The sequence below is a fragment of the Equus caballus genome, chromosome 15 (genome assembly GCF_041296265.1).
Source record: "Equus caballus isolate H_3958 breed thoroughbred chromosome 15, TB-T2T, whole genome shotgun sequence".
In the NCBI taxonomy this organism is placed as follows: domain Eukaryota; kingdom Metazoa; phylum Chordata; class Mammalia; order Perissodactyla; family Equidae; genus Equus; species Equus caballus.
Window position 1 is genome coordinate 50,482,336 of NC_091698.1, and position 288,358 is coordinate 50,770,693.

General features: G+C 38.4%; 2 long non-coding RNA genes across 5 annotated transcripts; one reads left to right on the top strand and one right to left on the bottom strand.

The window, feature by feature from the left end:
* The first annotated feature begins 24,364 nt into the window (after positions 1 to 24,364).
* On the top strand, positions 24,365 to 50,225 carry LOC138917847 (uncharacterized). The gene is made up of 2 exons (XR_011426408.1): positions 24,365 to 24,569; positions 48,281 to 50,225. It is a non-coding gene; the product is annotated as an uncharacterized lncRNA (long non-coding RNA).
* Positions 50,226 to 100,648: 50,423 nt separating this feature from the next.
* Positions 100,649 to 216,748, bottom strand: LOC111768075 (uncharacterized). Of its 4 annotated transcripts, none has more exons than XR_011426409.1 (3): positions 216,616 to 216,748; positions 216,087 to 216,193; positions 100,649 to 100,775 (listed from the first exon to the last, which is right to left on the bottom strand). It is a non-coding gene; the product is annotated as an uncharacterized lncRNA (long non-coding RNA). The 4 variants fall into 4 exon arrangements; XR_011426412.1 differs by lacking the exon at positions 216,616 to 216,748 and adding an exon at positions 216,510 to 216,585; XR_011426410.1 differs by lacking the exon at positions 100,649 to 100,775 and adding an exon at positions 197,460 to 197,588.
* Between the last annotated feature and the right edge of the window lie 71,610 nt (positions 216,749 to 288,358).

Consider the following 288,358-nt stretch of genomic DNA (forward strand, 5'->3'; position numbering starts at 1 on the left):
CCCTTCCAAGCCTAGGAGGCGTGGGCCTTCCGCCCTGGCATATGAGGTCTAAAACTGAATTTCCAGAAATCAAACTGCAGTCTGCCATTCCTTGATGTCCTCCCAGGTGAGCTCCTGGGCTTCATGCACATACTTCTAAAGCAAGCAAACTTTAAGCTAATTATGTGCTGGAGTATTCTCCCTTGCTGAATTTTGGCAGGTTGCTTCTGTAAATTATGAAAAATGAATGTGAAATATGCAGATGTCTTTTGTTTGAAGCAGATGTTTGGTCCGTCTTGCCAGAATCCAATCAGCTGTCCCCCTGGGGGCCTTCCCCCACGACATTATCCCAGAGCAGCTTGGAAACATGAAGAGGTGATCAGAATAGCACTTCTCAGGCCTTTGAGGAAGCTTCTGGACTTAGAGGTCTTTGTTAAGGAGAGATAAAAATAGAAATATCTCAATCCACAGGAATCAGACTGTTTCTGGTAAAAGACACTGGATGCAGAACACCTTTCTCTGGTGGTATCTGATGGAATTGGGAAAAGGGTGAGTTCAGTGTTCCCATGGTATTCTCGGGGGGCTTTCCTTTCGTTCCACCATCTTGATGATTTATAGCAATACCTTGGGCTGTTCCAGTCACAAAATTGCTGCCAGTGCTGCTCATACCATGGTCCAATGGCCCCTCACACAGAAATCCCACCCTAGACGATCGATTCTATAATTCAAAAGTAAGTCGACATTTGACCACTACATGGCTAACTGACAGAGTTTACACAACAGTACAGGATAATTCAATGAAAAGATCCCTTTATTGATGTATAGCTAGATGACAGGAAAATAAATATGTTCAGGGCCACATAGTCTGGTTTATTTTTTTTTTAAAATCTGAGGTATAAACTGAGAGTCCACAATATATTCTTACAATCAATCACTTTTCTATCTTTTTTTCCTGAGATCAAAAGTCATCTCTAGCATGTTTCTTTTTTTTTTTTGAGGAAGATTAGCCCTGAGCTAACTACTGCCAATCTTCCTCTTTTTGCTGAGGAAGACTGGCCCTGAGCTAACATCCATGCCCATCTTCCTCTATTTTATACGTGGGACGCCTACCACAGCATGGCTTTTGCCTAGCGGTGCCGTGTTCGCACCGGGGATCCGAACCAGCAAACCCCGGGCCACCAAGAAGTGGAACATGCGATCATAACTGCTGCGCCACCGAGTCGGCCCCTCTAGCATGTTTTTGTATTTATGCCATTGCATAACCACACACATTTTCTGTTCCCTCCCTCCTTTCTCCTCTTCCTTCTTTCAGTTGCTTCCTGATATACCTTTTTTATATGTAAAGCTGTTACATCCCAATCTGAGATCAATTTCCCTTCCGCACATATTCTCTTTTGAAGATAAAATCTCTCTACTTGCTGACTCAGTGCTTCTATTCTATTGGGCTCTAATTTTACTGTGAAATCTAGATCAGGAAGACTTAGTAAGAGTAAAATATTTGCATAGGTATTACATCTCTTTTAGCAAATAACTGTCGGAGGCATTAGTAAAGGTCATGTTGAGACTGAATGTGGTGGGTGACTTTGCTGACCACTGCAGAAGGTAGAGGTGTAGACTCCTTCCAGGCTCTGCTGACCATGTGACTTTGGAGAAGTCACTCAGCTGCTCCTAGCCTCAGTTTCCGCCTCTACAATAACACCTATTGCAGAAAACTTGTTTAATGAGACAACATAAGTCAAGTACTTAGACACACAGTGTCTGTGCCTGACACATAGCTAAAGCTCCATGGTGGAGAGCTAACGCCGTAATTTTCTTTTACGCTTTCTACCCTTTCTGAGTGAGGGTTTACTTTACGTATGTATTTATGTATTTACTTGTTTACTTTTGCTAACGCACATTTTTTGTACCACAGATGAACACATTTCCCCCGCTTTTTTCACAGCAGAGGTAAGGAGGCCCTTGCCAAATGTTTTGCTTTGTTATAGATATCTTATAAGAAGCTGTGTGATACTCATGCTCTCCCCTTATTTTTCTCTTTTTGAGTAATAAGTTCTTTACTGCCTTTGATGGAGTCCATCTCCAACACTGTTTTCTTTTCTGAATCCATCTCAAAATTCTGAGTTCTTTTTTAAGTGCAGAGTCTTCTAAAGGTCTGATTTATATCAGGAGAAGGAGAGACTTTGTACTTAGCTAATGTTTATTGAGCACCAACTATGTGCCAGAACCCAAAATTTGGAGAGTGAACGAGAGAGACAGGGCCCCCCTCAGACGGAGTTTGCTTTCTACTGTGGTAAATAACGAGGAAATTCCTCACAGCATCTGTGCCTGAGCCATTGTGCATGCTTTCCAGAACCGTGTACTGTACCTTTTCTTTTAGCAACAGCATTATAAAGTAGATGTACATTTTATTTCTGTACTTCGGGAATTTCTTTGCTTTCCAAGAATGTTTTACCTTGTGCATAAGACCAGTACAACTGATTAAAAAGTGAAAATTTTGATCAAATGGCAGATTATCTTTTTTTCCTGACATCAAGTAAAATTAATTGGTTACTCTGGTGACATACAGACATAACCTTATTGAACATTTATCTTGCCAAATAGTTTGTTATCTGTACTGGAAAAATCTATCTTAAATCTATTCATCAAGCCACCTAAAAGAAAGGAATAATAGGAAACATTAAAATAAAATAAAAAATAAATAAAAGGTAGATATGGCCTGTATCCTAAGGCTGTTAATATTAAATTGATGATATAAAATCTACAGACCTAAAATAATAACTTATGCTGTTAAAAATAGCATTTTCCTATAACTCACATAAAAATGGATGGGTAATAACGCTTATCTTATACTATTTGTGTATTAAATGAGATAAATACGCAAGAATTTTATATACCCAGAGAACTGTACAATTATCAGGTGACATATTGCCAACTCTGCAAAGCACATAGGTAGGTTTTTTTTATTCCTCTTTGACATCTAAGAAACTGAGTCCCAGACAAACTGAATACACGCAGCTAATAAACCACAGAGCTTCAGTGTGAGCCTGGGTCTTCTGACTCCAAATGGGACCTTTCCCTACTATATCTCTCTGGCTCTCAATGATTTATGAATAATTTAAAAACTCCATAACAATAAGACCATATCAATGACATATAGACTTGATCCATAAGTGTTTGAGAAATATAAAGAAAACAAGCATAATCAGAAAGGCTTCCTGAGAGAGGCTGCAGGTTTTGATGAAGATGGAACTGGATTAATCTATACATTACATGTGTTGTATGTATGGTGGTCTTCCTAATCCCTTTCTTTGCTTCTGGCTTCCTTTCTGATTCAGGTTCATAATTCAAAATTATTTTTCCAATTGGAAGATATTGTCCCTGTTTTCCAGCATTTATTGTCTCACAGGGACCAGTTTCCACATCTTGAGGAGGTATAACCCTGGCCAAGGGGCAGCCTTACATGAAACAGAGGTGATGGCAGAGCAGAGAGCACATGCTGACAGCTTTCCTCGTTCACCATTCAGGGGGGCACCCCAAATAGTGACCCAAAGCTAAAAGATACTATGAGCCATGACCAACCCCTTGAGGCAGTCAACGTTTAATTTCCTGGCCATTTTTTATTGGAATTTTTCTTGGAAAAATGGAAAATTCTGGAAAAAGACTGATAATATCAATAATAATAATAACAATAATATAATAATTCTTTGTAGATCTACATCCAGAGTTAAAGGGAATATATTTTAAGGACACCACTAAAGCATTTGTCTAGCTTTAACTGCCTCATCAAAGAATATTATTTTTTAAAAAGAAGCCTCATAAAGATGTATGAATATATAGACCTATGATTATTCAAAAAAAATTGTACAAATCAAAATAAATTTGCCAGAGCAATTTAAAATAATTAACCTTTGACAAACTTCCCTCTCTGGTAATGGAATAGTAACTATATGAATAAAAGATAAGTCGTGACATTCAATGAATTACAATATTCATCCCATAAATTACTTGATATAATAGCTCTATAGCCTACATTTTTATAACACTAAAATGTCCCAAACACTAAGGAACTCATTCATTTCCAGTGTGCGGTTTGCAGACAGGGTGGGTAATTTCTTTCGCCTTCTTCAGATATCCTTTAATTAAGTCTTCACTATTATTTTCCTCTCAAAATATACCTTGTGGCAGCCTGTCAACCATTTCTGCAGTACAGACTCCTGGAAGAATCGAGCCTTGTGCTCACCGCCCCAGTAACTCATGGAAGTGAGTGTGAACCTGATTTGCATGCTGGGTTGGATGGTTAAGGGGGCTGGTATTGCCATCTGGCCGATTGCCACATTTACGGGTCCGGTGGCCCAGCCACTTGTGCAGACGGGGGCCCTTCAGCAGACTGCTGCTCCTCTCCGTGCTTTCTCCATGTCCACTTCCTTGAGATAAAAGAGTGGCAGTCATCTGCCCTGCCAGAGTACACCGAAGCCATCTTTGACCACATAAAGATGATCAGAGACCACGGCATGGAATATCAGTGCTTAGTAATGATAACTAGGACGTGTTCATTGGCTTATACAATCTTAGGATGACAGAATGGTTGCAGAATACCCAGAGGTGGTTGGTCCAAAATGTGTTGATATTTTAAACAAAGAATGGAAATCTGTGGCAAGAGGATGTCTCCTGAGAAATGGCTGCTTCTCTGGCTACCCATTTTACCCATTAAGTACAAGATTTGCTAATCATCTAGGGGTGACCAATGGTTTTCTTCAACTCTTCCGAGCCATTTGCTAAAATAAAGTGAACAAAATGGACCATGAAGGCAGCACTAGTTTCCAATTCAATGTGTATACCTCCCCAGGGTCTCTCTAAATTATTTTACATCACAGCAGACTGTGTCTACACCAACATATCATTTAAAATTTCCTTATCCTTGCTCTCTTAATCATGGTCTAGATTCAGTTATACCATAATAGAAATAGACACCAGTTATTGAGCACTGACTATGTATCAGATACTGAGTCAAGCCCTACGAATATATTTTCTTATTTAATTCTTTTCACAACCCATGAGGTGTGTTCTCATTTTATTCCCATTGTGCATGAGGACATTGAAGCTTGGAGTTCTCAGTGAGTTGCCTAAGTTAACATCACACTTTTAGCTATTGTGCTGTGCTTCCCCAGATAAACCATGCTCTCCAGTTCCCCAAACTGAGAATAGCTTCCCAGGAGGGGTTATCCTAGTTTCCTAACTCCAGTGTTAGCAAGCCGGGGTTGCTTCTGTAGGTGATGGCAGGTACAACTCCAGAACTGGGACTCCTGTGGCTCTTCTTTTATCCCAAAGTCACAGACGTAGATGGATCGTGTTTGTGCTAATTTCAGGCCTCTAAATAGATGCTGATACTACAGAATCACTCCTGAACAAATGGTGCAGAGTGCCCGTTGCTCTGTTGTTTTTTGGGTAAGATAGTGATTTGAGCCAAAAATGCTTTGTATTTCTCTGTCCTTTTTGTGAAAGACCAGATGAATAAAAATAAAGGACATGGGAAAAAAAAGAGGTCACTAATTCACAGCCAAAACTATTGTTCCTTAGTTTGAGGAGCTTAATAGAATCTGGTCTATGTAGTTGGATATACTTTTTGTTTTCTATTAAAGAAATACAGAGTGATTATTACTATGTTTTTTAAAGGGATGCTTTTGTTTTGTTTTGTTTTTGGCAAGGAAGATTGGCCCTGAGATAATATCTGTTGTCAATCTTCCTCTTCTTTTTCTTTTCCTCCCCTAAACTCCAGTACATAATTGTATATCCTAGTTGTGGGTCATTCTGGTTTTTCTATGTGGGATGCCACTATAGCATGGATTGTTAAGCGGTATGTAGTTTGGCACCCAGGCTCCAAACCAGTAAACCCTGGGCCGCTGAAGCAGAGTACATGAACTTAACCACTCGGCCGTGGGGCCCGCCCCTATTTTGGATTCTTTTTTTCTTTTCATCTTCTTTAGAGACTGTTGTTTCTGAGCCAGGAAGTTAGGACTTGTCAGATGATCATGAATGAGGATGGGGAACAGAATGATCTGTTGAAGGACCACCTATTGACTATCAGTTATAAATGATTTTCATGGGCTGTCTATGAACGTTCCATGGAAAGAGTTCTGCAGATGTTCCTGAGAGAAACACTGCTCTTGCCCAGCCATTTCTTTTTTATTGCTGAGAAAGCTGGAGCTCAGAGAAGTTAACAACTTGGCCTAGCTTTGCACAGCAAGTTAGGAGCTGAGGCTAAAGTGGTCTCCTGTCTTAGTTCAGCATTCATTCAACATATATTATTAAACATTTACTATGTACCAGGAACTGAGTAAACTAACTTTGTTTTCCACCCCAAACTTTGGTTTTAGGAAAGAAAAAAATATGTCTTAAAACCATGAAGGAATGTTCTGTTTCCTTTTTTGTCTTATGCACTTATCCTTTTTCCTAGTTTCTTACATTTAACGTTTCCTTATTGGTAACCTAGGGCAGAGAGAACATTCTAGGCTGCAGTGATTTCAGAAAAGTAACTATTTAATGCAAAGTTCCCCAAATTTTTATGAGAAGGTGCTATTTTATATTTCCTATTTTTTTTTTTTTTTTAAGAAGGTTGGCTGGGGCTAAAAGTGAAAGTCTTACTGAAATGAATTTCCATCTTTTTAGTATGACCCACAGTAAGAAAGATATTATAACCAGCCTAAGTATGTGTGTGTATACATATAGATATAGTTGAAACATGAAAAGTTTCATGAGATAATACTCTTGTATGATATAATAAAAATGACAAAATTTACCTCAAATATGACCTTATTAATATTTAAACACTATAAGATGTGTCACACTGCCTATTCTACTCTATTTCTTTTTCTTTCTTTCTTTCTTTAAAAAAAGCTAAACAAAGCTCAATAAATTAACCAACACAATTTGGGCAAATGTTTCAATTCTCTATTTAGTTTTGCTTGTAAAAATACCAAAAGGTCAGGTGTCCAGTGAATTTTGCCTGGCGCAGCCCTTGATCTCAGATGGAGTCATTTGCCATTCAAATGCTAAGGGTACAATGAGAACTCTGCCCCCAACTTCTCTTTAGCCTTTAGATTTCCTGAAATCTAATCATGTGAGCAACCTGGAGCCACAACTCAACCTCTCTGAACTTTCACCACGTATGTTGAATGAGAGGGTAGGTCTTGTGACTCTTGGGTCCCTTCCAGCTTCAAAGGTCGGTTATTCCGTGATATTTTTTATTTGAAACCTGTGAAAGCAAAGTTGCCTCAAATGCAGTCCACGTATAAACTAGGAATTTCTAGAACCACAAATGTATTCCACTTAAAGTTTCTCTAAAATGTTTACAGATGGGAGAGCGCGAATTACCGAATGCTTAGTTTTAGATTTGCATTCAGATCTGTTGTTTCAATGGGGGCATTTTTATAAAATAAAAATATGTTACCGCTGTTCTTGGAATTCTCCTGGTTCTGCAGTAGATTTAATTAGCCAAAGCACTGCATACTCAGGTGCACTTTGGTTTTGGGGAGGCTTAGCCACTGTTGGGTTTCGGGTATCCCAGGGAGAGAGGTCCAGTTTTTCATTGTCGTAATATTCCGACTGTAGTGCCTCTGGGTGTGCGAGGGAATCACTGTGGCAGCAATGCCAGCACCAGTGCATTTATGCACGTTCCTCAGAGGCACAGGGATGGCATTTTAGCTAAGTTTAGTAAAAGTAGTCTGGGTAATGGCCTGAAGTGAAACTACCTTTATTGGTTATGTAGCTCACTTGCCAAAAAGGTGAGTTGTGTTTCTATTTTCTCCATAGATGGCTGTGTGAACATTTTAGTCCTTGGATTAATAAAATAAGCAAATCAACTGAGAGACAGCATTTAGGGATGTGGAGCTCACGTGGGTTTGTTACAGAGTTCGACAATCAGCAAGGCCTTAGGAAATCTTTATCCTTTCAGTCCAAAAGCAACTGAACTGAAGTTTTTGTCAAATTGATTTTATATAGAACAAAGCCAATGTATTCACTTACAGCGAGAAATATGACCGCCATATGGTCTGGAATATTTACATAAGCATGACCTGCTTGTACTTTCACCGTTGGCAGCGGCAGGAGAAGCCAAATGATAACCAGCAGGTTGCTGGGTGATCCAGAATTCCAACAAGGGGCATTGGTTACACAAGTGCCATAGGGCCGAGACAGTCTGTGTGTCTATCTCAAAAAGAGGAATTGGAGTGCTCACAGCCTATTGGCTATGCTTCCTGTCTCTCTAGACAGCTGTTGGATGCTGGGAAGAATATCATCTATTCTTCTTGCTGCTGTGAAGGATGAGATAATACACACCTAGCACCGTGGCTGGTGCGTTATAAAAGTGCTCGTAAAATGGTAGTTATTTAAACCTTTGTAACAGGGCTTTTATCTGACCAAGTATTCTCCTTCACTTCTGAATGATATTTTCTTTCTTTTTTCTGTTACGCAGTGATAATAATTTGCAGAAATTATAGAAATTTGGAAAATTCAGAAATGCATCCCAAAAAAGATAAAATAGTGAGTATAATCTACACAGACCAAAAAACTCTTGTTTTTTTAATAGAAAAATCTTTTTCAAAATGTGGCTTCATTTGAAATACAGTTCTTTAAGATGGAAGGACAGAACTCATTCGACGGCAGTGAAAATGAGTCTAGATTCACCTTTTCTATGAGACTGACCTAGTTCATCTGCCCCTTTTAAAAGTTTTTCATAATTCAGTTCTTCCTTCTCCATCTCTGGCTAAGGAAAAGAAATAAAGAGAAATAAAATCTCTGGATTGGGTCTTCAAATTACACTAAGCCAAGTGGATACATAGCAGGCCAGAAATAATCTGTGGAAAAAAATCCTGGTGTTGTGATTTGCCATGTAATTGCTGGGAGCCTGAATTTCAGAGCTGCAGAACTAGGGCGAAGGCGGGGAAGAGTCGCGGGAGGGCTGGAAGAGGTGGGGAAGGGAAAAGAGGACAAGGGAGGTGTTTAGCTTTCATTTGCAAGCATGATACCCGCTGCTTTGTTTATGGATTTGATGCTATTCATACAGTCTTTGCAATATTAATTTTTAATTTATGATGCTCATTAGGAGACACTTAAAACAGAACAATTATCATTTATCTTGATATATTATTTACTAGGACTGACTGTCATGGTTAGGGGCCCATGATTAGTAAGAGGGGGATGCAGAAGAGCTTCTGCAAGGTGCTGGGGTAAAAGGATAGGAGCCTAGGAAGCAGTTGTCAAAACCCAAGGCCCGAAGTTCTGATGTCAAAGTGAAAGCCACACAACCCCTAATCAAGGCTCAGGAGGCCCCCTCCAAGACAAGCCTGGAACAGTACTTAATGAACCTGCAGGATCATATTAATGAGACTCTCTGTTAGGCCACCAGCTCATCAATTATTCATCCAGCTGCATTCCTGAGACTTTGCTATCTTCCTCCTCTTTTTGCATTGGTATGATTACTTTTTTTAACCCTCCCTTTCCTTACCTGGAGTGTAAACAAAGCCTTCTGTTCTATAGTTCTCTTTTCTTCTGCTCCGACACTGTCTCTTCTCAATACGCAGCCACGTTATCACACATGATGATGGAAGTCTGCTAGAGTGGGGTCTGGCTTCTCAGAGTCTTCAGGGAATCAGGGCACTCCTGTCTTTGTGCCTCCTCAGTACTGTGGGCCTACCTTTGACAGTATGCGCATCACACTGTGCTATAATTATCTATTCATGTGTGACTTTTCTCCCCTAGATTGCGAATTCCTAGAGAACAAGGCTTAAGTTTTATTTATCTTTGTATTTTCAATTCCCAGCATAATGCTTGATGTATAACAGACACTCACTGAATGAGTAAATGAGTGACTGACTAACTGAATGAATGAATATGAGTACTCAGTCATGCCTAATACTCAGCCCTGTCTGTCTATAGTCAAGCAGAGTGTGAGGTGGAGGCCTGAGTACCGCCTGCATGTTTCACAGGAAAATAAACAAAACAAAACAGAACTTTGCGTTTACAATCTGGGTCATGTGGCTGAAGATGTGTCTGCAGGCTTGAGAGAAAGTACCCAATTCTGTTTGGTACCCAGTACTACATATGCTTATTTAATTTTTTCTTTTCTTTAGAAATTACCTATTAAAGTTGGATGTGATTTTAGGAACCAGTTGTGTTTTACTAGGACTGTCTGACATGGTTAGATGGCTGTTGTGGTCTAGATGACTAGACAAGTGAGAGGAGGATTTCGATGAGCTTTCACAATAAAGACCAATGAGGTTGGAGTGGCTGAGCTTTGGAGTGGGCCAGACACGGAGGGCCGAGGCTTATACCCAGTCTGATGTGGTTCACTCACTGGAGATCAACTGGAAAACCAAGAAAGCCAGTTTCCATTCCTTAGGAAGTAGAATGCTAGAGGCTGTGATGCTGACCAAGGTCATGACCTCATAGAGTGAGGAGCAGAATAGGAGAGGACTGGAAGTATTTCCCTTTTGTCCTGCACAGGTAGGATGATGAACAGTAGAGGTGTTATTACCTGAGAGGTGGTTTGACAAAACAAGGAAAAAGGAGAGATGGGTGTGAGGAAGTGTTTTGACAGTCCACCCCCTAGCAATATCCCCGACCAGCTGAAACTAGTCAAACACTAGGAAAAAAGAGCAAGCACGATTCAAATTGCCCGAAAGAATGCAAAAAATGAGAAGGCATGGATATAAATCCTCAGCTTTTGCCATGTAGACTGCAAAGCCAAAGGCAAGTAGTGACTTTGGCCAAATGGATTCTAATTTGTTACATCTCAACTAGTTACAATTCTACAGTCATATTTAGAGAAATATTGTCCAGAAGTTCTCTCAATAAACCTCTAAATTGGCTCTTCTTGTCAGTGTGCCAGGCTGACAATGGATTCCGGCTGTGCTTGAGCTATTGTCTTTCCTCCTTGGGGCACCTGAGTGGGCCGGGGCTGCTGGGGCCCTTGTACTGGTTGCCCTGGACCAAGAGAAACCTTACCCATTTATCCTTATTTCATGGATTTGAAGATGTACATTTTCTCTTCCTCATTTAGCATCTCTGAAATCCGAATGTGGTTCCCCGTCACTATTTTACAATCACTTTTGGCCAGGTGGCAGTGATGAGGTAGTTGTCGCAGCCTGCACATGAAATTAACAAGGTAGTTGTCATAGCCTGCACATAGCCTCACTAAACGTGGCTGCAACTGTCATTATTGTCCTACCTTCAGTTGAGTAATGTATATTGTTGTGCTGCTTGCATTGGATTGAGTTTCCCTTAAGGTGTCTTCAGTAAAATACACTATGATTCAGCATTGAAACCAAAAAGTTATCATGTGCACAGAAAGGCGTGGGAACAGAGAGGTGGATCTAAGTGCGATATGGATGCCTTAGGAGGGATGAACAATCAAACACTTTGTGGTTCTGGGGAAAGGAAGATGCCCCCCAATACAGGAAGCCTATCAGAAGCCAAGTTTGGCAACGAAAGGTGGGAGAAGTGATTTTCTTCTTTCTTAGTGATATATAAAATAATGGTGTGTCTTCCAGTGGCTAGAGTCTTAGCTTCTCACCATTTTCTGTGTGTGCCATGATGTGTGCCACATTGAGAAGCATGGCTTTAAGCTCCTGGAGTTTTGTTTTTTCCTCAGTTAAGCTTTCTGATAAAGAAGTAATTTCAGTTCAAATGGAAGTGTTGATTGTATTCAAAAAGAGCAAACTTGGGATTAATTTACCCTTTGTCTATATTAATTTCTATCTAATTTCAGTTTAGCTCTACACGCTAAAGATGGAATTGAACTGTGGGTCCCTGAAACAGGTTAAACTCAGGCAATTTACATAAGGAATGCACACGTGGTCCAGCATGGCCATTCCCGTTGGGAGCAGTGCGAAGTGCTCAGAGAGCTAGAGACAATGGGTTCTTTCTGTATTACCTGTGATATTTATGTTAAATACTCCACACTGACTACACGCAGTTAAAAAGGATATAGTTTTGCTTATTTTTGGGGGTGTAATTGGAAGCTGGCCTCCAACTATCATTGACTTCCTTTTTTTATCTAATTGTTTTTTTACTGAGGTAACATTGGTTTATAATGTTATATCAATTTCAGGTGTACATCATTATATTTCGACTTCTGTGTAGAGTACATTGCATTCACCACCAAAGTCTAGTTGTCATCTGTCACTGTACAAACGTGCCCTTTTTCCCTGTCACCCTCCTCCCTCCCCCTTCCCCCCAGTAACCACAAATATATCCTCTGTATCTGTATGTTTGTTTATTTTTGTTGTTTTATCTTCCACATATGAGTGAAATCATATGGTATTTGGCTTTTTCCATCTGACTTATTTCGCTTAGCATAATACCCTCAAAGTCCATCCATGTTATCCCAAATGGCAAGATTTCATTTTTTTTTATGGCTGAGTAGAATTCCATTATATTTATATATACCATATCTTCTTTATCTATTCATCCATTGATGGGCACTTACATTGTTTCCAAGTCTTGGTTATTGACAATAACGCTGCAATAAACATAGGGGTGCATATATCTTTTCAAATTAGTGTTTTCATGTTCTTTGGATAAATACCCAGAAGTGGAATAGCTGGATCATATGATATTTCTTTTGATTTTTTGAGGAATCCCCATACTGTTTTCCATAGTTGTTGCTTCATTTTGCATTCCCACCAGCAGTGTATGAGGATTTCCTTTTCTCTGCGTCCTCTCCAACACTTGTTATTTCTTGTCTTTTTAATGATAACCATTCTGATGGGTGTGAGGTAATATCTCATTGTGATTTTGATTTGCGCTTCCCTAATAATTGGTGATGTTGACCTTTTCACGTGACTGTCGGCCATCTGTATATCTTCTTTGAAAAAATGTCTGTTCAGATCCTTTGCTCATTCTTTAATCAAGTTGTTTGGTTTTTCATTGTTGAGTTGTGTGAATTCTTTATATATTTTGGATATTAACTCCTTGTGGATATATGATTTGCAAAAATCTCCTGCTAATCATTAGGTTGTATTTTTGTTTTGTTGATAGTTTCATTTGCTGTGCAGAAGCTTTTTAGTTTGATATAGTCCCATTTGTTTATTTTTCCTTTTGTTTCCTTTGCCTAAGGAGACATGATATTCAGAAAGATACTGCTAAGACTGATGTCGAAGAGCATACAACCTAAATGTTCTTTTAGGAGTTTTATGGTTTTAGGTCTTACATTCAAATCTTTAATCCATTTTGAGTTAATTTTTGTGCATGGTGTAAGATAATGATCGGCTTTCACTTTTTTTTTAATTATTGGCTTCATTAAAACAAAGTAGATCATTCAGGAAATACAACTTTAGGATATGAATTAGGAAATCAAATAGTTTTATGTAGAAAGGACCTTAAGATCATTGAGTTCAGTTCTTTCATTTTACAAATGAGTAATCTAAAGCCCAAATGAAATGGCTAGCTGGGATCTCTCAGCTAGTTCATGGCAGTAACTAGGTCTTCTACCCATGGTGGAGTGTCCTGCCACTGTCACACACATTGGTCTTGCAAGGCAAATTTTCACATATATAAAATGTAAAACCTTTTTTGTATTTTGGTTTTGCACAAAACTTTTTTAGGTTCAATTCTTCTACATCTTTGTGCTATTTGCAGTGATGAACATTTATTAAGATTTCGTCACTGGTTAGGGACTTAATTCTGGGTTTAAAGAAGAGTCTTCTGCCCCAGAAGTTTTTACTTCTAAGTGATTATAACCTTGGTGATTTTTCACTCTCCACCCTCTAATCTTCTTCCTATTTTCCCAGTGAAAAACTTAAACCTGGAAAAATGCTACCATCTCTCTTGGATTTAAAAATGCATCAACATGACTCTAACCAAGAGGACAGAGCAAGGGGAGGAGGTGGCAAAAGTCATTTTCTCTTGTCCCTACTCCGCTCCCTCCAATGGAATTGACAATATATTTTACAGAGGGTTATTAATATGATAAATACATCCTGGGTAGAATGACCCACCTTACTGATTTTGGGATGTGACATGCAGGGTATATGAAATAGAGCAGAGAGAGCTTGTCAATATATCATAGTATACAACAAAACAAGGTTTATCCTGACTTTTTTTTTTATGTTTTGCTGCAGATGAGGCTTCAAAACAAAAATCAAAAGGAATTTATTGTATAGTGTGTGATATGGGTTTGTACATTTGTGAGGGTCTGTGATATAACACGTGTGGGTATATACAGACATATACACCTAGGAATTAAACATAAGGCATAGATTTTCCTTCCCCCCCTAAAGGATCTTAAAGTCTAAGAAGACCACTGTCTGGGATCACCATGAAAGCCTGAGTTAAACATCTCCCTTCTCTATGAAGACACTTATGTGTCCTTAGATGGTTGTTCTAAAAATCAGCTTCATCTTGAATGTGTAGTTTATCTAGAGCAAGTGTCAAGTATTTTTTCAAATAAAAAAATTAAAGTAAAAAAGAACTTAAGAAAATAAAGAAGACGAGAATGAAAAAGAAAAAAGAACAAACTCTCCTCCTAAGTATCAAATAGAAGGGGCATGACATAATAATCTAAGGGCCTTTAAAAGTCACATCTGAAAGCCTAGTGCCTGGTCAGGTGATACACGATGAACTGAAACCTATGGCCTCAATCACTATAAAAAGAAATTTTATATATATATATATATATATATACATATATATATATATATATATATGTATAACAAATCTTCCTCTTGATAATCTATAGAGAAATGTTATTAGGGTGAATCTCAATATTGTACTAATGATTATATACAAACTCTATTTAAAGTAGAAGTACTTTATTTTACTTGACTCTACCTGTGACTATTTTATAACATAAGAAGCTTTGTCAGTATTTTTCTTGAAAATGTTTTGCTGTTGTTTCAAATAATCTTTGGGAAAATAATTCAAAGCATATGGAAAGCAGTGTTGAGCCATGGAGTGAGTATGGGAGTAGAGGTGAGGGTGACATCCAGTCCCTAACAGGGACTTACAGGGTAATTTACAGACCCATCACCCAGGGAGGGCAATCCTGGGTCTGCATGTCCTAAACTGTGAAGGGGCTGACCAAGTTCATTGCTATCATTTCTTCTAACTTCAACATCCTGTGGGCCATTTGCTTATCTTGCATCATGGAACCTGCCTGGAAGCTTTAGCATGAATAAAGGTAGGAAATAGTCATTAGGTCATAAGAACAAATTTTAGTTAAAAAAAATATGAAATTGATTTCCATTGAAATCCTTTTCTGGCCTCAATTACCAGCATATACACTTGCTAAGAAATCAAATTTGTCAATTCTTATTTCCAGTTGCTAGCAGGGCATCATATTTTCCAAATGCCATTTGTAATCATTCTTCCTCAGTATGGTGCAGCATCAAAGTTGAATGTCTGCCTGGACTTTCTTTTCTTAGCCCTCATGTCTCAGTCATTTAAAGAACAATGCTTTTGAGTAACAGAGTTACTCTTTCCTCCTGATTTTTTTTTTCCTACAAAATTCAGTTTCCTAGGCAGCTTCTAGGGAGAAAATTCAATCATGAGATGCACTGTAGAAGAGGGCACCATGCTACTTTTAATATTAGCCACTTTTAATCTGGGTAAGGTCATCGAACTTTCCTGATTTTTGCCTAGGGAGAACTTTCCCCTTATTTTTTAACATATCCTTTTGTCTGGTTGGCCAGTAATTGACTTTGTCCCTTTTTTCATTTATTTCCCTGTCTCCCGATTGTAGCATCTTCTCCCTGGAGTCTCAGGTTAGAAGTTTTCCCTTTTGTGAAACCATGACAGGTGCCTAATTGAATGATGAATGTCCCTTTATTACTCTGTAATTGAACTGCCAGCTTTTTGATTGGTTTGTAGAGATGCTCCCCCCAACATCAGACACTGCGGGGGGCTTGGTAGTTGGCAGTCTGGTCCTACACTCCATCTGTCTAATCCCATCGAGCCCCCACTTGCTTTTTGGGGGCTGGTGATAGAGGTAGGGAATGAGGGGGAGGGGAGTCATAATAAATTATGCTAATTCGATATGGCTCTGACAATGAGAAGATCGTATTGTTCCGAGCATCTTGGGGGTAAATGCTTCAAGACATTTTGTCGTCATGGGTGCCTAGCCTGACAGGCCCAGGATGAAGATTAATGGGCCTCACCTGAGTGACAGAACAGGGGATTGTGGGGAAGAGAGGGTCATTCATCATACTCTGACAGGTGTCATTCAATCCGACAGCAGCTCCACCATCACCCGGCTAGCAGTTCCATTTTTCTGCCAGTTAAGCAAGGAGTTTAATAACATCCCCAGAATTAAAACTCATTCTTTGTAGCAGGTCTGACAGCCGAAAATAAGAAAATCAATTCTTCACATGTTATAGAACAGTTAACTGACTGGGGCTTTGACTCTAATTTAGTCTTTGGGCTGCACTTCAAGCAAAGAGCTTTTTGTAAGACATCATCTATTAAAATTTATCCATAGTGCTAACTTTGGTGGTAGTGTTATTGTGGGCAGATTAAAGATTCAGGCTTTCATACCCAGTGTCCTTTTACTCACTGCGTACTGAAACACACCCCTGCAGTAGCTGGGGCTTTCCTGCTTCATCCTCATTAGCAATGTTTACTGCTTCTCTCTTCATTAATATTGATCCCCTCCCCAACTACCAGCAACAACAAGACAGACACTAATTTGAAACATTTGGTACCATTAAACTGTTTGGATTTCTGGTTTCAGGGATGTTGGAAGGCAGAGAAGACGGTTCAGAGATGAGAAGAGGAGTTAAACTTTAGTGCTATAGGATTGTCTTGTTGAATGATGACACTCTAGGTTGAGTGAGTATGGCAAACTGCAAAACATGGCTCTAGATTCCTTTCCTCCCTCTTCTCATCTGGAGGAGGAGTCTATTTCTCCACCTCCATGAATCTGGGCTGCCTGAGTCTGTCACTGGTTTTGACCAACAGAATATGGCAGAAATGGTGCTGTGTAACTTCAGAGACCAGAGCTAAAGAGATCTACATCTTCTAATTTCACTCCCTGTGGAAGCTAACTGCCATGTAAGATGTCAGTCCGCCATGCTATGAGGAAATCCAAGCTAGCTACATGGAGAAAGAGAGGCTACACAGAGATGCACTGAGACCCCAGACATGGGAGTGAAGCATTCTTGGATCTTCCAGCCCGTCTCAGCTGCCAGCTGGATGTAGCCACATGGTAGCCATCTTGGACGTTCCAACCCCAGCTGACGCCATATGGAACAGAAGAACTGTCCTACTGAGCACTACCCAAATTTCTGGCCCACAGAAGTGTGAGCAAATAAAATGATTGCAGTTTAAAAAAATTAAATTTTGGCGTAGTTTTTAATATAGCAATAGATAACTGAAACAGTGAAGGAGAGACACCATAATTGCAACCCTTTAGATTGCTGAGTAATAATCTTGGAAAGAACTGGGACAAAAAATGTGATATGAGGGGATGGTTATTTGTTTAAAGAGAAGTTCTATAAAGATACATGCTATAAGCACACAAAAGGCGTGCAATAACTGTTTTGGATTTTCCACATCCACAAATCATGGATATTTATTATAGCAGAAGAACAGCAGAAGCTTGGGAAGAAGAGAAGAATTATATGGGGCAATAGCATCATGAGAAAGTCTTGAGCCCATGGTTAATTCCAGGGAAAGAAACAAAAGGAAAGATCACCATGGCGTTGTTTATTATAATAATTTACACAACAGAACTTTTCCTTTCCTTTAGAACAGCCTTTGAAACAAATATCTAAAAGTTCAGACTTTGGGTTCATGATACAGTATCTTTGAAACCAGTGAGAATTACTTGCCTTAAGAGTCTTAAAAAGAGGCCACGGCTGAATACTGTTGCTGTGAACTTGAGTGTACTATCTGCACTGGCCTTGCCTTCTTAAGAATTCCTGCTGTCCTTAATTTCAAACTGCCCTGTAAACTTGCATGCCTGGCTACAGCAAATATTTCCCAATCCCCATATACTCGCACTCTAACCTGGTGCTTTGAAGGCATCTCCTTAGCATCTGTCATGGTTTTTTTTCTCCTGGTTCAGGTTTAGCTACTCAGTTTCAACACTGATATCATAAATAAACCACCCTGATACACCACCCTTAGTATAAATGGTGGCCCCTCTAAGGTTCATTATATCTTTCCGCTGAACCTGAAAACCAAGAATTAATTACAAAAACAAACTTTTGACAGCCAAAACGATCAATTCCTTTTAGAGCATCTGGAGTGATGCTCCAATACAAAGTAGACTATATTGATTAATAGCTCATTAGCTAGTGGAGAACCTGGCACATAGCAAGTGCTCAAGAAATGATTGTGAATAAATATTAACAAGTCAACCCATAATTATCAGCTGCTTCCTGCCTGTTGCAGGTAGGAGCCTTACCTAATATGGAAAAGGCACATTTGCTAACTTCTAAAGACATAGTTGAGACTAGCAAGGCAGTTTTATATATGCACCAGCTGTATCTGAGAGGTAGAAAGATTAGTGAATCTAATCCATTATCCTGAATCCCTGAATTTCTTTGATTGCAACCAAGTACCAGACTCTACCATCCAAATAACATTTTGGAGGTAGAACTTTGGACTGAGTCAGAAGATTTGGATTTTGGTCATTTAGGCTCTGTCGCTTAGTGGGTAACTTGGGGCAAATCATTTCACTTTTTTTTTTTTTTTTTTGAGGAAGATTAGCCCTGAGCTAACATCTACTGCCAATCCTCCTCTTTTTGCTGAGGAAGACTGGCCCTGAGCTAACATCCGTGTCCATCTTCCTCTACTTTGCATGTGGGACGTCTACCACAGCATTGCTTGCCAAGCAGTGCTGTGTCCGTGCCCAGGAACAGCACTGGCAAACTCCGGGCCACCGAAGTGGAATGTGTGCACTTAACTGCTGCTCCACTGGGCTAGCCCACTTCACATCTTTAAACACCAATTTTCTTACTTAGAAAAATTAGTTAGTCTCTAGCCCTCCTGCCTAACATTGGTTTTCTGAGGATCAACTTACTTGATGAATATTAAAGCAGTTAGCCAAAGCTTAGGTTAACCCCATGCCCAACCCTCTCACCATCTTGCTGCCCCCAAAACAGCTGAAACTTATTTAAATATTTTTGTATTGTAACTGTAACTCAAAACATTATATTTTTAAAAACCTTAAAGACAGTCATCTAGGAGCTTCTAAAGTATATAACTAATCATATCAAACTTTATTTTGTCTCTAGTCCAGATACACCTTCTGCATAAACATCTATTCCATGGCATCTTTACGTATGACCCAAATGTTTCTCAACAATAGAAAACAAAAGTATATCCTTGGGTTTTGTAAATGATGCAGCACAATGTCTACGGAAGCAGAATCTGTACCAGGAAGTCGTCTTTTTTTGGGAATAGAAGATGATGAAGAAGAAGAAGGGAATTGAAGGAGAATGGAAAAAAGGAGGAAGGAAAGAGAACAGGCACCTTATTTATCAAAGATAAAGGTCCAGAGGGTAGGACTCTGGAAATCTGACAGTTTTGACCAAAACTCAAAACCTAGGAATGAAAAATATGAATGCTAAAACCACAAGTGCTCTGTTGGCCTTCTTTTCGCTGGGTGGAAGAGCGCAAATAACTGACCCACCATAACGATCCAAAAAGGCCAACAGCATCGGCGTGACAGCTCCTACTTTGCACTAAGACTTGTAGTTTCCACTCTAGGGAAGCTCCAGTCAGAGGAGCAACATTCCAGTGGGTGGGTCTGATGTCAGGGAGGTGGATTCCATCTGACTTACAGCTGCACCAAAGGCTGACTTTGGCAGCAATTCCTGGGCTATAATTTTATAAACATTCTTTTCTTTCCAGACTTCCAATGTGAATTTAGACCTCAGCACAGATCCGTCTCACATCTTTATTTTGTGTCATCACATTCTAATCCGATGACAAACAGTTGGTCTGAGATTTCAGTATATTACTATATTAGTGCAATTTATGTCCCATGTGGAAGTTGATGATGTGTAAAGTCTATATTGTGGACTAGCCTGGATTCTAATCCAGGACCTAAAAGGATAGTGTTGCTTTGCTGGATCACAATGGCGCTTTATTATGCAATCAAATGGTTGGTTTGTGGTGCTGGCTTGCCAGTAGACATTGGCAGGAATATTAATTACATTTCCCCAAAGCTCTGCAATTCACCTTTGAACAATCACCATTATAATTTAGCATCTAATTGTACTATTTCTGCTCAATATTGTTTCTAGAAATATTATTAAAACTTTTATGTTTTTAAACAAGCAAGATATATAGAATCTGTGGATCCAGCTGAGGAAGGGAGAAGATAACTACCTAGATGACTCATAGGTCACATGAGTAGACAGTGGCTTGATTCTCCCTGCTTAGTAAGAGATGTAGCGCTAGATGGCAAACCAATGAGCCAAGTGCCTTCTCATCCCAAGTCTCCTTTAGTTGTTTTTTGAAAAGAAATTTCCACAACTTGAAAGCAATGTGGTCTCTTGGTACATCCCAGAAGAAGTAGACCTGAAATAGATGAGCTCAAGAAGAATAGAAAGTAAATCAATTTCCACTTTCACAAGCCCGAGTCTGCTCATTTTCAGAGAGGACAACTCATGCAGAAAATAGTGCCAAATTACTCATGGTTTAATGACAATTTCACAGAAAAGACTACTGATCTCCCAAGTTGTTGTGCTCAGGACTATGTTGGGATAGAGGTGCTTTAGACCTGGATTGGGGCATCAGGGCAAAGACTTAATGCCTCAGGGCCCAAAGTCTCACTCCTTCTCCCTGGCGTGGCGTGTTGTTGTAAACAAGGTGCTCTTCCCTGGGCAGCTGCCCAGCTTCTCTGCAGCGCACCATGGGTTTTGTTGTGTTTCCTGTGGCTGGCCTTTTATCCTTGCTGAGATAAGAGAGATCAGACAATGTCATGTAGTATTACATGGAGTAAATTCTTGGCAAACTCAACTATTTGCACGGTAGCCTCTGGTTTACAGCATCTCATTGTTTTTGCTAGGTCAACAGCTATTTTTCAGGCCACGTTCCTTTTTGGAGGGATGAGTATACAGAGTTGGAGAGGGGCTGTTTACCAACTTTGTTGGACTATTTTAAGACTTTTGAAAGGAAGAAGAGTGGATGATTTAGCCTTTAGTCATGAGACACGAACTCAGTCTTCTCATAATATTTAAGAGGCAGATGTTGACTTACTGAGCAATTCTTTTCCTTTTTGTTTAAGATATGAAGTCAGTGGAATATCATCAGAAGAGGTATAGAATAATAGTACATTTTCTACAAGTGTATATCAACTTTCCTATCTGATTGGGCTTGCCTTCATAAAGATTTTTTATTTCCTCCACTAGAAGGAAGTTGGTTTGTAAAGCTTCAGAGCAGCACGCTCTGAAAGAAATACAACATGAGACACATGGATAATTTAAAATTTTCTAGTACACATGTTAAGAAATGAAGAGACAGTGAAAATAATTTTAATAATGTACTTTATTTAACCTAATATATTCAAAATATTATTTCAACATGTAATCTTACAAAAAATTACTGAGATATTCTACATTTTTTTTGTACTATGTCTTAGAAATCCAGTGCGTATAATGCATCTCAATTTGGCCTAGCCACATTTCAAGTACTCAATAGCCACGTGTGGCTAGTTGCTACCATATTAGACAGCATGGATCTAGACCAAGCATGATTACCTGAAATGTTTTCAAAGTGTGTTTGTAATACCAATGAGCATCTCTAAAATTTTGGAGTATTTAGCAACAGTCTAGCCTATCGATGCCTTATGTTTTATCTGGACACTTTCCATTTGTAAAGGCTCAAAATAAGTGTGTATGAAGCTGGTTGCCTGCAGGATTTCTTCTTACTCAGGTTTTTAATGACAAGGATGCCAGTAACCCATAGTGAAACCATAAATATTAGACCATTATTCCACCTTTTGGTGACTGTGTATCAAAGAAGAAAAAAAATTACAATTGCAAAACACGTGTTTTATTATTTCAGTCAAATTCATACTATTTTTAAACTAAGAAAAATCACATGATAAGTCAACTCTTGATCAAAATTCAGGCTGTTAGATGTCCCTTGGCTTAGGAAAAATTCTAGAGGCAGAAAAGTAAGGGGATGCTGGTGGGGTCTTGAGGTAGAACAGTTCCTGTGTGCATGGAAGTAAGTGCTCATCAAAGCTGCAGCTGAAATCTGAGGGGAGCCCACCCCACTCAGGGCCAGTTATACTCCACATTAAATCCACTCTGTCCCCAACTCTTCAGAAAGACCTAAAACGGATATCTCTAGTCCTCTCTGCTACTGCTGCTACCAGGCTAACGAATCGTACTCGTTACCTTCCTCTTCCTCTGCTCATTCTAGGTCTTCTTTAGTCTCAGCCAAGTGGTTAGATGGCTTGTTGGAGGCCCCATATCTTCCTTTCCGAGGGGTCTGTCTCTCGATTGCCTTACTTTTGTCAGGCTGTGGTTGCTACAATCGCCCTTTCACTGTTCTCCCAGTCATGACAGCACCAAGAGATGCCCCGTGAGTCTCCCAAGCTCCATACACACTCCTCACTGCCCACATTATGAAGCAGCAACCCCAGTTCCTCATAATGAGTCTGATTAATTACTTTGCCATTATGGTAACCCCTTTTCATTGCCTGCAGGGTCACCAGCATGAGGAGCCCAACGTGACCAGGCAGTTATCATAGCCTCACATTTAGAGAACTCCCTACTGTGTCCCCACATGAAAATATTCCTCACACTCCCATGTCACCCCATGGCTTTGACCTTGTCAGGGTGATCAGGAAGGCTTCTCTGAGGAGATGATAATTGAGCTGCCATTTGGAAGACATTTAGAAGTTAACTATAAGAAGAGGAGCCAGCCCTGGTGGTCTAGGGGATAAGATTCAGTGCTCCCACCTGTATGGCCCTACTACATTTCCCAGTTGGGGAACCACACTACCCTTCTGTTGGTTGTCATACTGTGGCGGCTGCGTGTTGCTGTGATGCTGAAAGTTATGCCACTGATGTTTCAAATACCAATAGAGTCACCCATAGTGAACAGGTTTCAGTAGAGCTTCCAGACTAGACAGACTAGGAAGAAGGACCTGGCCACCAACTTCTGAAAATCTGGCCACAAAAATCCTATGAATAGCAGTGGAGCATTGTCTGATGTAGCACCAGAAGGTGAGAGGATTGCATAGAAAGACCGGGCAGGGTTCTGCTCTGCTGTACACAGGGTCGCTAGGAGTTGGAATCGATCTGATGGCACTAACAAAGGTGAAGAGGAGTGGGAACAATGGTCCAGGCAGAGGGAAAAGCATGTGCGAGTATTGCAGGGTCAAGGAAATGAAGGAAGGTCTCCCGATTTTGGGTAGAATTTGGGGGCATGTGGTGTGAGGAAAGGATGGAGAGAGAGGAGACAGACCATGCAAAGGCTCTGGAGGTCAAATGGAGGAGTTTTTGTTTCATCTTCAGTGGAATGGGAAGCAAATGAAGCACAGTGTGTACAAGAGCTTGGGTGTGTGAAGAGGCGGGGCCGAGATAGGGAGAGAATCAATTTTGTAAATCAACTTCACAGGGCCCACCCTGGTTCTATATGGAGAAGACATCAGAAGAGGCCAGAGAGGGAATACAAGTATATCGGGTTAGGAGGCCTCTGAGTGTCCAGCTGGGAGCTGAGGGCAGCTTGGCCCAAAGGAAGCTCTCAATAAATTGTGGTTGCTGCAGTCGGTACTATTGCTGTTTCCTAAGGTAGAGGACAGGCTTGTGTTGGTTGGAAAGCATAAGCTTCTTTTGTATTTATGTGGCATCTTTGCTCTCTCAGGAGCAAATGTGCCCCTGTGAAGGCACAGACTTGGGAGTAGGATAAGCAGAGGCACAGCATATGCATGTCAGCACTGCTCAGATGGCGCCTATGCTCATTTTTAGAGTCTATAACATGCACCCAAAGCACTGCTTTATTAATCTGGTGCTGCCTACAGCTGAGTGGCCAAATCCACAGCAGAGAATTGGATGAAGGTGATGGAGTGACGTGGGTAAATACAGGAGTGAAAGGGGAGAGTTAGCATGAAGGTTCTCCTCTTTAATCTCTAGTCCCTTTCTTTTCTAGAGGTCTCAGGGATTAAAATAGCTGCCTCTTTTTGGACCTTTTACTTAGAGTACAGAAGGTGAGTCACTGGGCACACCAGGCTATTTCTGGGTCATGAGATCCACTCTGACCAGAGCACGATCCTCCTAGTCACCTCTTTTCCTTCACTAATGTACTCTCTTTTTAGAACCCAAATCAGCTCATGAATCATTTCCTCCAGTCTTCTCTGACCAGCCTACCCCCCCCCCCCCAGGCTGGGTTTCTACCTCCTCTGTGTTCCCAGAGTCCTCTCTGCTTTCCTCCTTCTTCACTGTCTCTCCACTCTGGACTCTCTCTGATCATATGTCACTCTCCTTGAGTTGTGAAGGCTTTGGCAACAGGTGATGGCGTCTCATTCATTTTTGCATCCTTAGCACCTAGCATGGTGCCAGAAACTCAATTATAGACACAGACGAATGATCGAAAGAGAAATGGATAAAGGTGAATATCATCTGCAAAATGTGGTGAGTACACATGGGGCTTTCAATCCCCTCTCTGCTCCTTCCTACCTCAGGTGTCCCCAACATGTCACTTAACTTCAGGGAACCTCAGTTTCTTTGTCTGTAATTGGAGATGATTCTAGTTCTTTCCTCATAGGGTTGGTGCGAAGATGAAATGAAATAATGCCCTCTTAGCACAAGGCCTGGCACGTGGTAAGCCTGGAAGAATGTTAGCCAAGGCTATTATAATAGATTAATTTACATTAATGCAATTCTATGTTTTAAATAGTCTTAGGTTTTTTATCTATGAATCTTTCCAGTACAAGGATCATTCACATGCATAGATTTCTCAAATTATTCTGCATATTTATTCTTGAAATTTGGCAGATAAATATAAAGCTGAGTATATCTTAGAATAGGATCTTCATTTTGCCCCAATTGATTTTATCTTTTTGATTCAGGAAAAAAATATAGTACACTTCTTTATCCTTTGAAATTAATCAAGGGGCCGGCCCAGTCGCATAGTAGTTCAGTTCGCCCGTTCCGCTTCCGTGGCCCGGGGTTCACAGGCCCGGATCCTGGGTGGTGACCTAGTAGTACTGCTTGTCAAGTCACGCTGTGGTGACGTCCCACATAATATAGAGGGAGATTGGCGCAGATGTTAGCTCAGGGCAAACTTTCCTCACCAAAAAAAAAAGAGAGAGAAAGAAATTAACCGAAATTGCACTTGTTCAATTTATTCAATTCTGAGTCATTCTCAGAAGCATTATCTCAACTGGGAGATATAAAATCAGTATAACTTTACATCCTTCCGCTTTATCTCGATGTGCCTAAACTTAGCAACTCAGGGGAGCCATGTTCCTGCCAGTTGGGGAAAACGACCACTAGTTTAGCTCCTGGCAAATACAGACATCTCTTTCAGGAAGAATTGAAATTGGGTAAAATAAATCAGTTACCCACAATGACATTTACGGATATTGTTAGCTTTTCTGAAATGTGGTCCATTTAGGGTTCAGACTAAAGGCAGCATATTGTACTAGAGAGAGCATGAGATTAGGAATCTGGAATTCCAGTTTAATCCTTACTATCTGTGTGACCTTACACAAGTCACTTAATCTTCCATTATATTCGACTGAAATGAGGCTAAAATAATCCCCTTTCTGCTATGAATATGGCTGGAGATTTTATTATTATTGTGAGGATGTTACATACATCACCCACTTCTCTCCCTGAAAGACAGGTTTTCTAAGATTCAAATATATGAATATATTAAAGGCCACAGAACTGGTGATGTCGGCAGTGATGAGACCTACTTATCTCATACTTGCTGTAAAATCAACATTGATATATCTATAGTTCTCTAATCTAACCAGGAATATATGAGAGAGAAAAAATGTAAGCAGTTTATCAAAGGACAAATATTTTTCAAACATTCCTGATTCTTCAACACCAAAAATTTATTAAAATGGAACAAACTTTTCTTTCCTTGCAGACTATAAATAATTCTCCTTTGAAGTGAGTTTGCTGAGTTAGGAATCCCACTTCTTGCCTAAGGAAAAAAAATTCTTTCATAGTACAATAACATTTTCACCTTTTTTAGTTCTTCCAACATAGTTCATATTTTCATCTCACTTTGTGATCTGAGAAGCAATTATCGTGTTACTCAGGGGATCAGCTCTTCGGGAACTTATCTCAAAGTCTCCCTCTCTCCTGGGGGACATGCCTTTGTTATTCTCAGAAGCTCTGTCTCTGAGCTTTCTTCTCTTGGCCAAGGGTATAAATCAAGAAGCCAGTTCAATTTGGAATTTAGGCCTTAGCCTTAGTTGCTGTAAGAAACAGCCTGGATTATTTATAACCATGAGTGTCCAGGTTTTCATCACCACAGACGGTTGGGTGTTTGAGAGCATTCACCTTTAAGATATCCAGAATACAAGCTGTTGATCCTCTGTGGATTGTAAATTTCTAGAGTTGGGCTTCTTGGTTCTTGTCGGCGAGGCAAGTTTTATGATCACCATTACATTAGCTCCTCTGAAATGCTGGGAAGCTGGGAGCCTCCTTCCTATTAGGAAGCCTTGCCTTGACTTTCATACCAATAAAGTTGTTCTTACACTAGAGTTCATCCTAATAAGCATCTTGAGAATTGCACCTGAACTAAGAAATATTTCTCCCTCTGTCTGCCCTAAGCCTCCGAATCTCAAGCAGCCTACATGCTTTGAATCTAAGACAAGGCTTACAGTCTAACAGCTTTTTTATCACCTTCCATCAAGCAGAAAAGCCTCCAGGTGGATTAGGCTGAGTGTGTAAGAAGCTTACAAGGTAGCAGATGTCAAGCCTCAGTAAAGGTCATTCTATTAGGGCTATTCTCTTTCTAGGCACAGATTTCCTTCTGGACTAGTGTGGACCTGGGAAGGAGGATTGGTATGCTGCCACAGACCTTTGGAATGCTTAAGAGGAAGGGTTATGCATGACAGATGTGCACACGGTTTAAGGATCTAAGCTTCAAAGGGACAGCATGTAAAAGGACAATGGAATACAAATGGGAAAATGTTACTTGAGAAATCTTTCCAAGTAAGACACACCAAGGATTACTGGAATGTGATGATGCTGTGGTTTCGGGATAAAGAATCTTTCTCTGATACAGAAATACACATTTTTTTCAACAGAAAAAGCAGTTGGAAGTCCACATATGGTTCTGTCTGAGAAAGATAGATATAGAAAGTTCTCTACCATCTGACCAGAGTTAAAGCATAAAGCTCTTACCTAGTTGAATGTAGCACAATAAGTTGTTGAAGGGATGCAAATAAATGTGCTAGAACAGGAAAAAAATTGGCTGTAATCAACTCTTCCTAAGAGCCAAGCTCCACATTATGGTGGCAAGCTGCACAATGGTAGAATTGTCTTAGGGATATAAAAACTCCACCTAGAACGTTGGCTTAATGCTCTGGCTCAGTTGAGTCAAGTGACTTTGGCCAAGTCATGGCTGTTGGTGTGTCACTCACTGGTGGGGGCAATTGGAGTGATATGATTAATCCTGCCATTTACCGTCAAAATGACTCTCCTGTCATAAGTACAAGTGCCAGGATCACACCGATGGGTGGGGGGAAATCAGGCTGCATTTATCCAGTTGCTTTAGTCGGTCAGTATCCAAATGCATAGCACTCCATTCTCCTGGTCCCAGCTTTTCCAAGAAGTCTGGCCCTCTGGCAGACGACCTAAATTAATGTCAAGTACAAATGGGTTCTCCATTAAAGCATTTGACTAATTCATTGCCTAGATCTTAACATTTGTGGCCAAATTTCCAGCCTTCCTGCTGAATAACTTCTTGTTGGAAAATGTCAAAAGAGCCTTCTGAGTCAAACTATTTCCTCCCACACACCTGAGTCATGGGTCAAGGGTTTTACCAATTTCCTTTTTCCTAGGCTCTTCTCTAAAAAGAGTTTAATGCCAAATGGTGGGAAGTAGGGATGTGATCAGGAACTCATTTGTATTTTTTTTTAATGTTGGATACAATCTTATTGCCGCGGATTTCCATTCACCATCTCTGAATAGAAATCTGGTATTTCTGAGGAAGTAGTGGCGTAGGAGAATGTCTTTACATGGCAATACAAAACCTGTCGCAATCTGCTGAGCCCTTGGAGTGTCTTGCTTAAAAGGGTTCTTGTCACTGGGAGTACTCACTGGAGCCAAGCCAGTTCCCCGGGGAAGGCTGGTGTCTGCTACTTGCAGAGCTGGTTGTCAGGTTGGTCCTGTGTGTTTGTAATTAACTACGATGTCTGGATGTTGATAGAGTGAGTCTGGCCAATGGTTCCCCTCCAAAGAGGGGTTTCCTGGCTAGCTCTCCTGTGTCAGAAATGCCAAGTTGGGAGTTGCCTGGAGACTCCAGAGATGCAGATTCATTTGGCTGAGTTCCAGTTGTGAAGCCAAGTGCTGAGAAAGCAGATCAGAGACCTAACCTGAATTATAATCAGTGGGCTTCTCCAACCATTTGGCTCCTCTGCTTTCCGATGTTATGTTTAATGTTTTAAAGCATATTTAGTAAACATGTCACTAGCAATTGCCAGTCCTCAGTCTCTCCTCACTCTTCTCTTAATGGTTTTCCTTTTCCCTTTAGGTTAGTGTGGTAGGTTGGTTTTGCAATGTGTGTGTAAGTGTCTGTGTATGAGTTGTGTTTGCTCATGTGTATGCATGTGTCGTTCAGGCTATGCAGACTCAGAGATTTGTTTTTACCAGCTCAGTAGCTTGTTTATAGCATCCACTACTTATGAACCAGGTAAATAATCTGAATTCCTCACTTTTTTCACCAAATTTGGCCAGTTCTCCTCTCCTGAGAAAGCTGAGCTTAGGGTACATATCAATTACCACCTTATTTTGAATTTATAGACTCATGCAAGCTGAACTCTTTTTTCCTGAATTGAGTTCAAAGAACAATATTCCTCTGTGTTTTGATCTATGTAGAATATAGACACACTTGCCAACTGGGAAGTGAATAGTTTCCAAAGTCCATTTTGTTAATTATTCTTTCTCATTAATTATCCGAATGGGATTAAGTTAGGATCCTTGGTCTTTGCAGTCCCTGCTTCTATCTTTCTCATTATCTCTGCTATTCCTCCCTACATGTATATTTGACTCCAGTCATTTTCCATCTTCTTATAGATCTCTGAATGTATCATGTTGCTTCATGCCTCCTTGCCTTCATATATTGTAATAGTTCTCTAAGGATGCTGTAGGAAATTACCACACATTTAGTGGCTTAAACAGCAGAAATTGACTCGCACAGTTTTGGAGGCAGAAGTCCAAAACCAAGGGTCAGCAGGTTCATGCTCCCTCTTGAGGCTCCAGAGGAAACTCTGTTCCATGCCTCCTCCAGTTTATGGTGGCTGTCTGCGTTCCTTGGCTGGTGGCCACATCACTCCCATCTCTGCCTTCTCTTCTTCTGTCAGTGTCAAATCTCCCTCTGCCTTTCTCCTATAAGGACAGTTGTGATTACATTCAGTGCCCACGCAGATAATCCAGGATAATCTCCCCATCTCAAGAACTTTAATTTAATCACATCTGAAAAACTCTTTTTCCATATAAGATAACATTTACAGGTTCTAGGGGTTAAGACCTGGATCTCTTTTGGGGAGCCTATATTCACTCTACCACACACATACCTGGGATACTTTTCCACCCTTTGTCACCTAGTTACAGCTTCTCAGACCATCTCTAATAAAGGATCTTTTTAAAAAAAAAAACAATAAATTTCAATTTGTTGCAGACCAATACTTTTTCAAAATCTCATGCTTGGACTTCACAGCAATACCAAATTGCTATAAAAGCTCCCAAACTCTTAATTTTATCTCATACTAGACCAGTAACACACAGTTTGAAGACTCCCACTAGTTGACAGGCCATACTTTAAGTAGCACTGGTCTAAAAGACTCCTGCTCATTCGAGTACTGCCTTTCCCAGGAATCTTTTCTGGTTTAATGTCGGACATGAGTTTAATGGTCCTGCCGTATGCTCCTGTATCCTTCCGAGGATACCTTCTTCTGTTCATTAGAACATAGTTCCTCATTATTTGAATCCTCTTGATCCGTTAGCCTTGAGCTCCTTAAAGGTAAGAATCATGCTTTGGTGGACTTTGAGCCAAGCATAGATACTGAGGCATAGTAGGTGTTCAATAGATATTTGTGGCATGAATGAGTGAGATAGATGTGGAGTCTGGAGATTGGATCCAAAATGAACAGAAAAGGACTTCTTTGGAGAAAATGACAAGACAGGATGATGCTAACAAAACTGAAGGGAGTCTAGAATGGTGTGATAGATTGCAAAAATGGTCACAAATTCTGCCCATCAGGAAGGGAAATCTATTTCCTTACCCTTTAAATCTGGGCTGGCCCAGTGGCAGAAATTATACATGAGATCTCAACTAACATTCAGAGTTTTCACAGCGTCTGTTACCTTCTGCCACCATAGGAACAAGGCTGACTTAGCCTCTGGAGAATGAGAGACCTTGCAAAGAGAGGTACCAGGCATCCATTTGAGACCCCCAGATATGTATGTAAGTCCATTCAAGAACAGGCAAGCCCAGATTAGTCCAGAAGAACCCCAGTCTGGGCCCAGCACAAATTGGTAATACACAAAATTGTGAACTAAACAAAATGGTTATTTTAAGCCATTAAGGATGGTGGTTTGTTACATAGCAAAAGGTAACTGATCCAGAGAGACATCAAAAACAGGGATGAAAGTTACTGAACAGTTGTCCTCTGACTGCACCCAGGGCAGAATGGAGATGGATTCAGATTGTGACAAGGAGAATTAGGATTAGAGATTAGAAAGTACTTTTCCTTGCAGACTGTGAGACATTAGAAAACTAACAGCCAGCAAGAGAGTTTATCACAAATATAATTTGGGTCTCTGGCTGTAAAGCAGAAGGACACTAACTTATCTATGTGGAGCTTAAACCCAAGACCTGTTGTCTTTAAAGATTTTATTTTTTTCCTTTTTCTCCCCAAAGCCCCCCGGTACATAGTTGTATATTCTTTGTTGTGGGTCCTTCTAGTTGTGGGAGACCTGTTGTCTTTAGAAACAGAGTCAACAGGCCACAGTTGATGATCGTGCAGTTCAGCCCATCTTCATAAAACTGACAATGAGTTTTACTGAAATTTGCAAACAATACTAAAAAGGAAAGAGAAAAGCAGCTGAGAAATACAGCTTTCCACTTTGATAACTCCAATTGAACTTGTGCTTCTCCCTCCTCATGACTCATTGGTCACCCTCTTACTCATCCCTTCCACAAATATGTACTCTGCACCTCCCATGTGCTGGGTGCAGGGCTGGGCACCAGATATTCAGTGGTGAGTAGAACAACACAGACCTCACAGATCTTACAGTCTTGCAGGAAAGACATCTCAACACACAACTATGAAGCTTTGAAGTTTAGGCCTTTTTGCTTTTTTTAGACACATCAGGCATACTTTTCTACCTTTGTGTATAAGCAGCCTCCATCAAGCTCTTGGCGTCTGTTCCTTTCAGAATGACGCTTAGACTGCTTCATGACTAGTCTGGAATCAGCCATTTGAAATCATGCATCGCTAAGTTACTGATGTGGATCATGACTGAATCAGGGAGAGTGGAGTCAGAAGGTGTGAAAAGAGAAGTAACACATCTAGTGGAGGCTTTTCTGGGCTTACAGGTGAGCTTATCTGTGCCAGGCTACGGTGTACATTTTTAACTTCCACTATAAAACATCTGAGGCCTGGAGATCACAAATCAGATATATTGCATCCAACGTTAAAAACATCTCGTAATTTACCACAGTAAATCAATCCATGTTTTCCTAGAAATATTGGAACTAAAACAAGAGTTGAGTGAAAACAGAAAAATCTCTGGAGGTTTAGTTGGCTTAAAGGTACTTCTTGAAATATTGAATCCCAGGGGCTAGACCACTGTATTAGAGAGATCCTTGAAAGGTGTTTTTCCAAGTGATGGAAAAATGGTTTCCAGAAAGTTGTTTATTACTTGCTGGAAGGAACCAGTTAGTCAGATCACAGGAAGTCAGCTCTCAATTATCTGGAGGCCACTTATTCCAAACCTGTGCCTCTTTGATCCTTGTGTCTGTTTCACCACCCCTTAGAACTGCCATCCAAAGGATTGCTGAGGGAGGCAGAGGACACGTAACTCAAATCAGCTATAATTTAACAATATATTAGCTCTGCTGGTTCTTTAAATAGCTTTGTGAGAGTGGTTTCATCTTTCTACCACGGCAGTCTTATATACCTGTGGATTTTATTTATTCTGCTATCTTTGTCCATATTTACAGTAGTGAGTAACCAATTAACTAGTAAGAATATCGTTTTCCATTTCTTCCATTATTTTTGCTTCTATATTTTAATTTTTAGCATTACCTTTTTTCCCCTCAAAAAAAGTTCTTTCTAGGTGAAGTAGAAAGGCCATAGGACTGGGTTTCAAGAAACAGACTTCTACTCTTGGCTCAGAGATCATCTAACCTCTAAACCTGGGTTGCCTTATCTAAAAAATAGACACAAAATAGGGCATTCCAGTCCTTGTGGTGGGGAGGAGGATGTGACACTAATAAACAGAAAACGGAGGTACTTACAGAAGTTAAAAGCACTGTGTAAATGTAACATAACATTTTAAATTTGAAACTCTTGATATTATACTCTTTGGAAACTACCCCTGAAGCAGCTCTCAGTTCTGACCCCGGTGCAAGGTGAGGTTGTAAAGGGCTGGCTGTGGGCCCTTTCGTCCCCTATTTGAAGGTGCAGCCCCTCACCGTGGAATGTCTTTCTTCTTGTTTTGGCATCAAGCCTCAGCAGCTCACCGTTCCAGGTTGGCAGTTGTCCACTTGCTGTCTCCTGAGAAACCCTGATTGGCCTAATTCACGGGCATGGCATTAAACTTGGAAATTAGAAGATTATTTCTTCTGTCACAATATTCAGTGTGCACAGAGCACATTTCAGGATTTGAAATTTCGAGAACATTTCTTTAAATGTCACTGCTGTATCAATTCCAAAACCTTAGAGACACTTTCTTTAATATGAGGACACTGTGAAGAATTTGAGTCCTTGAATTCCTTTAAAATCATTTTACTTGGATAAAGAAACCCCTATAGACATTATATCTTGCTCTCTTCTTTAAATTGCAAGGGAAAACACACCCACACAAACCCATGCATACACACCAGAAACAGGAAATGCTCCATTATTAAACACCAAAACTGATTGCGTCAATCTATTACATTAAATAAATAAATAAGTACGTCATATATTACTTAATGGTTCTAAGTGAAGTGCACTTTACTGTTTGAAAACATAGAGAATGTTGACACAGGCCAGAAGCTCTCACTAGAGGCCTCACAGTATAAGGGAAAGGCTCTTGGACAAGGGCCAGGACATCTCTGCTACAACCTGCAAGTGACCATGGGAAACCACTTGACTCTCAGAACCTCGGTAAATGACAGGCTGAGCTCAGTAACATTCATGAGATTCCTTCCAAGTTTAGTATTGGATTTTGATACCAAGAGCAAGTCCAGCGTCCTACATTTTTTGTGTTTCTCCATGTTGTTTAGAGTCTAGGATAACTTCTTCCTTCTTCCCTCTTTTCCTCTCTCCATCCTTCCTTGTCTTCCTTCCATAACAATATTTCTTGCGTGTCTATGATGTGCCTAGCACCTTGCTAGGACTGACAATATAGCAGTGACAAAGACAGATGAAATCCCTGCCCTGTGCAGCTTGTATCAGTGAACCCAGAGAATAAATGATGAGTTCAGTAAAAGTCTAAAGATTTTGTGAGTCTCTGCCAGGGTGGCTCCTGCCGTCTTGGATAGCTGAAGGTGATAGACTGTTTTAGGAAAAGCCAAGGTACGTCCCTCCCTGGTCATTTAGGCAAGATTTTAACTTCTAATTTGTGTCATCTGACAAGAGAAAGTTTAGATTTAGAAGCTGGAACCTGGAAGGCAAAGAGTAGAGCATGCATTGATGGGTACCTGTCACCCAACTCTTAGGTCTTGTGGTCTCTTCTCTGATCTCTATTTGAGGGGTAAATTGAGAGCTCAGGAGTCTTGACTGGGTCACATAGCAATAGTAGCCACATTTCCTGTTTGTTAGAGGGGAGCATTGACTGTCCCTTCCCTTTCCCCCAACTATAGGGCTCTGTGTGGTTACAGATGATGAACCAGACAGACTGCTTATATTTTAATTAGCTGCAAAGTACGAAAAGTTCCTCCTGAAGGGAGCCTTTGTCTTCTTTGTTGATATTCAAAAGAGGGTGAAGATAAGATGGTTCTAGACACAATCTGGAGAAATCTCCGGAAAAATTGATCTGAAACTTGTGATAATCTTCTGCCAAATGAAACTGACTCATATTCTTTGATGCAGATGCCATCCAGCACGTTCAGGAATCATTACAGTAACTCTATTTATCCCCGTGAGAGGGGTCTGCATTCTACAGCTTCATGTGTCACAGGAAGGAAGGGGTCATCATAAATATCAAATGGAGGTTTATGTCCCTTGTTTCATAATCCAGCCAGATGTGCTAATGAAGCAAGGCCTTCTATGAGGGTTAAATAAGTTAGCGGGTGTAAACAGCCTAGCACAATACATGGCACAAAATGAGCATGTAGTGAAGTAGAAATTGATAAATACATAGATTGCAGATACATTCCTGGGTCATTTGATATCACCAAAAATGCTTAAGTGATTGAGCATGCTGGAAATAAGCATAGTTAGGCTTTATTTTACTTACTTGATTTTTTTTTTTTAGTGGAAACAACATATTTATTTCATTTTATGATACTAGTCAGGTACTCACATCTCTGCTTGTTATGGGACCAGAAATTCATTACTGGAGTTTCAATTGTTAGAGAATGGGTATTTCCCAGTTTTCAAAATTCTTTCTGGGATTCTTTGGGAGAGGGAAAACTTGAACTTCTTTAGATTCATGCCTAACGAGATAGTTAGGAAGAACAAACCAAATAATTTCTGAAAATAGCCTTTGAATACAATTGTGACCCAAGACAGAAAATAGAAGCTGTTATCTATTGAGAGACTGCCATGAATTAGAGCAATATTAGGCATTCTCAGCTGATCTTTCACTTGTCATATAGCATCCCTACAGGGAAATGTAGTTATTTTTATTTTAATAAATGTAGGTATTATGGCTCAGCGGGCTTAAGTCCTAATCTGGATTAGGTGCTAGAAATTAGGATCAGGTTTGCCTAATGTCAAAGTCCCTTCTCTTTCTCATCCTGCCAAAGGTAGAGGGACGAGTGGAGAATAAGAAAAGGGGTTAGGCTGGAGTGGGAAGGCTTGTAAGGCCTTTTGCATAAGACAAGTCTTGGGATAAAAACAGATGAACAAATAGGAAAAAATACTTAGTCTATTTGGGCTCCCATAACAAAATACCCCAACTGAGTGGCTTAAGCAATGCACATTTATTTTCTCACAGTTCTGGAGGCTGGAGGTCTGAGATCAAGATGCCAGCATGATCAGTTTCTGGTGAGGCTTCTTTTTCTAACTTGTAGGTGGTCACCATCTATCTGCATGCTCATATGACCTGTGTGCAAGTGGGGGACAGGAGAGAGAGAGCAAGAGAGAGGAAGTGTGCAAGCTCTCTGGTGTCTCTCCTTATAAGGACACTAGTCCTATCAGATCAGGACCCCATCCTTATGAGCTCATTTAACTTTGATTACTTCCTTATAGGCCAAACATAGTCACGTTAGAAGTTAGGGCTTCAGTATATGAATTTTGGGGGTTACAATTCAGTCCGCAGCAATACTTTTCTCTGAATTAATGCTTGTTTATGTCTACCTTATTTTTATATTACCAATGCTTAATATGGTCCCCATAATAAAACTCAATTACTTATTTTGGATGAAACAATAAATGAATGCATGAATAAAAGCAATCGCAGGTCTTTTCTTTCCAAGAGGCTATAAAAACTGAGGCCAAGGTATAGTAGGGCTATAAAAAGAACTTTCTACAGTTTAATTTTTAAAAAAAATTTCCCAAGAGTTTTCATTAAGTAACTAATTAGACATTTTAGATATCTAGTTTTAATCTAGAACACGGTTTCTCGACAGGGTCACTGCTGACATTATGGGCCAGATAATTCTTTATTGTGGGGGCGGTATAGTGCGTTGTAAGGTGATTAGCAGCGTCCCTGGCCTCCACCCACTAGATGCTATTAGCACCCGGCTGCCCCAATCATGAAAATAAAAATTGTCTCCGAACATTGCCAAGGTCCCCAGGCAGGGGTGGGGAGTGGCAAATTCATTTGAGAACCACTGACCTAGATTCAGATTCTAGACCATAGAGTATTATGGGTCTTAGAAAGGCTTTCCAATTCCAAAACACAGAATCTGCTTTAACTTCATTGGATGCATGATCCCTTGAGCCTTCCCTGAGTTCTCAAGCTACAGTCCCTTTCTTGACTGCACTTAACCTCTAACCTTAGTGTGTGCCTCATGTATAGTTACACAGGTGGCCTACCTTGTGCTCATCTCCCTTGACCACTTGTCCTTCTGCTGTTCCTCTACTGATAATTTCTAGTCCTGGGAAGTGTCCGCTCTCTGCTCCTGCTCCCAGGCAGGTAAAGGTCAACTGAATAAGCTACAAATATGGCATCTTAGATACCCTTCTTCCTGGTTCTGCTACAATGTATACTCTCTAATCTCAGCTAAGCAGTGACCTGCAGCTTACTTCTCAAATTTCTAGTGAATTCCCCACTCTCAGATCCTATCGTTAGGTGAAGCTCATCTACAACTTTATTTAAATGATCAAGACTCTCTGCTTTGACTGATCTTAACATCTGTCTCCTCTTTAGGGACCTTCTCTTTCTTTCTTTGCTCTGAAGGAAAGTCCATTCTTCTATCCAAGGCACTCTTGGCCTTCTCTGTCATTACCTTCTTCAACTTTATGGCCCTCTGTCCAAGTTTCCTTGTCCTCACCAGCATTTTCAATCTCTCCCATTCTACTTGTCTTTTCTTCTGTTCCTGAAAATTTGCTTAGTTTTTTCTACCTTAAATTAAAAAACAAAAGTCTCTCCCTAACCCAGTGGTTCTCAGTCAGGAGAGATTTAACCCCCAACAGACATTTGACAGTGTCCAGAAACATTTTTGGTTGTCACAACCGAGGGGAGGGGTGCTACTCGTGTCTATGGGTAGAAACCAAAGGTGCTGCAAAACATCCTAAAAAAATCACAGGACTTCCCTCCCCAACAAAGACTCATCTGGCTCCAGATGTCAACAGTTCCTGAGGTTGAGTGTACTGAACCCTCCAATTCCCTGGAGGTACTACATCACTTCTGTGCTTGCTTTCACTTTTTAGCTTCTTAGAAGATTTGTGCACATCTGCTGCTCTGCTTGCTCACTGCTTAATCACACTCACTTATTCCTTAATCCATTGCAATCTAACTTCGTCCCATTGGTCACCAAATCATCAAATCCAGTGACCCCAGTTCAGCTTTTAGCTTCCAAGGCCTCTCTGCAGTAACACATGCCACCTTCCCAGCCTGCAGCTTGGGAAGTGAGGGAAGGACCAAAGGATCACGCATCCCAGTGAGACTGGAGCAGATCCTCTCTTTGGAATTGGGAAGTCTTCCATGACCCACAATACTTTATGGTCTAGCACCCAGATTCTAGAGCAGTGGCTCGCAAGTGAATTTGCAACCCTCCACCCCCACCTGGGGACATTTGGCAAAGTCTGGAGACAATTTTTATTGCCATGATTGGGGCGGGGGGTGCTACTGATAACTAGTGGGTAGAGGCCAGGCATGCTGCTCACCATCCTGCAGTCTTCTTCCTTCCCGTCTCCTCCTTTGGCCTCCTTCCTCAGCTCTGCCTTGTCTTTAGTCTCCTCCAATTTGATAGATCTGTTTCTGTTAATTCTGCAGCCTCCTCCTCCCCCTCCTCTTTGTCTTATCTACTATGCTGGATTGTAAACTTACTGAGAGCATTTTAATCATCCTAGAATGCCTTGCAGGGTGCCTTACTTGGAGGATGGCTCAATATATATTTGTTTGCTTAAATTAGTATTAAATGACATATATGTCTAGGTATAAAATAAAACAAACAGCCCTCACACCTCAGGAAAAATCCTTGAGCAAAATTTGGGGCTTTTATACATCATGTGGTATGTCTTATCTAAATCGTTGTGTGATGGTAAAAGAGTCCTGTGGAAAGCTATGAGAAGAGGGCATCAGACTTGAGACACCACTGCTAAGGAGCTGTGTGACTTCACTAAATCAAGTATCATTCTTGGGGATGTTTCCTCATCTGTAAAGCAAAGGACTCTAGAGCAGATGAGCTTCAAGATCCTTTCTAATTCCAAATGTCTCATAAAATTGAATCCCCAGTAAAACATTTTTTAATTCAGCAAGTTTTTAAGTAAAATGACTTACTTAAGTTGGTCTAATCAATTAATATGCATCTACATTTTTATGGGTCAAACATGGTGTTTAAATAGATGTATGTATACATTTATAAGAAATATATATGTGTGAGTATGTGAGTGTGTGAGTATGTGTGTGTATTTTTAACTTTCCACCATGTAAAATTTGGTAAAGCCAGGCTTTATTCCTAGATCAAATGTTCCAGGGGAGTTCTAAGTGAGTTAAAAGAAGTCAATCATAAAAACATGGATTCAGCTTTAACAGTTTTGTTGGAGATAATGACAATGTAATAAGTGAGAATTTAAGAAACAATCAGAAATTATATGGTTTTTATCCCCACAAAGCACACGTTAAATTAACCAGTAAGGCTTGAAACCATACATACCTGATGATTATTTTACATTATCTTGTGTTTTAAAAAATGGTTCCAAAATACTAGATTTACAGCACTGCAGAATCCCACACTATTGCAATGCTCTCTTCAATTCAGCCACTTCATATTGAAATTTCACACACAATAATTGGCTGACCTTCACAGCTATGGCAGAAACTAATTAAAGCTGCAAGGCTGTGCTAGTAATGCTTTTGTGTGAAATGTGAAGTTTGGTGATAATGAAATATGGGGTGCAGATGTTATTGTCTTAGATAGACTGTGCCCTTGGTTCACACTAATGAAGAACAGCAATTATTAAACAAAAAGTATTTTTTACTCATTAATTATTTTGTGTTGTGATAGTAGAAATAAAAACACAGTGGCATCTCTCCTACCAGCTCCTCCCCAAAGTAATTTTATGGAACTTTACCAGCTGACTTCTGTATCATTGGACATCCAGTTTCCACTCTCTTCTCCTACTGATCTTACACCTTTGGGAGCCTCATGCAAGGACCTGGCTCAGTTCAGAAGGCAAAGGGTAAAGGGCAAGCTAAATATGGTCACCCATAAAGAGTTCTGGACAGCTGGAGGATTAAATAAATGAAGCTTTTTGGAAATAACTTCACACGCCAAACAGAGATGTCAGTAGAAATATGATGCCCTCCACACTGTTGGTGTATGACAGACAAAGGTCACTGCTGCTATTGAGGTGCAAGTGGAGAAATAAAGCAGGCCTGAGCTCTGTTTCTTGGTTGTTAGGAGGCTGAGTTTCTATTAATAGGTCAGTGTGACTTGCAAGACTCCCTCTGGGTCAAATATAACAAATCACCGATATGCAACAATTGAGAAAACGCGCTAGAATAAAGAAAAGGCACATTGTGTAGTTAAGTCTTAACTTTCCATGGGCTAATGATCGACTCTGCTTCTCTTTATCCCTCTCCTCATTGATTTTGGGCCACTCAGTTCTCATTAACAGGGTAGGGATGGGAGAGACCTGAGTTAAACTCAAATTGGCCAATTTCCCTATTTGGGAAAGGGGATTGAAATTCCTTGCCAAAAATAAAACTTAACAATTACTTGTGTAATTTTTCCTATCATCCATGTCCCGTGTTATCCATATCCCACTCCACTGGCCTCTTAAGGCATTCTCTAGGAGGCGCCGGCCGTTAGCATACAGCAGTGATGAGGGTGGGAAGTGGCAGACAAAGCGGTAGGGGGAGGTGGGCATCACTGGGTCATGTCACCTCGGATGAGGCAGGAAGCAAAGGTCAGCGCTTGGGAGGGACAGGGGTAATGACCATGGAAATACTATGTGGGGGAAGATGTGCTGTAGAATAGAGTTAGTCTTTAGGTGACAGAATATTCAGTGGGACTGTGACTGAATTTGAGGAGTAATTAATATAGCTGGTGATGGGTATAATGGCTGTTGAGAATACGTGTGTCTTCATTTTGGGGAAAGGGTAAGAACGTCTTCCCTGGGGAAACCATAAAGGATAGCTGTATACTGTTAGGTGACAACATAGACTTGTTCTGTGGTTGTATAGAAGTTCAATCGTGTGGAGAAGGGTGTGTACAGAAGCTGAGTAGCCAAACGAGTGGACTGTGCCAGTGATCAGACTATTGCCTCCCCACTCCAAATCCACCCTTCACTGCCCTGCTTTGGGTAATGGAACATTTCTTCCTTGCCAGGTTGCACATTGTTAAAGTATTTATTGAGGGCACTGCAGGGGCACTAGAAGAGGAAAGGGCTTTTCTTCCTGGTTCCAGTGTGTTCTCTGTTTGCTCCTGCAGTGTAAGGTGTCTGGGAGCTCACGCAACACCAGTGGTGCTCAGCACCAGCAGGTTTCATCATCTTTACCCCGTTATGTTGTGTGGCTTCTCCCGCACCCCAGAGGGTAGCTTGGCAGACAGTTCCACTGGTGCAGCAAACTTGTCTGCCACGCAGTGACCATGGTTCTGTGCTTTCCCACTGGGCCTGGATCTCAGCCCTCAAGGAAAAAGGGATTCATTGGGCGCTCTGCCTCAGGCCTAGAGGTGGTGGCTGCTTTCTTTCTTTTTTTTTTTTTTTTAAAGATTTTTTTTATTTTTTCCTTTTTCTCCCCAAAGCCCCCCCGGTACATAGTTGTGTATTCTTCGTTGTGGGTTCCTCTAGTTGTGGCATGTGGGACGCTGCCTCAGCGTGGTCTGACGAGCAGTGCCATGTCCGCGCCCAGGATTCGAACCGATGAAACACTGGGCCGCCTGCAGCGGAGCGCGCGAACTTAACCACTCGGCCACGGGGCCAGCCCCGGTGGCTGCTTTCTTTATCTATGTCAGTAATGTTATCCCTTAGTAGGGAAGAGTTACCTACTGCTAGTAGGCAATCCCCTCCTGTAGTTAACGATCTTTTTCATTAAATGTTCCTTGTTCAAATTACTGTGTAGTTTTTGCCTCCTGATTGGAACCTGACTGAGTCAATGATCCTCCCATCTTCAGTTCAACAAGTTATAAAAGAAATAAATGAATTCCTTTACTATCATGAGCAACCGAGTTAAATAGGAAAAATGTGGCAGGCAAGGAGGTATTGGTAATAGCAGAAGTACTAGAATATAGAAGAATGCAATTAAAGCAATTATCAGCTTTCAAAAGAAATAGACATGTGTTACAAAAGATTACAATCCCATGCAATTTTCAGTAGAAAGAACAAAGCAACAATTTGTCAAAATTCTTGACTTTACTAGATACCAAATAAAACAGTAAATGAGAAAGACTGAAAATACAGAAAATGCAAAAAGGTGATGATGCAGGCATTTTGTCCTACGTCAAAACTGCAGAGTATCCACTTAGAGATTATAAAAGACCTTTAATATTAAATCTTTTGGGCCAAAATGTGAAACAACTACTTTAGAGTGGTTCTGGCTTCCAATATAGAAGGACGCATTAGATCTTCTCAATCTCAGGATCTGGTTTTGCTCCTATCACCATTCATCCAGAATACACCTCCAATTCATTTACTTGAGGCAGACTCCATAGCATCGCTAAATTGTATAGACACAAGAGCCTATACACTGCCCTGTCTTTACAGCATAACCATCATTTTCCTCAGCAAATGTACCATTACAAACAATATGATCAATATTGGAGTGGATACAGTTAAATAGAGCAGTAAAGAGACCTAGCTGGGCACATTAATGAGGCAAGGCAGAGCAATGGAAGCCTGCCCTTCCCCAAGGAGAGAAATTGCCCCCTAGAATATCAAACTATGTTTCTCCTCAGGCTGCTTGGCACATGGACCTATCAATACGAGGAGTGGAGTGTTGTGATGGTGGAGGCTGCCCATGGGAATGGCATGTAGGGACAGCAATTCCAGCAAAAAAGGAGAGGGGAATAACTTGTTCAGTGAGAAATAAATGAGTTACAGTGCTCCTGACCAGGTGTCTTGTCTGATATGTCGATGCTAGGAGTGCCCCTTTGGCTTAGAAAAAATAATGTCAAACTTTGTTTCAAGCCATAGTCCAGGGGACAGCTAAAACTGGGTTACTGCAAAGAACTGCTTTTTAACAAGAGGCTGAGCAAAGTGCTGCTAATAAAACATCAGATGTCTTTATGGTGGTTTCTTTCAGATGAGGCTGGCTTCGGAGTGATGAGTCTTTGGCATCTGCTTGTTTTTAGCCAAGTTTTAACTGTGAGATCCTGTTTGTGTTGGAATCTTATTTGTCCCCATGAAGGAAATATTGCTTTAAGTCAGAAATAGAGAGTGACAGTGACTGTGAAGTTGGTTCTTGTGTCTCTAGGTTACTCAAGGAGGGCAGTTTGCACCCATCCTACCAACTACCTATAGGAGTAGGAATAAATTGCTACCCTATTCAACTAGTGCTATAAAGTATATTGCTGGTTGTCTCACTAAATCAGTAGTTCCTAAATCAGATGTACTTTCTGGATGGGCCCTACCTCTGGGTATTCAGATTGAATAGGTAGCTATATATGGACCAGTATCCCAGTTGGTTTCTAAACAGCTGTTCCAGGGACTATTGTTTAGTAATCACTACATTTGATGATGCAGATTCTTCAAAGGCTGAGGTGATGTGATTGGATAAAAAGTAGAAAGTAGAAAAATTGATGCTCTTGGAAACTTACTACAAATTAGAAAGAGACCTGGTAATTTGGAGTGGTCTATATAAAGCCAGGAAAAATAAAGATGGAAGAGTTTAAACTCGATATGGTACAGGTTTTGGTATAACATTCTGGCACATTATGAGTCCAGTATTCCCAGAACCGTATTATACATCTTGAGGGACTATATTCTCATTGTGTCCTTCATCAATGACACCGTTGGACACTGTGTTTGGTAATCAAATTGGATATTGTGTTCAATAATTGAGAAATCAGAAGAATCATTCAATATGGTTCAATCCAGCTACTTCATCACCATGCCCTCCAGGTTAGGGAGAGGTGACCACTATTGACCAAAGGGGATCTGTGTCTGAATGAGTAGTGGCAAAGATGCCAAGGCTGATGAAGTATTGAGAGAATGTTCTGTCTACATCATTTTTAGTTTGAAGCATAAAAGACAATTTGCTATCCTCAGTTCCAAATCAAGAAGAACTTGCTTATGGAATGATCTTGGAGAATATCTTTTATTTCCCCATAGTGATAATTCATTTATGCTAATTTATTCACATTGTTTTATCAGGAATCCATTAAAAACAATGCAAAGTTGAGAGACAGATGATTGATATTAGGGTACAGCCCATAGCCAGGTAACAGGACAAAGATTACTGGCCCATGTAGGGATCACATACGTGATGTTGATAACTTAGCACTGCCTTCTAAACAGTCAACATACATTAGAGTCAAGCTAACATACACAAAATATTTGTTGACTCATTCTAAGGATAATGTATATTCTGTGTAGACTCACACGATAATAATCTATCCACAATATACATCATAGTTCTGAACAATTCTTTTATAGTTACACATTCCACATCTGCAGCCAGGCATTCTTCAGGGGTTAAAATATCTTAGACCAAGTTGATTAGGTTTCCTCAGTCACATTCATTGAAACCTGGTTCAAAGGTCACTTCCTTAATTATTTGGTTGAACCACAGTGTATTACTGTTTGTTAATATATGTGTGTTTGGGGGCTGGCCCCGTGGCCTAGGGGTTAAGCTTGGCTCGTTCCACTTTGGCAGCCCGGGTTCCGTTCCTGGGTGTGGACCTACACCACTCGTTGGTGGCCATGTTGTGGCAGCAACCAACATACAAAATAGAGGAGGATTGGCACAGATGTTAGGTCAGGATGAATCTTCCTCAGCAAAAGGGAAAAGAAAATCTCAAAAAAAATAACGTGTGTTTGGATACATCTCAGGCCAAATATAGTTTTCAAGCAAAGAAAAAAACCCAAAAAATAGTCAAAACCAGATATATTGTATTTCCTTAACTCAAAGCAACAATTTGTAAGATTTATCCTCAAATGTTTTCAAGGAAAAACAAGATAAAACCCCAAACATTAAATGTATACATTGTTTTAAAGAAATATTTTGATTTTAGGGGGCCGGCTGGTGGCTTAGTGGTTAAGTGTGTCCGTTCTGCTTTGGCAGCCTGGGGTTCGCCGGTTCAGATCCCAGGTGTGGACGTGGCACCGCTTGGCAAGCCATGCTGTGGTAGGCGTCCCACGTATAAAGTAGAGGAAGATGGGCATAGATATTAGCTCAGGGCCAGTCTTCCTCAGCAAAAAGAGGAGGATTGGCAGCAGTTAGCTCAGGGCTGATCTTCCTCAAAAAAAAGAAATATTTTGATTTTAGAAAGGTTAAAATGTAAAAACAAAGAAAAAAAAAAAAAGAAGAAGAAGAAAAGAAACAAACAAACAAAAAAACACCCAGATGCCTTAAAACTGAAGAAAATGAGAAAATGCAAGCTGTTACATAGGAGGTTCTTTCCATACCTTGACATTGTATCATCAAATGGGCTAGGGTATTTTGAGATGTAGGTCAATGTCATTCATGAAGCTCAAGAAAGTCTACTAGTAATTCAACACCAATAATATATTCAATTTTAAAAAAAGAACATCCAGAGTATTGTTTGAAATACACGTATCAAAAGGGGTTTTTATCTTGAATTCATAATCTTCGTTGGAGACTGAAACTTTTCTAGGCAAATTTATAGGACGTGTGGATGTACTTAGTGGAGTCTGTGCATAAGGGATGGAGGCATCTGTTAGAAACAACTGGATGGTAAGAAGAGAGATCCCCAGGGGCCAGCCCTGTGGCTGAGTGGTTAAGTTCGCACGCGCCACTTCGGTGGCTCAGCGCTTTGCCAGTTCGGATCCTGGGTGCAGACATGGCACCACTCATCAGGCCATGCTGAGGTGGCATCCCACATGCCACAACCAGAGAGACCTACAACTAGAAAATACAACTATGTACTGGGGGGCTTTGGGAGAAGAAGAAGGAAAAAAAAGTTCATCCATGTCGTTACAGATATCAGTAATTCAGTCTTTAAGAAAAAAAAGAAGAGAGATTCCCCAAAGCATGGAAGCTTTGTCCAATGGCACCAGGCTTGGGAGAGGAAAGCAAGCCTATGGGGTGGCCCACATAGCTTTGGGCTTAAGTTCTAGGCAGAGGGAATTGTGAGCAAATAAAAGCAAAACAAAAATAAGTTCAGAAGGATCTGTTTTTTGGTAAATCTATAGAAAAACAGTTTGTTTAAGAGAGTGTAACACGAGAAGGCTGGAAGTTCTGACAAGGTTAAAGCATATTCAAGTGCAAATATGAGGGCTCAAGCAACGGTGGACTAACCTACAGCCAAGTGAAGAAAGACCGGGAAGGCCCTCTTACCTCATTGATGTCACAGGTAGCAACAGAGGCAGGGACACACTTGGAGGGCATTAGTGGTATCATACTGGCATCACCGAGGTCTTTGATGGGCACTAATGGTGGAGGCTTAGCAGCAAGTGCATGCCACTTGAAGGCAGCTGAAAGAGACGTTTTCAGAGAGAATCACAGCAGGAGAGGAGAAAAATGCTGGATGCCAGATTATAACCAGGAGCTCCAGAGGGACCCCCTCAGGAGCCTTCCCAAGGTGATGTGTGCAAGAGAGAGGGGGTGCATGAGGAGCATGACTTTAACAGAAACTTGGATTTCTTTCTCTTCTAGGTGGAGAGAGAGCCCACCAAAAACATTTTGTTGTGATTTTTAACTTAATTTTAACAGATTCATCTAGTGAGGGAAACCCATGTTATACTTGTAAGAGTAGAAGAAAGACATATTGCACATTCTAAATGAACTTCCATTTTAATAGCTCATATTAAATAATTCCATGTAAACAGTGCTCTATATTTTAAAGAAATAATACAGAATATAATAAATTATTTGGCTATTAAATATAGATGATTTAATCTTAAGTATTGTAGAAATGTATTATTGTCCTATTGTCTGTTCCTATTGTTAATCAAGCAAATTAAGTTAGTCAAGTGGTTCCAAATAGAATGTGGTAATTTATTATACATATAGTGTTAAAAATTGTAGAATTAAACTGTCTATGGTAACTGTATTTCCAAATTCAAACATCTAGATGTTTATAAGTCTTGAAGACTAACTAACCAAATAAAGAGTTCACTGCTTGGTAGGGTTTTTTTTTTGGTGAGGAAGATTGGCCCTGAGCTACCATCTGTGCCAATCTTCCTCTGTTTTGTATGTGGGATGCTGCCACATCATGGCTTGATGAACAATGTGTAGGTTCCTGCCTGGGATCCTAATGTGCAAACCCCACGTCACTGAAGCAGAGCGTGCAAACTCAACCACCACACCTGTGGGCCAGCCCCTGTAGGATTCTTTAATAGTTATTTTTATTATGATTCAAAATAGGTTACAATAAAATGATTAAACAGTTTCAGTGTGTGTACATACACACGTGTTCACACACTGTGTGGGTGGTTTTTTTTTCCTTTGAACGAGGTGCAATGTTAACAATCCACCTCTCGATAGAGTGTAAGATGCTTCTTGAGCCTTAGCCTGAGTTCTCTTCTCCCTTTCTCTGTGGCATCTTTGGTAATTTTAAAACCAGTTGGCAATAAAAATTGAATACACATAAACAAGTAAATGTGTTTATTTAATAGATGCTGCTCTTTATTTAGAGTCTTAAATTATATTTAAAGGAAGAAACATGATAAAATCTCCAAAAGGACAGCTCATAATTTTCAAGCAGGTTCATGAGATCTGGGTTGACTTCACCTTGACTTTCTATTCTTGAAACCTCCGACACCTGTGTGTTATGTGGGGCATCAAGACAATGCATGTTGCCATGAGAGACAAGATGAAGAAAAAAAGTCACGATTACTCCTTCTTAATAGTTTTGATTTTTTTAGGGCTAATGTGTCCTAGCCCATACACTACCATGTGAGATTCTTAGGCCCGCAAATGAATCGGTAAAGATGGAAATGGTATGCGTGTTGATGTTAGTTTGAAAAACAACGTGTGTGTGTTCTCCCCTGGCTAAGGCAGATGCACACAAAGTGTTTGTTTTTATGTGTGTTTGCAGATGAATAAACACAACGAGACAAAACCTCTAATTTTATGTGAACCCCAAAGGTGCAAGAAATTGTATTTATTAAACCTACAGTAAAGTCATGAGATAATATGAAATTGCTGTTCAAAGACTGGAATGCTTTTATGATGGAAGGAAATACGTGGGCAGGTATTTTTATGAAAATTATTTGGAAGGACTTTTCTTCCCAGTCCTTGGATTGTAGTACCACAGGATCCAAAAGGGCCGTTTGGATCATAACTCTCAAATGCTATCATCTTTCTTTTTTCTTTTTTTTTATTAGAATGCCAATCCACTGACCTTCAACTTCCCCTGAATATAATCTATACAATTTGGTCTTGCCTAGGAGACATCTGAAGCAAAGTTCTGAGGATTTAAGAAATGAAGCTTGAAAAAGTTTCTTCTTTCCCTTAAATTAGAAAATTGAAGTTACATCTTTCAAAGAATTCCAGATCATTAAGTAACTAAACACACACTTTTTTCTGCCTAATGTCCCTACTTAGACCAGGGTGTTCTGATTTTGTCTGCAAGGGATGTTTCAACTCTGAGGTCAGCGAGGATTTTCGTTGGGTTCACTGCATTGAATCTGAAGGTCTGATTAGATTGAGTAACTCCGCTGAGAAATAGGCACAATGCAATCCATGCTTAGAAATGTCCTCGTTAAACAGGACTTCGTAAGCTTGCAAATATTGCCAAATTTAATTTAATTCTGAATATTTTAGGAATGTTGCCAAAACTTAGGGTTGGCAAAGTTACAGCTAAAAATCCCAGAAAAAATATGGAAGATGTTGAGGCTATTGGTTCACGGAAGTATTTTGCAAAACATTACAATCTTTCTAGTAGTTTTGCGTGTCTCACTAAACAAGCACAGGAGTGTCAGTACCCAGGCATTTATCCACATCGAGGCTTTTCAGTGACATGACTATTTTCCTTTTTTTTTCAGGAAGATCAGCCCTGAGCTAACGTCTGCTGCCAATCCTCCTCTTTTTGCTGAGGAAGACTGGCCCTGAGCTAACATCCTGCCCATCTTCCTCTATTTTATATGGGAGATGCCTACCACAGCATGGCTTGCCAAGTGGTGCCATGTCTGCACCCGGGATCCGACCGGCGAACCCTGGGCCACAGAAGCAGAACGTGTGCACTTAACCGCTGCGCCACCGGGCTGGCCCTGACCACTTTTGTACGGGGAACCGCCTGTAACCTTGCATGGGCGCTGCTTTAGAGGTTCCAGACCTGCTGATCTCCTCCATTAGTTTAACTAGTCCAAACACTTAATAGCTGAAATTCACAGACTCTTTTTCTTCAAGCACATTGACAGTCTGAAAGTCAAGTAACAATATCTTCAGAAAGCTCTATTGTGAAGCTGAATTTTGGTAATTGACATCAATAACATAACAGCATTAAATCACCCATATTTTTATAGTGAATAAGCTAGTCTGCTTGTAAATATGTTCAAGGATAGCATATAGGTGGCAGAAGAATTATGCTACAACTTTAACAGCTAATAAATCTTTATTTAAGCAAGGGACCTCTAAAATTTAATTAGACATGTGAAAGCAGAGATCATTCTGAGGGTAAAAATATGCCAATTCTCACAAGAGAAGACATCTGCTTCATGGAAAAACTTCAAGTTAAAATTTACTCTTCTGTTACTTTGTCAATAGAAAGGCTTTCTGGTAGAAGAGCAAATATCTAACAAAAAAAAAGTGATGGAGGCAGACAGAAGGCATTTCTGGCACACACTAGAGAGCAGAAAGAAAGTCCCATTTGTGAACTTTGTGTGCATTATTTAACTAATTTAAGTAAACGCCTCTCCTTTCTTTTTCTCTCTGTCTCCTTCCTGGGTCACATAGGGGTAGTTAAGGAGCTATGTCAGACTCGATAGTACCCAAAATGTAGAATTGGCGGTCACGTCGTAAATCTAGACTTTGCAATGCAGTGCTCCCTAACTGCTGCCGACCTAAAAATGTCTCCTTCTCCACTGACATCACAAAGTATGGCTACAGTAAGGTAACACCCCACCTCCCCAAATTTACAACATATATATCTAAGTTATGATTGGCCCTTGAGCCCTTTATGATCACGTATGCCTCAGTACCTAACATTGCTTCTTGTTAAAATGCAGAGGCCACTGGGGCTGCTTCCATTCTAACTCCTGGTTCTCTAACTTAAGCTTGTGTTTTTCCTTGATTTCTTTCTTCAGAGAAGAGCTTCTGTCAGAGAAAGAGAAAGAGAGCAACAAACTTTAAACATTACTTATATTCTTTTAGCAAATTTTCTCCTTCTTACAATTTGGTAGGCATCGTGGAGGAATATATTTAAGTTACAGCCTCTACTCTCATTCAGCTTGATCTAGTTCAGGAGATGAGACAGGAATACTCGAAGCATGCAGTAACATTTCAATTGTAGGAGGTAGAGCCCAAGGCAATATATACATATGCACCACAGGACTAGCATAAATAACTCCAGTGTTTTTCCATTGGTCAATCCTAGTCCTTGAGCCAACAAAGCTGTTTTTGTTGTTGTTTGTTTGCTTTTCACTTCTCAAGACTTCTTCATCTAAAAACAGAATAACATATTTTAACAAAATTAGCTTTGGGAATACAACCTTTGTTTTTAAATTGTGCTGCTAAGAGATGTGCAAATGAAGCAGGATGAACATCATGAAAACAAAACCGGTCTATGATAGGATGTTTTGCTTTTTTCTGCTCCCATTTGATGTATCCTGAAGATGTTCTGTGGCTTGCATGGTATTTTCTCCAAGTCACTTATTTTATGCTAAGAAGGTAACATTGGTGACTCACTTCAAATGTCAATAAGCATCATAAATAATGAATTCAGAATTGAGCTCATATTGCCCAATTAAATAGTTCTTTCATCTGATCAAATGCCATTCCGTCCTTTCTGTGCACTTTTCTTTATGTTACTTTAAAAGTCATCCTGGTGTTGTTTTTAAAAAATAAATAAAGCAGATGCTTTCTGTTGTGAAAGACTTTAGATCTAAACTTAAACGACAACATATGCAATTTAACAAAACTAGAAGCTATGGTGTAAAGAGAAATGTAATCAGTTACTCTTTCCAAGATTCTGGAAGTCGAGAATCCTACACTAGTGCCCATGGCACGTGCTCAGTGGACTGGGAATCAGGTACCTGGCTTCGCCCTGCTGCTGTGGTGGACTTAATTCTTGGATCTCAACTCTTTAGTCATGATATTGGAGGCTTGGACCAGATGACTTCTGAGCTTCATTTCAGCTCTAAGACTCTACGAGCTAGCCCAACTCCATCAAAAGGCTACTGTATAATGCTTGATACAAACTCGAGTCTCGTTTCCATCAATATGAGAAACTAAAAATTTTGTTAGAATCCAAATGGTTTTGGTCTTCCCAGAACTTACGTTAGGCTGGAGCCTGCAGTCTCCAAGACCTAGCAATAGGCTTTTAGCTTACTGGGAAATGACAGAGATTTATTGGAAACATTTGGGGGTTTCTGATTTATTGCATGAAGCAGAACCATACTTTTATACAGAAAGTTTCTCTTCAGTGTACTCCTTGATGAGGAGGGAGAGTTTCATGGTTTTACTGCCAATTATGATTGCCTTGTCAGTTCAGGGGTTTGTGGAGCAGTCTTTACATTCAATATCTGTCTATTCTGATCCACAGTTTCCTCAGTGTGAAATGGGTACAATACCTACTTCAGAAGGTTGTTCTGAGCATTGACAATACAGTAAAAATTATCTTGTATATCAGTTGTATACTGACATGTAACAAATCATGCCAAACCTTAGTGACTTGACATAACCACTATGTGATTGCTCATGATCGTGTGGGTCAAGAATTTGGGCAGGGTTCAGAGGGGCCTGCTTATCTCTGCTCTGCGTGGTGTTGGCCAGAGCTAGAGTGTTTCAGTGCTTGTCCATGTGGCCTCTCCCTCCACGTGGTTTCTCATCTTCTAGAGTCTTCCTCTCCCCATGTGGCCTTTCTGTCCACAGAGATGGGCTAGACTTTTTAATGTTAATGTAGGATTCCAAGAGTGAAAGCAGGTCTGGGCATGGAAATCCCAGAAAGCCAGTTCTGCTGCATTCTCTTGGTCAAAGCAGGTCACCAGCCCAAGCCAGATTCAAGGGATGGGGAAACAGCCTCCGCCTCTTGATGGGAGGAATGGCAAAGATACTTTGCAATTGTCATGGATCTAAGGAAGTTTGATTCATTACGGTCCATTTGAAACCATCAACCACACCTCAGATAAAGCCTGGCACATAGCAGGCACTTGATGAATCTATCACATCTTACATGTTGCAATTTTCATCAGCATTCAACCTTGTTGGATAGGCAGCACATACTAATTCTGTGAGTTCAGGAAGGTAAGAAGAAACGTTGTGTTAGTTGCCCAAATTGATAGAGTCAGTGAGTGATGATATTAGGATTTGAACAGGCTTTTTCTGACTCCAACTTCTCTATTCTTTCTACTATAAATTACTGCTGGTAGATTGGAAAGAAAATGAAATATGGAAAGTGATCAGTGAAAACGCCATAGCCAGGGAGCCTTATGTGGCTTTGCTATTTTAGAAAACTGCACTTCTTTGTTTATGAGCCAAATGTTGCTTGGAAACAATGAAAGAATATTTTCTTGACTACGTTTCGTAGATATTTTTCTCCAAAATTCAGTTACATCTGGGGCAACTTTTAGCTGAGCTCTAGACATATATTTATTAGTAAATAATTTCTTGAAAATATATCCAAATTTTCGCATAATTTCAACTAAGAAGTCTACAGAGAAAAGAGATAAAGGTGGTGGAGTTTCGTCAAGCATAATTGGAAATCTATGCCTATCACCGTCTCCTGAATTCAATCTCTGCTCATTCTTTTCCTCCTTCAAGTTTGGTATGAAAACCATGACTGCTTTCGGCAAGAATGCAGAATGAAGAACAAGGGAAAACATATTGATATTTAAAAAAAATATAGAGTACTCATTCAGTACAAGCTGTTATATTGTGTTTATATAATACTTAACATCAATATATGAAACTCTTTACATAAAAGTGTCATACAAAGATTTTTATTCTTTGTATTACAGTTGTTATTATTGTCATTATTTTGATTGAGTCCCTTGTTGAACTCTGAATTCTATTTGAACCTGAAGCGGTAATCAAAACTGTGGGCTATTTGATAATCCCCATGAATATGACTGCAAAGTTTTCGTGAAAGCCCTACAGACTGAAGCCATTGAACTTAGAATAGTTCTCATTCCAGGAGAAAGAGGCAGATGTCTCAAAGCAAACACACTTGGTTGAATATACTTTTACATTGGCTTTAATGGACAGATGTTTTGACTATGACATGGCAAGACAAGGATTTGAAATGGTGGATTGGAAAGATCTTGTTCATAAAAGTAATTGCTCTTACATTACAAAGTGCAGGATTTACATGTGGAAAATGTCAGCCTGTTGCAGCATCTTGTGATGGATTGTGTTACCACAAGCCATGGAGTTCACCAGAAATAACCAGCTTACTTCTGAGGGGCCCTTTTAATAGGTATCACATACAGAATGGCAGGAAGGGGGAGCCTCAAACCTAGAGTCATTCTAGTTATGTAGCTGATCCTTGATTATACACTTTCAGGATTATCTGTGACTCTTTTATTCCCGTCAGAATTTGGCTTCTGTCTATATTATTTTACACAGTAAAAGCAATTCCTACATGCCAGGCACTATTTGAAGAGTTTTACAAATACAGATAACCTACTTTATTGTCATAAGAACTCCTAAGGACAGGTGAGAAAAATGATGCACAGAGAAGCTATTTAACTTGCTCAAGGTCACACTGCTAGTAAATGACCGAGACAGAATATCGCAGTCTAGTTTCAGAGTCCATGCTCTTAACTCAGACTCTGCTCTCTCTTTTATTATTCAATAAGTGGTAAGAGCTAAATCGAATTTTTTGTGTGGTTCAAGGATTTCATAAATGAGACAGATTTAAGTAAGTCAACCTGTTGCCCTGGAACTTCAAATGCTACCTTGCAACTTGTCTAGAAGTCAGTTCACCAGCAACCTTAATGTCAAATTTGGAAGTCAAAAGGGTCTTCCGGCCCATCAAATAGTCACAAAACACTTACACTGATTCCATGCACTTTACCTCTTGGGCTCTACTTCCTACTGCTTATTTTGGCTTTTGATGAGAGGAGAAAGGACAGAAAATTTAGAAAATATAAGCTTATTTCTACTACTACATAGCACAATACAAAATTTTACGATAATCGCTCTGAATTGTTAGCAAAAGTTTAGCTAATGTTGACTATCCTTTATTTAGAAGGCAGGGAAATAGACGATATATGTTAAAAGGTCTTTCCTCAAAACTATTCAGATTTTTAGACTTTGCTCTGCAGGCTAAACTTCTATAATGAAGGATCATATTCGTGGGATACCCTGTTCCCAGCAGTGCCAGATAACTAAGTAAAAGATGCATCGTTGTGGAAAGAACACTGGGCAAGTTGGAGACACTCTCCCACTAGCTTGCTGATAAATGATCCAGGCAGGTCATTTATCCTCTCTGTGCCTCAGACTGCTTATATGCCTCCCTCAAAGAGTTATTGTAAGGATTAAATGAAATAATGTATGTGAAAGTGCCTAGTATGTAGTGTGTTCTCAATAAATATTTATTAAAGAAAAAAGTAGCATTGCATTCCAATGTCAAAGATAAATTATTTTTGAATTATGCCTTGGATATTGTTTGTGCAATAATGCACATGTAGAAATATGGATAGAGGAACGGATGTGATTGTCTTGGGATTCTTCAATAATTATACTACCTTCTTTTTGATTTATCCAACTTTTTTTTTTCCATCTTTCACCTACTTTGAAGAATATAACTATTCAAAGACAGAATCCTTCTCTTTGATAAAACCCAGATGCACAAGGCAAAATGCATTTCCTGCAGAGATTCACTCGGGGACGAAAGGGTCTAGGAACTCTTCTCTTGTATTTCCACCACACATCCGTTTTGATTTCACTTAGTAAGCAGGGAGAGAGTGGGCCTTTGTTCATATGTATACTTGAGACAAGGGAATGAGCAAGAAAGGATCCAGCAGGTCATCAGCCTCTTCCAAGCACAGCCCTAGGCCCTAAGCATGGCAGTCAATGTAAGTAACTAACTGTATTTTGTTGTCCAAAACAATTTTTCACATAACGGGGGTTAAGGCAGAGGATAGGGAGTATTCAGGTTATCAAAACAATCTGAGATCTTTTTAAATATAAAAATGCATATGTCTCCTTTCCTCAATCAAAATTTTAGATACTTTCTCTGGGGTGGAGGTGGAGACATGAATATTTTCTAATACCTTTCCAGAAGATTCAGATACACACTCTTTCACCCGCCGCAACCATGAGGACTATTAGTCTAGTATATTAATTACACCTATCTATGTCTAATTTGACCTCACCCACGGCCAGCATATCCTCAGGGCCACAAGGAGCTGTAGCTGACTGCCAGCTGCCCGTTTAGGCTGGGCTGACACCCTCAACGTCCCCCTCATGGAGAGTGGTACGTGTCTTTTACACTAGGGCTACCAAATCATTTTTTTAATCTACCTGGCTTTTTTTTTTTTTACCCTTCCGACCTGGGTAAAAAGGGATCCTGTCCCAGTGTTTCTCTTTCGCGGGCTCCGTCTTGGCCCCTGTTCAGCCATGCCTCTCCCCACAAGGTGGGGAGTCCTTGGGACAAGTGGACCTACCTGTCAAGCAGCCACCCTTCCTTTTAGCTCTGTGCTTTCCTAACTTTAATGTGCTTAGGAAACTCCTGAGATCTTGCTAAAACGCAGATTCTAATTCAGTAGTCCTGGAGTGGGTTTGAGATTCTGCATTTCCAATTATTCCCTTGGTGCTATGAACAGTCTACATCATGCTCCAGGGACCCAGACTCCCGGAATCCCCTGAGCACGTGACGCCAAGCCTGCATGGCCTTTTCCCTGGGTCTGGTGTCCTGAAGGCAGGCTGGGTGGCCAGTGTGACACCCCAAGGCCTGAGAGGTGGCCAAGGGGGTGCTTAGGGTGGGGGTCTGTGAACACAACTGAGATGTGTGAGGCCCTTGACAGCAGAACAGAGCCAGAGATCAGAAAAGAAGGGAGGAGCACAGGATCCACTCTGGGATTGCGATCACAGGCCATGATCCAACTCTCCTCATAGTACCAAGTTCTAACACAATCCCAAGTAGTCCAAGAATTCTAATGCAATATTGGCCTTCTAGGTTGTTAATTAATGTAGGAGAATGGAACACATTGTACTTTAACAGTTTGTTACCTTGACTATATGTATTTTTAAATATAAAGACAGACAATATGTGAGCCTCCATTTGTACTCTTACTGCAGGCCCCCAAATTGTTAGAAGTGTGCCTGTCAGTAGACACCTAAATTTTGTAATCACCCTTTACCCCTCGTCTAGATCATTCTGAGTGTACTTCCAATGACAAAAGGATCAATGGAAGTTATTACTTTTTACTTGGATGGTTCTTTTGCAGCTGTGTGCATTTCTTTCCAACGTTATTTGAATCTCTTTCACTTGCCACATGTGTCTCTTTCATATGCAACTTGGGTTTTTTTTAAGACCTTTAATATGTATATTGAACTATGCAATACTGAACCCTCTGGGGTCTGGAGCAGTCACAGCTTCTTTTGGTTAACAATATTTGCAAATGTGACTCTAGTGTTGTAGGACGATGAAACGCACCCAGTTCAAAAGAGAAGGCTGGCTTGCAATGCTCTGGCTCATTTTTTGTTTTGTTTTTAAACTTATTCTCTCATTCTATTACAGTAGAATAGTTTTACAAGTCCTGGGTTAGGGGTCAAACTTCACCACGTCCAAGCTGTGCAATTCTAACTTTTCCAGGCATTAATTTCTTCCACCTCTAAAATGGAGATAATAATATTTACCTCACAGGGTTATTAAGAGGATCAAAGGAAATAATATACATAAAAGTATTTAGAATGGTCCCTGGTAGAGAATAATCATTCAAATTATATTTCCTATTATTTAGCTCAGTCAGGTTTTTTAAAACAGTTTTATTGAGGTATAGTTGATATGCAAGTAATTGCACATATGTAATGTATATATTTTGATGAGTTTGGACATATGCATATACTTGTGGTACCACTGCCACAAAGTAGTAAACGGTCCACTCAGGTTTTATCTCCTTATTGAAACTGTAAATGTTTTCTTGTGCCATTGATTTTTCTCTTCTTTGAAGTCTTTCAACTTTGACAATCATTATCTTACTATTTAACTTTTGCTTATATTCCACTGTTACTATTGGTTTAATATAGTTTTTCCAACCAGACTATAATATACTTTAAGTATATCTTTCATTTGTTTTGTATCCTCCACAGCTCAGTGTACGACACCCAACATAAGAAAGACCTTCAAATTTCTTGAGTGTTCAATTAATTAACTTTAAGAGAATATTTAAGAGCAAATAGGGCTGATCTGACTTGAATGTTCAAGAAAAATGAAAACAAGAAACGGCTCAACTAAGAAAGGAGTTGGAGTCACTAGAAAGCAAGAGTTGGAGAAAGGAAATCACTCAATTTGCTGAGCGGGAACAGAGATTAAACAACTGAATGTCATCTAGCAGAACTTGGTGGAAAGGCTGAAGTGCTTCTCCAGTTGAGTGAGGGACGGGGTTACTTGAATTCACATGAAGTAAGAGCCTCCTACATCAGGGGTAGGCTTATCTCTTTGCTTAGGGTTCCTACCACTACCTCAATAAACTCTCTGAACATATCTGTTACAAGACTGCGCCCTGAGAGCAGGCATCCACACAGTGGTCATCAAGAAAAAAATAGGATTAGAAGGTGGAGTTTTGCAAAGGCAGTAATTTGCACACTTGCATACTGCATTCTCACTCTCTGGCTAACAGCAAAACAAAATCTCATCAGTCCCTTCCTTCATAGGCAACCTCATCTCTTCCCTCAGTTGCTTAAGGCATCGACCAAGGCAGACTTCAGCTGGAAATAGCAAATAGCGTAAGGCTGATTCTAGGCCACAACATGGGACCAAAACAACTGGAGGATTTAGCAAAATCCTAATTTGTTTACCCTCTTCTGACATAGAGAGATGTTTCTGTTTATATCTGAGGCTGCCGTACGATGTGGAGTTCAAGAGTTCTGACACTTTAACACAGCATGCAAAGTTAGAAGCCCATTCGTCCCTTATTAATTTGTTGGTGAATATATTTGGGTTTTCACTTCACACCAATAAATGCAGAAAAGGATGCAGTTTTGACATTGTTTCTTTACCCTTGCACTCCGCGTAAACAGAAGTTGTCTATCTGGCAGTCTCTGGCTGTATATAAAGCCCCTGTTTACTTAATCTGAATGTCCGTTCCTTTTCTGCTTGGTCTGCAAAAGAAATGAAATGAAAAAGTGTGTCAGAATTAGAATCGTGTGAGTCTGAAAAAGACATTTGGGTCACTGAGTAACTAAAAGCACCTCTGTTTACATGTTTCTGCAGTTTCTGTCACTGCAGCTGGGTTACAGCTTATAACAACTAATCTCTTTTTATTTGTATTTTATTTTATTTGGTATTAAAGGAGCTTTTAAGCCATGTCTTCCAAATGTGTCCAAGGTTTCATAACTGTCTTAATAGTGTATACACATTATAGTGACGGCAGTGAATTCCTTCCAATCTGGATTTTGTTAAGAGTGACTTTAAGAATAGTTTGTAGAACAATTAAAACGTGTTAATCTGTATTTGAAAACTTGATCCGGTTAAAAATTGTTTTCCTTTCCACTTATATTTGCCAAAGTTGTCTGCATCATGTGCTGGGGTTTTCTTGAGAGGTGGAAAAAGAGGGTTGTGGGGAGGAGAGGGCTAGAGGACGGTGGGGAGTTATGCTAGATTTTGGCCTCTGGGCCAATGTCCTCTTAACATAACCTGTGTTCCACTTCAGGAGAAAATGATGCACTGAAGGGTTGGAAATGGGGCTTGAGCAAGCACACTTTTCATGCTCAACAAAGCCTAACGTCATTTCACTATACAATTTGAGTTATGTGTGTGCTTTTAATAAACCGATCCTCACCAAAAATAAATAGATTTGTTCTGCTTAAACTGGCATACAAAGAGCTTGGGGAAAAAAATCTTTCACACCTCTTGGGGATTGGAAGGTAACTTCACAGTCCAGTTTCACGTCGGGAACGTGTGACAAAAATTTGACAGGAAATAAGCAGATCCTGTCCCAGGCCGTGGGAGGAGACCTGACCCTGGAGCATAACGGTGTGAATCTGAAAGGCCAGAGAGCTTCCCGCCCAGCAGGGGGTAGCCAAGCGCTGGTAACTGGGAAGGAATTCTAGGAGGATCCATTCCCTCAGCGCCAGCAACACAGCGCTCTATTCTGGAAGCTGACATTTCTTGCCAGTGCTTAGAGTATTTGCTCCAAAAGGAGCCACTTACCTGAGGCCTTCACCTGAGAGTGCGGGCCCATGTAACAGATTCTTTTGAAAAGGATCCCAATAAGGGAGTGAAAGAGTGTGTTAATCTGCCCAAGGCTCGGAATGGAAATTGGTGGGCTGGGAGGCAAGTTTTACTTTTCCTTCTGACTCTTTTCTGCTTCTCTCCCGGTGGGTAGAAACCCAGAGTTCCCTGGGAAAGGATGGAGAGAGACCAAGGAGTTGAGCCAGTTCCCCTGGCTCTGCGTGTATGTGTGTGTGTGTGAGTACATATGTGTGTGGTATGTGAGTGTGTGTTTGAGTGTGTGTTTGTGTGTGTGTGTCTGTGGATAGAATCCCCACAGCCTCCCCTGAGAAAACCTGGGATCCAGCAGGTGAGCCCCCAGGACGGCTGGTTGAGAGCCAAAGCCTGAGTGGAGGAGAATCGGTGATGACCTGCTGGGCTGCTGGGGAGAAAGACGCGCCAAGCTGAACTCGCCGGTAGGGAAGAAGAGGGATGTGGGAGGTGACAAGGTCACTAAAGAGAAATATTCTGAAGGAAGGCTGTGTTCTTACTGTCTGCTGTAGAAGGAGCTTCAGCCCGCAATATGGCTGGCGCCAAACGAGAACATTCCGGCCCCCGGCTCTCCCCAGCCTGCTTCACCTTCTTGCTTCCCACTCAGGCCATTTTCGGTTGATGCTGCTTTTCTTTGTTCTGTTTTCTCCCAGTGCAATGAACCCTCACATTACGGGTTTCTGTTGTAGTTCTAACCTCTAATACACAACCATTACATCTTATCTCGTCTTCTAAATTACTCTAAAATCCAATTATAGACCCCCGTCTCCTTCAAGAGCACACAACTTGCCACATTACTGAAATGCTGGGCTGCTCTTTTGTTTTTCTAAATTAATAATAACTACCATTTTCCGTCTGCTCTTAGCATGGGAGTCTTTTATATCACCACACAGCTTTCCAAAATGCATATTATGATTCTTTTTGCATCTTTGCTGGGCTACAAAAGAGCTAAGGATGATTTTCCAAATATTCATAAAAGATCTGTCAGTTGGTTTTTAGTATCGAGACATTTGAAACTCTACAATCCTTAAAAGAGAAAGCATTTAAAAATTTCTCAGTTAAAATTTCACTACTGCTTTGCTTTGTTAGGGTGAAATAGAAGTCCATCACTTTTAAGGTTTTAAAAGGTTAGAATGGATTTTGTTTGTTAACATTTTTATGGATTGAAAACGCTTAGCCCTACTAAGGTTTCAAAAGCACAAGTGATTTTTTAGATCCAACACGCATCGTGAGTTTCTTGAATCTATGGCAGGGAAGTGACTCTCTTAAACAGATTCAACTTCTACAAATTCTAGAAATGTTTCAGTGAAAGTGAACATGCCAAGAACATTTTAGGGGAAATTTTAACACTACTGAGAATATCCTCAAATGCTTTTTCTGACAGAGGGGCCATTGTGATTTATCATAGAAAATTGCTCTTAAGAAAATATGGTAAATTCAAATCCGATATTAGAAAAAGAAATCTGCCTTGTTTTAGTGTTTTATAATCACAAGCTTGTAAGTGAACTGCAGTTACTTTTCTTAGTTGCAAATTCTTACTTTTAGTCTCTGGGAGAAAGTGTATCTGACATACCTAAGGCATCTGATTATGCAGCAACAAAATATGCTTGACATGCAATTATTAAAAATGTATATCTGGCTAATCAACCACTCTCCTTTTCATTTCACAAGCTTGGGCAGTGTTCAGTGGAGCTTTCCGATGTAAAGTCTGTACTTGTGAATCCTTTCCCGTGTGCAGGCCTCAGCTGCTTCAGGATAAATATATTATAAAATGTGGGGAAGATCGGAAAAGTTCTGAAACATTGAACATTTAAATAATCACATCTCTGGTTAGATATTTTGTATATTTATTATGCCCTGAAGTTAAATCGTTATTCCCTTAAATATTAAATACATGAAAGGCTGGTTATTCTTTAATAAATTAGTTAGGTGATTTCCGAGGCCAAAGTGAAGGCCAGGGGAAAAGATGGACAGACAGAATGGGAATGATGTGGCACCACTTGGAATTTATAGGAGAAGTGAGATGGAACAGAAAGACATGCTAATCACTAAATAACATAATCAAGTACATAGGAACATGAGTGCTGTCATGAGCAAAACTCAGGGAAAATGGAGATCAGGAAAAAGAAAATCATAAACTGTAAAAAAACACCAAAATTATGGTTTTCATTCATATAGTAATTATATATTACATATACAGTAATTAGACACATGCAAATATGTACTTTATATTGTATGTTCTTTTGTGCTGTCTTGACAAATGGACTCCATAATCTTAATTTAATCATGATGGAAGTATCATACTGTCATTTACCATTTCAAAGTATAATGTAGCTACTTTTATTCTTTTTTTCTCTTTCTTTCTTTTTCTTCCTTCCTTCTTCCTTTCTTTCTTTCATAATTTTCCAATGAATTCCAATGAAAATAAAACATAACTTGGATTATTTTTCCCTTGCACCTCTAAATTCTGAATATTATCTTGTAGTTTCAGTGCAGCCTAAACACCATCCATTAGTTTTGTTAGACAGAATCTAGCACAACTCACACATATCTTTAAAGTTTAGATGTTTTAAGAATTGACATTATCTACTTTGCTTAGAAATACATGTACTCAAGCATTCTACTCATATCGTCTCTATGGCTCTCTGATCTGTTATTCCTAATTTTTAACGAAATTTTAACCATCTGGACAAAGCAGATTCAATTCACACAATTCATATATATTGGTAGCCCTTGTAGGATTTATTTATTTTTGATATTGAGTGAATTTCCTATCATGTGTGACTATTTATAGCAAACTTAAACAGAAACATTTAAATTTATAATTGCATTATTTTGCATACTTTATGGGGCTTCACTTTTGCAATTTTAAATTAAGATTTTTAGGGCTTGTTGGCAGGTTAATACATGGACTATGTGATCTCTAAGCTCTTTGAACTAATCTATTATTTATATCTACTGAACAAGTCAAAAGTGACTATGTGATACATGACATTTAAAAAATAGTATCTAGAAGATAAACCATATTCTCCGATTTTATAAGCCACCCCAGCAGGTCTTTGAGATTTTGTGTCGACTTGGAGATAGACCAGGCCTTAGGCCACAGGAGCACTATTTGGGGTGACGCAGCAGTAAATTACTCTGTGGTACCCTGGAGGCCCAGAAGAGTTAGTGCAGCTCCAGAACACGAAACACCTGGTTAGTAACTCAGGCAAGAGGACGCCTGATTGAATGTGTCATGAGCATGTCTCAATTGTGATTTTTAAAGAACAAGATGCAACAGGGCAGCAGGACTTTCCCCTCTTCTTTTCCACCCTCTGTTTCTAGGGGAGCGGGCATCCATGGTCCCTGCAATGTTGCCGCGTTGGGAGATTATTATGGTCTTAAACGTGAAAGGCTATTAAAGTCATAATTCCACCTTTAAAATGGAGATTGAAATACAGTAATATAAAATACATAAGGCATCAAGATGTAGCAAATGTCTTCTCCCATTAGATTTCTCTATTTACAAGGGGGACGGTAATATCAAATATATTTTCATAAGATTGTGCAGCTTCCCTATGTAAAACTGAGCAGGTGCTCCGCTAGACCCAAATTTCTTTTAATGCCTACTAAATGAAATTTCTTGGCCATAAAATAAGATAAAATGTGAAAGCCCAAAAGAGAAGGCTCCAACTTTGCAAGATATCAAATATTTCGTAGAAAACAATGTCTTGATCAGTTGGATGTAAATGAGCATACAGATTGGGTTTCTTAAGACGCCAACAGTAGACCAAAGCATCAAACAACGCAACGTGTAGAAAGGATTCCCATTGCCAGGTCCTTGACTTTGGAAACAAAGAATCTCAAGACATTTAGCAAACTCAAAACGTCCCCTCCTCTGCCTTTTAAAATAGCATTTGTGTATTTATTTCTTATAACATTTCAAAGCTTTTTCATGATGCTATGTCTTGATTTGAAAACACCAATTTTAAATACTAAATAATAGTGAAATAAAATTTGCTGTCAATCCATTTTTCAGCCACATGAAGAGAGAAACTGTTTGGAAAATGACTTTACTTTCACCGGAAGGGAAATGTCATGGACCTCTGAATTGGGGATAGAAAAAAAAACCCTTGCAGTGTTGCCTACTAGAAATTACTCTGAATACGTATCTCTTTTTTTCCTTGAAATAAAGTTCAAGGTAACATTTAAGTGAATAATTATTTACCGTTTTGTTAAATGCTGGCACGGATGGCAGGAATCATCTATTCGTACAAAGGCTTTTTCTGCCTGGAATGGCTCATTACTTTCTTTGTAGGCTGCACTGGTTTTAAGATTCAAATTCAAAATCTCCTCTGATTTTGCTGTTCTATTTCTGGCAGCTGTCCAGCGGCAGATATGCATAATATTTCACTGTTAGACCTTGCAAACATTATATCCTGCTGTGCTAAAGAAAACATTGTGTTTCTTACCACATGAAAATAATCCATCACTTTTCAATCAGCACACACAAAAAAGCTCTACCTGTTTTTTCCATCAGACTCAAGAAAAATTAATGGCCCCAATGTGAAAGGTGGACGCTCCATACATGATCCATTAAAGTACAAACTAATCAAAATATATCTAGCAGCTGATTTGCTAAGCAAGATGGAACAAAAGAGGTGTGATGAAAAAAATAGATTCTTCTAAGACTCATACAACCTTGTGCTATCAGTGTTAACCTTATTTATTTTAAATCTGGGAAGACATACATAAAAGATCATGAAGTGGATCCGTGGAATTCAATCAATTCAAATAGACACTCTGCATTTATCTGGAAGAGATGGTTAAAGACACCTACTGTGTGGACTGGAGAAAAATTTTATAATGAAAAAATGTTTTGAAAAATTAAGGAAAGACGAGTTATAATTACCCTTCCTCCCCCAAGTTGGTCACTAGACAACATAATATATTAAAGTAAATATTTTCTTTGGGAGTAAAAATACCAGTATTTTGTCAACTTGTTCATGCCTTTAAAAATAACTTCATGCCTTTAGCAATTCTGATGTTCTAGCTGGTTTTGAGTGAGGCATGCAAACTTTTCTTTCTAGAGCCATATGACTTTTGCCACAATATTCTAATAAGAAAGATAGCAGCCATCTCAAAGGAGTGCCAATTAAAAAATAATCCATTTCATAACTTTTTCACACTTGCATTGGAATTGCTTGGATTTCTTTGCTACCACCGGGTTTTGGAAGACTTTTTTTCAATCTCTCTCTTTTTTTCTCTCTCTCTCACTCCCTTTTGGTATGACTTGTGTCTTGTAGTTTAATGCATTAAAAAAAATGTATTAAGAAAAATGCAAACAGGCCAGCCTGGGTGGTCCAGTGGTTGGGTTTGGCACGCTCTGCTTTGGCAGCTTGGGTTCAGTTCCCAGGCGTGGACCCACACCACTCATCTGTTAGTGGCCACGCTGTGGCAGTGGCTCACATACAAAAAGAAGAAGATTGTCAGTGGATGTTAGCTCAGGTGAATCTTCCACAGCAAATAAAAATAAAATAAATAAATATATAAATAAATGGAATGTAATGCTAATACTAAGAAAGTATCTATACTGGTAAATAATTTTATACATAAAGTATGTTTTGGAGTGTTCTTATAACTTCATGTTTAAAGTACCACACTGTGCTTTTAATGGGTATTCCAGTTTCTTTCTTTTTATTTTCCATCTCTGATTTAAGTTGAAACATTGCTTAGGTTGCTCCTCCTAAAGTGAAACTGATTGTCTTACATTCCACTTTTCAAACTCTCTTTAGTTGACCCCATTGAATAAGAGAATAGAGTTTTAGAGTTGAAAGGCTCAAAAACCATTGTTTTGTCTACGAGGAAACTGAAGCTCAGAGATTTTAAGTGACATCCACAGACACTCAGTTTGGGAATGGTGGTCCTGGAAGGCTCAAGAATCCCAATCCAGTACTTTCTCCACTACACAGTGGGTTCTCCTCTCCTAGAGCAGTGCTTCTCCAACTTTGACTTTTTTGCAAATGGCCTGGGGATTTTGTTAAAATGTAGAATCTGATTCAGCACGTCTGGGTTTGGGCAGAAAGTCTGTATTTCTAACAAGTTTCCAGGACATCCTGATGCTGGTTTGGAGACCACACTTGGAGTAGCAAGGATGGAAGGACTCTGTCAGATTCTTGGACTGGCTGTCAACATCCTTTGAAGTCTGGTCCTGTCTTCCACTGGCCTGTATACACACTCCATCTAGTTATACAGAGTAGCATCTCAGTTATTGAATACCCTTTGAGTGCTTTGACTTTGATTTCTTTCTTTCTTCATTCTCTCTGCCTCTCTCTGCTTCTTTGCAATTATGTGTCCACCTTTTTTTTTTGATGACAAACTTAAATCTCAACTTCTCCACGAAGACTTTCTAGTGATCAAACATAAAATGATCTTTCCCTTCTCTGATCATCTCTGTCACTGCTTAGGGGAGCTTAATAAGTCTTCGTAAAACTGTTTATTGAAGAGAAGCACAAAACAAATGTATAAATGAAAGAGCAGTGGAGAATGAGGCACATTAAGTTGTAGAAGGAGAGAGAAACTGAAATTCCTGAGCTTTGTGGAAAATCTCAGAATTAATAAGGGGTTTTCCTCTTTTTCTTTTACTACATCTTATTCTGAAAATACTTCTGGACCAATTTCAGGAAACAAAATTTGGGAGGTGGGGGATTGTCATAGGTCAAGAGCCATCAAATTTTTTCTGAAGTTCCAGGTAGTAAATATTTCAGGCTTTGTGGGCTATGTGGTCTCTATGGCAACTACTCAACTCTGCCACTGTAACAGGAAAGCATCCATTGGCAATAAGAAAACAAATGACAGTGTTCAATAATACTTTATTTACAAAGAAAGGCACCAGCCAGATTTGGCCTGCCTGTAGCAGTTTACCAATCCTTATCATACATAGTACCCAAATATATTCCAAACAAAGAAAGAGAAGGAATAATTGAATCCAAAATTGTTAATTATAGCTTAATTAACTCAATAATGGAAAGCAAATCAGAAGAATTGGGTCAGGCCAGGGAGGAGAGGCATTGGGCAAAGCAAGGAATTTAAGAGATTTTTCTGTAAATCAGCTTTTATGGACAACCATCCAAATCCTGTGTGTCACTTATCTCCAAACTCAATTTTCAAACTCTTACCACCTTGCTACAAAGGTGTGGCACATGAGTCTTGTCGTGGGCAGTACCCTGGAGCTCATTAGAAAAGCTTGTTAGAAAAACAGGCCTCACCTCTATAGAATCAGAATCTACATTTCAACAAGATCCTCAGATGATTCTTACACACTTTGCAGTTTGACATCTCAAAACCCGGTCTCTAGATCATATGCATCAGAATCATATGGGAGTAGCAAAAATGTCAATTTGGGGCCCAAGCCCAGACCTACTTAATCAGCGTCACTGGGGAAGAGACCTCAGATTGTTTTGTTAATCTTACTGGAGTTTTAGAAACATAGATCTACGCCAGAACTCTAAACCAATAATCATAAACTGCAAGACTGCCACCAATTGTTTCCATTCTATCGTTTTTATCGTGACTCCCTAGCCTCATTTCTTGTCAGCTGTACTTGTTTTGTTAACTCACTTCCAGTTCTCTTTTTTTCAGCTCTGAGTTTGCTGTACCTAACACTGAATACAATCTGCCTTTTGTTAATTTGGGGTCAGCATTAGCATATGTCAATACAATGATATGAAGACTGTGTTATTATCTTAGCTGTTGGTAGGCAGCTTCTTCTTGTGGAGATCGTGGAGGTGTTTGGGAGAAGCTTTTGATAAGCCACTTTAAGTGCAGAAGGCTGCAAAGGCAAGCTCAGATAATCACTTGGTGATTAGAATGTTTTCTAGTGATGGAGAGACCTATTATCCGCATGACCTTTTGTTTTCGCTATGAGTACACAGGTTTGGGGTGGAGGTGAATGGCTCTGTAAAGCAGAGGAGACAGAGGCTGGCATTCACTGGAAGTAGAAAAACAAAGAAATCTCAGTTGCCATAAGGGAGACAGGACTTTGGAGGAAGGCAAGTGTCACATGATTGTGGGGTGTGTGGTATAAAGCACGTGGTCTGACTCCCCTACAGCTTCAGCAAAGTCTCCATTGCTTACTATGCTTTATTTTTCTTACTGGATGTTATTTGGTCGTAGCGAGTGGGGTAGGAGGAGAAACAGAAGGGATGCCAAAAAGTGAGTTGGGGTAGATGTGGTAGACAAAATGGCCAGAGAATGAGAAGACAACTGAAATCAAGGTGCTGTCCATATCTGATGAGAAGATTAGGTCTGCCCTAGCACCTCTGTTATCAGTTTGCGCATTTAATTTTCTAGTCTTGTCCTTTTAAGATAGTTTTTCAAATCCCTCTTGGCATTAAAATCACCAATCCCTGGCCCTTCTCTCAGAAATTCTTATTCAGTTGGTCTGGAGGGAGACCCAGATATTAGGAAAAATTTTAAGATCCCAAGTGAATCTAAAATATGCATCCAAGATTGAGAACTAAGGTAGAGAATCTAAACTAATCCAAACAATGCATGTTGTGACTAACAGAGTAAAAAAGTATATACGATTGACAGACAAGATTTCCTTCTCTTTCTCTCTTTCTTAATTTTACCCTCCTATCTCCCCCCTTCCTTTCTTTTCTTCCTCCCTCCCTCTCGCCCCAGCTCTCTCTCTCTCTTTCTTTCTTTCTTCACTGAGATAATTTTAAACTACCATTCTGATAGTTTTTATTATGTAAGCACTCAATATATGTGTTGAGTTCCTAATGAAGAGAGAATACCGTGAAGCTAATCAATCAGTACAGACACATTTAAATTGTTATAATCTACTTAGTTCTTGATTATTAAAGAGTATTCATAGATATTATAAATTTAGTAGTAATATGCTATAAATATACTTGCATGTGAACTGATGGTTATATGAATATATATCAGTCTACATTATATTTAAATTATCTTTTATCCCCAAATTAGTACATTTCTCAGAAGCCATCTTTTTTAAAAAACCATTTTATTATGGACGAAGATTTCTTTTTTTTTGAGGAAGATTAGCCCTGAGCTAACACTGCTGCCAATCTTCCTCTTTATACTCAGGAACACTGGCCCTGAGCTAACATCCATGCCCATCTTCCTCTACTTTATATGTGGGATGCCTACCACAGCATGGCTTGCCAAGCGGTGCCATGTCCGCACTGGGAATCCGAACCGGCAAACCCCGGGCTGCCAAAGCAGAACGTGCAAACTTAACCGCTGTGCCACTGGGTTGGCCCCTGGATGAAGTTTTTAGTGCTTGGGGTATTTCAAAAGAAAATGGTGCATTAAAAATGTAGACACATCTTAAATGAATATAGATGTACCTCGTTTTATTGCTCCCCGCTTTATTGTGCTTTCCAGACATTGGGTTTTTTACAGTCCAATGTTTGTGGCATCCCTGAAAGTCTATTGGTGCCATTTTTCCACCAGCATTTGCTCACTTTGTGTCTCTCTGTCACATTTTGGTAATTCCCACAATGTTTTAAACTTTTTCATTATTATTATATTAGATACAGTGATCTGTGGTCAGTGTTCTTTGATGTTACTACTATAACTTTTTTGGGGTGCCATGAACTGCACCCGTATAAGATGGAGAACTTAATCCATAAATTGTTATGTGTGTTCTGACTGCTCTACCAATGGGCCGTTCTCTTGTCTCTTTCCATCTCCTCAGGCCTCCCTATCCCCCGAGACACAACAATATCGAAATTAGACCGATTAATAACCCTACAATGGCCTCTAAGAGTTCAAGTGAAAGGAAGAGTCTCAGATCTCTCATTTTAAATCAAAAGCTAGAAATGATTATGCTTAGTGAGGAAGGCATGTCAAAAGCCAAGAGAGTCCAAAAGCTAGGCCTCTTGTGCCAAGCAGTTAGTCAAGTTGTGAATGCAAAGGAAAAGTTCTTGAAGAAAATTAAAAGCGCCACTCCACGAACACACAAATGATGAGAAAGCCTTATTGCTGATATGGAGAAAGTTATAGTGGTCTGGATAGAAGATCCAACCAGCCACAACATTCCCTTAAGCCAAAGCCTAGCCCAGGGCAAGACCCTAACTCTCTTCAATTCTGTGAAGGCTGAGAGAGGTGAGAAAGCTGCAGAAAAGTTTGAAGCTAGCAGAGGTTGCTTGATGAGATTTGAGGAAAGAAGCCATTTCCATAACATAAAAGTACAGGGTGAAGCAGCAAGTACAGGTGTAGAAGTGACAGCAAGTTATCCAGAAGATCTAGCTAAGATAATAAATGAAGGTAGCTACACCAAACAACAGATTTTCAATGTAGATGAAATAGCTTTATGTTGGAAGAAGATGCTATTTAGGACTTTCATAGCTAGAGAGGAGAAGTAAATGTTTGGCTTCAAAGCTTCAAAGGACAGGCTGACTCTCTCCCTAGAGACTAATGCAACTGGTGACTTCAAGTTGAAGCCAATGCTCATTCCAAAAATCCTAAGACCCTTAACAATTGTTGTAAATCTTCTCTGCCTGTGCTCTAGACATGGAACAACAAAGCCTGGATGACAACACATCTGTTTACAACATGGTTTACTGAATATTTTAAGCCCTTTGTTGAGAACTACTGCTCAGAAAAAAAGATTCATTGAAAAATATTACTGCTCATTGACAATGTACCTAGTCACCCAAGAGTTCTGATGGAGCAGTACAATGAGATTAATGTTGTTTCCATGCCAGCTAACACCACATCCATTCTGCAGCCCATGGATCAATGAGTAGTTTTGACTTTCAAATCTTATTATTTAAGAAATAATACTTTTGTAAGGCTAAATCTGCCATAGGTAGTGATTCCTCTGATGGATCTGGGCAAAGTAAATTGAAAACCTCTAGAAAGTTTTCTCCATTCTCAATGCCATTAGGAACATCCGTGATTCATGGGAAGAGGTCAAAATATCAATATTAATAGGAGTTTGGAAGAAGTTCATTCCAACCCTCATGGATTTTGAGGGGCTCAAGACTTCAGTGGAGGAAGTAACTTCAGATGTGGTGGAAACGGCAAGAGAACTAGAATTAGATGTTGAGCCTGAAGGTGTGACTGAATTGCTGCAATCTCGTGATAAAACTTTAATGAATGAGGAATTGCTTCTTGTGGATGAAGCAAGAAAGTGGTTTCCTGTGATGGAGTCTACTCCTGGTAAAGAGGCTGTGAAGATTGTTGAAATGACAACAAAGGATTTAGAGTATTATGTAAACTTAGTTGGTAAAGCAGTGGCATGGTTTGAGAAGACTGACTCCAATTTTGAAAGAAGTTCTACACTGGGTAAAATGCTCTCAGACAGCATTGCACACTACAGACAAATCATTTGTAAAAGAAAAATTAATCTATGCAGCAAACTTCTTTGTTGTCTTATTTTAAGAAATTGCGACAGCAACCTCAACCTCCAACAACCACCACCCTGATCAGTGAGCAGCCATCAACATTGAGGCAGAACCCTCCACCAGCAAAACGATTACAACTTGCTGAAGGCTCAGATGATGGTTAGCATTTGTTAGCAATGAAGTATTTTTTAATTAAGGTATGTACATTGTTTTTTAGACATAATGCTATTTCACACTTACTAGACTACATTGTAGTGTAAACATAAGTTTTATATGCATGGGAAATCAAACAGTTTGTGTGACTCACTTTATTCTAGTGGTCTGGAACTGAGCTCACAATATCTCCAAAGTATGCCTGTGTTTATAATAGCCAAGACATGGAAACAACCTAAGTGACCATCCATGGATGAATGGACACACTGGAATATTTTTCAGCCATAAAAACAAGGAAATCTTACCATTTCAGACAACATCGATGGACCTTGAAGGCATTATGCTAAGTGAAATAAGTCAGAGAAAGTTAAATTCCATATGATCGCACATATATGCGGAATCTAAAAAAAAAAAAATGCAAACAAACAAACTCATAGAAAAAGAAATCAGACTTATAGTTACCAGAGGTGGGGAGAAGGGGAATTGGAGAAGGATAATGAAAAGGTGCAAACTTTCAGTTATGAGATAAATAAGTACTAAGGATGTAATGTACGTGTAATGTAATGACCATAGCTAACAGTGCTGTTTGATACATTGGAGACTTGTTAAGAGAGTAAATCCTAAGAGTGCTCATCATGTGGAGGAAATTTTTTTCTTCTATTCTTTTCTTTTTGTTGTATTTGTAAGAGAAGATGGATGTTAGCTGAACCTGTTGTGGTAATCATTTCACAGCATATGTAAATCAAACCATCATGCTGTATGCTTTAAACTTATACAGTGATGAGCATCAATTAAAAATAAAATAGTAAATAATAAAATAAATAATAACAAGAAATATTTCCTCCCAAAGGTTGATGACAGTGCTTTGAGTTTTATGTCCTTAAAAGCTCATGGAAGCCAATATGCTAAGATTTCACATATATATTGTGATATACATGGTACTTTATAATAATTCATGTGATTCTGTTCTTTATCTCTTTGAAAACTTATTAAACAAAATTATCACAGAAGACATTTTGTTTATTCTAAATTTGTCAAAGTTATCTGCCAAACAGTCATCCAAGAGATGAGAAATGAGGCAGGTGAACTCTCACACGAGAACATTCTGATGATGGATTGTGCTCAGTTACCTGGTGAAGAGTGCCACACTTAATCATTTCTCACGGCCCTGTAAGCCTTTGCTGTGTGTACTTCTCTATCTCAAATGTCCCATCTACATGCAAAGGTGATTTCTTTCATAACCAGTAGTTTTACAAACTCCACATGGCGACCTCAGGCATCAAACTTTATCTTTTACACGTATCTTTGGACAACAAAAATTCTAAACCAGAATTTAACTGTAAGCTCAGCAGATAATGAAGGGAAAATCAAAGCTGACTCTTCTCTAACTATGCCAGTTATGTAATATGGAAATGAGCAAATGCTTATTTTGGTCAATACGGCAAGCAGATGCGCCTTGAAGATAGGCCAGGAGGAACTAAATTGAGTAAAAGGTGATGTTTTTACATAATTACTTTTCTGACCACCATGAAAATTTATATTGCACATTTGAAATTAAATGTTTCACAGATTGAAGACTAATCCAGGGAATTTTATTTTCCAAACAAAGTTTATATGCTTTCTAGTTTTATTTTTCATTTCACCCATTCAGGTAGAATGAAATTTGAAATGATATTTACAATTTTTAAAGATTTTTTTATAATCAATTTTTAAAAAAAAAATTAAGCACTACTCAAGATTGCATTCTTTGAAAAAAATTTGGCCCATATAATCAATCATATCTGCTTCACTGAACTATAACGATCCTGTGAACAGAAAAACACCTTCACTGGGGCAGACTTGTTTCCTTGAAGTCCTTAACATGTTAGGGGATAGAAAGCAGTTTCTACATTTAGCTTCTACTATGTTCAGTCATATCCACTCTTTTTTTCTTAGGCCTATGGTTGAATTGTATTGGTGTGCAGTTGTGGCAGAATATCAAAATATAAGTAGCTCAGTAAGTCATCTAGCCTGGTTTTTTTAATACTGTTGTTAAGAATTCAAGCTAAGGAACAGAATCCGTTGTGTAATACCCAATATCACAATAGTCATTTACAAATAGTGAATAGTGGCAGCTGCCCTGGGTTTCATCAAGAATTATTTCCCCCAAATCGAGTAAAGTAAAAGAATTGGAGATAGATATATGACCTTGAGGAACAATTTCCAGGAGACATAAATGAAAATAATGTACTAGTGTCAGCATTAGGGAAAGTAGCTATAATGTTGAAAGAACTCACCAAATTATAATTGTGGCCAGTAAAACTCTGACAAATCCCAAGCACATGCTGCTTTATAGGGGAAGTCACTTTATAATCCAGTTTTCTGGTTTCTGTTTCCATTGAAGTTCAGATACACACCGAGTCTTTTATTCAGCTACTGAGGAGCTGAGATTAAGTGTTTAAGATACATGACTTTCTTTGTGCACGTTTCCTATAAGTCATTCCAAACTACTTTCATACAACATAAAGAAGAAATTGGAAAAATCTCTAGTAAACCTCCACTCTTTAAAAAATTATTCTTGAATTAGATGTGACATAGTGGACATCATGACCTCTAAGAATCTAATCTACATCTAATCTAAGTGTCTAAGCTTGACCAAGATGATGGTCTTGATGATGGTGATGATGAACTTGATGATGAGAATGAAGAACTTAATGAGGATGATGACGATAACAATAATACTACTAATGATAATGGCAGCTAACATTTTCAGAGTGCTTACCCTGGGCCAGCACTCTGCTAAGTGCTTTGCATGCATTGTCTCATTTAATCTTTGCAAAGCCCTGTCAGGTTGGTCCTGTTATTATCTCCCTTTTACAAGGAAGTTCAATGAAATAAATTACACTGACTCTACACTACTCTGTAAGCTCTCTCCATTCTAGTCTTGTCTCTTTGTTACTACAAAAAAATGGGACTTAGCTCTAATAATTATTATTAGCAGCAAAATTGGAGGACAGACAACATACAATTTGGTTGGAGGAAGAGCTCGATAGCTCTCAAACTGGATAACAATCAGTTAATGGATATAGATATCAGGAATAGGAGAGAAAGCTCTTCAAGCAGCAGATCATTATGCAGCAGCTCAGCATGTTTATTAATCATTGTGCACAATTAAAATGCCATTTCATCCCTCTAATTAAAACAAGTAGTTCCCTGAGGCTAGCACCTGAACTAATGAAGCCTGGTTGCCTAAGGATCTTACTTAGGGAAGGGAATTAAACAATGGAGGAAGCAGTATATTTACCAAGTTGCCCAGACAACGTCAAACTGTATATGACATCATGAGGGAGTGGACCAGTTGAGACTGTGATTTTAAAGAGCCAAGAATACTTACGTTTCTGAGCAAAGACCAGGTTTAAATGTTGGAATTATTCTAGTTTTTGAATTGGTCAGGTCCCACCTTTTATCATCCTGTATCCTTAACAATGAATTCTGAATTATCTTCCTTATTGGTATGTGGAATGTGAGTCTTGATGTTGGAGGACGAAGTTCCAGGGATTGTAGGTTGGCATCTAGGTATTTGTGGGGCTCCAGGGATTCCTGAAATTGGGTAATTCCACAAATAAAAGGACTATAGACAGGTTGCGGAAGGACAGGTAAAAACAAATGGAAAGATGAATGGGTTAGATGAAAGAAAGCCTAAGATTCAGTCCCAGTACTGCCTCCTCAATGAAATGACCCTGAAGGGCTCTGAGTTTCTTTCTTGTAAGATAAGAGGACTGGAGTAGGTAATCATCGAGTTTTCTTCTAGCTCTAAAATTCTATGGCTTTGGGTATTTGTGATTAAAAAAGCAGCTCAAAGAGTTTTCATTGTGCCTTAATGCCCTTACAAATTTGGCTGAATCAAGGCTTCCTTATTTTCCCCTTCTAATTCCTGCTTAGTTTACCACCATATCTTTAGTGTCTGGCATTATACCTTACATATAGCAGCTTCTTAATTAAATATCTGTAGAAAACATAAATCAGGTTAAATATACAGATCCCAGTAACTCAGTGGTTTTAGTGCTCTGCTCCTAAATATTTCGTACTACAAGGAGGAAAAACACCCTACATAGGGTTCTGCGTTACTTACCTGAGGGATGGCAAATCTGAGGATTCTGAGAGTTGCTTTCATTCCAGCCAGTCTGCCAACTCAGTTTCCTACAATTCTGTGCTTGAAAGGTGTGGTCCCATGTTGCCTCTACTTACACTAGGCAAAAAGTCATGGTTCATTCTTCTTCTGCTTTACCTGTTATTCTCTTGGTCCAAACAATTCCCTGATGTCCCAGAAAAATATCTATGCCTAGAAGTTTGAAGAACTTAGGAGTATTCATTCTTAACCTAGTTTTTTATGAGTCACAGAGTTCTGTGAGAATCTGATCGATTTTATGGAACTTTTTGCCAGAAAAATACATAGTATAATTTTACAAACACTGTGGGATGAGAGGTTCACAGACTTCCTAAAACTCATCTATGGAACTCAAATTAAGTTAAGAATCCTTATTTTAAAAGATCATACAAGAATTTCCAATAGTCTTTTAGGAGGCCTATATCTAGTCACTTCTCTTGCTTCCCCTCCAGCAACTGAAGAAAGACAAGCATCTAACATGTGAGTAGCTATTTTTTTGGTAGAGACAGAACCAGTAACATCAGTATGCAAATGAGTTGTTTTGTACAGGGTGACCAGTAGGCTTCAGAAAGAGGTATCATGCTTTCAGTTATTACCACTTTTGCCTTAGGTGTTCACAACCAGGAAGCTGGCTTCAGTGTCTTTATTTTAAACAAAGTAAAAATACAACAATGAGGTGGTAGTAGCCATACTAGTAGGAAACAGGTCAATTACAGAAAAATAATAGGGTCTTAATTTTCTCATACTATCCATCCTATTCTTAGGAGGAAATTGGTAACTGGAAAATACAAATTGCTGTCTTAGGATCTAAGAATCTAAGAATTTTATCTGTCTTATTTGGGGCCATTATTCGCATGTTGAATCTAAATTTTTCTTTCCAAACTACAGCTCAGTTTCTCTTGTACATCATAGTAGGAAATATAACTTAGTCCATAAGTTATCTAGAAACTAGCAGAAATCAACCAATAACTCAGATTAAGTGGCATGATAATTGGGTTTCCTAAGCATTTTTTGGTATTAAAACAGGTTAATCAACCATAAAACACAAACTCATCAGTATCCAAGGTCTTATTCAATTAACTTCTGGCCTCTCACACTTAAGTGTTTTTTCTTTCTTTCAAATCATTATGTCATATTTTGCCAAGAGAGAAAGGATTTCTGGGGTGGGAAATTCCAAAGATGGAATAAGAGCCAATTCTTTCAAACTATATCATTTTATTCATAATTATTATTTTTAGTAACAATGAAAACAAAAGTTTTCTTCTTGCCCAGAAGGGAGATAATGTCTTGAACTCACAAGTTCAAGCAGAGAGATTGAAGTTGTATAGTTCTGTGTTTGAAGTGACCCTCATATTCTTATATCATATTTACTCTAAAACATTGGATAAATGAGAAACTTAGGAGGCAAAATAACTATTAATATAATACCATCAACACATGCTTTTGTGCCTAGATGCTTTATTTTACATTGATGTATAACTTCTAAATATGTTTTCTTGATATTATAGTCACAGATTCATAGTCAAACTAGGCAAGTGTAGATCTTTACTAGTCCCCAAATCATAGCTGTAGCTTTAGTTTTCCTGGATGCCAACCTTTGGAAACGAAGCATGAACCTGTATGTTGTCAGACTATTGCGGTGCAGTTAAAAGAGCACAAGAGCACTTGTTTTGGTCAGGCAAAACTGGGTTAAAATCCCCCAAATGCAGCACATTTAGCTATGTGACCCTGAGTAAGTTATTTAATCTATGTGAGTCACAATTTCTAGCTGTATTTGAGAGAAAAATATTTTCTTTATAAGGTTCATGGTAGGCACACCCACAAAAACCCAGTTCCTCTCCTATTCCCTACATCATCACTACATTTGGATAGTGTCCCTAAAACTTCAGGGTAGCAGAAAAGATGCAGTTAACTCTCTGGAGTAGGAAGTAAGACGAGATCAAGAGAGGCAGTGGGTCAAAATTTTGGTAGGTAACCTGAGTCTGAAGGCATAAGTAATTGGCTTTCAGATGTGAGAATGGACCTCTGTTCAAGAACACAGTTCAGTATACAGTGAAGATTGGCAAAGGGAAATCCAGAGGGTTGAGTACAATCAGTAAGTCTGGCCAACCAGGAAAGGGGTAAAGGAATCAAATATTCATTCATTCATTTACATAAAACTATATGCTGAGAACCTGCACTGTTTCTGATACTGGAGTAGCTCTGTCTACCTGGGGAGATAGACAATATACACGTATAAATTATAATACATTATGGTAAGTGCCAATGATATTAACAAAATCCTTTGGGAATAAAGAAAGTAGAACCATTAATGTTGGAGGAGTTGAGAAATCTTCTGGGTCGACTAAATATTTGTGGAATGAGGAAGAAGCATTTGATCTGGGTGTTAAAAGATGAGTAGAAGTTTGCCAAGGTGAAGATGTAGGATAAGAACATTCTAGGCTGAGGGAAATAGAGTGAATATAGCTTGAAATCATGAAGGTCTGATGTATAAAGGGAATGATGCAAAATTCAATGGAGTCAGAAGATTGGGCAAGGAGGGAAATGGGCCCTTACTGGGAAGTCTTCATAAGCTGATTCTGCTTACGTTGTGTAGGCAAATGGAGAGCTAACAAGAGATTTACTAAAGTTTTGGAAGACATGACAATTATGGTTTTTAAGGAAAATAGCTCTAATAGCAGGTTGAGGATGAACTAAACTGAGAGTAGTCAAGTCACAGAAATATCAGGAAGCTCATTGATTTAACAAATACTTTAATAATTTTTTGAGGGGTGGGGAATAGTCAGAGTAAGCATATTTATCTACAAATACCTTGAATTTTGCAGTGCTTCTGGTTTAAGTATTTCATTTATTCTCTAAAGACTTCAGTGAAGTAGATATTATTATTAGATTACTCACACTTTATAGATGAACAAAGTGAAACTTTGAGAAGATAAAAGACTTTTCCCTCTTCCAGTTACTAAATGGAGTGTTGGATTTAACTCAGGTATTTAATCTCAAAGATCAGTATTTTTTTCCTACCATACAGATGGTTAGAAGTCAATTGCATTTTCAGCTGAGCATGGAAATTGTATTGTTGCAAAATAGCTGCAATAATTCACCTTTCTGAGTCAACACACTTGGACAGTTCCCTCCCACCTTGACTCTGAACTTAACCATACGACTTCCTTTGGCTAATGGGATAATAGCAAACATTACTGAATTGAAGACTTGAAAAGTATTTGTGCAATGGGGCTCACCCTCTCTTGCTTCTCTTTGGATCTCTGAGCTTGCTGTGTGAAAAAGCCTTGGCTTGCCTTCTGCGTAACCAGAGACACACACCCAAACTAGCCCTGTTGCCCTGGTTGACTTCAAGACAACCACAAGATGTGAGTAAAGTCATCGTAGGTCATCTAGCCCCAGTGAGCCAACCTAGACCAGAAGGATCACCCCAGGACTCACAGACTTTGCTTATTGTTTCAAGCTATTAACTCTTGGAGTTATTATGCAGCAAATACTAATTGATAGTCTAGTATAGGGTATTTCTGCAAATACTCTCTGATTTTGGCAAAGCAAAAAACAACTTATTTATTTCTACCAATTAGAGCAATGCTTTTCATATTTTGTCATATGGGAGTTATCTTGGCAACTTGTTAAAAAACTCAGACTTGAGATCACCCCTGACCTACTAAATTAGTATTTCTCTGGCAAAAGCCCAGAAGGTTGCATTTTTAATAAGCTACTCTGTGATTCTTATATTCACTGAAATGTGAACTAAACTAACGTATTATTTTCCTTATATCCTCACATGAATATCTTTTATTTATTTGATAAGCTACTGGAAATTAACTTTTAAACCATTATAAAAGAAGAAAATCACTGAAAGTTTTCTTTTTTCTTTATTTTTCCACATAGTGTCATTCTCTGTAGTCTCTGTGGATTTATGGCATAAGAAGAAACCAAACACTTAAAGTGACTAAACTATTACTAAGTGACAGTGAATGTTATGAAAAATTGGCAACAAGTGTATAAGTCAAATGTTTACTTTCATACTAAGGTTAAGTTACTAGTGGAAAAGAGAAAGAAATAAGGAAGAAATGAAGAGGGAAATGGTAGGCATGAATACTCTGGAGGGAGGAAGGGGAGACTTAATCATTGGGGAGTGAATAGAGTGTAGACAAGAGAGAAATAGAAGGGAAAAGGGTCAACAAGAAAAATAGGATAGACTTGCTTAAGCATGACCCCAACATGGTTTAAGATTAATATGTACTGTAGCCATCTCAAGTTTCTTTTGTGGATTTACACAGTATCGTAGAGACAGCAAGATTCATGAAGCATAAAAGAACACTACAATGCCTGCTAAAGTACTGGTGTCTCCTAACCAAAGGAAAGGGGAGCTGAGAGCCAACCCCCAGTGAATGAGGGGGTCCAGTTACACTATGAGCTCAATTAAGAGAAAATCAACTGGGTCATTATGATACACAAGGACATTCATTCTTCTGCGAGAGGGCAATGATTACAACTTGAATAGGAAAGCCACAAACCACTAATCAGAGCATCTCAGGTTTGACCTATTCAAGCATATTCCAAATTACCCAATTAGCTGGATTGCCAATAAGTTCCTTGTAGCAGTTATATTGGCACTGATGATACCATAATCAGTTGTCTTAATCAAGCCTTTGAAAACAAAAATGATGGGCTGAATATACTCATAACAAGGACTGGGAAATTAGAGCCACCAGGTCACTGCTGTTGGGTTACTCAATGTTCTGCCCTGGCAAAGCTTTCAGAGGACTGTGTGAGTTTTATTTGGTTTAATTTTGTATTGCCACCCACCCACCCACCATCTATTTCCTAACTTTCCAGCCTCCTATTTCCTAATTTTCCAGCGTCTCTTGAAGGAGCACCATTGCTACCTGGATGACCCCTACAGCCCTTTCCCTGGGCCTGAATTTACTGGCCTTCTTGAGCTGTTATCTTTGAAGGCTGGATTCTCTGCCCTCTTGTTTGCTACCCACCAGCTTGGAGCTGGGCCTATAATCCCTAAACTGAAGAAGATGGAAAATCAGGGACCCTCCCCGCTCTAGGCTTTTGTGGTGACGACAGAGTGCTTTTTGTTTGTTGGGAATTGATAATTGTTTGAGGGCAGGGACTATTTATCCCCGAAGCTCCAGAATATGTGCCTGGCACATGGTATGTAGTTACAAATGCTTGATGAATGAATCAGTAAATAAATGGGAAAAAATGACATTTTAGATCAGTCATAACACTGCACCAACAGAAGTAGGATGAGGCATTTAAAAGAAGTCTGACCATAGCAAACAGGGATCCTGTCAATCTTACCCATTTTCCAGAGCTTAGAAACAGGTCTGGAAAGGCATTTATCCTCAGGAAATTTGTTTTGAATGCCTGAATATCAGTGGTATTTTTTCCCCTTTCTGGTGGAAATCATGAAAAAGGGCTGAGTTCCAGATATGGGGTAAGCCCAGGGTAGAGATAAAGAAAGCAGCCACAAACAAGAATTCAACATTCATTGGAACCTGGAGTCAGAGACTGAAAAATTCTAAAGGCCCTGGAAGTCAAGGTAATCTTAGTGGGGGTCATTGGCCTTTCTACTGCATACAGAAGGGGGTTTGAATCAATCCTGTGAAGAGGTTAAGACACAGAGACACTACAACTGGGCCACTGGGTTACCCAATTAATTAAAATAACAATAATTGCAGTAACAAATGGGAAAAGAAAGGCTGAATGATTTTTCAACCATGGGCAAGTTGAGGAAAGATCCAAAGATTTAACATTTTGTCTGGTCTGTTTAAGCATTATGGTCAAATATGGATACAAAAGTTCAAGAAATTGTCTCTGTGTTGGTTTGGGTTCCTCTAGAAGCACACCCTGAGAGAAGCCTTCAAGCATGGGTGGTTTCTTTGGAAGGCAGTCCCAGGAAAACCGGTAGAGAAGTGAGGAAGTGAGCTGGGGAAGGGACAGAAGCCAGTGAAGGAGTGCTATCAAATCAATTGCCCGAGAGCAACCGGCGCTCAGGCCCTCTAGAAAACTGGTAGACAAGGTAGGACACTCCTCCGAGTTATTCCAACTAAAATGCCAAGAAGCTGGGACATTTTTCACTAACTCCCTGCCGTTGGTGAAAGATCTCCTTTTAGGGACATTAACCCTTCCCTGGTCCTGCAGGTAGGTCAAGCATGCTTCCTGGACAGAAAATCTCTCTGGGCAGACCATGACACAGTCCACTGCAGCCTCTGATTACGATGCAATAAAACTAACATCAATTCAGCATCAGCATAACTTGATTCTGTTTTTGCTTTTGCGACTGCTTCCCTTTCCCCTTCCTGCAACCAGGGCGCTATAATAACAAGAGGTAGTTAAAGAAGGCATTGTCCCTTTTCTTCTTGCTCAACTCCGACCTGAAGCAGAGTCGGATTACTTCCACAGAGCAGGGTAGTTGGATTTCTTCGCATCAGGTCAACAGGCAAAGTTTCCATGAGGCAACACCCTTGCTGATGTCCCCTGCCACCTCCGTCTCAGCACCTGTATAGAAGAACAGAGTTTCAATTCCCTAGACCCGTGGGTAACTGTTTGATTCTCTCGCATAACCTCTGACATTTCTGAAACTGCTTCCATATTCTGGGCTCCAGTCTCTCTGCCCAACTTTCTGGAAACAATGGCATTATGTTATGAACTACTTAAAGGCAGAGTCTGATTCCTTTGTACCAATTTTGCATTCTTTCCTGCTTCTAGCATTGCACCTGGGACATAAAAGGTGCTTAAAATTATTGTTGGGTGGGTGGATGACAAGTGATGAATCAGTGAAGAAGCAAGTGAATGATTGATTCCTGTCCCCTATAGTATTTTCTCTTGACCTGCATTGGGGATCAGTTTGTTTCACCATCTTGATCCTTAGTCATCGTTACAAGTTATTCAACTTTCCCAAAATAAGGTGCTTTCTCTTCCCAAAGACCTTCTAGGATGTTACCGCTCAAGATGCTGGCTTTTGCGGTACTGTGTCTTGAACCCCAGCTTCCACCCGTCTTCTTCCCATGTCTTACTCTCTCAGTTCTACATTTACTTTCCCTACCCCTTTGGTATACAGGCCTCTACTTATTAGAAATCAATAAGCTCTGGCCAACTATTATTATACCATTGTTTAAAGATATTTTCATTTTAAAAGATGATGCCAGGGTTAATCTAAAAGAAGCTAGTGCCAAGTTCTCAAAATTGGCAAGACACCTATTTTAGAGCTAGGCACCCTACTGTTCCCTGATTCTGCCATAATATCACCTCCCTCCCTTTCCCACCAGCAGAGATTAGGCACAGGGATGTGGCTTTCCTGCCCTATCAACTGAGAGTAAATTATGTTCCTCCACAACTATTTACCTGTCTCATTCCCTCATTTTCTAACAAGAAGACAAGATCTAGTTTGGGGATTTCAACTCTCAAGTTCAGTAATGAGCCCTATCTACTGACTCTTAATCTTATTCTTGACATTAGATATCTCTGCTTATGTCAGAGTTCTTGCCACAGAAGACTGTACTACCCAGAAAGCCCCACAACTCATGGAATAAATCTCTGAGAAAAGGATGGTGGGTAGGGTATTAGATTCTAACCAAGGGTTACCATTCAGGTACCATAGAATAGTCCCAACATGAGTAAAAATGACCCCAAAGTTCTGGATTCATATATGAAAAGAAAATGAGTGAGAGAAATAAGCCCCAGGTCTCTAGCAAGAAAAGACAATGGTTTAGGATCAGAAAGCTTAGATCTGCCAGCATGAAGAGGAACCCACATACAAACAAATCAAGGATGGCACAACTTTGGACAATAACCAAACAGACTAGATGGATCATTCTCACCAAAAGGAAAACCTGAATGGTGGCAGAAGGTGACACGGAGGGAGCTTAGGGTTCTGGGAGGGAGTAGAGCTAATTAGAAAGGAAACAGATTTCTCTAGAAAGATGCAGGTGATCTATCTTGATTTTAGTGAATCATTTTATGTAAGGCCTCACAAAATCTTACTTGCAAAATTAATTCAAATTGACTTGGATGTGAGCACTGTTGCATGTATTGAAATGTAATGATAAATGGAACAGGGCAACAAGAGATGACAATATATCATGGGGAAGGGAGAGTTTTAGTACAGAGCTTGAAGATCTGGTGTTTTATCTGGTCTTATTTAACATCTTCATGAATGATCTTCAGGAGGGAGTAAACAATAATGTAATAATGAAATCTGCACATTTAAATGGAAAAGCAAACCCCAGTGAAAGCTGAGAAATGACGCAAAGGAATATTAAGAAATCAGAAATTGGATCGGGAAATGAAAGTTGGATGGAAAGGAGTTGGATGGTGTGTGTATATATATATACACACGCCCCAATATATCTTCTAAAAATCACTGTAAACAAAGAAATTTTTTTTTAAAAGAAAATCTTGAAAGCAATATATGTAGCAATATTGGAAAAGATTTTACAAGAGCGTGGGGCAAGAAGTGCCCTTAAGAGGGCACCTGGGCTGGTATGGCCACATAGAGCAATAAAATATTCATTGGGTAGGAAACTTGGGAAATCTATTTTTTCCCTGTTCCAACCCTTCCAGACTCTCATTTCTCTGTACTGAACACACACACACACACACACACACACACACACACACACACACACACTCACGCATGTACATTTCCTGCAGGAAAAGAACAATTTTTTTAAGGATTGGGCATTTTTTGATCAACTTGAATTTTTACCAGTTACTGCTACTGTCAGGAAAAAATCGTTTTTGTGTTTAAACCAGATCTAGTCTTTAGAAGGGAAGTCTAGGGAGTATGATTTAAGAGAGAACAAGTCAAAATTTAATTTCTCAAATGAGAAATGTAGTACCAAACGTACTACATTTTCATGACTCTCTCCCTTTCGTATAGGCCAGTGCTTCCCAAAGATTTTGATCTAAAGACCCCTTTATGCTCTTAAAATTCTTGAGAATCCCAAAGAGCTTTGATTTATGTGGGCTATAGCTATCAATACTTACCATATTAGGAATTAAAACAAAAAATTTAAAAATGTTTATTTCATTTTAAGATAACAATAAACATAATATATAATAACAGTATATTTTATGAAAAATAACTACATTTATCAAATAACATAATTAATGGAAAATGGTATTGTTTTACATTTTTCCAAATTCCTTTAATGTTTGTCTTAATAGAAGACAGCTGAATTCTCATATTGATTTCTGTATTTAATCTGCTGGATATGTTGTCTTTGTTGAAATATATGAAGAAAATCTAGCCTTGCACAGATACATAGTGGGAAGAGAAAAGATAACACAGACTATCTGAAAGAGCCTTAGGGACCCCAGGGCTGGACTCTGAGGATCCTATTATAGGTCAAAGATTAATTATATCACTCATGATCTGTATATGCTGACATGAAATCTCTTAGTAAAGAAATTATATTTTTAACTCCAATTGTGTGGAAAAAACCTTTGATAGCATAGAAATATCTGAGTGTTTGGGATATATAGTGAGGTACTAACAACACTTTCACATTGAACATCTTCAGTTTTATAAAGCCACTATTCCATGAAGTCAGATCAGAGTATTTAAACAAATATAACTAGAAAAAGCTCCTGGGCTTACCAGCTTACTAGCGTGTATGAAGTTGAATATATTTTCCAAATTTACTTGCATCATTACCAGTAGGAGCTCAAGCAAACCATTTCCAATGCTGAATGCTTGATTTAGTTAACACAAATATGGAAGCTACGAAACTTGAAGGTCACTCAAGGATAATCTCTGGAACATAAACCACCAAAAACTTGAGTTGTGTTACTGAAGGAAATCCAAAGGCAAACAATAACACTATTCTGTAGAACGATAAGCCCAGAGAAATACTTTAAAATGGTTCCAAGTCAGACCATTGGGTCACCTTTCACACTGAATTAGCCAATGAGTTTGGAAAATATTTTTATTGTGCTGATGGATAGTTTGAATGACTTGATCAAATATTTGTTTTGGCATTCCCTGCAATATTACCAAAGTATTCGACATGCATTTCTGATTATGTAACTACCTTCCTTGCTCAGATTTCTTCAAAGACTTCTCTTTGTGGTGTGGTCCAAAAATCACATATGGGGAGTTTCTAAAACTGCAGAATCCTAGTGCCCACCTCAGGCTATTGGACTAGAATTTTGGGGAAAGTGGGTTCTGGAAATACGTATTTCTTTTTTTAGTGGAAGATTGACCCTGAGCTAACATTTGTTCCCCATCTTCCTCTCCTTTATATGTGGGATGTCTGCCACAGCAAGGCTTGATAAGCAGTGTGTAGGTCCGCACCTGGGATCCAAACCAGCTAACCCTGGGCTGCCGAAGCAGAGCTCACGAACTTAACCACTATGCCACTGGACCAGCCCCTGGCAATATACATTTTTAACTTTCCCCTCGAGTGAGTCTTTTGGTATTCAATTTACAGAAAAAACCCTCATCTTAGTGGGATTAAATGCAAGATTCTTCATGATCAGTCCCCAAACTTCCCAGCTTAATTTGATATTGCTCAACTCAACACTACCCACCCCAACTATGTATAATTCTCAAAATGTGCCCCATTTTCTCGTATTTCCATGCCTTTGAACCTGCTGCTCGCTTGGCAATGTGTTCACCCTCAGTCTCAGGTGCATTTGGCCAACTCTTATTCCTCTTTCAAAAGTCAAGTCAATATCAACTCTTCTGCGAAGGTTTCCCTGACTTACCCAAGGAGTGTGGCTTCTTCTTTTTGTGTATTGCACCTCAATTGCAGGCTTGTATGATTTACCCCATTGTAGAATGTGTTCATTTTCTTGACTACATCTCTGCTGAACTATTTGCTCCTCAGAGGCATAAGCTATATTTCTTTCACCCACACATCCCAAACACTTAGCCCAGTGGCACAAACCCTGTACATGCTAAATAAAATTTTTTGAAAATAAATGTAGTAGTTCCTAGAAAATATAACAGTAAGGGGAAATTCTGAGAGCATGCCTTCAAGTTTAATTAATGTTTTCTTTCTAAAAATTTCCCTTAGTTGTAGAGGAAGAAAATTAGAAACATAAGGAAAAATAGAGAGAGAGAGGAAAAGGGAGAGGGAGAGAGGTCATTGTATACAAAATACGGGGATATAAATTAACTTTATACATATAACATATGAAGATGGAAAAAAGGGGAGCTGCCACACACCTTTGCATACTCATTAGTATGCAATGCAATAAACAATGGATTCCAACTTCAAACTTAAAACAGTAATGAGTCAAAGCAATAAGGTGAAAAATGATGGGATCAGCAACAGCAGTGTCTATTAGCATGTGCATCTGCTGTGGGACAAAGCAACCCAGGGAGATGCTTGGGAGAAAATTCCAGTGCTGAGGTCAAGAGCAAAGAAGTTATTTTGAAATGGGTGAGAGAGGAAATAGAGATGCAGGATGCCTTGAACATTTTCTGCAAGGTCAGAATGGAAAACTGAGCTGTTCCAGAACGCCCCCCCCCCCCCCCTTTTTGATGACGAAGATTGGCCCTGAGCTAATGTCTGTGCCAGTCCTCCTCTATTTTGTATGTGGAATGCCATCTTGGCATGGCTTGATGAGCCATGTGTAAGTCTTTGCCCGGGATCTGAACTTGGGAACCCTGGGCCGCCAAAGCAGAGCCCACGAACTTAACCACTATGCCACAGGGCTGGACCTGCAGAACGCTTTCTTAATGACAAATGAACTCCAGGTAATATCTGTAAGGGTAAGTTCATCAGCATCTTGTGAAGTTTTCTAATGGCTTTGACTCACTGTTTGACTACTATTCTTGGTTTTGTTGATAGCTTGTGATCCAGGATAGTTAAGAAAATAGTTAGAATTATCCCTGGAGAGATAAAGCACTGTTAGCACGTCCAAAAATCTCTAGACCTGTGAGCAAACAGGTCCGTTTCATTCCTACCCAGATGCCATAACAATCAATGGACAGACCAAGCCTGCTAACCGTGTGAAGCCCTGAAACTGTCATATTCTCTAATTCCAGTGTCACCTGTGCGTGTTGGCTTGACTCTTTTTGGAGAGATTTACTGTTTCTGCTTTTGTTTTTTTTCAAGCTAAAGCAGCCAACAGCCACAGAAAAATCATTCCTGGTTGCTCCTAAAGAAGAAGATAAAAACATTGTACATGATTCTTGTATGTTAAGCTTTTACATATCAATCAGGCTCATTATGGCTTTTAAATAGATAATTCAACAAATAATCTGATGTCAAAAGAATCAGTGTCATTAATAAAACGTAGATTGTGGCTCTAACAAGCATTGTGACATTATTTAAAGTCAAACCTTATTCGCTATTTGTTGCCGGTAAAATTTGGCTTTAAATAACATGGTGAAAATATTTGTAAAACATTCTATTTTCCAATACTCCCACACTCAAATTAAATCAAACTCACCTTTCAGCAAAAAAAGTGAACTCATTAAATAACGGGGGAAGCCTCCTCAATAACATAAACATTTTGCAATTCAGATTGTGTTGATGTAAGCTCTCTCTGAATTCTGGCAATAAAATGTTTAGCAAATAGCCAGGAATAGCAAAGCTAACGTTTATTAAGGACTTACTGTGTGGTAAGCATAGTGGTTTTCTTATGTTCTCCAGATGCACAAGAGGGCGAGAGTGAAGATGGACAAAGGCAGCAGCAGATCCCAAGTCCAAGAGTTATGAGAAAATAAAGCACATTCATTTGAGAAGTGAATCTGATTTACTTTTAAATAACTTGGAAACGTGATTTCCCCATAAATGGCATTTCTTTGGCTGCTACTTCCATATAAGAGTCAGGCTAGGGCCTATGGCTAATTTTTAGAGCATCATTCCTCTCTCCAGCTGTTTACTAGTCACTACTGATGCATTTTGTCTGTCCTGAGCAGAGAGTTTCAAAATCTACTGACATAGGTTAATTTCTTGCGATTCTTTCCTTTTCCTGGGTGGCTGCTATGAAGGCAATTCCTGTTCTGATCTCAGCCTCACCTCCTTGCTCCTCACTGCCGCTGCTTTGATCCCAAAGCCCTTTCCCACTGCTGCTTTGCAACAACCACAACGTCAACAATAACACAACAAATTGGCTCAGAATGCATTATTCAGTTCCAGGCAATTTTCAAATAACAAAACATAAACAAATATGTAATGAACTGAGTCTCTTCTTTGTGGTGATTAAACTTAGCTGTCAGGGATTTCCTACATGTTAACCATAGTGCCAGAAAATAAAGTACAGGAGTGGAACATAAATATCAAAAAATTACTTAATGAATACTGTGAAGAAGCTGAGACATCAGCTGAATCAGGAGAAAGCATTGCTGATTGCAAATCATTAGACTGCTACTCAGCTGAGCAAATTATTAGATAAACCATAACTCACCGTGGGGAGTACCTGCAGCGCCTGACTCCTGCATGTACACTCCGAAGGTGCTGAGGTTTCAGAGGTGATACATCACCGGATGAATGTCCACCTATGGTTAAGCAATGCATGTACACGTGTGTGTGGGTGTACATATATACGTGGGTATGGATGTTTGAGTGTGTACCTACAAATGTTATACGTATCCCTTTATTAAAAGAACCATTGCTTGGCTCATTTAAAGCAAAGTTGAGTGTTATTACTCGAACAACATTTTTAAATTATTAATAGCAGAATTTTGCTTTCATGGTTGATATTTGAGTTTAGAAATAAGATCACAGAGCCTTGTGTATACACTTAAGAAATCCAGCACTCACTCAGTGAGAAAATTGCTAACCTAAATAAATCAGTGTGAGAGGGAAAAGGCTCTTTTATCTTAAATTTGAAAGATCTGATTCTACTGGAGGTTCATGCCATGTTATGATTCCTCTATCAGGGATGCAACTCTTTACAGGGAAGAGGGCGTGTGTTCCCTGCTACAACCCAGCAGTGAGGACAAGGGAAAGAACCCCAGGAACCCAGCGACACACAGCTCACAAGTAAGCACAACGTGAGGCATAGAGCCCGTGTTGCCCCTGGACCTCAGCTGAACCAGATGAGCCATAATCTTTGGACTCATTTAATCCTCCAGGCATATATGACAGTGATGTTAGGACCAGAGAGAGGTGTGTGTTATATCAGAGAGGAGTTATCAGTGGACCAAATACATCCTTGCACACACAATGGTGGCATTTAATTAAAATAAAACAGGCAATTCTACATTCCTCCTTGGAAGGTGAGTTCTATGAAGCCAACTGCCATGTACATTGGGTCCTGTTGGGGAGATGGAAGACATATGCTACCCATACCTTTTGGAATTGGACATGTCTGGTTGGGTTTAAATAGGGGCTTGGAAAAGGCCAAGTAGGAATGTTTGTACATGACAAACGGAGTCCCTCTCTTCATATGTTTTTTGCCAAAGAAAGGAAATTAGAGCGGATGCTTTGATGTTGGTCACATACAGGACATGTGCCTGGGAGAAAACCATGGCTGACAGATGCTGGCGGATCTATTTATTCACAAGAACCTACATTTATTTAGTGCTCAGTATATGCCAGGCACTGTGTTTGATGCTTTATAAGGAACATTTCATTTAATTTATATAACAACACTATGAAGTAGGTACTATTACTATTTCCACTTTTTAGGAATGGAAACTATTGTAGAAAATTGGTAGAGCTGAGGTTCTCACATAAGCACTTTGATAACATAGCCTACTTACATAAGCAATAAACTGCCCTCCCTCCTGGATTAGTGTGTGGCTGTGATCCTTTGGAGGGTAGATGACTTGATCCTTTTGTTAGCATAAGGCATGATCTTTCAGGCTTTCCCTACTCTCTACTTTATGCCTACAGTCACAGAGTTATCCTCTCCTACACATGCCATCCTCCCCCCACCCCATTTAGTTAATTTTATTGGTGTTTATAATGATTTCATAGCGCTGGCTGCACGAGTGTGGAATACGTGAGCACTCAGTTGTCACTGGCCGAGGGACTTAGCAGATGGAGGCAAGATGATGAAATGCTCTGGGAAGATCATTCAGAAGAAAAACTGCAGAATAGTGTAAAAAGGAAGATTTGCTGCCTGTGAAACAGGAGACAAGAAGATGGACCAAGAACCATGGCTATATTCTTAAATAAGCAGAACAGATAAGCAGCATGTTCCCATTATAGTTTCAAACGGTGTAGCTCTGTCTGGTAAACCATGAGACACATGTTGGTAATAATAATAATAATAATAATAATATAATAATAGTCATCTATTATTGAAGGCCAATAAGTATTAGTTCTCCTCTTCCCTTGAGATAGGATAATATACTCTTCCAAACCAATTTGAATCAATTGCATATACAGTTACACCTCCACAGAGAGACAGAAATATAGTATATTCAAAGTCACTGCATATATCAATGTAACGTATATCATATTTAGACAGAAAGAAAGACTTGTTAAAGCAACATTCTTCAAGAGGTGCCTGGGGACATTACAGTGCTGCACCTCCTTGTCCCAGAGCTCTTGTGGGATCAAGTTCCACTAGCTCACGGCGGTTACTGGCTGATAACGCACCCTCGATTGGCTTCCTTCCCTTTCTCACTTCCCCACTCCTCTACTGGTGTTGCTTGTGATCATTTCCAAAATAAACTACTTACATTCAAATTCTTGTCCTAGGGTCTGCTTCTGGGGACACTAACCCCTCACAGCATCAAAAATACATGGTTGAAATATGTCTGTATACAAAGGGATAAAGAAGCCACGGAAGTTGAAGAGATCTCTTATAGAGAGAGTATGAAGTAAGAAGAGACGAGAGAAAAGAATCTTCCTTGAGGAACACCAACACTTAAGGGTCAGGATGAAGATACTTCAGTGGAAGTGTCAGAGGGAGCTGCAGAGAGACAGGTGAAAAAGCCAGAGGGGTTACAGGGGGAGTTATTTTTTTAAAGATTGAGACTTTTGAACTTGTTAATTGTTGATGGAAAGAATGCAGTAGAAAAGAAGAATTTGAAAATGCAGGTAAGTGAAAGGAGGAATAGTCAGTGGTGTAAGATTCCCGAGAGAATGATGTGAACTTGGATCCAGATCCCAAGTGGTGGGATTAACTTTGCAAAGGAGTTGGTAGGTTTGGTCATGGAAAATAGAGGAAGTTTCTATCTAATATTTTGGGTAATTGGGTATTTGGGAACAACAAGATAATAAATTGACTTTCCCTTCTAGTTTTATCTGAACATTTGACAAAATAAAGAGCATTGGCTTGACTGAAACGCAGAACAAAATGAATTTCATTTTTTTCCTACGAAACTACTCTGTCATTCTAAAGAGCAAATTGTATAGACATGGAATTTGAGGAGATTTGTTTTATTTAATATTAGGTTAAACTCCCTTTCTCTATTCATCAAATTTAATTGGAACGGGGTCCCTAATAAAGGACCTCCAAATGGGGAAATAGTCTGGTGATTCTCATAGATTTCATGTCCTATGTGGTTATAGATAATTTCCACATGGATCTTATTGAATTATATTAATTTTAAAAATTCACTAGAAGCCTAAAATATTTTGATTGGGACTCTTTTTTGACCAGATAAAAATGACATCTGGTCTTTATGACCATGATGCATACTCTTGCAATCATAATAGAATTTTAGATCTCTGTCACTGTTAGAACTAAAATTACACTGAATATACAATGATTATTTACTTCTTAGTTCCAAATTTTTGTACATATCCAAATCTTTCTGTTAGTCTCATATTCCTTTTTTTATGGAGACAACCTATGTTGAGAAAAATAATTGTAGGGCTACTTAAACTCTGGTCCATTAACCATGGACCATAAGCATCCACATCATGGTGCTAGAGGTTAATATGGTTAATATGATCTTGGATGAGGGATTAGATTAAAAATTAAATTTTGAATGCAATATAAAACACTAAAAATTTTTAGAAGCATTAAAAACTATAAGTTCTCACTTATGAGTTAGAAAAATCCAATCTTTACTTTGATCTTAGGGCCTGCTAGGCTGTAACAAAATGTATGCCAGAAGAAGAAAATGTGACCCTGCTCTCCATGTATAAAATACTTATGATTAACTCTAAATATTCTCTCCATCGTAAAAGGATGGGGCTCAGTTATTCTAGTACAACCACTGTGCTATTTATAAAGATTGAAAACTTACATTCAAATATATATAAGGAAACTATTTGGAATCCCACATAGAAATCTATTTCTTTCCTATTTTATAAGCAGAGTTTAGTAAAATCAAATAACAGAACATTGAAATAGTTGAATTATAGAAACAATTGGATTTTGGAAAGGTGTTTTCCTCTCGTGTCTCGTGTGTGTGTGTGAGTCTGACTATCTCCTTAGCATGGTAGCGTTCTACCAAATGGGATTGGACACTTCCTTTGCTAACTACCCACTTCTCCCCACCTGCACCCAGGAAGATTATGAAAGCAAAAGGGAGGAGGTGAGTGGGGAGGAAACAGGAATTATTTAAAATGTATAAAAGTGCTGGAATAAAATGAAGATTCAAAACTCTTCTGGTTAAATTTAATATTTTGTTCAAACTCATTCACTGAGGAAATCTGTCTTCAAATGGGTCGTACTGCAGAATATGATGACTCCAGTCACCTATCCTAGACTCTACATTTGCTATAAAGACTATTGTGACGTGATGATAGATGAGGAAATTTACTTCTATAGTCTGTGGAGGAGTCAAGTGCCAATAATTTAAGACTTTCCATGATACAGTACTAACTTTATATTCTAAGCAATCACAACCTATATTTACCCACCTGCTGTTTTTATGGCTTAGAAATCACATTATTTGTTGGTGATAGTAATTTACTATGTGATGGAAGAAGATTTTCCAATTACAGACTTGCATTGAGTTAGGGAGGGAACTAAAATACTTTGCCCCACTCCTCTTGATAAATAAAAATAGTCCATTCAATAGACTAAGGGTTCCCAGGGAAGTAGGACTCTTGGTCATTTTTAGAGTTTTCATTTGTGAACAAAATCTGTGGGAACATATGCAAATTTTAGATGAGAGAAGCCTGGAAAACAATTTTTAATAATTAGAGAAGGGTGCTGCCTATAGTAGTTAGAAGGATTTCATCATGTGCAATATCTTCCTACTGGCTTTTTCAAAATATTGTCTACTAAAAAACATTAAAATTATATTTTTCTTACTTTAGGCTTTTGACAACTACCTTTATTATTTTTATCGTATCTGTGTTACATTTGTGCTATTGTTTGCCTAATATGTTTTCAAATAAACTGACTTTATAATTATTTAGTGTAGAAGTCAATACTACTAGTGATATAAATCCCACACTTTGGAAAACACTGCATTAAAACAGTAATTTGCAGCTAAATTCATTGGCAATATTCTATCCACATTTTACCACAATTTGATGAGATCTAAAAATGTTATTGTTTCCTTTTTCTCAATATCTTAGTGTTGGTTGGTTTCAACTCAATAATAGTTTAAGTTGAGTTTGAATCATTCTACCACCAATAATATGGATCCATCCATATTTAAGCTATATGTTGCTAATAAATTTCTCTCCATCCTCCCATAATTTAAATAGTCTTTTGCATTTTGCTCAACTCTGTGCCCAATTGCCAGATATAATTAAATGCCTGTGAACATGGATTTCTCTATTTCAATGACATTACTTCCACAAAAAGAATAGATGGCCCATTTCACAGCTTTTAAAAATATCCCTATATTTGGATTTGAGTGTTCACTGTAAAATTATCTTAACTCATATATTTTTGAAAATTTTAATAATAAAACATTGGGGGGAAAAGCAACTTATACTCCATGACAGCCAAAGCCATACATCTTTGAATTTGTTCTCAAGTTAGTGGTTAAAAACAAGCAAACATGCTATGGCTAAATGAAAATATTACCAAACTTTCTACATATAAGTTGTGGGCTCTTAGAGTCTTGGTCTAAGTAACTCATAGAACCCTAAGGAAGGTTATAAATTTCTTGAGGTACTGATAGATATTGATAAGTGAACATACTTGGTTCATTTCCTCTACCAATAGTTACAAGTAAGTAATTTCAACTATTAGAAGTTTTTAAAAAAAATTTGTTATCTACATTTACATTATAATGAAAAGTTCCTGAATCTTAGTACCGGAGAGGTAGCAAAGGTAATATTCAGATAGAAGGAGGATGTGAACTTGAAGTGTTGTGTGTTAGCAGTCCATCCCTTTCTGCTCATTCTGTCTCAATTTACTTGATATACCCTCTCAAGAAAATATTTTACCCTGTTGATTACTTTGTGAATTTTTATCTTAATTGCCAGTGGTAAAGGTTCACCTAAACTCTTACATACATCTGTATAGATGGGGACGTTTAAAAATCCTGTAGTGATTTTCTGACACATTTGCAGTGTGATATGGAGTCCTCTAATATACAGCAAGCATTTGCTAGACACAGAATAATACATATGACAGCTCTGAGGTGGGAACAGTCCTCATTATCTTTCAAAAAATAATAGTGAGTCATTAAATAAAAATTAATGATTTTAATGAAGAATCATTGGAACTTGCTGTTATTAAGGAAAGACAGATGCATTGATTGATACACATGGTAACGTGCCCTGAAATATGACTACCTTGAGTCTTTACTCTTCTCGATTGACATGCAAGTCATAATAAAGCTTTTACTGTTACTTAATATCAGCAATGGCATTAGCAATATAATTTGAGTTGCTTGGTGGAGGAACCAAAACAAAGATTGTTGAATATTGTTGTTTGATTTCAAGTTTTAAGAACTTAACTTCATTCAACTTGGTTACATCAACATTCCTCGAGGGAGAAAAGGAGCTGAGCAGAGAAAAAAACCAGAATATGTGAAGTATGCTCACATGCATTATTATTCTCACAATAGGTTTTCAAAAATTGAATTCTCAGTTAATTATTTGGAATAGGACAAGCACAAAACATTCCATGACAAATATTTTAAATCTGGTACTGAAATAGCCTGTTCAGACAGGCAGGCATACAGCAGCTTTTCAAATTCATTTCAAATTTTCTCCATTGCAATAATTAATTACAACTGCTATGGTGTTTTTAAAAAAACTACGGTGCCTGTTCTTTCTAATACCCTCTACCTTAAATCCATGTCGTCTAGTGCATAGATGGGAAGATTGCAGATGTTTTCTAGGATAGCACAACCTTCCTCACCCCTGAAATCTCTGATCATTGACCCCTGGTGTAAAACAGTCCATCGTCCACGTGGCACATGGATTGTGCCTTATTTTAGGCTTTAAAGTTTCATGGAATTAGCTTGACTCACAAGAGTACTGGAATATTTGAACTTCAGCTGACATCCTTGAGGATAGATGATTTCAAGGAAGAATGGCCATGGATAGTCCAGAACACACTGGATTTGTCTGGGTCTAAGGCATCTGCCTCCAGAAGTTTTTTTTTTAATTGAGGAAGTCAAGGCCATACAATCTATGGGTCACCTACCTGAACAAATAGTCTAGTTTGACATGCACATTAAGTCAAAGGGATTTTGAAGCAAACAGAAAGCAATATGGCTTACCATGTGCACTGATAAATGCTGTTGATAACCTCAAAGTTCTTACACCTATTTGAGGATGACATTTTAAAGCATTCCAGTATTTTTTAAAGCTTTTCAGAATGACAGCAAAGTTGTTGTTTTAAAAATTTATAAAAATGTAGAGTGAAAATGGGAAGTTTGAAAGACTAAGAATAGTTACCATAGAATTTTAGAGTCAAGGAACTGAAGGAGTATAACAGAAATAGTAATAATGCCTGGCACTTCATCTCTTTGTCTAATCAACAAACATTTAGTCAGCTTGTACTGTGTGCCAGATGTTGATGATAAAAAGATAGAGAAGGCACATTCCATGCCTGAAGGAGCACAGGGACAAGAGAGAGAGATACACAAGTAAGGACACAATAGAAGAGAGATATTGACGGGAGCCTTGGGAGCATAGAGGAGAGTCCAAATCTGTTTGAGGACTAGAAGGCACTTCTTCCTCTGAAGTCTACTTATTTCCTTCTCGTGGTCTCCTCTAAGTGGCACTTGTGTTCTGCTTAATCCTTTTGACTTTAAGTGGCAGATGATGGCATTGGATTGGAGTCTGCTGTTCATATTAAAGGAAGACAAAAATTTATCTCGAGAGAATTCACATTAAACATATGTATTCAACAATTCTTAGTAGAAAATTCCCAGTTGAGAATGTGTCAAGGTGAAAAGTACGTGTGCTCTCTCTATTTAACTAGATGATTGTTTGGAGTCAGACTAGCTGTCCTCAAGCCTGCTTGCACGTTACATTCACCTGCAGAACTTTAAAAAAATACCCTGTTTGGTTCCCACCCCAGAGAGTCTGATTCAAGTGATTTGAGATGCATGGAGGGAATCAGTATTTTTAAATAGTTCTCTAGTTCATTTTGTCCTGCCAATTGTCGAGAGTCTTTGGTTTAGATTAGTGACCGTTTCAACCTATTCTCAGCTGATTTGGGTAAATCCTTACACTTTCAAGTACCACCTTAGCAGGACTAATTGCTTATTTACTAAAAACACAAGATACGCAACAGCCTGAATTCACCACCACAGCTTTTGCTGAAGCCTCAGAAGACTTGCTATTCTCCTTACATTATTCTCTTTTCCTTGAAAGCCGGTTATAACTCTTCTAGTATAATAGTCTGCTTCTCCTATTCTGCGCAGGTTTCCTCATCCAGTTTTTAACATGCCTTTTCACTGTGAACTGCTTCAATTTTCTCCTTACTTTTTGAAAATAATATTATTTAATTGTAAAATATAAAATATACGTTTTTATAGAAAATTTGCCAGACAAAATTAAAAGCAAAGGTTACTGCAAGAACAGGCAGTACTGGGGCCAGCCCAGTGGCGAAGTGGTTAAGTTCGCAGGTTCCACTTCAGCAGCCCGGGGTTTGGCAGCTTGGATCCCAGGTGTGGACATGGCACTCTTTGGCAAGCCATGCTTTGGTAGGCATCCCGCATATAAAGTAGAGGAAGATGAGCACGGATGTTAGCTCAGGGCCAGTCTTCCTCAGCAAAAAGAGGAGGATTGGCAGCAGATGTTAGCTCAGGGCTAATCTCCTAAAAGAACAGGCAGTACTACTCTGTGGCACATATTTTCAATCTTTTCTTGTGTGTTAATAGACAGATTAATATTTTATTTACAAGCCTAGAGAAACCTACAGTATCAAAATATCTTTTATAATCAAGATTTCAACTGAAAAGTTTTATCTTGAAGAATTCCAATACTTATAAGTAATCTTGTAGCTCATAATTTTTAATGGCTGCTTGGCATTCCATTGAATATGTAATTTTTTAAACAGTCTCCTATTGGGGGCATTTAGGTTGGTGGTTTTTTTCTTTTTTGCTTCAAAGAGTCTGTAGGCAGATTTTGTTCCTTGATGCCAGATTAGAATCTTTGGGGAATTTTGTTGTTGAGGAAGATTGGCCCTGAGCTAACATCTGTGCCCATCTTCCTCTATTTTGTTTGTGGGATACCGCCACAGCATGGCTGATGAGAGGTGTAGGTCCATACCTGGAATCCGAACATGTGAACCCGGGCTGCCCAAGCAGAGCACACTGAATTTAACCACTATGCCACTGGGCCGCCCAAATCTTTGGGGACTTTAAACCATTCATCATGATTTTAGTATTTCTCAAGCGCAATTTTCTTCCATACCATTTTATGCTTTCTCCTTCTTTCTTTTAAAAAAGCTGCCTTCTCTGCTTTGCTTTTTCTTGTCACTCATCCTTTGGCCATCAGTATGAGAGTCTTTTGGACTGGGAATAAACACCAGGGCAAGCTCCTCTCTTACTAGTGGATCTCTCTTTTGCCTCCAGCACTCCTTATTCCAGGAAATATTGGAAGTTTCTGCTTGAATCTCTTCCTCTCTTTTCCTAGGCTCTTTCACATATGGGTCAGAACTGATATGCTTCAGTGTGGTCTGCATCTTGCAGAAATTCTTAGAAGTTTTTGCTACTTGTATACCAATATCCCTAGTTCAGACTGCTGATGTGGATTTGTCTTTATATGTCTATCATGTCAGCCCTGAGAAGCAGTCCTGCATCAAGATTCCAGATTCAGACACAAATGAACACTAGTCAAGCTTCCAGCATTTACTTGCTTTACGCGTTCATGCAATAATTTAACTCTCTAAATCTCAGTTTTCTCATCTATAATAGGAAATAGTAATTATACTTAAGTTATAAGATTATTATAGGGATTAAATGAGGTAGTGCTTGTAATGTGTATAGCACAATGGCTGACATGAAGAAGTGCTCGGCAAATGTTAGCTTGATGATGAGGAGGAGGAAGATAATGATGAAGATGTTGAAGATGAGGATTTCAATGGAAATCTCGGGTTGCCATTGTGCCGAGAACCATTTAGTGAGGAATGAGTAAAAAGGAATCTGATTCTTTTATTGGAAGCACATTGTTTAGAACAAAAACGAACATAGGTTAAATTACAGAGCCAAATAAGTTATTGAAAGCAGGTTTTTTTATTGTTTTAAAATTGAATCGCTCTGTATCTACAAAGTTTTCTTATATCTTAAATACGAGTATGTTTCTAACATTTATAATCCCAAAACTCATGCTGTAACTTAAACTATGTTATGGGCTGAATTGTGTCCCCCCCAGATCCACAGGTCGAAGTCCTACTGCCGCATACCTCAGAATGCAACTGTATTTGGAGACAGAACCTTTAAAGAGGTAATTAAGGTTAAATGAGGTCATTAGGGTAGGCCCTAATCCAATATGACAGGTATCCTTATAAAAACAGAAGATTAGGAACAGACACATAGAGAGAAAAGACCATGTGAAGACACCATTCACAAGAAGAAGATAGCCATTCACAAGCTAAGGAAAGAGAGCTTAGGAGAAACCAACCCTACTAACACCTTGATCTTGGATTCCCGGACTCCAGAACCATGAAAAAATAAATTTCTGTGGTTTAAGCCACCTAATCTGTGGTACTTTGTTATGGCAGCCCTAGCAAACTAATACAGATCACGTTCAATTTCTGCCCTCTGTAGAGTTTAAAAATTTGTTGGTTAGCCTGGCTTTTTAAAACATATCATCATCATCATGATGCTGCTGTTCAGCAAAACAGCCTTAGTTCTTATAAATGTTTCTCATAAATTCTATTTTTCAAGTATTTTGGCAAAACCTACAAAGCTGAAAAGATAAAGAGTTGCTTCAATCTAGATATTTGTTTTCTTAAAAAAATCCATTTCTTGTTTAAGTCTTTGCTTTCTACTCGGGCCTTACCATACTTCTTCCAGGACATTCATGTGGTAAACATTTTATTCCAATCTTTTCATTGTCGGCTTACCTTTTCTTGTTAGACTACAGAAGAGTCTCATAAAGTGCCTAAAAATATATATGAATGGACTCCTTTTTCTTTATAGTCTTTTCCAGAAGCGCATTTTCTCCCTTAAATCTATAGAGACAATACCCCGAGAGCTCAGTAAAAGTTACTTGTTGGAGTGAATGTTCAGCAGAGAATCAACGAGCAGCCGAAGGTGCAGTAGCACAAGGCCAAACTAGAATTATGTCTGATTTTCAGAGTTTTACAATCCACAAAGTTGAACTTTTCTATTTTGCTTGAATTTAACTCATTTAGGGGCCTCTGAAAAATAAACTAGCTTCATTTGCTTATTTGCCCCTATTCTCACCCAACAACGAAAAGAAGTCACGAAAGCATTCTCTCTTTTTTCTGATTAAAAGCAAGTTCTTTTACGATATATATATATATATATATATTTTTTAAGTAACATACCACAGTGGCTATCCAGAATTCAGAACATGGAATGTGTCCATTCGTGACTTTTGTTCGTTGAGGGATTTGCCAAATATGAGAGGCTATTGTCATGAACAGAAAAAATCATGGCCATTATCAGGTAACTTCTCTCTTCGTCTGAATAACTGTTGATGAAGACTCTGAAAATGGGCAAGGGGGCATTCCGGGCACTTTTGCACTTAGCAGTTTTCTCCTTAGAATCAATAAATAGATAAACTTCAAATTAACCTAAATATTTCATATTTTAAGGTGTTTTCCAAGAAATGTGTTTTAGAAGCATAGAAAAATTGGTAACTAGCTGCTATTTTAAGAGGCAATTTAGTCCATTTTCCAAGGTTTTAGGAAATATAACCAAGCCATCTTGGATGAATTCTTATCTATAAGTTTTCAAAGAGCTTCATAGACAGATGATTCTCTGACTGCCCATAAATAAAATTTCAAGTTGATGTTTTAGTTATGGGAGGGATTGGGAGACATTATATTGCTAAAGTCTTAAAAAGTGTTAGAGGAAGAAATACACTTAGGGGCAATCAGCCTATAATTTTTCTATTCAGGAGATCTCATTCCCTGAGTATGGTATATGATATTTTATTTTCTTCCTCCTGTCTCCCAATCCCAAGATAATTATTCTTAATTTGTTTTATGGCATGACAACATTTCTGAGTAAAAGTTAATATCCCAATTTTAACTACAGTTTCTTATCAATACCATGCATCCTTCCCCAACAATTTTATTCTTACCACTGTAGCCTCTGCAGTTGGTATGTGCTTTTACCTTATCACATTTAACATATTGGTCAACTTCTTTATCATATTTGAAGGTTGCCAGGTTCTGAGGTGCTATCATGGCCAAGTTCACTGAAGTCCTTTCCTATAGTGTAAATTAAGTCCCTGAATTCAGTTATAGTCATTTCCTGGCAAAGAGAGGCAATCAAACTGTGTGGGTCCAAAGCTGGTAATGACTTCACAATTACAGAGCAACCACAGACCATGGTGTTCCATATAAATGATCACAGCAGACCAACATGGCCTTTCCTATGACAGCCTGTACTTTAATGATGTATGACAAAATTTGGAGCTAACCATGTCATTTTAGCTCATGCCTCGACTTGGGACTCTGTTGAATTTACCATCTAGGCTCCTCTTCAACAGAGCATTGTGGAGTATTTTAATTCTAACCACATATTGATTCATCTAATTTCATACTTGAATAGTAAAAATTTATCAAATTGATAGAGTTCTACATGTTTAGTTTATGTAATCTACTTGTTTTATAGTTGGATTGTTTTCCTCTTTCTGAGTGGGGATCCCACTAAAATCTCAGTTAATATGTTAGGACACTGACACAGGACACTCTGTGCACAATAGCTTTGGATAGTTTCGATTTAATCCAGAGGAAGATGAGAGTGGGTGTCCATTTCTTTCAACTCCTCAGCTCTTTGACTATCCATCTTCGTCCATGTGTGGTGACTCAGGATACAGCATTAATGATAGCTGTCAAAATAATAGGCTGTGGGTTAGAGGTCAAGAAAAATATGTAAAAGACTTCAGGGTGAACTGATGATAAAGTAACTCATTTAGTCATTTAAATTCTAGACTAGCATGGCCTTGGTGAGATCAAGGGTTAGTGGGAGCAAGAAGAATAAATGGGGACATCTCCAAGTAGTTTACTCTTGTTAAAAGGAAAAAAAGATGATAATAGCATTACCAAACAAGCACGCTAGAGGCAATTTTCTTAATTATAGTGCTGACCCAGCAGTGTACAAAGAGTAGTCTTGCTATTGGCATGAAAGCTTTTACTTTCCAATAATATTAACCCTTCTTGGTACTGTATGTCTTAATTAAGATAATTCCTGGAAGTGCTGGCAATGTCAGCAGTTTCATGTTTCCTTTGGTATCCATAAGCCATTGGTGAAAGAAGTGAGCCAGGATCCTGGCACAGGGTCCAAAGTGAGTTACTCTCTCCAAGGAACTTTTTCAATGAATCTAAAGGAAAAGCTCATAGTATTCTATTTTAGTAGGTGAGTTAATACTACACTAATTCTAGAAAGAGATCATCTTGTTCCCATAAAATCTTCCCAACAGCAAAAACCATGCCACATAATCCATACAAAAGATACATTATTTGATTTTGAATATAAAATTGACATTCGTAGCCTTGCAGCTCAATCGTTGGGTATAAGTAGTTATAATACATTTTTATTTATAGTGTATAAAAGTACTAGAAAAATTGCTTGTAGAAATTATACAATGGAAGAATCATTGAAATCTCATTTTAACAGCTGAAAAACATTGGGTTGACGTAATTTTCAAGTGAGTTCTTATATTTCTTTACCACTACAGTGCTCCAGGAAGGAACCTTTGAAATTCTCCAGAGGATAACCATAGTTAATTTACGGTCACTTGAAGAATTGCTTTTGTAAAGAGATCTGAGGCGTATAATGTCATTCCAAAGCATGTTTTCCTGATTTCTCTAGGTGGCAACGTGAAATGTGGCCTCTTGGAGAGAACTCAAGTTTTGCTCAAATAGTAGGCACGTCAAAAATCAAGCAAAAGAGAAACTTGAATATTATTTGATGAATTTGAGTTCCTGAGTATTCTAGATTGGGTATCTATGCATCAACAACTCTATGGACAATGTCCAAGTCCCTGTCTTACTTGACTCAGGTTGGAAAGTTAGAGGGATGAAATTTCCTCATGGGTTGGTTTAGAGAGACTGGACACTGTTTCATAAATTTTTACTATAGTTTCTTTGGATCTTTCTTATCCTATACAGATTATTTGCTATAGTGATACTATTTTTACTGCAAGCATATTTTCAAACATTTGTTTAGTCTATGAGTTATTTTCAAACTTTATATACCAAATACATTAGCAAATCTTTCTTTATTGTCAATGTTATGAGATTATGAGATAAAACAAAAATATATCAATTAATTCTTTTAGTTGTTTTAGATAAGCAAAATGCCTACTGTAAAACAAAGTATTTTCAGGCCAGCCCTGTGGCCGAGTGGTTAAGTTCTCACACTCTGCTTCAGCGGCCAAGGGTTTCACCAGTTGGAATCCTGGGCGCAGACATGGCACCGCTCGTCAGGCCACGTTGAGGCGGCATCCCACATACCACAACTAGAAGGACCCACAACTAAAATATACAACTATGTACTGGACGGATTTGGGGAGAAAAAAAGCACAAAATACAAAATACAAATGTTAAAAAAAAATTTAAAGAAAACAGGTTAAACAAAGTATTTTCAACTTCAGAAAAAATGTTTTCTCTTTAGTAATTGTTTCCGGGGGGTGGTTAGACTTTGTTATTCTCCTATGAGTCTTCCTTTAAGCGTTCCTTCTTTCAAGAGAATTTGCTACTGCCTAACTCTCTAGGCCTTTTTGCCAACGGCATTAGAACCATTGGAGAACTGCATTGTACTTAATTGTATAATGTGCCCAGAAGCCAGCAATAGCTGCAGAGTCTGGTAACTGAAAGATAATGATGAAAACTTTTCCTTTAGCATAAATATTCTCATTTTAAAGAACAAATAAATTGTAACTAATAAAATAATAGTTTCTTTGTAGTTTTTAAGATTATGTTAGTCCATATTCTAGGAAAATCTTGATAGTGTAGACAGTTTACATTACGTCGGTAGGGAAAAAATCAATAGTAGATTTATTCTTTTGAAATCCAAATAAAATGCTCAATATGTTGTTAACCATACTCAGCCACAGCTTCTGAAGATCAATGTGTTAACACTTACTTCTACATTTTTTTTCATTTCTTTTTGAAATGGGGTGTATTGTAGCATCTTATAGCATTAGAATTCCACAGGTGGAAAAGAATCTACACTTCTCTTAGTAGAGGTGAGAAGGAAGAACTCAAGCAGATGTGATTATCATTAATTACCGTTTTAAAAATAAATACTACAATAATGTATTAAGTACAAAAACAATGCCAGGTTGCTCCAAAGAAGATGATAATCTAAATTAATTTAGGGCCTTCATGGACTATTTGAACAGCAGCAAAAATAAAATCTTGTTTCCATTTCATAAGACGTAGGGCAATTTAAAGCACATGGACAGAGTATTTCACCAGAATGTAATAATCTGAGGGGGATAAAATTTTAGTGGAATGGGATGGAATGTAAGAGAGGGTCAAACATGAGTATCAGAGAGTTGGAAATCACTTAGAAACATTAAAAAATTGTAACTAGTGGGGCGGGCCCCATGGCCTAATGGTCAAGTTCAGTGTGCTACTTTGCTGGCCTGGGTTTGGTTCCTAGGTGTGGATCTACACCATCTGATGATGGCCATGCTGAGGTGGCTACCCACATGCAAAATAGAGGAAGACTGACACAGTTGTTAGCTTATGGCAAATCTTCCTCAGCAAAAAACATAAATAAATAAATAAAAAGCAAAAAGTTCCCTCCAAAAATTGTAGTTAGTCATGAATTACATGTAGTTATTAGTAAAAGTCATCTTTCTCTTCCTCAATTATTTAGTCTTCTATTCATTTATTCAGTAAAAAGTTACAGAAATCCTGCTATATTTCTGACTTTTATATATTTAGGGTAAATTGCTTCATGTTTATAATTAACAGGGCCTCAAATGTTTCTAAAATCTTTATTAAGATGGAAAGGAAGAAATATATTAAGCCTGTGGCAATCAAAACTATACAGAACAGTTAAAAGTTAATCAATTTATTAAATACATGTTCTTGAGCAAGTAATAACCTCTCTGGCTCAAAGTTTCTTCCTTTGTAAAATAAAGTAAGGCAGCTGAACTTTACTGGCCATTTAAGCAGCATTTGTCAACTATAAGATGAGCTGGACTTCCTGGTAGGCTGACACATTTTATGAAATTTGCCAGTTCTCCATTTTTCTGGCCACATTATATCTCAACTCTCTAGTACTCCAGGAAGTGATGGGAATAGCCACAATCTCAATCCTTAGAACAACATCCAGAAATCTTAAGAGAAACTGCACTTTAGTCTTAGTCTTCCTCCTCCAAGATGTAGTTTGCCAAACTGACGGGCTTGACTCATCCTGACTTAGCAAAGGGACTCGAGGCCTCAGGTCAGTTTTCTTTTCCGTCCAGAGAGTGACTGGGAGACATTGTGAGTCTCTAAGTGTGCGAGGGTGAAAGGGGAGAAATAGCTTCTCTTCTGGCTTCGTATTGAGGAAGAACACAGAATTACGACTAGAGGACGCTGGGGACAAGCACACTAAGCTAGATTTTGTTTGAGAAACATCAGACTGATTGAACGAACCTAGGTTTTCCTAATCAAAATATGATTTACTTATGAAATCTTACTGTTTCCAACCAGAACATTGTGTCAAATAGACAAAATTATAGTCTTTCAGGGTCCCAAGCAGACAAAATTCTCTCTAAAGGATTGACTTTTTTGGATGTGAATAAAAAGTAGTGGAAATCTCTGTGATATGCCCATGTTCCTGTAGTTCTCCACTATGATTATCTTTTATTTATCTTTACTTTTAGGTCATTATTTTTCTAGTGGACCTCAGAAAAATTCCTTTACATCTTTTAGCTGGGATTTTCTCCTTCCTCTGTGGAAAACAGAGATATCATTCCAGAGACACCGAGAGGATGAACACAGTACTGTTTTAAAGGATGACATATCAATGGGCACTTATTGAATACAGACCATATTATCAGTGACATGGGAGGATGTGGGACAACAGACATCATCAATAGGCCTCAAGAATGACATAGAGATTAAATAAGCAGCCACATCAAACATCCTTTCTCTTCATACTTCCTATCTGCCCACTTGACATGGAGATAAGAAGAAATTGACCTGATTTCCCCCACTCCCAGCCTAGCTCTTCCCAAACGTGATCTATTGCAGTTAGTGACTCATAGAGCCATAAAACAATAGGACTGGAAGGGACAATAGAAATGACATTTTACAGAAGCTGAGGAAGGGAACTGATTTGATCAGGGTCACAGAGCTAGTTGTTGGCGAAATCATAACTAAAACTCAGGTCTCATTTTCAGTTCAGTCACAGCTACTCATACTCAGTTTCTGTGACATCGGGTAATTTCCAGAGAATTCTGTAACTCCTCATACTCTGTGTTAATTTTTTAGGGATGCTATAACAAAGTACCACAAGCTGTGTGGCTTAAATCAGCAGAAATATCTTTGCTCACATTTTTGGAGGTGAGAAGTCCAAAATCAAGGTGTTAACAGTTCACACTCCCTCCAAAGCCTGCAGGTGGACTCCTCCCTTGCCTCTTCCTAGCTTTTGGTGGGGGGGGGGAGCAATTCTTGGTGTCCCTTGTCTTATAGTTGCATCATCCCAACTCTGCCTCTACTGTCACATGACCGTCTTTCCTGTGTGTCTGTCTTTACATCATTTTCTCTCTTCTTATATGGACACCAAACATATTAGATTAAGGACCTACCCTACTCCAATATGACCTTATCTTAACTTTAATTATATCTGCAGTGACCTTATTTCCAAATAAGTTCATATTCAGAGGTACTAGGGGTTAGGAATTCAAGATCTTTTTGGGGGATGGGTGAGTGGGTACACAATTCAACTCATACCATACCTCACAACACGTACATTGAGGTCTACAGAGACTGGAGGTAGAACGGAGAGGTCAGTAAAGTGAGTTCTTCTGGGTGTCCCTCAGTTGCTTGCCGTGGTTCCCTTTGACATTCGACTTGTGTTCCCTTAACAAAAAATGGGACGAGCTTTGCAACCAAGAAAATAGGAGGGATGAGCATCTCTGTTCCTCTCTTCTTCTCTTCCCAAAGCAGTTCAGTCTGCATTTGGAGAAACAACGGCCCTCCCTCTCCTGCAGTCCTTACCCGCTGCTTCCTGTCTCTCCATCTCAGAATGTAAGCCTCGCTTGCCTCGCCTGGTTTGCAGTCATTATTCGCTGACCAGGCAGAGAGCATCACACTGGCTAATGGAAACTTTCTCCTCAGCATAAACTGTGCAGTTCCCTAATTTGTTTAGCTAAACTGCATTAGTCATACTGAAAGTTTTATTATCAGAGTCAAATACAGGAAACTGGAGCGGACATGCTGTATTTTAAAAAATTAAAGCATTTTTAAAAATAAGCTTGGCATATTGATTAGCTAATTTTCTAAACAAGAGGCTCATTCCTTTTAATCCTCAGCATTACTGTAAATTCTATTTCCGCCTATAGGTCATACTGTTCAAAATGGGATTTAAAGAACCTCCAACAACACGCTCATATTTCATGTTAGGTTTTGCTTTAAGATCACCTTTGCTAAGATATTCTTGGATGAAAGAGGTATGGCTCTGAGTTTCTACAGGACCTTGCCACTGTGAATTTGGAAGAACGAACTGAGATTCTTTGCCTCAGTTGAAGCTAACACTTCATATTCATATATGTGAGTTTTATATGTTTTCTCAGTGGTCTAAGATAGGCAATTATTCAGTCATTTCTATGGAGGTCACTTCATTTGACCTATTTTTTATTCCTTCCAGCCTTTCATAGGGGTGGGGCCTTAAATCTTTTCTCCTCTGTACTTTTTATTGTCATTGTTATTTGTTTGTTTATAACAGATAGGGAACAAATGGCCTTTGTCAGGGACTCAGTCAATGCTACTGGATAAGTCTCCTTGTTATTGCGTCAGATGTTTTGCCAGTGGACTAGATGCTGTTAGGTGAGTGAGCTTTTTCATCATAGTGCATAATGTTTCAAAGGGACTGTTTCTCACATTTGGAAGATTCAGACTATATAAAGTCCTTCCAGCGTGTTATCATATAGTGAGCCCACTGGAAATCTTGCCTTCCAAGTAAGCCTGATTGATTGTGCTTCTGTTTCATCAGACACACTATTATGATTTTCAACGCATAGTGTGGTGCTCATGTCATAGGAAGTCTCAGTCATCTTGCATAACAGTGAAGGACAAGCAGACGACTCTTTCTTAGACTAAATTTTAAAACAGAATTTTTTATTCTTGTTCCTGAATTCAGCCACTCCTACAATTAAGGCTTTGCTAGACCCCTATATTGATGGAAAATTCTCATATTACAATAGCAGAGAAAAAAATCTATGATTTGAAAATTCTCAGATAAATCATCTTATAGGTAAATGTTTTAGGTTCAGTGTATTTAGTATATGTCAAACAGGAAGAATCAACTTGAAAGAAAATGGTAGAAAGGTTTATGTATTTTCTCCCAAAGTTTAACTAAAGTAATTAAATTAGGAAACCAATCACTTTCTGTTTGCTCTTGGAGTTTATTTGGGATAAGCAATTTATTCAGTAGATTCTGCATTGCCAAGTTAATTTTTTTTGACATTTGCAGATGGATCTGACAGTGTAACATTACCTCCTTCTCTTTGCAAAAAGAGAAAAAAAGCAGTACCAGAAATAAATGTCCTAGGTATAGCTCTCACATAATTCAAACTACCCAACTCATTGTTTGAAGCCAGTCTAAATGGCTTTACCCATCCTTACCTCTGCCCTCCCACACTGGAAATATCTCCCCCCCCCTTAAGATGTCTTCATGATGAATGAGCTAATGTTTATGAAGCACTTAGAGATCCTTGGGCAAGACACTATCTAATTACAAAGTATACTTCTCATTATTAAATGGAAGCTATTTTCCCCTTGTCTTCTTTGTTATCTGTACCATTTCCATGCCATACCCTCCTGAGGGTTTCCATTGCAAAGTTGAATCAGCTTCTTAAAAATAAGGGGGACGGGGGGTGGCACGAGAGCTCAATAATTTTAAGTCACAGTGCATCGCACATGCCCAGAAAAGCCTAGATCGCTTCCAAATTCAAGGACTAATAAAAATTGGAAGCACTCCAGTAATTTTCAATTGCTTTGCACATTGAAGAGTGATTTAAAATCATTGAAGTGATTCAATTTTTTTTATATATGCACTTCAATTTAGAAGTGAGTCAGACAGACAGCATCATAGTGTAGAAGAGGAGTCCAAGACATTGAATTAATGTTTAAAAAGTTAGGAATTAGACTAAAACGTAAGTGGAAGAACCCAGATCAAACAATTACCAGAGTCTATTGGGCTCTTAAGTTGAAGGACCCTGGTGAATGTCCGGACACATTTTCCAAGACCTGTCCTCCCTTTTGCCACGGCCATCTCTTTTTCTTCTGGACTAAAAGTATTTACAGTCTTTATTGCTAATTTATAAATGTATTATATATGCCTTTTAACATTTCTCAGATTTATTTTTCAATAGTGTGATTTATTTTTGTCTGGTCATTTAGTTTTCATGTGAGTGAAAATTTATGTAGAAATATAATGTGAATCATAAATGCAATCAACATGTCATTTGAAATTTTTTAGAGCCACATTATAAAGTGAAAAATGTGAAATTAATTTTAATAATATATTTTATTTAATTTAATATACCCCAAATATTAACATTTCCATGTGTAATTAATATACAGAATTATTGAGATATTTCACATTCTGTTTTCTTTTTTTTGTCTCTAAACTCTGGTGTATATTTTACATTTCTAACACATCTTAATTTGGAGTGGTTGCGCTTTAAGTGCTCAGTAGCGACACGGTGTTAGAAGCCACAGTATCGGACAGTATAGTTACAGACTATAAGTGCCTTGAAGGTATGGACTGTGTTTTCTGCTTTGCAACCTCAGTCATACTTTGAGTTTGCATTTTTCATTGCTTTTACCATCTCATTTTACTTTGTGGCTGTAATAGTCAACAGTGCATGTTTATTCTCATAAAAAGAAAACCAAACAAAGCAAAACCAAACAATCCAGTGATCATTCTTCAGGCCACATGCAGTTTGACAAACACATATTCTACCTGAGCTGCATGTAGGATTGAAATGGAAAGCTGACATATGGAGTTTCCTGAAGGCCTAAGGCTAAATTTCAGCATCTATGCATTTATGCATAAAATTCAAATATGGCCAAGGAAAATACCTCTCTGTTAACCATGACAGAAAGAAGAAAAAGAAAACACAAGAGTAATTTTTGGTGGTCAAATTGAGCAAGACTTTATTCACAGCACAAAAAAAGGAGCATCATTTTGCCAGTACAGACTCTGGCCAGTGATTGGTTCCTATCTTGAGTCTCGGCTGGAAAAGGCATTCTATGCTCAGGGGACAGATTTTCCAGAGCCTCCCAGGCCAGCACATGAGGATATGAGTAAATGTAAAAAAGATGGCACCACACAGTGGATGCATTGTCGGGAAAGCAAATGATTTTACATGACTCAGAGCAAAGAAAGGATGTGTAAGGCCACAAATGACAGTTTGATGTATAGAGATGGATGGCCAAACAGAAACCTCACTTAAAATTCTTCCTTTGAACATTCCTCTACTGAAGAATTTCATAGAACTACGCTGTATTTTTCCTCCTTTTTCAGTCTTTTAATTATTTATTTGCCTGACTCTAAAAGCAATGCATGTTCTTTATAGCAATGTTGAAAGTATGAAGAAGAACAAAGAATAATAAAAGATGATCTTCCTTCCCATTAGCCAGAGGAAATCATTGTTAACATTTTGACTTATTTCCTTCTAGTCTTTCTTTTATGGATTTTTATATAATCTAGATAGTACTGTGCTTTCTTCATTTTATATTTTAGTGTGAGCATTTTCTTATGAAATTAAAAACCTCTTAGACCACAATCAACAGTCACTCTAATAACACTTTTTCCATTATAAATGATGCTATGATGAACATCCTTGCACCTAAATCATTTTCTACATTTTAAGTTGTTTGCTTAAAATAGATTACAAAGAGAAAATACTGGGTCAAAACATATGAACTTTTGAAAGGGTTTTGAAATTATATTGCTATGCTCTTTTCAAAAAAGGCCTGATTTTCCTTAATATTTCTACGGTGTTTGGCATGTGATATGAAACCAGATCATCTTGACACCTTTATTTCTAGTTTTGTTCTAAAATCAGTGTTTCAATTTCCCTTGTGTAATTTTGTTGGTAAGATTCTACAAGTTGTTGTCAATAACTTGGCAAAATATCCCCACCCCAGCAGCAACCCACCTTTAGCATCTTCTCAAGCAGTTTGTGAACAGACAGTACAGAGAGGGGAAACTTTGGAAATATTTGCCTCTATTAAAATGTATTATTGCTTTAATATTGGCAGACAGATTAGCAGGAAAAGATTTTTGGGAAAGACTTCCTTTCCGTATATTCTAAGAAAGTACCATTTAATACCCCTCATTCCTGTTGCCTGGTGAACTGATTATCTTTTAAGATTTGTAACAACGTACATTTATTGAGAATTTACTATGTTCCAAACTCTCTATGTTTTGGATTTTTCATTTCGTCCTCGCGATAACTCTATGAGGAAAACACTGTTATCAGTTACTTTTTAACAGTAAGGGACTTCAGCTGTAGAGATTGAGAATAAGTAATTTACTCAAGTTACCATGTTATTAAATAGTAGAGTTAAGGTTAAACCCAAAATCTATAGAGTCTATTCTGAGAAGAATTGCCCATTCTTAACTGCAACCACTATTCAGCGTCAAAGTAATGCTGAACATTCCCCTTCCTTTTTTATATCCCTGGTGTGTGCTATGCTTCCAGTTTTTTTTGCACCTGCAGCTCTTCATTGCACATATCTGTTTCCTAGTTGGCTGTAAGTTTTTAGATGACAAGTTGGTGCCCTGCTCATCCTTATGTCTCTACCGCCTACCACAGTGCCAGGTACCTCCTAGGCGCTCAAGAAACACTTATCGAATACATGGTGTGAGTCTAACATCTTGGAAGAGAGACATAGATGATATTTTGTGATGTTATTCTTTCAAAAGGATGGAACTTTTTCAGAGCAGTTGGACTTGTTCTTATGAGGGCAATTTAAAATAATCACCCAAAGAAGAAGAACTGACTCATCGAGGACTGTGAGGCCTTTTGCTTACTAAAATGACACTCGGGCTACTCTGGGTTATATTTGGCCTGTAACACAGAGCGGAAATTTAGCCAACACTCTTTCAAAGATTTCCTAACTGTTATAAACCAAAGCCCATTTTTTGAAATAAATCAAACTCGATGTATAATAACTTAGAAGTCATGTGAAACTTCATAATTTTAATAGTTTTACTTTGATTTTCCTTTTTGCAAATGCAGCTCAGTGGGTGTGAACCCATACAAATCAAAACCAAAAACAGATTTGCACGGAGACTTTGGAAACTGAGATGTGTGGTACCCACTGCTTTGTTTAGCAACTCAAGAGGAACAAAATGTCTGGCACCGCAATCTATCACATCAAGAAAAATGATGACTCCTCAGGCAGTTGGAATACAATGTTTAAAAACTAAATAGCGAGGAAACCATTTAATGACTATTGTGTTTGTTTATGACTTCTATGTTTTTACGACTTCTGTGTGGCTTTTTTTTTTTTTAACGAGGATGGGTATGTTCTTTGTAGAGAAAAGAAGTTGTGAGAAACCCCAAATGCTCAGGTTAAGACCCAAGGAAGACAAAATGCCTTCCTCACAGACCATTCCTACATATAATAAAATGATTTTAAGTACAATGGCCAAGAAACAAGCTCTACTTTGTCTGGACATGGAATTTTGGATGGAATGACACCTCTTTAGCAGTATGTCTGTTTTACTCTTGTTATTTAATATTTACAAAAGGACCACTTTGGAGGTATTGTACACTTTGTCTTTGATTTTATGTCTGTTTTATGGGCAGTAGAGTTTGGCATTATTATTCATACTCAGTAGCTTTCCTTTATACTACAGCCTTGCTATACTCAAGTGAAATTAGTATGAGAAAAAATGCAGCTGAACATGGAAACAACTATCTAGAGGTATGGTTAGGAGTAGGAACTTTGCATATTCAATTATAGAAGTGCATTGTATGTACATATATGGATGTTCTTTATAGATATGTGTATGTATATATTTTTTGTATTTATTCATCTCTATCTTTCACATACTTATAAGTGTACTTATAGAAATTTTCTAAATCTTCTCCATGTAGAACTTCCCCCTTCTTCCTTTATAACTTTACAGTGTCCTATATGTTCTGTTTTCAGAAGTATACTGATTTTATTTTCAAAGTATACTTAGACAAAGAATAAAAATTTCTCTCGTATCACTTTTCACGGACTGCCAATATATTTGCAATAAGATGCACCAGCTTTTGTAGAAATCTGAAATAGTTTTCTAAGCACTCATCATAAGAATGCTCCACAGTGAGGTAATTTGAATGCTTGAGGTGGCTCAAGGTGGTGGCCGTGCAGAGATGGGGAATATCATGGGTCTGTCCTAGATAAAAGGCCAGCGGTCAGCAGATACGATCTGTGACTAAGTAGCAAAATTCAGAAAAAAGAGTAGCAACTGGTATCAAAAGTTGAAGTAGCACCAAGAAAATGTTCCAAAAATGGTAGTTCAATGAGGGATTGAAATTAAAAAACAAAAAGCTTGATTAGATACCAGAAACTGGCTTCAGCTACTTCTTGAGAAATTTTCCTAATGACTTTCTGTTGTTCTTGCACTGTTTCTATCCAGATTTCACTACTTTCTGTCGACTTAAATGGATCACTCATTTTACAATTGGGTCTCAGGGTAAAATCTCTCCAAATCTACCATGTATTTAAGTTCTACTTTGTCGCCATCAGAAGTCTAGTCCAATTCAACTCAGGTTAATGTGGGTCAGGGCTGGTATTTAATAGAGACTAGGATCACACCCTGATGCAGAGTGTGTGTTGTGGGTTAGGTGGAGACAGATGACTAAGAGAGCAAAATCCAAGTTGGGAAACCGTGGGTGGGAACAGCAGTGGAGCAAAAGACTTCTAGGTATCAATCATTGCTCTTCTGGGATAGACAGATGATCCAGAAATGGTTCGATCAGACTTAGTCTTCCACCTGAGGAGGCATTGCTTATAGATAGCAAATATTTCACCAGAATACATCTGTGAGAATACCTGGAGTTTCTCAAAGTACCTCAGGAAATGCTATAGTTAGGGGTGGGATGGGGCAGGAAGGAGAAGAACCAAGAGGAAGTGCTCTGGATCTTCCACCTCTACTTCAACTGGAGTGACTCCACATAACAGTTCACCTGAATAAAGGGCTTGACCATTAAAAGTACTCTAAAGATCTCTGCTTTAGATAATTATTTACATAGATGCCGAAGTAGTGCCGCATACTTCACTGGTAATGAAAACCATTATGGTGGATTGCTGCCTTGAGGCATAACAGGCCTGTGGGAGCAGAACTCCATGCTGGATAATAAGAAAGATCAGTACATCCTGTGGTTGTTGGACAGAACTGTCCCTGTGCATCACAGACCTTGTTGGACCTGATATCTTCTTTACAAGCAGCTGTGACACAACAGAGGTTAAAATGAAGTGCCAGTGCGGGTTATAGAAGGAGGCAGTACTCACTGAGTAACAGTTGTTGAGGAAAGTATAGGTATTGAAAAGCAAGCCAGGTAGGACTGGATGTTCATATTTCAGGAGCTCTAACCATCTTTAACACAGGACCATGTGGAGAGGACATCTGGATTTCTATAACACGATGATGTGCTCTAGGAACTTGATTTAGCACAAACTTAAATGCCTCAAATTGCTTACATTTGGAAAGTGTTGGTGCAGCTTCCCTGAATAAATTGGTAGTGTGAGGCTAGGTAATAAAACAGGCCAAGATGTCATAAAGGATCTTTTCTACTCAGGAATAAGGAAAAGTCTATTCTAGAACTTCTGGAAGAGGATGGGATAGTGACATCACAAGACACAGCATTACCTTGTGATATTGGCAGACACTCATGAGTAAGTTCGTGGGTCTTGAGTCATCCAGGGGACATCTAGTCTGTGTGTTGGATCATCAACCTAATATGAAACTGTGCCTGCAAGAGGCTACTCCAACTAACTGGGTCAGAGGTTTTGTTGCCATGCTCCAAAGGCATAAATTTCTCTTGAATAGGGTGATCATTGTCTTGATTAAGTAAGAAAAAGCCCAAATCATTGTAGTCCAAGTCTTGGTTTAGGTTTCAGAAGTTTGATCGTTTCATATATTACTAGTAAGTATGCAGTGAAAAATGTGGAAACATATTCTATATTGTTGATGAGCAATTTTAGTGTTCAAATTTTCATTTTCCAAAATGTTTTGAAATGACTTTAGGTTACCTTTATGTTCAGAAAGAAAGTCATAAAAGTTTTAATCTATCCTTTTGGCTCAGGTTTTAAACAGAACCTGAGTCTCATCTAAGTGACACAAAAAAGCAAGGGCCCTCCAATGGCAATTAACTGAATGAGAAGCTTTGGATAATTCTCATAAAACCTCTCGAGATGCTCCAGGAACACAAGTGAAGGCATGGTTCAGTTGTCATGAAGAACTTTTCCTCCTGAGTCAGGAGTTGTACCTGTTTGCTGTAGCCCAGATTCTTGGCAAAAAAATAGACAATTCTTGGTAAACAGATCAAACATAGTGCAGTGAACTAGCTAGGAGTGGGCAGATTTTTGTAGAATTATGTCATGATCCATGTAATTCAGAAAGTGGAAAGAAAAAAATATGCTGGCATGCTTAGTTAGCACCACATGATTCTGTAATAATGTTAGGGATACTGTTAATAATCTGTTACCAGCAATAAACAGATATGTTTTGTGAGCTGATAAAACAGAGTGAGACGGCAAGGGAAAGTTAATACTGGACCCATATGAAGGAGTTCTGGAATTGAGTACAAGGAAGGTGCTGAGGTCTGTGAAAGGACTGTATTCAGGTATCAGAAGATGGAAGCATGGGTTCTTTCCAGGAACAGCTCAACAAATTCTGCCACATTACTTTTTGCATGCATGGGATTATCATTATTTCATTTCCCTCAGTAACTCTTGTCCAATGCCACTGCTTTTGTCCCACAACACTGCTTAGTTTCAGATACTTACATTCACACATGTTCTAGGATCATCAAGTCAGGGGACTTTTGATGAGCCCACAATGAGAAAAGCCATGTTCCAAATATGTCCTCCCATGTACATTTGTTAATATTGTTGCATGTTTCTTGTCACTCTCAAAGCCCCTAAGGCTTTAATGATATCTTTTTTTCATCTATATCATATTACAAACGAGTTGCCTCTCAAATACTGCCGTAATTATTGACTTACATAATGGGCCACTTTAATTGAAATCATTTGGGATTTCCTAAAGGTAGTCATTCAAGCGCCATATAAAAGAATGACCTATTGGGAGCTTTAAAATGCTATGTGTTATTAACAAGGGGAATTTCCCTTCCTTCATCTTCTACCCCAAGGATTATGTCATTTCAACAGGAACAAATCTATTTCTCTTTAGGATTCATCAACTAACACTTGGCTTATCTACTATATAGCTTATTAATACACATGTTGTGCCAGGCTTATTATTAATTCAGAGAGTTTGTATGTGAGTTTGGTTATCATTAACAATAAGTAGATTATTCTAAAATTGGAGATCGTTAATGAACCCTAAAATTTCCATAGAAATCCCTTATTTCACAGGCATCATAATGAATTGACACTATTGTGATCTTAAGTGGGATGTTATAAAAACATTCTCTCTTTGGTAGGGAGGATTTAGAACCAATTACCTTGAAATACCTCTAACATAGCTTTATTAAGAAGAATCATAATTAACTGTTTTTGCACTGAATTTATATGGATAAGCAATAAAACTTCGCTTGCTCAACATATTTATTAAAGGCTTTGTTATGTGTAAAATATTGTTCTAGATCCTAAGCTCAGGCCTTCTTTATAAAGAAATAATTTCAATACGTGTCCTAGTATTTGGTACACATTTATTTATATTCTCTTTCTCACTAAGTGAAGAAATTATGCAGATTTATTTTCAAAAAGAATTTCTACAACAATATTGAAACAGAAAAGTGATTACTCTAAATTAAAAACAAAAACAATAGCAGCAACACAATTAACCGGAATTTCTAATGACCGAAGGGCTCCATCCTGGATCGATTGTGATTTTACTTTATTTGGCACCACAGGACCTAAAAGGATCTGTGGACTAATTGCAGGCTTTGCAGTAGCTAAGTAAAATGAAAGAGACGGCACTGGAGTCGGTAGGTGGTAGAGTAAGTTACTCATGCTTTATCTTCTTTCTTCCAGAGATATAGATATTGTTATAATATCATTATTCAATTCAGGATCTTTTACCTTACCAGATTCTTCAGTACTGGGATTTATATAGGCAAAATTCCTACTGCTCACTATATTGCTAAGATAAGTCTTTCTAGAGCTAAAGTGAGGTTTTAAACTTCATAACATAAATGAACAAACTATCTTTTAGACATTTACTGATACTATGTCATATGTTATTTAGGTTCCTATTTAACAGCTCAGCAATTTATTTTGTTTCATTTTTGCATATGTTCAGTTGAATCAACCATTCAATCACAAGAGGATTGCACACAATGTATATTTATCACCACCATTCTTAATGCAATAAATAATTGGTGAAAATCTAACCAATTGACCAATATCTTCAAAATAGTGAAAATAGTGCTTCTAAATACTTAAGTCTACAAAGTGATCTGCTGTTCAAAGATGATAAAGTTTCAGATGTGTTTGCCATACAGAAGATAATATAAAACTCAAAAGAACTCTAAATTTCCCCAGATTTGTCAGCATAAATTCACCTAGTGATGTTACTTCAATTTTATTTTATGAATTTAATATCTATTAGTTTTATCCACTTGAGATTGGAGCTGTATTCCTTGACCCATTGTGAGTATATATTTTTAAACAGTAGCAGATAACAGCACGTTCCAAATAAGAAAGGGAAGCTTTAAACCTACATTAATTCGTTGTACTGTTATTTTGTGTTTCTCCCTCATTAGCTCTTGCTATTCCTATGGTTGCTGATTATCCACATCAAATAGCATAGATTTATGCTCAGGTTTTGGGTGATGTTAACAATGAGCAAAGAATTTATTTACCTCCAAATGATCATTTGTAATGGTTTGCATAAAACATTACATTCATGTTAATTTTATATGAGCCCAAGCTTTTCACATTTCCTGTAGTTCTAATATTGATTCTAATTTTATTCATGGGAGGATGAGAGTGATAGAATAAAATTTTTTTAGATAGAAAATATAAGTCTTCCTACAACCTTCTTCAAGCCAATAGACAATAATTGCACAAGCCAATGAATAATCATCCTTCGCAAACTGGGTCAGAAAATGTGTATTCCATCCAAAAAGAAACACTCAAATTTGAAGAGAAGAATGATGAGGCAAAAATTAACACAAAGCTTCTTTCAAAATATTTGATTATGTGCCAGAGGAGAGCAATATTAGAAGGGTCAATTGAACAAAAGAGAGTAAGGAAATTTACTTTTTACATCAAATGCCACATTGAAAAGCACATTCTAGGCAGAGCATCCAATTCAAGTCAAAAGGAAAATTGGCAGCTGCCTGAATGTATATCCCTCTGCATATCCTCCTAAAAAACCCATCACATCAGCACAGGACCCATGTCTCCAGCATTATTACCAGGAAATTAAGAATATTATGAACTTTTCACAGAATAGAGAAATGATGTGACCCTTGAAAATGTGGCAGTGAAGAGAAAGAACGAGTAGAAGAAAATTAAGGATCCTGATAAAAAGACAGAGTAAGATATGACAACCTCTCCCCTTCTCCCCAACCAACAAGATCATCCCTTTAAAAATTGCATCTTACTATACCGACAGAAGAGGAGATTTTGAATGAGGACCCCTGTCCAATTACCTAGAAATAGGAGCCAACTTTCTACAATACTACTTTAAGAAGAAAAACAGAAAATAAGTAGACTATTTCAGATGATGAAAATTTCACCCTCTAAAATCACAAAGCAGAAGAGACCTGCTGTAACACAATACTCTCAACTTAAATATTTTCAAACATGCAATTGGAGATATATATGTATACACATATTTCTTTCTGTAATATATATATCACATCTATAATCAGAAATTCAAATGCTAAGAACAAAATTGGAAAATAATAGAATGACAATAAATGCAATGAGAATTGATAGAACTCAGGAAAGAAATTTAAAAAAATAAAATTATCTCACAATCTCAAAAATAAAATGTAAATTACAAGATGACTGAGGAAGAATATATTCAAATAAAAATTTTATATGACATTGAAGAATAACAGGAAAACTATGAAGAGAATGAAAATAAAAGAAAGAAGTAAAAAAGGTCATCGAAAAAGTGCTTGAAATGGAAGACATAAAAGAAGAAACAACATGTGTATAAGTGAATCCCGGAAGAAGAAATACAAAACAATACCCACAACTACTTAAACTATAATCCCCAAAGTATTTCCAGAAATAAGAAAAGAGACATGTGCATATTAAAAGTGCCTACTATATATCTGGGAAAACCTATTTGACATAATCAACTCTAAAACTTATCCTAGCAAAATTGTTAGAATTTAAAGACAAAATACATATACACTCAGGGCTTTCAGAGAAAAGCAACAAATTACTTAAACAGCTAAAAAGGCTGGTTTCAGATTTCTCAAGCATTACGTACAAAGCATAGCAGCGATGGAACAGCTCAAGTAAGAAACTCAATTCAAGAGACTCAAGTGAAGAAAATTTGATCAAGGATTTTATATACTGCCAAGTTGACTTTCAAATATCAAGTGTTATAGAAAAACAGTTTTAAACATGCAAGAATTCAGAGAATAATCTAACCATGAATTCTTCCCAAAGAAACTGCTAAAAGCAGATCTTTATCTGACCAAGAGATGACTGGGAAAGCTTAGGTAAAAGGAATAATGGTGAGTATTTAATATATGTAATTATAGGTTTAATCATAAAGTAAGAGTGGGAACATGGGTGGAATAATATCATGTAAATGATATACACTGAAAAATAGAATGCAACTTTTAAAATGTGAAGAAAATGGATAGAAAAAGAGTAAAATAGAATAAGATTGCTAATTCTACTATGCGGAAAATAGGTGGTATTCAAAGGAAACAATTTAAAAAGTCATTTAGGAAAAGGTTTAGCAAAGAGGGTCTTGAAGACACTGTAAAAGGTAAAAATACAAAAGTAACCACTACAGTAAAAATAAAAACTTTTCTTAATGACAAAAGAAATAAAAAGGAAAAAAAGGAGAGCAAAAAGTTACACCACACAGAGGCAAAAACCCCACACTAAATATAACATAATGTGCGCAATAATTATGACACAAAATGTTATGACAGAGTTTAAATAAAATGTAAATGTCATATAAAAACAGAATGGGCTGAATTAGACCTTTAAAAGAAACAGACATTGAAATTGGTTCATAAGGCAAAACCTAACTATGCTAACGGCTAAATAGAAAACAGCAAAAATATAACTGGGAGAGGGAAATAATAAAAAGCAAAGATTATTTAGGAACAAGAAAAGGATGTCCACTCTTTTGCCACTTTTATTCAACATAGCATTAGAAGTTCTAGCTGGAGCAATTAAGAAAGAAAAAGAAAGGCATCCAAATTGGAAGGGGAGAAGTGAAACTGTCACTATTTGCAGATGACATGATGTTATAAATAGAAGACTCTAAAGACTTTACCAAAAAACTGCTGGAACTAATAAATGAAAAAAGTAAAGTTACAGGATACAAAATCAATATACAGAAAACTGTTGTGTTTCTATACACTAAAAACAAACTATCAGAGAGAAAAATTAAGAAAACAATCTCATTTACAGTTGCATCAAAAAGAATAAAATACCTAGGAATAAATTTAACCAAGGAGGGGAAAGACCTGTACACTGAAAACTGTAAGACGTTGATGAAATTGAAGACACAAACAAATGGAAAGATATTCTGTGTTTATGGATTGGAAGAATTAATATTGTTAAAATGTCAATACTACCCAAAGCAATCTACAGATTCAATGCAATCCCTATCAAGATTCCAATGGTGTTTTTCATAGAAATAGAACAAACAATCCTAGAAATTTGTATGGAATCACAAAAGACCCCAAATAGCCAAAGCAACCTTGAGAAAGAACAAAGCTGGAGGCATCACATTTCATGATTTCAAATTATACCACAAAGCTGTGGTAATCAAAACAGTATGGTATTGGCACAAAAACAGAAACATAGATCAATGGAACAGAATAGAGAGCCCAAAAATAAACCCAGGCATATACGGTCAATTAATTTATGACAAAGAGCCAAGAATACAATGGGAAAAGGACAGTCTCTTCAATAAATGGTGCTGGGAAAACTGAACAGCCACATGCAAAAGAATGAAACTGGACCCCTGTCTTACACCGTACACAAGAATTAACTCAAAATAGATTAAAGACTTGGATGTGAGACCTGAAGCCATAAAACTCTAGAATAAAACACAGGCAGTAAGCTGCTTGACACTGGTCTTAGCAATGATTTTTTTGGATTTGACATCAAAAGCAAAGGCAACAAAAGCAAAAATAAACAAAAGGGACTATGTCAAACTAAAAAGTTTCTGCTCAGCAAAGGAAACTGTCAATAAAATTAAAACACAACCTACAGAATGGGAGAAAATATTTGCAAATCATATATTGATAAGGAGTTCATATCCAGAATACATAAAGAACATACAATTCAATAGCAAAAAACAAACAATTTGATTAAAAAATGGGCCAAGGGTCTGAATAGACATTTTTCCAAAGAAGGCATACAGATGGCCAACAGGTACATGAAGAGATGCTCGACTTCACTAATCATCAGGGAAATGTAAATCAAAACCACAATGAGATATCACCTCATGCCTGTTAGAATGACTATTATCAAAAAGATAAAAAATGACAAGTGTTGGCAAGGATGGGAACCCTTGTGCACTGTTGGTGGGGATGTAAATTGGTGCAGCCACTATGGAAAACAGGATAGAGGTTTCTCACAAAATTAAAAATAGAACTACCATATGATCTAGCAATTCCACTTCCAGGTATTTATCCAAAGAAAACAAAAACACTAGCTCAAAACTATTTATGCACCCTCAAGTTCATTGCAGCATTCTTTACAATATCAAAGATAGAGAAACAACCTAAGTGTCCATTGATGGATGAATGGATAAAGAAGACATGGTTTATGTATACAGCGGAATATTATTCAGTCATAAAAAAGAATGAAATCTTGTCATTTGCAACAACATGGATAAATCTTAACAGCATTATGCTAAGTGAAATAAAGCAGATGGAGAAAGACAAATACCACATAATCTCACTTACAAGTGGAATCTAAAAAAAAAATGAAGCTCATAGATACAGAGAACACATTGGTAGTTGGGCAAAATTGGTGAAGGGAGTTAAAAGGTACAAACTTCCAGTTATAAAATAAATCTTGAGGATGTAATGTATAGTTTGGTGACTATAATTAATAACACTGTATTGTATATTTGAAAGTTGCTAATAAAGTAAAGCTTAAAAGTTCTCATCACAAGAATAAAAAATTTTGTAACTCTGTGTGGTGATGGATGTTAGCTAGACTTATTGTGCTGACCATTTCACTATAAATATAAATACTAAATCACTATGTTATACTCCCAAAACTAATATAAAGTTGTATGTCAACCATACTGCAATTAAAAAAAACCCCAAAAAACAGGGGTTGCAATCCTGACATCAGATAAAGAGAATTTAAGCCAAAAAGCATTCAACAAGACATCTTTGTAATTCTAAAAGCTGTAATTCATAACGTAGATTTAACAGTTATGAATATCTTTGAATCAAACAAAAATAAAACATTGATAACAGGATATTTTGACTTTCCACCCTTAGTGTAAAACAAGTCAACTGGGGCTGGCCCAGTGGTGTAGCAGTTGACTCTGAGTGTTCCACTTCAGCAGCCCAGGGTTCATGGGTTCAGATCCCAGGCACATCACTCCTCAAGCCATGCTGCGGCAGCATCCCACATACAAAATAGACAAAGATTGGCACAGATGTTAGCTCAGGGGCAATCTTCCTCACCACAAAGAAAAAATTAAAAAGCAAGTCAATTGGATTGAAAAATAAGTAAGAATATAACAGAAGTAAACCACATAATCAATAATAAAATCTTATGGACATATATCAAACACTACATCCTGGTGATAGAGAATGTACCCTCATGTCTAGTGAACATAGAATATTCACAAAAATTGATCATATAATAGGTTACTCAGAAAATTCTATAAGTTATAGAACATTTAAACATTGGCAACATTCTCTGATTACAATGGAATAAAACTAAGAATAAAAAATTAATATAAAGTCCCTTCTACTTGAAAATTATTAAAAATATCTTTACTATTAGCTGAAAGGTGAAATGCAAACTGAATTAAAGTATTTCTGAAAAATAATGAAATACTATGTACTTGAATTTGTGTTATTCATTTAAAGTAGCAATCAGAAAGCTATTCATAGTTTTAAACACCTATGTTAATGTAAATGAAAGAATAAAAATAAATGAATTCAGTTTCCAACTCAAAAGTCTAAAGAATAAAAAACAAAGTAAACAAAAAAGAAGCACGAGGAAAGAATCAATAAAGATAAAAACAGCAATTAATGAGGCAGAACCTAGTAAAGCCGTAGATCAATTTAATAAACCAAACTCCTGTTTCTTTGAAAAACAAAACACACAGGCACTATTTAAACAAGAAATAAGGGGAAAAATCACAACTATACAAAATAAGAAATGACAAGGAACAAATAACTATTGATTCAGAGGAAATATTAAAAAATCATAAGAAATTGCTTTGCATACCTCCATGCAAGTAAATTTGAAAAACTAGATACAGTATATAATTTCCAAAGAAAATAGAGTTTACCAAAATTAACCCACAGAGAGATTTTTTTTAAAGGAGAAAGTTAACAAGGAACTACTCCACAAAAAAGGACTATGCTCAAATATCTCATAATTTTTCCAAGCTCTTAGTGACTAGCTCGTTCTAATCCTGTATCAAATGTTTCAGAGCATAAAAAGTAAGGGAAACAGTGAAATTTTTTTTGTGAAGCTGGTATAACATCAATCCTTGGATCTGATATTGATAGGGAAAAGAAAGAAAATTACAAACCAGTATCACTTATAAATATCAGAAAAATCTTAAATATATTAACAAATAGAAAATTATTCGAGAAAATATTAGACCATGACCAAGTGTTATTTATATCAGGAATGCAAGATTTGATAATAGCAAATTTCTTAATATAAATCACCATTTTAGTTAGTCTAAGGAGAAAAATTATCTTCATAGATGCTGAAAAAGCCTTTGACAAAATTTAACACCAATTCTTAACCAAAATCTTTGAGACTACAGGAATAGATGACTACATGATAAAAAATATGCTTCAGTTATAAAGCCAGCATATTACTTAATAGGAAAACAGAAGAATTTATACTAAAATCAAGAATAAGCCAGTATGTCCACTCTCTCCGCTACGTTTAATATTATCCTGGAGGTATTAGCCATTGTAATGAAATAATAGAAAATAATTAGAGGCATACAAATCCATAAAGAAGTGAAACAGTCTTTATTTGTAGATGAAATGACAGTATACCTGCTGGAAAACCCGGAATAATCCATGATAAAACGAATTTAAACAATAAAGTCATTCATCATTGTAGCAGGCTATAAAATTAACATCAAGAATCATTAGTCTTTACACATACCAATAATAACCAGTTAGAAGACATATGAAGAGGAAAAGTCTGTTATACTGACAACAGTAACAACAATAAAAATCTGATAAATAAACTTAAGATAATGTGAAAAACGTAAGAAGAAACCTATAAAACACAACTTAAAAACGAAAAGTACACTTGAAATGGAAACAATCTCTTGACATCAATAAGATGTCACTTTTACCTAGTTTATGAATTTAATGCAATTTATTTCTAGATTTATTTATTTCTAGAGCTAGAAGATTGCTACCGAAGTTCTTATGAAAAATTGAACATGCAAGAAGACCAAGGAAAACACTAAAAAGAAAAGCTTTTAGGGGTAGGTGTAGCTGCTGGCCCTGACAAGGATTAAAATGTACTACAAAGCCTCTACAATTAAAACAGTGTGGTCCTGGTTCCTGAGGAGACAGATAGGCCAATGCAATAGAAGAGAGCATCCAGAAATAGACTCAGGTTCATATGGAAACCTCCTATATAATAAAGTGGCATCTCAAATCAAGGACAAAAGTGGAGTTTGATAATCGATGTTGGGACAATTGGATGGAGATTAGAAAAAGAATTAAAAAAAGAACATATTCCTCAAACTATACAAGATAAACTCCAAATGGATTAGATATTTAAATATAAAAATGAAATTGTACAAATAAGAAACTAAAGCATAAGTAAGTGCCTTTATAACCTAGGTTTATGGAAAAGATTTAGAATTATGATTCAAAATCCAGAAGCAATAAAAGATTTATACAATTTACTACATAAAAATTGTTGTAGACAAATGCGAAATTCAACAATATTTGCAAGGGCTAATGTTTTACTATACAAAAAACCTTTTTAAGATTGAAGAAAAAAAGACTAAACATTCAAAATGAGCAAAGTACCTAAACAGATAATTGTTTAAAAAAATATTAAAATGGGGGCTGGCCCAGTGACACAGTGGTTAAGTTTGCTAGTTCTACTTTGGCAGCCAGAGGTTCTCCAGTTCAGATCTCGAGTGCAGATCTACACACCACTTGGCAAGCCATGCTGTGCTAGGCATCCCACATATCAGGTAAAGGAAGATAGGCATGGATGTTAGCTCAGGGCCAGTCTTCCTCAGCAGAAAAAAGGAGGCTTGGTGGTAGATGTTAGCTCGGGGCTAATCTTCCTCAAAAAAAAAAATTAAAATGGTCCTCAGGTCTATTAAAAGACGTTCAGCTTCATTCATAAAAGAGAAATACAAATTTAAAATTATACTGGATACTATTTCTCACTGGTTAAATAGGCAAAAATTCAAAAGGTTGACAATATATCATTGGCAAGGCTGTTGGAAAACAGAGTTTCTCATTCATTGCTGGTGGCAATGCAAAATGGGACAACCCTTTTGAAGGAGAATCTTACAGTATCTAACATAATTACAAATGTATTTGGCCTAGAAATCCCACTTCTAGGAATTTTCCCTGAAGATATACCTCTAACAAGCATCACTTGCAGTTACAAGCTACTGGCAATTCTACATTGTCCAAACAAAGAAGATTGATTGAATTGCTATGGTACACAGACACAGTGGAGTACTATGCAACTGTAAAAAAGAGTGAGGAAGATGTCTATGAACTGATAGAGACCAATTTCCAATACATCTTAAGGGGAGAAAAGCAAAGCTCAAAAGAGTTTCTATAGCATGCTACCCTTTATGCAAGAAAGAAAGAGAAATAAGAAAATATGTTTATTTTTGTAAAAAGAAACATAGGAAAAGATAAACCAGAAATTTATAGGACTGATTCTTATGGGGGGAAGTTATAAGGGAGAGAGTAATTTTCTCTAATTTTTTGTATAATTTTGACCTTTGGAATCATGTAAATATTCTGCATGTTTAAAAAACAAAGTAAAACTAATGAGGTTAGGGGAAAACTCTAAAACTAAACTCAAGGAAAGATACAAGATTTTAACTTTTTTCAAACAGAATAGCTACATTTAAGGAGAAAAAACTAATGCAAGTGACTTTTCAATGCAGTACTTTGACTAAATACCATTAGTCTTAAAAAAAAAAAAAAAGGCAAGAAGAAGAATAAAAAAACCCTGCAGACAAATCTTGAACTATTTGTAATAGGGATGTTTGCTGTGGGGGTACCTTAATCAAGGAATCAAAATCAATGTCATTAGTAAAGGGCACACAGACATCACATCCCTCCTGATATAATACTCTGGTTGGAAAGATTGCTTATGTAGTATCCAGCCAAAATGCATAACCGAAACCTAATAAGGAAACATCAGAAAACCCCAAATAATGAAGTTAGATAAAACAATTCACCTGTATTTTTAAAATATTTCTTCATGTCAGAGGCATGAAAGACAAAGTCTAATGAACTGTTACAGATTAAAAGACACTAAAGAGATCCGGGGGGCCAGCCCCGTGGCTGAGTGGTTGAGTTTGCTTGCTCTGCTTTGGCGGCCCAGGGTTTCGCTGGTTCAGATCCTGGGCGCAGACATGGCACGGCTCATCAGGCCGTGTTGAGGCGGCGTCCCACATAGCACAACCAGAGGGCCTCACAACTACAATATACAACTACATACTAGGGGACTTTAGGGAGAAGAATTAAAAAAAAAGAAGATTGGCAACAGATTTAGCTCAGGCTCCAATCTTTAAAAAAAAAAGATACTAAAGAGATCCTGGATTGCATTCCATATCAGGGAAAATTGTTATAAAGGACATTATTGAAACAATTGAAGAAATTGAAATATGGGCTATATATTAGATAACAGCATTATATCAGTGTTAAATTTTCTGAATTTGAATACTTGGTTTTAGAAAATAAATGCTAAAATATTTGGGGTTAAAGGGCATAATGTATGCAGCTACACCCATATAGTTCAGAAAAAAATACAAAATGTCTACAGAGAGAATGATAAAGCAATGTGGCCAAGTGTTGAAACTTGGTGAATCTGGGTGAGAATATTCAGAAGTTCTTCATAATCATTTTGTAATTTTTCTGTGAATTTGAAATTATTTTGAAAAAAGTTTTTTTTAACAAAAGTATAGAAAATAAATTGTGTTTGAGACTCTCACTCAGGCAATATTTTCTGTAGTGTTTTGTTACATTGGTAAAGATTAATATCTACTGGATGGAGAGAAGTATAAACTTTTTACAATCAGCCCCCAAAAATACTGCCTCTATTGTGATATGGGTGTTTTAAATCAGTTGACCTAAACATGATCCTTTACTCTCTTCCTACCTTAGCTCTCTTTCTAGGGGGTTGTACATAGTTCACTTATCAGTGATGGAGAGGTTTTCTTCATAAATTTCCACAAGCATAATATTAAATTGTGAAAAAAATTGAAAGGTATTTAAAAAAATTGCATATGTACATGTCCCTCTACTTTTAGAAGTAAAAGATATTCTCTTCAGAAAATTTGGAAATGTCTAGTCATGATTCACTGGTTAAGGTGATGGATGAAAAAACTTGGAAAATATAGAAAAGTATACAAAATAGAAAAGACAAATCATTGAGTAATGATTTGCTGAAGGAGAAGAGAGTTAAAAATACTTTGCATTTTTTTGGCTGAAGTGTCAAAATCATTTGCAAAAAAAGGATATATAGGAAAGATAAGAGTAGAATGAAAATGTTGATTTATTGAAGAAGACAAATGCACTGTGTTCTAAAAATAGGAAATTTGCATTTGAATTCACTAAATTTTCCTTCCAGAAAGTGAGCTCCCTTGTAAAAAATGAAAAACAATTTGCTGATATTCAGTTTCATTAAGTGGATAAATCAATAACTACATCAAGCTTGAGTAGCTTGTTGGCACAAACCCGCATGACCTTATTTTCACTTAAATGTATCAAGATTTGTTCTGGCACTTAGAAAGAAACATTTTAAAGTTGTCAACCAAAAAATCTATACAAACAAGTGAATAATCAAATTATTCACTTTTTATGTATATAAGGGTGGAAGGGAGAGGAAGAAAAGAAAAGGAGAGAGAAAAATGGATGAGAATTTTCCAGGGAGCTATTCAAAGCTGAGGAAGATGGTGACTGAGAAACAACCACAGCACTATGTAAAGATCTAAAAATGTGCTTCATCTTAAATCAGGCCTACATCCAATTCTGGATTTAAGTAAAGAGGACGGCTAGGTCACTTTCCCTCAAGCTTTTTTTTACTGTCAGCCTCTCTCCCTGGTGTTCATGCTTTTACTGCCGTGGGGTGAACTGGAAAAGGGGCCAAACTCCCCTGCCCAGGGCCTCTTAAGCAGTACATCTGTCATGGATCACGTTATAGAACAGAATTGTTTGTTTTTTTTATCCTATTCATTTCAACCGGCAGGCAGTTATTATTAGAATGAAAAATTAAGCCATTATGCTGTGGAAGTTTTGCTGGCTGTATCAAATTTATGGAGTTAATACAGCAAAATTATCTTTTATAGCCGATAAAAACAGCTATATGTAGAAAGCTGGCCTGTACTTAAGCAGGAAGAAACACCAAAATGGCAGCCATGTTGGCATCCAGATGGAGGCATCAATGGTTATTGCTGGTTTGGCAACACGTGAAGAGATACGCCATAAGTGATGGTAGTCTATTCCAAGAGAGCATTTTATTTTTATTAGCCTTCCTGTAGAAAGGAAACAAACCACACCTTCACATTTTCTAAAAGTAAGCCACTGCACTCCTTAAGTAGCATTGTTATTTATAGGCCTGCCTTTTTTCTATTATTTAGTGAATGCTTCAATTAATATTTCTGCTACAAAAATATTCCTGTAGCAATTACAACTTTTCAGAAACCAATGAATTGCAAGTATGGCTACTTCCTATTTATAAACCACTCCTCTAATATCTTCAGGAGCTGCTCATCCCTTGTAAAAGATTTGAGTCATAAAAAATGCAAAGCACAATAAGTACTGATGTGGTGCTTTTCATTTCCAGAGCTTTATAGTGATCGCTTATTCAGGCCACCTCTGTAAAGGTCACATTGATGACGGTACCCACTAGACCAGAACAGTATTGCAGCCCTGGGGGGGCCCAGGTCTCTAGGGCACGCTTGACTGATCCAGCACATTAACACCTGGGTATTTTTCCAACTAAATTCTTGAATCCTTTCTTACCACATGTAATAATACCCAAATGCCAACAAGAGTAATATTTTGATCTTATCCTAAAGGCTTATGCTGTGTGTCATAGATTCTTCTAACATCTGTGTGTGTGTGTGTGTGTGTGTGTGTGTATTAGATATGAGTGTGTATTGTTTTATTTGTTCAATTGTTTTGTTTTCCTTCTAGGTTCCATGAGAATGATTTCACTGTAACACAGCTTGCCTTGGTTGTCGGAAACTTGCTTAGCTTTTCGGAGAGAGGATCTAAGTTCTGCTTTCTCAAGGTTGTGTGTAAGAATGGCCATTTTTTACCCTACCAGTGAGGTTAGAATTAAAAGGCAAATACACTGATGCAGTTACTAAGATCAGGTCCTGATGGAAATCTAATTGGTCTGTCCTTTCCTTCTTTTCAAAGGTGTAGCAGGTCTAGCTAAGTAAGAATAACATTCTGGAGGTGCAAGGCCATGGAGTAGGAGAGAGGGTTTTTTGTTCTTTTGCTTTTTTTCCCCCTCAAAGATGAACTTACCGTCAGAAAAAGAGTGGATGTGCTGGTTTCAGAGGCAGTGGAAAGGCATTTTATTAAGAAGAATAATGATCAGTTGTGGGATTTTCTTATGTGTCACACTTTATTCTTCATATTCCATACACATTACTTCATTTCACTGCTTCATGCCCGTTTCACAGGTGAGAAAACTGAAGCACTCAAAATTACTTGTGAAAGTCACACAGATAATAAGTGACTGATTGAAATTCAGGTCCGGGCAGCCTAGCTCCACAGACCTCATCTCTAATAACGCTGTACGAAACTGTTCCCCACCACAAGGGAACCTTTTGAATGGAGCCAACACCTTGGGGAGGCTAGTTGGCAGTCCAAGTTCTTAGCCAAGACAATGGGCTGCTATCTTATAAGAGGGCTGGCCCGTCGGCTCTACCATTGTTCCTCCTCTGGCGCCCTCTGCCTCCTCCATCAGTCTTGGGCCATGTGACCCTGCAGTGCTACGGGAGCATTTCTGTGGCAGCTCTTGTTTCAGTTGGAGCGTGTTCTGCCTTAGACTTGTAGCAGCTTCTCTGCCCTGGAGGTCCCACCAGCTTCAACACTTATTGATTAATTTTGCCACTGCATCGTTTCACTCCCCGTGAACTTGAAAACCTCACAGTAAATATGAAAGTGCTAAGGTCAGTAAATAAAGAAGTGATAGTGTCAAAAGCATTCTCTTTATCAGAAATTGTCCATTTTATTATTACTCTTGATATTATAAAGAGATCTGTGTGTCACCTTATAGAACGTTTACAATCGAAGATTTTAAGGCTGATTGATTTTTTTTCTTAATTAGAGATGTGAATTCTGGTTATTCTGCTTTCTAGATGCATGACTCTAGGTAAATTATTGAACTTTTATAAGACTCAATTTTATCATCTATGAAAAGGGGATGATAAGAATTTCATAGAGCTGTTGTGAGGAGTAAGCGCCAGAGGTAGTATATAACTTCCTAAACGTGCCCTGGTACCAGAGAGCTGTTAGGTAAATATTAATTCTCCCCCCTCAAACAACCCTCAGATGAATACATATGTTTAGATAAAACATAGACAAGAGAAGAAAAATATTAAATCTAGGCTTACGTTCTCAGTGATTGTGTGTTATTTTTGCAAACAGCATAAACATTAGGATTGCTGACGAGAGTAGTGTTTAAAATTTGAGCTAAGCGTTCCATCAAACAATTGATTTGTCTTATGAATTAAAAAGAACTTCTCTGCTCAGTCTAGGAAGACATTATGGGATAATTAGGAATTGGGGAGTCATTTAAATGACTCTCTGGAATTTTCATTCAGGCTAGAAAATTCCAATTAAGAGTTTTAACCTCGGTTTAAAAAATTTGTTTTAAAAAACTGTCATAACATTACCCATAAATAGATAATTATTTTTACTTCCAATGAGGCATGGTATGATTAAACCTAACATTTTTTTCCGGTGAATATTGATGGAAATGAATGAGAACAAGATGTTGTAGCGAATGGTAACTTTACATTGAAAATGAGAACGGCATATTCACACTACCTGTAATGGATAATGCTAACAAACAGTAGTGATCTATTACTTTATTTTTAAATAAAATATAGAAGCAGTTAAAGTGAAAAGTGGCATTATTATACTTAGCTAACATTCCATGTATTCCTAAAAGATACTTACACTAAAAATTATAAAAATAATATATAATCCAGAAAAGACATGGCCACTAATATGTATACACATAGACATAGAGACTGTATATCTCCATGAATTGAAAATTAGGTCAATCCTCACAAGAACAAAAAATGTACGAACTTAGATGTATATAAAAATAGGTTGGAAGAAACTCAGAATTTAAACACTAAAGAACCTGTTGTACAAAATGGTTCTGTTTTCAAAGATAGTCAATTCTCTGAATTCAGTATGAGAATCAACATAATTTAAAAAGCCAAACTTTAATTATTTATATACTGTGAAGAGCTGTTGTGACCAAACTTTCTACTTGTCAATCTTATTTTGTATTTATTATATACATATGTGGATCTTCATGAATATATATGTGGGCACATATATATATGCATAGATATGTATATCTGCCTATACACAGACATACATGGGTATGTGTAAGGAGAGCCAATGTTTTGGTTTGTATATTCATACCATCCAGGATAAACAGCGGTCCTTGCTAATTAATATCAAGTATCAACAGAAAGTGATTTAAGAGGGGAGCTAACATGAGAAAAGCTTGCATTTTCAGCAAAATTTTAACAACATGACTATTTGGTTGCACCGTGGAAACGTGTGGCTTTGTTTCTGTGCAGACTACACTGAGAGATTCCAGCTGGTCAGCAACGCTCATGTGAATGCTTTGGAAGTTTTGTTCAAGTTTCATAAGTCTTGTCATCTATCAGGTTATTATGAATATGCCCAAAGTCAATAATCTGCCCCGAGAACAGTGAGAGCTCATGTGTGCCCTAATTGCAGAACAACATTCTCTCTCAGCCAATGCTACGGCTTTCCTTTCATTAATCAGGACTTCGGTGACTAAACTCTATTGATGTTAGAAGGAATTTTCCATGACCTAGGTTCAGAATATAAACCAGTATGGAATTAAGATATGTAATTGTTTGAGTAACAGTCAAAATAACCCTCATGCGATGTTTTCTTGTTAATAATTGCAATATTGAGAACCGAGAGAACCCTAAGAATCTTCTGAGAGGAACGTCGATCTCGAGAACATGGGAACTCTCATAAATCCTCCTGCCCTTGTTACCCCTGGCTAAACATGATTCAGCTTCATGCTCCAGTTTGATATGCTCCCCCACCCACAATTTTTGGCTATTAATCTCATTGTGCTTCTTCGTCTTCACACCAAACTACTCAAAATTTAGCAAAACATTACTCAGACTCTAGAAACACAGATTCTTTGTGTTCTTGGATGAAAGCTGCTCTTATCTAGACATTTCCTTTACAAGCCTGTAAAATCGAGACGGAATTAGGACCTACCTTTGAACTGCTTTAGGGCCCTGATGTCTTCTGTGACTCTTGCATGGCCTTCATCCACACACTGGCTTGGCATTTCAACTGCATCTCCTCCTTGGACCAAGGATGTAATTAGTGTTCCCTACATCTCAGGTGGGATACTTGCTTTTGCTCCTGTGGCAGCTTCCATCTCATTACCCTCATCCAGGAAACGTGTTTGGGGCCAGCACAGGTGTCCCCCTTTTGCTATTTCCTATTTCTTGAATTCCCAAGAAGAGCTTGCTTGTTCCACATGGCCTGTCTTACCTTGATGAAACAAAATTCACTTAAGTGATAAGATACTGAGAGTAAACAAGCCTGATGTAAAGGGTGGTGCTACTCCTAGCAAAAAAACCCCAGATCTTGAGGTTCTATACACATTCATTCATTCAACAAATATGTATTGGGTGCCTACCATGCACCAGCATCGAAACACAGAGTCCCTGTTCTCCTAGAACTTATATTCCAGTGGGGAATGACAGGTACTAAATACCTACGGAGGTAACATAGTTTTGGATATTGGTGGGTACCTTGAAGAAAATAAACTGGAGTGTGGCCATTGAAAAAAGGATTTGGGGAGCAGTAGTTTAATATCAGATGGAATGATTGGGGAAGACCATTCTGAGAATGTGACATTTGAGCTGAATGAGAAGAAAGAGCTAGGTGTACAAGGGGATGGGGACATTGTAGCCAGAGGGAACAGCAACTACAAAGGCCTGGAGTCAGGAAATTGGAATATTAGAGAAACTGTATAAAAGCCAGTGTGGCTTTTGCACTGTGAGCATGAACTCTCTGGATGGCCGCCTTGGCGTTTCTGTCAGTTGAAATTTTGATGAGGAACTTGCGGGTACATCTGTGTTTTGAAGGAACCACTTACACTCTTTGACCTCCAGCTCTGATTCTCAGAGTGGCCATGGTCCAGCTGAGCCGGGTTCTTGGATTTTGGATTTCTCTGCTTACTTCTCCTACATCGCACATGGAAACTGATCATCAAGAAAGCTAAAATCAAGAGTAAGTTTCTCTGAGATACAATCTATGAGTCAGAAGCATATGGCTCATTCCTCTCATAGAGCAAATGACCAGTACATGGCGGGAAGGAAGGGAGCTGCTTTCCTGGTAGCAGTTTTTCCTCCAATCTTTTCTACTCCATTCCATCCATCCCTTCCCCCAACTCCATGCATTCTAATAATTTGTCTTTTTGTCACAATTTGGTACCTTCTTTCCCATTCAATGCTGCTCTTCATGCTTCTTTTAAATATTACATACTGATATCAATGATTGAATTAATAAAATTGTAGTGTTATTTTTGTTGGGGACTCTGACACTCCTCGTTTTGGTTGCTAATTTGGGAGCACATGGGCTAGTCCTATTGACTCAGGCTTTGACTAATATTGACAAAGAATTGTGATTTTTAAAAAAAATTAGCTTTGCTTTCTTCATCCATTCATTGGGGCCTCCAGAGTTTTAGCCCCTGGGCTGCATGGAGAGGGATGAACACATTACGGTCCTCAGCCTCACGGCTCCCACAGTATACAAGAGACAGACACACAGACAGTGACTCCATGACAGGTCAAAGAGGCATGTATGAAATTTAAGGCAGTGAAAAGTCAAGTCATTAACCCTGGAGAAAGGGCAAGGCGAGTGAGAGAGTGGATGTCAGAAAGTTGCTGGAGGAGGTGTCTAGCCTCCAGCCGCTCATACGATTCCAGTTCTGGCTCACCACCAGGAGTGGAATATCAGATCCAATCTAACCTTGGAAGCTTCTGGGAAGACACTGTGTTCTTTGGTATTTACCTTAACTCTTAATCAGTCACATAATTGCTGCCCCAGCTGTCTTGAACCACTGAATGAGTTATGGCTGGACTTACTCAATTGTTATCTTCAACACAACTGATAGCGGTACTTTATAATTCTATGATCTTTCAACATGAAGTCCGACTTGGGGTTATGGCACAAATTGATCTTGAAAGTTTTATTATCTTTGCTTTCTGACTAAATAGTCAAGGACAGGTGAGGAAAGACTCTTTAAGATTTAGTTGATGTTTATGATGGGCATCTGAAACATGGACGCTAGAAAATGAAAAGGCAATTATAGACAAGGTTTCTAGAGTCCCAGTGTGGAAAAGAAGAGAGGAATTTATTTAAATCCTTCTCACTCAATGCCTGTTTCTATCTGAGGGGTTCACTTGAAGAATAAGAGGTTTCATCTGGTTAGTGCAAACCTTGTTCATAGTCTCTAAATATCACGATGTTAATAATTTTGAACCAATAGAATAAAAAGATAATGATATCAATACATTTAGAGCCTATAATTTTGCCAGCACACATACACACAAAGCAGATGGGAAAAAAAAGCTTTTTTCCAAAACATTGTATTACATCCAACATGTTAGTAGCGAGTATAAGCAGTGAATAACAAAACCTGTTTTTGCGTGTCGATGAAGCCATACAAAGTAAACAAAATTAGAGAACATTTGTAGAAATGTAGTAGAAATTATAGAAATATGTATAAAATAGTAGGCTCAAAAAATGTACTTGCAGTACATGTCTTTTTTTTTTTTTTTTTGAGGAAGATCAGCCCTGAGCTAACATCTGCTGCCAATCCTCCTCTTTTTGCTGAGGAAGAGTGGCCCTGAGCTAGCATCCATGCCCATCTTCCTCTACTTTATATGCGGGGTGCCTACCAAAGCATGGCTTGCCAAGTTGTTCCACTTCCGCACCCAGGATCCAAACGGGCAAACCCCAGGCCTCCGAAGCAGAATGTGCAAACTTAACCACTGTGCCACTGGACCAGCCCCGCAGTATGTGTATTTTCATCCAAGAATTCTACTTATGAGAATGTATAACTCAGCATGGGGAGGTGGAAGTAGGTGAGCCAGATTGAGCTATGAGAATGTTTATGGAAGTATTTTTAGTATAGGAAAAAATGAAAATCGAAATGTCCAATAAAAGGAGATCAGTTAATAAATTTCCATCTAATGGAAAACTATGCAGAACTTATGGCAATTTATTATGGAAAGATGGTCATGACATATTTTTAAAGGGGAAATAAACAGATTGAAAAGTAGGATGTATAAATTGAACCATATGAAATTTTTTTGGTAGGTCAAAAATGGTTGAATATCAGTAATTTATTACCAAAGTATGATCCCATTTTTGTAAATAAAAAAATTAAACAACTGTTGCTTATATGTGCTTGTGTACACATAAAGACTCTGAAAATATATGTTCCAAGGTTTATGATAGTGATCTTCAAGATAATAAGCATAAGAGGTTTATTACAATTATTATTAATTTTTTGGATAATTATTATTGTAATCTTTACTCTTCCACATTTTCAGACTTTTCTTTAAATAGTCCTTACTATAAGTAAGGAAAAACAATGACATATACTTCATTTTAAAAAAATTAAAAGGGAAAGAATTTGATGCTATAAATTCTTCTTCTTTTCGTTTAGTGACGATAACTCCTTCTGCTGTTATCCTTTATTCAGCCGGGATTCTGCTTCTTTTTACTTTCATAAAAGAACACAACCCTCATCCTAGGGTAGGTATTCTAAAAAATAGCCAGCAAAATGTGACCAAAGAAAAAAGAATACATGGTTTGATGCCCAATGAACTGACTGGCACCTTCAACTAACCAAATTGTCTCTTCCCAAGCAATATAAAGAATTTGGCTAACACACGCGCACACACACACATGCACACACTCACATACATTGGTCAAGTTCATGCCTCGAGTCATTTTTAGATAGTTGCTAGTTGGTATAGTGCACAAAAGTGCTGGATATCTGCTAGGAGCAACAAACTGGGGCCAAAGGATAATCTATTCATATTCAAAATTGCACTCAGTGCCCACCGGCCATGGTGCTCCTTCTTTTTCATCTTTTTTCCGACCTAGTTCTGTAACTTGACTGCTTTTGGCAGCAGCTCATTCCAGCCACATTCATACCCTCTGAGGTTGCGGTAATACAGACTCCAATTCTCTCAACAGTTTGAGTACTCACTCCTACCTTCCTGAGGCCATTTGTTCTCTGAGAATACTACAGACATCAATATGCATTTAGCCCAATCTCCTATTGTATTTACACCTACTGTTATCATCACTGACAAATGTAAAATGATGATCACAATTATAGCCTTGAGAAAGTGCAAGATCTTCAATCAGCAAAGAAAAATTAGATTATCTTCACTTGGCTGTTCTTCCTAACAAAATAGTAGATTCATATTAGAGAAAATTTTCTTAAACAAAACATGAACCAAAATATTTTTTCTGTAATTCCAGTGACAATTATCTTTCATTCACAGGGGCTGATTGTTTGGGTACTGTAAAACTTAGTTAGCAGAAATCAATTTTTTCACTGATTTCCACAAGAAACTCTTTCCCATCTAACATTTCTCAATTTATCTTCTTTATTGATGATGTATTTATACTGTACCAGCGTACATACAGTATTTGTTTTCCCCAAATTCCCACCCAGCATCTCTGTTTCTCTGATTCCAGTGACTCTTAGGAGTATATTTTAGGTGTAATAATCACCTGTGAAGTATATTGAAAAACAACATTAAGAAGCTTCCTGTCTTGAGATTTTGATCCAGTAAGTCTGGCATATGTTGAATAACCTGCATTTTGATCAGGCATCTCAGAGAAGTTGATGCATTATCAGTTGGGGAAAGAATGCAGAGTCCTTCCTTTACCAAATGGCCCAGTGAGACTTTTCTGCCATCTTTCACCCTTCCTCCAAGTGCCCAACTCTTCTGAATCCTTTAGAACACTAGATATCCCTCCACACCCCCAGCATTAAATTCTTTGCCATATTACTATGAAAGACAAATTCACCATCATCTTTGGTTATCTGAGAGTTTCCTTGGGAACTTAGCCACCATCACAAGAACTTTAAGTGGCAAATCCTTTCCCAGGAGAATGTTTTAGCTCCTTATATGAAGTTAAAACCTCCATTAATCTGAAAATTAACAGACAAGTCTAATTCAATGAGTAATTGATATATTTGGATTTTTAACCCCGAGGGCTAATTTTAGTGAGGCTCACTAATAGCTGGGACTATACCGAAGTCTTAGAGACCAAGGATTAGTTTCATGGTTTTCATATATACTTTTTTTGTCAGTATTTATTCTGAGATATAAAAAGATAATATCAGAAATTTAAACTCTCTATTTAAGATTTTTCTTACGCATTTAGGAAATAATAGCTGGGGCGATTTTTTCCTCTACCGTTTGATGAAGAATTTTGCTCTATGGGTAAAAAATGCAGAACCTGGGGTCCACCTGCTTCCACAGCACAAGCCAGAGAACCTTCTCTCTATTAAAATTGAGCTACAGACTTCTTCATTTCCCAGGATTCAGAGATCACTGGCCCAGCTGTGATATGCAGTCTCAAAACACAAAACATCTGGAGAGATGATATGAACAGTTCATCTTTCCTTATTTATGTTTGAAAGCTGAGGCAATGTTTATGGAGTGAAGAATTTGTTTAAATGAATATCCGAACATTATGAATTCCTTGTCACACTTTATCTGGCTTCAAAATTGATGTCGTGAAGCAAGAGCTCTCTGTACATATATACAAACACATATTCACAGGCATTTGGCCATATAGACATGTATATATATCAAGAGAGATTGCTATTTTTCTATATGTACTTAGGGAAATGTCTGAGCCCATTAAGGCCACTGTATTCATATTTCTAAAAACTAAGGGTAGACTGGAAGGATGCAATATGAGTATAACATGAACGTAATATTTATCACAAAATCATGGCTATTAAGAACCTTGCATTCTTTGAGTGGAATGTACAATTTGAAATTAAAGTCCTATAACTGAATAATCTTCTTCTTACAGGAGAAATGTTCTCATAAATCTGTTACTCAAAATGGTTTTGAAAGACAATTTACCGTTATTTTTCTAAATTTAAAATCATAATTGCAAAAGAAGCTCTGTGCAGAGCAGTTTGGAATAAATATGGATGAAAATATAAAGAACTATTATCATGTTACTGGAAAATTTGGGGCAGCCAGCTTTGACCTGATTATTTTCTTGACCTTTCTCAATCTGATTTGTCAAAGACAACTAAAAGTTCCTTGCAAACTATATTCCTAGCCACTGAATTAATCACAATGACTTGTTCAGAGAAATAATCTGCAATCTCAACTGTGTCTCGACTGAAGTTTGGACCATCGGGGCCTTGGAGCTTCAGGGCATTTGGTTCTCAGTGGTCTTTGATGCACTTTCCGTACATGGAACTTTGGGGTGGTGAGAGCTTCACGATTGACTAGCCATTGCCTGACTTAGGGCCAGTGAAGTGTCTGCTATGGAGGTACAAGAGTCATCTACAAAGGGCTAAGTCCTCAGCTCTCAAAGCCATTCAGCATTGTCAGCAGATAATTTCTTGAGAGTCACATCAAATTTATTTGCATTTCATTTCACCTGATTTAAAAGAATAATTGAAATAGTCCTAAGATAAAAGTGTCTTCAAACTTTGATTTATTAAACAAAACTAAACTTACTACTCTGAAGCCTTCATAGATATTTACTCCAATATCTCCTGTGGATTAAGGGCTCCAATAACCAGTTCTTTTTGTGACTTTTACTTGTGCATCTTTGTTCTCCTGTTTGACTTTAAATTAATATATTTGTGTGTCTCTGTGTATATGCAAGTGTGTACACATTTGTGTGAGTTCACAAATGATTACTTTGATGAATGTTAATTTACACCTATTGAACTGAAATAAAATTAGAAAAATTCCATTTTGATTTCCATTTGAAATTTTAGTTTTAGTATTAATTACTGAATATGTGTATGCATTAATTTATTCCAGATTTTTGTGTTTTACTTTATCTCAGTGATCTTTGCTACCTTAGGGCTTAGAACAACATTGTAGGCATTCAATATTTTTATGTTATGTAAATAAATTAATTAGTAGGAAAAAGAAGGCTACATCCACTAAGATTATTTGCATAAGTCTTTAATTTTGCTTTAAGAAATTCAAGTTAGGGCAACAGTTTGATTTATTATGGGCTCTGACACCAACAAATAGCAAAAGTTTACCTTGACAACTAACGAACAAGCACTTTTGCAAATATTTTACCCCTATTTTCTTAGGCACTTAAGTGGGTTTTAACATTATTATGATATACAGTGTTGTTATATACGTACCTCTACCCAATTAATGATGATTTTTTGAAATTAGCCCTTAAAAATCCACAAGAATAGGGACCAAAACTTCCATCATTTTGTGACTCTCACATTACTTCATATAGTGCCTTACACACTCTTATTATTAAAGAATTGTCTGTTGAATTGCTCCAACTATGGCTGGAAAAACCAATCGATGATCTTAGAGAATAGAACAAGAACTTAGTACACGGTAGAATATATTATAAAGATGAAAATTCATTGCATAGTAGGAGTTCTGCTTCCAGCAATGGTGGATTAGTTCATTTTAGACCAAAACTTGCTTAGAGCAATAGAAATGCTTGGAAAAAAATCTAAAACTATCTAATTGAGGGCATCAGAGAGGTACCAAAGCAAGATGGACTGGCTAACATCCAGGAAAGAGCTGATCCTTGAATTTTTTATGACTGGGAAGGAAGCCTGATTTAAGACTGCTGTTTCCAGCCACAATGGAGTAACAGAGACTAAATTTACCTATTCACCTAAAACAATAAAGAAAAATAGGCAAAATATATTGTACAATGATTTTCAAGACGCCGGACACCAGGCAAAAAGGTCAGTAATCCCTGAATAATGAGAAACACAAAAAGTAAAGCCTCCAATTGTCCAGGTTACTGCCTTGAGAGAATATCCAGGCAGTGGTACAGGAATGAAAGACTGAGGTGGAGGCTGGTGGACTCCTTGAGTTGAGGAGATAGAACTGGGAGTTCAGGGAGATTGAGGTCGGCAGACTTCAGAGAAGAAAACTAGAGAGAAGAAATCTGCAGAGAGAGAAGGCATAAATAAATGAGAACACATCTCATGTTTATAGATCGGAAGACTTAATGTTGTCAACATGTCACTAGTACCCAAAGTGATCTCCAGATTCAATGCAATCTTTATCAAAATCCCAATGATGTTTTCTGCAGAAACAGAAAAATCTATCCAAAAATTCATACGGAGTCTCAAGCGTCCCTGAACAGCCAAAACAATCTTGAAAAAGAGGATGAAAGCTGGCGAACTCACACTTCCCATTTCAAAACTTACGAGAAAGCTACATTAATCAAAACAGTGTGGTACAGACATGAAGACAGACATATACACCAGTGGAATAGAATAGAGAGCCCAGAATTAAACTGTCACAAATACGGTCAAATGTTTTTTGACAAGGGTGCCAAGACCTTTCACTGGAAAAAGGAAAATCTTTTCAACAAATGTTATTGGCAAAACTGGATATCCACATGCAAAACAATTAAGTTGCATCCTTACTTAACACCATAGACAAAAATTAACTCAAGATGGATCTAAAACCTAAAAGTATAAAACTCTTAGAAGAAAATAGGGCAAAATAATAACACTGGATTTGGGAATGATTTCTTGGATGTGACACCAAAGGCACAGAGAACAAAAGAGAAAGCAGACAAGTAAGATTTCATGAAAATATAAAAATTTTGTGCACCAAAAGACAATGTCAACCAAATAAAAAGGCAACCCACAGAATGGGAAAAAAATTTGCACATCATGTGTCTGTTAAGGTAATATCCAGAATGTAGGATATAATTACATATAATAATACGTAATATATAATATAATTATATGTAATTACATCCAGAATATATAGAGAACACTTAAAACTCAACAACAAATAAACAAACAACTTGATTCACAAATAGGCAAAGTACTTGAATAGATATTTCTTCAAAGAAGACAGAAAAGACCAACAAGTACATGAAGAGGTGCTCATCACTGATTGATTGTTAGAGAAATGCAAATCAAAACTACAATATGATACCACCTCAAACCCATTAAGGTGGCTACTATAAAAAAAAAACAAACAGAAAATAACAAGAGTTGGTGAGGATTTGAAGAAATTAGAACCCTGCGCACTGTTTGTGGGAGTGTAAAATAGTACAGTCACTATGAAAAACAGTATGGTAGTTCCTCAAAAAATTAAAAATATGGAGCTGGCCCCATGTCGAGGTGATTAAGTTTGTGAGTTCTGCTTCAGTGGCCTGTAGTTTGCTGGTTTGGATCCTGGGTGTGCGACTACACACGGCTCATCAAACCACACTGTGGTGGCATCCCACATAGAAGAACTAGAATGATCTACAACTATGATATACAACTATGTGCTGGGGCTTTGGGGATGGAAATAAAAAGAGGAAACTTGGCAACAGTGTTAGCTCAGGGCCAATCTTCCTTACCAAAAAAAAGCATGCCTTAAAAAAAAAGAATTAAATTTAAAAAAAAATTAAAAATAGAATTACCATATGATCCAGCAATTCAACTTCTGGGTATATAGCCAAAAGAAGTGAAAGCATGCTCTCAAAGAGATATTTGTACTCTCATTTTCATAGCAGCATTATTCACAATAGCTCAAACATGGAAGCAACCTGATGTCCGTTGATAGATGAATGGATAAGCAAAATGTGATATATACATACAATGGAATATTATTCAGCTTTAAAGAGGGAGGAAATTCTGACATGCTACAGGATCAATGAAACTTGAAGACATTGTGCTAAGTTAAATAAGCCAGTTACAAAAAGACGAATATTATTATGAGATGCTTAGAGTAGTCAAAATCATAGAGATAGAAAGTCAAATGGTAGTTGCCAGGGGCTAGGGAGAGTGGGGAATGGGAGTTATTTTTCAATGGGTATAGAGTTTCAGTTTTATAAGATGAAAGTGTTATGGAGATGGATGGTGGTGATCGTTGCACAATATTATGAATGTATTTAATAACATTGAACTTACACTTAATAATGGTTAAGATTGTAAATTTTATTTTATGTGTATTTTACCACAATAAAAATAAATTGAAGAGCAAGCCCAGTGGTGCAGCAGTTAATTTCCCACATTCCACTTCAACAGCCTGGGGTTCGTTGGTTCAGATCCCAGGTGCAGATCTAGCACCACTTATTAAGCCATGCTGTGGTAGCCGTCCCACGTATAAAGTGGAGGAAGACGGGCACGGATGTTAGCTCAGGGCCAGTCTTCCTTAGCAAAAAGTGGAGGATTGGTGACAGATGTTAGCTCGGGGCTAATTTTCTTCAAAAAATAAAAATAAATAAATAAATAAATAGAAAACACACACACACACACACAAATCAGCTAATGCAATTCACCATATTAACAAACTAAAAAAGATAATAAAAACATAGTCATCTGAATAGACAAAATAAATTTTTTTTTTGCAAAATCCAGCATCCATTCCTTATGAAAACTCTCAGTAAAATAAAAATAAAAGGGGCTGGCCTGGTGGCATGGTGGTTAAGTTCATATGCTCTACTTCAATAGCCCTGGGGTTTGAGGCTCGGATCCTGGGCGTGGACCTACACACCACTCATCATGCCATGCTGTGGCAGCATCCCACATGAAAAATAGAGGAAGATTGGCACAGGTGTTAGCTCAGTGACAATCTTCCTCAAGCAAAAAGAAGAAGATAGGCAACAGATGTTAGCTCAGGGCCAGTCTTCCTCACCAAAAAAACAAAACAAAACAAAAGGGAACCTTAACCTGGTAAAAGACTTTTCAAAAGAGCCTACAGGAAATATCATGCATAATGATGAAAGACAATGCTTTTGCCCTAAGATTAGGAACAAGATAAGGATTACCACTATCACTACTACTATTTGATATTGTACTGAAGTCTTTGGCTCAGGTCCTCATACTTTTAACAGTGTTTTTGAAAATACTCATTTTAAAATTTGGTGAATTTTAATTTATCAATTTGCTCTTTATGGATTGTGACTTTTATGTCATATCTACAAAATTTTGCCTATTTCAAGGTCAGTATTCTCATTTTTTTCTGAAAGTTTTATACTTTTAAATTTTATATTTACAAACATAAGTATCTTAAATATACATATATACTTATACTATACTATTATTATATACACTTGTAATATAACTTTATAATGTGTCTATAAAATAAGACTGTTTCTTCATTTTCATTGTTTCTTTAGCTATGCTATGTCTTTTTCATTTCTCCATAAATTTCAGAACCCACTTATCAATTTTTTCAAAACAATTCATTGGGATCTTCATTGAGATTACATTGTAGATCAGTTTGGAGAGAACTGATATCATAACAAAACGGAGTCTTTCTAACCATGAACATGGTATATCTCTACATTTATTTAGGTCTTATTTAATTTTCTCAGCAATATTTTACAGTTTTCAGTGTTCAGGTCTTTCAATCTTTTGTCATCTCTATGTGTAAGTATTTCCTATTTTTATGCTATTGTAAATGGTATTGTTTTTAATTTCAATTTTTGATTATTTATTGCAAGTGCATAGAAATATAATTGATTTTTGTGTATTGATTTTGTATTCTCCAACATGGCTAAACTACTTACTTGTTCTATTAGCATTTTTGCAGATTTTATCAAATTATCTACACATGTTGTCTGCAAATAGAGTTTTACTTCTTGCTTTCTAATATGGATATCTTTTATTTCTTTTCCTTGACTGTTTTCACTGGCTAGAAGCTCCAATAAACATTGAATAGAAGTGGTGAGAGTGCATATCCTTGCCTTGTTCTTAATATTAAAGAAATGAATTCAGTCTTCATTCCTGCATATAAAGTTAGTTCTAGGTTTCTCAATAGATGCCATTGTCAGGTTGAGGAAGTTCTCTTCTATTCCTATTTTGTTGGGAGTTTTTCTCATAAGATGTTGAATTTTGCCAAATGCCCTTCCTGCAGCTATTGAGATGATAATATGCTTTTTCTTTTTTAGTTATTTTTTTTAATATGGTGAATTACAGTAATTGACTTCTGAATATTAAACCAACCTTGCATTTCTGGGATAAATACTATTTGGTCATGTTTGACAGTTTCTTGAAAAGTCGAACATCCCATACAATCAAGCCACTTTACTTTTATGTATTTACTCAAATGAAATGAATTGCTATGTCCATACAAATCATATTTCTGACAACAGACTTGTACCTAGAATTTTTCTTTTTTCCTGAGGAAGATTAGCCCTGAACTAAAATCCACTGCCAATCCTCCTCTTTTTTTGCTTGAGGAAGATTCCCTCTGAGCTAACATCTGTGCCAATCTTCCTCTGCTTTAGATGTGGGCTGCCAACACAGCATGGTTGACGAGTGGTGTAGGTTCACGTCTGGGATCCAGATCCACGAACCCAGGCTGCCAAAGTGGAGCATGTCAAACTTAACCACTATGCCATGGGACAGGCCCCTAGAATATGTTTTTAAAAACTCTCAAAATTCAACAATAAGAAAATAAACACCATTAAAAACATGAGTAAAAGACCTGAGTAGACACTTCACTGAAGACGATAGACCATTAAGTATGTCAAAAGATCCTTAGCCATTAGAAAAATGCAAATTAAAAACACAATGATATAACACTATACCAAGTGCTGATGAGGATGTGAAGCCATGGGAAATTTCACACACAACTGATAGGAGTATAATATCTATCAGAAAACTGTACAGTCCATGCAAACATACAGAATAAAATGTACTATGAAAAAGATTTGGCAATTTTTAAATGAAGTTAAACATACATTTATCATGTTAAACCAGAATGACCATGCGTAGTTGATTACCAAGGAGAAAATAATAACTTATGTTCACAAAAATACCTGAATGTGAATGCTTAACTGTAATTGCCAAAAATTGGAAACAACTCAAATCGTCTTTCAACTGGTGAATGGATGAAAACACTGTGGTGAATCCATACAACAGAATATTAACAATTTAGCAACAAAATGGAACAAAATGTTGCTTCAGACAACACTGGATCTCAAATTCACCTTGCTTAGTGAAAGAAGTGAAAACCAAAAGATTGCATATTATGTAATTTGGCTGGCATGGCATTCTAGAAAAGGCAAAACTATAGTGACATTATAGAGCAGTGGTTGCTGGGAGTTGAGTGTTACAGGACAACTTGATCACAAAGAAGCAGTTGGTGGAAATTTTGGGAGAGAGAACTATCTTATATCATTATGGTGGTACATACAACTTTACGTATTTATCAAACCCGTTGAACTGTCACACTTCTCCAAATGACTGCACCATTTTATGTTTCCATCAGCAGCGTGTGAAGTTTCTGATTTTTCCACATCCACTCCATCACTCGCTATTATCTGACTTCTTGATTGTAGTCATCCTAATGAATGAGAATTATCTCAATGTGCTATTAACTTGCATTTTCTTAATAACTAATGATGTTGAAAATCTTTTTATGTGTTTATTGCCATTTGTACATATTAGAGGTGTGTGTTCTTGAGTAACGAATAACAAAATTTCTTCTCTTCCTCATAAATATACTGTACCAATGCCCCATCATTATATTAAAGATCTAATAAGGAAGAAATAAATATTCATTCTGATCAGACTCTTCCAAAAAGTTATTGGAAGACATTTTAAAATTAAAGGATATATGGGGAAAACGATATATAAAAGCATCCAGTCATACCAAAGACGGAGAAAGCTTTTAAGTGAGAGCACAAGGGGTGGAGGAAACAAGATCCTCAGCATTCAGAACTTGTTATATTAAGACACAAACTGGAGTGATTGAACAATATGTAACAGATTTACATTATTAAAAACACTTTATTCAAATGTCGATCATTCCTCCTTGCGACAGTTTTTATTTACTTAGTTTGTCAGTGTATGTAGAGTAGCTGGGATCTCAATTTTTGTTGAAGTCTTAATGGAGTTATTATGCAGACACAGCTTCCCAGAAGGATGTTTAATGTTGGCTAAAAGCTTATTTGCATATCATGCATTTTCTAAAAATGTCTCCTCTTGAAAGTAGGTTTCTTTTCTCAAGGCAATTTTTAGAAACTATATCTTCAGCTTTTAATAGAGGGAAAAAATCAATAAGCCACTCAAATCATTTAATATTCTCGTTCCTCTCAATGCAGACAAAAGGATGGGACGAAAATCAGCTAACACTGAAAAGGGTAAAGATGGAATTCTTTTTTTCTCTGCAAAGTAAGTAGAAAGTTCAAGTCACACAGGGAGAAGTTCTAGTAGAGACAGATTCTAAAGTGTGCCGATCACTCTTCTGTTTGCTGAAAGGAACAAATAATCCTGAAAAATGGAAGTCAGCTTTAAAAAGATTGTCATCAACTAAATAAAGACTTAAAGCATATACTAAGATGTCTCATGGAATTATATTTTTTAAGAGGAAAAGCAAGTAGAAGCTTCTTTAAGATTACTAGTAAAGCAGTAGGATGGTCCCAGGATCACCATAACTGATGCTTAGTCACTATCTGGGATTAGAATGAGCATACCTTAAAAAGCTGCACAATGCCCATGGGTATCTTTGGGTTGGAAACTTTTCCGTTTCTGGGCATGTACTGCAGGCAAGAGTTAGGACCAAGGTCCATCTCAGCTACCTCCCAAGAGCGAACAGGCTCACCTTGTGCTAGTATTAGCCTTTCATTATCCAAAAATACCTCATAGAAATCAATAGACATCAAGAAAATGAGGATATTGGTGAGATGTTTATGGCCAAAGAGCTTTGAATATCAAATAGCCAAGACTTCTCTAATTTACTTTAAAACTTATCTGTGTACCGTTTTGTAATGGGGCTAATGTCTAGAGTATAAACCAGCTGAAATAGTTCTCTTAAGGCCAAAGATAGAATTTCTTTGAAGAAGAAAAACTAAAAAACCTCTTGCAGGCAATAAATAGGAGCATTTCTCCAAGTCATAGACGAATGGCTTTATTCAGAAATATAACAATGAAAAAGGATTAATTTATTCATTTATTCTTTCAACTATATTTATTGACTGCCCATTATGTCTCCGGAATTGTTCTAGGTGCTGTGGATGCAGTGGCAAACAAATGAAAAGCCCCTGCCCTCATGGAGTTTACTTTTTAAAAGGGAAAAAAGAATAAATAAAGTATAATGTCATGTAGTGATAGATGCTACAGAAAGGTAAAGCAAGACAAGGAGCTAGATGGAGAAGTAGTTTTTCACCATCAATATTGACTTAAGGTTTAATTCCAATCTTTCTGAAACCTTCCTCAAAGCCATGAATCTTACGTGTTGACATAGTCCAAGGATGAAGAGTAAGGATAATATAACCATTTATTTTTAGAGGAATTTTCTAACATACCCAGGTTTAATTATTATTTATGTGTCTAAAATTTATCAACCAATAGTTATTAGAACTTTATCCAAGGGAGGTGAAGGCAAGATGTCAGGTGGCCAATGAAATAGCTTTTATGGTGTCTGCTGTCTAGGTTTTTCTGTTTTGACAAAGTTAAAATAATGACAGAATTTTTTTCTAAATAATTTAGTGTGAGTACTCTTCTTAAAAATTTTTTTTATATTGTGAAATATAACAAGGAAACATGATTAGAACATAAATATTCATTTATCTTAACAAATTATTGAAAAGCAAACACCCTTGAAAACACTCTGGTCCAGAAAGAGATCATTGCTCTCCTCCCAAGAGTTCCCCACGTGCCACCGTCCTTTCACTCCTTGAGTTCATGGGTTTCCTGACTTTTATGGTTTTACTACGTAAGTAAAAATTCTTACACAATAGAATTAGCTTTGCCTTAGCGTTGTCAGAGATCTTGAAATTTGCCATTCTGATGACTATGTTGGAGGTGGCATAAAGTCTATTCAGTAATTTGAGGAGAATTGGTATCATTATGTTGTTGAATCTTCTAGTCCATAATTCTGGTATATATCTCAAATTGTTTTGACTTCTTTCATATCTCTCAATAAAGTTTTGTAGTTTTCCTCACAGACATTTTGCACATCTTACGCTGGGCTTATTTCTAGGTACGTTATATTCTTGATGCTATTATAATTAGTATTCTCTTATTTGAAATCTTCCAATTGTTGCTAGTATATAAAAAGAAAATTAATTTTTGTGTATTAATGCTGTATCCAGAAAACTTGTGGAAGTTTCATAGAAATCTTATATTTTATTTTCAAATTCTTTTGGATTTCCTGTGTACAAATAATATCTTTGGTGAAAGTTTTCTTTTTCTTTTAACCCTTACACATTTATGTATCATGTATGTGTGTGTGTGTATACTTGTATTATGTATGTGTGTATATATGTATTGTATTACTGTACTGGTTAGAATATCCAATGAAATTTTACATAGAATAGTACTAGAATGCATCCTTTCCTCATTCCCAATTTCTCATGGACAGATTTCAGTATTTACCATTAAACTGATGTAGTTTTATAGATAATAGTCATCAGATTAGGATTCTTCTTTCCTGCTTTGCTAAAGGTCTTTATTTTTAGTACATTCTGAATTTTATCAATCGCTCTGTCAGCCTCTATCAGCACCCGGTTTTTCAGTTTTAATTAGTTACATTAAATTACTTTGCTTGTTATCATTGTTTTTTATTGTTAAAAAGCTTGCATTCCTAGGGAAAAAACCAATTTGTTCATAATGCTAACCTTTTTAGATATGCTGGAATCAATTTGCTAAAATTTGGTTTATTAGTGAGGGAGACATCTCATATCTCTTTTTAGTGTCGTTATTGGGTTTTGATATCAAGTTTACCATGACCTTATAGAACGAGTCAGGGAGTGTACCCCCTTTTTTCCTATTCTCTGGAGAGGTTTGTATGAGACTGCGATATTTTCCCCTATGTGTTACGTAGAAATCACTGGTGAAGCCATCTGGGTCTGGAGTTTTCTTAATAGTAAGGTTTTAATTAACAATTCAATTTATTTAATACTGATAGAACTGATAAGGTTTTCTATTTCTTCTTGCGTCACTTTTAGTAAGTTGTATTTGTCCAAGAATTTGTTCATCTAGGTTGCAATATTTTTGGCATAAAGTCTATAATCTTTATTCATTAATTTTCAATTTCTGCAGTATCTGTTGTAATGATTCTCTTTCCATTTTCGATAATGGGTACTTGTGCCTTCTGTCTTATCTTCATTGGTGTTACGCAATATTTGTTGACTTTCGTTATTGTCTTCAAACAAAACACACATAGCTTTGTTGATCCCCTCTATTGCATGTTTGCTTTCTACTTTTTCTTTTATATTTATTATTTTCTTTCTTCTATATTCTATTAGTTTCATTTCATGACGTTAAGATAACTTGTTTTCAGACCCAGAAATTAAAAGTGCATTTCTTAATTTCCTAATATATGGGAATTTCAAGTTGTCCTTTATAGTATTGATTTCTAGCTTCATACCATATATACTCTCAGTCCTCTGAAGTGTGTTGATTTTTGCTTTATGGGCCAATTTCTGGTCTATTTTAATAATTGTTTCATATGTACTTAAAAAGAATGCTTTATTTCTCAGTTGTTAAAGGGAGCATTTTTTTTACACATCACTGTTTCTCAAACTGTCTGCAGGAAAGGACCAGACTTAAATTTCAAATCTATTATGAACCAACATTTTTGTGAAATACAATAAAAATAAATCATTAGAAAAGTGAAATGGAAAAAGACATAAAATACAAGCTCAAATTTTTAATTATTAGACTTTAAAAAACCCACAAAGTTTCTTCCATTAAATGTCTATAAAGGTTTCTAAGGGTTTACTTTCAACTTCTGTACTTAACTTGTGGGAAAAATAGTTTGTGGACCTGCACCAATCTGATGCCTGGACCACTTTTTGAATAGCGCTGCCCTGCTGGCTCATTCAGTCTAGTGTGGCCGTCATGTTGTTCATCTCTACCACATTCTTACTGATATTTTGACATATTCTGTCAATTCCTGAAAGGGATGTTTTAAAGTCTCCTACTCGGATTATAGATGTGTGTATATCTCCATCCTGTTCTGTCAGGTCGCGCGTTATATAAATTTTAGCTGTTATTGGGCATGTGGACATTTAGAATTGCTTATCTTCTTGATGAATTAAAATTTTTATCATTATATAGGGAACTTCTTTGTCTATAATAATGCTATCACCTTAAAATCTAGTTTACCTGTTATTAATGTATCTACACGAACATTCTTCTGGTTAGACTTTTATACACACATAGATGTTTAGGCATATATATATAATGTTTGTGTTTGCCTTATATTTAGAAGTGATTTTTCTTTACAGTAAATAACTATTTTAGTACAATGTAATACTCTTTACGTTTTAACTATAGCGTATACTCCTTCTACATTTAATGTAATTGTGTGTATGTATACATAAACAAATATATATGTGTGTATATATTTTTAACCATCTAATGTTGTATTTTATATTTGTCCGGCTGTCAATGTTCCTTTTTTCTCCTTATTGCTTCTTTTGAATTAATTGTTATCGTATTTCTTCCTCCTATTTGTTTTCAAGTTAGGTACCGTTTTACTATTCTTTTAGCAGTTATGTCAGAAATTACATTATGTATTAATGACAGTAGACTTATTCTAGTCTAACATTAATCAAGAATTTTACCTTTTCCACAGACCAAGCAAGGAACTTAAAATAATTTAATTTGACACCTCTGCTAATTTGATTGTGCATTTTAATTATCTGTCTCTCTGTCTGTCTTTCTTTCTTGGTAGCTAGCCATGCATCCATGTACTTCAAAAAATGTTGTTTGTTAAAGTCAAACTTTATTTAGGTCTACAAATACATCTAGCATTTTATTTTCTCTTCGATATTTCCTGTATTTGTGACCTTCCCTCTATTTCCCTGTAGCACAATTTTCGTTTTACTTGAAGAGCATCTTTTGGAATTTCCTTTATTGCAGGTCAGCAGTAGTTAGCACATTCAATTATTTGTGTGTGTATGTGTGTGTGTGTGTATTTAATCATCATTTTTGAAGACTATTGCAAATGTGTTTATTTTTTGTCCTAATGCATTGAATATGTTATTCTGCTGTTGTCATCTGACTTCATTATTGTTAAATTGTCAGCTGTCAATCTAACTGGTGAATCTTGCAGACATTTTTCTTCCCCGAGTTGATTTTCATATTTTCCCTTTGTCTTTGGTGTTTTGCAACTTTACTATGATGTATTTTTCTGTAAATTTCTTCTTAGTTGTCTTGCTTGAGATTCATTGGGATTCTTGAAATTGTAAATTGATTTTTTTGTCAGTTCTGAAAAATTACTAGCCGTAATACTTTCAATAGTCTTCTATTTCATTTTCTCTCATTGTCTTATGGGACTCCAATCATATGAATATTTGATTTTTAAACTGTATCTTCTATACTTGTACCTAATCTTTGATATTTTCCATTTATCTGTGTCTCTGTAATTCCTTCTTGATGTTTTCTTTTCACCTATCTGATTCTAATTATTTATTAAATAGTTTCTAATTTGCTTTATTTAACTTTAAAATTTCAGTTTGTTTCATTTTCGAAACTGCTGTTATTAAATATATACATGTCTCCTTATGTATCTTATAATCTTTGAATTTGTGCTGGGCATTGTAATAAAACTTTATGTAGAAATAACCTGAAGACTAGCGTAATGTTATTTCTTTCTCATGATAATTTTTTTGTGCTCTTTCCAGGTACTTGAGAGCCTTAGGAATCCAGAATCACCTTAATCCAAATTCAAGATTTGACTATCTAGATGACTAAAAGCAGGACTGCAGCCTGTACAAGGACTGCTTTATTTACAATTCATCTTTTCTACATATCATCCCAAAGTAGACAAAAACATACCAGGTCCCCAGTCATGACAGGGCCATTACTGTGACTTCTGTTTCGATAGACTTAATGAGATTAAGAGTACAGCTCAGCCTCTGAGCTGTGTCTTTGGTTTTGCAAAAATCAATAAGTTCCAGACTTCTCTCTCTAGATCTCCATCCTCTCCATGATTTCGGTCTGGCAATTTTTCAGTGTCTGATTAGACCTTTGATGTGTGTAAGCAATGTTATTTTCTTTTCTCTTTTGGACTTGAAAAAATCTCACCCAGCATTTTTAGCTGTTTTCTATATGAGGACTGGCATGAATTTTCTAGTCTGCCTTTCTCAGTATTGGAAGTCCAGGAATAAGTGTTTATGCACAAAAGTTTTGACTAGCTGTAATAATAACTAATTCTTACTTAGGGCTTGGTATATATGCCAAGACTTGTGCTAAAAAGTACTTATATAAATGATTTTATTTGAACCTTACAATAGTCTCCTGTGAAAGATTTTGTTATATTAGTTTTATGATGAAAAAACTGAGGCTCAGATAGGTTAAGTGCTTTGGACAGGGTCACGTAGCTTCTAAGTAACAGAGCCAGGATTAGAGCTTAAATGTGTCTAACACTAAAATATGTACTTTCTCTTACTATTTGATTCTTCATTTTTTCCTTTTAAAGATTGGCACCTGAGCTGACAACTGTTTCCAATCTTCTTTTTTTTTTTTTTTCTGCTTTTTCTCCCCAGATCCCCCCAGTACGTAGTTGTATATATTTTAGTTGTGGATCCTTTTAGTTGTGGCATGTGCGACACCGCCTCAGCATGGCTTAATGAGTGGTGCCATGTCCGTGCCCAGGATCCAAACCGGTGAAACCTTGGGCCGCTGAAGTGGAGTGTGTGAACTTAACTGCTCCGCCACGGGGTCAGCCCCACTAGTTTGATTCTTGCCCTAAAAAATTAGGTCTGTTTTGATGTCATTCTTACAAAGTTGTATATATGTTTCTTTGAATCAATAACCACTTTTGAAGTAGTCAATTTTGATGTAGTATAATGTTAAATTAAAATGATGACATATTGCATCGGCTTCATAATTTTATCTGATATTTTATTTTATTATTATTATTATTATTATTTGCTGAGGAAGACCAGCCCTGAGCTAACATCGATGCCAATATTTCTCTACTTTTACATGTGGGTTGCTGCCACAGCATGGCTGATGAGCAGTGTAGGTCTGCAGCTGGGATCTGAACCTGTGAATCCAGGCCACTGAAGTGGAGCACACTGAGCTTAACCACAGGACACAGGGGCAGCCCGGTATCTGATATTTTCAAACAGAATAATGGTTCTTATAAGTTTTTAAGTGAATCTATCTCATGACATTTTAACATATTTTAGTGGCATATAGGTGGCTAGCATACAAATATGGACAAAATCTGTGATTCACAACACTCCTTCTATATTCTCTAACATTTATGCAAACTGGATGCATAGACCATCTTATATTTTAGAGCATATCTGAATCTCAAGAATTCAATTCTTAGTTGAAATCAGGATATAAGAATAACACGTATAATTCTAAAGTTTTGGTAGAGGGGAATATGATTTCCAACTACATATCTCTAATGAAGGGAGAGTGAAAGAGAATAGATTGAATAATGAAAGAGACTGATTTGAAATAATATGATAGTCTCTTAATGTAAATGTGTTCTTTTCCAGAAAGCAACTCATCCATTCTCTATTAGTTCTGCAATTCAAAGATTCTATTCTGATTTTTCTTCAGTTATTTCTGTTTTTAACACACATGCTTCTAGTAAGGCTGAGGCTAAAAGTGTTGGTCCTGAGTAGCTTCTTCTATTTCACTTTATGTCTCACTTTCTTTGTTTCTCTGTCTCTGTCTATCTGTGTTTCTTTCTTTTCTCTCTCTTTTCTTGTAGCATTTATCATTTTTTCCTTTTCTTAATTGAAATGTAGAGTCTTGACAATTTTATATCAGTAAGAACCAGTCATTACTATCCACTCCTCCTCCCAGATTAGACATTTGTGAGGGTGTACTGAATCCTATTTAAAAATATTTTCCTTCTTTTTTTCCTCCCACTGTTCCTTCCTTCCTTTCTTCTTCCTTTTCTTCCTTCTTTCCTTCTTAATTGAAAATCAATTAGGCAGGCCCAAGAGAGAAAGGAAGGCAGCATCATGGCAGCCCGTCTAAGGAGGGCATTCAAGCCAGGAAGCACTCATAGAACCAGGAGTTTGCTACGTGCAGAGACTTGCACATGTAAATAATTATATTGAGGATACTAAGAGTCAGGGTCTTCACTGTCAGAGGTAAGAAATACAAATATGGAAAAGGAGAAAGCTAGAATAAACTCTGTGGTTTTGGATTCAAAATGAAGAGATTAGTATTAACTGGCCATATAATATGTATGATTTCCTAGCTCTGTTTGCTAAGAGAGACTAAGAGTAGTGACATCCCAGTAGCAATGAGCATACCTAGCACCTAGCTATTCGTTTCTACTTCCATTCTCCACTAGAGGAACTAGAGCTCCTTGGAAAAATGACTGATTCCTGGGGGTAGACATGAAAAAGCAAGATTGACTGAAATAAGATTTTGTGCCAGAAAGTAAGAAAGTGCTTAAAAAAAGAGACAGGATTATGTCAAAAGAACCAAATTTGAGCATTAAAATAAATATTTATAGTAATGGACCATAACCACTGGAATAAAATAGGAATCCATAATTTAAGACCAATATAGATTAACAAACATTTCCACCTTACAATAAAATATCAACTAATAAATGAGATCAATACTATCATTTCAATTTTACAGCTAAAGAAACTGAAGCAAACTGAAGCTTGGAGAGGTTAGTCAACTCTCCCATTGTCATAGAACTGGCAATTGTTATATTCGGGCCATAAACCCAAATCTGCCTGACTCGACAGTCCAAGTTCTTAACCAGCACATTTAGTTTTCCATTTCTGATCTTACGACTTCCAAACCAAGTCTAGACCTCCTGGCCCGATTGCTGGCTTTCTCTAAAGGTTTGGCAACCAGCCCAGGGGTTGTAATCACTTAATGGAACTGTGAGTCCAGTAGCTATCATTATAAACTAAACCCACCTTTCATCTTTTCCCCAAACCTTTCTTAACCTCCTATTCTTTGCACAGTTTCCCCAATTTTTGACAGAAATGCTGTGAGTGAACATTCATGCCCATAGAATTTTCTTGGTTTAGTTTTTGTTTTTAGGAGCTGGAATAACTGTTGATATGATTTTTTTCTTTGAAGAGTTCGGCTAAACAAAATCTTTTTTTTGAGAAGAGTCAGTTAGCAGAAAGCAAATCCATGCCCTTAGCTCTGAAAGAGTAGAACCAGCCGGTAATTCAGATGACAGACCATATTTTGCAACAGATCCTAAGCTAGCTTTGTCTAAGACACCAGATGCCAGCCAAATTCAACCTCTCCTCGTGTCTCCCATGCTAGAACTTTCCCTTCTAATTACAGTAAAAGGTTTGCAGGCCTAGAAAAATTAAAAATAAACCCAGACTTGTTCAAAACAGGTTCACTCTTGAAATGGGGCAAATTAGATGTAGTCTGGGTTTTTAATACCATTTGACTGCCTGGATAGCTACGACTTGGCTCCCACACAGCACAATAGCACTGAGATTTAAGAAAAGGTCTCTCTGTATGACCACATAATCCTATAACCACCAGTTGACACACAGCCACATGCCCTTCTCCATGCCACAACTTGGCAATAGCCTATATTTCGTGTTCTGAAATATTGAAATTCTAAGCCAAATACGTGACAGAATTAGTCATGGACCTTGTTTTTCTTTGACTTCATATGTTAAAGGTAAATCTATGAATGTTAATAATCACAATTATGGGTGTTGGGGCACAGCACTAATGATGCAGTATCGTATGCCTAGTTTTACAGTGTTACAGGGTAGAATTCTTAGCCAAAACCCACCAGGACTGGATTAAGAACCTGTGGGGTGCTGGGAATTTACCAGTTTCCCCTTCCTCCAATCTCTTTTAAGCCACGTAATAGATTATCTTTGAAAAAAGGAAATACTTATTATTCACAGTGAAAAACCAAAACAATGACAATGTAAATAAAGTGTAAACCACAAATCAAATATAATGTTTCCACAGAAGGTCCAATTTGAACATAAGTGATGCATAAATTAGAATGTGGAGTTTCTTTACCGGTTAAATAGAAGCCTGAACCTGAATATTAGAAAGTGGCTACCTTAAATAAGTGTGACTTGTAAATTAGGGTGATATTCTTTCTTCAGACCTGATGAGCAGATTGGAGATAAGAGATTTAGATGATGATTTCTATCTCTTTTGTGGATCTTTATCTCCTGAGTGATGCTTTCTTATGCCAAGTAAGAATCCTTACTGTGCAAGTGTTTCTTGTCCATAACAATAGCAATGCTCTTCTTAATTAGGCTTTTTGACCCTGTTTCTATCACAGCTGCCACCACCACCATTATCTTCCTCATTATCATCAATTAATATTAAGTGTTCATTGAATGATAAATGCTAAATTAAACCAAAGTATACCATATGTGAAGAAAAGAACAGCAACATATCTTTAGAATCAGAGAACTATGGATTTTTAAGTCAAAAAAATAAAAATAAAAGGACTTTATTAATCATGTGGTCTAAATCTTTTTTGCTACAATTTGCTCATGTCTTCATCAAGATTTCGTGGGAAGTCCTACATTGCCCTGCTCACATCTCCGAGGATTCTTGATGAGGGTCTTAGGCCTCAGCTCTTCCCTGGCTCGGATTTCCTGCTTCTTCTCACTTCCTGCATATCCTGTCCCTAGTTGTGTCACCAAGGTAGACCCTGCTCAGAGCTTTGTCCTTTAATTCCCCAAAAGTACTTCAAGATCGGACTGGATTTTTACTAATAGTAGAGCTCAGGTGTATGTGTGTTGAAGGAGCTGTTCAGTGCATCAAAACAATAACAAAACAACTTAAAATTAAATATTATTAGGCTCCCAAATTCTTAAAAGTCTCCTGACAATATCTTCCACTAGGAATGTTCTGTGGCCTCTCTGTTCTCAGACTGCGGCCTCCTTCTAGCTTCTGCTTCCCTCTTCCTCTCTCACCTCTCCTCATCTCTCTGGCTTCTTACCATCCCTCTAACGGTCCCTTGCATCTGGGGCTGCCAAACACTCAAAATTTGTACTTTATCATAGAGAGTAAATTATTTATTTTTGTTATTCCTCTGTCTTCCAGAGTATTCATTTTGACATATTTTTTTTCCAATTTTTTTTATTGTGGCAAAATACACATAACACAAAATTTACTATCTTAGCCATTTTTACATGTCCAATTCAGTGATATTAAATACCTTCATATTGTTGTGCCATCATCACCAATATTTTTTAGAACCAAATGACCAAAGGGAGATGATTCTGGTAAGCAAAAGAAACCCAAAAAACAAAAAAACTATTCACTCTAAGAGAGAATTTTAATATGAGATTGTAAAATAATTTTAATATACATGTTTATACATGAACACAACGTGTACATGCAAGTGTACAGCATGCACACACAAACTTCCTTCGATGCCCCAGCATACATATTTCCCTTCCAAATGCAATAGGCTCTCCTTAGATTGGCCTGCCTGTTGCTTAGAAACAACTGGTAAGTTTCATAGATTGTTATATCCTCTCAAAAGAAAGAAGAATTCATTGTGTAAATCATGATCAATAAGGTATATTTTAAAAACATACAAGGTCTCGTGGACAGATGGAGGAGGGAGTTTATATTGCATTCTGTGCACCATACTTGCCCTCTGTTTGTCTAAATACCTTCCACTTTCCCCAACATTTAAATTCCTACAGTAGCTACTACCTCCTCTCTAGTTCATCCTTCCTCATACTCTCTTCTCTCTGTCTTGTTTTCCCTTCAGGTTCTCTCCCCTTTCCTGGTATCTATATCTGCTCTTCTATCTTCCCCTACTCAGAATCTGATCTTCTTTTCCAAGTCTTTCCATCCTTTGTCTGCTGAACAATTTAACGTACTCTTGGTTCCTTCCATTTGGGTCAACATCCATCACCACACTCAGCATAACAAAAGATGTTTATTTTTTAAGTTAGTGGCAAGGGATTATAAATTCTGACAATATTGTTTAGATTTAACATGTATAAAATGAGAAGGCATCAAAATTTCAAATGCTTATGACATTTGTTTTAGCCATTCCTCTTTTAGGAATTTTTCTTTAAATACACTCACACATATGATGTATGGATAAAGTTACTTATTGCAGTATTTTTTGTAACAGATAAAGATGGGAAAAACAGGACAGCTCATTAATAAGAGACAATTTAATAATGTACATTTATACACTGGAATACCATGCAGGTATCATAAAAATTCAAGAAAAAAATGCATATTGACATAATAAGATTTTCAAGGTGTACTATGAAGTGAGAAATCAAGGCACAGAGAGTTTACGCAGTATGCTATCATTTGAAAATGTATAATATCAATTTTTGCTTTTAAAATACACACAAAAATTTCTCTGGAACAGTAAGCAACAAACTAATAACAATGGGTTAGAGACGAAAGCTTGTTGGACTTTGTTTGGGGTGGATCAGATTCATATATATGAAGCTCTATGTTCTAAAAACAAGGAAAACACTTTTTAGTTTCCTCCAATACCGAAGAAAAAAGTGATGTTGGGATAGCATTTAACAATAGTACAAATTAATGCATCCAAACTATTTTTATGAAGCAAATAGATCACATCAAAGCCTTAAAATGCATAAATAGAACAGTGCAGATCAATATCCTTCATGAATATCAAAGCAAATCCTAAATAATATATTATTAGAAAGAATCTAACAGTACATGAAAAGAATACCTCCTCCTAACCAAGCAGGGTTTGTTCCACGGGGCCAGCAATACTGCTCCATATTAACAGATTAAAGGGGAAAAAAGTCAGATAAGCATCTTTATAGGTACCAACATGGCATTTGACAAAATTTTATATGAACTGTTGATTAAAAACAGAAGTTGGGATAAGGAAAAAAATGCACAAATATTTTACACAAAATAGGAAATATTAATACTTCCTAACAAAATGGGACTTGATGTACATATATTTCAACTCTGAGGTCAATATTATGCTTAATGGAAAAAACACTAACTGCAGTACCAGTAATATCCAGAACAGCACCAAGATGTCAAATATCACCACTGTATCTTACCACTGTTCTGGAGCTACTAACCATTGTAATGAGGGAGGAAAAATGAGGTAAAAATTATTTAAATTGGAAAATAAAAGATAAAATTATCATTAGTTTTTGATGTTATGATTGTATACATGAAAAATCCCAAAGACTCAACTGAATGCTATATTCCAAACAATAGGACAATGTAGAAGTGTAGATGAGTACAAAACTAATATCCCAAATCCAGGACCTTCTTTATAGAAACAGCAACAAATTACAAGGTATCATGGAAGAAAAGATCCCAATTACAATAGCAAAATAGTAACAATAAAAGATAAGGATAAAAACAAAATAAACAGAATCTATGATCTTACAGTCTATAAAAAGAAAAAATTAAAAATAATACTGAGGAGCACAAGGAAGGCTGTAACAATTGGAAAAGATGGATTTATTCAATAATTTATGTCAAGGCTACTGAAAAGCCATTTGAAAAAATTGGATCCCTAATTTATTCTGTATCCCAAAATAAATGCCAAGTGGATCAAAGAGTTTATCATTAAAAAATTAACAGATAAGTAGTAAAAAGGAAATGCAAAAGATGTAAAAATCTGGTAAAAAATACCTAAAATATATATCATAGACAATGTGATAAATCCTTATCAATATAAAGAGCTCCTATGATTCAATAAGAAAAAAACAAGCCAATAGAAAACTATTCAAGGCACATGAACAGATAGCTCTCAGCAAAGGAGAAACAAATGTCTTTTAAAACATATAAAGTTAACTCTACTCATAATAAGAGAAACATAAAATTTAAACTCTAAAATGTCATTTTTTTTTTCATTTACAAATTTGACAAAGATCAGAATGGTTGATTGTACACTCCATTAGTTTGATAAAAGTGGCATTCTCATACAATATTGGAGGAAATATCTATTAGCACAACTTCTGCAGAAGACAATTTTTCAAAATCTATCAAGATTTAAAATGCTTATTTGCTTTGACCCTGTAATATGACTTCTAGGAATTTATTCTGGAACTGCATTAACATACATGTATAATGATATATATTCATATATATATGAATAATTGGTACTACATTGTTATTAACAAAAATCCAAAAACTAAAAAGAAACAACCAAAATCTCCATTAATAAAAGATTATCAGTTAAATAAATTATGGCACATTTAAATGATATAAAATTATTCAAGTGTGAAAAGGAATGAACCAATTATATGCACTGAAATGGAAGGACTTAGAGTAACAAGTGAAAAAAACAAAGTACAGAAATTGAATATATCTATCATTTGGGTAGTAATGCATAACACTATATAAAAGTGTATGAGGGTATGTTGACAGAATATATATGAAAGGTGCATAAAAATTGGTAAGAATGGTTGCCACTGAGAAGGAGAACAAGGAAATTTACTTTTCACTATTTTAAGTTTTTGGAATTAGATACTATTTATATGTTTTACCTATTTATTAATACAATTCTTTAAAAAATTTACCAGTCACCAGACAGAACACTGAGTCAATTGTAGCATGCTTGTCATGAAAACAATCTGTTCATGCCATTCTTACCTCAGTTGAGTTATTTTGTATCAGGGACATTTAATTGTTGCTTTAAAAATATTTAAAGTGTTACACTATAATCCAATATTGAAAGGAAAGGTGATTATATTAAGAAACCAAAAATAGGTACAAGCCAGTTAAGACAATTAAAACTGGTAGAAATTGGCAAATTGTTTGAACTACAACATAGGATTTTCCAAGGTAGAGAGTTTGATGTGACTGACATAAATTTCCCGAAGGACAATCACTTGAGTACCAAACAAATATCTGCCAAAGGCTTCCGACTGATATTCAAGAAAAGCTATTTCACTTTTAGCACAACCCAGAGTAGTTTTCAGTAGGCCTTGAAATCACGCTGTCAATGGTGCTGAAGAGGTCAGGACTCTCAGCATGAGGTACGAGGAGCGGACTGCCACCCTATGCGCCTGCAAACACCGATGCCAGAAAGTGACGTGGCAGATTACGAAGACTTAAACACAAGAAATCACGCTACTGAAGAATTAGTACGCAATTCTTTAAAAAATCCTTGCTATTGTGGAGATAGTGAAAGTTTTGTGAGCCTTTTTGGCCAAGTCTATACAGATCCCTGCATTCTTGCACATGCTCTGGTCTCCTGCGCCTTTGGGGAAGAACCGTGGTCTCGAATTCTCTTTAGGCAGGTGTTTGCCTTGTGCACTTTTTCAATTGTTGTATGACTCCTCTTCCTCCTTGCATTTTCTTATCAATTCCTTGACTCACCTGTCCTCTGACCCACCCCAACTGCTCCCAAATCACCTTGGAGGTAGAGAATAGGCTTCACAACCATTATTCAGCCAAGTCTCCAGAAAATCATAGCACATTATTCAACGCTATGAATAAAATGAAAAGATGTCAGTGATCACTGTGCTACAGATACAGTCAGACCAAGACAGGGCCAACAAGGAGCAAAACGAGATATGGACAAGAAGAAAAACTGTGAAATACACACACACACACAAGCATACACAGGGAAGGATTTCCTCTCAATAGCGTCTCCTTAGAAGGTAACTATTTACCACCAAAAATAATCTACTATTGGGTATTATCTTCTGCTTTAACTCTTGCAGAAGTCTTTAAACCCATTCTCACTTCTTAACAGAATTGTGCAGGAAAAAGATGGGAACGTAAATCAGATTTCCTTTATCCAATCGCTTTCTGAATTTCTCCACTATTTTACTATATCAGATAAGTCCAAGTGCTTCCAAGAAGGATTTTTCTGCTCCCATTGACTCTACGGGCCTCAAATTCTTTATAAAGATGAATTTCTTTTTAATGGTGCTTTAATTTCCTAGAATAACAACCCTTTATTTAAGTAAATAACAATGCAAATGTGTCTCATGTTACTGTAAATTAAGAATCCTTCTAAATATTATGTATATTTATCTCCACCGAGACCTACTGAGCATTTATTTTCTATTTAAATGCCAGACATAAGAGAAAAAACTCCGAAAAATATCCCTAAGCCTAGGGGTTTCCTAATATCTCAATATTTGATATAATATAGAAAAAACATAGAAACATTTGTCTGCCACTGTTTTTGTTTGAATTTTTGCCCTCATCTCTTTATGGAGATGCTTCAAATGGTCGTTTGAAGGGAGGCAGGTGACATGATTAATCATTTCCTCTGTGGAGTGGTGAAGTCAGCGAAAGCCAGAACTAGAGGCTCTCTCCTGAATCAGACCTGAATGTCCACTGTCTTTCAGGTATTTTCACCTGGTTGTCCCCTAGGGGTTGTCATGCTACAGGTCTTCCTCAGAAACCAGTTTCTTCTGCAGTCACACCCCACTCAAGGACTAACACCCGTCTTGTAACTCAGGCCGTAAACCCTAGTCTCACTTTTGACTCTTTCCTGATAAATCCAGTAAATCATCAGTCTTCTTAAAAAAGTTGTAAAACACATGTACACACACACACACATATACACACACAAAACCCCTCTGTCTCTTTCCTAAGAGATAATCACAGTCAGACCATCAGCTCTCAGCCTAATTAACCATGTAATTTCTCTCCAAGACGTCAGTCTTGTCCCCTCCAAATTATTCTCTGCACTGCAAACAATGGTCTCTATGAAAACATTCTTGTAAAATAATCAAAGCCGTGACTTTTCTACTTTGCAAATCTGACCATGCCACTCCCCCACTTAAAATGTCTAATACAACACATTGGCCTCAAGAGCTAAGTGAAAATTCTGGCAGCTCTAAGGCTGTCCATGAACAAGCCTCTGCTTACGTCTCCAGCCTCATGTTTTATTCCACTGAGTTCCAGCCACACTGAAGTACTTCAAGTTCCTTTCAATACTTTGAACACTTTCTCCTGCCTCAAACCCTTTGCACGTGCGGTTACTCTTGCTTAACTCTCTGTTATTCAATGTTCATGCCTCAGCTTGGATCTCATATCTCCCAGAGGCTTTGCCAGACTCTCCCCAGGCCCACACCTCTGCCAACACTGGGTTGATGTCCCACTTATATGCTCCTGTAGCTATCTATGCTTACCCATATCATAGGAGGTATTAACTTGTATTACAAATCTCCTCTTTTTTACTCTGAATTCCTCAGTACATAATGAGCAACTGGAACATAGACTATAACCCCAAACCAGCAGAATTCCTAATATACAGTAGGCACTGAAGAAGTATTTATTGAATGATTGATTAAGTGAATGAGTGAATGAAAGAATCTCAATGCCTCACAGCCTCAAGTTAAAATCAATATCTTAAGACAAACCCACGACCCAATCAAAGGATCTGAATACCCCAGGCAGTCAGAAACCCAGAAGACCAACAATGTACTTCTCACTGACAATGACAATCTTGGTAGGCAACTTATTGAGGAAAATATCTGTTCATTGAAGCCAAAGGGGTGTGTAGACAGTAAAATCCAATGATTCCTAAGCAGTGTACTAGGATCTTCTGTCAACAACTCTGGAAGTGCAACTCCACAGGTCTGTGCGCAATGAAGAGAAGGCAACCAGTGGGTCTTTCCCTGTCAGAAGGACTGTTTCCAATAAATACAAGAAAGGGCGAATGGGTATTCCCTTCCTTCCTTCCTTTCTTGCATCCTCCTTCCCTCCCTCCCTCTCTCCCTTCCTTCTTTCCTCTCTTTCTTCATGGAGTTAGAGTTCAAGCACACACACACAAACACACACACTTGCAAATTACCCTCTGCAGCCTCTGGTCATAGAGTAGGGCAAGTACCCAAACAGGCAGTGTTTCACAAATATCTAAAATGAGCTCTCAGTTGCATCAAATATTTATCAGTCTGTCCATTGAGCATGTCAGTATATTTAATGTTTTTAGTGTTATTTTCTGTCTGGAATTAAAATGATGACCTGAGCCAAAAATAAAAAGGATTTATAACACAGATGTACAAAGCACCTTATCCGGAAAACACCTATCCTCCACTCACCCTATTGATGCAAAAGTGGAAAGGTGGCTCCCAGGCTCAGAAACACTCTCAGCATCTGTCTGTTTCATTTTGCATGAGGGAGAAGAAAGAGATAGGGAAAAGTTGGTAACTGTGGTATAAATTATTTGGTCGTAAGGGCTGATTTACCCCTAAAGAGAAAAGGAATTAGCCTCAGGCTAGGCTGACTAGGAGAGCATCAAGTTTATTGACAACCCTCATTGGAGGAAGGACTGAGAAGGACTTGGGAGGGCGTCTGGGTCCTCATTTTCCTAGGGCAGCTGAAGCCCCTAAATGTGGCACTGATAATAAGATGATATACTTTCAGTCAATGATGTGTGTGGTTTTCCTCTCCTCCCCCCAGCTATTAAAGCTGTATTCAGTGGGAGACACATAGTAATTTGTTGAAAATCACGATTTGCTAAGAAACTCTCACAAAACCCCAAGAGCCCATTATATTAACAGAAGTGACAAGAAAATAAATGTTTTTGACAAGGGAGTGCTCCTATCCCGGGAAGATGGCTGCAATGTTGGTGATTATTCAGTGAATCAAACTTATTTAAACACACTGTCTCTGATACTTAATAAATGTTATAGTGTGGCTTTTTGTGGCTAATAAAACTTGGTTTACATTCCACCCCATGCCTTCTATGATTCGCCTCCCTGGGCTCACTTAAAGTGCATTAAGAAGCAGCAAGCAAGATCAGGACAATTTGCTGCAAAACTTAAATAATTCATTTATGCACCAGTGCTTTCAGACTGTGTTTTTACAAATGCTGTAATGAGACAAGCTGTGAAATGTTTTACGTGGGGAAAGAGGCAGGGAAGTCACTGAAAGAAAGCCTTCTTTCCATGCTTTATTTTCTTGAGATTCAGGATAAAACCAAGGAAAGCATCTTTTACAGAAACATTTATGCAATTTACCTACTTCTCATAAAGAGGGCATCAACTAGATGCCATTTATACTTCTCTGTTAACGAGAACTAAAGTCCTGCCATATTTGAGAGAGTTAATTCCTGAGTTAATTTATGAAATGGATATAAGCCTAATCAAATTCCCAAAGTGGTAATTGGAGAGAAAGACATCACAAAAATTTTAAAGTTCATCTGAATAAATCACTGGGCAAAAGTATTCAATAAATATTGTAATATAAAAAAGGACACGCACTTGAACATTAGATAATAAAGCATATTATAAAGCAAGATATTTAAAAGAGTGTGGCACTAATCACAGAATCAATCAAAGAAGTAGTCTAAAGAAATAGGTGAAACATAAACTAGTCTGGAAACAAGTGAAGAATTTGTACGTATTCAATATATAATAAAAGCGGCACTGCACACCAGTGGGAAAAGAATATATTATTTTTTTAAAAAATTGAACAATACCTAGCTACTGGTTTGAAAAAGAAATTATATTCGAGGAATGTACCAATTGGAATTCGAAATAGATCGATGACTTAAATATCACAAGTGATGTTCAAAAGATCTGTAAAAGAAATAAAAAATCTAGAAAAATATAATTGAGTTTTTATATCATTTTGGAGAAGGGAACATCATTTTAAGTATAAGAAAGAGATAAAGTGCAAATAAAGAGATTATTATATTTTATTACTGAGAAATATAAAAACGGACATCTGTACACAAAAACACTATTAACAAAATTAAAAGATAAATAAATTAGAAAAAGTATCTTAAATGTATAGGACAGGGTTAATATACATAGATTTCTTACGTTTCAAAAAGAAGGAAGCTCTTTTGAAAATGAGTAAAGAATATGATTATACAAGATGGAAAATGAGATATAAAAAATAAAACATCTTCCGTTTTTGTTCATTTGTTTTTGCTTGTCATAACAGCAAAGACAAAGGCCATTATGTGTACCATTGTTGAGGGGATGGGAAAAAAGTCATACTCCTAAACTTCTGATGAAAGTGTTAGCTGGTTCATATTTTTCCTAGCTGCAATATTCACCAATGACTCTGTGTTGCAAAATGTTTTAAAAATACATCTTTTGAACCAGAAATTTCTCTTCTAGAAATTTACAGAAATCAGAGAAATTTACCAAGATGCATGTATCAAGAATTTTATCACAAGGTTTTTTGTAATAGTGAAAACTTGAGGAAAACAAAATTTTCTCAAAGCAGGGCACATACGTGTTATGGGCTACCATGTAGCTATTCATAAGGATTTTTTGAAGAAATATTTATTTCTTCCAAATATTTATATTCATTTATATCTTCCAAATATTTATATTTATTTCTTCTAAGATTTATATAAAGAAATATTCATGACATTTTTGATGTAAAAGGAAGGCAGCAAAGTATGCTACGAATTTTGTTTGAAAGATATATACGAACACACACACACACACACACACACACACACACATACACGAGACTGAGACTCATCCAAGTACACAGAAAGAATGAAAGTGGAATGAAGGGAAAGTTATGCCAGGACCAAACAACCTAAATAAATCTCACATGGTTGTATTAATATCAGGCAAACTAGTCTTTAAGGGAGAAGCGTCATCAGAGGTTAAAAATTTTTTTAAAAAAAGAGTCACTACAACTAGATAATGTCCCAGTCACCAGGAACCTTAAACAATTCCCCGCTTGTATGCACTTAATAACAAAAGTTTAAAACTTGGTACCAGGTTTATAACCAATAACTCTCAGTAACTGATACATAAAGAGCAACAAATTAATAAATACACAGAATATTTTAAAATATAATTAGCAACCTTATTATAGTAGACACAAATAGAAAAGTTTGCCCTCCTCCCCTTACCCCTGACTGGAGAATTACGTGGATCCCAAGCACACTGTGACATTTATGAAAATTGACCACTTTATTGGCTTTTAAGCAAGTATAAATAATTTTTAAAAGACAAGTTATCATAGAAAATGCATCTTCTGCAGACGGTGTAATTCATTTATGTACCAACAAAAATATGTTTGGAATATCTAAACACTCGTAAATTAAGAAAAAATGTTTTTACATAATTCATGAGTACCAGAAAAATTACAATGGGAACCAAAAGTACTCATAACTGAATAATAAGAAAATACCACTTATCAAAGCCAGTAGAATGCAGCTAAAACAATATTTAGAGGGCAATGTATAATCTTAAATGATCATATTAGAAAAGAGGAAAGGCTAGGAATACAGGAGCTAAACATCCAACTTAAAAAGTTAGAACCCAAACAGAATGGAGCCAAAGGAGGTATAAAAGTGACAACAATTTGAAGGCAGAAATGAATAAACTAGAAAACAGAAGTATCATAGCAAGGGTTAAAAAAATTAAAAGTTTTTGAAAAAATAATTAATTTGATCAATTTCAGGAAAGTATGATTAGTAAAAAGATGTAACAAAGATTTTAAAAGACAGTAAAGGAATGTTAGGAATAACTTAATGCTAGTAAATTTTTTAACTTAGTCAAAATATTTAAATTTAGTCAAAATTAACAAATACCAATTATTAAGGCTATCTTAAGAAAAAAAAATAACCTAAAGGATCTTGTAATCTTTAAAGGAACTAATTCAGTAGCTAAATATCTTCCCAAGATGAAAAGAGTGGATCTGTATGTTTTTTAGGAACCCATAATTGTGAATATCGCATGAATTATTTCAAAAAACAGAAAATGAGAAAATGCTCCTCAAATACTTTCATGAGGCTACTGTAACAAGACACAAATTACAAAATTACTGCCCAATCTCACTCATGAGCATAGAGATGCAAAAATTCTAAATAAACATAATCTACGAATGTGTAAAAATAATGTTGGTTTAGCCCACTTATGCATGGTGAGTTTAAAGGTAAAAATATCAATAGTATAATTTACTACATCAACAGATTAAAAGAGAAAAACCATATAATCAACTCAATATGTAGCAGGAATAGTGTTTGATAAAATCCATATTCATTCATCATTAAAAAAAACAACACTTGACAAACTAGGAACAGAAAGGACTTACTCTATCCTAATGAAGGGTAATTATAAAAGAAATCCCACAGCGAACATCATTTTAGTGGTGAGAAATTTAAAACATTTATTTTAAAATCAGAAACAGGAGAAGATGCCTACAATCATCACTTTTGTTCATCAGTATAGTTATAAATCTTATCCACCATAGTAAGACAAGAAGAAGACAGAATTATAACGATTGTAAAGAAAGAAATTATTTTTAGGTAATAGTGTTGCTTATATTAAATGCCAAAAGAATCTATAGGAAAACTCTTAGAATTAACAACTGAATATATCAAGGTTGCAAGTATAAAATCAAGGTGCAAAATTCAGTTGTATTTCTATATACTGACCATACACTTTAAGAAAATTTAATTTATTGACCATATAGTTTTAGAAAAGTTAATTTAACGAATGTATACTGTTTGCTGTGCTTATAACACAAACAAAAAAGGATCCAGGAGTAATTTTTTAAAAATCAGTTCAAGAACTTTATGAGGAAAATTATGAATTTTTATTGAAAGACAATAAAGGAAACCTAAATAGACTTAGAAAAATATCGCATTCATAGATAGGAATAGTCAAAATTGTAGGGGCTGGCCCCGTGGCGGAGTAGTTAAGTTCCAGCGCTCCACTTCGGTGGCGGATGGTTTCGTTGGTTCGGATCCTGGGCGCAGACATGGCACCATTCATCAAGCCACACTGAGGTGGCATCTAACATGCCACAACTAGAAGGACCCACAACTCAAATATACAACTGTGTACTGGGGGCATTTGGGGAGAAAAAGCAAAAAAAAAAAAAAAAAAAATTGTAATGATATCAACTCTGCAAATTAATGTGGAGATTTGACACAATTTATATCAAAATTCTAATAATTATGTGTAGAGTGTGTTTGTGTAATTTGACAGGATAATTATAGAGCAAACTATAAAGAACAGCCAAGAAACCACTGAAGAAAATAAAACAAGGTGTGGGGGTGGGGAGGGGAGAACTTATCTTACCAAATGTCAAGACTTATTTAGAAGAACACAGAGGCAAGAAACAGTCTCACTTTTATAAGGCAACTTGACATAAAACAGAGCTAAGAATGAAGAGGAGTGGAGAATGCAGGGGCTGGTCAATAACTCACACAATATATAGAAATAATACAGATGGATTAAGGACATAAAAGTAAAAGGTAAAAATTTAAAACTATTAGAAGAAATGTATAGGAGAATAGCCTTATCTTAGAGTGAGGAAGTGTCTTTTAAACAAGACAAAAAAAAGGCAAACAGTAAAAAAAATTAGACTGTGCTAAAAGTAAGACTTCTGCTCATCCCCCCAAAAAAACCCGGACCCACAGCTGGGGCCAGCCTCGTGGCGTAGTGGTTAAGTTTGCATGTTCTGCTTTGGCGGCTCACAGTTTGTGGGTTCAGATCCCAGACGTGGACCTACATACCACTCGTCAAGCCATGCTGTGACGGTGGCATCCCACATATAAAACAGAGGAAGACTGGCACAGATGTTAGCTCAGGGACAATCTTCCTCAAGCAAAAAGAGGAGGATGGGTAACAGATGTTAGCTCAGGGCCAAAAAAACAAAACAAAACAAAAAAACCCAGAACTATAGCACAAACTGGAAGATGATATTTACTACACATGCAACAGTCAAAGTCTTATTATAAGGATCTCTTTGAGGAAGAAGGTGAGGAGGAGGAAGAGAGGAAGGAGGAAGAAGAGAAGGAAATAACAGTTGAAAGATAAATGGTCAAAAGTCACAGCAATTTCACACACACACAAAAGTAAATCTAACAAATAAAGACTACTCAATCTCCTCATTAGTTATGGAAAAACAAATCAAAATAAAATGTTAGGCTAACATTTCACACTTACTGGATTAGCAAATATGTAAAATTATGATAGTACTAAGTGCTGGTGAAAATGGGACGCTGTAGGGACCCTCAAACCCTGCTAGCCTAAGCAATTCCGCTCTCACCACTGCTAAAGTAGTGCACGTGTGTAAGAGGAGTCATGTAAAATAATAGACATAGTAGCATTGGTCATAATAACACAAAAGCAAAATGACCCAAATGTCCAACAAGAGTAAAACAGACAAATAAATTCTAGTATACTCATCTAAAAAGAAACACCATGCAGGGGTGAAAGCGAGTAAAGCCCAGCTCCACAAGGTGACGCATGAGTTCTCAAAATCACAATATCAAGCAGAAAAGGGCAAGTCAAAAAGAATACATGAAGAGTGTTTATATTCAAATAAAGATTAAAAAGTAGGCAAAATTAAACAATATATTGCTTAGGGACACGTGCATATATGATAAAGTATAAAGAAAAGAAAGCGAATGATAAGCACAAAGTTCAGCAGACTGGTTTTCTGGGGGTAAGAAGTTGGGAGTGGTCAGGAAGGAACACATGGAGCTTTGAAAATACAGGTCAAACTCTACAAAGCTGGGCAAACGTGTTTTAACTGGCACCTACTCCTATGCACGCACGATGTGTTTCATATTTTTTAAATTCAGAAAAATCTCTGAGATATAACGTGAGTTTATAGGTGATTTTAAAGAATTTTCCATTTTTCTTCTTTGAATTTTCTAATTGTGTCAACAATGAACATGAAGTACTTGGGTGACAAATTTTAAAACATTGATGGAACGAGACACGGTTTTTAAAAAGTCTGCATTAGTGACATGTCTAGTCAGCTCAGCAACTTTACGACCTCGTTGATCTCACATCAAAAGGGTCATCCCAGTGATGACAACTTGCTCGTTCACGGGCCAAGGCATTCGGCAAGGACTTTCTCCACTAGCAGATATGAATACAGAAATGTTCGTGCTTGCAAAGAATTTAAAAACAGTACTATTTTTTTAATCTAAAGAGATAAAAAGTCCAGAAATTTTACTTATATATCTAAGACCAGTTTTATGAGATCAATATTTTTTAAAAAGTATTTTTAGTTTAAATTAAAAAAAAATATTTTAGATTGATCTGTCTATCTATCATCTATCTATGTAGTAATATAGCCACAATCAAAGAACATTTTAAAAATAGATAGAAGAGGGGCCAGCCCCATCTCCGAGTAGTTGAGTTCAGGGTCTCTGCTTTGACAGTCCAGGGTTCGCGAGTTTGGATCCTGGGCACGGACATACACGCCGCTCCTCAGGCCATGCTGTGGTGGGATCCCACGTAGAGGAACTACGATAGCTTACAACTAGGATATATAACTATGTGCTGGGTTTTGGGGAGGAAAAACAAAAAAAGAGGAAGGTTGGCAACAGATGTTAGCTCAGAGGCAATCTTCAAAATAAAGAAAGAAATAAAAATAAAAATAGATAAAAGAAAAAATTCCACCCTTCATTTTACCATCCTGAGATAGCCACAGTTAGTGTTTAGTTGTTTTACCTTTCAACAGTGTTTTTCTGAGCATAGATATTTTTCCGCCAAGTTTTAATTCTAGTGAAGATGCATGTCTCTAGTCTGCTTTTTGAAGACTTAATATTATATCAAAAGCCTTTGTTGGTATTGCTAAAAAGTTCACAAAAATCATTTTAAAAGAGGCATAATATTGCATGGAGTGGGCTTACCATAATGTACTTACACTATTCCTGCCATTCCTTTGCTTCAGGACTTCCAAAGAAGTTCCAAAAACTAGTTTAATCTATATCTTTATAATTATCAATGTTTCCATACTACCACGTGCAAGAAAGTCTGTCTGTCCTGCTACTTCCTCAACCCCGAGTGCATCCCGAGTGCAGTTCTCAGAGCTGTGAAGCTTCAGCACCGGGGGCTGGCTATTTTTAGCAATGGGGCTCTTGCATCTGTCTCAACATTGAGTCTCAGAAACCCAGCCTGAGGGTCTGCTTTCTAGACCAATACTTCTGAGCCACTGTCTTTATTTAGGGTTTCCCCCAAAGCAGAGCCTGAGACAAGGACTTGGTATGGGGGAGTGAGGAGCATGAGACAGGGAGAATAGTACGATTGATGTCACAGCTGTGGGCAATAGAAACATAATTTGGCCTTGGACCTCTGATAAGCATAGAGCATGCCTACAGAATTGTCCAGAATTGGAGGGATGGGAGGGTGGGTCACTTATCCACTGGCTTCTATCTCTCATTGGTTAAGGTTTTCCCCTAGGAGTATAAACTTTCTCCCTACTGATGGGCTGTGCATGTGCTTTGGCCAAGTATGTAGCTTCAGAGAAGAGTGAGGCAGAAAGACAAGTGTGGTGCATTCTGGGAAAGGATGTGGCCAACTCAAGGTAAGTCTGCTCGCACAAGGCCATCCACTACAGCTGCAGCTGCAATCGGCATTGGGCTGACGGAATGTGATGCTGGACTTCAAAGGTGCCTGATACACTCATGCTAAAGAACTTAAACTTTTCCTTATTGGCAATGGAAACTATCAGAAAGTTTCATGAATGAAAGTCTGCTTTGTATAACTGAATACATACAAAAGGAATTTCCTTTGTGTAACAGGAATATTTGGCAAAAATAATTAAGGAAGAAGAGATTGAGGGAAATAGATACCGAGTTCAGTTTGGAGCATTGTGACTTGAGATTTCTGTGACACATCATCAAACTGCAGATATTCATTTGGAAGTTGAAAACACTGTTTGCAATTCAGGGGAAAGGCCTGGATCAAGATAAAAATATCAGTGGTAGCAGAAGCCATGGGAGAAGATGAGAACATCTAGGGAAACATATGGAATGAAAAGAGATGAAGACCACAACAGAGCTCTCTAGAACACCAAAGTTTAAAGGATGAGCAGAGGAAGAAGAGTCCTTTGTTGAAAGGAGATGGGCAGAAATAATAAAAAGTAGGAAAATAACCAGCCAGCTCTGGTGGTCTAGTGATTAAGATTCAGCATTCTTACCAGGTTCATTTCCCGGTCAGGGAACCACACCATCCGTCTGTCATCCATCTGTCAGTTGTCTAACTGTGGTGGCTGTGTGTTGCTGTGATGTTGAAAGCTATGCCATGGGTATTTCCAATACCAGCAGGGTCACCCATGGTGGACAGGTTTCAGTGGAGCTTCCAGACTAAGAAAGACTAGGAAGAAGGACCAGGCCACCCACTTCCGAAAAACTTGGCCATAAAAACTCTATGAATAGCAGCAGAGCATTGTCTGATATATCACCGGAAGGTGAGAGGATGGTGCAAAAAGATTGGGCTGGGTTCCATTCTGCTGTACACAGGGTCACGAGGAATTGGAATAGACCCCACAGCACTAATAGCAGGAAAATAACAAGGGAAAATAAGTCTAAGCCCTGAGAGTGGAGACTTTTATGAAAAGAGTAACCAACAGCATCAAGTATTAAAGAGAGGCTGTCATAATGAGGACTGGAAAGAATCCATTAGACTGTACATTTGAGGGGTAACTGGCAACTTTGATAAAAACAATTTCAAGAGAGGGCTTGGCATAAAGCCAATGGGGACTCGAAGTGTAAGTCTGATTTAGGGAAATGCTAGCTCTGGTTGCACTGAGGCTGGAAGATGAACCAGGAAGTTGTGAGGGTGCAGACAATACATTAAGGAAACTCGCATTAAGGCAGCAGCTGTGACAGTAGGAAAGCATGGATTGTCAAGTGTTGAGGTTCATATCTGAGGTAGGAACAAAAGGACTAGATTGTAGGGCATGAGACTGAAGGCAGCCAAAGAGAAAGACCAGTTGAAGGTGTCTGAGGCTCCGGTCTAGCTTGGGAGACTGGGAGATGGATGAGGTATTAAACAGCTCCTTGAATGTGTGAAGTGGAATGGTTTTGGAGGAAATAGAATGAATTCCATTTTGGACATGGGATGTGTGAGATGGCTGATGGGTGATATTCTATTAGAAATTTCTAGAAGGCACTTGGATTTACAAATCTTGAACTTATGAAAGAGATAGAGATGAAAATACAGATTTGTGATTTATCCACATATGGAAAGATAAAGTTATATGACTGAAATAGTATATTAGGTTCTCTACCCAGAAAAACCCTTAGAGCTAAAGCAGAAGAGACCATGGGAGTAAGGCTAAAGAATCCAGGCAGGAAACATGATGGTAAAAGAGCCAGGGAAGAAGATATAACGCAGAAAATAAAGAACCCAATTCCTCATAAAAGAGATGCTTCTGTTCTTACACAGATAGATGCCTGCAAAGCTTCTGTCTTCTTTCAAACCGGGAGGGAAAGGAAAGCGGAAAACTTCTGGCTTGAAAATCCTCCTACAGATCCCAAATCCATAGCTAAAAATGAACCGCAAGATAGGGCCAGACTTGCATTTTGTAAACAAGGAATGGTTCTCAGACAAAAAAAACTTGCATTTGGCTCTAAAATTAAAATTCATGGAGTTTGATAAATCACATTCTTTTTTTTTCCCCTCCTACTCCAGGATATCTGGCTTTCTCTGCTTTTCTAGGTTGTCTCTGATTAGAGCATTACGGTCAAAGTCTTATACCCCACCTCACCTGCGCTACATACCTCTCTTGAGCCCTTAGGTTGTCTCTCCTCTGATCTTCGTCAAAACAGATTGGAACGTGATTTTCTGGTTCTGCTCCTCTGATGGAGGAAATTAGCTTGGTTGAACCAGGCACTGGATTCATTTTGGTGGAGCTTATGTTCTTTCCTTTGGGCCACCATAACAAAATATCATAGATCTGGTGGCTTAAACATCAGAAATTTATTTTCTCACAGTTCTAAAAACTAGAAGTCCATAATCAAGGTCCACCAGAATTGGTTTCTGGTTAGAGCTCTCTTTCTGGCTTGCAAACAGCTGCCTTCTAACTGTATACTCACATGGATTTTCCTCCGTGGCGCATGGAGGGGTGGGGCGGGGGAAGGAGTGAGTGGAGGTGGGTGGATGGGGGGAGTGATTGGGGGTGGGTGGATGGGGGGAGCACAGAGAGAAGGAGAGAGAGAGAAATAGAATGGGCTCTCTGGTGTCTTTTGTTATAGGGACACAAATCCCATCAGATGAGGGCCCCCCCACCTTGTGAACTCATTTAACCTAATTACCTCCTAAAAGGGCTTCTCTCCAAATATAATCACACTGGGGCTTAGGGCTTCAAAATATGAATGTGGCGAGTGGGGGACAAACAATTCAATCCATAGCGGGGCTATCTTGCTGAGGTAATTCGAGAGGCAGAATAATCCAGAGCCAGTGGCTGTGGGTCTTGAGTACCTGTTTAACCTGCTAGAAGGATTCTAGAGATCTCATGAGGACTGAAGATTACTGGTTGAGGTTTTTTTTTTGTGTTTTTTTCTTAGTTAAGAGAGTTGGCCTTTGTAAACACTTTAAAATTACGATACCTCATTTCCTTCAGTTAACGTGAATAAGTCTTTCTTATTTACGAATATAAATTATTAATTTCTGCTGTAAGTTTGTGTAAGACTGGGCATCTCTCAATCATGGTGAACTCTAAATAATAACCTGGAACCATTTTAACCAAAATTGAAGTGGAAAGGATGCAAGACTAACAGTTTAAATTATAAAATCACCTGAAAACTGGGTCTGTCAGAGTATGGAGGATTACCTTGGCAGATTCTTGGAGTTCTTGGAGCTTACGGCTCATCCTCAGAGAAGATCCTAGAAAATCATATAATAACTCCCTGGACACCCTGTCTTTGGGAAGGTGGAGGCCATTGGACTGTGGTAGGGGGTTTGGTAAGAGGGCTGATATTGGCCATGGCCATAGCCCTGGCCTTGTCACTTGAATTTTGTCCCAACTCCAACTTTTGGCATGTGATTAACCCCCAAAGAAGGGGAAGGACACAGAAAGCTGAAAGAAACAAGGGAAACAATGAAGGGTACTTGCCTCCAGGAGTACTGGAAGAGGCTGAAGGCACACAATTCGCCTGTTACTACTTCAACAATAAAGATGAAAACACCAGTAGGAAGAGGATTTTCTCTTTGCCTCCATGCAGCAGCTATAGGACCAGCTCCAATGAGGTTATACCAGTGTTGCTGAGGTCATGAGAGAAAAACAGAACTATATCTACAACCACCAGTGAGAGGCCACAAGGAATGAGGAGCAGCAGCTAAAGGAGTTCCATGAAGGTCCTCGGGAATACTCAGAGAGAACCCAGGAACCCTTGGAACTGAAGAGAAGAACTGAAATAGCTGAGCTCCTCGCTATTTCCCCAGTGGGCTATACACCTGCAACTACTGCTGATGTGGCACAGAGTTTTCAACTTTCTTAAGGTGGTGAGGGCAGAGAATGAATGTACACAGTTGCTTGTGGGTCTTTGTAAATCTGACTGCAGTATTGATGCTGGTTCTAGAGCGTAAGTCTCAAGAAGGCAGACAACATCAGTTTAACTGTTTATCTACAGTGCCTAAAAAGTGGACCACCTCGACCCAGCAGGAAGATTAGTGAAGATTACTTTTTGATGGCCTGAGCAAGCCAATGGTGGCTAGGCTGTGACTCTTGAAGAAGAGAGTGATTCAACAGCTGAAGCATGGAAAGATCTTGTTTTTCACAGAAATGCAATGGTCTTATGGAGTCACTCACTCTACACACACACACACAGACACACACACACACACAGGTAAAGGTTCGTTCTTCCTCCCTTAACTGCATCTCCTACCTCCACACTCATGCCCACCAAACAGACACAACCTGTGGCTGTAAATCATCTTTGTTCTTTCAAGGCTGTCTTTGATTTTCACATCAGCCTTTCTTCATCTGAAAGTTTATGTTAGGCGAAGGAGAAATCCTTACATATACTAGAGAAGGGTCAAGGAAAGAGGAAGTTGGGTCACAATATTATGTACCTCAGTCCTAACACATCACTCCCACCTTCCCCACTCCAATGGAAGACTATATTTTCATGCAGATAAAACCTTGACTAAACCTTCCAAGTCAGGACTCAATTTGGTTTCCAGTGTGGGAAAATGAGTTAACTCCTATGGATTCCTTTTAAGCACGAGAGGGAAAATACAATAGAAAATAAACATATAGACATCTCTCAGTGCGCTAGTCTAAAAATGGTCATGATGGGAGCCCAGCCTGAAAGCTGCATCAGCTGCTTTACCTCAACTTTTTGCCCTTTTCCCAACATGCACATATTTATAACCTGGGTTTCCCAAACAGATTACTCTGTATTTCCGCCATCTGGTTTATGGATTTTTTTTTTTTTTTTTTTTTTAACATGCTACAGGCTGCCAAAGAGTAAAGCTAGTAAGATTCTCGTTTGAGGGAAACAACTCTGGCAGAGTGTTGTAAAGTAACAGCACGTTAGCTACTTGGAAGCAGTAGCAGAGCTCCAGAGACTTCGAGAACATTGGAAGACCTCAGGAGGGTTAACGAGGATGCGAACTGGACTGCATTATACGTTTTGGCAGAATATTGAAATGTTCTCTTCCATAAGTGTAGAGAGAGTTTTACCAAAGAGTAAGAGGTGAAATGCTGTTTTAATTTTGCCTTCATTTTTCGATCGTGTCTCCACCGTAGAAAAATGGTGTGGCTTCATTTATGCAGAGACCTAGCTGGGGTGTTTTTGTTGTTTCCATTTCTGTCGTGAAATGGAATCAAGACGATGTTAAAACAGGCCTCCCTTGTTCAATGGAAGGTCCCATAAAGTTCATGTCACAGCAACATTTTTGTTAAGTGAATCCTATGACGCTGTTCAATTCCATTATAAATGTCAGAGATTCAGTCTACGGGAAAAGCAGCTGGCCCCGAATCAAATGAAATCACAGGTCAGAATGTGGAAAATGTCCTCAAAACATTTAGTTAAAGGAACAAATCGTATCTGTTGAAAAAAATATTCTCATTCAAGGTGTGGTTAAAAGTATTCTGCACTCAAATAATAACGTAAGAAGTAAAAATGTAAGGGTGGGTAATTCTGGCAGCTTTTTCATCTGCTTTACCCTGATTTACACATTTCAACTGATGTTAAGAAAACAATTCTGAATGATCAGAAAATTTGGCTAGGAGGTTTTATTTTGTTTTAATCAGCTTCAAAGACCTTAAAGTTTCTGATTTGATATTCTAGGTTATTATGAGGGGGTGAGGGTGGAGATGTGGTGGAGTGCGAGTTTTCTAGATTTTTATAGTAATCTCTCCAAATGTCTTTATCTGTATCCTCAGACTAGGGGAACAAAAAGGGCAGGGTAAAAGGCAACACGCGGTATATGCATTTCTTGTTTCTCTGGGGACTTCTGTGCTGGTGTTTGCAGAAACATATTTGCAGATGGCTTTGTGGCACTGATTGGACAACGGTTTTGCATTTTGTGAAAGCTCTGGTCTTAAGTTTGCTTCATTTAACTGACAGCTTCATTTAGCTGACAGTGTTTTTCTCATCTGGGGCTGTTAGCGTATCAATTGGTGTCTTTTGAGTTTAGAAAAATTTTGAACACTAACTAGATGGCTTTAGTCATTCACTCATCCATTCATCTGTTTATTTGTTAATACAGAGATCAGATACAAGATTACTGCCCTAAAGATGCCCATACTGCCAGGAGAAGATTTGAGTGTCTCTGAAATGTTGAGCACCGTAGGCACAATCTGTAATCTAATCACCAGTCTTTAAAATATAGAAATTATCATCCCTACTTTAGAAATGTGTAGACTGAGGTTCAGAGAGGATATGTAGTTTGCCCAAGGTTATACTGGTATCAAGTGACAGAGTCCAAATTTAAACTCACTTCTGATGCAGTTTCCACTACAACACCATGCTGATTTTTAGCAGCTTAAGAATGAGATAATCAAATTATAATGATAAAACGAGAATTCTAAAATTTAAAGCTTTAAAAGTATGCCGTTCCCAGAATGAATATCTGTTTTAATTCATAAATTCCTCAAGTTTAGAAGTCAGGGAGGCAACTGTTCTATATAGGAGAGGAATACCTATACTATTTAAAATAAATTTCTAGCAGTTAGCTTAATAACATATTTCCTTACACTTGGAGATCTTGCCGATATTAGTTTTATGGGACAAAAATCTACCATCACGGGATCTTTCATGTTGCCTCCATCTGCACAAATTTGGAGAGGGAAGGGAAGATGGGAGGGAGGTGGCCAGACTAAAACCTCTCCTGGTGGCCAGTCTCCTGCAGGTAAGGTGGGGGGTGGGAATGAAACACTTCAAGGGTTTCTCCTTCTCCCCTTCTTACTCTGGAACACTTCTAGTCCCCATACATGAGAAGAGAGAGAAGAGAAAAATTTGGTAGGCAGAGAGAAAGAGAAGGAAGAGAAGTAAAGGAGTTTAAGTTCAAGTCAAAAGGAGTTTAAGGAAAACCTGCAGAAAATGATTTCTATGCACTCAGAAATAGCAGAATGAAATGAAGCCCTCATGAAGGCCTGGAATACTATGTCAAATTTATTCAATGAATTTCAAAGACTTGCATGGGGGAAATTTCTTCCCTAACATGAATGACATAGGCACAAAACAAAAATAAAGTATGCAGGCTCTCCAGTGAGTCAATGAGCTACATTCAAGCTAGCCTCTGGGGTAAGTGGAATCAACAGAGTATGCAAATATAATTTTATGGTGTCCTGACATCAATTCTTTTTTTTCTATTTTTTTAAAAATATATTTTTTATTGAAATATATTTGATATATAACATTGTGTAAATTTAGGGTGTAGAACATACTGATTTGATACATTTATATATTTTAATATGTTTGCCAATATAGCAAAAACTAACACCTCTATCACATTACATAATTATCCTTTCTTTTTACTGGTTGGAATAATTAAGTTCTAGTCTCTTAGCAAGTTTGATGATTATAATACAAATTATTGTCCATATTCACTATACTGTGCATTAGCTCTCCAGGACTTAATTACTACTGGTTGTAAGTTTGTACCCTTAAACAACATCTCTCCTGTTCCGCCATCCCTTAGTTCCTGGTAACCACCATTTTGCTCTCTGGTTTTACAAGAGTGGCTTTTTTCAGATTCTATATATAAGTGGTATCATACCGTGCTTGTCTTTCTCTGACTGGACTGACATCAATTCTTTTAGCTTCGAAAAGTCTAGCTAAATCCTCAGGGGGTTCCCTTACCTCAAGTCTCTGGTTGGGCCTCTGGTCTCTAATGTACTTAAAGGGACCCAGGTAAATAGACTTACTTTGGAAATCCATCACACCTTCTCATTCATTCTCAGATGAGGAACCCAATTTGCCCTCTGTCATATTGATGAAATCCAAAGTGAGCTAAGCAGAGAATTTGTGAGACCTTTTATAAGCAAACTTGGTAAACATTCAGCAGACTATTAGAGAGCAAATTTCTGGAAATATTTTGCATGTGCCTCCATTATGATGGTGAGTATTGCGGAAGGAGAGTGAATTTACTAGCTTGTTTTAGGTTGAGGGTGGGGGAGTATTCAGAGGTGAACTATCGAGATAGTTGCTGGGTTGCACATGAGGCTTATGAGAGAAGGGCACTGACATAGAGTGAGATGAGAAGACTGAAGGCCAATGTAACAACATTCCTGTGAAGGATGGGTGATCATCATGAAGGTGTCATTTTTATGTTTCAATTCGATTAAAGCAGTCCTCTGTTTTAAGTGTCAATAAAGGCTGGAGAACAGGTCTAGGCATCTGGAGAAAGAAGTGTGTCTGTTGGTCCCTTCTCTGCCCTTTTCTCTCATCTTAACCTTTTTGTTCCTAGTTTTATTGATATATAATTGACATACAGCACTGTATAAGTTTAAGATGTATATCACAATGATTTCACTTACATATATCATGAAATGATTACCACAATAAATTTGGTAAACATCTGCCATCTCATAGAGATACAAAAAAGTAGAAAAAGGAAAAGAAATTTTCCCTTGTGGTGAAAACTCTTAGGATTTACTCTCTTAAAAACTTTCATATATACTATATGACACTGTTAACTACAGTCATTACATTCTATATTACATCCCTAGTACTTAATTATCTTACAACTGGAAGTTTGTACCTTCTGACCACCTTCTTCTGAATCTTAACTTTTGTGCCAAAATGAACACTAAACACAGATATGCACTAGGAGAGAACCAGGGACTACTGAGAAGCAAGATGAGGGATCATGCTGGGGAAAGTTTCTATAGAGCAAAGAAGATTTATCACTGAGACAGGGGTGGCCCCTGTTCATCAAAATGCATATTCTTCTCTTTGCTCTGAGCACACAGACGCAGCCATGTTCTCCAGCCTCCCTTGCAGCTAGGTTCACCATGGGACAGAGTCCTAGGCAATGCCATGTGAGTGGAAGTGATGGAAACCACTTTCAGGCATAGTCTGGAAATCTTCCACGGATGTGTCTCCAAGCTCTTCTGGATTGCTAGAATGGAAAAGACCACCGAGGCTTTGGAGAACTCGTGCAGAAAATGACAGAGATTTGGTGAGCCTGGGTTATTAAATGACCAGGCGGTTCCTCAGTTGGAGGAAAATCACCACTATGACCAAAGAACACCTGGCTTCTCTGTTATGTAAGAAAAAATCATCTAGTGAGTTTCAGTCATTCTACATTTCAGGTTCTGTTTCAGCAGCTGTTTCCCTACTAGTCTCTAAAGTCAATTTGATGGGAGAATACGCATGTAATATTTAATTACATTTTATAACTTAAAAATAAATAGTTAAAAGCCCCTTCTCTGCAGGTCTTGAACATTTCTTTCCTGTGTCTGGACTTGCTGAGAGGAGACCTTGTAAAAGAGGAGTGGAATGGGTGCACGCACTTTTCCAGGTTCCCATAACACCACAATTCCACGATCCCATGACTATTGGGACCATGGCATGAATTGTTTAGATTTCTAAAACTGATCTGGAAAATTTATGCCTTTCCTGTTGGGGAAATTCTCTTGATTTATGATCACCATGTTTATATGTACTAAATCATACTGAAGTATATTAAATATTTTGCTTTTTAATTTTGGTTGAGCAGGGTGCTGGTCGTCCAAATTAATGACTATTCACAAGTGGCATAAATTCCAAGAGGCATTTGCAGTGGGTGCACATTATTTGAATGGCAGAGGCAGACTGATGGTCTCTGTATCCCACATGAGTGTGAGGCAGTCCAGCAACTTCTCAGTGAACTCACTCTATGACCATAAACTTGAGTTGCTATGATTGTTGGTAACAGTTGTACTTTAAGCCATGAAGAAGAGTTATTTTAAAATGATGATCCATGTTGTTCTCTAATTGCTATTTTTAAAGGCCTCAATGGTTCTATGCTGTCATTGTTAGAGCCAACATGTGCCCATGTAACTGATGACAATGCTTCGATGCCACAGTAACATCTATCTGCATAACCATCAGAGTAAATTCTTTTATTATTTTGATATCTTCACTGTCACCTAGTTAAAAATAACTGTTTCCTTTACTTTTTGAAGATCATTATTCCAAAGACACCATTGTTTTTACACAGGGAGAGGCTCTCTGAATCAATCATTTATCAATTAAATGCTCTTTATCAATTAGCAGATTTTACTTCACTCTCAGGACAACGTTAGGTACCAGAAGTATGGGGAAGAGAGAAGAGATATATGATGTGGTTTCCACAGTCTTAGGAGAGACACATTTGACATAAGAAACATTTACAAACAGAAGTAGAATTTCATATTAGATTTGCTCAAGAGGACCCAGATTTGTATCACATCCCTGGTATTTTCTAGCTGTATAACACTGAACAAGTCACTTGATCCATGGGGGCTCAGTTTTCCCATCTGCAAAACAATTCTGATACTACCCACCTCCCAGTACTGCGTGTCAGATTAAGGCGTACAACACCTCATGTGGTCCTAACACCAGAAATGAAAGAACAAGAAAATGGCTCATAATTATCAGCCAACTGAGCCAACAGTGGGTGGAGGGTCCTCATAGAGAAGGAAAGTCTTAAAATGCAACAGATTATCAAGGAAGAATCATAAGAGGCAAGAGATAAGGACTCTAAACCTGCAAGTGTATGTGAGGGCCAACCAGGTCTAAGTAGGATTAAGAAACCAGAGTGTGGACATTTGAATATGATTCTGTAGTACATTGTCTGTTGGAGGCATCATATATATCAGCTGTGGCCCTAGGACAAGAGAGGTATTCAGCTCACCTCTGGTCTAGGAGGACACTTGTGGATCTACCACAGATTGCTAGTTCTTGTGAATTGAGTTACATTTTTAAGATCATTAGCTTCGACAAAGCCTTTATTATTACTTGATTTACTTATTTGTTTATTATATATTCTCTCTCCCACTGGAATGTAAGCTCCATGAGAACAGGAACATATTATTGTTCCACTGATAAATTGTTTCACTGATAAATTTTTCACTGATAAATCCCTAGTGCTGCAACTGGAAAAGTATAGGTGCTCGGTATACATTTTGGATAACTTAATAAATTAAATAAATAATTGGGTTTCCACTATGGACAAATCATAGTGTTTGGCCTGAGGCACCTACAAAGGATGATTACGACTGGTCCCTGCCATCAAGAGATGGGCTCTGTTGAGTCTAAGCCAATTATCTAAAGTTTTTGCTTGCAATTGACTTAGAGATGGACCAAATTATGGCAATTTTGGCCAGTAAAACAAATAAATCAGTCTTCCAGAAAGCTTTTGAGAAAGAAGATTTTGGGCTCTTAAGAGAAACCAAGCTTCTCTTGCTCTCTCTCTTTCTCTTTTGTCTGTCTCTCTCTCCTCCCCGCTCCTCTCCTTTTCCCCATCTTAGCCCTTGCTGACCGCAGTCACCTTGAGAATACAAGACAAAACTAGCAGCACAGGGAACAAGGGAGAGCTGAGATACTGTGAGACAAAGGAGGGTGATAGGTTCATCACTTGATGTTCAACCCATTTTGGACTCCCTGTTTTATGAGTCCTTGAGAGTCCTTATTGTTTAAGGCACTGGGAGCTGGATTTTGTTACTTCAGCCAAAGCGTCTCACTTGATACCATCTGTTAAAATTCCTTCCAAAAAGTTGAATAAAAAATATAGGTGGTCACCAAAAACCTGCCAAGTAGTCTTTCATAATCTTTCAAAATACTCTACACCAGGAGGCATTATCCAATGCCCCCCAGATAAAGGAAGACAGTAAAAAAGCCCGGATTGATCAAATTAGGAACAGAACCTAAATCTCGTTCCTTTTGCCAAGAAGCTAAGAGGAAAAAAAAAAACCTATTGTACAGAAAAGGCAGTAGGAGTGTCCTGCATCCTTTGAGACTCTTAATAATGATGTGCACTTGGTAGTACTAATATTTTCATGTATGCCCAGTTATCAATTTTGTCTTTGAGAGGTGCTGTGGTGAGTAATGAAATTGGCCAACCTGATGATCGACAGCACAGACTTGGCGTGTCCTGGCCTATTGGCTATTCTGCAGCTCTGACCACACTCAGAGAGAAGGGCACAGCCAAAAGGTGAGATTGAATGAATCCCTTCCAGTTCTAGTTACGGCTAGTGGGTGTGAGGGAGAAATGTAAAATTATTGGGTACAGGGAAGTATTTAAATTTTAAATAATATATACACCCCTCCCATCTCCCACACTCACCCCAGCACTCTCTAGGCCCTTCTCTGCTTATCTTCTCCCTAGCTTTGATTGTCTTGACATACTATATATTGTAGTTACTTGGTCATTATTGTCTAAATGCCCCCACTAAATTGTAGGCTCCACGAGGGCAAAGATTGTGTTTACCGCTAATTACTAGCACCTAGAGGAGAGTCTGATACATAGTAGCTAAATAATCAATATTTGTTGAAAGAATGAATGAATGAGTTTTTCATTTGCGCAAACATAAGACAATCGAGAAATTTTATAAACTCCGTTTGAAATTACAAATCCATGCTTGAAAAGACATATTCTCTGATGTCTTCTTTTGGCTAATGAACAATTTTTAAACATGAATTTACTTCTTTTAAAACTTGGATCCACTCAAAGCACATTTAACTCAGGGAAGAGTATATTAAGGGAAATGTAGATTCACTCAAGCAAGGAGCAAGGAGAGAATTTGGGACTTTTGGCATACTGACTCACTTTACATATGGTAAAATTATAAAGATGTACTGTTTTCACACGCACTTTTAACTGTAAATGAACCATCCTATGTTGAAACTAGGATCACATATAAATTAATTTTGAAAGTGCTGCAATAAAAAGAAAAAAGGTCAATGTTTTCAAACTTTTCCCTGGAAGAAATATGAGACAGAAATATCTGAACTCGCAGGTTAAAGGATGTGGACTGAAGGCTTGCACTATTTTCTGTTCTGTGTCCCCAGTTGGTTCTTTCTTTGCCTGGGAGGGTTGTGTTCCCTTCCCCAGGCTGCAGCAACTTCCTTGGTTCCTCACTTCTTCTACCCCCGCTTGCCTCTTCCTCCCCCTTCCTCGACTATTTGAGAAGATGCTCTGGTCCAGTGATCTGCAGAAAGTTAACAAGTGCTGGACAAGTGCAGGGTCCATATGATTCCTTCAGCCATTAGTTCCCCTAGAGTTAAGTATCCAGTTTCTTTCAATAAGCGCCATCCGCTCCTTGTTCGAGGAGGTGCTTGTGAGTAAAACTCACTACTGCATGGCTCACAATCAAAGGGGGCTTGTTAAATAGGTCATCGGAGGGCTCCCCAGCTCGAGGTGGCTGGAGTGCCATATGTCCTCTGCAGAAGCAGGTAGTCAACTAGAATGTTTATTTGCTGAAGGTCAGGCTTCTGTATTATGAAACTTCTAGCAGATGTGATAAGCAGTAAATTGCAGATCTATCACTTTTTTTTCACCCCAGAAACTGTGTGTGTGTGAGATCAGCAGAATACTGCCTCTCTGTGATTTATGGCCCACTTTTGACCACCTTTTATCAGATTCCCACAAGCCCTTTTCTGATGCAGCTCATGTCTGAATGACAATAGACAAACCAGAGCCATTATGCACCAAAATCTCTCTCTGCATTCTAGACACCAAGATTACATCTAGGGTATTGATTTATTGCTGCTTCCACCCCAGCTCCCCCACCCCACAGGGACCAGTTTGTTCAGCCCGAACAAGATCAACTGTTATTAAACGGAACCAACAACTCTGTGTGAACTTGGCAAGGAAATTATCATTTGCTCCCACCTTTTTAACAACCTGGGCATATAAGGAAATGCTTGCCTTTAAATGCTTAGACTGCTTGTTTGTCTCTGCTTGCCTCTTCTTTGAGTATGCAAAGTAGGATAAAACAGGCCTGTGGAAGAAGGGAAACTTTGTAGTTTCTCAGATGTTGAAACACAATGTGCTTCTTTTTATGAACCACACTGAAATGATTACAAATCTCTGCTTTGCTGTGTATTTCTGAAACACCTACTGTATCTGTAGCAATGAGGTTTTATGACAGCTTTAACAGTTTCTGCAAAATTTATATGTTCTACCAGTAGATCATTTTGGGGAGCGATATAAATTTTACAGCACATCAGAGTTTTATATCACCTACAAACGCCTGATGTAGGATTCACATTACGCAGGCCCCACATCCACCCACAGTTTTCTATTCTTCAGGGTATTTATGTTTGCCAGGCAAAAGGGCCCTTCAACACTGTTCTCTTTACAAACGATCATGCCTCCTCCCTCGTTACCTTTCAGTGTAACATCCTTCGGTCTGACTATTTGTCTACAGGAGAGTCACCCACGCTCTCATCAATTTACATTGCAGACAATCTCTGTACTGTATCTGCTCTCTAACTCCCACGTAGGAGGAAGATAGCATTTCTGGAGTTTCTGGAGGCCCTGAAGACCTAAGTGAGCTAAATGAAAACCAAAGAAGGGAATCCTTTTACATAGGGCTCCTGCTTTTGGAACCCCCAGTTGGTTCCTATGGTCTCATATATGCTAGTCAATTTACAAGTGGTTTTGGTAGAGAGTACTTACAACCATAACTGCCTTCAGAAATCTGGGCACGGTGTTGCTAAGTCTGTGGGAAAGTTCTAAGACTATGATCAGAAAGATTTAAACATATTCATATTAGGAAAGAACAGAATCAAATTCAGAATCAAGCTGTGACCTGTCCTTTTATTTTTGTTTTTTTGTCAGGAAGAATGGCCCTGAGCTAACATCTCTTTTTGCTTGAGGAAGATTGTCTCTGAGCTGACATCTGCACCAATCTTCCTCTATTTTTTGTGGGGTGCCACCACAGCATGGCTTGACGAGTGGTGCTAGGTCCACACCCAGGATCCGAACCTGTGAACCCCGGGCCCCCAAAGCAGAGCACACACACTTAACCACTATGCCAGCAGGCTGGCCCCTAACCTTCTCTTTTTTGAGGTTCTCATCAGAATGCTATTGTGGGAAATATTTCTGTTCACTCGGTCAGGGACCTCTATCTTTAACATTTCCCATTCATATGAGTTCCATTCTTGGTGCCTGAATACCTGGAAGTTTGACATGTAGATATTTAATCATCATGAATGAAAAAACGTATATGTGTTGAGAGGCATAGTGGTCATATATAGTTTGTCTGATCCATTGGAAAACCATCCTTTCCCTCCACCTCCACATTCTCTCCCCCCAAAAAAATGATGCTCAATCCATTTGGTTTGAGTAGGAGTGCGCCTACCACTTCAAGGTGGTAGATCTGTGACTCATGTCTAGCCAATCGGGAAGATTCTCTTTATGTCTAAGGATTCATGATCTATACAAAGAATATAGGCTCAGGGCTGCAAGTGGCCATTTTGGTGCCACATGGAGAAAACCTGTCTGACACTGAAAGGAAACAGATGGAAACAGAGCCCAGGGATGGAGAAAAAGCTGGAAGACCTCCACTGAACCTCTTACTACAGCTCTGCCTAAAGGCTATTCTACCTCTTGGGCTACTCATTTAGGTCAGCCAAGAAATCCCCCCATTTTTGACTTACACTAATGCAAGGGGAAGGATAGACATCAGCACATGAGGAGTCAATTCAGATAAATTATATTATACTTTGGGTACCTCACAGTCTACGATTTGTACATAAGAAACAAGGTCATTTGTCTCTTTATGTCCTGTGTTATGGTTATTTATAAGTTATAACACTTTGGAACAAGAAGTTAAAAAGCACAGGGTTCTACTAAAGCCAAGGGTTGCTCCATCCTGGTGCCAATTTCTGTTTTAGCTGGCCCAAGAGACCGGTTTGGACAAGGAGGACCAGACCAGAGGCATCTGGATTTACTCCCTCAGCAATAGGGAACCAAGATAAGTGTTTGAACAGAGGAGTAACAACTACAGATTTGCTCCAAGAAGCTAGGACTGGCAACTGTGTGAAGAAGGGCTGGCAACAGGAAGAGATTTGTGGAAGGGATAGCTTTCAAGCCAAGTAGAGAAGTGGTGCTGGCCTTGGCTTAGGCAGTGACACCAAAAGGGGAAAGAGAATCAATTTGGGGAGTTTCTGAGATTGAATTCATAGGACTCAGTAACTGAATAAATGGGTGTGGGAATGGAGGTGTCAGAATTCTAATAAAGACGTAGGTAGGTAGTGATGATGTCGATGATCATAAGAAGGAAAGGAGGCATGTATTGAACAGATGGAAGGAAGAATGGACGGTGGTTCCCATGGTAATTTCAGCTTTGGTTGAAGTTTTACTGCCTTCAAGATAACCAGGTGAAGATGTTCAGTCAGCAGTTGGAAATATAAGTTTTGGTGTATAGTGATATTATGGCTGAAGACTAATAATAGAAGACATCTGCCTATGACTAGCAGAGTCATGGGGATGAATGCATTTCTCCACAGAAAGCGTACCTGTGGAGCCAAGAGAAAAACAGACCCCCATGGGCTACCAACATTCAAAGCGTAGGAGGAGCCAAGGAAGGAGACTGAGCAGAAGCCGTCAGAGGGGAGGCAAGAGAAGCAGGACAGAGAGGGCCCTCAGGGCTTAAACTGGAGAGCATTTTCACAAAGGGGAGAGTAGTCTACAACCACCTAATTTACACATGTGAGGATGTCACTGAACTTCTGGGTTACTTACAAATGGGGTGAACACATGACTTATTGGAGAGCTCAGATGCGAAATGGCATTGCTACAGCTATTTTTCGAGGGAAAAGTCCTTGCTCAGTGACAGCAACAAAGCTGAGCGTTTATTCAACATCAACCAGCGAAATATCTCATGTCATCCTGATTTTAGAATGTTCTCTTTCTTTCCCATCCAAATGTGATCAACCTTACTGACCACGGTCTACTTCTGATCACCTAATACCTATTCTTTCTCTTATACCCATACATATGTCCTCTCTGGACCACAGGCACCACTGGTATATTAACGCTGACACTCATTACATGCTAGGCACTGTTCTAAGCACGTTGCATATATATTAGCTTACTTAATCCTCTCTGAAACTCTATGCTGTAGATACTATTACTACTTCCACTTTGTATCTGAGGGCACTGAGATACTGAGATGTTAAGCAACTTTTCCAAGTTCATACAACTTGAAAGTGCCAGAGCCAGGATTTGATCCTGGACAATTTGGCTTTTGTTATATGTTGACTGCACATCTGTGCTCTGATTTGTGCACATGTGTGTGTGTATGTATGTGTGTTGCCTTATACAGTGACTTTCCAAACAGCTTGCAAACCCTTTTATGGTAGTGCCACGATCTTATACTTATTCTTCTTTGAATTCAGTAACAATAGCTGTTGCTTACTAAACATGTAGTGGGTTGCCAGCCCTGCGCTAAGTACCTGTATTTCATTTATTCAGTTGACCCCAATGACGTGGATGAGGTTATTATTTTGCGTTTATAAATGGGCAATGTAAAGCTTGAGGAGATTAAATAACTTGCTTAAAGTCACACAGTTAGTAGGTGGTCCAACTAGGATTTAACTCACGTGAGCGCTAACCTCTAGGCAACCTTCCTTCACATACAATTGCTTATATGAGGAAGCTCAATAAATGGAGGCTTTCCTAACTGACTGTAATCATGCATGAGACTGTAGGGGTGGAAACTCACTCTCCTAATGCAGTCCAGCTTGCTGGCCATGTCCCATTTTCCATCTATCTTCCCTCTGATGGGGAACCTCTGAGGTGAGCTACCATCGAATGTTAGATTCAAAACTACATTGAAATCTCAACTGTTCGAACAAATCAGAGTTCAGAAGTGTTCAGGCATATGGTGAGCTTGACTAATACAGTTTGAAGTTTTAAAAAAAGGAACAATGAGAGAAATTTTCAATTTCAGCATGTCAGGTCATAAAAGGTAAAGGAGATTGGCTTTAGGGAGCCATTTGTATAACAGGACAGTTCAAATAATGGATGTTCAGATTACTGAATTTGCGCTGTACTTAATTTACCGTAGAGAGAGCTGTACTCTAGAGCATTTGTTTTGGCACGAGGCACCCTCTCTCAAAATTCAGCGCAGCTATGCTCCCCTCTCCAGCTTACTGTATCTCATTTTCAGCCCTTTGAAAGTCTTGGATATTTTTAATCACTCTTGAGAAGAAAAAAAATGCCTTGAATTATTTTTTTTGGTAACATTTAAGTTATACAATAGCCAAAAATAAAATCTCTCCCAGGTCCAAGTTGGGACACATCATCACTTTCTTTCAAGAGAAGCCCTAGGAGAGGCCACAGCAAGAACAATCGAAAGTTGGCCTTTCAAGTCCCCTCTCAAAGCCTTCGTGTCCCATTGAGTGATATGCCTGGATCTCAGTCCAGACACTTGACCTGACCCAGGTCTATCGAGGGATGATGGAGAAGAGCGGAGAAAGAGGTGCCCTGGCTTTCCTCGTGAAAAAACCAAGGACTTGATTTATCCCTGCCATGTAGTGCCCCACTTTCAGAGCATGACATACACCAAACTTGGGGTAACAGAAGAGGGAATTGGATCAGTCCTCAGCTGGAGGACTAAGTAGACTACGCAGACCCTTTTCTAGCAGAAAATCATTTGTCAGAATGAAATGTCTGGTTGTCTTGTGAACGCTACTGCTGTAGGATCTGAATAATCCCCTCATGACCACACAAATGGAATGGAATGATTGAAATCTTGGAGAAGAAGAACACACCCTGGAAAAGAAAAAGAAGGAAAAAGAAAAAAACCTCTAAGATGAGCTGAAGAGCCAGAAGATGGCTGGTGGGTGGGGAAGGTCCAAAGAAAGGGGATTGTTCTCTCCCCATCTCAGCAATATCGGCCACGTGGGGCTTCCTAGGAAACTTAGGTCATAGAACCCATCCACACACGCTTAAGAGAGGGAGGGGCCAGCAAAGAAGAGGAGCCATTGTCACTCCTTCACATTTACCCTGCTTCCTGTAGACTCCATGGTTTAGGACGCATGACAAAAAGAAAAGGAAAAGAAGGAAAGGAAAAGAAAGAGAAAAGAAAAGAAAAGAAAAATTTGACTCCGGAGTTTGCTCTGCACAAAGATAAAGCGCATTTCTATTTCCCTTTCCATTTAGAGATTGTTCAAAATTTGTTCTAAGACATTCAAAGTCCTTAAAGAAAAATGTAGTTCCAAAGCTTCTCTAGACTCTTTATGTTGCTAAAGGTGGGATTTTGAGCATAGACTTCTCTTTTATTTAGGAAAGCTTATGAATAGTCCTTTCAGTTATAAAAGACTGTGCATAGTAAATGGGTAGAAATTGGAGAATTCTGCCTGAAGAGCACAAGAGAAATGGGGTGGGGACCTTTGGTCTTAAAGAAATGTGAAGAGATAGAAAAGAAAGGTGAGCAGCCTCACCTTTGCAATGTGTCAGCCAGCTGATTCCTAAGAGAAATGGCTGGTTATGGGAAAATAGTCGATTAGCTTCAGGAAGAGTGATTTCTGCTGTTGTCCCACATGCAATGAAATAAGCTCCCTTTGTTATCCTCAGCCCTTTATTGAAGATTTGTCTCTTACACTGGCCTGTGTTAGTGACACGGTGGGAGAGTTCATGGGTGTGAAGTGTTCACTGTTGAGATGGGACAAGGAAGGGAATTGTGGCTTCCACACGTCACACCAGCTTTGAGGCTAGCGAGGTGCCATCAGCATCAGTGTGAGGGCAAGCAGCAGTTCTGCATCTTCAGGGGATATTCAAATTCTCTGAAACTCAAGACAACCTGGCAAGAAACATTGGGAGGCAGTGAGAACAGAGCAGCAGGTCTTGTGTGAACTGAGTCTGTGAGGAGATGCAAGACAAACTCTCCTTCTCCAAATATAAAGGCAGATGGGATGATGGAATGGGGGAGCAGTAGGCTAGATCCTGCTAATATGTGGCTTCGGACAAACCAGATGGCAGATAATTGACTTATAATTCATCCAATAAGTGTTTATTGAGCACCTGTTACATGGCAGGCACTGTGCCAGGTGCTAGGAATATAAAATCCAATTACACAGACAGTATCCTCAAGAAGTGCACGTCTAGAGAAGAAGACACGCACGTGGGTCGATGATTACCCAACAGTGAGATGAATAGGAGGATGACCATAACAGCGATAACAGCTATCACTTATCTGCTGTTTACTCTGTCCTTGGCATTGAGCTAAGCGACTTCCATGTTCTACAACATTTACCCTTCCCAACAACTCAATGTGGAAAATCCTTTTAGGAACCCCACCTTATAGATGAGGAGATCGAGACTTAGAGAATCTACCTTTTTAGGTCCAAGTTCATAAAGCTTATATATTTCCTAATTAGAGTGTGAAATCTCATGGTCTAACCCCAGAGCTTGTCTTCTTCACAGGGTGCTATAGGAGCCTGGGGGAGGAACAGATGCATCAGTCAGTTATGAAGGCTTTAATGTAAGAGAAGAAATCATATTTAATTTGATATTAAAATATGAATAACAGCTTCATAAAAGATGTTGGGGGGACTGGAGTGGAGGAAGGTTGTATTCTCAAGTTGCGAGCAGAGGGAGTGACATGTGCTGTTTCATGGAGACGCAAAATACCATGCTATGCTGAGAGTGCTTTCCTTTGGTTAAGTATGGGAGTGAAGATGGGTCTGGGGTGGGAGGGAAAGAGGGGACCCATGGGACACGGGCCCAGAGAGGTAAGTGGGTTCTAATCATGGAGGGCATGGTGTGCCCAGTCAAGGAGTTTGAAATATATTATAAAGACTTGAAATTCATGCAAGCATCCTAAGGAGTAGAATGACCTAAGGGGATTGTGATGGCAGAGGTCACTCTGGGAGCACTGAGAGGGATGGGAGTGGATGGAGGGAAGAGTGCTGGAGTCTGGCTAGGAAGACGATACTCCTGTTGACTTGACCCATTTGGTCACATCCAAGAAATGAGAAAAAGGCAATTTAAGAGAAAATGAGAAAATAAACCAAGAGGATAGTTGTTATAGAAAGAAATTCCCAGAGAGCCCCCACAGTCCAAATATGTCTTCATATCCTTCCTTCGCCATCCCAGGACCAGAACAGCAAGGTCCTAGGAAATTATAAAGTTGGGTGTCATCCTTGAAGCACACCTTGGGATCTGGCTTACCTCTTGGCATATCTCTTTATTGTTTCAACAGACCCAGTCTGGAGGCCAGAGAAAGAAAATGAACCCAGGCAGCTGCAGATCAAAGGTTAATAGCTCATGCTCTGGGGTCAAACTTCTCACATTTAAATCCTATCCCCTATTCCTCACCATCTGTGTACTCCTGTACAGTTTACCTAAACTCCCCAGGCCTCAGTTTTCCTACCTATAAAATAATATTTTAATAATAATAATAGTAATAATAATAGCATCTATTTCATAAGACAAGTGAGGATTTTATGAAATAATAAATACAAAGCACATAGAATACTGCCTGGTAGATGGAAAAAGTTAGTAATTATTTTCCAGATAACCACAGGCCTGATTTCTGGGGGTTCTCCTTTTCCTGCCAAGCAGGAAAGTGGCTGTCTGAATCTGAAGCCAAGGACTTTTGGCATGAGGAAACATTTTCCAAGAGTTCTACAGGCTCTCCAGCTTTCTTGGGGAGGCCTCTGCACTCTTTCTGTGGAAGATGAACAGGAAGCTGTCCCTTCGCCCCAGTTCACTCACTATCCAGGAGGACTTCTCACCACCGATGAATCCCAGGCTCCTGGATAAACTTCACAGAGCTCCTTTTTCCATGAATCTTAACAGTCAGGCTAAATACAAGCACATTCTGATTTTTAAAAAGTAGACAAATGGAAGCCTGTCTTCGAAATATGTCTTGGGCAATGCGGAATTGCTATTTGGGCCATGAAATTCACTCCTGCCTTCATTTGGCTAGTACACAGAATCAAAGAAGACCTCTAATCTGAAGCATCCATCCTATTTTGTGACCTCCTAATTACTTCACAGTTCAGGGTTTGTCCTCATCCATCATTCATGAAGTCCTGGATTGAAGAGGTCAAACAAAGAGACAAATTTGAAACCTTGGAGGGGGGATTTCGAGGACTTGTATAGCCATAGAGTCTCCAAGTTCAGGCAAGGAATCTAGAAACCTGGAATGGAAATCCACGAGTATGGTTTAAGGTATTCAAGGACACTTGGAGTCCATTGGGCCTACTGTTTCTCTGCACCAATTATCAATCTTTTTAGGGGTATGTCCAATCTGAAGCTATGGCTGGGGCATCCTAACCTTTGAAGGTCCAGGTCTACCTCAAACCTCCTTCAACTCAATCTTACATCCTTGAGCTCTCCAACACTACCATGGGCCATTATTTCACTAGAGATTTTTAACAGGGACAACTCAGCTCTGTACTAACTTCCCCAAGAACCAGGTTCTATTAGAAATCAAGGACCTTATTGGTCATTTACAAATAGTCAATGAAGCTTGAATTGACAAAAATTAAGGCTTGGAGTCACTGCTTCACAGAATCCCACTCACCTGAAAAGATAAGGCTCACTCTATAGCCAGAAGCAGCTGAGTCAAAATTAGAAGCTAAGCTCACACCGGTGAGGCGAGCATGCAGTTGAAAGGCTATCACTTCCCTTAGCTCTACTTCTACCTTATCTATACTTTAGGGAGCAGAATCATAGGGAAGAAGCCCTCACACAAGCTGGCAGAGGCTGCCCCGCTTGAGAAAGCTTCTGTGCCAAAAACTTTATCACCAACACACAATAGCTGCAGCTAACTAAGCCAAACTTGACTGAGCAGCAGATAGATGTCTGTTTTCAGCAGTGGTAGGTTCTAGAACTCCCAGAGGACATTCATTACACCAAAGTGACTCCATATCTCAGCAAAAGAGGCATACACTCTGTTGTAAATCATCCCAGTAGCCCACTGCAGTGCAGTCCACTCAAGTCTTGATGTGTTCCTTAGGACCTTGGTGTGCCCTCAACATCACTGGTCACCTTTAATATCTGTTTCCAGAACATGAATTAGCCTAGAAGCCATAAAGATCACTGCTTATAACTACATAGCATTTCTTTGACACATCACCACTATATGGATGTGTTCCCTTCTGCAGTCACAACCCCATTCATGTGGGAAGGGACACCTCATTATGTCCGGCATTGGCTGTTCCATTTTCACTGCCATCATTGTGCTTATAAAGAAATTCTTTCATCTCTGAGGCTCCCTAGCACCCACTAGCTCTAACTACAGCCCATGTCAAATTCCAGCTCTGGAAAGTGTTTTCCAATTCTGCACAGCCATATCCAGCCCTGTACTGCCTGTCATGCACAGGAGAAAGGCTAGAGGAATGAATGTATCAACAAGCTCTACACAAGAACTTCCATTTCGGAATACTCTACAGCTAGAACTTGTCCATCCATATGGCCAGCAAGGACTTACTGTACACACTGATATCGTCTATTCAAAGCAGTCTGTTTCACAGCTATCCCTTCATCTTCACTCTTTCTCTGAAATCCCACGTCCACTGCCCTCCCAGCAAGTGTACCATAACTAGAGAAACCATAAATCTCTCCAGAAGACCTCTATGATAGTCTTTGATGTGCAAGAGAAGAGTATAGACATCTGACAACTAGCCTGGGATACCTGGAAATGACGTCCAAGGGAGTACATGTATTTCACTGAGAACCAGAGTATGGGCCAAAAAACAAACCAACAAACCAAAACCCAGAAATTCATCCACAACTGCCAGCTGTAGCCTCCAATCTAACCCAACTGCCTCATTTTACGAAATAGTATAAAAAGTTATGGAGCTTTCCTAAAGTATTCTAGATGATGATTAGCACACTAACTTTTTTCCCCAGCTTTGAGGTATAGTTGACAAATAAAAATTGTATATATTTAAGGTATACAATGTGATGTTTGATTTACATATACATTGTGAAATGATCGCCACAATCAAGTCAATTAACATATCCGTTATCTCACACAGAGTCATCATGTTTTTAGTGAGAACAATTAGAATCTACTCAGCAAATTTCAAGTATACAATACAGTATTATCAACTATAGTTACAATGCTGTACATTAGATCCCCAGAATTTATTCATGCTGCATAACTGAAACTTAGTACCCTTTGACCAACACCTCCCGATTTCCCCCACTCTCAAAGGCCTGGTAACCACCATTCCACTCTCTGCTTCTAGGAGTTCGACTTTTTTAGAGTCCACATATAAGCGAGAGCATGCAGTATTTATCTTTCTGTATCTGGCTTATTTCACTAAGCAAAATGTCCTCCAGCTTCATCCATGTTATTGCAGATGACAAAATTTCCTTCTATTTTAAAGGCGAATAATATTCCATTGTGTGTGTTTACATACATACATATATCTCACATTCTTTTAATTCATCTGTCGATGGGTACATAGGTTGTTTCCATATCTTGGCTATTGTAAATAATGCTGCAATGAACATGGAAATGCAGATATCTCTTCAAGATACTGATTTCATTTTCCTTGTGTATATACCCAGAAGTGCACATTGACTTTTAAAGTTATTTAAAAGTAGCATATGAAATCCATGGAAGTGTATAACTTAAAAATGACTACAGTATATTATTACTATTATTATTATTGATATTATGGCAGTTATTCTTCCAACAAATATTTATGGAGGGCCCAGGTTCTGGTATAGAAGGACATCTCCCTTCATCTTGAGAAACCCAACAGCCTAACCGCAAAGACATTACACAGCACGCTCTGCACAATCCACTGTGATAAGAACTTAATAAGAGCACAGACAAAGCTGTGAAAAATTCTGCACTCACATGGCAGAGTCGAGGGAGAATCGCCTGATCTGGACCTACAAATGTAAGTAGATGGTCACTAGATAGTTAAGGACATTTCCTGAAGAAAGAATGGCAGAAACAAAGATATGGAGACCGGAAAGAGGAAGGTATATATTAGGGTATAAAGCTAAGCTGTTGTAATAAAGAGGCTGAAATATAGAGTGATTCAAACAAGACAGCAGTGTATTTATTTCTCTGTCCAGTTGTAGGCGGGCAGTCTGGAGCCAGTAGACAGCTCTGCTCCATGAGGTCAGCAGGGTTTCAGATTCCTTCTTTCTTTCTTTGCCATTTGCCAGCATTCACCAGTACTGGGGCTGTGTTCCAGCCCATAGGAAAGGAGGAAGAGACATGGAACACAATCAATTTCCTCTTTTCACATCATGACCTAGAAGTTGTACATCACTTCCATTCCCATCCCATTTACTGAACTTAATAACATCAAATTTCAAGGAAGCCTGGGAGATGTAGTTTCTAACTGAACCCATAGCCAGTTAAAATCCAAGGGATTTTGTTATGGAAAGGAGGTAGAGAAGCATGTATAGCAAGGGACAATTACCAGCATCTGCTGCAGTATTTGAGGAATCCTGTGTAACTTTTGCCTAATGCGTGGAGGAGTAGCAGGAAATGAAGTTTTTCAGGATGTCTGGAATTAGGTTTAAAAAACCCAGTCTATAATCCAAGCAGAAAGGGCAGATATGCAAGAAAGAGAGAGGAGTACAACTTAAAAATGGATACAATGGCCTATTAGTATTATTGTTAGGTCAGTATTATATAGCCTTCTGAAACAATGGCTTCATGGCATCTAAGAAATCGTCACACTGGGGACCAAACCAGGGTTATGTTTTAAATACAACTGGCATAGAGAGATTGCCAGCTCTCTGCCCTTGTATTATATTATATCAAAATAATTGGCCATAAAAGAGGCCAGAATAGATTAGTTTCTGTGAATTCCTATAAAGTAAAGGGAAGCTCTGTCTCGGTCACAAAGAAACAAGGGATGTGTTATATGATGTGTCTCATGATGTTTATTGGTCATTAGTAGAAAACAAGACATCTTATTAATGAAGCACACAGATTCCATGTTTTATTTCAATCATCAATTGGGTCACACTGGGCTGGAATAACTATATTATGAAGCTGTAGGAGAGAAAGCCAAAAGCAGGAGGAAGTGGTAAGGAGGATGAGATATGAAACGTACAATGGATGTGTGCTATGTGAGGTTATTTTCTGTTTCCCTGCAGCAAGCATAGATCTTACCCTTATGCCATATCACATTGAGGTTTAAGCTAATTATTTACACCCGGAAAATCTAACTCCTTTCAAAGAACCACAATTACAGTCCACAAGGGCAAATCATCACTTTGGAGGTCTCCAGATTTCTCTTGTTGACAAAAGCATCACCTCTGGAGTTTCTCTTGTAATTAGATGGCACATCCTTGTACAAGAAACCACAGCTAAGAAGATCAGATTGATGCTGATGGTGATCGCTGTGGCAGGTGCATCTCCACAGTCAAAGAAACAGCCCTCTTGGAGGCTGAAGACATTTTCTGGACATGCTCATGCTCAGAAATGATGTGTGAACTTTCCTACGCCCCTCCCTCCTCTTAAGTTAGGACCTACTGGAATATTAGTTAGCTGGTGACAATCGGGAAGTACTAGTGACAGATTTTTAGCTTCACATCCACAAGACCAGCTGCTCCATGGTGACCCTGCTTTGGCAAGCTCCACTGGCAGCTGGTTAAATGTGTTGCTCTTGGCAAGTACCCACCAGCTGTTCCCACCTGTGGTCACATGCAGGATCTGTCAATTATGCTTATTAGATCTGTAAATCTGAGGGATAATCCGACCTGTTACAAAGAGCCTCATACACGGTATAGGCAAATTTAGTGAATCTCCTTTTAGCACGTGATTATTTCACACATGGCTTTTCATTCTCTTTCTCTTATAGCCACACAATCACGCGGTGCTTGACCAAGAAACTAATTAATAGAAAAGTCACTCTGCTGTAGGATAAAAAAATACATAAGATATCAGAGCTTGATCCCCTACCAAGGATGTGCCCCTGATCAAACTCATTAATTCAAGAACCCATTACTTTCACTCCCTCACTTCTTACTTTCTCTTTCTGCATGGCAGTTTAAGCCATATAATTTGCCAACTGAAAGAGTTACGTAAGGCACAGAGCATGAAATACTCCGAGAAGTCACCCTATTAATTAGACTCTCACATCATAGGATCATAAAAATAAGTGTAGAAGATCTGCAGCATGAGGTCATTTTTGCCCATCTTCCTCCTCTCTGCCTTCTGCCCAAGTAGGATTATTTCCTATTGTATTTACTGTTTCTTTGTCCACTTAAGCAGGAAATAGATTAAATATGGCGCTTTCTCAGTGGTCCATCCAGTGTTATCACAAAAGGTCCCAAAGTAATTGACACTACCTCCCTTGAACCTGTGTGATGAATTCTCACTCAGTGGCCTTTCTGCTATAAATACAGGACCTGTCCCAACTGACATGCTTGTATTATTGGACAGACTTTAATCTCAGCATTATACAGGTCTGCATTTTTCCTCTGCCAAACACTATTTGCAGTTCTGTCCCAGATGCAACAACCTAATCAAAACAGAATTTCATAGAGCACTATGCAGAGGATTGGTTTCTAGGGGACCATGCAACAGGTCTCTGTATGTTTACTGCCTTCTTTTATGAAACTTGATACAATGCAATTGGCAGATTGCATGTTGAATACTGGGACTCGACTCATAAGAAATGAGTTGTAAATAATAAGGTTTAGCAGCAGCCACGTACATTTTCAAGTACTCATAATGCCAACATTCTCAACCATAACATCGTTGACGTCAAATTGACACTGCACATTTCTGCCTTTTCTACATTGTCTTTCTTGGAGACCCATATCATCAACTGAATTGCATCCCTGACAACAAATGCTGTTACGTTTAGAGTGGAAAAGAGAAACCTTTCAATGACAGACAGAAACAGGAAAGCCTTTCAGAGCACTCTGCTGCAGAAATGGTCAAAGGACAAAAGAAACAATTAGAAATGATAGAAATAACAGAAGTTTTGAGCTGAAAGAGTTTTTGGAAACCACCTACTTAGAAAATATGCAGTTGGGACCTGCTTTATTATTAGAAAAGCAACATTACCTGAAAGTTAAAAAAAAAAAGGAGAATGCCTAGATTTCAATCCTTGACCTGTCACCCACTAGTGGTATGAATGCAAGTTAAATATTATAACCAAAAAGAACTTTTTAAATAATAAAAAATTAAATATCTGTAAGATATTATTAACATTCCTACCAGGATCAGCATCTAATCCAACATCTTCATTTTATAAATGCAGAAACCAAGGCTCAAAGATACTAGAAAATTCATTCAGGGCACCAGATGGTACACAGTAAAGCTAAGCCAATAATCAAAGTCTGTCATTGCCCACTGGGTAGACTTCCCTTTACATAACATAGAAGATTCACAAAATTCAAATTTGCTCGAAGATAAGTGCAAAGTAAAAGTGTGATATATTCTTCCAAAAAAAAAACCACCCAACCTTGCTCATGTACCCTGCTGCCTCTACCATTTTAGCACTTTTATAATATATTATACTTGCAGACTGGGATATAACAATTAGTTAATTGAATCTTTGTAGCAGATGGTGGAAGTTTATGAATTGAATCAATTAATGAATAAATAAAAATAAACTGTTGCTCTCATTAGTGTCCCTAAAAAAATATGTAAATAGCACGTACTCATTTTCATAGTTCACAGATGGAGATTTTGAGGCCCATAGAGGTTCCATTTGCTCCTGGGCAGGTGAATAACAGACAGATATTTAGTTCAAAAAAAAATGTCAACAGGCTTTCATTAGCTTTTTTAAAGCTTTTTTTCTTTCTTTCTTATCCAGAACAAAACTTAGCAGAGGCTGTTTACAGTCTTTTCTTCCTTTCTCCTTATCTACCATTTCGTAATGCAATCTGGCCTTGGCACAAGACAGCTAGTTGCACAAGCTGGGAGCAGCCTGGATATCAGTCAAGCCTCTGGCCTTTTCCTCCCGAAAGTTCTCTCATCCAGAAGGCCAGAGACTAGAGGCCGTGGAACCAGTGCCTGAGAGGGAACAATGGAATCGTCCATCATGTAAAGCATTAGTCACAGTCTAGATGTTTTCATTTCTAGTAGTTTCTATGCAGAAGGAAAAGGAGGGAGATTGTTGACTTGCTCATGGTATGGCATTTCTAACAATCCCACCATCTGGAGGGGTTTTGCTTCTGTCCAAAAGTAGCCCTCGAAACACACCCAAAGCTATACCTGTCCCTTACGCCACCTTGGTGGTACCGATGTAGAGTCAGAACTTCCAAAATATTTTGTGAGGCAGCCTTGTGCCATGCAGCATTTCACTGATAGTACCACATTAAAATGTCATTTCAGGCAATTAATATTTTATTTATACACACATAAATATTTATTATAAATGACTATTTAAATAGCAGCTCATGAGAAAACAAATCTATTACGTTTGTATTAAAACATCTTCAGATGCTTCATGATAGGAATATTTAGACAAACTGTTAAAAATTTATGCCAACTTTCCTGAGAAGTCTGGGACAAACCCAGTTAGACTTCCCCATTCAGCTGAGGGGCCAAATTTGATAGATGCCACAAACATAAGGGGAAAAAAATTCATCTCCAGTTCCTCTTTCTAATAGATGGACAGATTCTGCCTTCCTGACAAGGAAACCAAAAGGCATCCTTTCTTTTAAGAAAAATCTTGTCTTAAAAATTGTCAGAAAGAATGGACTCATTCTGGACAATTGTCCCAGGCGTAGTTGAAATCAAAATATGTTACATGTTTAAATGTATCTGCTTAAGCATCTTCAGCTATTTTAATCAGTTCTCAAACATTCGATGAGCAGTCCTATTTTTCAACGAGAAAGAAAAATGGTTATTGCCTGCATTGATCTGCTGTCGAGCACATCACCTTATCCTACTCAGTTCTGAAAATATAATTAAAATATTCTATTTTCATACTAGTGGCTCATCAAAGTATAAGAAGCTAGGTGTACGTTTTCCTTTTTTATGGCTCTTTAGTTTAGAAAAGAAGGTAAATGAGACTGATCGCCTCAACTGGCTGTAACTGATTTATTTCTGATGAAATTCACTGCAATTTCTATATATCACATATTTCCACCTCAATTACTACACTATTTGATCGGACTTTATTTAACTTTCTTCACGTAGTTGCACTGTAACTATTGCACAAACATCCTACAAGACATGCGCACATTTGAAACTTTAAAAGTACAATGACTGATTTGATAGCAAAGTTGCAGTTCCCCCATATATTTCCAAGAATTGCCCTTTGGAACACTCTGTTGTTGTCACAACATGTCTCTCAGTTATGCTTACTTTAATTGCTCTTGGCTTTTGGTACGAGACAAGTTCACTCTAATACATTACCAAGGGGTCTGAAATAGCATCGTAATCCATAAGGGTCATCTTGTGAATTCTAAGATCATCCAACTCCTTTACCTGCTTTAATGATCTGAAATATATTTTTGAAAACTGGTGTTATTATTTGCAGTGGAGAATATCATATAACAAAAAATATGGACTGGATATTTTGCATAATGAAATCAAGATAGAGATGGGCATGCATTATGGAATAGAAACGAGAAATCTGGAAAGACATACTGGATGGTGATATCTGATGGGCACAGCTTTGAAATAAAATCTTAATAACCTGAGGAAATCATTTTAAAGACTTTCAGAAAAACTCAGACATACTAGAACAGCTATTTCTTTGCCTGGCAATTTTTGGCCCATAACCACAGTAAACAATCTTGAGTGCACTTAAAATGTTGACAACATTGTTTTGAAATGTTTGTCATAAGGTCATATGCCATAGTGAATTGTCCACTGGAAATGAATAAGTGAGTGGTATGATATCATTAAAGAGCACAACTTCTACATGCCTATTTCCAATTAACCACTTGTAACCTGGCTACAAATACAAATTTGAATCACTTGCTCAGTTCTCTTTCTTTCTTATACAAGCAAAACCATGATCCAGTATTGTGTTTTGCTCCAATAACATAAATTGCAATAATTCTCAAAGCAATGAGACCTATCAACCTGTTCCAAAAACATCTAGCCATCATTCCATGGAGATTGTGATGTTTTGTTTATTTGTTTGGAGGGTCTGCTCTTTTATTCCAGAAGCAGTGGCTATTTTTGGAATTCAACTTTTTATTCTTCCTTTAATCAAACCCAGAATGCAATGCTTGTAAACTGTACCAATGTGCCACCTATCCTCTATTTATTACATCTCATGCTTTAAATATCACCTCTGACAAACAAAAGAAAAGCAAATGTCCCTAAATTTCCTGAAGGGCTGAAACATCAAGCCCGGATTATTATTGTTTATGTCTCAGCTTTAGCAGCTCCAGTGTCTCCATGGTCTGCTGTGTGCCGGGCTGGCAATGATGGATGGCCATTACGGCAGCTTATTGGAAATGGCTTGATTTATAACCTGTTCTCCTGCCTCAGTCTAATGGCTTCATTTCTTTCCTCCAGTGCGTGATGCCACAGCCAAGGTCATTGCGCCAATGGCCTTTTGTTGTTAGTCTGCTGATGACCAGTGTGCCCGGGAGTCAGCATGGGGAGGGGTGAAGGGGAGTAGGAAATGGGTGGCAGGGGGAGCAAGGGGGTGGGGAAGCTCCAACCTTTACATTTTAATTTTTTTTTCATCTCAGTCTCTGATAACTGCAGTAGAACAGTAGATTAAATGCTGTCTTCTATTTGCTTCCCGTGCTTGCCAGACAAGGAGCAGCTTTATGATCCTCAGTGGGGAAGTCTATTACTCACCTCTACTTTAAATGACCAACATCAAATATATACAGCTCCCATTAAAGCTGAGATCAATAAAAATGCCATTAAGATAGTAAAAGTTGCTGATATTAGTGAAGCCCCCAAACAAAATATTTGATTTTCTTTCAGGTTGTTAGTGAGATGGAATACGAACATAGAAGTGAAAGGAGAACTGGCCATGCCTATGGTCAATAATTTATCTCAGAGATTCATTCAGCCTCTCACCCAATATTTCCCTCCTGTCTATTGATTCCTCATCATTATTTGTCATAAGCTGTCCTAACTCAAGGAGAAAATATGCCCTGCCGGTCCAAGGGGAGTCATACCTGGAGAAATAGAAAGGAATTTCATTAAAAGCAAGAAAGAACTGCTGGGGCTTTGAGAAACTCCAACAGCAAGTTGCCAAGACTTTTGTTAGAGACTTGAAGCAAGTGGTGGGAAGCTCAGCAGCCCTGCTCGTGGACGTCGTGAAACCTGGACAGAGGCTGTTCTCGTTATGGTTCAAGGGAAATCCAAGACCTTCCCTGTGTATGATCCCAACTTCCAAAAACTGTGTGTGCGTGTATACACACACATGTGCACACAGACACACACATACAAACATGTGTGTGTGTGTATGTTTTTCTTTTCATGTTTTCTTTTTCACGAGAATGCTGCAAGTCAATTTTCCCAACTGGGCTCTTACAGGTACTAGAGGGAAGTCAACGGTTTTAGAGATACACTAGTAAAGAGTATACAAGATTATGCCTATGTCATTAAGTCAAACTAAAACCCCAAAGGTAAAAGCGGGGCACATGAAATTAACCACTTGGCCAAAGGGCCAGACCCTGGATTATGCATAAAAATAGGAAAAACTGAGAGTCACATATTAGCAGTTCTAGAAATATCTTCCTTTTATTTTATTGTAAATAAAAGAAAAATATCAGTGCCATAACTCCAAATGTCAGAGCCTACAGTATGCCTAGGTACATGAAGTGCTATCATAGAGATGAAAATTATGATTTACTTGGATGTTTGCTAATATCTACATTTGATTTTGTTATGTTAGTTAATAAATGAGAAATTACGTATGATGTTTATTCCTTTCAGTTATTTAACTTGTAGCCCATAAGGCTGTATCTTTTTAATTTTATGGCTTCAGGCATAAAGTTTGAATAAACCTCTGAAATCTCCCTTTAAGTTCTTAAGAAAAAGTTACTGCTAAAGTAAAGGTGAAGATGGGCTTGTTTGAATTCATCTCATCAGGAAATGGGACTGTCTCAGGGGAAAGAGGAGGATGGCTCAGGCAATCTATACAGAACCCGTTTCACCATTCTAAGTAAATTAATGAGTTGTTAATTATCCACTAACCAGTTAGTTAGAGGGTATCTACCTAAATTTAGTAAATAACAAACATTAGTGACTTCTAGATTTAGCCACATTGTCTATATAACTCTATTGTCTAGTTAAAAAATAATTATCAAGCCACCACTCTGGGCCAGTGGGACTGACAGTCCGTGTGAGGCAAGCTACATGTCTAGACCTCATTTAATTCCTGCAAAGGTCTACATCCATCATGATTGTGTACAAGTAGGAAGACTGGTTAAGAGATGAATGCCATTTAGTTTCTAAACAAAGATTATAGAAGAAAGGGAAGATAAAAGGAGGGAGATAGGGCCAGCAGGAAGGGATGTGGGAAAGAGGAAAGATGGGAGGGAGGAAGGAAGGAGGAAGGAAGGATGCAGGGAGGGACCAAGGGAGGAAGGAAGGTTGGATGTTCTCATGCATGGAACTTCCGGCTGGCCTTTACATTAGTTGTGCAGTGCCGCTTCCTCCTGATGTAAGAGCACCCCTTGTACCTACAATTTCCCTCCCTTCGCCTCAGCTATAATCACTAAACACGTGGTCTAGGCAATGGCTGTTGTTTCGGCCATGATTTCTGGGTGATGCAGAAGGGAAGGTTGTTCACTGACAGCTCTCCACTGGCAACTCTCTCCTGAAGCTACCTCTGCTGAAGATCAGAGCCAACTGATGGATGCACACCCCTTCCTAGAGGAGCCCTCAATCAACGACTATGGAGGGCGGGGCAGGTAGGGCGGAATAAAGTTAGGCTCAGATCTCAAGTGTATCCTGACCCCTACTAAACTTCCTGTGCACTGTCTTCATCCTCACAGAGTCTGCTTCCAGGGAGCACAACCTGCAACATTTTCTGAATAAGGCTCTGCACACAAGCCGCACACACCTCATGGACATCATGAAAGAGCCAGAAAGAAAGTCAGTAGTCTCTGCTCTAGTGTTTGGCCTGCTTCTGTGACCTTATCACTGCAGTGAGAGACCTCACTTGCCTAGAGAACCCTTAGGTGCCCTGACTCATAGAATTGGGCTCTCCTCTGTTTTGTTTTTGTTGTTGTTGTCGTTTTAACCACCTTAACTATTTTTAAGTGTACTGTTCAGTAGTGTGAAGTATGTTCATGTTGTTGTGAAACAGATCACCAGAAGTTTTTCATCCTGCAAATCTATACTCGTTAAACAAATCCTCATTCTCTCCTCCCTGCATCCCCTGGTAGCCATCATCATACTTTCTGTCTCTGAATTTGACTCCTCTACGTAACTTATACAAGTGGAATCACACAGAATTTATCTTTGTGTGACTGGATTATTTCACCTAGCATAATGTCCTCAAAGTTCATCCATACTGAGCATGTGACAAGATTTCCTTCTTTTGTAAGAATGAATAATATTCTATTTTATGTATATGCCCCATTTTGCTTATCTGTTAATCTGTTGATCTATATTTGGGTTATTTCTACCTCTTGGCTATTGTGAATAATGTTGCTATGAACATGGCTAAGCAAATATCTCTTCCAGACCCTACTTCCAACTTTTTCATGCACTTATACTCATAAGTGGGATTGCTAGATCATATGGTAGTTCTATTTTTAACTTTGTGAGGAATGGTCATTCTGTTTTCCAAAGTGGTTGCATTACTTTACAATCCCACCAACAGCACAGAAAGGTTCTGGTTTTTCCATATCCTCACCAACTCTTGTTATTTTCTGTTTTTTTGATAGTAGTAATCCTAATGGGTGTAAGATGGTACCTCATAATTTTGATTTGCATTTTAGCAATGATAGTGATGTCGAGCATCTTTTTATGTGCTTGATGGCCATTTGTATATCTTTTTTGGAGAAATGTCTATTCAAGTCCTTGGCTCAGTTTAATCAGGTTGTTATTTTGTTGTTGAGTGGGAGGAATTATTTACATATTCTAGATATTAATCCCTTATCAGATACATGATTTGCAATATTTTGCCTCATTCTGCAGGTTGTGTTTTCACTCTGTTGATAGTGTCCTTTGATGCACAGAAGTTTTCAATTTTGATGTAGTCCCATTTGTCTAATTGTGCTTTTGCTGCCTGTGCTTTTGAAATCATTGTCACATCCAATGCCACGGAGCTTTTCTCCAATGTTTGCTTCTAAGAGTTTTATAGCTTTGGGTCTTACATTAGGTTTTTAATCCATTTTGAGTTAATATTTTGAATATGGTGTAAAATAAAGCTCTGACTTTCTTCTTTTGCATGTGGATATCTAGTTTTCCCAGCATCAGTTGTTGAAGAGATTGTCCTTTCATGTTAACACCATTGTGAATGACCCTTATTCCCTATCTCACACCTGGGCATCTCTTTCCTAGAAAAAAGCTTCTTTCTTCCACTGAAGCCTGTCTCCTGGATTGCGTTACTCTGGATTATCAGATTTCTCTGTAATTAGGTTGACTACGCCAATAAATGTCTTCAGTGATACCTGGAATTTGCTTTGTATGAAGAGAGAGTACGCAGGTAGCCCATTTTTAGTGGATAGGTGAGAAATTTGCACTAAAACTCAAATGTGCAAGGCACATCACATTCCTTTTTATTTCTTTTAAATTACTGAATATCCAATTTATTGCTCCATTCTGCAGGATTGCTGGAAAATTCAAACTCAGGATTATGTGGGCTAGGGGACTGTTTCTCCTGAATCCTGGAAGCTGATACGGGACCCAGAAAATGAGGAAAGGGCTGTCTTGTCTTCAGCCCAATATGGTAGCCATAGTACCCTCCCTGTCCAAGTATGTGAGGGCCCCTGAAGGCAGAGCTTCTGCTGATTTTATGCCAAACTTGTCCATGAGGTTAGCTATTATTTCAAACATGAAGAGCAGTAGTTGATATTTATAGAGGGCTTACTATGTGCCAGGTGTTGTTCTAAGCATCTTCCATGAATTAACACATTTAATCCTCACATGCATTCTATGAGATTAATGTATTATTATTGCTCTTTCACAGATAAGTAAACCGAGGCACAGAGAACCAGGTAGAACAAGGCCCAGCGGCTCTACAATGGCGGACTGGAATTTTAACCAAGACGTGCTGGCTTCAGAGCCCATGCTGTTCATCACAGTACTTTATCTCCTTCGTTACAACAGTTCACTTCCTCCCAAGGAAGCAAGTCTAGAGGCCCTGCCACCTGTGGGGGACACTCCTGAAGAGTGAGGCATAGGTCCTACTTCTTACAGAAAGTGTCTGCTTCTCAACCTGGGCTGGGCTGGGGGCAGAGTCTTTTCCATTTTGCTCTCCTGATCTTCAGTGTCCTCTTTCCACCGCATAACAGCCACAAGCAGGTCAGGCTTGGTAGAAAACCAAACATGGGAAGGAGTTTTCTTAAAGTAGCTTCTGATCTCTGCTGGCAACAGAAATCTCCCTGAGTCAGCAGAGCAGAAAGGCCTGGCTACCTGCTTGGAATAGGAAAAAAGAAGAACGTACAGGGCTGAGACTCAAACTAACAGCCCCATGCATTTTCCTGCCAGCTTATTATAAATCCTTCCTACTGAGGGCCTTTGCTGACATCCCGTCAGACCTGGGACTGGCCCCTTATGTTTGTTTATTCATAAAAGACAACACATAATTCTCCTCAGTCAAAGACTTCTCCTTGAAGCATTACACGGAATGAGAAGCACTGGATTTTTCCCATGGTTTGTAAATCACTAACGGGAGGAGCAGTCCTGGCTGGGTCAAGTTGGAGTGGAGATCCCACTTCAACAATGGGAGGCTGGATCCTGCCGTGTGTCACCAGGACACTGGTCATCAGAGTACAGTGCTTCACCTGTTAAGCCTACACATGCTGTTTGCTGGCTCTTATGAAATACGGCAACATGTGGGCTGAAGGTAAGTAGCAGGGAGGCCGCAAAGGACATCGTGGAGTCAAGAGATGAATGTCCGGAGGGTTGAGAAATAGAGTTGTCAAGGCCAAAACAAGCTTGGTCTCTGTTTTTCCTGTTTCTTTCCCCACATCCCTCTCCATTAATCACTCACACATTTATCAAACTGGTTAAAAATATCTCAGAAAATTTAAACCAAATTCTTAACCCTAAAGAGTTTAAACCAAATTCCTAACCCTAAAGAGTTAATATAACATTTGCTAAATAAGCACAAATACATTTCAAGCAAAAGTCACTGGTCAGAGTTGGTTGACTGGGGGGTTTCAACAAAATTGTTTAGTCTTGCTATCAAGGCTATCACATTATAGGTGGGATAAGAAGAATTTTAAAAGCAAATGCAGGGCCTGGATCTGTGATCTGGAGGGTTTTTGTAAGTCCCTACTTGCCAGCTTATCAATGACAATGACATATCTTGCCAGTTTGTGATAAAGACAAGCTTGATGAGGTAATGCACACATTTAACTAATGAGCTATAATGAATAAAGCATTGGTAAGGGTAGGCTGGTGGGAAAATGGGTTTGAAATAACAAGTACAAACCGTTTACTAAACTGGGATGATGAGAATTAGATATAGCATGCTTTTGGAGCATAGAAGCAATACCACTGATGCAATTACCCAGAAAATGAGGCTAAACAAAAGTCTGTTTTGAGAAGCACAGAATCCCAGAAAGCCAGTAATCCATCTAATAAAATCCACAAGGTCATGAACAAGGAACAAGTGACTGCCGCCATTTTGGATTCACTACCTGGGTGTACTTTTCCCCTTTTTCTAGAGCTCCACAAAGTTGACAAGTAAGGATGGTATTTGATAACACCTTCTAAAGCTGAAACTCCTTGCCTTGTTACATACTGGTTCTGTAACTAGTTTCAGCTAGTAGATTTATGTTCTTTCTGATTGGCAAATGAAGGAAAAACCCTGCAGAAGAATAATGTGTTCAAGATCTTCAGGCGCTTGGCAAGTGCCAACTCCTTGATCCTTACAGAACCGGTGGCATAAAAAGCATTTGAGGCTTTAGGAAGTGAGTCATAAACCATTAAACCATTAAACCAGTTCAGTGACCTCGATAAACACAGTGACAGCGAAGCCAACCCCCTCATTCAGGTTGCTAAAAATGTTCTGTGGGTGTGACAAAGTTAGGCTTCCCCCAATCCAGGGTGGAAACAACGGTAAAGAGGTTTTCATAGTTCCTAGCCTCTCTGAAGGAGGTTTAGAGGTGCATGACAGATGTTAAATCTTCCAGTGATCTTGGCCTTGGAAATGCGAAAACTTCCACTTATCCATGAATAGCAAAAGACTGTGAGGTTGCAGGAAGTGTCTTGAGCGACTTGGTAGGACCATGAGTTTAAAGAGATGATCACTCTGCGACATGTAGAGTGGTGGCTGAGAGCTCAGACTCTATAGAGTCTAGGACTCTAGAGACAGGATTTAAATCCCGAGTCTTTTCCTTGATAGCTGCCTGAATTTGGGCAAATACTTGATCCCTTTAAGCCTCAGTTTCCTCACCTGTACAAAGGGGCTAGCACGTGTGCCTTCCTTCTAGGGTGGTTGTTATCAATGGAGGCAATTTTGTCCTGCAAGGGACATCTGGGAACATCTGGACGCATATTTGGTTGTCACACTGGGGTTGAGGGTCGGGGGGAGTTGCTGGAATCCAGAGGGGAGAGGCCAGCAATGCTGCCCAACATCATGCGGTGCACGGGACAGCCCCACAACAAATCATGATCAGGCTCAAAATGTGCAGAGCGCTAAGGCTGAAAAAGTCTGCCCTAGGGTTATTTTGAGAATTCAAAACAATAACTCATGTAGAAGCTCTTAAAAGAGTCCCAGTATCATAGTATCATAGCAAGTCATCTGTTATTATTATAGGTTTGCTTTCATAAGACATCACACAGTCTACCTATAGGTAAATAAATTGACTGTAAAAAATATATATAATTTGTTAACAAACATAAATAATTTGCACTCTGAATTCATTACTCGTTGTGCATACACTAATGTCAGGATGTTGCTCTAAGGAGTAAAATGTTCCTCAGTCTGCGACAGTCCTAACATAGGTGGTGCTGGGGATATGGAGCAGAATTCCAAGGCTGCATTCCGTCCTGGAGGTGATCTTAGAAACAAGCGATGAAGGAGGCAGCAGCTGTGGCAGCAGCTATAACCTATCCATTCTGTCCTCTGGGTGCCTCTTAGGGAAGAGAGAGTGCCTCTCTCTCTAGACCTCAGCTTAACTGGCCTATTTCATGGCTGGACAAACATAGACTCCTCAGCCTCTTTTATATCCTTGACTGAACTGTAAGCGTCCAAGAGTGTGACACAGAGTGAAGCTGGGATGCTGCTGAAAGAGCAGTGCTTACAAAGAAGACTGCCTCCCTCGCAGGGTGGCATCAGGCCCGGATGAGACCGATGGTGAGCAGCAAGTCTCCTCAGGCTCAGAGAGTGCTGCTGTGCATGGAGTATTTCCAGGGATCTGCTCTCTCCCAGACTTCATTCTCAGCCCACGGTGACGTCTAGTGTTGAATGACGAGTGTTGTCAGGTTCAGTGGGCATTGCTACCAGGAGGGGCATTTCTGTGGAGCCAATGACCCCCAAATACTGTCTCCAGTCCTTGACAAAGCCTAACGTCCTGCCAATCTCCTCAGATTGGGGGCACTGCTATTAAGGGAGGCATTTGTGTGGAGCTTCTCCCTCCCAGATGCCCTTCCCAGCCGTTGGTGGGGCCTCAAGTCTGGCAACCAGTCTCTGAATACCTTCAGAGACGTCTGAAGAGAGCACTGTTATTATGAGGTGCATTTCCATGGTGCTGCTGCCTCCCAGAGGTCCTGCTTCATCCTTGGCGAGAAACAAAGTCCAGTAAATCTGTTGAGGTCCAGAGAGTCCTGCTCTTGTCGGGTGCATTTTTACGGAGACATTGCCATCCATAGGTCCTTCCCAATCTTTCATGAGGTTTATAGTACAGTAAATCTCAGACTCAGAAAACTCTGATCCTGAGAGGTAGATTTATGTGGGTTCTGTCTCCAAATCATCCTTCCAAATCTTTGTTGAAGCCTACAGTCTGGGCTCAGAGGGCGCTGATATTGCAGAGGTGATTTCTCAGAAGCTGCTGCCTCGAAGGTGCCCTTCCAGCTCTGGCGGAGGCCTGAAGGCAAGCAAGAAATGTCCTCAGGTTCCGAGAGTGCTCCTGAGAAGTGGAGCAGTTCCTAGGTGCAGTTGTCTCCCAGACACCTTTCCCAGGCCTTGAGGAAAGCTAAACACCAGCAAGATAGCTCCTCAGTATTGGAGAGCCCTCTGGCAGAGGAAAAGAGTTCTGAAGAGCAGCTGCCTCCCAGATGCCCTTCTCAGGCCTCAAGAAACCCTGAATTTAAGCAACAGGTCTCTTCAGCTTCCATGAGTGTTATTGCTGAGAAACGCGTGTTCGAGAGCAGTCCTGGTAGCTGGTCCCACCGAAAGGCCCAACTTCTCTCAACAGGGCCGAAAAACCCAGCCAAGACTAAGGCTCTGAAGACCTCATTAAGAGTACTCCAACTCTTGCTACCAAACCTGTGAAGTGTACCATTTCTCCTCCCTGGCAAAGACCCATTTCTAAGGTCCCTAATTCTAAAAAGGAGCTCAACAGGAGACATTGCCCAATACCCATAAAGTCCAGAATTGTTTGATGGAGTGACCAAAGGGAACACCACAGAAGACGGTAGTTGAAATGAGTCCAACCAGAGAAACCCTGAGGTTCTTGAGAGTAGTGGTAGAAATAATAACAGCAATTCAACCGCACAGATCGACAATCTGCCTGATGGTGCAAACCCTTTTGGAGTCTGACTCCAAACGTCTTCCTGGAAGAAGCACAAAAGGGAGAAACAAGATGATTTTACCAAGCTACCCTTGCCGCCCTTGTGCCCAATTTGATCATCTCTAGCTAGAGAAGGTTGAGGCAGAACAAGCGCTGTCCAGGGGGCTCGTAGGCCTTCCAAAGAAGCTCCCACAATATCTGGTTTGGCAGAGTGACTGGTCTGGGCCAAATTTGAAGGTGTGGCCAAAAAGCCACCTGCTTGCAAGAAAAGGCTCCTAAAACACAGGCAAATGATACCATTCCAGAGTCAGGAGGTGACCACAATGAGGCAGTCCTCAGTTTGAATTCTCTTGTGCCACACCAGGCTCCTCGTAAAGCCTTATACACGGTGTTCATGCCCCTCCCCTGCCTTTGCTCAGGTTACAGCTGACAGAGAAGGACAGACTCACTTCTTTTATCCTATCCAAATTTTACCAAGCATATCTCAAGTTCTTCTTCCTCCAGGGAGACTTCCTGGATACAGTGCCATGTCCACGCCCAGGGTCCGAACTGGTGAAACCAGTGTGTGTGACATTAACCATGTGGCCACAGGGCCAGCCCCCTAAGTCAGTGGTTCTTAATCTTTTAATGTGGATCAGAACCACCCAGAGGGCTTGTTAAAAGACAAATTGCTAGACTTCAGACCCAGAGTTTCTGATTTAGGTCTGGGGCAAATCCAACAATTTGAACATTTCTAGTAAGTTCCCAGTGGATGCCCTACTCCTGATTCAGGGACCACCTTTAAGAACCACCACTTAAGCTAACACTGGACTTACCACTTCCTGGCTAATATTCGCAATTATTATGGCTTAAGTCTTCGTTAGTACATGGTCTGTGGACCATCTGCATCAGAATTATACGCACGCATTTTAAAAAACAAACAAATTTCTTTTCCCCACTCCAGACCTACTGAATCAAATTCCTAGTGAAGGATGGAACCCAGGAATCTGAATTTTTAGCAGATTCTCCTAAGTGACTCTAATGCACTGTAAAATTTGATAATTACTGGTATATGCCTTAGATCTTAGCTCAAGATACATTGTTTTTATGTTGTTATTCCATGTATTATGTTATGCTGTCAAATTTAAACCCTTCTTAAGTACTTCCAGGTACAAATACTGTATTTGAAAACTTTTTTTTTTTTTTGAGGAAGATTAGCCCTGAGCTAACTACTGCCAATCCTCCTCTTTTTGCTGAGGAAGACTGGCCCTGAGCTAACATCCATGACCATCTTCCTCTACTTTATATGTGGGACACCTGCCACAGCATGGCTTCTTGCCAAGCAGTGCCATGTCTGCACCCAGGATCTGAACCGGCGAACCCCGGGCTGCCGAGAAGCAGAACATGCGATCTTAACCACGGTGCCACCTGGCTGGTCCCTGAAAACATTTTCAAACTCTAAATTGATGGACTTATATTATTATCAGTAGTAATAGTAGTAGAATATCTTCCCAAAGAGAAGATAGTCACTTTGAGGTTAGTTTCTCTCTGTATTTTTGTTGCCTACAAGACCTAACAGAAAGCTGGGCACAAATTCAACAAACACTTGTTCATTGGTAATAAAAAAAAACACATATATACGCATGTACGTGTGATGTGAAATAAACACATGGGAGAGAATCTAAATGGAGAAGGAGTTCAGTGAGATAAGTTCACGGGGCTGTCCAAAGAGCCTAGATTTCCATGTGCCTATGAAAAGCAGCCTGCATGGGCAAGAAGCCGTTTTCTTTGCAGTTTCCTAGGGGGAAATCCCTTTCCAGAAAGTCTCATAGGGATGGCTACCTAGGGAGCTAAAGTTATGTGTTCAGATGAAGCTCTTTCTCAGGAGGCTGATAGCTCACAGTTTAGGAAATCAAGTGTTTGAGGTAAAAAAGAGTCTTTTTGTTTGAAATTGTATCCCCAAATTATACCGAGCAGATGTGTAGTTTTAGAGCTCCAACAGACACTGAACACCCTTCACTCCATCACTTTTCTCTGAGTTTGGAGTTTTGTATCATTGATGATGCTCTTGGTTACAGGTAGTAGACCAAAGTGCTGACATAGAAAAATGAGTTATTACTTCACAAAATAGGAAATCTGGAGCCATGACGGTATAGGAAATTCAGTAGCTCAACAGTCCCCAATGATACACGTGTTTTCCCTCCGTCCACTCTGCCATCTCCAGGGCACTGGAGAGCTCTCCCTTTCTGCACAAGTTGACTCCAAGAATTATGTTTAGACAATGTTATATCCAGAAAGAGAAAAGCATTTTTCTCATGTATATACTTTTATTAGCAAGAAAAATTTTTCCAGAAGCACCTTAGCGTATTTCCCTTCTGGTCCCATTGGCCACGAAGGGGTCACATATCAATGCCAAAGCCAATCACATCGAACAATTCATTACTTGGGATGGGAAGGAGATCATTTCCCTGAACATACATGTTTAGGGACTGGGCAGAGACACCCCTAAACCTGGGGTCTTCCAGGAAGGAAGAAATGAGGCAGTGGGAATGGCAATTGGGTAAGTCACTAACGGTGCCTACCATATTGGTCTTCAAATGACCTAGATCTGAAATATTGAATTTAAACATTGAATTTGATATTTGAAGCAGACTCTCAGACACTACCTCTTCAAGGCTTAGCAGGGCTGTCACTAAGTAAACATGAGCAATTCACTTCGATGCTCTGGCCTTTTGTGTTTTTACTTATAAAATGACAGTAAACATAAGAGCAGAGACCCCAACAATTCTAGCTGACACTTAATGGCACATAATGAGCTTATACAACGTGCCAGGAACTGTGCATTTTGCCTTTTGATACTTACAACAGGGCTATGAGACAGGAACTGTTGGAACTCTCATTTTTACAGAGGAGTAAACTGACCTGCAGAGAGATTGCGACACTTACCCAAAGTTGCACGGCCAGTAGATGGTGGAGTCAGGCTGGAAATCAAGACTGAGTGCTCCAGAGGAGATCTCTGCAGTCATCTCCGGCTCTGGACAGGTTCAGAAACACTGGGAAAACAGGTCGTAATATGTTTAGCAGAAATCTGAAATGTCAGGGGTTAAGGTAGAAAAGTAGGTGGAAGAATCATGGAATTAGAGCATAAACAGAAAAGATAGAGATATTTGTGATAGAATTAGGTTTACCAGATAAAAGTAGAGGATATCCAGTGAACTTTGAATTTCAGACAAACAATGGATAACGTTTTAGTAAAACCATGTCCTAAATATTGCATGAGACTTGTTTATACTAAAAATGATTTGTTGTTTATCTGAAATTCAAATTTCACTGTGTGTCCTACAATTTTGTTTGTTAAATCTGGCAAACCTAGATGGACTGGATTACAACTGCCAGGGAGGGTGGATAGGTGGATGGATGGGGGTGGATGAGATGCATAGGCAGGGGGCTAGAACTCTTTGGGATGATTTTTCACCTGTAAAGGGGTGTGTGCCTGTGTGGATGGGAGGGCAGGTGTGGGTATGGGTGTTGTGCACGTGTGGTATGTGTTTTCCTTGGAAATAGACCAGCAACGGAAGGCAGGGGCATATGATGAGGGTTTAAAGGAGATAGACCAGCCTAGAAGAACAAAACATTTGCTGCCAAGGCGATGAGAATGTGACCATTTGCCTTGTGATTGCACCGGTGACTCACTGTGTGACCTTTGATCAATAACACCACCTCTCTGTTACGCAGGGCTCCACATCCTTACAAACAAGATAACTACTTCAGCTTTATTTCCACTGCACATGAGAACAAGGTCACTTGAGCATTGCTTATAAATTCCAGGATTAAAAGAGAGGCAAGGGATGGGTATTTTTGTTATATTGTGTCAACGAGAAGGAAGAATACAGAAAGCTTGTGTAGGCTTGGGATTCTTTTCTAATTTCTTTGGGAAGCACTCGTTAAACAATGATTCCAACCTAATGTAAGATGCACTGATTACAATCTACACTTTGTTTCCAAACCTTAATTCACATACCTGAATGTTTCCCTCGTTAGCTGCCTGCATCAGCCTCTAACTGAATCAGCGGAAATTAGCAAATTCAGACATCAGCTGTTTCTTTCCTGTGTTTAACCGGGAGCCTATTGCAACCCAGTGATTCCCCAGGATTTATTTTTTCACAAGTGCCAAAGCAGCACAACAGCAGCGGGATCTGAGCTGGGAGCATGTGCGATAAAAGCTGGTTTCTTTTTGCAGTTGCATTTGAATTGAATTGGCAAATGAACGGGGCTTTTATTAGCTTTGGAGGTAGAAGTCCATTACATTTCACTGGGCCTGTGTTATTTTGCTAATAAAACTAATACAGCCCAAGAAACAAGAACAGACGAGGGTGGCAGGGTTAGCTCTTTCAGTGATATTCCCAGAGGCCTCTGAAGCATCCTCCCACAAGTGATCAAATGGTCAGAGCCGAAGGCAGAGCATGGTGCAGGTGCATGAAAACAGGCAAGAACCACCACGGAGGGCACAGCTAGGGAAGATCCCAGTTGGGTGGCAAAAGAGGGTGGGAAAGGCTATGAACCTACTGACTCGGATTGGAGACAGAGCACCCACCGTCACCCTCCAATGCAGCGCAGCCTTACAATCAATGGAATGAAAATCATGAAATAACCATGCCTTCTTGGTCATTCACAAAGGACTTCCACACACAGTAGCCCATTTTATCCTTACTGAATCTGTGAGGAAGTTGAAGCTCATAAAGGGAAAATCACTGATTCTAATGCATATCAGAGGCAATATTCAAAATCAGTTCTGCTGGAAGCAGGGCCAGGACTTCCTCCCCCAGACCCAGCAGTATTTTCCAAGCGGTGTAAATAATACCTGTCAAAATGTGGCCTTGGTCCTCTTACCCACAGGTGTTGAAATTCCCACCATTAGCATCCCCTTTGAGGTTGGAGAGGGAAGGAAACAAATGATGTATTGTGTAACCCATGTCATGCAGTGACAGGGCACGAAAACAGGGACCAATCCTTTCTGGATATTTCATCCTGGATGTCACGTTGGAAAGTCATATTGGAAAGCATAATTTATTGACATCTATTTATTCATTCCATCACTCATTCATTCAAAAAGTATAAGTTAAAGTTCTATATGCCGGACACTGTGCTAGGTACTATGTATTCAGTGGTGAATAAAACAGAGATGGTCCTTGCCCTCATGGGGCTAACGACATGGCGAAGGAGACAGCCGTTAAACAAGCAAACAAAAGCCTGAGTATCTAATTACTGATTGTGCAAAGTGCTGCGGAGGATGATGATAGGGTGTTTTAAGACTAAAACACAGGGGAGGCTTCTCCAATTTAGAACAGGCCACTCTCAGGTGGTGACCTGAACCATGAGAAGGGACCCTCCAGGTGATGAGGAGGAAGAAATCACTTGAGTGGAGGCCCTGACTGGAGAGAGCTCTGCCCTTTCCAGGAGCTGAAAGAAGGTGCCTGGAGTTGGAATGAGGTGAGGGAGCAGTGAGAGGAAGGGAGAACGCAAAGGTAGGCAGGAGTGGAAGGACCAACCTGGGCTACTCTGTGCAGCCAACAGCAACAGGAGGGCCTGGCCTCTGGGTGGGGAGGGGAACCACCCGAAGGGCAGAAGACACCAAAGAGATTGAGGTGAACATTAGCTTTGCCCAGTTCCCAGGGGTACAATTCAGGTGCACGTGGTGGCCCTGACTCTTCCTTACTTCGAATTCCATATCTGCCACTAATCCCACTCAAAGTGTCTAACCCCCTTCCATACCTACGCTATGGTAAATGGCTTTCAGTGCCACGTGCTAACAGGGGAGAAACAAAGCTGAGCTGCTAACTAGGTTTGTTGAAAATATTTTCCCAAGCCCCAAATGGAGACTGTGCCATAAACTAAAAGGTTTCTGACCAAGTCATGGCCACCTGCGAAGGCTGATCTCTGGTGCCAGTCCCACCTTCTCCTGCTGTCTTGTTTGCTGTTTGCGGCTGAATAAATGCCCCATGTTGGTACTGGGCAGCAGATCATTAAGAGTCACTGATTAACCGCCGCTGCTGTAGAAGTTTTGTAGTTTTGTTTTCCACAACCTGAAAGGGTGCTTGCTTTATGATTTTTTAATTAGAGTGTAAATATTGCAGCCCCATAAACCTCTTGATTTATTGCTGACAGGTGTGAAAGTTTGCACTTGCTGTAAAAGGCCCCAAGTCTTCTCTTATCTCCAGCCTCTGTTTTCTCAGGCTCCCCTGGCAGCTGGCTTTTGGGGGTGCTTTCCCTGGCTGGGTTTACACAGAAGGGCAGCACACGGCAAACTTGCCAAATGGAGAGCTTATCCACTGAGTTCCTCCCAGCATCTCCTTTGGGGCCTCTTCTTTCCTGTCACTTCTCCTCTTTTCTTTCTCAATCCACTGTGTGATCGTCGGGCAAGGAACCTCCCACGATGGCTCCCCTGTTCCGAGTCATGCTCCATGTTCTGAGTTTTCTTCTGATGATATCACACGTTCTGTGGCTCCAATCCCTTTAACTGCCAAGAAATAGAAATTAATTTAAATACCCCTTCATGGATTCATTCAGTCAACAAATATTGAGTGTGGCTACAGTACACGCATTTTTCCAGGTGCCGGAGAGACAGCATTGAGCACGGAAGTCCTTGACATCACAAAGCACACATTCTAGAAAAGGAGAGAGGGAAAATACACACATGACCAAGTTAGTTAAAAAGATAATTTCAAACAATGACAAATGCTATGGAGGTGATAAAATTGAGACCCATGGAAGAGAGTAGCTGGGAAGCTATTTCAGCCAAAAGAGCAGGAGATTAGGTTATTTTTCCACTTGGTCCCTCACTTCTGCTTCTTTTGGAATATCAATTTTATTCTTCTTGCTCTCACCGCATATTAACTTCTCCATCCACACGACCAAAAATGACCATCCCCTTTCTCTTTTCACACTGATTTAGTACAAGCAATCAACAGAGACAAATCATCCTCCCTGAGTCCCTAATCCTAAAAAATAGAATCTAATTGGCCCAGCTTGGCTCAGGGTCCATCTTGGTGAAAATCAGTCTTGAGCAATCAGCTAAGTCACCTATGCGTGTGGCCTACTCCTCATTGACCTGGGCAGAGGGGCATTTATTCCAAAGAGGAAGGAGAGTTTGGGCTGTACTCTGTGTTAGTTGTGGGAAAGGAGCAGAGAGAGAAAAATAAATAATGTGAGATTTGGTCATTATCTTCAATGCGCTTATAGTCTCAGATATTCAGAGATACGTGCATGAAAATACAGCTCAAATATAATGCAATAATAAATGGTGCTTCTAATGAACATCAAAGACATTACATATTGTAAGAGCTCAGAAAAGGAGCCAGTAGTGTTTCACTAGATCAGTAAAGTGGTCAGAAAACACTTCAGATGGAAGGTAGGTTTTAAAAACCCAAGAATGAAGGGAAAGGTAAAGACCCAGCAGTAGGTTTGTTCGTGGTTTTCTTGGAGGTATTAAGAAGACCTAAAGGGGATTTGTAGCAGTTACCAGAAAAGTAACCAACTAGTAATGTTGCTTACAGATAGTTGTTGTTTTGTAGGCCCAGCCATTCCTGCAGAGGGGCAGTAATCCAGGAAAGAAATGGTGGCGTCTTAAACTGAGGAAGTAGAATAAGTGCCAGAAAGAAACAATGGGATATTTAGAAACAACATGTTCTAATAAGCTGAACTAAATAATACAATTATCTTTGCAAGCTCAGAATTTGAAACTTGGCCATCTAGAGAAAACACCTGAAATAAAATCCCACAGCTACTTAACATTCTCTCAAAGTCCTCTAGGGAAGGAAGCAACACTGCTTTTCAAAATATTTCGAATTTTAAGACTTCCCGATTCCTATAGTCATGAATTACTTCATGTCTAGGGAAATTGCTCCAACATTGGGTGACAACACTTACCTTGATAGTTGTGTTTTACGCCAGCCACGTAATTATTAACGACGTAACTTTCTTTAGAACTAGTATCCCAGTTTGGATGATAATTGAAGGTTATTGTATTCCTAGGACAATTTATGTAAAAGAAATTGTGTCTATTATTATTTCAAATATCAAGAAATAAGACAGAACAACTGTAAAAATTGTCTGAGGTCAAAGTGTCTAGGTGACTTGGAATTTAAGATGTTAAGTCACTTGGAAGTTTCTGGGTAACTATGGCACCTCCTTATAGACTTTGAAGGCATTACAAAACCCTTATTGCATTATTATGCTTTCTCTGATTCTAACTCCATCAGGCAAATGGCCCAATCTTAATTCTTCAGTTTATGTTCCCATAGCAAAAAAGAGAACAGGAATGCATCATGACCTTTTGGTAAAATGACAGTTATTACTATCTTTGGCCAGAAGAAACATATTTTTGACAGCAAACCAAAGATTGAGCAGGGTATTATCTAACAGCAGCTTTTCTAACACTAAAGTGAAAAAATAAATGAGTAAAGGATTTGTATGTCATTCAACAGAGTTTTAGCGTCAGCCATAATAGTTCTTAGTGGAAAAATGTTTAATACCCTCTGCTTAATCAAAACTAAATTCCTCATAAAGGACTATCTGATAATAAGAAAGAAATGTCTATTAGTAACTTATCCTACAATGTAGAATTGCTCCCCCAATCCCAAAGAATGAAGGAAAGCTGATTGAGAATATTCTAAGTACAGTATTAGGGTTTTGATAAACACAATAAAATCTCAAATACCAAATTGCTCAGCCAAGAACACAATTGGATAACCTTGGACAAGTTGACCCCCGCTGATTATTTTTCCCCAGAAGCTTAAAGTATGAATAAAATGCTCTGGTATTTCACTCTCTCATTAGCTTTTACATACTCGGGTTTTCAAGTTTCTCATATCCTTCTATTCTATTATCCTCTTTTATCTTTCTTGGAGTCTATTCCGGGAATTACTCATGCATAAAGATTATGTGAGAAGCCTTCATCTCTAGCACTTTTTTTCTAATTGTCAAATTTACAGGAAAAGGGATAATAACTATTGAGTACTGATTGATCCAAGTTTTAATAAATGCAATGGCAATTTCTATTCACAAGGAGCAATTGTGATGTGGTTTGCAGTAGACTGCTTTAATTAACAACCATATGTTTTCCAAATTTCTCCAAAAAAAATAAAATCTGAACATAGCTAATTCCCTTAATTTTGTTAATGGAGGGCAGGAAAAATGTACCTTATTGAAAATGCAAATCTAGTGTTCAGTTGAGACAGTTTCTTTCTTCTCTTCATTGATTTAAGCTTTGTCTCCTTTTTTGTGTCGCAGGCCAATCCTGAGGTTAGAGGTGATAGCATAGCTTAACGGTTAAGAATACGTGAGTTAGAGTCATACTGCCTAATTCTAAATCTCAGCTCTGCAACTTGCTAGCTGGGTAAATTTGGGCAAGTTTCCTAGCATTTCTTAGTCTCAATAATTTATTTGTAAAATAGAATATCAACAGTACCTATCCCAGTGAGTTAAATACACATCGAGTATCAGCAAAGAGCTTGACATAGAGTAGAACCTTAATAAAATGTTAGCCCATTATGCAAAAAAGAATAACTGGAAGATAAACAAAGAGCTTAGATAATCAGCCCCTGAATAATCATGGACTATGCATTTCTCCTCCAGCAGATCTTGGTATCTGCTGACATCCTCTCTTTAATTCAAGACGCTTTCTCCAACTACAAGCTTAAAGTTCTCTATCTTTTTGGCACAGACTGAACACCATTCCCTGAGGGGGCTGTTAATTCATTCAGGCCAATGGAAGGCAATCATTAGAAGCAATTCGAAGTTCCTTTTGGACTTCCTCTGGGATGAGGATACAACCACTTCTGTATTATTTCCTAGAGAAAGGGTGACATCAACTCTGGTAACGTATTAAGGGTGACCGCAAGTTAGGAGGAAATATTTTCATCGTTGCATTTCTGACCACAATAGTCGCATCAGGAAGATATCAGACACACTTCCTCCTGGTTTACTTTAGCACATATCTACCAGACAAGACTGGTTTCTGGTACAGTGGTTCTTCACGTTCCGCGGTCCAGCATACATTTCAGCAGGTCTTTTGATTCATTCAGGTGCGTTTGTTAACCGAGTTATGCACAGGTAACCACTTTTATCTTCAGTTAAGTAGCAGGACACACAAATCGTGATCCAGTCACACTGACATTCAATCTAGCAAGCTCTTTCCCAGTGTGATGCTGGCAGAGTTCTTGTCCTTACAAGCATTTTAAAGTTCAAGTCAGTTTTATACCTGGCAGTCTTAAAATTTTGCTCCAATTACCAAGAATGCCATGCACTGTTCAGAGTATATATTCTTTGCAGATATAACAGCTACTGAATCTAGGAGAATTTCATATTTATTTTAACTTATAGCATGACAGTGCTATAACATGGGTAGTTTTGGCAAATAGCATTTTCTGTCTAGCTGCTAAAAGTACCCCTTTACTACAACTACTCTTTTCTACAGTCCCATTGAATGCCTCTCTGAACAGCCAGAGCTCGTGTTCCTCATGGGCAAACCCAGAAAATCCAGACAAGCCCTTAGTGATAACTGCCTTCCGCAAAACTGATGTGGTCAAAGTATCTGTGCGGTGACCTTTTCACAATGCCTATCGAACTTCTTTCAAAAGCATGGCTTTGTCCATTCTGTCTAGTTTGCAATAGATCTCTTTCCTATAGGATTTCCGAAGAGACCAAAGAGGTCAATAAAAATATAAATAGCCTTCTTCCCCTATACTTTAGTCCCATTCAACAGAATCAAGACTTCGGACTGAAAAAGGAATTAATATGTCTAAAAAGATTAGTTGTAAGATCTCCTCCATGAGTATCAGTCACACATTGGGGTCATCGAGACAGTATGTAGAAGACACTATTTTCAAAATGTCTTTTTCATAAAGAAAGGAGAGGACGGGGGCCAGCCAGTGGCGTAGCAGTTAAGTTTGCACATTCCGCTTCAGCGGCCCGGGGTATGCCAGTTTAGATCTCTGCTGTGGACCTATGCACTGCTTGTTAAGCCATGCTGTGGCAGGTGTCCTGCATATAAAGTAGAGGAAGATGGCACGTATGTCAGCTCAGGGCCAGTCCTCCTCAGCAAAAAGAGGAGGGTCGGCAGCACATGTTAGCTCAGGGCTAATCTTCCTCAAGAAAAAAGAAAGAAAGAAAGAAAGAAAGGAAGGGAGGGAGGGAGGGAGGAAGGAAGGAAGGAAGGAAGGAAGGAAGGAAGGAAGAAAGAAAGAAAGAGAAAGAAAGGAGAGGACGGTAAAGTAAAAAAGAAAGGAGAGGACTGTAAAGTGACTAAGTATTTCTATATTCCATTTTCATGAAATCATTGGTGATAAGAGACAGAAAACATTAGGTCAAGCCTCTCATGACTTTCTAATTATAAGTGAAAAGAAAGTTTTTTACTATTATTTTTTCAGTCTTGCTGCTGGCTGCCAGGAAAGCCACTTGATAGGATACAATTGCTACCAGTAACAAGATTGTGCATGAGAAACCTCATTTTTGGCACTACACTAAAGTTGAAAGTAGAGCAAGGGAAAAAAAGTTCACCTTTGTCAGACAGAAGGTTAGGTATTAAAATAAAATCTTAATGGAACCAAAGTGCAGACCTGTATCATGTCCAAGATTTCTGGTGGGAAAGTTTCAGCAGCAATGAACTATTTCCCAAATGGGATAATTAATGAGGAGTGCAATATTTCACAATAGAAACAGTGTCGTTTTGATACACCCAGAGAGACATGTGAATATTCTTCACATCAACTCAAAGTGGTCAAAATTTTTATTTGCTTGTTTGCTTTAAATACTTAATCGACTCCATCAACCTGGCAGTGTCCTGGGAGTAGAATGGTGCAGGGTCTGAGCAATTAACTAAACATAATGGATAAGATCGCCTCAATCTCCTAAATTGAATTTATTAGAAGAATTGGTTTCCTTTTGTTACTTAAATACAGACCATGAAAAATAGCCTAATTCAGAGGATTGTCTCTATGTATTTCAATGAAATAAACTAAAACCACTTGCTATTTCTACATCTTTACTTCTCATTCAAGGGACAGATCCTTTGAGTTTATTTTTAATCCCCAACACTGGTGTGAATTTCCCCTTGTCAAGGTTATCAGCTTCATCCATGCGACCAAAGATAGTGGTAACCTTTTAGTTCTCATTTTAGTATATATCTCAGGGGCATTCAAAACCTTTGAACATTTCTTCTTTCTGGAAACATATGTCCTTTTGTCTTGTCTGACTCTATTTTCTACTGGTTTCCATTTAATTTATCATGTTGCTCCAATTCAAGCTCCTTTTCTGTCTCCTCCTCATCCTCTACCCTCTTCTATGTGTTTATTGCTCCAGGATCAATCCTGGCCCCCATCTCTTCTTTATCTACACTAAGTCCCTATGTAAATTCATCCAACTCCATGACTTTATCTATGTGCTGTTGACTCAGCTTTAGTCTACAGCCCTGATCACTCTCTTGAGTTCCAATTTCATATAGGCAGCTGCTTCCTTGACACCCCAGTTGTATGCTAATGGTTGTATGTCTCATCTTTGACATTTTCAAAGAATATCTTGAATCCTTCCCTCTTACTCTCCCTTAATACACACTCACATCATACTTCTCCAAATGTGCTTCTGTCCTCAGTTTTTCCCATCTCACTGAAGAGTGTACCATCCATTCAATGGCTCAAACCAAAGCTGGAGGATTCATATTTAATTCCTATCATATCCTCCTCTATGATTTGGCCCACAATGATCCTAATGCAAACTACCATCATGTCTTTTCTAATCCTGTAACAGCCTGTTACATGTACTCTTTGTTTTTAATCTTACTCTGCACATAGCATAATCTATTGTAATGTAACTCATTGTTACTCCTCTGCTTATAATCCTACCATTTCTCTGATCATACTTAAAGTAAAATCCAAATAATTCATTGTGGCCTACAGAGCTTTACATGATCTGGCCCATGTCTAACTCTCCTCTCTCACCTCATGCTATGCCTTACACCACTTATTCTACTATAATCACAATTATTTTCCTTTTCTCTGAACACACTGAGCTCATCCCTGCCTCAGGGACTTTGCATTTACACTTTCCTTTGACTCTTTGAATGTCTGCTTGTAGTTACTTTAGATTCATTATGAATGTTATTTTCTAGTGTAGTCAACCCCACTCCACTCCCCCTGTCCTGATCAGAATAGTGGTTGCCTCTGACAATATGAAAGTACAGATTGCCTAGAAAAGTGAATGAGAAAACTTTCTGGGTCATGAGCTTGGGTCACCAGGTTTGTGCATTTGTCAAAATTCAGTGAAGACTTGTGGATTTCATTGTATGTAAATTTAATTTTAAAAGAAAAATGGAAATATGGAACCCTAGTTAATGCTATGAGTGCTGAAGTGTACGGGAGAAATTGTACTGATGTCTGCAATTTGCTTAGAAATACTTCAAAATCTAAGGTATATTGAAAGATGGAAAAGGAATGTATAAATTAAAAAGTATATGATAAAGCAAGTATAGTACAGTGTAAATAGTATGATCTAGATGGTGAGTACATAGAAGTTAACTGGAAAATTTACATTTGCCATATGTTACTTACCTTTGCTTTAAAATGTTATAGTAAAATCTTAGAAAATTATTTTTGTTAAATATCTAAAGAGATCAACTGAAAATGATTGGATCTGATAAGATAGTTCAAAAAGTTGCTGGATAAAACATAAGTATACAAAAAAATAGCTTTCCTATGTACCAGAAAAACTAATTAGAAAACACAATGGAAAATTAAGACTAAATTCACAATAGCAACAAAGCTATAAGACTTAAGTTGTAATAGCAACAAAATCTATAAGACTCAAGTCATAATAGGAATGAAGGCTATGCCATACACAGGAATTCATTTGACAATATGAAGAAAATTATAACACTTTTTCCTCAGTCGCATAAAACCTAACCTGACATCTCATACATCTCAGGGTAAAATGAAACATATCATAAATATTATAGAATGTAAATGTTACCCAAATTACTATAAATTTAATGCAATTTCAATGAAAAAAATCTAATGGAAACACTTATTAACATGTAAAATTGATTCCAAAGTATATTTGGAAAAGGAAATGGGCAAAAATAGTCAAGAAAATTTGGAATAGAAATTAAAATGAGAGGGAGAACATCTTTGGATGTTGAAATAAATTGTAACATTTCAGTAATTAAAACAGTGTTGATTAACGAAATAGATCAATGGGACAAATTAGGGAGCCAGAAGGAGACCTTTATAAATATGCAATTTAATATATCATCAATGAATAATGTTAAATCAGGATGCATAGGATTTAATAAAAAGTAATGGCACAATTACATATATATCTAGAATATAATAATGTCCAATCTCTATAACATATTCTGGATGGATTAACTTTCTAGTAAACATAATACAAAATAATAAACTTGCTAGAAGAAAATAAGGAGAATATTTTATATTATTTTGGTCAATTATATCTTCCTCAAGAAAATACAATGATCATAACCCATAAAAGATAAAACTGACAAATTTGACCATGTACAAAGTTAAAATCTCTATAAATAAACAGACATTATAAACAAAAATAAAAATAAAGCATAGAGTGAGAGAATTATCTGTGACATAGATAGATATGGAACATAAATAGGATTTAGATAGATGAACAAGAACAGAGCTATTTGTTACATATGTAGCCAAGTTTTATCCCTAATATTTTAAGAGCTCTTTACAAATTAATAAGAAACAGAAAAAGATACTAAGTTTCATTAGAGATTCAGAAAAATACACATTGGGGCAATAAACTCTCTCTCTTTTGTTATTTTTAGTTTGTAAAAATGATGCAAATAAAATTTAAAAGAGATTTGATAACAATTAGTGTTAGGAAAAATATGAAGAAAAGAACTTTCATACACTAGCGGTGAGTATAAAACTTCTGGAAGGGTATTTTGTAGATCTATCAAATTTTAAAATATTTTTTAATTGCAAGCTCCAAGTGTAGGCATACATCATTATACACACAAGTACATCTAGATTAACGTGCATATATATTTATTGCAGTGTCTTTAATAATACCAAAAGCTGGAGAAAACCCATGTTTACAGCTATCAGAAATGGTTAAATAAATGGTATATTCACAGTATGAAATACTATGCACAAATTAAAAGTTTTATATACAAACATGAAAAGAGATCCATTATTTCTTGTTGAGTAGAAAACAAATGAGCTGTAAAACAATATGTATATGATTATTTCTATTTGTTTAAAAAATTATATACTTTTTAAATGTGTAGATCATGGCCCAGAAATGCGAAAACTAAAGTCTCAATAGTGATTTCCTATAGCAAGGATGTGTGTTAGAAGAGTGTAAAGTAAGGGAATGCTTTCGCATTTTTATATTCCCTTTTGGACTTTTATATATCCCTGCCCCATGCCCCCACCCAGCCATACACATACACTTTAAGAAATAGTGTGCTGGGGCCAGCCTGGTGGCACAGTGGTTAAGTTTGCATGCTCTGCTTCAGCGGCTCGGGGTTCACTGGTTTGAATCCTGGGTGTGGGCCTAGGTACGACTTGGCAAGCCATGCTGTGGCAGGTGTCCCACATATAAAGTAGAGGAAGATGGGCACAGATGTTAACTCAGGGCTAATCTTCCTAAAAAAAGGAAAAAAGAAATAGTGTGCTATGTACTTCCTGGGAAAATTTATTTTAAAAAGAGAAATTGCAATGGAAGTAAAAAAGGGAGAAAAGAAAGAGGGAGGGAGAAAAAAAGGAAGAAAGGAAAGATGGATGAAAAGAAGGAAAACAGCATATTGTAGAGAGGAAGAAACAATGGAAATGAGGAATATTTGGAGAATGAGAGAGAAGGCAGCAGAGACAGCTGAGTAACGAGGGATGAGGAGGGCCAAATCTTCCTAGCCAGTAGGCTTGCCCCTTGGAAACAGGGCCTTACCCTGAGTTCGGCACTTAAGAGGGGCCTACATATCAGAGATACACACATATAAAATATGGTCAGGAACTCATGGGCATGCTGTCTCTCAGGATCTGACACTCGGTACTGGCCCAGCATCACCCTAAACATCCACTGTTGAAGCCCCAGGGGAAAAATGCTTCTCCATATCTATTCTCTTCTGTCTTTAAAACAAAAGGTAGCTGCATGTGAATGCTAAAAAGGCTGTGGGCAGCGCATCAAGTACAGGGAACAAGTTAAGCAACGAAAGCATTTAGTCAGAGAGAAGACAAATTAATTAACTTGTCAAATCCTTCCTATAAGATAGCATGAATGTAATAGATTCTTGCAGAACACAGTATCATTTCCAAATATCCATTTTCTCCCTTCTTTCCAGTTTCCAATTTCCAATCCCTCCAACTTAAAGTTTTGGAAAAATAGCACAGTCTTTGCAGCCATCGCACGTGACGGCTGAGGGGACATCTTTCAGCATTAAACAATTCACAATTTTCTTAAATGTGTGTGTGTCTGTGTGTGGGGGTGGGTGTGCCTACAGGTAACACGCATGAAACATAATACCAATTCCTTCTATTAGTGGATAAAGCTCGATACTGTTTTAAGACGTGATGAAAATTGCAATATAAGTGTTAATTTGTATGAGGAAGCTAAAATAATTTGTAATAATGTTTGATAATGATAATTTATCATAAGCAACTGTTTAAATATTCACATGATATAAGAAGTTCTTATTTAATTTCTAAATCTAAGTGTTGATTTAAGAATTTTGTTGGCAATTCAAGATGTTACTGCCACAGCAAAGTGAAATTTCTACAATTAAAATTAAGAAAACACTCTCTAGTAACTGCAACGAATCAGGAAGAGTGTTCAAATTTGGCATTATTGTCAGTAGCACATAAATTGTGCAAATGTCTTGACTACAGTAAGTAACGTAATTGGTGATCTGGCTGAAATGAAGGTCAGAAATATATTTTATGGAAAATACATAGCAATTTATGAATTATTTATGTCTTAGTATTATTACTCATCCAACATCATTGGCCCATCAGTAGAATAACCCAGACACATGAAATGATAATTGAATACACTAGTCTTTCATATTTTGCCAACTTTCAATGATATAAAAATTTTAGTTTTACATCTGTCTATTTCATTGTTATAAATGAACATACATCAAGGTTTGAAAGGTTTGAGAAGGAAATACAGAGGGTTTAACAGTCTATTAACTTGATTTAGATCCTTTAAATATTTAGTCATAAAGTATATGGTCTACCATTTGTGCTCCTGCCCCAGGCCCTGCAAATTTTAAGCATGGACGTGTTGCCAGTTTCTTCACAGCTTAAGCCCTGTGTCCCGTGTTCCCCTTTTCTCTGCTTCTCCACACTAGGAAAGCATTGCACACAGCCAACTGAACTGTTAATCTACTACTGCAGAACTTCTCTCTTCTCTTTGCAAGTTTGGGTCCTTGCTTTCTCTCTGATTTTAGCCTCCAACCTCTTGTAGACAGAGAATCTTACATGGAGAACTTGGTTCACTTTCACATCTGTAAGATGCCTAACTCCCTAGTGAGGTCACTTGAAATGTTTTTGTTTTCCAAGTACATTACCTGCTGCCATCATGGGAGTATAGACAGGGAAGTGCATAGGGAGAAAATAGTGGGGGTGTGATGGTGAAGTTCTCTCTTTCTTACCTATATCTATGAATACATATAACTTTTATTGTGCTGGAATAAGCACTAAATTGGGAGTCAGATCCACATTCAATGGGTTGGTTTGATTCTATTTGATTCAGTGTTGGTTCTGTTCCATTTGTTATCATCCTTGAAAAGATATGTTGTCTTGAGTTTTTCATTTGTAAAGTGAAGAGGGAGTTGGAGAGAGAATTGGATGATTTCTCCCTAACCCAATGTGTTGTGGGACGGTATGTGAATTCTCTACCTCTGTTAGGGAGCAACTGGGAGAGAGAGAAGTTGAACCCCTATCACTATCAATGAGAAAGGGGTAAATAGAAGTAGGCAGCTGGGAGACACTGGGCTGGATGATTTACAATTCTAGTTCCTAAAGTTGCCATATTAACTGCTAAAACATGTAGGCATGGCAAGATAGTGACATTAAAGCAGATTAAATTCCTTGAAAAAATAACTGGGGCTTCTTTTCTAGGCTATAGATTTACTGCAAAAGAAATTGAGCTATTTTCCCCTTTAGCTTCCCAAAAAGATACATAGCAATTTATATTCTGGATATCTGGGATCCTCCCCAAGGAGAAGTTAATAGGCTGTTGTTTTAAGATATAACATCACTTAAAAAAACTATTTTCCAAAGGTGGCCACATCTTCTGTGCTCTTCTGCAATATGACTGCTTTAATTATAGAAACTGGTGGAAGTGACACTGTACCATTTCTACACACGGCCCTCAAATGGCCTGGCAGCTGATTCTCTAGTCAGTCTCCTGCCTCCTGGAATACTCGGTCTTAGAACACTCTCTTTTGAAACAAAGCCGTCATGCTATAAGAAGCCCAAACTCCTTGGAGAAGCCACATGTTAGTGGTCTGGTTGACAGCCCCAACTGAGCCCCCAGCTGATAGCCAGTGTCAACTACCAAAAGTGGGAGGGAGTCATCATGGACACGTAGCCTAGCTGAGCCCTCTGTGATAGCTCGGTCATCATTTGAGTGCAGCCGCATGAGAGACCTCAGGTAAGAATTGCTCATGAACCTTATCAACCCACAGAACCATGAAAGGAATTAATCAATTATTTTAAGTTTTAGAGTGGCTTGTTACAATGGCAATAGATAATTGGATCACAAAGTTTCAACTGAGGATTGGAGGAACCTGCAAGAGGAGGTAATATTGAGTCCAGTGGATGGGGCGACTGAGCCTGTTCCAGTGTAGGAACTCTGAAGGCAGACCTTCTGAAAGGATGTGTGCACAGAAGGCCCAGGCACAGAACCTGTGGCCTTGGGAACCTGGCAAGGTGACTCGTGAGTGATCTTAGTACAGAGGGCGTAGAGCTGACAATGGAGCCCCCATAGATTCTGTAAGAATACCTTGGAAGATTTTGGAAGGAAGCAGGCCAAGTGATACCTTCAAAGTCAATGACTATCTTAGCGAGTTGGGCTTCAAGGCAAGACTCAATTTAATATAAAAAGAAAATTTAAAGAAATGTAGTATTATCTGCACTTCAGTATTATAACTAATTAAAATATAGAAATAAACACAAATGTTTCAGTGTTTACTTATATAACGTATATATAGTTTATATGTAGGCTTATCAGGATATGCTGTTTGATAAATTCGTAGATGACGATTTGGTAATGAATTGAGGAACAGTCATGTTCAAATGTTTAGATTATGTGCTTTTTAAAAATTATCATGATTTTCCACGACTTATTGCTTAGAATCAAAGAGAATCTATCTAAGATGAAACTAACTGTCTTTCTTCCCCCAATTACTTCCTTTACTCACATACTTTTGGTGGTCCCATGTGAACCCAAGCCTGCCAGTTTTCCTGCCTGCTTGCCAAACTAGTTTTTAATAGAGCACGGTCGTCTGAGAGTCTTGTTTCTCTTTTATCTCCATTTCTACCTTTCACTTTTAGTCTTACAAAAAATTGACAGGGTAAAGCATATAACAAACACCATGCTAGTCTCAGGAAGGCAATAAGCTTTTTATCAACACAATGCTGGAAAGACAAAGCCCAGGTTAGTGATTGTAGGAAACGGGTGAGGCTCAAGAGCTGATGGAGAACACCTCAATTGCAGAATGAGCCTTTTGTTTCACCAGCTGAAGGCAGAGCCTGGGACAGTGTGGTCTGGCCCCCCACTTCCTGTCTGCTCCACAGTTTTGCCAAAGGCACAGCTTACCGGAGAGAAAGGCCAAAATCCACAAGGGGAAAATAGATGCAAAAGAATGAGCGTTCATCACACCGGAATGTACCTGAAGCTTGTCATTCAAGGATAATTAGACCTTGGTGAGAGGAATGAAAGACAGTTTCCTTATCAGACAGGTGTGGGGTTTTTTCACTATAATTTGGTTTAGGGGAGAAATGTGACCTCTTAAAACTATTATCAACCACGTTAGCATCTCTTTCAAATACAGAAATACCAAAAATAAAGGGAAAGATCCCCGGGTAGAAACATACATGCCATGCCAGAGAGGCCTATTCCCTTTCCATTCGTAGGAGGTCAGAGGTGATTAATATCTGCCCTAACCCAAAGCAGAACAGTGTTAACTTAAGGAATTCTCCTGATCTTACCTGAGGTAAACAGCTTCCCTGATGGACTCTGATAACGCCAAAATTACAACTCTCTGGAATGTGAACCATTTTTGCTCGCAGCTAAAAAGTGTTTGAAATATGGCATAAGTGGAAGAGTCATACATCCTTTAAGACAATGACAAGGTTAGGTTTATGTTAAGGTATAACACTCTTGCCTGAGGGGAAGAAAAGGGAAGCAGGAGATGGTAGGGGAAATTTATCTGATTCCACTGAGGCCTTAACTAAAAATTCAATTCTTCAGATTTTTAATATGTGCTCGCTTTTGTTCTCTGTATATTGGAATGTGCTCAACACTGTATGAACATTCTTTGGTGGTTCATGAAATCTTGGTGACCTGGGACTTGTCCCAATCTCAATTCATTTGCAAGGCTGTCATTGTACTTTATTGTGAGAATGTTCTCTTACTTTTATTATTCTCATGACTGTATTTTTTTATGGACTAGAGAACTTTATTTTATCTCCTCCTCCCATATGCACACATGCATGTACACAGAGTCAACTCTGATGAGGTTTGTGGTATAGCCAAAGAACTGTATATGAAAGCAAAAATATTTGGGAAGAAATATCCTACGGTATATGGATGTGAACAGCGATATGATACAGTAATGAAAGTAGTTTCGAAAATAAGTGTTAACTCTCTTTTTCCCTTGTCCTGGTGCAGCCATCTTATCATTGTTGAGTAGCCATTAGTACTAGATTTCTCTAGTTGACTCCTGCCATCTACCACCGGAGCTAGTTTGCAATAGCTTAACACTGATCTACTGAGCCAAGTGGTCAATACGAATTGCTCAATCTTAGACAAAGAAATTTCTAGATGAGTATTATTTATCTGAAAATAATGAAACACTTAGAGGTATAAGAGAGTTATTTACTTATAAGCTTTTGATGATACATTACGCCATCTACATAGAACAAGACTGGAACCACACTGGAAGTGTTTAAATCCCACATCTTACTATAACCTTGGGCAAGATATTTAACCTCTGTGTCTCTGTTTTCTCATCTGGAAACTGGGGATGATAATAACAGCACTAACCTCAAGGCTCTGTTACGTGGATTAAAATAATTAATATGTTAAGCATTTAGAGCTGTGTCTGGCATATTGCAAGTGCTATGTAAGTGTTTGTTAAATAAAAATCCTATCCACCTAATAGAATTAAACAAAGAAACTCTTGTGAAGCGCTAAGAATAGAGCCTAGCATATGGTAAGTACTACATGCACTCACCAAGATTACACAAATTAGGAAACACTAACATCTTCCACTGGCCACACATTGCATTAGTGTGAGAGAAGAGGAGATACAAAAAGTGAATAAAGATAGAAAATTCACCTCTATTTTGCACCTACTATGTTCCAGGCACCTCATTATGCACCAACATTTATATTGTCCCTGCTAGTTTTCACTGGGAAGCGAATAAGCTGTAACAACGGCAATTTTACATAAGAGGAGGTAAAACTCAAAAAAGTGAACCATAAAATAAACCACAAGAGCATGAAGCAAATGAGGCCTTGTCAGGGTTGCCAGACACCAAAATTTAAGCTTATTCTGCTAGATTTCTCTGTCTTTCATAATTTAGGTCCTCAAGGTGCTAACAATTTGGTAGAGCAGACCATAAAAAGCTATGGGCATATGCGATGGTGACACACATCTGAATAAAAATATAAAGAATATGTGAGCACAGTAAAGGGGGAGGCATCTGATTGGAAAGGGTGGAAGGAAGGCTTTAGAAAAATGGTGGCATTTGTTCTCAACCGCTGGGAAGAAAGAAGAGTATTTTTTCAGTAACAATGATCATTGGATACAAAGCATGCTCAGCTTTGAGCATTAGATCCCACACAGAGCAAGATGTAGTGGTAAATGTTGGAGGAGTAAACACTGAACCTGGGGTGTGCAGCCAGAGTATAGGAAAAAGACTAGGAGAAAATCTGGAGGTCATTGTGGAAAATGTCATCAAAAAAATTTTTGCCTTGGAATCCTTAGATAGAAATATGTTTAAAACCTTGGAGAACTTGCACAGCACAAAATCTCGTTTGTTTTCTAAGACTCAACTGCCTGTTTCTGTACAAGTTGCTCCTGGCCTCTTGGCCCTGTGCTCTTGATGACTTTGCTGGGCTCCCGGAGCAGGCTGTAGTCTGAGTTGAAGTCCCAGGACAGCATGGCCTTTCATCCCTCATGCCAAGCCCTGTTGGTACCAAGACACCTCACCACTTCTAAATCTGGATGAAACACCGCACTGAGAGGCTTGGGCTCTGACTGCTTGTGCAGCTGCCAAGAGGCTGAAGGACACAACCCAAAAGTGTGAGGAGTTAGCTCCCCAGGGGATAAACTTCAACTGATGGAAAAAAGCAGGTGGGAGGGAGTGAGGCAAGTTAGTTCTCTTTCATTTCTTCCTTCCCTGGCATATTTTGAGGTGCAGTTTCTTCTGAGTGCCTAGCAGACATGCTGAGGAACTTGCTGTGTCTCATGGTGGCTCACTGGGAAACAGATGCCAACTGAATTACTCATAGCATTATATTTCTTTGTGTCTATTCTTGCTGTGTTTCTCTTTTTCACCTCCTTCATCATGGGATTTTGTCCCTCAAATATAAAGGTTAAGCACATTAATCCTTGCCTCAGGCTCTGCTTTCTAGGGCTAAGACAAGAACGGGTAATGTCCTGTATGTCTATACACCTGTCTGTCCCTCATGCTCCAGCACTTCTCACCACATCCTTTAAAAATCCCAAAAAGTTTTACAAAGAGAGTTTATTAAAAATTCATCACTTTAGACCAAGCCACATAGTTCTCTGGAGCTTTCTTGTACCATTTGATTCAACAGTTTAGTTAAAGATATAGAATTCACATCTGAAGATACTAGTGCCATTCTTGAGAAGGACCATAGTTAATCCTCTGTTACTGGTTTTGCTAGTGCTTCTAGTAGTTCCCTTTTGGGTAATACAAACAGATTCACAAATTTATTCATTCATTCACTCAGTCACCAACAGTTTGCTAAATTTTTAGCATGCACTAGAACTATCCTAAGTATTGAGATAGGGGTATGTGTATGTGTGTGTACGCACACGTGCTTATAATATACCAACCCTAGGGAATTTACAATCAGACAAAGACTAAAAATAAGACATCATATTCAGAATCTACATATAGACCATGTAAAATCAATTTGTTGATCACAGTCCTAGCTTGTACATTGGCTTAAGTGTGGCAAAGGCAGCTACCTGTGACACTGCAGTCGCGGCTCTACCTCTTCAACACCAATGTTTTCAAAGTGAAAAACATTCAATCACTTGAATGGTACTTAAAGCACATGACCGTAAGTTACTGGTTTAATTTTTGGTCTTTGTATTGGCTGATGAGTTTGAACTTCTTCAGAGTCTTTTGTCAATATATATATTTAAACTTCTTTTCTATGTTGTTCTCTTTCTCTTTTTTGGGAAAATAGAGCTCAATGGCTCTATTTTGGCTTGCCTCGCTTAATTATCACTAAGTCTTTTCTGGAACCGATAAAGTCAGATTCTTTGCTTTATTTTTCCTTGGTATTGCTCACTTTCCGGCTTTGTGTAGCTTGGGATACTCTGATAATGCCATTGGTCAGGTTATTATTACATTTATAGTGATTTTTGCTAGAGGAGGAAAATACCAATGATTCTATAAGAGGAACAGAATTGGAAAAGACTAACTCTGTTTCTTTTTGGGTGAGATGTGGGTTTCAGACCAGGAGAAAAGCAAAATCATAAAGCCAGTCTTGTGAAAAAAATTATCTTGTCCACATAAGATTGCACTTTTCATTCCCTGTTGAGACTCTCCCAGCCTTAATGGAAAGGTTTGGGCATAATGAGAAGCAAAAGACTTAAAACATGTCAATCATCCATGCAAAGCAATCAAATATGAAATGGAACTATGTGGCAATATATGCCATTGTCTACCGCAGTGTTGCTCAGAGTGTGTCTGCGAACTATTCCTTATCAGGTGTGGTTAGTTAAGGAGCTTGTGTCAGAAAACAAATCAGCTACGTCACCAAGCACACTGTTTAATTTAGCAGACATCTTTTTCACCGTAAGACTTTCTGGAAGTGGGTAGTGTGCTGATTTATATTCTGACACAAGCATCTTATTTCATCAAGTAAGGTGGCTTGAGTAGCACTGAGCTAGTATGTTAGTCAAGATCCTCTTTCTTACATTGCATCAGCAAGCAACTCCCATATCTCAGTGGCTTAACCCAATCCAACTATAATTTCTCAATCATGCTACTCATCCCAAGCAGGCTGATGAGGCTCAGCTCCAAACAGAGAAGTAGGGACTGGGCTATTGGAGACTTCACAGTCTTCTAGCTGAACTTTCTGAATATATGGTCTCTTCATTTACCACGACAGGAGAAAAGAGACAACAGAAAACCTGTAAGCCTTGGCTACAGAAGTGACACATGCCACTTCCATTTACATTTCATTGGCAAGAACTAGCCACAAGGTCCCACTTAACAGCAAGGAGAATAGAAAATGTTGGGAGCAAACAGAATGGTTGGTGAGCACAGGATCTCTGCTATATGCACCATGTCAAATTATATGACACTAAAATTATGAATTCATCAATCATAACTTTAACTTCTGCATATGTTTGAATGTGGGCTTCAATATGATTTGAGAAGTGTCTATGTTATAGCAATTTCTAAATCTTTTCCTTTCTTCTTTTCAATCTCAAGCTGGTGATGCTGCATTCTACAGTTCTTAAAAGCATCACCGTAAATAGAAAAATTGATTACTGTGTTAAAATTTGAATCAGCACTAACACAATCTTGTCTTTTGAGGTAACTGAATTCCCAAGGAGGAAAAATCCTCCTTAACCTTTTCTCTTGCTCAAGACTTTTCTGGACCTCAGTGACATCAGGGAAATGCCTTGAGTCTCAGAGGGGCAGCTCCATTGTCAGTGGACTCAACTATTTCTAATATAGTTTTGATAGGCTTAGCATCACTGGGTGGGCCAACCGCCACCTCTGCCTTGTGCAGAATTTGCATTATCTAAAGATCACTCTGTAAGCTATGGTCCATTCGCCTTGGCAAATACTGTTTAAATATAGCATCTATAAATAAATGTTAAATAATTCATGAACATAATTTTGTAAATTCTGCTAGGCCACACCTCTCTGGGGGCATATTTATGAACATGCGTCAGCCCGGAATCAATGTGTCTGCCAAGTTCCTTGCCTGTGAGGCAGAATTCCCACATCTAGCCCAAAATGCTGCAAAGGGCTCCGATTCCCCTTCAGTAGTCATCCATCATACTGTCACTTTAATTCAGATGCTGCTACTTGTTTTAATAACATACATCTTACACAAAGAATATTGCTAACACAAGAATCTTGGGGTATATTTTTACAACCTCGTAAAATGGTATTAACCCTCTGATCCCTGATGTTCTCTCCACGCAGCACAGGCCTCTGGATGCCTTCCCTGCCCCCTCCTCTCCCTCCAATCTTCCTGATGCTTATCAATAACCTCCGTTCAGGGGGGCTATACAGCACCAGGACCTGCCATCCATCACTGCAGTAAAAATATTATTCCTCCAGCATGGCCCTGAAGAATTATGGAAAGAATAAAAGTGTTATTGCAGGAATTATTTAGCAAACAATAGATGGATAAAATGTATTACGGTAAGTGTTAAATTATATCACCTCATTATGGAGAGCTGACTTCAGATAGCAGGAAAGTGGCTCGCTGCCTTTTCTAAGTTGTTCCGAAGAACAATGGGAAAGACCACAAAAGAGTTCAAAAGGAAACACCAGTCTATCAAGACTAGGATATAGTCTACCAAAGAGAAATCTGTTTGGGAGAATGATTTGGAATAGAAACCTCTTCCTGGCCTGTTTTCAATATTAAGCTGGAATTTACAGGACGGCAATAGGGGTTTATATTTAGTTGTTGAATGTAGGAAGCTATTCTAGGAAAGACATTCTTAAAAAAGAAAATAGATGTGTGGTCTAACTGTTCACTTGCCACACACACCCTCCTTATATCCCCTACACACTCCTATAAGCAGGGGTGGGGGAACCATTTTCATTGGCGAGGGAAATATACATCTTGCAACACTTAGGTTTTAGTTGGTTCTGGGAAAGTGTACCACGCCAATCTTTGTAGCCTCTGCCAGTGTTGGAAAATAAGGTTCTTGAAATGTCAGATTAAGCCAATTACTAAAATCAGACTTACATTTTAAATACTATTAAGGATACCTAAACAAGGTTGGAAACCATGTTATTTTTTTTAGCCAAGTAGTCTTTTATCAGTTAATGCAGATTTTTTTTTTTTAGGCATAATGTTACACTGGGCTCCTGGGATTCATTTGATCAACATGATTAAATTATTTCCTTACTCAGCTAGAAGGAAATTACTAGTTACCAGACATTATGTGTCTGTTAATTATGTGCAATAAGGCTCTCTCCTATCACACCAGCTCCTGCATTCATGTTCTGTGCATTTTAAAGGCATTATCATTAAAAAAATTTAAATATTGAAAAGGGACAGCTATAATTTTGTTTCATCTATTTAATAAATAAGTAATCTGTGAAATCAGTGGTACAAAGTGTCTCTTTGCTCTTTGTGTCAGCTTAGACATTCTTAAGAAGAACATACTGAAAGATCCTTTTGATTTCTATCTTCACAAAAGAATATTTCCCCATCAGCTTTCTAGAGCAACAGCCAGGTCCTCCATTACTGAATAAATAGAGTGAATATGAGCATTGCCAAAAAGGAAATCTATGACTGTGTGACTCTTCAATGCAGATTCTGCTCACCTGGGATGGGTAATGGTGCCAAATTTACACTCCCTCTTGTAGCCCAATCTACCATCTAAGGTTTCAAAAGATTTTTTTTTTTCAAAAGAAGAGACAACATATGGTAGCTGAGAGCCCTTATTTTGTCTGCTAATGAAATGATGTGCTTCTGTTTCATATTAACGTGTTAATCGGTCTGAAATTAGGTCTCGCAAAAAAGAATAGTGCTTTTAAAATGCTTAATATGATTCATTTTCCGCAGTCAAAACCAGATGACTTTTATTTTTGTATCAAAAAGAGAAAGTGGAGAGTGAGCTCTTCTTCCCTGACGCCCCCCCCCACTTCCCCCATCTGCCCAGGCTTGGGACCCAGAGCCAATAACCGGTTTACAGAACAGAAAGCTCTTTAGAGTCGGAGCTTGCACCGAAGCCTAGAAGGTTTTGTTTGAGTTTGAGACTCTTCATAGGTTTATGAAATCTCAACAAATATTTCAAAGAAGGAAGTTTCACATTTGAAGTAGGTGATCCTATTAGGCGCTGAGAGACGGCGCCTTTGTTGTGGGTCCAGGCATCATTTTATGTAAGATAGAGCCGTGTCCCACTAATATGCCAAGACATCACTTTCATGCCAGAAACAGATAGGGCTGAACTTGTTTCATGCACTTTGGCTTTCATTGTTAATAATGAATGACAAAAGTTCAGAGGAGAGGAGCTAAGTGGATACTCGGCTTTAAAAGAATGAATTTTAACTAGCGACATGCCAAACTAGTCAGAAACCACTTAGATGGTCAGGAAAGAGAGCACAAAGAAAGAGCTCATTCTGGAAGTCTGTCCGCAGCCGGCAGTTCTCGTGGAGCTCACAGCAGTGAGATGGGTGAGGCTCCTGGGAGAGGGTTCCAGTGGCTCCTGGGGTCGTGTGGCTCATGGGCTGCCAAGGCCTGAGGGTCCCGGGAGGAACCAGGAGGCATCAAGTGGGAGTATGTTATCCTATTTCCAGAGAAGGAGACACAGATAGAAACGAGGACAAGAAAGTTGGTTAATATAATTTTAAACCTTAACGGATACAAATATTGATTCAATGAATTAGAGCTGCTTCTAAGTCAAACCAACACTTGAGACCCCAGTATTTCTTTTTAATTTCTTACCTTTTCCTTACTTCCTTATCCCTCTTTCCACTCTCCTTCCTTGCTTTCTTTTTTCCTCCCTCCTTACCTTCCCCCTTGCCTCCTTTCTCTTCCTACCTTCCTTCCATCCTTCTTTCCTCTCTTTCTTTTTTCCTATTTTACTTTATATTTGATTTTCTGGAGAAAGACCTCAATAAGTTCTCAATAAGAAAACACACTCTGAACATCATATATACAGTATTCATTTTTTCATTCAACCAATATTCACTGAGTATTTGTGTCACACTAGACATCTTGTAGGCACCCAGGATAGAAGAGTAAAGAAAACAGATCCAGCCCCTTCTCTCACGGAGCATAGAACCTAAGAATCCTAGGATCTAAGCTACTGGGTTCAATGCATTTTTCAGCTCAATGTCTTACATTATCTACGACCACAACTCAGGAGGATGAGAAGTCATCATCTGTTCCATTAGTTTGATTGTCAAAGATTCTAGCACATTCGTTAGACTTGACATCTAAAATAAGAAAAGAGATACATTGGAAAGTGACAGTTTAGGAAAGATTTTCGATAATAAGGAATAAAACCAGGTGATTTGGAAGTTTAAATAGAAATTTGAACTATCCAGGATGTCACATTCTCCGAGAAACACATTTTAGGTTTGCTTATCTGTGGGTAGAGAGAAAAAGGTTCTGCACTGGTTATCAGGACATGGCAACTGTAAGCTCTCACCACTGTGTGTTCTAGTTGACCTTGACCACTTCCCATCCATGATGATCTATAGCCTGATCCATCATAGTGACAAGAGATTTTCACATATTGAGGCATATGGGGTAACTACTCGAGTTCAAAACTGATTCAGCTTGAATTGGAAAGCCTGACTCATGGCCTATCAAACACACATTGTTCATCTGCTTATCCATTAAAGTAAGGAATCTCTCTGGAGATAAAGAATGCATGCTCGCCCTCCTATGCCCTATTGGTAACAACACCCTATTGGTAACGCCCTATTGGTAACACCCGGATTAGTCCCTTTCCTGCATCAGGCTCATGTTGGCCTGCTAATTTGCAACTGAATACTTCTTTGAAAATGTATCCTGGGTGTGTTTAATGTATCTTCTTTGTTCTAAAAAGATATAAGGCTGTACTGAAACTCATGCTTCTCTGGAACGCCTCCAAAGGACTTCTTAGGTTATAATCCTCACTTTGGCTCATAATAAACTCACCTCAATTTTGATTTATAGGTTGGTTATGGATTATTTGCATCGACAATAGTGGGGTTTGACAAGCTGCTTTCTATACCTCATTGGGTAAAGAAATCACTAAAAATGCTATAGAAGTAGAATTAATTATGCTGGCATGTTTTGATAGTCAAGAGCCCTGCAAATTTAACTTCTGGGCCTTCAAAGCCAAATTTTGCAAAAGAGTTCCTTGAACTTTGATCCCATACAAATGAACTCATTGTCGGTTTAGAAGAGTATCCTTGTTTTAGGCACTTCCCTGAGATGCTAAGGCTGTTACGCTAGCATTCAAATCAAAGCATTCTTCTTGACAGCAAATTTCCTGGGAAGGAAGATTTCACTTTAGTTGTCAGAATTTGCTTTAGGATACTCTCCCAGCCACATCCATACCACTGCAGATCAGCCTTACAAATAGTCACACTCTCATGACTCCTAAAACTGTGATATGATACTGACTTAATCCTTTCGCCACCTTCCAGATGGACTGAGAACTGATTATTAACCTGTATTCTGCAAGGCTGTAAAACGTAGATATAACTCAGTTTGACTTTGTTTTTCTATTAATTGAATTAACCAGTTGCCTCAGTGCCACATCACAGACTTTCTCCACAAGCCTTGCCAATGGTGTGTTTTTGCTTGTAAACCCACTCCATTTGCATAGTCTGATGATGAATGTCTTCCCGCATCTGAAGCTGGCCTTATAGTTAAAGCGTTTAGAAGGCAAGACTGGGAGCACACATTCATGTAGCTTTGCACAGAGCTGTTCTTCTGTTTGGTACAATTTGCCCCCCAGCTTTCCCCACGTCACATATCTTAATAACCAATCCTAGAGTCTTTTTCCCTGGCTCATGTAGTTTTCTGTGGTGTTTTGAATTTGAGATCCCATGGTCCTCTGTCTCCTCTGGAGGTTTATCTTGCACATGAAATTGGAAAGTCCCTTGGTTTCCCTTGCTTGGCAGATAATCAGGTCTTTGTTCCCTTTAGATTGTTTCTCCCAATTTGGAATCTAGTTATAGCCTTTGGATTTTTGCTTTACAATCTCTTGAAAAATCAGCCCTTCTCTGTTAAAGAATACTATTGGTAATCCTTTTACTTTCCTTCTGCTTTTTGGTACCTAGGAAATTCCCTCAAGTTAACCCAGCCCTTAGCTGAGGATTTTTGTTTATTTATTTTTGAGAAACTAAAAAACTTCCAGGGGGTAAGGGGGAGGGGAAGAGAGAAGCTCACGCACTCTGGGTGGGAGTATATATCGCACGAACTTTGGTGTAGGCAATCTCACATATGCATTAAACCTGAAAACCACACAGGGCCTTTGCACAGGTGATTTCATTGCTAGCATTAGCTGAGGGAAATGAGGTGTTCAGGGATGTATAACAAATATAAAACAACATTGTTTATAACTGCAAAAGTGTGAAATTTATCTGTTTATCAATAGATTGGTGAAATAAAGTCTTCTAAATGAATATGACAAAATATTTGTCAGCCTTAATGATATGCATAGAGATGAATATTTACTGACGTTGAATATATATTAAGTAAAAGATTGCAAAACACTCCTCTAAGTTCAATTAGTCCATCTACTATCTATCTACTTATCCACATGATTTTTACCTATCTTTCTATCTTTACATTTAGAATAGCATAGAAATTTTACTTATGAGTGGTGGAAGTATGGATATATTTTATTTTCTGTCTTATGCATAGATATACTTTCCGATTTTCTAAGTAAATATGTATTTCTTTGGGAATTTTAAGAAAAGCAACAAAAGTTAAAGAAAATTAAGAAGACCCCTGGCCAATGCATGCCTTATGGGCACAAAGGGAAATCACACCAAAGTCTTGACCCACTCCTCACTGACAGTGGGTCCCACCCAGTTCCCAGCATGATCCTTTCAGGCACCAGGTACTCTAGACACAGTATATGCCTTTACCTTCTGCTCAGTGCATTATATGGAGTAGGTACTCAGTGATCATGGTTACTGAATGGAAACAAACGGAACTATTTCTCTAGTGCACTTTGTACCTTTGTGTCATATAAAGTCTAAGAATAAAGAAGACATCATTAAATGAATGTTATAACTTAGGTCATTAATATGTAAGGTAGATTGGATTATGGTTCCCAGTTCTTCAGCACGTCCACATCCACATCATCTGCCATATGACTGCATAGTTCCTCCCCAAGAGTCAGAGTGCACTTCTCCACCTGCTGAACTAGAACTTGACTATATGTCTTGCCTATAGAATACTAGCAAAGTCACATAAGCAGAAGCTTGAAAGGTGCTTGCACAGTTCTGTTTCTTCGCTTGAGCTTCTGTGATCACCACGAGAAAACAATGCCTTGGACAGTTATCCAAGGGGAGTGAGAAACACGTGGGGAAGATTTGAACCCAATCTGTAGTTTGGAGCCATGCTTAGCTCATCACAGACTGGCTCAGTCAAAAAACCACCTCCACCCCTGTGCCAGCCCAACAACAAATACATGAATGAGAATAAATGATTGCTGTTTTACTCTATTGAGTCTGGGGATGGTTTGTTACACAACATCATTATGGAATTAGCTGACCAATACATTTACTTGGTGTTAAATTTTATTACATTAATAGTCAAGTATGAAGTATTAATGAAATTTGATAAAAAGTGCATAATTCCAAGTACAGTCATGCATCGGTTAATGTTGGGGATAAGTTCTGAAAAATGCATCCTTAGGGGATTTGGTCATTGTGTGAACATCATAGAGTGTACTTACACAAACCTAGATGGTATCTCCTACTACAGACCTAGGCTATATGGTACTAATCTTATGGGCTCACCATGGTATATGCAGTCCATTGTCAACTGAAGCATTGTTACGCGGCACAGGATTGTACAGCCATGATCTCATCATAAGCATGCATGGGAAATCAATAATGATTGTACATTTCTGGAAAATTGACAAAGCACGCCTAAAGTTTAAGAGCATAAAGAAACTGATTAATCTCCTGGAAGTCAATTCAGGCAAGGTGAGCCACGTAAATTTTAACCATCAGAGGGAGGACCAAGTCTAAAGAGGGTATAGTGTCTAAATATGCTCCCCATCTAGTCCTACAGTCTCACATTTGGGTCTCTGAGAGAGGAGAAGATGGAAGCAGTAGCAGTGCCAGGTGACATTTTGAATGGAACACAGGGGAAGCACAAGTAATGACTGGTGATAACTGATCATGTTTGTGTGAAAACAGATATGAGACACCCTCTAGGGTTTCCCAAAATTTTGAGACAGAGAACATTGCAGAAGATGTGCCTTCATAAAAATGGTGGCAAGACTCAGGATGAAATGTGATTTATTATTGTTTTACATGGCTCCATCTAAGTTGACGCCATTTGCTTTCATGGCCTAGTGAGGAAACTCAAGCTATATGGGTGTTGTTTCACACCAACAAGTGGAGACAAGACCTTATCATGTTGCTGCCAAATGTGGTGTTCCACTTGAGTTTATAATTCGTTCAAAATACCCAAACAGACATTCAGGAAGTGTGATCAAATAAAATTCTCTTTTAACGTTTTCTCAACTTTGCAATGAAAATTGCTGGTCACAAGACCATAGTGACTTCAAAAATGAGGAGTAGCGTAGGGTGGCCAGAGAGAGAAATCAAAGCATTGCTGAAGGTGTTCCACATCTGAGAAACATCAAGTTTAAAACGGGAGAAAATAGCTGTTACTTTACTCCATAAATTAAAAACAGAGCTGCTCTTCTCTTTATTTTGAAACACTTTTTATAAAATAGTGGCAGTAGGCTGATTTAACATGCTCTAGCAGTTTCTATTGAACTCCAACTTTCCAAAAAAAAAATTCTGCTTGCTTTTGGTCAGATGTGAATGGGCCATGCGTATGTGGACACCAAAGATTAAAATGCTACCTAAACACTGACCAATAGTTTTAATATACATCCAACAATGTGTATTAATCCTTTTATAGTCTTTTTGACCTATCCTGTCTGCATCTTAATCATTTTCTTGTTGTGCCAATATTGTTTGCATAACAGTAGGTTTATAATTTATGTTTTTTATTAAAAGGTGTCTGTGGAAAAGAGATTTACCATGACTCTTCAGAAAATTATATTTTTAATCAGCTGAAGAAATTCATAGTACTTTCTACATATGGGGCACCTTATTACAATGATCCAAACATACCAAAGTCAACAAATAATCTTGTCTGTCTATTGTTAATTCTTAGAAGAACAAACATATGTTTTGAACATCGTTACTGCTAAATTAGCAGGAGCAATCAGGCATTCTAGGAGAATAAAATAAAAATGTAGAGCACTATAGTATAATTACTATTTGCATTTAAATTGTGTGCTATACTTTTCTAACACCATGTAGTAATAGTAAAGTCTAACATTTACTGAGTTCTTTCTGTGTGTCAGTAAATAAGAGGATCATCTCGGTTAATCTACACAACAACTCCACGATGTAGACATTGTTATTATATCCATTTTGCATATGAAGAAACTGAGGCCTGGAGAGACAAAATCCCTTGTCCAAAGCTGAAGGAGGACTCAACAGACGCAAAGATTCAAGCCTGGCATGTTGGACTTTATCACCAAGACTCTATAGCGTGTTTTTATTATCAATCAGCTAACATTGGATTTAAACGCTTATTTTGACATAACAGAGTTCAATTATATCACTAACAAAGAGAATTCCACAATTTTGAAGGAAATAACTCTTCAGTATATACTTGATGAATGGATTGTGATGGGAGGAACAAAGGATTTATCCAAAATAAAATATATCACTTGTACTTTTCACCAAAACAATGATCATGGATATGCACAATGTCACCCCAAAAGTTACTCTTTTTTTAGTAATTTAAAACAAAAATAATTCTAAAGCACAAGAACAATAGCAACAAATAAGTGTTTACATTTCCAGAATTTGAAGTGTTTGATTGATATGAAAAATATATGGAGTGAGGATAGATGTACAACTTGGAGGTCACATGCTATGGTCACAAAGCCTCAAATGCATTCATTCATTCACTCATTCCATGGATATTTATTGAGCACATACAATGCACATGGTTCTTGGTATGAAGATACAGCAATGAACAAGTCAGACAAAATTCTGCTCTTATGGAGCTTTCATTCTATTTTGGAGATAGGAAAACAAAGAGATGCTTAAGTTCTTATAGTAGTAAGTACTAGGATGAAAAATAATGGAGATGAAGAGATAGTGATGGAGGCAACAATGTTGTTACTTTGCTAGATAAAGAAGGCTGTGGTGGCACAGCTTATAGTTAGGTTAAAGTGGCAAGAAGCAGAGCAGTGTAACACCTGTCTTGGTGCAACCCTCATCCAAGGTGGTGTAGGTGTCATGGTTGATTGACAAACAGCATCATTAACTGATTTCTCTCTGTCAATGAGTATGTATAACTACTAACAGAATTCACAAGTCTTGCTCACAGAGAGCAAACTAATGAATTGGAAGCAATAATATACACACATAGCAAAGTAAATGAGAGGAGGAAAGAGCATGTCTATTGCACTCATCTTGAAAAGGGAGTTCAATCAGCAAGGGAGGATCCCTGGAGACTGGAATGAGATTGGGACGAGACAGCCTTCCAGGAGGAGGAGAAAACTGAGTTTGGACTTTAAAAACAAGCAGAGTTTTGGCCAGCCCGGTGGCCTAGTGGTTAAAGTTTGGCATGCTCTGCTTATCTGCTTCAGGGGCCCGAGTTTGTTTCCTGGGCACTGACCCACACCACTCATCAGTCAGTGGCTATGATGTGGCAGTGGCCCATATGAAAAAAAAAAAGAAGATTGGCAGTAGATGTTAGCTCAGGGCTAATCTTCCCCAGGAAAAAAACAAGGGGGTAGAGTTTGATTATGCAGAGACACACTTGTCTCTCCTAGAAGACTGCGGGCCTCCTAAGAACAGGCTCTATGTCTGTCCTCTTACGGCCAACTGTTCATACTTCTATTCCAGCAACTATCTTCTCCTCATGAACTGTTTGTACCCAGCTCTGGAGCAATTAGGGCTGGCAGAGACAGAAGAAACGTGATGAGACAGAGTCTTAGCAGAAGAGGCAAAACGGGAGGTTTAGGTTCCTTCCAGCCATAGGCTCTGGGACATGACGCCTAACCTCTCTAAACCCCAGTGTTCTCACTTGAAGAAATGGCACAATGATTGCTTTACCTCTTTCTCAGGATTACCGTGGGATTTAAATGGGAAGAAGTGAAAATGCAGGAAGATACTGTAAAATGCTCTACAGTTATTGGGGAGGGACAGGCACTCTTCCCTCAGAGTAGGTAACACAAAATGGATATGTCTTACAGGGGTTTTAAAAGCCACCTCATCCAATTCCTAAATTTTGCATATTAGGGAAACTGAGACACAGGGGAGTTAGGGAACACCTATGGGATCACACTACTAATTAGGGGAAGACCGTGCTTCCCAGGTGCCCAGACTTCCGGTGCTCTTCCTGCCTTACACTATTGGTTGGGCCAATATGTATCTCATCAGCACCAAAGGAAAACTGCCCATTGCAGGGACTGAACTGCAGAAATGCATACTCGTTTAACTGCAGATGTACAATGAGTTTTGTGGCCCCAGCTGAAGCCCTGCACCCCATTTGCTCTGGAGACAGTATTTTAGGCAGCGCCTGTGAGGTGTGTCACTACCTCCCACCCCAAGCACTTTCCATGTGGCAAGACAGTAAGACTTATAGCAGACTAAACTGAGAGAGTGTTACCTACTTAAACTGTTTTTCTGACTTAATAAGAATTTTTCATCTACAGCAAGCCATTTTAAAATATTGTCTATACACAAACAGTCACTCTGAATAATAGGTCTGCACACAGTAAATGTCACCTCTCTAAATCACACGGGACCTCAGCAGCACAGCAGAGGAGGCTCCATAACAGTTTAAACTTCAGCCTCCCATTTATTATGGATGTGTTTATAAATCTCAGAGGGCACTCTTCCGCCTCCTGGGAAATCCAAAAATGGTGCCGCTGTTTGTCAGGGTGACTTGCCCAGGATGTTGAGGTCCTGGCCATCCTTCTTACACCCAGATCCCATTTGGTTCCAAAGTGAGTCGGCCAAGGTTGTTGTCAAAGATGCCATTTTCTCATCTTTAATGATGAGAAAACTCTGTTCCAGAAAAAGTATACGGGGCTTAGAAAACTGGGGTTTTGAGAATGGATTTAGGAGCTTTCTTTCTTTTTTTTTCTTTACCTTGAATAAATGATCTTCTCTTCAAAAGTGCTTTGAGTTTCTCACATGAGAGAAGCAAAAGACAGCTTACACAGCAATGGCATTGAAAAACTCCTTAGCCGCTCCCATCTGTCTTGGTTAGTATGAATACTTTAGCATTAAGTGGAGAAAAGGAGAATCCATCAATAGTTAATAACTGACCTTAAGATGGGAATTCAAAGTTCACCACAATTACACCCAAGTGTCAGAGAACACACATGGGACATTATCAATGTATTTGACTACAAGAGCTTGGGAAGGCAAATTTAAATACCATCAGAGAGAGAACTGGGCATTATTTTTAATGAGAAAATATTGTCACCATATCCAGCAGCTCAAAAGCAAGATTCTCAGTTAGGAATGATTGTGGAAAGGTAAGTGAAATCTGAAAGAACATATAAGAGTCAGGTTGAAATTCCATCATGGGGCCAGGTTGTAAGCAAAATGTTTCCCAGATTCAAAGGGAAAGTGTATTTTAAAGATGGAAATGAGATTAGGCAAAAGATGAAAAGAAAATATGTTTGCAGAGAGGCTCAAATGCAACTTAAAACCACAAGGATTTATCACTACACTAGAACAGCTAAAATTTAAGACTGACGCCACCCAATGCAGGACAATTGGAATTCTCTCCTACACTGCTCGTGGGAGTACAAAATGGTTCAACTGCTGTGGAGAGCTATTTGTCAGTTTCTTACAAAGTTAAACACACACATGCCTTTTGACTCACCTATTTCATTTCTGGGTATTTACCTTGAAGAAATGAAAAATATATGTTCATAAAAAGATTTGTACAAGAATGTTCATAGCAGCTTTATTCCTAATGGCAAAATTTTGGAAACAACTCAAATGTTCATCAAAAGGAAGAGTGATAAACATTATGTCATATTCACAGAATGGAACACTACTCAACAATACAGAGGTATGAATAAAAGGGACTTACAAGTACATGGATGAATCTCATAAACATTATGCTGAGCAAAATAAAAGCTGGACTCGAAAGAGTATATACTATATGATTCTATTGATAAGAGCTTCAGGAAGAGGCAAAACTGGCCAATGGCAATAGAAATCAGAATAGTAGTTCCCTGTTAGAGGGGAGGGGGACAGAAGAAAGACATGAGGAAACTTTCTAGGGAGAAAGTGATGCTTGGTGTTGGTTGTTAGATACATGGGAGTGTCTAGACAAATTAAACTTTAATTTCTACTCATTTTAGTATATGTAATTATACTCCAGTTAAAACACAAAGAAAATACATGTGGATTAAGAACTGTGAGGCTACTTGTCTCCCTGGTATTCACCATTTTAAAGCCTTACTACTCTAAGGGTGGTCCACGGGGCAGCAGCAGCACCTGGCTGTTGCAGGAACGCAGAATCTCAGACCCCAGCCCAGATCTACCAAGTCAGCGTGTGCAAGCTGGTGTGAGGCCCAGAGGAATCAGACCCACATTAAAGTCTAAGAAGCATGATTGCAGTGGTTATCTGCTTTTTAAAGAAAAGCAAGCATCCATTCATCCGATTTAAGGCAAAAGCAGCACCCTTTGGGGGAATTACCTCACCTCCATTTGCTAGTCCTGGGATTGCTGTTAATCAAGGTGCACTGCCCAGCCCTCCTTAGGCCAACAAGTGGTCCTTAGCTGGACCAATCAGATTCTCTGTCCTTGAATGGAGGGCACCGGCATCAAACAACCACTGAAGCTCAAGCACTCAGTGATGGTGGCAGCTGAAACTGCTGCATGGTTCCTGCTGCCACTCTCTCTTCACTTGCCTTAGATTTGTCTGTTTGGGGGCCTAGTTCTCCATTTCTGCTTTGAGCTCCATGAACTACCTGACTGGCTTCCGATTAATTCACTTTTGGTTATGCTATCCAAGTTTGGATTCTGTTGTTTGCAACCAAAATCCCTAACTGATGTTCTGTATCGCCTCTTTCAAAATATGTAAGGAATCTAAAATGTAGTTTTTCCTTACATGGCAAAAAACTTTTTGTGCTTTTTTTCTAAAGCCTGGAGAAAACTGATTTATGGGACACCATAGGCCAGTATGAAAGATCACATTTAAATCTACTCCCATGCCATCTCATTCATCAGTATAACCCTCAGAAGCCTTGAGGCCTGGAAAATGTCCTCCATAGAACAATTCCACTGGGTGAGGCCATTCACACTTATTGTTCTTTGTATTTTGCTGTACACCCGAAATGACAAGGGGAGAAAATCAGGAGGAACCCATAGAAAGTCAATTGCCAAGAAGTAAAATTAATTTGGAATCCATAGACTGGCAAGTTGTTATCTGAGTGGCCTGTTCATGTTTTAAAATAGTGCTTCTGAGGAGAATATGACATTGGCTAGATTTGGGGAAAAAAAAATTAGTCTTCTGATAGAAGACCACAAGTGACTTCTGATTTTTTTATTGCAAGCATAGACAAGAGGAATCTCTATGTGTAAAAAATAAAGAGCTCATTGACAAATTTTTTCATCCAAATGAACATTGGCAGATAGTAAAATAACACCTCTGATGTGTTAATTCAGTGGAATTAGTTATGGGAAAATCTATTGAATTAGTTTTAACATAAATACAGATGATTTTTCTCTTTTAGTGTCATCTACAAACAGGAATTATTTTTAAAGATTTAAATGAACTTTTAATTTTCATTGTGATAGACTTGGCGGAAGAGGCCTTCCAGCTTGATTTTCAAGGAGTAGTTATCCAATTGGATAGGACTCAACTATTCATCATCACAACCATGGTTACAAAATGAAAATGAATTATTTCTATATGTTGGAGGGGGCTCTTTTCTAGGACCAAGGAGGATGGCACAAAAATATTTTAAATGAAAGAGAAAGCATTACCTGGCAGATACTACCAGTTGCCTATCCAGAATCCATTCTTCTTTTCTTTCTTACTAATAGAACCTGGGTTTATTCTGGGCCATAATGTATCCGGCTGAAATATTCCATTTCCCAGCCACTCTCGCAACTACTGATATCAATGAGACATAAACAGAATTCATTGTGTGCCGAGTCCTGGAAAGCCCCTTAAAGTACTATCTATGTAGATGGTTCGCACTTTTGTCTCCAATCCTCGTTTCTCCTTCTGTGTAGAACTTGGGTGTGATGACTGGAGTACCAACTGCCATCTTGAATAACGGAGACACTTTGAGGCTTGAAGCCCTTTGAGGACCACCAATCCTAGACAGAGATATAAATCTCTCTTCTGTATGCAGCTTTAGGTACAACTTAATCTAATTCAAAGTGATGCAGGTGGGTAAGAACAAGTGACTATTTAGATAGATTTATAAGTCTTTAACATTTCTTTATGTCATGTCTCCTGATTTGATGGTTTGGCCCTTAGAATCATAAAATTTTAGAGCTGAAAGAAACCTTAGAGAACATCTAGGCAAAATCCCTTGTGACACAAGTAAGACAAGGCCCAGAGAGTTTCAGTGATCGGCCCAAGACCCTGCCGGGAGTTATTTATCAAGTATCCGTTATTATCAGTACTGATCAAGTACACATGGTTATGCCTGTCAATGAGACACTTTCCAGTATCCAGGAGGTCAGTCTTTCCAGGATACCTCATGTGCCTCTCAATGCATTGTCTTTTCTTGTTTAAATCTATAAAAAAAAGTTTAGGTCTAATATATACTTTAATTACAAAAATACTATGGAGAGAAGCTTATCTTTTTAAGCTGTGCCCTACCTCCTATAATAAATACAGGCTGACAGAGTCAATGATCATTTTTATTCCATTCATGTGTGTGGGTGTGAGCGTGTGTGCTTCAAGGAGAGATAGTGAGAGTGTGAAAGCCCTTTTTAGAGAAAGCATCTCAGGCTGCTGAAGGAGAATGATGCCTGACAAGCATTTCTTTTATTGAATAATCCAGTTTACAAATGCTTCCAGACAGACCGAAGGGACTTGACTAGGTTAAAAATACGACAATCAAAGCCCAGATGGAAAGTGTGCTGTGAATCACAAAGATAGGGACGAGAAGGTTTCTCCTCAATGAACTCAGCTATTTTAGTAGATCCCCTGGTCTAGATATATAACCATTCTCTTTATAGCAAAATCCCATTCAGGAAAAAAGGAGAGGGTTGAATTGCTCTAAGTACTTTGCAAGATCTGCTTCTTGTGCATGTTTGGAAGATTCTGAAGCACTGCAGCCTGGGTGCAGACTGACAGCTGAAAGTAAATCAAGAGAGCAGTTGGGGAAAAGGCATTTGAGCAGCCAACTTGCCTGTTTCAGAGATCCTTACAGGGAATATAGGCATGCTGGGGCATTTTTGTCTTAGCAATTACTACTGAGATTCGCCATTGCAGCAATCCATGGGGATTCACTGAAAAGGTTAATGGCATCTATCAGATTTACAGGGTACAACAAGGAAGTTGGCACATTCCCCCGGTGCAAGGTGTAATGTCACCTGTGTGGGCTGAGCAGTCCACATTCATTACCATTCATTGGCCAAACAGCCTGGGTCTTAACCAGCCTTGGAATGTAATCCATCAACAGTTGAGCATTCATTGCAAGAAAAGTAGCAGGGGAGATTCGAAGAGAGAGGACAAGAGAACTGGAATATTGTGCTACCAGCTGATGGACCTTCCGAGAAAGTTGAGATCAGTGCCTGCAATGAAAAGTTGAGACAGTGTCAGACCAAGGTGAAAATAAATATCCAGACCCTGTAAAGCAACTCTTTTAAAAATAACTTCATTAACACACCCACAGGCATCCTGCTATAGCTCTGTGTAAAGCTGTTGTTTCTCATCCACTCGTTCTTACACAGAGTTTTCAAAAAGCTGTTCAGATTTGTGTAAATATGTGACTATAATTGGCTTTCCAATTTCACAGCTTATCAAAGGCAGAGAGAGGGGCTCACCGACATTTCAAAGACAATAAGCACATTTGAAGCAATGGTCTATGATTCTCCCCAATGTTTTTAACCCACGATTGGAGAAACAGATGGTTAGATTTTCTAGGAAGCTTAAAACAGAAGCTGAGCTAATACAAAACTGCTCAGCTATCAGACGGGGCAAATCCATTCTGTCGCCTTTTTTTTTCTCCAAATCACAACCCATCAGAGGAAGGATTTAGCTTCACAAAAAGATATTTACCAGGAAGCTTTCTGCAAAAGAGAAAGGCATGCTTTGTTAAACCAGATGCATTTTATTTTTCCTAGAACCAAGATTTATGAAAGCAGTATGCTCATATTTCTCCATATACAGTAATTGGAACTCATTATGCTAATTGTATTTCCATTATCACTAATTAACAATCAGAGTGACCTGGCCCACAGTCTAATTTGTCTTTAATCTGTTTTTGTATAGGGAGTTTTACCCTGTAATTTCAAGGTGATAATTCTATTCAGTGCAACTTTATGAATTGTAGAAGATAATAGTTTGGATGCTCGATGCTATCCCCTTACAACTGTTTGGGGTAAAATGAGGAAGCAAATGAGTATACCTGCATGTGCCCTCTCACTGGTGAAATAGATGCTTAACCTGTGACCTCGTAAGAGTATCCTTCATAATTCTTCCTCAGATCGAACGCCCAGTCAAAGTAATGGGACTGTTGCCCATACTCAAACTCCAGCTCTCAATTTAAAATATGTGGGACTTAGTCTAAGAATCAGTTGACATTTGCTGTCATCCAGAAGGAAAATGAGTGTTTCAAGTACCTTCTAATGATTAATTAACACCTTATAAATATTTCCGTGTGACAAACCTCTTATAGAGAGAAAAATGACAAGTTTGGATCATCAAGAAATTTACTTCTCCTAAAAATGAGATATTGAGGGGAGAGATGAGATACATTCATGATATTCTCTCTCTGAAGACATGTTTATTATTTATCAGGCGAGTTTATAGCAGTGGGATTGTATAGGGAAAAGGGAGCTGGATTTGGAGCTCAAGGTTCTGAATTCAAGTCCAATTCCAATGCTTAATAGAAAGCACTGCTCTCTCTGAATTTTTGTTTTCTCCTCTTTAAAATTGAGATAATACATTTGAAGTGAATCATTGAGAAAGCATCCAGAAGTGGTTCAGTGAGAACTTTAGAATTAGACTGACTTCAAATTCGGACTTCACCCCTTATTAGCTAGTGGCCTTAGGAAAAGCCTCGGTTTCCTAGATATATTTAAAAATGGGCATAAAAATAGTTCCTTTGTCATAGAGCTGTTTTCAGATTAAACTAATAGAGATTAATGTGTATAAAATGCTTTGCCCATTGCCCGGCACATAGTAAGCATGTGACAAAGGCTAGCTCTGATGTGGGAAGAGTGTGACAGTGCTTGGCAAATAAGAAAAATTCTACAGGGATGAGATTGTGACAACCGCCAGTCAGTAAGATGGGTTGTTTCTTTCTGGAGATTGACATGAAGATTGTCACCCTGACTCATTGTGAAAAAAAGACTTCTGCTGGGACGGAATGAAAATCGTATTGGGAGAGAGAGGGATGAAGAGAAAACACTAAAAAAACCTCACATGAGAAATTAATTTTAGGAAATATACCTCCACCTGTCCTAAGAAATCTTGGAAATTTCAGATTCACCTTCTCATATGCTGACTTATAATCTGCATAAGCAATATCCCAAATGGCCTCTAGTCCTGTGGGTTCCCCAGGTATATCTTCTTAGCCTGATTAACCTGGTTTCCCTTTCTGTGTCTTTCAGAGTACCATTACAGTCAGCAACTTTGAGGTCTTTTTGAAAGAAAGGAGCTCTTCTATGATATCCTGCTCCCACTGCTACCCAGCCCTCTGCCAACACTTGAGAACCCATTGGATCGCCATGCCTCTTCTTCCATGCGTTCCACAGAATGCAGAGAGTATTCATGTTCTCAGGAATCTGGTTTCTTAGTTTGACCTCTTCTGCTTGACAGAGAGATTTTTCTGAATCCTAGGGTCAGATACAATTGTAGCTCTATCTCATACCCTGTTTCACACAGTCACAAAAAAATGTACTTGTCCATGGCATAAATCACAGGATATCACCTAATCAACAAAACAATCTTAATCAATGCTTCACCGTCTGGCTTTCCATAACAATTCCAACTCCCCGTTGACGTTTTCCATCTTCCCTTCTGTTAGACCAGATGGTGCATGTTCTAGCCTCTTTATTATCTTTTTCTGACCATAACACTCTGTCCAAAGATCTTTGTAGGAAATCCCCCATGCTGTCGGCAGCAGTTGCCCTGTCCTGCCTGTTAAACATCGAGATGTTTCAGGCAGTCTTGCTAATGACTATCCTTTTCTAAACCTGAGCTTTCTTCCAAAGTCTTGGACTAGTCCATAATTATTCAATAACACAACCACTTCGGTCTTCATACAGTTAATGTGAACTTTCTTCTTCAAGTAAAAGCAGAATCCAAATGGAGTCTTTCCCATATGGCCTGAAACTCTCTCACAAGGAGAGTTTGCAATCAGCATCCACCAATAATCGCAATGTCTTCTTTCCCGTTATGTTAAGAAAGGGAAAGTAATCATCACCCTTCTATGCTGAAGAAGCTGGACCAGTACATTTTTCTCACATACAACATCGTAGCTTAGTTATATTAATCTTCCTAGACAGCTGTCTTCCACGTATCTTTCTGTATGAACCATAATGCACATTAAAAAAAACTTGAAATAGCTGACAGATGTGAACATTGGTGACACTATGGCTTGAAAAGAAGACAAATGAAAGTCAAATAAATCTGTTGATCATTTTAAACAGTGATCATCAAACCTATCCTTTTCCTGTTGTGTGTTGATGTGTGTGTGTGCGTGTGTGTGAGCATGTGTGAAACTATCAGCACCAAGCTCATTCCAAGATACTGATATCCTCTTTATAGAAATCACTTTAAAAATCATATCCTCAAACAAGCTGGCTTTCTGGACTTTATTCTGGTCTCTCCAAAACACAAATTCACATAATACGATCAGTAGGAAATATAATAGATACATCGAGTTGAAAGAAAGCATCGGTATCTAAATTCCAAAGAATGTGCATCAGTCACTGAGTGGAGAGATATGCTAACTTGGCACCATTTTTCTGTGGTATCTGACAGAACTGAAAATCATAGAGAGATTTTATCACAAAGGATTTTCAATTTGTTGTTTAGGAAGATAGATCTGCGAGTATCCTCTTTATCCCTAATGACTAGAGAATGTAAATAATCTTGTGATAACCATATTTCATGTAAATTTTATCTCTGGATGAGGTAGATTTCCTTCTAGGCAATTTCTTTTATCTTTTTTCTCTGACCAGCAAGAACAGTACATGCTTGGTGCCCTGGTTAAAATGGAGCCCAGTAAACTCAAAACTGTGCTCATTGTGGATCATCTTACCATTGGGACACATCAGCTACATTGTCTTACCACAACAGTGTCTCTCATATTTCCATGCTGACTACATGTAAAGGACTTCCTAGAACACACATAATCCATGTCTGAATCTTAAAACATCTTCCAAACCACAAACAAAAAATATGATCATTAGGCTATTGGTAAAGCTTCCCATTTTCCACTTACCTGTATGACCATAACTCAGTTATCTAAGGAAAAATAACAACCAGGGTTTTTCTTTTTTTCCTCTCTACAAATTTAGGCCAATACTGTAAAATGCAAATTTTACCCCAAGCACTATATCAATAGAGGCTAATGTGGTTGACTTCTTCCCTGAGCCTTAGCGAAGACTTTACATAATTCTTACTTTGCTGGTGAGGTTTCTAGGATTGGGGGCACTTTTAGCTCCTCCTTTTCTATTCAAGAGGAGGAATGGAAATGTTTCATTCTGCAATTGTTGAGTGTAATACTGTTCTCCATTTGCATACTGTCTGATGATTTGTGTGTGGGGGCAGCCAAAAGGTCTCAGAATCATTTCCCTATAAAACCATTTCCTTGCTGATAAGGAAATTCCCATAAGCATGGCTGAGGAAAATGGGTCAGACTGGATTTCTGAAACTGTTTAAGGAAACATCTTCCAGATTGAGCAGTACGCTTAAGGCTTTAATAAAGCATCTAAGGGGCTCAGGTTTTCCTTAAGCATGCACCAGGAAAACTCCAAAGGTCTCCCGTTTCTCCTGTTCTCCCCAATATCTGAACAAGGCCTTCATCTTACACAGACTCTGTGCTCTTGCACCTAATTATAATAGGAGATCTTTCAAGGGATGCTTATTGTCCTTCTTTATTTTCCAGACACCACAAAATGTTATTAGATATCATCTCTCTCTTTTTTTTAATTACAGATTTTTTTTTTATGCTTCTTTCAGTGTCATTCTTACTCCAAGTAGAATGCAAAATTTAGTTAATTAATTTAGCTGAGACTTCAAAAGGTCTTTAAATACAGTGTCCTGGGTGTTTTATAATTCCAGATCTTTTTTATTTATTTATTTATTCTTTTAAGATTTTATTTTTTCCTTTTTCTCCCCAAAGCCCCCCAGTACATAGTTGTATATTCTTCGTTGTGGGTCCTTCCAGTTGTGGCATGTGGGATGCTAACTCAGCGTGGTTTGATGAGCAGTGCCATATCCGCACCAACGAAACACTGGGCCACCTGCAGCGGAGCGCGCAAACTTAACCACTCGGCCATGGGGCCAGCCTCAATTCCAGATCTTTTATACTTTTTATGATTTCGTTCTTACCCAAAGTAGAAAGCAAAACTGACGGAAGTAATTTAGCCAGGACCTCTATTGTTGCAAATCCTGCAGACAGTCCTTGTGTTCTACTTAATACATTCCTTTGGAGTCCTATTTCTTGGGAAGATTTTCCCCCCTCTGTCATGCGCACTGCCTATAAAACAAGAGCCTTTTTTTTTTTTTTTTTAAAGATTTTATTTTTTCCTTTTTCTCCCCAAGCCCCCCGGTACATAGTTGTGTATTCTTCGTTGTGGGTTCCTCTAGTTGTGGCATGTGGGACGCTGCCTCAGCGTGGTCTGACGAGCAGTGCCATGTCCGCGCCCAGGATTCGAACCGACGAAACACTGGGCCGCCTGCAGCAGAGCGCGCGAACTTAACCACTCGGCCACGGGGCCAGCCCCAACAAGAGCCTTTTTTTGAAATTTGAAAACAGGAGGAATGTTAGGGTCTCCCGTGTGAATCTCATGGAATGGTGTGTGATGCGTTTCTGACAAGGATGGTTGATTTCAACTCCATTTAAGATTAGTTGCAGCTAACTTATTTCTGCCTACTGAATGTAGATATTCATTTCATTCTGTCATTCGTTCATCCATTCACTAATTTTATATTTATGAAATAAGTCTCTATGTGACCATCCTTTTTTAGGCTCTTAGGAAATGGGCTGATTAAGATACAGTTACTAACCCCAAGGGACACATAGTTCAGATGAAGAGACCACATCTAAATGACTAAATATAAGTTTATGAGAGCAGAGACTTTGTCACTCTCAATAAACTGCTATCATAATGCCTAAAAGGGCCTGGCACATCACAGGTGTTTGGTGAACATTGTTGAATAAACCAATGACTAATGGAGCATAATAATGGCAGAGGCTTAGTCTATTTCTTCACTCTTACATCCCTAGTACCTAGAACAGTGCCTGGTCTATAAAGGCAATTCAATAAATATTTAGCACTAGCAATGCGACTAGCTGGTGGCTGGTATATGATGACGATAATAATGCTAAATAATGAGAAAATACATCGGGATTTGCTTGTGCCAGTACATGTCTGAAAAATACAATTTAATCTTCATAGCAATCCTACGAGGTAAAAACTATCACTACCCCCATTTTCAGATAAGGAAAAGTTAAGTAACTCGTACAAGTCACATGGCTAGTGTTTATGGAGCCAAGATTTGAAAGCAAATGGTCTGCTTCAAAAACACACCCTCTGAAATGCTTTGCTATCCTGCCCACTGCGTGTTTGCTCAATTGACTTTGATTCAACTGCAGCCAGACTTTTGAAAGCCTTGAATAACAGACTAAATGGTCTAAAAGATACTCCCTGTTTTTTCCCTATTATTATGGATCCTGCTACTCATATTTCTCTAACACTTTGCAGATTTAACATAGATTACTCCATGGAATCCTCACTTCTTGAATGTTTCTGAGACATATTGTAGAAGGATGACTCTATCTGTGATTTGTAAGAGATATCAAAAAAGGAAAGAACTAAAAACAGGAAAACAAGTAAGAGCCTGGAGAAATAGTTTGGTATTAGGGACTTCCCTGAACCGAGGTGATAGGAGTTAAATAATGTGTTCAATCACAAAGACTGTCTAGCTATGGACAGTAAAGGAGAGAGAGATCATGCCAATGGTTTAAGCACTGCTGACTAACGGACTAGAGGTACTAGAGGGAAATTTTAAAATTGTCCCAGAAGATACAGTTTAGGGACACACAGTAAAAGCACAGTTTTTTAAATGTTGGCTCAAAAGCAGGATTCAGCAAACTACAATCCATGGCCCAGATCAGGCCCATCACTTATTTTTGTAAATAAAGTTTTATTGGAACACAGCCACCTCCATTGGTTTACGTATTGTCCGCGGCTTCTCTTCAGTTACAACAGTAGTGTTTAGTAGTTGCAATAGAGATCATATGACCCACAAGTCTCCAGTATTATCCCTGCCCAAAAGTAATGGTTGAATTCTAACGGACTGATAAAAATACTATATTGAATTCCATGTGCCCGTCCTTGATCTGCTTTTGAAAGTGTGCACGTATGTTTCTAAATGTTCAATTAATTAATCAATGTTGCTGAACTCTGAAACTGAGATGCACACTTTCAAAGCAAATCCCCTGATATATAAATTATGCATACATCAACCTAACCTAGGCAGGGTCCCCAGGCACTCACCTATGGTTGAATCAGTTTAGTTCATTACAGCTCAAAAATATTGAACACTGTTCTTATGGTTAAGTGGGCAAAATTGGCAAAAGTGGTAGTTGAGGAGAGAAAATAAAGTCATAGCAATAACCTCACTGGGATGTTGAAGTGACCAGAGCAAGGAATGCCACCAAATTGAGCCCATTTTCCTTCTGCTACCACATTCTCAGGTTTCTTCTCCTCTTTCCTCTTGGACCTAACCCTAAGGTCACCTTTAAGTTCCTCTTCCTCCCCTGAATGAGGTGGGGTGAACAAAACACTTACATTCTGGCTCTTTTTTATCACTTCCTGGGTGATCCAAATTATTTTGCTTCCCTGATGTTAGTTGCTTTTTCTGTTGTGTGGTAGTAATTTCCTGCAAGTTGAACAGCTGGAGGATGCCTGTGTTATCTCCAGAGATCATTTCCAAGTCTAAGATCTCCATTTCTAAGGCTCTAACCTTATCTTGATGCCTCACCACTGACTTTTTTTGAAAACTTATATGTGCATTAATACTTTATGGAGTGGGTTGAATGTGTCCCCCCGAAAATATTTGAGGGATGTGGTGATATTTGGACTAAGAGTCTTTGCAGGTGTAATTAAACTAAAGATCTTGAGATGAGATCACACTAGATTAGAGTGGACTCAATTCAATAACGATGTCCACATAAACGGCAGGAAAGGAGAAGACACCGGCAGACCCGGGGGAGAAGAAGGCCACGTGAAGACAGAAGCAGAGATTGAGGGGATGTGTCTATAAGCCATGAAACATTAACTGGAAGCTAGAGGCATGGAACAGATTCTCCCCAGAGCCTGTAAAAGGAACCAACCTCGTTAATCCCTTGATTTTTCTCCTTCCGGCCTCCAAAATTGTCAAAGAATACATTTCTGTTGCTTTAAACCACCAAGTTTGTGGTAATTTGTTACAGCAGCCCTGGGAAATTAATACACCTTATTAAATAATTCTGGTTTTCTAATTCTCTGTGCCACTAAAAATGGAACATTGTTAACTACTTTATTTTTGCCTGCCTTATAGATTGCTATAATATTTTGGGGTTATATGCTAAGTAATAAGTCACAGGTCTTAAAGAAACACTATTTTCCCCAAAGGATCCTTTTTTTTCCTAAAATGTGAGTTCTGCATTTTCCAGAAAATACGTTTTCTTAGCTGAAAATATCTTTTGGAAAAAACATCCCAAAGCTTCTGTTAGAAGCTTTTAGACCTACCTGCCAAAAAATTCGCTGTGGACCAAGACATGACTGTTTTTCAAAATCCCATTCTAGTGTATTAAGCAAATACTTACTTTCCAAAACAGACAATTAATGTCATGTGCTTTGTTTCTGGACTCCAAAAACAATTGATTCATGTGTTAAGACAATTTTTTCCCCTTGGAATTAGGGTTTTAAAATAAGGTGTCTTCCTTCTGAAAAAGAGGCTAACTGACTTTATTTTGGAATTTAAAATGCCCAGTATTTATGGATGTTAACTCACATTTATTAGCAAGATTTCATCAATTATGTAACGGATTGCTAAATGTCATTCTTGTGCTTTACTCTCAAATTAACTACATGCTATATGCTTAGGAAAATATCATATAATTATAAAGTAATTCTATGTTCTAGTAGATTACTTAGTAATTATACTTAATACTGTAGTCCCAATAGTGATTACTATGAAAGCTCATTATAAAAGGCAGAAATAGTCACATATGTATTCTTAATTACATCTGCCACAATAGAAGTTAATGTTAATTGAAGTGATTTATAGTTATTATGGTAACTCAGTTAAAAGTATATACTAGTAGCGATAACCAACCTTCAAAAGAAGAAAGTGTCAAATTAGTGTTAGAAAACTTAAAGGAAAGCCACCCTTGACCTAATTCTGTTTGATTTTCTTTACCCAGGAAATACTTCCACTGTTCTTTTCCTACGAACGTCATCTTTATCTCCCCAGCACCTAGGACAGTACTTGGATTCTGGAAGTACTCCATAAATGTGTACTAAATAAATGAATAAATATCTTGCAATATTTACTTCGATCCATCTAAAATTAGATGATGAGATCCATCTAAAATTATTTGTAAGTGGATTGTGCGATTCTAAATTGATGCTCTTAATGTTTGAGGGTCATTTATCCCTCTGAGAATATGATGTGAAAGTTCCCGCCCTTCCTCAGTGAAGTGTATGTAAACACATAGTTTTGCAAACATTTGTAGTATATTCAAGGTCCCCCTGAAGCCCATTCGTGGAACTTGAGTTAAGAATGGCTCCAGGCAAGAGCAGCATTTTATGAACCTTGCAATCTACCTCCAGGGGCTTGGGGCTATGTACACACCCAAAGAAAGTGATGATAAATTACCTTCCTAGTTTTTCCCTTCTCTGTTTAAAAAAAGTATGTGGAGAATTAAATCATGATTTCAGTCATATTTTATCTTCCTTCACATTCACTTTTAAACTGTCCAGCATAGAAAATTATACAAAATCTATCCTTTTCAAAGGAGAAGACAAACAGCACATATTTCTAAAAACAAATATATATTCCATTTAAATAAAAGTGTGGGATGAAAAATTTGTAGTTCACAGGAGATATTTGGCCCCATTGCTGAAACGTTGTTCATTATACATTCCTAAACACAGATACCAGTAAGATGTTGCTAGTGGTAAGCCATCACTCAAAATGATGGGAGTACTTCAGTGCCCATGGTCTACACAGTCCGGGGTCAGAGATTGGGTGGACCCTGGAAGTGCCAGACAGAGGCAATGCCCTTGATAGGCTTACTATCTCACCAAAGAAGCAATGACAAGGCTCAGGAGATGTCACATGAGAATATCAAAGGGCACAATCATAAATGCTACTGAATCCAGAGCAGAGGCATGTTGAGAGTGGGAGTAGTTGGTCAGCTTCAGAGTCAAGGTGGCAAAGAACTACAATCTACTTTACATTATTCAGCTTTGTTTCAATGTAGACAGAAGTGTGTGAATATGGACAAGAATGAAATGATTAGTATGAAGGTCCATGCTAATCATACGTACATACATCATAATATGTATGTATGATTAATATGAGATCTGAGTTACAAAAGACTAAGAGAAAAATCTAAGAGGATAAGATACTGGTTTCGGGAGACCTGAAAATCTTATATATTTTGGAATTACAATGAGGATCCGAATACCTGAGAACTCAAAGCATTTCTCATGACTTTTCCCCTACATCTTGGCATATGGCTGGGATTTGGCCTAACCCAGAGTTCTGAGAGAGTTAACCTAGAGCAACAGAACACACCTGTCATGTTATTCATTGCATCAACAGGGGATTTATTCCCAGTCCCCATTCCTCAGCGGTACAGAACACTTCCTGCATCTTTCCTAATCTACATAATCACTTGTCAAGATGAGTGATTTCTATCCACTTGTCAATGTTGCTGTTTTTTAACGTTACCTAAGAAATTGGTTTAACATATTCTAACTGACGTACTTTGCTATGTAACGGGATACCATGGATAGATATATTTGATAGTCATTTCTCCCTCCCCCCACTCCCCAGATGAAATGAGCTCCCCATGAAATGAGATGTATTTCCCTGGAGAATTAAATTCATTACATTCTTGCCTCACAGATATGGGTGATCCCTGGATACGCCGATATTCCAACACAACCTCTTTCATCATACAGAGGAAACCTATTCTGAGAGGGGAAGAGAAGTCTGTTCGCCTTGATGGGTGTGCTGCTTAAAATGTCTCTTCATCCCAAAGTAGAATATTTTATAAAACCCTTGAGCTACAAAATACCAAAAATTAGAGAAAATAGTTGATGTGAGCCAATGCTCTTTAAAATGTTTATGGCCATCTCTTGGCCCAGTGGTGAATCATAAGACTCTGAGCTTAAAAGTCAAATCCAAAGTTACCTTCTTAGCATTTGACAATGACAGAGGTTTATGAGTTATAGTTATAAACTCCTATTAGAATTGGAATTGTAGACCAAGTCCAAATATATTTCTCTTCCTTCTGTTTTTTATTATTATGTTGGAAGTCCTAAGCCTGGGGTTTTTGGTTTGTTTTAGTTCTAATTTCATATTCTGATATACTCAGAGCAAATTCCCAAGGGCTTGAAGAATACATGCAAATTTTTTTTTAAAGATTTTATTTTTCTGCTTTCTCCCCAATGCCCCCCGGAACATAGTTGTATATTTTTAGATGTGGATCCTTCTAGTTGTGACATATGGGATGCCGCCTCAGTATGGCTTGATGAGCAGTGCCATGTCCGGGCCCAGGATCCGAACCTGCAAAACCCTGGGCCGCCACAGCAGAGCACGTGAAATTAAACACTCGGCCACGGGGCCAGCCCCCATGTAAAATACTTTATAAGAAGTATTTTAAAAAAAGCAAACTGTCTCCTTCCAGGGGAAAAACATCACGCAGTATAATCAACCCTTATTCACTTGCTGCTCACCCAAGATACAGTCAACATTTTCTTCCAATCACAGCCTTTTCCTGCCCCTGCTACAAGTCCACTGATACTTGAAAAAGAATCTAGAGAGATTCTGTCAAGATGGTGGAATAAGCAGACTCTGAACTCATCTCCTCCCATGAACACAACCAGGTTACTACTTTTGGAAAAATTACCCTGGATAGAAAACTGAAAACTGGATAAAAAGAACCCCCACAACAAGGGACAGTCCTGACTAAGTCAGAAGAGGAAGAAATTCCTGCTGGAGAGAAAGAAAGCCACCTTCAGGAGCAGCGGAGTTTCTCAGCCAGCATGGCAGGAGCCACCCTAAGGTACTCAGCCCTCCCTGGAGAAATGAGGTCAGGAGTGGGTCCGATACTGCTCTAAGCATCCTTCAGACTCAGCACAACAGAGACAAGGGTCTTACTATTTGGCTTTGCTGGCTATTAACTGCAGCGACGATACCCCCAGAAAAGCTATCGGACAAAAGCCAAAAAGACCCGGGTTTTAAAGGGCCCACACACAAACTAACCTGTCTCAACAACCTAAAATCACCAGAGAGAAGGCTGGCAGTCCCTTGGTGTAGAGACTCACCTGGTGGGTTCTGGGGAAATCTTGGTGAGAGGAGGGGCCTCTCTGGAGACTGAGACATTGGTGGGTGCCATTGTTCTGACCTGGTCCAGGTGTGCTGACACAGATGCAGGTGGATACCATTAAGGTTCTTCCCCTGGCCTGTTCGCCCAGGGGTCTGCCACACCCACTAGAGTGCAGATTTAATCCAGTTCAGCCAGGGCAGGCAGCACCCCTAGGGACCAGCCCCACCCAACAGCAAGCCCTCAGCCTACTTGTCAGCCTGCATTGACTGGGTGACTTGATCCTCTACAGGCAGGTGAGTGTGTCCTCCTCTGTGGGGCAGGGCCTGTGTGAGGACCAGGGGAACTGTGGGGGGCATTGGTGGAGAGGAGGAGGCCTCTGCAGTGGGGCATCAGGATATGCTCCAGGGGGTTGGGAAGTGTGCTCGGACCAAGATTGTGTTGATAGTGTGTGTGGTCCTGGGAGGGGTGAGGCTTATCAGCAGCAGAAGACCTGTGCTTCACAAATAGCCATAAAAAGGATCAGCGCCACCTGCCAAAGCCTGAAACAATTCAGTGCTCCTGTGCCTAGGGCCAGCCCCACTCAGCTGCACTCCTAAGAGAACTAACAATAGCCTTATAGGCCTGAGGCCTATCGCAACTGTAAGCCCTTGAGCCTAGCAACCAGCTACACTGGGTACTAACCCAATTAAGAGGAAACCTGCAACAGGAATGGGCTGTTAGACCTTGTAGCCAACGGTGCTGAGGCTTCTCAAACTGGATTTACAAACAGCTGGCCAGGGAAGGAAAGACTATACTCCCTGGGTACTGCATTAAAAGCAACCCTGCCACAGCAGAAGGACACAAGTAGCCCACAAAGGGGTCACTCCTGGACCTTCTGGACTGGTGATGAGAGGGAAACACACCACTGGGCTTCAAAAGGCATCTCATACATAAGGCCACTTCTCCAAGATCAGGAGACATAGCCAACTCACCTAATACATAGAAAGAAGCATGGAGAAAGAGGCATAATGAGGAGACAGAGGAATACATTCCACCAAGGAAACAGGACAAAACCCCATAAAAAGGGCTAAATGAAACAGAAATAAATCACCTACCCGACAAAGAGTTCAAACAAAATCTCATAAGGTGCTCACAGATATTGGGAGAAGACTGGATGAACACAGTGAGTTCATCAACAAAGAACTGGAAAATATAAAAAAGAACCAATCAGAAATGAAAAATAAAATACTGGAAATGAAAAATTCACTAGAGGGACTCAATAGCAGAGTAGAGGATACAGAAGAACAGTTCAGCTAACTAGATGAAAGACTAGAGGAAACAACCCAAGCTGAACAGAGAAAAGAATTAGACAGAATGAGAACAGTCTAAGGGAACTCTGGGATAATATAAAGCACACTAACATTCATATTATAGGTGTCCCAGAAGGAGAAGAGAGAGACAAAGGGGCAGAAAATTTATTTGAAGAAATAATAGCTGAAAATTTTCCTAACCTAAGGAAGCAAACAGACATCCAAGTACAGGAAGCACAGAGACCTCCAAACAAGATACACCCAAAGAGGCCCATACCAAGACACATTATAATTAAATGTCCAAAATTAAAGATAAAGAGAGAATACTAAAAGCAGCAAGAGAAAGGCCACAAGTGACATATAGGGGGAAGCCCATCAGGCTATCGGTGGACTTCTTAGCCAAAACCCTACAGACGAGAAGAGAATGGTATGATGTATTTAAAGTGCTAAAAGGAAAAAACCTACAGCCAAGAATACTGTATCCATCAAGGTTGTCATTCAGAATGTAAGGAGAGATAAAGAGCTTCCCAGAGAAGCAAAAATTAAAGGAGTTTATCAGCAAGAAACCAGTTCTACAAGAAATGTTGAAGGGACTTATTTAAGTGGGAAAGTGATGAACACAAATAGGGATAAAAAAATTATCAAAAATAAAACAGGCAATAAAATCACTGGTAAAAGTAAAAATGTAGTAAAGGTAGCAGATCAACCATCTGTGAAGATGATACAAAGGTTAAAAGACAAAAGTACCAAAATTACCTAATTCCAGGATAAGAAGGTAATGAATAGACACACACAAAACAAGAGATTAAATATGATTTCAAAAACATAAAATGTGGGAGGAGGGGAGTGAAAAAGTAGAGCTTTTAGAAAGAGACCAAGCTAAAGAGTCTATCAACTTGATATAGACTGTTATATACATAGAATATCTTATAGGATCCTCATGGTAATCACAAATCAGAAACCTATAATAAGTAAGCAAATAAGTAAGACAAAAGAAATCAAACACATTACTGAAGAAAGTCATCAAACCACAAGGGAAAAGAGCAAGAGAAAAAGAAAGGAACAGAGAAGAACTACTAAAACTCATAGAAAAAAAAAGGAACAAAATGGCAATAAATACATATTTATAAATAGCTACTTTAAATGTCAATGGACTAAATACTCCATTCAAAAGGCATAGGGTGGCCATGTGGATAAAAAAAAACAAGAGTCATATATATGTCACATACAAGAGACACACTTCAGACCTAAAGACGCTCTCAAACTGAAAGTGAAGGGATGGAAAAAGTATTCCATGCAAATGGCAAAGAAAAGAAAGCAGGGATTGCAATACTTATATCAGACAAAACAGATTTTAAAACAAAAACTGTAGCAAGAGACAAAGAAGGGCACTACATAATGATAAATGGAACAATCCAACAAGAAGATATAACATTTGTAAATATCTACACACCTAACATACGAGCACCTAAATATATAAAGCAATTATTAACAGACATAAAAGGAGAAATAGACAGTAACACAATAATAGTATGGGACTTTAACACTCCACTTACACCAATGGATAGATCATCCAAACAGAAGATCAATAAGGAAACACTGACCTTAAGTGACACATTTGACCAGGTGGACTTGGTGGATATATATAGAACATTCCATCCAAAAACCACAGAACGCACATTCTTTTCAAATGTACATGGAACATTCTCCAGGATTCATCACATATTAGGCCACAAAACAAGTTTCAATAAATTTAAGAAGATTGAAATAATACCATGCATCTTTTCTGACCACAAAGGTGTGAAACTAGAAATTAACTACAGGAAGAAAACCAGAAAAGCCACAAGAATGTGAAGATTAAACAAAATGCTACTGAACAAAGATTGGGTCAGTGAAGAAATCAAAGGAGAAATCAAAATATTCCTGGAGACAAATGAAAATGAAAATACGACATGCCAAAATCTATGGGATACAGCAAAAGCAGTTCTAAGAGTGAAATTTATAGCAATTCAGGCCCACCTCAACAAAGAATAAAAATCCCAAATAAACAATCTAACAGTGCATGTAAAGGTATTGGAAAAAGAAGGACAAACAATGCCCCAAATCAGCAGAAGGAAGGAAATAATAAAAATCAGAGCAGAAATAAATGAAATAGAGACTAAAAAAGCAATAGAAAAAAATTAATGAAACCAAGAGCTAGTTCTTTGAAAATATAAACAAAATTGACAAACTCTTAGCTAGACTCACCAAGAAAAAAAGAGAGAAAGCTCAAATAAATAAAATCAGAAATGAAAGAGGAGAAATTACAATGGACACCTAAGTCAGAAATACAAAAGATAAGAGAATACGATGAAAAGCTATACGCCAACAAATTGGATAATCTAGAAGAAATGGACGAACTCTTAGAAATATATAACCTTCCAAAACTGGACCAAGAAGAAATAGAGAATTTGAATAGACCAATCACCAGTAAGGAGATCAAAACAGCAATCAAAAACCTCCCAAAAAATAAAGACCTGGACCAGATAGCTTCCCTGGTGAATTTTACCAAACATTCAAAGAAGACTTAATACCTATCCTTCTCAAACTCTTCCAAAGAATTGAAGAGGAAGGGTTCCTTCCTAAGTCAATCTACGAAGCCAACATTATCCTGATACCAAAACCAGACAAGGACAACATAAAAAAAGAAAATTACAGACCAATATCACTGATGAACATAGATGCAAAAATCCTCAACAAAATACTAGCAAATCAAATACAACAATACATTAAAAAGATCATACATCATGATCAACTGGATTTCATTCCAGGGATGCAGGGATGGTGCAACATCTGCAAATCTGTTGTGATACACCACATTAAGAAAACGAAGAATAAAAATCACACGATCATCTCAATAGATGCAGAGAAAGCATTTGACAAGGTACAGCATCCATTTATGATAAAAACTCTAAATAAAATGGGTATAGAAGGAAAATACCTCAACATAATAAAGGCCATACATGACAAACACGAAGCAAATATCATTCTCAACAGAGAAAAACTGAAAGCTATCCCTCTAAGAACAGGAACCAGACAAGGATGCCCACTGTCACCACTCTTATTTAGCATAGTATTGGAAGTCCTAGCCAGAGCAATCAGGCAAGGAAAAGAAATAAAAGGGATCTATATTGGAAAAGAAGTGAAACTGTCTCTCTTTGTAGATGACATGATTTTATATATAGAAAACCCTAAAGAAGCCACTAAAAAACTCTTAGAAATAATAAATGAATACAGTCAAGTCACAGGATACAAAATCGACGTACAAAAATCGGTTGCGTTTCTATACATTAACAATGAAGTAGCAGAAAGAGAAATTAAGGATACAATCCCATTTACAATTGCAACAAAAAGAATAAAATACCTAGGAATAAACTTAACCAAGGAGGTGAAAGATCTGTACACAGAAAACTATAAAACATTGTTGAAAGAAATTGAAGAAGACACAAAGAAATGGAAAGATATTCCATGATCTTGGATTGGAAGAATTAACACAGTTAAAATGTCCATACTTCCTAAAGCAATCTATAGATTCTATGCAATCCCTATCAAAGTTCCAACAACAGTTTTCACAGAAATAGAACAAAGAATCCTAAAATTTATATGGAACAACAAAAGACCCCAAATAGCGAAAGGATTCCTGAGAAAAAAGAACAAAGTTGGAGGTATCACACTCCCTGATTCCAAAATACACTACAAAGCCATAATAACCAAAATAGCATGGTACTGGCACAAAAACAGACACAACAGATCATTGGAACAGAATCGAGAGCCCAGAAATAAACCCACACATTTATGGACAGCTAATATTCTACAAGGGAGCCAAGAGCATACGATGGAGAAAGAAGAGTCTCTTCAGTAAATGGTGTTGGGAAAACTGGACAGCCACATGCAAAAGAATGAAAGTAAACCACTACCTTACACCATGCACAGAAATCAACTCAAAATGGATTAAAGACTTGAATGTAAGACCCAAAACCATTAAAATATTTCTAGAACCATAGAAAGTTCTAGAAGTAAACATAGGCAGTGTGCTCTTTGACATTGGTCTTAGCAGCGTATTTTTAAGTACCATGTCTGATTGGGCAAGGGAAACAGACGAAAAAATGAACAAATGGGACTACATCAAACTAAAAATATTCTGCACAGCAAAGGAAACCATCAACAAAACAAAAAGACAACCTAACAATTGGGAGAAGATATTTGCAAACCACATATCAGATAAGGGGTTAATATCCAAAACATACAAAGAACTCATACATCTCAACAACAAAAAACCAATAACCCAATTTAAAAATGGGCAAAAGGTCTGAAGAGAGATTTCTCCAAAGAAGATGTACGGATGGCCAACAGGCATATGAAAAGATGCTCAACATCATTAGCTATCAGGGAAATGCAAATCAAAACTACAATGAGGTATCACCTCACTCTGGTCAGAATGGCTATAATTAATAAGATGGGAAACAAGTATTAGAGAGGATGTGGAGAGACGGGAACCCTCGTACACTGCTGGTGGGAGTGCAAACTAGTGCAGCCACTATGGAAAGAAGTATGGAGAATCCTCAGAAAATTAAGAATAGATCTACCATATATAATCCAGCTATCCCACAGCTGAGTATCTAGCCAAAGAACTTGAAAACACAAATGCATAAAGATACATGCACCCCTATGTTCATTGCAGTATTATTCACAATAGCCAAGACTTGGAAGCAACCTAGGTGCCCATCAAGGGACAAATGGATAAAGAAGACGTGGTTTATACACACAACGGACTACTACTCAGCCATAAAAAATGATGAAATCCAGCCATTTGTGACAACATGAATGGACCTTGAGAGTATCATGCCAAGTGAAATAAGTCAGAGGGAGAAAGTCAAATACTGTATGATATCACTCCTGAGTAGAAGATAAAAACAAGGACCAACAAACACATAGCAACGGAGACTGGATTGGTGGTTACCATAGAGGAAGGGAAGAGGGGGCAGGGAAAGATGGGTGATTAGGCTCATGTGTGAGGTGATGGATTATAATTAGTTTTTGGGAGGTGAACATGATGTATTTACACAGAATTGAAAATATATTACTATGTACATCCGAAAGCTATATAATGTTATAATCCAATGTTACTGCAATAAAATAAAAAAAAATAAAATAAAAAGAAAGAAAGAAAGAAAGAGAAAGAGAGAGAGAGAAACAAAGAAACAAAGAATCTAGAGAAAACGTGCAAGCGGTCCCTCCTGTTTTACTCAGTATAAATCAGATTTTTGAGTTTTGGTCACTTCTGGATAGTCAGATAGTATTTTCTAAAACTGACTCAGAGAGCTGCATTTGAGTTTTAGGTGGATGAAAAAGATTTCTGTCTTTTTTTAGGTTAAAAATTGTTGTAAAGTTAAAGTGGATGTTTCATTTAAAAAATTTTTTTTTTCTCATTCTCCCTTGACCCAACATTTACCACTAAAGTCATTTACACAGCGGTAGAAGTTTCCTGAATGCAATTATTCAATAAATGATCATTAGCACTTAGTTAGTGTCAGGCTGAGTCCTGGGCCCCCGAGAAGGAGCAGGGACATAATAGAGAGGGCAGAGTCTGAGGAGGGCGAAAACTTCTGAATGACGAGACTAGCGCAGCCACATGCCCTGAAAAACCCATGGTCTTGGTTTCCAAGGTCAAAGTAGACACAAATTCTTGAGGTACGTTTGTCAAAGTAGACGTCGTAGATGAAACACCTTTGTTGCATGCCTTCCTTTATCTGAGAAAGTCTACATCAATGTGCACATGGCTTTGTCACTTAACTATTTTTTAACTTTAAATAGGTGACACTTTGACGTGATTCCAAATTAAAAAAAATGTATAAAAAAGTATTTAATCAAATGCTGCCCTTCCACCCAATCAATCCCATGCCTCCCTAGCCATCCAAAGTACGCTGCCCTCCTCCACGGCGTTATTGTACATCTTTTAGAGCTTCTTGAAGCGTACACAAATAAGTACAAATATATCTGTAGTTTTTCTACCACCATCTTTTTTTTTTACAGAAAAATTAGCATTTATACATATTGTTCTACTGTTTTCACTTAATAAATCTTGAAATCTTTTTATGCTGGTACATAGAAACAATTGCTTCATTCTTTCTTAAAGCAGCATTATATGTCATTATATGGACTGCACCACAAATAATATTTACCCACGCCCTATTGATGGACTTTTAGAGTTTGTGTGTGTGTGTGTGTGAGTGTGTGAGGAAGACTGGCCTTGAGCTAACATCTATTGCCAGTTCTCTTCTTTTTGCTTGAGGAAGATTGCTGCTGAGCTAACATCTGTGCCAATCTTCCTCTCTTTTGTACGTGGGATGCTGCCACAGCATGGCTTGATGAGTGGTGTGCAGGTCTATGCCTTGGATCTGAACCTGCAAACCCTGACAAATGCCGAAGTGGAGCACGTGTGTTTAAACACTATGCCACTGGGCCAGCCCCTAGAATTTTTTTTAGTCTTGCTATCAAAAACACCACTGAAATGAATGAACTTGTGCATATGTCATTTCTTATGTATGTAAGTATATCTGTAAAGTAGATTCCCACAAATGAAATTTCTGTGTCAGTGGGTGTATTCATTTGTAATTTTGATAGATATTGATAAATTATCCTCCATAGAGTTATACCAGTTTACACACATACCATCATGAATGCCCATATTTACAAAACCTTACCAGAGTATGTTGTCAAATTTTCAGATTTTTGTCATTCTAGTGGGTGACAATGTTACAACAGGGTAGATTTTAATATGCCTTTTTCTTTTTATGAGAGAAGTCAAACATCTCTTCATATGATTAGGAGATATTTCTGTTTAACTTTTGATCAACTTTCCTTTTTCGCTTTTCCTAGTGGATGTGTGAACACTCTTAATTTTTAAAAGCTCCTAAAATTAGGAAACTTAATCCTTTATTGATCAATAACATTTGTTATTTTCTGTTTGTTTGGCTGATTTTTGTTTTGTTTTGAGTTTTACAGTCATACTAGTGGTTATGGTGTAATATCTCCTTGTGGTTTTGATTTATATTTCCCTAATGACTAATGATGTTGAGCATATTTTCATGTGCTTGTTGGTTACTTGTATACCTTTTTCAGAGAAAGGTCTACTTCAGTCTTTTGCCATCTTTTAGTGGGTTGTCTGTCTTTTTGTTGCTGAGTTGTAGGAAGTTTTTTCTTTTTTTGCTGAGGAAGATTAGCCCTGAGCTAACATTTGTGCTAATCTTCCTCCACTTTATATGTGGGTTGCCACCACAACATGGCTAATGAGTGATATAGGTCCATGCCGAGGATCCGAACCCATAAACCTGGGCCACTGAAGTGGAGTATGACAAACTTAACCACTATGCAGTGGGGCCAGCCCCTCTAGGAATTTTTTTTTAAGATTTTATTTTTCCCTTTTTCTCCCCAAAGCCCCCCAGTACATAGCCGTATACTCTTAGTTGTGGGTCCCTCCAGCTGTGGCATATGGGATGCTGCCTCAGCGTGGCCCAATGAGCGGTGCCATGTCTGTGCCCAGGATCTGAACCAACAAAACACTGGGCTGCCTGCAGCGGAGCGTGTGAACTCAACCACTTGGCCATGGGGTCAGCCCCCGCTGTAGGAATTTTTTACATGTTCCAGATATAAGACCCTTATCATAAATATGATTTGCAAATATTTTCTCCCATTCTGTAGGTTGTCTCTTCACTTTCTTAATGGTGTCCTTTGAAGGCTAAAACTTGAAGCACAAAAGATTTTCCCCTAAGTTTTCTTCTAGGAGTTTTATAGTTTTAATTCTTATATTTTGGTTATAGATCCATTTCATATATGATGTGAGGTAGGGGTCCAACTTCATTCATTTCATGTTGATATCCCGCTGATTCAGCACAATTTGCTAAAGAGACTATTCTTTCCCCATTGAATGGCCTTGACAGACTTGTCAAAAATCAGTTGGCTATAGATGTATGAGTTTATTTCTGGACTCTCAATTCTCTTCCATTGGTGTACATGTTTATCCTTATTCCAGTACCATACTGTTTTGATTACTGTAGTTTTGTAGTAATTTTCTAAATCCAGAAGTACGAGTCCTCTAATTTTGATATTTTTCAATATTGTTTTGGCTTTTTAGGACCCGTTGCAATTCCATATGAATTTGAGGATCACCTTTTCTGTTTCTACAATGTTTTTCATCAATGTTTTCTGGGTTTTATTGTGCAAGTTTTTTACCTCCTTGATTAAATTTGTATTTTAATTCTTTCTCCTTTTTTTTGCCTTAAATCCATTTCTCTGTACATTACATAACCCAAATTGTCAATATCTTTTATGATTTTGAATTCTGAGTCATAGTTAGAAATGCCTCCGCTACATTAAGATTATAAAGGAATTTCAATAAGGGTCTTTCTAAAACTTCTATGGCTTCTTTATTATCATTTAAGTCTTCAATACATTTGAAATTCATTGGTGTAAGTTGTGAATGATAGGTCCAAGTTATTTTCCCACTTGACTTTTTAATTGCTCTGACATCGTCTATTGTATAGTCCTTCTTTTCCTCACTGATTTAAGATACCACCTTTAATCATATATTAAATTCTATATATGTTTGGACTTCTTATGGGACTTCCTCTTTGGCACATTGATTTCTCTGTCTGATCACACTCCACCATCATAGTATTTTCATTTTTGAGTCTGTTTAACATGTTTTGACATCTGGTAGGACAAGTCAGCACTCATGGTTCTTCTTTCTCATGGTTTTTGTTGTTATTCTTGTTTATCATTTTTTTTCACATGAACTTTAGAATCTGCTTGGTAGGTTAAAAGAAAATCTTGTTTTATTTTTACCAGGATCACATTAAATTTAGAAATCAACTTAGAGAAAATTTTCATCTTATGATATTGAGTCTTTCCATTCAAGAATATGCGATGCCTTTTTGTTTGTTCAAGTCTTCTGTTGAGGTTGTTAGTAATATTTAAAATGCATCTTCATATAGGACTGGCTCACTTATTGTTACGTTTATTCCTGGGTATTTTATCTTACTCATTACTATTACAAATGGGACATTTTCTTTCATTATATCTTCCAACAGATTTTTGTTTGAAATCAATCTAATTTGTGAGAGCTGCAATAAATGTCTATTCTCAAAAGAGGATTGGTAAATAACTAATAACACTTCCAGCTTTACCCACAAATACATATCTTAAATTGTAGTTTTTTCATATCAGTATAAAACTTATCCTTTATTATAAGTTATGCTCTAGACTTGAAATCAGAAATGTTTGAAACTTATAAGTGGAAGACATTGAAGCAATCATGTTCTATACTATCTCAATAATGTATATTATTTAACTTTAGCATTAATGTATATATCTAATTTATGTACATATGAATATACATATGTGTATACACATACATACAGGTATGCTCCTACACATGCAAAACCTACACAGATACTTCTAGAGCAACAATATCTTTGAACTAATGCTCTTTTAGTTTTTGCTGATATGTATATATAATATGCCACTTCAAAATTACATTCGTGGTGCAGGGACTGCTTTGGAAATAACTTTGAAGCCTGAAACATGAGGACTTTACTCAAGTTGTATATTTTCTCACCAATTGTGTTTTGTCTCTGCATCAGCTCATGGTATAAACTAGATACTTCCACTTTAAAGAAATGGCTGATGTGTGTCATTCATCCCTGTAATCTTCATGACAAGTTTTGTTTATTCTCTTTCTGAGTAATGTCAGCTTCACTTCATATTCTTCTTGAAGATAAGAGAAGACTTTTCTAAACAATGAGGAACTAGTCAAAGTAATCATCAGCACTTATACTTCAGGGCTCATTTGCTTATCACTCTTGACCTAGTATCACACACAAAATTGGGAACTTAGGTACTCAGCATGGCTGTCCAATGAAGACAACTTTATTTATTTTCTTGTTTATTTATTCATTTGTATTCAGTCAACCAGCTCAAAGGCTCAAAGGCTGTAAAATAGAACTTTCTCTCTCTCCCTCTCTCTCTATATATACATATATTCCTGAAAGATATAAGCAGTTTAAAAAATTAAACAGAATCATGTGTAACACAAATAAGCATGCAACAAATATTTGATAGAAAAGTGAATAAATGAATTGATTCAATAAGAAGATATACATTCAAAATACAGTTTCAGTATTTTAATTTGGGCTTTCTTACCAAAAGGAGGCACTTTCCTCTACTTCTGCTAATACAATCTGGGAGGACGGGAGCTTTGCTATCAACCAGTATTAGCCTTTAGGGTTTCTCCATATCACCCTCTCCCCACTTCTCTTTATAGACTAAGATGGATGATACCCTTATTTGGTCATGCTCTCTTTGATGTGATGTATCCTGCAATATCCAAGGAGAAGTTCTCAAATTTCAGAGGAGGCGGAAGCAACAACCTGATGGAGGAACATATGGAATGGTGGATTGGATCAGGGTGGTAGTGAGCAAACAATAGTTATCAAACTTTTACTGACTGCAAGAATCTGGATTGGCCATAGATTGCCAGCAGATAGTAAACTTCAAGCCCACTGTCCATGAAGCCATATTGGGGGTGTATAGGCCAGACCTTTTGGTCAAGAAGAATATCATAAATGCCTAATTCACATTTTGTCTCTGAGAAGGAGTCAAGGAATGAGGGCAGTCATGGAATCTGATCCTCAAAAGTTTAGATCTAATTGGGAAATCTGTGACTAATAGACATGAAACAACAAGAGAACTATAGAAAAAAATACATGTGTTTTAAAAGGTACCGTCATTCAGAGATAGAAAGAATCTTACTAAGACATTAAAAAGCAGGGTCACATCAGGCACTGATTTTCACAGCACAGTTAGACTTGAGTGCCTGAGAGCTTTGAGAGTTGTGGTTCCTGTTTGTCCTCTGAGAACAGCCGGTATCCCTCCAAAGTCTTGAGGTCAGTCTATTAACCAACATCTGTGGAGCACTTACTGTCTACAAGGCACTGCACCAAACATGCAACTTACATCATCTCATTCAACCTCAAAACAACTGTATGAAACACTTCGTCTAATTATCTCTATTTTGTAAATGAGAAACAGGCAAAGAAAGACTCAGAACCTTGGACATCAGCAAATGGATCAGCAAATTCAATCTGGAATTTGAACCTCAGCCCTCTGCTCCAGCATCCAGACTCTTTAGTTAGCATGCTTATTTTTCCTTCCTGGATTGAAGTCGAGGACTTTTAAGCAAGATGAACAAACAGGCAGATAAGGGAACTTTCACTTAAGTGCAAGTTTTTTTTCTTCGTTTCTTCGCACTCAGCTGAAACTCTAACATCTTTGCCACTGCTTGCCCCATTCAAAAAGCCCCAACACAAAGTGCAACAAAACCATTCCATTCCAACAACCTGTAGACCTATAGGTTAATTTTCTTGCAGGCTTGCTCTAAGTGTGCACACAATAGTGGGCTATGAAAGGGGGGATCAGCTTCCCTGAGGCAGCTGTAAGGACGCTGCATGCCAGGGTCTGGAGGTCAACAGAAGGGCTGGCCTGAAAAGCAGAGATGACTGATGGCCTGAATGCATAAGGGGCCCTGGAATGCTCTTTTATCTTAAGTCACAGTGCTCTCCCAGCCCCCAGACCTCCATTCCTTCCATACCTTGTTTTGCATCTCTCATGCCTACGGATTTACTCTTCTTCCTGGCTTTGATTAGCCTGCCCCACAACCAACCTCCACCGTGCTTTCCTGTCCTCCCTAGGAGCCAAGAGCGCTCCAACATGAGGGAAGCACTCCATCATCATGATGGGAAGTGTCAGGTGCACAAGATAAATGCAAATTTCATGGCACCACTGCCTCATTCAGCCAAGTTTTATGAGACCGAGAAAACTTGGAACCTTATGCTGTGGGGCCATTTGGTTGGCAGAGAGCAGAACAGACTTTATCCAACACCGTCTGTTGGCAGCTCTGGTGCTAGATTTATACAAAGAGGTGGAGATGGCTCTGGCTATCGAGCCTGCCGCTCAGCCAGCTGGGGGCCTCTCAAGTGATGGAAGAGTAATGGCGTGAATCCTGGGAGAGAGTGTTCCACCCAAGCGCTCTCAATGGCAGAGTCGAGATCCTACTTCGGGCTGGAAAGGCAGGCCATAGTGAGACTGGCCTCACGCACAGAGGCAGCACATTCCCAAAATTACTAGTCGCTCTTCTCCGGTGCCCACCACGCTAATAAAACCCGGCATCCAGAGCAGAGCTGGAGCTGGAAAAGGCTTTCTCTGGTGCGAAGCTAAGTCTGTTTTGTTATTTGTTTTTCTTTGAGTTTCTCCTTTTCTATTATAAAGGACGTTGCTCCATCTGCCACCAAATCTATTATTCTGAGGGAGTGTCCACCTGGGAAGAAAAGTTTGACACAGTCCGTGACATAATGGCAAAAGAAGCGAGTTCCAGAGCCAGACTGCCTGAGTTTGAATCGAGCCTACTTTCCTTACCTGCTCTCTATGACATTGGGCAATTTTTTTATACTCTTTGCATCTCAGTTCTCTCTCTCTGTAAAGAAAGCATAATAACAGCATTTGCCTCATAACGTAGTTGGGTAGATTGAGTAAGTTAATAAAATACAAAAATGTAAAGCGCTTAGAAGAGGGTCTGGCCAACGGTGAGGTCTCCATGAAATTTGGTTACTATTACTCTGGCAAACGTGCTTTCCCACTGCTTGCGCAACTAGGCTTTTCAACCTATGGGAGTCAATCTGAAGACCCATGATCATGATGAGAAATTTCAAAAGGGAGTCTCAGCACTGCCTGGAGGTTTGACTTGACTACCAGATGACACACTGGGAAGTTTAGCTCCAGATTCTAAGCTCTTAGATGGCAGGGCTGAAGATGGGGGAAAATAGGAGCAGCTCTGTAATCATTTTTGGATATTGCACAAACATGCCATCTCCTCTTCAGAGATAGATTAGACCTATGACTGAAAGTTAAGGAAGTAATAATCTTTTCAGATTCTCAGATATACAACAGTAGCCTATATATTTTGAAAGGAATCTTCAGACAGGTTCTTATCTTTCCTAGTCTTAAGTCACTCTGCGACTTAAATAGTAATAATAACAATAATAATGATCATGGTAGTTATCGTTGGTTGAACACCAACTATGCACCAGACTCATTGGTAAGAACCAGGAGTTAACAGATGCTTCATTATGTTCCAAAAGTTCCGAGACAGCCCTGTCTTTCATGAGTTTCAGAGTTCCACGGAGGGAGGTCTCCTGTTTTGCCTTGCTGAACTTCCAAATGAGGAGGGGGCTTGCCTCGGGAGTCCCACATGAGTGATACAAAGCACAATTCATAAGCTTGTCCTACAACTTCCTGAGGAAAGAGCCTTCCAGAACTCGCACACCAAATAAAATAGTTAAGGGGAAAATGAGAAGATATTTTTTTTTTAATCAATTATACTTTTAAATTATTTTCTTCACAGGATTTATTAGAACAAGAAGAAAACCCCCTAAAGTTCTGAAGAAATATTAACATAACATGCCTGTAACTCATGCTGTGTTTAATGAGAGGTGCTGTTTTTCCTGCCATGGGGGCCATAGCCCAATGAGTGATGGCTCTGAAAAGGGTCACATACATATTCATCAAATTCGACATGCACATGTAAACTGGTTTTAATAGGCCATGACAGCAGAAGTTGTGTCAGGCCAATAGCCGCACATGTGCTCCTTCCCTCAACTGGCATATTTAGCCATTAATGCTCTAGTATCCATGGATGAAATATTAGCTTGTTAGCTTAAGACCATCAGTTGTTGATTCTCAGTGGCAACCGAGGGAAGAGATCCTCTCAGCTACTTTATTAGGGGTGAAGCTTGAACTTCAACATGCTCATTTTACCTTAACGGTGCCGTTAATACCATGCTGCTCCCTGAACCTGGAGTCCAGAAGATGCATGAAAAATGTTCTGATGGAAATTGATATTACACCCAGTCCAAAATGAAGATGACCCTTGTGGATCCTCCTCTGTCACAATCACAAATGGTTTGGGGTTTCAAACTTTTTCTTAATATGTTTTGGTGCAAGATTCATTTTATTCAAGCATCAGCCAGTTTGAAGATTGTTGAGGTATGCATGGTTGCTTAAGCAAACATTCGGAGCAAATATGAACCCTTCTAAGACTCTCTCCTTGGCTATCTAATGAATACATTGTCAAGCTTGCAAGTGAGTTAAATTATTGCAAAGCGATTGAAACCACAATTGATCCATGAAAAAAGACCATCAAGTAATAAAGTGAGATGTTTATGTCTTTTAGAGGCTATCATACAAGAACAGGACCCCAAAGCCCATTATTTTAAGACACTCAGGGCCTGAGCTGGAGTTGATAAATTGTCTTATTGTAACCATCTGGAGGCCTCTGGCTACCTCAACCATCAACCTCTGGATACCTATATTTGGTTAAACACAAGTATCTTTAATGAACCATGCACGTTTGGCCTCATGTGTCAGTCAAGTTTTGTCTTGAAATTGAATTGATGTTTTGTTCTACTTTTTGTAAAACAAACAGCTGTGCATTTGAATCACCTAAAGATTTGGTCTACTGAGGTGATTTGGGGCATGATTGTCTTTAAGTAATATGTTGAGGAAGAGTTTCAGAGTCTGAAAACTAATCTATCATTCATAGTCAATCATGTTTTATTATTGCCCTCTGCTCCTCATCGCCATCTTTTCCTGCCTCTGCTCCAAATCAGTGATTGTTCTTTGGCAAACGTTTTCCTGCCCTTTATTGCCAAGAGGAGTCCCCAGGTTTTCACAAACTTAAAGTAGGTTGGACCTTGGCTACCAAGAGAGTAACCAACATAGTAAAATACTTTGTCCATTAATAAAATTACACTGTAAGGTGAGAAAATACATTGGAAAAGCAATTGGTTGAACAAAATCACTGGCTATTTGGCTCTTCCTCTTGAATATATTTTCCTGAGCAGAAGGAAGTGTATGCACAACACCCTTCTCTTGACCTGCCCATAATCAGTTGTGAATGAAGAATACATTGGATCCAACCCTATGAGTATTGTACAGGCAATGATTTTCTTAAAAAATAAAATGTATTGAGTATTACACTTTCCAAGGCAGACATATCAAATCTATTCTTGGCTTTTCAAAGAGGAATGTGTTTGTCTTCATTCTCAGACTTGGTGTCCTGGGATAAGACAATTTAGGGGGGAGTAAAATTAACATGGACCAGCTCTTCGTTGTAATATATTCATGAGCTCAAAACAGTGTACCGGAATACTGCATTACGATGCAATGATGTTTATGCCCCACATCCCAAGTATTTAGGAGTTGTTAGTGATTTTGCATGTTTTGAGATAGTCTCAATTGAAAAGATTATCACCATGTGTAGAGGTGACGTGATGTGTGTTTATTATTTTTCCAGTTCTGGCCTAGGCTCATTAGACAACGGGTGCCAAAGAACACAGGACACAATTTGCTTGATTTCTGCTTTTTTGGAAAAAAAAAAAGACTTCCATTTCTAAAGTATTCTAATTACATTTCAGTGTAATTAAGAAACTCATCCCTAGAAAGCAATGTTGCTTTCGATGACCAGTGAGCTGAGGGAGGAAACGGAGGGCCAGCTCCTTTGGCACCACTGCCCATCCCTGAGAGTGGGGAATGACTGGTCCATTTGGCTGATTCAGAAAGATGCCATCTGGTATAGATTTCCTTTCAACTCATTGGGAGGAATTCAGGATCCTGGGCAATAATTGAAAGCTGTTGTCTTTAGGGGGGTATTTTATTTAGCTCTTTTTTTCTAGTTAGCTTCTGGAAACTAGGCTGTCTGAGCTAACACACATCTACTTATTCTACCTGGATTCACACTCCTGAAAAATGCCCCTTAAGCTAAGAGTGCAGTTCCATAAATAATGTGCGGTTTGCATTTATTCCACTCCAAAGTGCTGTAAACATCAAGGCCTACTTATCCGAGGTGTGTGCCTGGTAACAGAGGGTCATTGAGAACTAGGGCCAAATGAATTGAAGTAAGCAGAATGAATGGCGTTGCTGGTCATAACTGAATGCTGGGCCTGAATTGAGGCCACTCAAAGTAGATCACATATGACTTTAATCCACGGCTCTGCCCAGCTTTCTCAGGGGATAAATCTGTCTCCCGTTTTTATTTACATATTATCATTTTACCGTATGTCACTGTCATAGTTTCAGACTTGAGTAAATCCACATTTAAATAGCGATTTGTCTCCTTTTGATAGTAAATATTCTCCTAAGTGGTGGTTAGGATTAAAGGGAATTTGTTGACAATAGGGAAAGGGGGCTATTTAGGATTAAATGAAATTATACACTCAGCCAAGAGAGCCTTCACGGGGAAGCTCAGTCCAGCAGGTGCCAGTTGTCCCACAAATTCCCCCTTTGAAAGTACAGTGATAATTCCCTGAAAGGAGCAAAAGAAAAGGAGGGGGTGGAGAAACAACACATACAAGTGTTCTCAGCTCTCCAGACTCCCTGGGAGGGGCAAATCCCGCCTGAAACAGCCCTCGAGACGCCACCACTTAAAGGTTAGCTAAGAGTCCTTTTGAGGTGACATTTAAACCTTTAATAGCTCCCAGCCAGTTTGGGCAGGAATAATTTCCCCTCGCTGGAGGCCCGGAGCCGGGCACTGCTCAGTTACCTGTCTACAGAGGATGCTGGGGTGTGGGTGAAACCCAAGCAGGCTGATTTGGGAGAAGGGGTGGAGCCTGCCAGTGTCTGCCGGCCTTGCCCTCCCACCCTAATTTCACCAAAGGCCGAGAAAGCTTCAGGTTGCACATTAGGCCCTTGCTGAGATTAGTAATTATAATATCAGTTTTCCCCAAACAGGACTGACAGAACGGCTGGGGGAGCAGAGGTGACTCAAAGTTTAGTAAGTCTTGGGGAAAGTTTACTGGCTCCTGCTGTTTTCTGGCTCACAAATTTGGCCTTTCTACTACCCAGCACTGGCCACAAACAGTAGGAATCCTTTTCAATCACTATTAGCAACACTTCATTTCTGTCATATTTGACCCTTGGCAAACTGCAACTCAGCGAAGAACATTCTTTCCAGAAAGGAACCAGACATCATTCAGCCAGAGACGATTTACTGTGGGACGTGGAGCTGATTTGCTTTTGTTGTGCCCCTGGAGCAACCCAGCCTGTTAAAATGAATTGTCCTTTAGCACAGCAGTACTGGTGAGAGGATCTTTGCTGAGAGACAGAGAGAGGATGGAGGCCAGCCCTGGGCCTTACTGGCTTGTCATCCTGCCCCCTTGCCCGGAGCCAGGCTCTATGGCGTATCCTGTCTGTCCAAGTACCATATTTTGTAGCTTTTCTTGAAAGCAAAGCATATGTTACGTAGTTGAGAACAGCCACTTTCTCCTCCATATCAGGGCCATAATGATGGCTCTTTCCAGTCTTTGCTCACGCTTAATTTGCCTAACCACGAAGGAAAAAATAAAAAGCAAAATAATCAAAACACTAGAAGATAGAAGACTGCTTACATCAACTGAAGGTACGCGCCCCCTGCCTTCCCTTCACGTAGTGCAAGAAACGCATTTGGGCCTTGTGGTCCATTGTTTCCTCCCCAGCCAACTGTCTATCATGGAAATTCCTAAGTGGCGCTAAGAGGACTGAGACTTAATCATCTCCTGCATCATATGAGTATCTTTCATAGTTATAAATATTAATCTTATTGGGGGAAGGGGGAGTTCTTGTTTAATGGTATAGAGTTTTTGTTGGGGAAAAAGTTTTGAGTATTGATGATGGATTCTTCTACAACATTGGGAATGTATTTAATGCCACTGAATTGCACACCTATGGATGGTTAAAATGATAAGTAGTCGGTTTAGTATATTTAACATAATAAAGATATTAACCTAATATGAATAATTAATACAAATGTAGAGCACATATGGCTGAGATATCTGATCTGTGCTTTCTATCTTAGCATCTTCTCCTAAGATGCAGTGCACCTGCATGTCTGCACGTGGACCAGCCATGGTAAGGAATGTTAAACCCAGCACAAAGCACAAATCTTGCCCTGCTTCAGATAGAACTGGAAGCAGAAACGGGATAGCCAGAGTTACAGCACATAACTGGGCAGAAACTTGGATGACCCACTAAGCACAACACTTCATGGGTGTGGAATACTCAGATGGTTTGTAGGGTTGCAAATTAGGAATGAGATGGGCTCAGGTAAAAATTATGGCAACTATCTTCTCACAACGACCCACAGACATTTAAGGAGGCAGGAGATATGGATTTCCAGAAACCCACACATATCTGAGGGAAAATAGGGGTCATACTCCAGAGGCTTTGATCCGTTAGTTGGCATTTCACAGAAGGCAGCCAGACTGTGTTGGTTTGACAACAGCAGTGCAAGCTGGGACCAATTAATTTACACTGCTTCATGTGGAGAATGTGGCAAGGCCTGATATGTCCATTGCTAGTCTTAACAAAAGTAATTGTGAAATGTTAAAATAGTTCATAAGTTTATGAAATCAACAAGTGATTTGATCTTTTGTAACCACCAAAACTCATTGAATAAGCATCTGTGAATTTCCCTGGTCAATTCTCATGACCCTGTGTCAAACTTGAAATCCAAGCCATAATTTTTCTTCCACATAAGAATTTAAGCATTAGGCTCATTTTAGGCCTTAATCTTTCATTGATTCTAGAGTCAATCATTAATGTCTTGGTTTCATGGGTGTGGTTGAGGACTGGCTTAGATCTTCTATAGGAGTTGTTAGTTGGCTGAAACTCATTACCTGGAACTACAAACATGATTGTAAAAACATGGCCTCATCTGAGCAAAGGCTTCCATGGTCACTTCAGCCTAAAAGTTTTCTTTTTCTCTCTTCCAACACATGTTGGGTTTTGGCCATTCATTGGTAATTAAGCTGCTGAATCCAGGGGACGTTCTGAGGTAGGCCATGGAATATAGTGGAAAGAGACAATCTGGATTTCCTAAGGCACCAGTGAGCTTAAGGGTCAGGCCTAGAAGCCATACCCCTCAAGCTCCATTGTTCCAATAGTTCAGTAAATTGCCTCTGCCTACTAGAGATAGAGAATGAATTAAAAGTGTGGTGGATTATGACTTTCAAGCTGTGCTACATAAACAGACGGGAATTAATAGCAGGTACACTTTATTCAATAAGAACAATCTCTCCTCTATATGAGAAAAGTTAAATGCCTCATTTCACATAACCCACAAGCTACTGAAAAGAGAGCTGGACTGAGATGTCCTGTGCCTTGGTCTTCAGTGAGGCACAGATTAGATAAGATTAGAGAGACAGTGGGAGATAGACCCCATCTCATGTGCAGACTTAGAGAGGGAAGGATCCTAGAAGCTGTTCTAGCACTCTGACCCTTTGGTCAGATCCAGGAGATAAAAAGGATTATAGGGAAATGAGAATTTTTGTGAGGAGAAGGGTGAGGAGGATTTTTTTTTTTCCCGAGGAAGAGTATTTTTGTGTTGTCATTTCTTCCTCTCTTTCTGCGAATGAGGAGATTGGGATGCTGTTCCTCACACCAACCAAGTGGGAGGGAGGTTATTCAGGAAACTACTTCAAGATTGGCCTCTGCCCCCTGACTAGTGTTTAATTCTCAGGAGAGTGAACCGGGGGTCTGACTCCAGCCTCAGGAATCCAGAGGGCCAGGGAAGTTTGGCTGCCTGCTTTGGTGGTGAAAGACTGTGACTTGATTCTGTGAGTGAATGACTTCGAGAGAGCCAAGGAGTCTTTATCATGAAAGAGGGACCAGAATTGTTGCAGGTGGCCCGTATTTCCATCCAGGGCAGAGGAAGTGAAATAAAATTTAATGGAAACTGCCATTCCGTTTCAACATGCTAGTTATTGTACCCATGGCAGTACCATTAACAAAGACAACCTTCCGAATGAGGATATTAGGGTCTAAGAAGGTAAGTCAGGGTGTGAGAGGAGAGGAGAAAGAGGACATAAGAATAAGAACCGAAGCACTGACCAAGCCACAGATGGCTCCTGAGAAAATGTGCAAGCCCTTCAGGAAGTAGACTTGGTGTCAAAATTAGGATTCCTATCCTAAGAAACATACGTGAAGTTATAGATGTCTAAATATTAGTTGATTTATGGATGTCTACCTTAACCATGTTTGAGTCATTTTCAAATCATTTCTGTTTTTCTGAGAGGCTAATTCTACAGTTCCATTCAAGTGTTGACAAAATAGAAATAACCTGAATGACAGCATGTTCGCAATTCTACCAGCACAGTTAGGGACCACCCAGTAGTCCACCTACCTGATCCAGGTAATAATGAGCACTTAGAGGTGAGGGTTTACATAATATGTGCTAGTCACTCTAACTCCATTATGTGCTCTGTGAGACAGAGAATCAGGCTTTATCCTTTGACATTTAATAAACATTTATTAAATAAATGAATGAATAAAATAGGTAGCCAACTATGCATATCATTTTAATT